Raw genomic sequence first — 243793 nt, 5'->3', positions numbered from 1 at the left:
AAGAAGTGTTTAACCTATACCAACAGCTTAAAAATACAGGATACTGTCATATAGCGATTGAGATCCTAAATTGTGTCTCCGAGTTCCAGCTCGGTAGCAGAGACTTGAATTCACGTCCTAATTTTTTATTGTTTTTTTCATGTGTTTTTCAACAGCGTTCATACTTAATTTATTATGTACTTATGCTCGTGTTATTGCCTAAACATGGTACGTTTTCTGCACTGTTGTATTTTTTGTTTAGCATAAGCGCTTACCGTAAACTTCTGCATGCAGGAATTCAATAATCTGTATTTATTTGAAGGACTCACGTATTTGCTGTGCCGAAAGCGCAATAAGTAATAAAGGTCGGTAGGAATGAAAAGTAGCACACGTAACAGTTGCCATCTACGTGTGTATGTATACGTTCAGAGGTCCAATTTTTCAAAGCACTCTAAAGCGAGACGAATTGCAGAAAGAAAGCCCAGCAGGGAAAATCAAACAATATTTGGAATAAAATCATGTGGCCTAATTTTCATAACCACAGACTTGAGAGAATACCACCATCCATGCCAGGTGTGCCACACAACCCCACTGTCTGTTTTAGCAGCGTAGGAGCCCTTGTGGTACAAGCCATTCAGGTTTGCAGAGTGACACCTAGTGGGAAGAGAAAATAAACACAAAACAATCAGACTAGAAAGCTCCTTCCTAAGCCTTTTCGATAAAAGCGTTTGACTATGATTTCTGCCATTTTTCAGACAAGGGAGTATCTATCTATTTATGTACTTTTAAGGTTTTATTTATTTTCGAGAGAGAGAGAGAGAGCGCGCGCAAGTGAGGGCCAGAGAGAGAGGGGAACACGAGACCCCAAGCAGGCTCTGTGTCGGCAGCAGTGAGCGCGATGCGGGCCCAAACTCACGAACCCGAACAAGATCATGGCCTGAGCCAAAGTCAGATGCTCAACAGACTGAGCCACCCAGGCGCCCCAACAAGGGAATGTTTATTAGTTTCCAGAAGGCGGGAGATTTCTACAGCAGATGGGTTTAACTGATGGGTTTGTGTGCCCTAACAAAACTCAGGATATAGCCCAGGTCACCTGTTGTGTACTGTAAAAGAAGCATTTCTGGTCTTAATAGCTTTTAAACAAAAAAGCAAGCAAACGAAAACATGACCTTGTAACCTTTGGCCTTTGCAAGAGTGGTATGATTTAAGGAAACAGGGTGTGGCATGGCGCCTTGTAACCAGCTTCCCTGGATAATTTGCACTTACGTGTTCACCTTTCCGCTGCCAAGATTTAGCTTTCGTGCTGCAGACTCCCTCCCCCCTCTTTTAAAAATTGCCAACATATCCATTATTTTAACCTCAAGGGTGAGCAAACAAAACCTAAACCACCACTTAAAGTTTTCCCAGCAATTGACCCATAATCATTTGTCCAAGTTGCGGAGTTAATTTTTTAGCCTCTCTTTTTCCAATCTAGATAAGTGGGTTAGCTAATCATACATTTTAAAAATGTCGCACTTCCTCCTTTAAAATCTGTAAATTTTGTCCCTGATATGGATAGCTAGGCGTATGTGATAATTTTCTGTGTACTGTTAGCAATGAGTCACTACATATTTCTTTATTGATTAACCAACAAAACGATGGCAGACATTAGGGTATAAGGAGAACATTTGCAAGGGACGGTTCTGAAAACTCTATGGAAAGGACCCAAACTGTTGAATCAAAAAAGCATATAATTTACCCATAGATGCTGAATGGTTGGCTCGGTCCACTTACCAGCTTAGTGATTTGCTCCTGCCGACCATCCTGACAATCTCCTAATTTAAATCTGAAACTATGTATGCTGATTCTGCAAATGTCAAAGCCTACTGTGTTTTTAAAACTACCTGAAAGGTAATGTTAGAAAAGAAGATAACAAACTTAGCCTCTGGAATATATATTTTGGCCCATCTCTGTTTTCCTAGAGACATCTGTGCTGTCAGCACTGAGCCTGACGTAGGGCTTGAGCTCACGCACCACGAGATCATGACCGGAGCCAAAATCAAGAGTTGGACGCTTGGGGCGCCTGGGTGGCTCAGTCGGTTGAGTGTCCGACTTCAGCTCAGGTCACGATCTCCCGGTCCGTGAGTTTCAGCCCCGAGTCAGGCTCTGGGCTGATGGCTCAGAGCCTGGAGCCTGCTTCCGACTGTGTCTCCCTCTCTCTCTGCCCCTCCCCCGTTCATGCTCTGTCTCTCTCTGTCTCAAAAAATAAATAAATGTTAAAAAAAAAAAAAGTGTAAAAAAAAATGGTTTTAAAAAAAGAGTTGGACGCTTAACCAACAGAGCCACCCAGGCACCCCTCTTTTTATTTTTTAAAGTAGGCTCCACACCCAATGTGAGGCTCAAACTCACGACCCTGAGATTAAAAGTCACATGCTCTGACTAAGCCAGCCAGGTGCCCCACATCTTAGCTATGCTGAGACCAATTGTCCAGCATCTTTCAGTTTCTGGAACAGGACTTGCAACCACACTGGGAGATGGTTGGGGCTCTGTTGGTGAATGCATTTGCAAATGCAGAGCGGAGAACACATCAACGCTCAGTGACCGCTTTGCCATGTGGAGAAAGAACGTTTTGTAAGTGAGTAATAATTATGAAGTGCCAACACTTCAGGTAAGTTAGAAGAACTATAGGATTAAAAAAAAAAAAAAAGGATAAGGAGGAAGAAAATGATAGGATCAAACTACAAGAAAAGGAGACCTGTAGACGTAGCACCAAGCTTCTGGAACAATTGACTTTTTCTCTAACTTTACTGATTTTCCACCTCTACAGACATATCATCTCATCTGGCTTCACGGATAATGATGAGTTCTTAGGCAGCTCCAGCTCAGTAGCTACCTTTCTTTGTCATCTCTGAACCCCGATATCGAAAGTCAAGTAAATTATTTATTTGCCTGTGTTAATATGTGTGCCAGTTGTCATTTAGACGCAATCCAAGCCGAGTCAACTAGGTAGGTACATGGTAATATTAACTGATATGATTGTTTTTTCTGTATATGCACTTCTGTTCAAAATCAAACATTAAGGGATGCTTGCAACTTAGTGAATTATGTGTCAGTTTTATATGATGCTGATAATTTTTACATAATGCTAACTTAGAAGGACAGGGGAAGTAAAAGGAGGGGGAAGAGAGAGTGACAAAGATGGCCTTTTAAAAGAACAAGAAAACCACTAGGGAAAAGACTATCATCACCTTTGGTTTGTTAAGTAGGGATGATACCTTTGTTTCTCTGTTCTCTCTCACTGATGTATGTGCTCTAGTTCCTTTACAAGCGACCAAAATTTTATAAAGTGACACAAAGTAAAAAACAAAAGCAAAATCCAGAGAAAATAATGATTTTACAACCACTGAGTTTCAACTTGACCCACCACACTACCCACAACTAGCTGTATCCCCGCAGAATCTACAACTCTAAAACCAGCACCCTGCAATCACCAAATGCTCATAGGGAGGACTCCCATGATTTTCAGGAAAGTTAACATATGCCTGATATACCTCTCCTTCATAAGACAGGATTCTAAAATGCTTTGTAAGTACTTATGTAAGAAAAAAAAAGGTTAAAATTTGGATTTGGAACTTAAATGAATAGTCTTCAATAATTTGGAAAATCTGACACTCCAGGAATACTCACTAAACATTCTATAATGGAAAATTTAAATGTCCAGACATTTTGAAGTAGTGTTTGTTTTCTAACAAGAAAAGAAGACGTTCAAAACTCATGCACTGCCTAACAGTTGGGGCACATCTGCTTTGCAGACAGCAGACGCTTCAGGTTATTTTTAAGGGAGACTGTATGAAGTTTCCATTCTTGCCTAAACTTTGTAATTACAACAAAGGGAGCTGTCTGGAAACCATCTTGGGTGGAGAACAGTTCAATGAGTCAAGCATATCTGGCCTAGAGGAGAGAAAATATTGAGGAATACAATAAATGTCTTCTCATCCACTGCCTGCAGCACTATGTTGAAAAGGAATTACAATTGCTCTTTAACTACTGAGAAGAAAATCTGGTGAAGTATAAGAAGGCAGAATTCAGATGAATAAAAGGAAAAACTTAGTACAATAAAAAAACCCAGAGTGAGCTAGCTGATAAAGTAACACTGAAGTATTCAACCAGAGGGTGGAATTAAGTGTCAGGAATACTGTAGAGGAAGTTTCTGCACTGAGAGGAGCTCAGTGGAAGTCACTGTGATTTAAAAGTAGTATTACATCGAAAAATTTACAAAAATAACATGGCCATCACGTGATAAGAGAAGGTAAAGACCAAACTGGTTATTAGAACACTGAAAATATTTCTCTTATGATAAATGCTCCCTATTCTTTCATGTCAATCTGTGGCCAACTATTTGTGATAACTCACCCATAGTTCAGGTTGCAAACAATCTTTGCAGAAGTAGTAATTTGATTTATTTCTGTAACACCTTTCAAGCTTTATTAATGCACACAATGAACAAATCCTCAAAAATACTTCATCACTGAAGAATTCTAGTAAGTGTGATTACATAATAATACCAGTACTACAAAGAAGACAACATTACCTCATGTTATAATTAATGCCCACCAGTGAGATATCATCAACGCCATTACAATAGTGTTTATAAAATGTCAAACCTGTTAAACCACCAGCCAGACTGATCTTCTTCTGCACAATTCCCTTCGTAGTTGTCATTATCTCTGTCCCGTGTGCTGAATTTCATTCTTTGGTGACTAGCCCACCATTGCACCTCAGGATTAAAATTCCCTGTAAGGGAGTCTCCAGCTGTTCCAGAATATTCGCCGATATTCAACTCATAGGCATTCTAAAGACAAAGAGGCAAGTTCCACTATCAGTTGTCACTGTAATATGATAATTTAATAATTAATGTTAGTTAATAATATGTTTATTTAATAAACAAAAAACAGGTTCTACCGTGTATTTTTGTTTCCACTGACTTCAGGGTTTATATTTTATACATTAATTCATAATGTTACTTATTTGAAAATTTTACTACCTTTTCATCTCCAACTTTAAAAAGTTTATACTGTGCATAACGGCTATTTTTTTCAAAATCTGCAAGGTCAATTTTTAAAGTGTAGTCTCCTGAAAAAAAAAACAAAACAACAAGAATTAATAGGATATTTTTGAGGTGTGAGATGATATTGATTTATTGAATTTTAAAAATAATTCATAGCTCTATTTTACTTAAACTGTTTCCTTCTGCTATCATTCCGTTTTGAAAGAATAAACAGTGGCTCTATTGTATTTACAACATGAACATTTCATTGTGTATTTTGCTTGAAAAGAGCTAGGAACATAATATTGAAGGTGGAAAATTTCTACTAGATTTATCATACGTCAAGTCTAGTACAATTCACTTGACAAAGAACAACAGAAACTAAGTTATAATTTAGCTAATACATTAAGAAGCCTAACAATGAAAGAAGAGAAGTTTTAAGAAGTTTAAACATTTATCTTCTTTTTCTTACTTTCAGTAAGAATGTTAATCTTAAAAGTAAATAATAACTAGTTGGTCGCGTCAAGCCATCTTCTTTTCTCCATTGTCCCATCATTTGTGAATCACAGTTATTACTCTTTCTCTTTTTTTGAAGAGTCAGGAACCAGAAAATTATAAGTCAAACAAACTGTCAGATAATATATGTTCTATCCTCCTACTTCGATAAATAAAATTTCACAATGACCTAGAAGATCAGGTTTGAACTTACGGTCTTAGTCTCCTTGGGATCCAAGCCAGAACATGGAGGCCCAGGGAGAGAGACCCTCTGGCCCCATCACCCAGGTCTTGTCTGTGGTCGGCCTCCTCTCTTCCTATCCCTATCTCTGTCTCAGTCATGCACACAAAAAGGGCCTCGACCACGTTTGTGCACTTTCTAGGCTGCACATCCAAGCTCTGTTTACACCCACACTAAAAGTTGTTGCTTTACCTCCCCTCAGGCTCAGCGATGTGCACACTAGTAACACCATCTTCTCAAGGGGGCTAGATGAAGAAGAGGCATGAACAGGTTTTGGAAACAAGCTCAGGGTTGTTTGGGCAGGAAATGCCAGCTTGCCCCTTACTGAGTGTGGGAGGAGTGTAAACTTCCAGTGACCTTGGTGCTTTAGTACCACAGGCCCTGCCCCCCATGGAGCTCTCTAAGGTGGAATTTTGGAAGAGGCCCCTCTAATCTGATGGAAGGGCAGTAATGGTTATGTGAGCCAAGACTGTGAAGTGGATGAGAACAGTATGGCAGGCTAAGTTAAATACCTTGCATTATGGAAGAGCTATAAAGTCAGTCTCAATGTTTCAGGTAACCATCTAAATATCTTTATGGACAATAAATAAATAAAAAGGCCATTATAGACCGTTCCTAAATTAATATTATTGCAAACACTTGCAGTCAAAATTTATGTAATGGAGATAAAGCTATTTTCAGGGGAAATTCACTAGCCTTAGGTGCGCTCACAATTAAAGAATGCAGGGACAAAGGCATGCTTTTCCTTGGGATGATGTGATATGTGGTTGTGAAACCTAGAACTGATAAATACATTTTTGCTGTCATGACAGTAGCAGCCCGAGTACCCATTAAAACACGAAAGGGAAGCAGATGTGTTAGCAAAGTGCATCTGGGTGAATGAGCATTTAATAATAATTTAACAACTAATTTGAACTTTGTATATTTGCAAGGAGCTAAGGGTTACTTCGTGGAGTTTTCATAGTTTCGATAGGAAACCCGATAAATATTAATGTGCAAAAAAGGCACTATGATAAATGTTATATATATCATAAAATACTCAAAATAAAATAAAATAAATACACTGAGGGAAGGGAAATCTTATATAAATTTAGATAGCATTGATCACGAGAAGGACAAGCAGGGTTCTAGGATTATTCATCTTCTATAGTGTCTCAAAGATCCCTATAATTATAATTATATCCCTATAATTATACTTATGAATTGTGGATATAAAAACACCAGTCACTTTCCCTAACTTGAATGAAACAAGCAAACCCTTGCTTTTATGTTTAATGCATTGCCAGTGTGATATAGCATGCTTTGTTAAGCAATACAATTGCCTTTTATGAAACATTCTAAATCAGACCCGAATGGGGCTGACTACAATCTCAGACTTACAATTGAGGCAAGGAAGGCAATGAGTTGGAGAAAATGAACATGGCAAAGAGAAGCTGAGAAAATTCATCAAATGATATTTTAGACAAATACTGAACTCTAGGAGAAGATACACATGCACTGGTACATAGCAGGAAATGTATAGATGTCTGCAATTTGAAATATATCAATAAAATAAAATAAAATGGCTTGATGGATGGATAGGTATGTAATGAAAACAATTTAAAAAAAACCAGCAAATGGTAGTGTAGAATCCAGGTGGTAGGTTGAATCTTCTTTCCGTTTTGCTGTATCTTTGAAATTTTTCAAATTAAAAGTTGATGGGGATGGAGACAGGATATTTATTAGGGTATTTGTATAAAACAGCCCCAAGTGCCCAATTCTTTGCCTCAACGTTTGCAATGCGACTTTTAACTCCTTCCACTGAGTCTACTTCTTTCCCCCTTAAATTCCCAGCAGACCCGGAAGCTGGTCACACACCTATGAGCAAGCCCAGCCAAGATCAGCAGAACACAGACCTGATGAGCAAAACCGCTCAGCCAACTTGTAGATTTGTGAGGAATAATACATGAGTGTGGCTTTAAGTCAGCAAATCTTGAAGTAGCTTGTTACACACTTATTATGGCAATAGATAGTTGACCCAGTATGGCTATTTTGAGGAATTTGAGGCATTAAAAAAAGAAGGATTAGGACACTACATTTCCTTTCCATAAATTGAAAATAAATAGATGAGAACTCTCCCACCTCAGCCCAGATCTAGTTTCATTGCCTCTAGTCCTAGTTTTAAGTGGCCACATTTTATAAAGGGGATTGTTGCTCGAAAGGGATCATTGGCATCTGCAAAACACAGCACTTACTGAATTCATTCCATTGCCTATGGTTCAGTAGAAAACATTTTAACGTGTTTTTTATTTTTATTTTTAATGCTTATTTATTTTTGAGAGAGGAGGGGATGGGGGTAGGGAAGGGCAGAGACAGAGGGAGACAGAGAATCTGAAGCAGGCTCCAGGCTCTGAGCTGTCACAGTACAAAGCATAAAGTGGGGTTCAAACCCACGAACCATGAAATCATGACCTGAGTCAAAGTCTGAAGCTCAACTGACTGAGCCACCCAGGTGCCCCTTTAGTGTGTGTGTGTGTGTGTGTGCGTGTGTGTGTGTGTGTGTGTGTGTGTGTGTGTGTGTGTGTGTTTTAACTATACTTCAAGTGAATTTGATATCAGACAAACCTTACCTTGTGTGGTCAGTAAGTGAATATTTTTATTACCCAGCCAATATTCACCATTTTCTTGAACAAAATTTCCAAAGCCATTTTCATAGTCATTCCAGCCTCTAAAAAATTTGAAATGAAAGCTGATTTTAGCAGAACCCAAAAGGACCTTTGCAGTAGTAACTAAGGTGCCCACCACCTTCCCCAATTACCCCCCCCCCAATATTTTTTTTTGATTAGCAAATGCACTTTCAGTATTCTTATTTGGAAAGAGTGAAATTCTAATTATAGACCTCAGGATATAATAAAAATGCTTTACTTGTTACAAATCTCACACATGCTACTCCAAATAAATCCTTGCATCATAATTAGCACACCTGTTAAAGTTCTCACTGCCATCAGATCGTCTCTGAATTACAGTCCATCCTCCTCCATCAGACATGTCACAGTAAACAGAGAATTCTGTTGGGCTCTGGAGAGGTTTGATTTTGTAAAATCCACTGCGCTTATACCCATCATTAAAAATCTCCGAACAGTCTGTTTGCAAAACAAGGTAATGTAACATTTGTTATATGCCTTTTTTTTCCCCCATAGGAGCCTCTGGATAAGATTACTCAATACCAATGGAGATAGATAAACACATGGTGTAGATAATCAGCTTTTTAAAATTGCATCTTGTATATCTTCCAGTAGATATTAGGAAAGTCTTATTTCCTTTTCTAGTATTTAATTTTATCTCCTTGACATGATCATGAAAATAAAAAAATAAAACAGGGATTTGGTTTCTCATTTCTGATTTTTGTGCAAACACTTAAAAAATTATATATGTTCAATAGATCATAGCATATTTAAGTGGAACTTATAGCCTTATCTGACAGAATAAGAGAACTTATCTCTCCTATGAAGCTAAATTAAAGTAGAAATAGAACCTCGAGCAAATAATATAATATGGGTTATCTTGACTTACAGCATTATAAATCATCCTGAACATTGGAGATGAATTCAAAATAGTAATCTTCTTGTTAGATTCTTATAACTTCCCAGTTTCAGCAGATTTTTTAGTAGCCCACTGAAATTTCCAACAGTCCATGCATTCTTAGGTGCTTTTGCTAAAAATCGCAAGCTTCTGCTATTCCTTTTATCCCCACATTCTTTTTGCCAGGATATTTCTTTGACCTTTGAAGCAAACATAACTACCAGTCTGTCGCCGAAAAGTAGTATCTATTTCTTAAACTACTTGAAGGTAGAATAAATTAATATCCACTGGGTCTCATCTAGGCTGATTTGTACACACTTTCAGAGAATTTGGCAGTATGGACCTCACTACAGGTTCAACATCCAGGAAGCTGTGTAAGGGGTGGTTGAAGTAGGTGGCCACCGTCAAGAGATCGTCTCAAGAATACTTAGTTGCAGAGTTTTGAGTAAAAACACTATAACTTAAATTATAGCTGACTTTCACATTTTACCCTTAGCATTTTGTTAATTTCCTTCCTTTAAAAAAACAACCTTTTCTTTTCTTTTCTTTTCTTTTCTTTTCTTTTCTTTTCTTTTCCTGATTGGATAATTCCATTCTGCTAGCATATTTTAAAGTTCTTTCTTCTTTTTCGTTGTTTTGATGCCAAATTGTCACAACTCCATTTTGTTACAAGTGAGATATACTGCATGCCAAAAAGATGGAATGGGCGGTAGGAATTAGACAAGAAAATAAAGACCCTTTGTCACTTTCTGAAGCCCTCACCAGGTTAAGACCAATCATATACTACTGCTGTGGTGAGATGTTCATCTTTGTGATGATTTAGGCTATCTTCGTATATTTATATCTGAGATTCAGAAGCACATTCTTTGTGCGTGTTGGATTCTTAAAAAAAAAGAGAAAGAGAGAGAAAGAGGTCCTTTTCTGGCAATTAAACAAGAAGAAAAACATCACCTAAAATTAGTTCAATGTTGCTCAAAAGCTTACATTCTGTGGTCAAGTAGATTGTACAACACTTTTCATTAAAGTAAGCAGATTTTAACCCTGTTAAGGATAGAGCTCTTTGCTTACATGTAATCTCCTACCAAAGAGCTGAATAGTAAAGACTCCAAAGATTCAGGCTGTTTTCCAGGCAAATATGGAAATGATTAGCTATAGCATTTGCCTCTGGAAAACTTTGTGAATATTGCATGTGGAGCCAACATTTTCTATTTGTTTCTATTTTATGCCAACTGCAAGTTTGTGTTTTTAAACATGTGTCCTTCTTCCCAGAGGAAAAATCCAAACATAACTTAAGATACAGAGCAAAGCTTTCAACTTAAAAAAAAAATCAAAAACAAAAAATACCCAACAAATTAAAAAACCTCAAAGAAGCATGAGTAGCAAAATTGCTCATATGAAAGAAGTTAGAAATAAGGAGGCTGCCTTGGGGAAATGTGAAAATGGGACTTGCACCTCCACAGCAGGAAGTTCAAACAATGTAGGGTATAAAACATTAACTAGATATTTGAAACTATGATTTTCAAAATGTTTTGACCCACTCAACTCCCCAGATAATACGCAGGCAAGGGCAGGATCGGAAAGCTCCATGTTCCTGGGACTTAAAAAAAAAAAAAAAAAAGAGGGGGATTTTTGGATGCTTACATAATACTAGAGTGAGGCCAGGGTTGCCTGCCCTCTGACAAACACTGTGCCAAACTGGAAGAGGTGAACGCTTTCTCTGATCATGCAGAAAGCAAGCCATGTTGGAAGGCTTCTGAATGTTTAAGCTTCACAAAGTGACACGACAGCTTGCCAAATGGACTTTTCCCTTTTGTCCCACAATGGTGGCTGAGCTCAAAGCTGAAGTCCGAAGGCACTAAGTACCCCACACTCTAAATTCAAAGAAAGGCCAGCATGAGCTCAGCTGCCCCCAAAGGCATGCTGGGAAATGCTAGAACTAGCCCTGCTGTAGCCATTCTTTATCCCCACCTGCCCCGTGACATTAGAAAGGAAACAAGAAGAAAGGATGCTGGTTCCTTGGAGAGGGCAGGATTCTTGAAGGGTAGGGTGGGTAGGCTCTCTCCTCTGAAAACAAGGGAGAGAGTATATAACAATGTGGATAGATAGCTGACATTCACTGAGCACCTCTTTTGTATGAAATGCTACTGTAATCATGTTACATGTGTTAACTCTGAATCTTTACGACAAAGAACCATTCTTATCATTCCCATTTTACAGATGAGGAAAATGAAGGATATAAAGATTAGGTAACTTGCCCAAAGGCTACAGCTACCAAGATGGGCAGCTGGACTTTCAAACCAGGCTTCAGAGGCAACACCTTAATCACTACATATGCCTCAAGTGACTGTCTTGTAAAGATTGAAGGCCTTGCAGGAGGGGATCTGGCTAAACCAGTGGTCTTGTTGGCTGAACAGATGTGATGCCACGGGCTGTGGTAATTATCACCAATTAATGTGAATTTGGTATCTTTTAATTTAAGTACATAATTTAATAGCAGCCAAAAACTTCAAAATAAGATACATTTAATTATATGTTGTATAAAATCGCATGATTTGTGCATTATCTGCACAAATTGCTAGGTTATAAGCAATTATGTGTTTTTGACCATGAGATGAATTAGAATTCAGAAAACAAATTAGTAATAAAATAGTAACTTGTAAATAAGAAGAAATTTATATTTCTACAGATGGTGTACACGAATATTTAATTTTTTTAAGTGTATTTGTTTATTTTAAGATAGAGAGATAACACACACAAGCAGGGGAGGGGCAGGGAAAGAGGAGGAGAGAGAAAATACCAAGCAGGCTCCATACTGTCAGTGTGGAGCCTGATGTGGGGCTTGAACTCACGAACTGTGAGGTTATGACCTGAGTCAAAATCAAAAGTCAGACAGTTAACTGACTGAGCCACCCAGGAACCCCAATGAACATTTGATATTTTTAATTTAAGGAGACCAAAAATATAAACTTTGGTAGCAAGTTCTTATATATTTTATACAATATTATATATTATGTTAAATATATACTTTTTGGAATTTATGGTTATTATATATTTATCAAGGGTTTGCCTTTGGCAGGCTCTTTAGTACTATTTGTCTATATGCTACAAAATAAAGTACAATTAAACTATATATTTCATACTGTATTCATCATATATGAAGAATATTACATAGTTCTACTAACTTCTGGGGGGTTTTTTTGAGGTGGGGGAGGGGGGTAGAAAGACAGCACGAGAGACAATCTTAAGCAGGCTCCTACCAACGCTGAACCCAATGCAGGGCTTGATCCCACGACTGTGAGATCATGACCTGAGCCAAAATCAAGAGTCAGATATTCAACTGACTGAGCCACCCAGGTGCCCCCCTGGATTTTTTTTTTTTTTTAGCTGTTAAATCCCAAACCAGAAAATGTCTATCATCTATCTTATTTTATGTGCTATAATGTTACAAGACAGACAGACAGACACACACACACACACACACACACACACACACACACACACACACACACCCTACAATGGTTTGTATAGACCCTGACCATATGACTCTTCCATCCAATTCCTGTTTATTCAGTCAGGCCTCCTCTGATCTTGGTATTTTCATTTTCTAGTAACTGATTTCTGCCTTACTCCTTGGTGACTTCTTGTCTCCCACTTCTTGTCATTTCTTGACACAGGGATTGCAGTTTCAGCTCCTAAGCCTGAGTCTTCCCACGACTGAGTTTTCTCATACACAGTCCTAGTAACAAACATCCAATCACCTGCCTCCTGCCATCATTGAACACTTGAATCTGTGTTCACAACCTGTTCAGAGTTGCTGGGTTTGGGGCTTAGTTTGGAATTTGGAATAATGGTGCTTCTCTTGCATCCATCAGTTCCTTGTCCTTGTGACCAGCTGTGTACCTACTTTTGGAATCACATAAGGTGCCAGTAGCGTTGGTTTCTTCTGAACCCTCTGTCCTTGGCTTACACATGGCTGCCTTCTTGCTGTAGCCTCGTATCATCTTTCCTCTGTGCATCAGTGCCGCCGTCATCTCTTCTTATAAGGACACCAGTCAGACTGAATTAGGGCCCATTCTAATGGCCTCATTCTAACTTAATCTCTTCTTTTAAGGCCCTATCTCCAAATACAATCATATTATAGACATTGGGGGTTAGAGCTTCAACATATGAAGCTCATATGGGGGGTGCACACAACTCAGTCCATAAGACAAAGTCATCAGTCAAATGGCTTTTTGGCCATTCTGGTTACTCCCTTCTCTGAATCAACCTTGTTATCAACAATGATTGGCCTGATTAATCCAGTGAGATCCAACCCTGACATCTGTTTCTTACATTTTCCACAGTCTCAGGATAGGTAGCTGAAACCTGCTGAGTGGATAAATGACCACATTACAATTAGGCCTCAACATTCGTCGAATGAAAAGGGTATTCAATTGCTACAATGCCTTACCTCCTATCTGAAAAGAAGTAAAGCCTTCTATACTAGGTGGCCCCAGGAAATCTTGGTCCTCCTCAGCCTGTGGGAAGAAATGTGGGGAGAAGCCTGACCTGATTCTGGTCTTGAACAATCTCATCCACACCCATCAGCAAAAGCACAAATCCTTTGCAGTCTTGTAGGGATTCTCATTTAATTGGTCTGGAGTGGAACCTGGACACTATTTGTAGACAGTTTCCCATGGGTCAATTGCCTTCCTGCATATTTTGCAAGCAGAGTATATGTTCTGGACTATTTTTTCAGGGATCTTTGTATAGTAAACAGCCTTATAAGATAGAGACAGTGTCTCCCTCTAGAGCAGATGGCAGGTTAGTTTCTGCCCACTTTCATAGAAATAACTCTCTTGCAAAGGAGAAAAGACTGGGCAGATTTGCTTGTAACCCATTATAAAAGATTGAGATTTACTAAACTCAGGGTTCCTCACCTGGACACAGCCCACTGCCTGCACATTCTCCACATTGCTTCCTTAGTATTTGCAATCAAGGGATATTGGTACAAACATGAAGTTCTTGTCTCGGACCCAGGAGTCTCTTATCTTCTGCCAACACCCGTGAAACCGAGGCAGGCTAACTCTTTAGGTTGTAAATGGAGTAAAACCTCAGACCCTCCACAGTTCTTCATAGGCGTCAGCATTTTAACAGTCACCAGGTGATTCTATCTGTAGACCTGGCTGAGAATCACCGTCTTCAAGGAATGTCAACTGATTATACTTCTTGTTCAATTGCTCTCCTGAGCCTTCTTTCACTGATGTCTTCTGAGGTTCTAGTTCCTGTTCTTTGCCCTGAGATTGCTTCAGACAGTCTCTTTGTTTCCCAAGCCTATTTTTATCCGAGCTGTCTTTGGTTCCTTTTTGTTCCATGCCGCCGAGCCACGAGCCATCATCACCCTACATCCATTCCCTCTACCACAGGCCTCTGTCTGATCCGGAAAGGGGGAAAAGCAGTTGGATTCCAAGAATCAAGGGTAAGGGATCAAGTGACTGGACAACAGTGTCAGGAGCCCTGGGCAAATGTCTGACCAGAAAGAGATTAGGTTCTTGGTAAAGAAAGAAAAAGGGAACATTTCATTGAAGCATAGTTTCTAAAATTCTCATAATTCTTATATGCTTCACTGATGAGTATATTTAGAAACACAAAATAAAGATGTCTTTATTCTGTCAGCCTGGAATCTCTTTAGCCTCTGTAGTTTTTCAATTACAGTCAGATATATTTTCCAACTTATATTTGCTTATTTAGCTATTCCTATCTTTCTGTACTACCTTGCTTTCATTCATAAATGTGAGGCTCTGTTATTTTCCAGGTACTCTAATGGGCAACAGGGAAGAAAGAATGATGAGACATCATTCCTAATGAAGTGCCTGCTCAATTGATCAGGATAGACTCATGAACAAAGAAATTATAATACATCATCCCAGTAGCTAGAGCAGACATATAAACAAAGTGCTGTAAATGGCATCCTCCTTACTGACAACTATGGTTTGTTTACTTTAAAAGATGCCTGGTGGAAGGCAAATGAATAGTTCTCTATAAAGAATAACGATATGTGCAGTGAATGTGTTGACAGTTTAAGATCATTAAGTTTCTGGGTGGAAACAATGACTTAATCGAAAGGAAAATTATCAAACCGTAAAATATGCACATAAAAACAACCCTTGTATTTCCCTAAATAATTGTGATCCCTTTTTCTTTCTCTGCCCTTTTATTCTATTACCTCATTTACTACCCTAAGGCACATAAGGGACTCAGAAGGGAAAACTGTATAAATGTAACGAGAAATGCTACACAAAAACAAAACTGTAAAATTTTTCAGATATGTCATTTGCACACCATATGTAAACAATCTCTTGTCTTTGATCTCTCTTTAAACTACAGAAATTCTAAGATATTTAGCATTGACATTAAATATCCCCTCAGAGATAAGAGAGAGAAAAGGATAAAATTAAATTTATACCGGGGTGCCTGGGTGGCTCAGTCGGTTAAGCGTCGACTTCAGCTCAGGTCACGATCTCACAGTGTGTGAGTTCGAGCCCTGCGTCGGGCTCTGTGCTGACAGCTCAGAGCCTAAAGCCTGCTTCAGATTCTGTGTCTCCCTCTCTCTCTGCCCCTTCCCCGCTCATGCTCTGTCTCAAATATAAATAAAAACATTTTAAAAAAATTTAAAAAATTATTTAAATTTATACCAAATTCACATTTGGTATAATGTTCATGCTGCTTGTTATTAGAATAGGAAAAGCTCTTTAGCAAAACCTGAAGTGACCAAATAATGAGCACCACCATTGCACAGGGGTGTGGGTCATAAGTTACTGAAACACTTAAGAAAAATAGGTTCTGACCTGCATATTGCCTTTTGCCTCCAAGGTCAATGACAATATTCTCCTCTCCTTTATCGAGGAACTGGATTTCGTTCTCATGCAAAAGCCGGGTGATCTTGACCTGTTGCTGTTTGACCCGGGTCTCGAGCAGGTGTACCTGGGCTCTGAGTCGTGCTTGCTCCCGGAGACAGTTCTCTAGAGCCTGCAAAGGAATGTGAATCTCATTCTCACTGGGAAATAAATGCCTAACAAGTTGAACAAATTAGTGATTCAACTTTGTCCCCAGCTCCCATTTCAGAATATTATTCTAACCAGAACATGGTATGAAACTGATGCTATTTGATACTATTTGTTATATGAAGAATATGTAATTATGACTATAGTATAGTGCTTGAGCTAGAAATTATATATTAATATGAATTAATCTGAATGACTACACAAAGAGCTTTAGACTCATCTTATTTTATCCTCATAATGATTCCAGGAGGGAGGAATTGGCTCCATCCTGGTGAGGAAACTTGCCCAGGAAGTTCCAGCAGGTAGGAGGGATCAGGATTCAAATCCAGTTCGAGATCCCTGCTCTCAGTTTCTACATGACAAGAAAGCAAAAATGCTTTCTTGACAGCATCGTTGTGCATTGCTAGTGTGTCAGTCTCTAAAATAAACAGGGCTTTTGAATGACCTTTTGGTATTAATGTTTTAAAAATTTAATTGAATACTTATAATCTGATGACACGTGGTCACCTTTATAAGAGGATACTAATTTAGACCCTCATATCCCTGAGTGTGTCACCCATTTACCTGTGACTGGAAATTCTACTGAAGACACTTTAACTTTTGCTTTTTTGTTTTTCTTTCAATTATTTCAGACAGGGATGGGAGGAGCCTGAGTTTTCCAGTTAAGTCATTTATCTTCTTAGAGATAGGCAAAACCTATCTAAGGGCAAAAACCTCAAGAATATTGCCTGTGCATGAATTAATCAGCTCCTTTCTAAACTGGCATCTGAGAACGCTCCAAAGAGAAAGCAAATGTTGTGGGTGGCGGGGGGTGGTGGTGGTGGGGATTAATTGGGAAGGTGAGCTGCATAGGTGGGTCTCCTGGAAGAGGTACCGAGGCCAAGAAGCTGCAATAAAGACTCTTGGATACTCAAGGCTGGAAGAGTTACTAGAGGTATAGTGGGGAGAAAAGGACAAAAAACAATTTTTTTCCCATTTTCCACTCTTACCTTGACATCTCCATTTGCAACTTATGTCATGATCTCCTGAGAAGAGTGTAAATGTTTACTTTTGAGAAATTATGAATTTTCATGTGTAATTACCTTACACTACTACCTTTATACACGTTATTGCCTAAGACAGCCATCAGATATATTTCCCACTTTACAATTGCCTCTCGGTTCCTGACTTTATGTACTGCCTTATGCCCTTCCGTAATTAGGAGGACCCACCATGTTCCAGGCACTCTGCTAGCTGGTCAGAATAGCACAGCTGGACACTCTATTTGGGACAAAGAGGTACATTCCCTTCCTATGAAGGCCTATACTGGAAACACAGAGATTCAACCTCAAAACTGGAAGTCACACAGCAAGAGTATGGAGAATTGTTGGTACAGGTCTTCTCCCAGTTTCAAGTCTAAGTCACTGAATGTCTCCTAGCTATTGCTCTAGGACCATTTCTTATTTGTTTGTGGTACTCTCTCCTCAACACTCCTTGATTTAGCCACTCTGAAAGAATTATTTACTTAGCTCCCTGACTCCTACCAGTCTAAAAACTAAACAGCAAGAACACTGGATGGTATCTGGAATCCTGTGCTGCTTTCCGATAGGTGGAAATTGGCTGTGATATTGTTAAGTACAGTGCAGCATGCAATTTAAAAGTACAAGGCAAGTATCTTCGATCTTCATGAGCCTACATACATGGTCTTAGTGAGTTTATTTAACATTTACGAGTTTTCTCTCTCCCAGAATGTCGAGTAAATGAATGTTTCCTCCCTTTTACTTATGAGTGGAGGAAGGCATGAGTTCATTGTAATTACTGTCAGATAGTTTAGTTTATACTAACAGTGTTCAGTATTGGAAGGCTCAACTTTGGGAAAGCCACGGGTCAAATTTAATTACTATGGATAGTTTTAAACTTCTAACATTAACTACCCAAGTAACCCCAGTAACTCCAAAAAGATTTTACTTGTTTATGGCAAATACTGGTTTTGACTTTAAGAAAAAATTTGAAAGCACTTGGTAAGTGCCTATTACGTGGCAGGTGCTTCCACAAACCCTTTTCATTTTCCCCCCCTTAGTTAATTTTTTTCAGTGACAAATTACTATAGGTTTTCTGCAAAATAAGAGAAATCCAGGTCAGAGCAGGCATTCTAGAAACATCAGTAAATGAGCTTACCCAGCAATTCCTGCCCATTACCAGAGCAGTGGTGACAAGCAGAAAACTGAACATCTTTGCCATTTTCTCCATCGAAACGACTGCAAGAACAAAAGAAATTTCATTAACTTATTTACTGTGAGTTTTTCATGAGACCAGAGTTGCATTCAGACCAGAGGCGATCCAGGATGCTGGTGCCACGCCGTCTCTAATCTAAGAGTCTTCAAGGAAATTCTCCTGGACTTCCCCATGCCTCCCTCACACAGAATGATGCTCTCTGTGACCTCAAATAGGATCGAACCTGTTCAACTTCAGGAACAGAGAAGGGGCGCCTGGATGGCTCCAATGGTTAAGCGTCTGACTTTGGCTCAGGTCATGATCTCACGGTTCATGGGTTTGAGCCCTGCATGGGGCTCTGTGCGGACAGCTCAGAGCCTGGAGCCTGCTTCAGATTCTGTGTTTCCCTCTCTCTCTGCCCATCCCCGACTCGTGCTCTATCTCTCAAAAATAAATAAATATTAGAAGAAAAAAAGAAAGAAATAGAGAAGGGACTCTGACTCTCTTTGAGGGTCCTAATGTTAATGAGCCTCTTGTGCAGAAAAGGCATAGGCTCTGTAAACATGAGGGCCTGGGTCCATATTTTGGCTGAGTCCCTTCCTCATTGTGGGACCCCAGGCAACCTACTAAAATGCTCCTGATTTGTAAAATGGAAATCATAATTTCTATCAGACAAGACTGGGGCAACTTTGACATAATATTTTTAGATACCCTGGCATAGGATACGTGCCTAATGAACAGTCACTTATTTTGTATATGGAAGACTGCTTGTATGTATTCAGAGAAGAAAGGGAAAAAATACAACTTAAAGAGGTGATATACATTGTTTTAGTTGATGTCTTAATGTAGAGGCAAGCTATCAAGATAATAGACTTTCAGCTCTGTTTCAAGTTGTAGAGGAAAACTCACTTTACCACTTCTTGAGATTATTTTTATACATTTTTTAATGTTTATTTATATTTGAGAGATAGAGACAGAGTGTGAATGGGGGAGGGGCAGAGAGAGAGAGAGAGAGAGAGAGAGAGAGAGGGAGTCACAGAATCCGAAGCAGGCTCCAGGCTCTGAGCTGTCAGTGCAGAGTCGATGTGGTGCTCAATCTCACATACTGTGAGATCATCACCAGAGCCAAAAGCAAGAGTTGGACGGACACTTAGCCACCTGAGCCACTCAGGGGCCCCTAGAGTGTGAATTTTTAGACAGCATGAAATTTGTGCATTACAGAGAGTAATAGTCTGCTAGACTGAATGTATAATTTTACTTCTGGCTGACATTTGCTCTAGTATGAATGTAGAAATGCGCTGTGTATTTTATAAGCATCTTCTTCAATTCTCATATAACTCCATACGGCAAGTACCATTATCTCCGTCATACAAATGAATGGCTCAGAGAGGTTAAGTCACTTCCCTAAGATCACACAGCCACTTTATGGAACATGCAGCAACTGAGCTGAGGGCTTTCCACCTTGACAGCCCAAGCCCTTAACCTGAACTCCACACAGCCTTCCTCGTTATCCACGTATGCCTGCGATACACAGGGAAGCAGGCTGCATGGACTAACGGGAGTCCCTCCCCCTTTGCCTTCTCCAGTTAACATCAGACTCTCTCCTGAACATGGCTGTGATTTATTTGTTCCTGAGTCACATACTTCTCCAAAGGAACGTTAGGTTAATCTGGAGGAGAGGGGGCAGCTGGCCTGAAGCAGAGGCAATCCAAGGGAATGGTAGTGTTTGCAAATGTTTATTCATTATCAGCTGTCTCTCTGCTCCATTCTGTGCTGCATACTGTGAAAGAATAAACACAGCAGCCTCAGTGAGGCAATGTTTCACGCAAGAAATGAAAATACCTATTAAAAGGGAAATTAAGGACAATATAAATTAAGCATACGTGAAACTGTATGTAATTCAATACAAAAAAAAACTCTGAACTTTCCCAGACTACCCCTCAAGACAAAATTAATTACTTCCCTCTCTGTGACCCCCCCCCCCCCACTATATTTACAGACCAAAATAGCATTTATCCACTCAGTAAACACTGTTTGCATGCCTGCTGTGTTCCAGGCACTGTGCCAAGTGATAGGATTATCATTTGGTCAGTTTTTCACATGTCTAGTTAGAAAAACTGCTTAGAATAAGATTTTTGAAGGCAAAAGCCCCACCTTGCTAATGGTTGTATACGCAGCATCTAACTTATTACTGAGATCCCTGTAAATTTGTAGTTGTCTCTGACAAAAATTTTCCCCAGGAAGGAAAAATCTTTCTTGGAGATGAAAATGTGCTTTCCTTGCTGTAAAACTAGTCTGTTTGCAGTGACAATACTTCCTCCTTCCTCCTCTATATTTATCCTGGTCAAGGGGAAAACAATGGGCTGAGTGTATTTTTGAAAGTAAATGTTAGGAAGAAGTTAGAGATTTTTGAGGCGCCTGTGTGGCTCAGTCATTTGAGCGTCCAACTCTTGGTTTCAGCTTAGTTGTGATCCCAGGGTCATGGAATGGAGCCCCCATGTTGGGCTCCATGCTCGGCATGGAACCCGCTTAGATCCTCTCTTTCTCTCTGTCTGCCGCTCTCCCCCACTTGTGCTCTTTCTCTCTAAAATAAAAGAAAATAAATTTAAAAAAAAAGGAGAGAGTTTTGGTTGGATTGAACACATGAATTTATATTTCCTTTCCCGCAAAACCCCGCTAGGAAAGGAGTAAAGAAAAATGGCAAAGACATGAATTGACAAGGTCGAAGAGAAAGGGGGCAGAGAAAACACCTGGCGTGCAATGTCATCATGTTTTAGGTTGTACAAAGCTTAAGGGGGAGCTGGCAGCACTGCTCAAACTGAGGAACAAGCAGCAGCAGTGGGGACCGTCACAAATAGCAAGCTAAGCAGCCCTGCCGCGCCCCACCCCGGTGCAGGGCTGAAGGCACCAGCCAGCTTGGAAGGCAGGGTGGAGGTGATGGCCTGGCATTCACATCCTCACCTAAACCCTGAACAGTGCATGAATACTGCTTCTCCCACCCCGCCAGACAACAGGACTTACTTTTTGTTGTTGTTGTTTTACTCTAAATCCAAGTGAGTTAACATATACTGCAATAATGATTTCCGGAATAGAATTTAGTGATTCATCACCTACATATAATACCCAGTGCTTAACACAAGTACCCTCCTTAATGCCTCTCACCCATTTAGCCCTTTCCCCCACTCAACACCCCACCAGCAACCCTTGGTTTGTTCTCTGTATTTTAAGAGTCTCTTATGGTTTGTCGCCCTGTTTTTATATTTTTGCTTCCCTTCCTCTATGTTCATCTGTTGTGTTTCGTATATTCCACATATGAGTGAAATCATATAATATTTACCTTTCTCTGACTGACTTATTTCACCTAGCGTGATGACAATCTAGTTCCATCCAAGTTGCAAATAGCAAGATTTCATTCTTTTTCATCGTGGAGTAATACCCCATTGTATACATATACCATATCTCCTTTATCCATTCATCCATCGATGGATATTTGGGCTCTTTCCATACTTTGGTATTGTTGTTCGTGCTGCTATAAATATTGGGGGTGCATGTGCCCCTTTGAAACAGCACACTTGTATCCTTTGGATGAATACTAGTAGTGCAATTGCTGGGTCATAGGCTAGTTCTATTTTTAATTTTTTGAGGAACCTCCATACTGTTTTCCAGAACGGCTGCACCAATTTGCATTCCCACCAGCAATGCAAAAGGTTCCTCTTTCTCTGCATCCTCACCAACATCTGTTGTTGCCTGAGTTGTTCATGTTAGCCATTCTGACAGGTGTGAGGTGGTACCTCATGGTGGTTTTGATTTGTATTTCCCTGATGATGAGTGATGTGGAGCATCTTTTCATCTGTCAGCCATCTGGATGTCTTCTTTGGAAAAGTGTCTATTCATGTCTTCTGCCCATTTCTTCACTGGATTACTTGGTTTTGGGGTGTTGAGTTTGAGAAGTTCTTTATAGATTTTGGATACCAACCCCTTTTCTGTTATGTCATTTGAAAATATCTTCTCCCATTCCGTTGGTTGGCTTTTAGTTTTGCTGATTGTTTCCTTTGCAGTGCAGAAGCTTTTTATTTTGATGCGGTCCCAGTAGTTCATGTTTGCTTTTGTTTCCCTTGCCTTAGAAGTCATGTCTAGTAAAAAGTTGCTGTGGCCGAGGTCAAAGAGGTTGTTGCTTGCTTTCTCCTCTATGATTTTGATGGCTTCCTGCCTTATGTTTAGGTCTTTCATCCATTTTGAGTTGATTTTTGTGTATGGTGTAAGGAAATGGTCCAGGTTCATTATTCTGCATGGCACTGTCCAGTTTTCCCAACACCATCTGCTGAAGAGACTGTCTTTATTCCATTGGATATTCTTTCCTGCTTTGTCAAAGATAAGTTGGCCATATGTTTGTGGATCAATTTCTGGGTTGTGGGTTCTGTTCCTTTGATCTCTGTGGCTGTTCTTGTGCCAGTACCATACTGAGCAAGACTCACTGTTCACTGAAGTTGAACCAGAGAGGCTCCAGGTAACATGACCACAGGCACAGTGGAGGTCAGGGGAGAGTAGTTTGTTCCACAGGTTGAGGTACCTCTCCATACACCACCAGGATCCATCTGTCCTGGCAGCCAGGCAGCCCTCTCTCTACTCCTCCCACTACTTTCCAGCCCAGAGACCATGAGATTTCTCTCCAGAGGAATGAACAGGCTCACAGAAAAGATCATCAGAGGCTAATGTAGGGCGATTCTCCAACAAAAGAGCCTTGTCCTCGGCTCATCATTCTCCAAAGAAGCCCACGGGTTGTCAAGCCTCATTCATGTACCCAGGAAAGGTACAGACACAATATTTTGCTTATTTCTTTTAAAGTAGTTCTCTCTGAAGGGAGGCATATATTAAGTTTCTTTCTATATCTGTATTTACTTAACAGTCTAAAGAGTAGCACTTGAATACCAAATGTTCCATATGATAACACTGGGCAGAAATCCATACAATGGCAATTAATTTACCCTGAAGATGTATAACTTGCCTGTTTTAACTTAACCCTATCATCTAACATTGTAAACAAAGTAAACATTACAATGTTTACAATGAAGAAAGAAGTGCAGTGCTGAATAAATTACAAGGCTAAATGGCCAAAGAAGTCAGACAAAACCCAAGAACATCTGTGATATCACTACAGAAAAGCTCTAATAAGCATTTGTAGATGCATTTTTTTCAGTAGGTCATACTTTTATACATTAATAGAATATAATTTATAGCAATATTGTTGAGAAAAATTGATACATTACTCTGTTTGCCTAGTAACCATTTAATATTCAAGCATGTATTGGGTGCCTGCTTTATGCCAGGGGCTATGTACTCTAAGCTCTTATATTTAGCTTATATTAAATATATTGAATTACATCTAAAATATTAGCTTATATTAAAATACACAGAAAATTAAGTTTAATAATGACACTTAAAATTGTTCCCACTGTAAAGAAACACCCTCCGTCTGTTTCAGAAGTGAGAAGAGACTTGCCAAGAAAGAGAAGTATGAGCAAATTGAGACGATGAATAGGTTTGCTATCAATTAATATTTTCTAATTGATTAAAATCATCTTGGAATTACACTTTAAAAATTTTCTAGGTAACTTTTACAATTGCCATGAAAAACACGATCATTTTTTTTTTTTTAAGAAGTCAACACCAACTACACTAAAACGCCTTAGTTACAATATAGTAGTGTCCTCAACTATGCATGCAGATACTGAGATATTTACATCGTAAGGAAAATTTTGGGTAGAAATGAATACCCTAACCAAGGGCAGGTGATGTTATAAACAAACACATTTTCATTCCCATCGAGGGGTAGTTTCATGTTTCTTTTGTCTAGGAGTTCCTGGGAGAATCTGTCATTACCATTGGTCCATCTGTCAAGAGTCTGTTTGTTAAAAAAAAAAAAGTCTGTAGAAGAACAAATTCTTACTGCAATTATAACAATTAAAATTCTTTTCTTACTGTTTATTTATTTTTGAGAATGAGAGAGAGAGAGACAGAGTGCAAGCTGAGGAGGGGCAGGGAGAGAGGGAGACACAGAATCCGAAGCAGGCTCTAGGCTCTGAGCTGTTAGCACGGAGCCCAACGCAGGGCTCAAACTCACGGACCAGACCATGAAATCATGACCTGAGCCGAAGTTGGACACTTAGTGGACGGAGTCATCCAGCTGCCCCATAATAATTTGCTTTAGATGTATCGTATATGTTTAGGTATGAAGGTATTTCCAACTTTTGTTTTTAATTTAATTTTTTATTTTTTTAAATTTATATCCAAATTAGTTAGCATACAGTGCAACCATGATTTCAGGAGTAGATTCCTTAGTGCCCCTTACCCATTTAGCCCATCACCCCTCCCACAACCCCTCCAGTAACCCTCAGTTTGTTCTCCATATTTAGGAGTCTCTTCTGTTTTGTCCCCCTCCCTGTTTTATATTATTTTTGTTTCCCTTCCCTTATGTTCATGTGTTTTGTCTCTTAAAGTCCTCATATGAGTGAAGTCATATGATGTTTGTCTTTCTCTGACTGACTAATTTCACTTAGCATAATACCCTCCATCTCCATCCACATAGTTGCAAATGGCAAGATTTAATTCTTTTTGATTACCGAGTAATACTCCTGTATGTATATATATATATATATATATATATATATATATATATATATATATATATATATATATATGAGATATACATCTTCTTTATCCATTCATCCATCGATGGACATTTGGGCTCTTTCCATACTTTGGCTATTGTTGATAGTACTGCTATAAACATGGGGGTGCATGTGTCCCTTCGAAACGGCACACCTGTATCCCATGGATAAATGCCTAGTAGTGCAATTGCTAGGTTGTAGGGTAGTTCTATTTTTAGTTTTTTGAGAAACCTCCATACTGTTTTCCAGAGTGGCTGCACCAGCTTGCATTCCCATCCGTCTTTCATATTAGGCATAGTAATCAAACACTGTTACAGTAAGATTTATTTTCTTAAAGATTTCCATGTCCATGGTATACTTTTGTTCATTTAAACATAATTATATGCAACTAAGTCCTAATAAAATATAACAATATCTAAAATATGTTTCTTGTTTTCCTCCATCAGAATGAAAGAAAAAAAAATGGGAGAAAACAAAGAGAAAGAATCTAATTACTTTCAATGACTCCTCTCCATAAATCATATTGGAAAACAGTATAGGTTGTCAATGTGTCTACTGTTGTCTGTAGTAAATTTCAATAATTATTTATAGTATTTCACTGGAAACAAGACTGATATTTCCTAAGAAAAGCTGAGATGGTGAGTGGTGTTCTCTAAAGATCATCAGGAAGGAAAAGCTCTCTATAAAAGACTTGAGCTTGTCTTTGTTTATAAAATATATGTAGTATTTCCCTACTTTAATCAGAAACACTTCAAGGCCATTGTTTTCTGCTACATTGCCCAACTTCTACCTATCTTTTTGCAAAATAGAAAAGGCAATTATATTTAGACTTCAATACTATTATTTATTCTCTCAGTTAACATATTGTTTAGCACTATGTAAAACTGTGATAAAACTGTGATTTTAAAATTCTAGTATTAAGAAAAAAATTAAAAGTTCACACTGTAAAAAACAGATATAATTGAAAGTAGGCATATGGACAGTTATTTGTACAACAATGTTTATAACAGCATTATTCACAACAGCCAAAAGATGGTGTGAACAATCCAAATGTCCATCCACAGATGAATGGGTAATCAGAATGAGATAATATACACAGTATTAACCTTGAGCACCTTATGACAAGTGAAACAAGCCGCACACAAAAGGACAAATGTTGTATGGTTCCCTCGTGGGAAGTACCTAGAATGGTCAGATTCATAGAGATGTGTTATGTGTATTAATTTGAAATATATGAAATTGCCATTGTTGTAGGTCAAAAATATTCAAACGCATACCATTTTTGTTATAGTTCAACCTAATGTATTAAGAAAGGAACAGCTAGACACTAAGGAAATTGAAATTATATATTCAGATATAATGAAATATTATACATATGTTTATAGCCTGTCCCCTCCCCCTCCCAACTGCTATCTACAATGTAAGTGCCATGAAATGGAGAACTTGATCTTGTTTGTTTCTGCTATATCCCAGTGCTGGGTAGATAGGTACTGAATTAGTTTCGTAGGGCTGCTGGGGCAAATTATCATATAGCCGGTGGCTTAAAGCAACAGAAGTTTATTCTGTCACATTTCTGGAGGGTACAGGTGTAAAATTCAAATGTCAATATGGCCATGCTTCCTCTGAAAGTCTTGAGGAAAGAGTGCTTCCTTGCCTCTTCTAGCTTCTGGTGGTTGCCAGAAATCCTTGGCGTTCCTTGACTTGTAGTAGCAACACTCACCTCTGCTTCCACTTTCACATGGCTGTCTTCCCTCTGTGTGTCCCTGTATCTAAATTTCCCTCTCCACATAAGGACACCAGCCCATTGGATTAGGGCTCATCCTAATCCAATATGACCTTGTCCTAACTTTTTTCATCTACAAAGACCCTATTACCTTCACAGGTAATGGGAGTTAGGACTGAACGTATCCCTTGGTGGGACACAATTCAACTCGGTTCAGGTATTCAACAAAATATTTGTTGAATCAATAGAAGGAAAGTTATGAACTGAAGTTAGAATTTTAGAACTTCCCAGCGTCTGTTATTGTAATCTTACAGTTTCTTATTAGACACCGAATTCTTTTTGTTTGTTGAATTTGTTAGCCGTCCCTATCAGATTCCCTCTGCTGTCTCCTGTCTTTTAGTGGTGATTAGGAAAGTTTCATAATGTTCTTTGGCTTTTGTAAAGTTTGTTTGATTTGCAAATATGACATTGGGGTGTGTGCTAGCTTATATTGTTTTAAAAAGAGATATTTGAATTTATAAAATCCCAAGAAAAAATAAATAACTGAAAACTTAAAGCTTGATGTATTTAAAATTTGACTATCTTAATAAGCTAAAGCTACTATCATACCTATCTCATAAAAAGTTATTAGTTTGACTCATATTTTTCAATTGGTAATAAATATCAGGCAGAATTACAACAGCTATGCTGCTATTTTCTTTAAAACCTCATTTGTACCTTTACGGTTATTTATCACTTAATTTTTAAACTTGTCATAAAGTTCAAGTTTTAAAAAGTAAACAAGTACCCTTCCACATGATGGAAATTTCTGTAATCATTTGCAGAGTCATAAATATGTAAAGGTTTTTTTTTTTTTTTTTTTTTTGAGAAAGAGAGAGAGAGAGAGAAAGAGAGGGCACACACACGTGCAAGCAGGGGAGAGGCCAAGGGAGAGAGAGAGAGAAAATCCCAAGCAGGCTCCACGCCCAGTGCAGAGCCCAATGCAGGGCTCGATCCCACGAACTGGGATCATGACCTGAACCAAAATCAAGAGTCAAATGCTGAACTGACTGGTGCCCCAAACATATTTTTTAAAGTTGTTATATTAATTTGATCATATTTAGAATAATTCAATATGCCAAGTCATATAAAATTCCTCAGTACCCTCGCTGTAATAGTAAACATATTCCACAATGTTGAAGAAATGCTTAGGTATTAGGTATTTCAAATGCTTTGGAGGTCTGGTCTCTATAATTCATAGAGTAAACCATTATTATTTTACAAATCTGGCTTAAGATAAAGTTGTATCAGATTATTTAATTCCTCACTGTACATTTGTATTTCTTTTATGTGTTTGCTTTGGGCTATTTCAAAACTTTCAAGTTTTATAAAACTAAAATAGTTATCAAATGGCTCTTCTTTGACATACTGTGTTATTTGATATAAATTATTCTAAATCTCTAAAGCCCAATTTCTTCCCCACTAAAAATTTTTTTAAGTTAGTTGACAGTGGATTAAATTTAAAGGCAAAAATGTTAAGTTTGGAACTGAAAAGTTATACAGCTGGTACATAACTTTTATAAACAAAATTATGAAACAAAAGTGCATATTAATGTATTTTTTTTAAATGAAAGGATACAAGATAAAAGAAATAAAAAGAAGAAAGAGCTATTGAAGGAAGCATGGTTAGTAAGTTAGCATTCACAAATGGACTGCACCCTTAATGGAAGACAGTTACTTAAAAATTCAGCCATAAACACAGACTTAGAGACTCCTTTAGGCTATTTTTTTTTCCTTTTTCTGAAAATGGAACATAACAATATCTTTGTTATTTATCTTAAGAATTACTCTCAGTAAAAACCTTAGAAAGCTAAATAAGTTAGATTCCCAAAAGGTAGAAATAAAAGCATTTCTGAAGATTTTACTTCTGAAATGGAAATTGTAACATAACCTATTTTCTTTTCCATCTTGCATATTAAAAACTGCAAATTCTATTATTTACATCAAAGTCCCATCCAATTCATTCAAAATGTGCTGGGAATGGAAAGGAGATATAATCCTAAATTTATTTTCCAAGTTGCAAAGGTAGGCTTCTCTCTAGTTAACCTGGCCTAAGAGCCCACCGTTGTTTCTTGAGTTATGCTTAATATCATACCTATGAAGTCAATTAGCATTATTACAATTATGTCAAAAATACAGAGATGTTAAATACCTTGCCTGAAGTCAAAAATGAGTCAGAGACACAGCTCAGGCTAGATCCAGCCACTCTGCCTCCCAGGATCCTCTAACTGCATTCAGATTTTGTAATTGCTTCTCTGTTATTTGATTAGAAATAGGGACAATGTTGATTCTGGCTTTACTCTGGGAACAAATATATGAGGAAATCAGTTTAACTGGAAGGAAAGCTAAAAAAGTAGATTCAATGACAAATTGCAGTATTCTGATCTTTTCCTTTTTTTCTCCTATTAGTAAGAATTTTTATGAAAGAGCTAATAATAGATCGTTAGGAAAATACATCTCTGGTTTTTTTTTTTTTTTTCCAGCTCTTATTTTTGTGCTCATGCACAGAATTTTTGTACTTGAACTTTGATAATGCTCAGCTGTAGATGAAGGAAAACCAAACTTCAGTTGAAGCTTTGCTTTATAGTACTAATGATAAAAAAGTTTTACCTATAAAGGTATGGATTAAAATGTCATTTCAACTACAATATGGAGAGAAGCCCAATTTCTCTTAGTTATAAAAAATGTGGCAAGCTAATAATTGCCAAGATGAAATAGTCAGTTTAGTTAACCTTTAAGAAAAGCAAAATTCTTGGGGTGCCTGGGTGGCTCAGTCAGTTAAGTGTCTGACTTCAGCTCAGGTCATGATCTCAAAGTTTGTGGGTTTGAGCCCCACATTGGGCTCTGTGCTGACAGCTCAGAGCCTGAAGCCTGCTTTGGATTCTGTCTCCCTCTCTCTGCCCCTCCTCCACTAGTACTGTGTGTGTCTCTCTCTCTCAAAAATAAATAAACATTAAAAAAAATTTCCTTAATTAGAAAAAAAAAATTCCCTGAGGTGCAAAATTGTGAAATTTATCTGGAAACATCAGTTAAAATCTGAACAAGTTGTTCCTGTTGTTTTAAACTCTAGAGGAGTTTTGAACGTGTAGCAGGCAACTTGTGAGCTCCCCTGGTTGAGTAATGGTTTCAGACTGGAAATCCAGGTTCATCATTTCTTTCTTCATTCTGATGTAACTCAAGCTGTTGTTTGCTATTTGTTCTGTGATCCCTATTTATTAACTCAGATTCCAGTAAAATGCGGAAGTTGTGTTTTCTTTCTGTTCTTGGTTGTTTGCTACTGTCAAGTTTTACCAACGTTTAACCTGTCCTTTGAACATTTTCCTGTCATTCACTCAGAAATTTTAAGCTTATCTAGAAAAAGCTAATCCTGATGACTCACTGGAAAGAAAACCAGTTAGGTTGAAGTTGAGGGGGAAGCAGGATACATGATCCCCAAATATGCCACTTTGGCATGGGGCTTATTTCGAGCTGAAGACAGTCAAGCCCAGCAGACTCTAGAAGAGCTGTTTGCCTTCCCTTTTACTGCTTAAAAGAATTTAAATAGAGAATCTGTACCAGGAAGGAGTTACTACCAAAGATAACCTTTTATCAGAAAGACATTGGCAAACATCTGTTTACCAAACATTTGCTCTACTCATCTTCCTGTGACTTTTTCTTCTTCCCTTGTAAAGCCCCAAACCTCTACCAGAGTCTCCTTAGCTCATCCTGGCATATGAGTTTCAACTGTCTGACTGCCTTTTGAGTCTCTGTCTTTGGGACTTTCATAAGCACAAAATTTGTTCCTGTCCTATTAATCTATCTTATGTTAATTGTTAGACTAGTCAAAGAACATGGAGGGGAAGAAGGGAAAAGTTTTCCCTCCTGATGAAGTGATGTATGCCCACAGAAGTGGAAGTTATACATTCATAATTGTAGAGAATTCAAATTGCTGACATTAAATGTTAAAAGCAAAAGTATGGGGATTATTTGGCTGATTTGATAATTACCTCAATGGTAAAAGAAGTATTTTGAAATGCAAACCTATTTTTTCCTTCTTGTATTCCTTTTGCCTTCTCCCCAGCCAGGCATTTAATTAACCTTGTGCTCCCTTCTTCAGAAGCAGGAATAACCATGACAATGAGTCTCACTTATGTGCCAGACATGGTAAATATATCATAACTCATTCAGCCACAACAGTCCTATGAGCAGACATTGTTACTATCTCCATTTGACAAATGAAGAAACCGAGGCACAAAGGCTTAAGTAATTTGCCCAAGGTAACATAGGTAGCACAAGGTAGAGCCAGGATTCAAAGTCAGTCGCGCTGAGAATCTGTGCTCTTCACCATTAAAGACGGATACTGCTGTCTTCTGAAGACTTAGCCAGATTCATTGCCTCGGGAAAAACCTGGAAAAAGCTAATTAGATACTAAGGACAGAATCTGGGGATAACGTTGTGTGAAAGCATGCCAGACACTGAGTTTGCTAGGGGCAACATTATTCCTTTCATACACAGATGCATTGCTAGAACATGCAGGAAGAAATGTCAATAGGAAAGGTCAAATCGGTGACCTTGCACAACTGTACCAAAGCTATAAAATGAGAATGAGACCCGAGATCGTTGGCTGATAGAAGTGTGAGAAAATGATTTAAGAGGAGTGGGTTACATTCAGCATTGGAGGAGACAGACCAGAAACAGAAGTATTGGGATGCACACTTTAAGGCACAATCCTTAATGCAGCTTCACTGAAAGATAGTGAGGTTATTAAGGCTTACATCGTAAATGAGCTTATCTAGAAGTTGGATTTTATGCATTTACCCTAAGTGTGATTAGCTTCTTGGCAACTAACTTATGCTCAGCAGTTTCTCAAGAGATATATAAAACAGAAAAGCTAATACATTAATTTAGAAAAAGAGACTTGCTTAGTAAGATCATGTATTCAGTTATTTGCACGGAAAATTCCTCATGGGTGGGCAGAATCACTCTAGAGAGCAAGTCAAAAGCATTTTGGATACACAAAGAACATGAATAAAGGGCACTGGATAGGCTTTTTTGTTTTTCAAAGTAAAGTAATTAGATAGACTTTTCTTCTGTGGCCTGAGAATATTTCCACTGGACAACAGGTATAGTTGTACCAAGATCAGGTCGCTCTGGCTCCTGGACAGAATTGGATGAGCACCGACAAGTTCTCTCCTCCTTTCGGAAGATCTTATTCAGAGAACTCTCAATTCATACACCAGTTATAGCATGATTGTCACCCATCCCCTCTGGACCCTGGATTGTGTCTGCTGGATTGGACACGTGCCCATTATCTGATATCTGACCCAGTCCCAGTGGGAAGGTTTAATTCCAGCTCTCCCCATCTCCAGGCAGCTCAAGCCTCTAGCAGCAAACATGTCTGTTCTCAGCCCCATTATGAACTAGACTCAGACAACTGATCTTACATTCCTTAGCATATGCAACCAGCCTATATTTCTGATGGTTATATTTTCCAACCTTAACTCCCAATTCAGGGACATGCACCCTTTATGAGACTTTTAAAATCCTGAGTACAATGATCACATTTTGAACTCAAAATGTGCCTTTTACTGAAATATTTAGAAATGGAGCATATTGTATCAAGCAAAGAGGTCATCAAGAACTATCTTCATTCAGGCAACTAACACAGCCTTCTCAGGGGGAGGTAATGAAACTCTTTCCTAAAATGTTGGTTTGGATATTATCTTAGGCAGAGTTCTCAAAGAAGGCAAAACTTGTTCTCACATAGCATAGGTCTGAGAAATTTCTATACAAAAGCATATTATTATGTTTTAATTATTTTTAAATGTTTTCTTTATTTTTGAGATAGAGTGCGAGCAGGGGAGGGGCAGAGAGAGAGGGTGACACAGAATCCGAAGCAGGCTCCAGGCTCTGAGCTGATGGTTCAGATAGCTGAGAGGGGCTCAAAACCATGAACTGTGAGATCATAACCTGAGCCGAAGGTGGAAGCTTAACTGACCAAACCACCCAGGTGCCTCCAAAAGCATTTTAAAATTAGTAAAACTAAACCAATATTATAGAGAATCACCTTATTTCTATTGTCTACGTAACTAGTTAAAACTTAAATTAATAGATGCTAAGTAAATAGCTCCTGAATTAATTAATCCATGCCATGACATATGAATGATATAGTCAGTGAGTGAAAACAATTTACTGAAAATTGCAAGAACTGCATTGATATTCAGGCTCTGTCGTGGCTCTCTGAACTTCAACTTTCTCATCTGTAAAATAAAGCTATTAGATCAGCTAGTCCCCCAAATCCACTCCCACTTTGAAATTCTTCTCTTTCGATCATTTGTTATTATCTACAAGGATCCTCCCTAGAGCATAATGAGGATTAAAGTTTTATATCAAAGTTAAGAGAGTTCACAGATAACTAGGCAACATGGATAAATGTATGTAATGAATGAGTCAACTAGGTTGTGTAAATGTATGCAATGGATGAGTCAACTTGGATATAGAGTCCTATGAAATGAGGAACCCCTTCACAGCTCCTCTGCTGCTCTAGGCAGGCAAGGACAAAGCTGTTGTAATTATCTCATTGGAAAACCCATATTATTATTTTATTTAGTAAAACTCTTTGCTTTAGATGTTTTAAATTGACACATAACATTATATAAGGGAAAACCCATATTATTATGTAAAAAAAAAAAAATTGTTGCTCTGTTCCTGGCCAATGGCCAATGTTCTAGGACCATGGTGGTGTCTTGAAATGCTGCTGTTGCCACCAGGGAGATTTCAAAATGGATGCAGTGGTTGTGGGGAAAAACTACTTTCTCTTTCCCTAATCTAACCTAGACTCGGACATAAGCCCCTTTCTGAAACCCCAACACAAGCTTTTCATAGGCTGTGATGTTTGCAAAACCGTTCTGAAGCTTGGGGATAATGGAAGGAAATTACAAGGCAGAGAAGGAAAATGTAAACAGGTATATTAACTATGAGTATTCTCTTCTCCAGAGATACCCCATGAGTCTTCTCTCATTTTATCCATGGACCCAAACTGCTGCCATGTTGATGGGGCTATATACCTTCCCATGTGCAGAAGTATCCTTGACTATGTCCTACCCCTAACTCTTCTCTTGCTTCATAGGAAGGGGAAAAATTATATCTTCCCAGCCAATCAAGTCATAAGCATTAGTGATACAGCTATAATCACAGTGAAGAAAACCATTTGTAGGATTATGTAGAGAAATTTTGCTTTTTACATCAACAGTTTCCCTTTCAGAATATAATATGGGCTATACTTTGTATAATAAAAGCTCATTAAAGTGTCACCCACCAAGAAAAAGAAAAGTTTCTCCCAAAGATATATATGGACCTGCCCCTAGCAGGTAACAAAACATTGTTACCAAAACCTTATTAAATATGGTGGATTGACCACACACTTTTATCTGTGTTCTTTCCCCAAACCCTTTCAAAAATGACAGCAAAAAGATAAAAAGGCATAAACCTACAATGGCAATGTAAACAGAAATGATACAACTTATCGGAAGAGGTTTTAAAGGAACCACAGAATTCAAGGGTAACTGTAAAAAACTGAAAATGGGTCAGGGGAGGGATTGGTGAAATAATATAAAAGGTGTATTTGGACCCAGTAGCCCTTACCCATCCCATGTAGCTCTTTATTTACTTACCATCTGCCACTTGCCCATCTTTTATGCCTATAAAAATCTGATTTGGAAAGTTTCCTTTGGGGATATCAGGAACATTGAAAGGCAGGAGCCATAAATAGAGATATTAAATGAAAACATGCATAGAACGAGTGTGCCCAACCACCTTTTCCAAACCATATTGCTGTCAGACCACCTTATATTTCTTGGAAGGAGACAAGAATTCTTCTTGAGAGAAATGGAATTGCCCCATAGAAAAAAATTTAATAATACTAAAATATAGTAGTTCCTTCTAAAGATATGCTAGCTCACCACTAGATTATATATTAAAGCTCAATCGTCCACAAACTCTACCCACAAACATAAAGCTAGCTTTTAGTAAACTTTTTTGGTGCTTCACATAGAGACAACCAAGGATCACCAGACATTTGAAGAATTAATTTCTGCAATATGAAAAACAGACATTAAGATCAATGGTGGGGGAAGAAGGAACCAAGGAACACCGAATATTGAGGGTCCACTATGTGCCAGGCAGTGTTCTAGATGCTGGGGAAACTGCAATGAACAAAACTGACAAGTCTTTGCCCTTATAGAGCTTAAATTCTAGCCAAGATGGGGAAGTAAACATTTAACAAAATAAATAGATTATACAATATGTTAGAAAGTGGTGTCTATCATATTCTATGAAGAAAAATGAGTCAAGGGAGAGGGCTAATGAGTGGATGGGGAAAAAAGATGAAAATTTAAATAGAGTGGGTCAGAGAAGGCTCCACTGAGATGGCATTTGAGCAAAGTCTTAAAAGTAAGGCATGGGGATACCTGGGGGCAGGGGGAGGGAGAAAGGAGTCCAGGCAGAGACCAGCTAGTGCAAAGGGTATGAGGGGGACTGAGCAATAGCGGTATTACTGCTATAAGAGGAAGTGGGGTAGGGGCGCCGGGGTGGCTCAGTTGTTTGAGCGGACACCTTCAGCTCAGGTCATGAGCTCTTGGTTCATGAGTTTGAGCCTCGCATCAGGTTCTGTGCTATAACAGCTCAGAGCCTGGGGCCTGCTTCGGATTCTGTATCTTCCTCTCTCGCTGCCCTCTCTCTCTCTGTCTTTCTGTCTCAAAAATAAATACGCATTAACAAAAAATTAAAAATAAATAAATAAGTGAACATTAAAAAAAAGAGGAAGTAGGGTAAACAAAAAGTTTTATTTTGTTAAGGTGGGGAATGTTTGCATGACAACCCCCCAAACTATATTTAGTATTATCTGAGAAGTAAGGAACAATAAGAAAATGCTGTTTTTTTAAAGGAAAAAATTAGCCCAGAGCAGAAAGAATAGCAAAGAAATTAAATAGTTAGAATTAAAAACCAAAACCAAAAACTTAACTAATGGATTAGAATATATATTCAAGGAAACCTTCCAGAAAGTGGAATAAAAAGACAATGGTATGAAAAGTAGGAAAAGATAAGAAAATCAGGTTTTATTTTGGGAGTCAAGCATGCGTCAAATAGAACTTTCAAAAAGTACACAGCAAAAAATGGGCAGCAAATTATCAAGGAAACAATAAAAAAATAATTCCCAACAATGAAAGAGATGAAGTTGAAAGAGACTATTCAGTGCCCAGCACAATGAATTAAAAAAAAAAAAAAAAAAAGTCTAAAAACACCCACCCACTCCTCGGGCTTATCATGATGGAATTTTGAACAGTGATAGTGAAAAGTTGCAAGCTCCCAGAAGGAATGAAATCACCTAAAAAGAAGCAAGACTCAGTGGGTGCCTGGGTGGCTCAGTCGGTTAAGTGTCTGACTTCAGCTCAGGTCATGATCTCGTGGTTTGTGAGTTTGAGCCCCACAATGTGCTCTGTGCTGACAGCTCAGAGCCTGGAGCCTGCTTCGGATTCTGTGTCTCTCTCTCTGCCCCTCCCCTGCTCACACTCTGTTTCTCTCTCTCAAAAATAAATAAACATTAAAAAAAAAAGAAAAAGAAAGAACTGAAACTCAGATTACTGTCATGCTTCTCCACAGAAAGAATGCCTTAAAACTCCGAGGGAATTTATATTTTCCAAATCAGGACTCTACGCAGCCAAGTTAGCAATGAAGTGTGACGATAGAAGAAAGACAATTCAGACAAGCAAAAACTAAAAAAGAAATTACCTTTACGTGGTCTTTCTGAGAAAGACTCTGACAACATGAGCTAGAAAGATAAGTGCAAATGTCAATCAAGAGCAAGACAAAGAAAAGCAACCAAGAAAAAGTGGGGGCGTTGTAATGTGTCAGCTTGGCTAGGCTAAACTACATTTCCCAGAATTCCCTTTCCCTTGTTTCCCAAGGGTCAACCACACTTGAGATTCTTATGGTAGATTTGGAGGTCAGGAACAAGGCAGCCATCTTTGTGGCTTTCATGTGCTGTTGTCTATCTGTTGGCTCATCCTGTTGGCCTAAGATTTTGGTCAGGCCTACAGCTGCTCTGCCTTGCCCTGGATCATGGATTCAGCTCATGATAAAGGGTTCAGGCCCACATCACCAAGGTCAGAGGTAACAAGAACTGATACAGATTTCAGTCCACCCTCCTGCTTCCCTTACAGCCAGCCATCTAGCCTTCTCACTGATTTGCCCTGCATACTTTGAGCTCCAGCATCATATGTGAAGAAAAGGGACTGTTTAAAGACTGCTTCACCAGTCCCCACAATTGCATAAAGTCATCCCTTATATGTCCTAGAGGCTCTGCTTTTCTGACTGATACAGGATCCCAAACAGGAAAAACAAATCTCTGAGAAGGAATTTTCCAAATGCAGTTTTTCCTAGAGTACTCAATCTCAGAATCCTGTTTTATTTTTTGCTCAGATCTGGACTGCTCACTCCCTACACCTGCTACATGAATCATGTGAAAAGTAGTATTGGTGGAAATTGGATAGGTGTAGCTTCAGATGGCACAGTATCCTCCCCTGCATACCAGTTGAAATGAAATGCTTATTTGCTATTCTTCTTTTCAGAGGATCTTTGTCTACCTGAAATTTTTTCCCTCTGGTATCTAACCAAGTTTAAATTGGTTCCCTAACAGAGCAAAGTGCAGAAGATGTTTTCTTCTTCAATTTTTTTTCCCTGCAAAGAATGGAAAGACCTCGGGCTAAGGAATGTTTTGCTTTCGATGTGTATGAAAGAACTTCAGAATTGCTTATATTTTATGCCTCTGAAGAATTACATTTTTCTTATTAAAGAATTTTCCCACAAGATCACATGCCATTAAAAAAACTTGCACCCAAATAAATGTTTAATTCTAATAGAAAACAGGTTTTTTACACTTAACACATGAAGAAATTCAGCTATTGTGTAAAAATACGTAGGGGAAGAAAGAAATCGTAAGTTCATGTTAAGTAAAATCACATTTTAAAGTATGCCTTTGCACATAAAAGAGATGGGCAGTAATGCAAGATCTTCCCTCATTCTCCTCCACAGTATGACTTCTCTGTTTTCTTTGATAAGTTTGCTATAAATCTCTTTATTCATACATGTAAATCCACTCTCCATGTGTGCTTTCTCCCCTCCAGGTTTTAGGTTCTTTAAATATAACCTCCTATTAAAACATTATCCAACTAATTGGAAAACACATGATGATTCATACTTTTATGACCACATTCTAAAGTAGAATTCCCAGGGTTGTTAACTATTCCGACAAAATTTCTGAATACTAGCAGAGAATTTAAAAATATACATTTGACAAAAATGTATTTGTATGCTTGAATTTAAAATTTGTCCTTATTTTTTATTCATCCTTTATTATTTTTTATTTCTTAGAAAAAATAAGACCACTTAAATACAAGGAGCTGAGATACAGCTCCTTGCTTTGATTTCAAAATAACTGTACATTTGCTGAGGAAAAAGAAAATTTCATTGTGCACAATTACACACACACTCCGATTCATTTTTTGGTTAGCTCACACATGACATTACAGTGAACTTATTCTTTGGCATGTATGTTTGAGACCAGAAATTGGCATATTAAACTTGAAAAATTTTACACTTAAAAAGTTGACATTTATGCTTTGATTACTTTACCAATAACTAGGACTACATCAAAAAACAAAGGATGGGGACCTGACTCACATGTGCATGACACAAGAGTATATACTCAAGTGATTCTCCAAGATTGAGGTGTTTTTTTCCTGCTTCCCCTTTAGAGATATTGAGGGAAAATTCTAGAACCTTTAGAGTAGACTCTTAGTCCCTAGCTGCAGCAATCAAAGATTATGAAATATTAAGGGCCAATTTCAGAGTAATTCACTTACATTGGCTTTTTAAAAAAAATTTGTTTTTGTTTGCAAGCTAAAGAAATGAGCTTCATCCAGCCATCTGGAATAAAAAAAAAAAAATTGGATTTATTAGAGGGATGCTGAGGTAAGTAATAGAATCAATAACAGACTGCCACAAACATGCCAAGGGAAGGCAGAATTAGGACAGCTATAAAAACCCCAGTAAGAGGAGTTCTTCAATTTATTCCGTAGCAGGCAGCCCTTAAAATGTTTTAGTTTCAGTCAGAAATTTAGCCCCTGTGTCTTTCTGTACAAATTCTACATCCCTAGGAGAGAGAATCCAATTAGACCAGTCATCTACATTTCAGTGTGCACGTAGACATATGGTGCCCACACGTCCGGGCCACACCTCGCTCTCTTGCCCACAAAGGATAGATCCAGGGTAGAGATTCTCACAAAACATGATTACTGTGGTACCTTTTATACATAAGGAAGGCTCCCAGTGTGTACCATTCTCCTACTACCCTATCAGGGAATTTGAGGAGTAAGGAAAGGAGGATCTACCCAGTTTCGTAGAAGATTGTCTCATTCAATAAAGATGACTGACAAACCTAAAATCTCATGTCCCATGACTATTTTCGCCAATGAATCAATCACATTAGATGCGTCCTTTTACTATTACTGAGAGTAAATATATGTATATATGTGTGTATTTATATGAATGCGTGTATGTATGTTCCAGTCCTCTCCTTTATTTGCCTATTCCAGGAATTTCTATGGACCCTCTCTGAATGAAATAGGACTCCCCTGGGGACCTATCCTTTTCCAACCCCAGCCACCTTGACTACATGTTTTCCTATGTGTTTTCTTGTCTTACATTGTGCATCACTATATTGTATACTGGACTCTCTCTCCTAAGAGAGGTTACAGACTTGTTTTCTTATTTCTATACCCACAGCATCCAGCATACACATACTATACGATAGAAACTCAGGAATATTTATTATTCATGGAACAATAAAATTCCATATCTGTAGTAGCATGAAGTATAAATATTCACACTTGATTTCAAACTTGGTAACCTACATGCGGTGCTTACTGTAGGGCCTAATACACAGAAGAAATGCAATAAAGTTTAATTTCCTTCTATCTTGAAACAAGATCAGGACGGCAATTTCCTTGACTGAGGGTGAGGCAGCAATATATACACACAGATAATTAATAGTTTTATAAAGATATTGCTTTATAAGGGCGCCTGGGTGGCTCAGTCAGTTAAGCGTCCGACTTGGGCTCAGGTCATGATCTTACAGTTTGTGAGTTCGAGCTCCGTGTCAGGCTCTGTGTTGACAGCTCAGAGCCTGGAGCCTGCTTCAGATTCTGTGACTCCCTCTCTCTCTTTCTGCCTCTATCCTACTCGCTCTGTCTCTCTCTCAAAAATAAATAAAAACATTTAAAAGTTTTGAAAAAAAAGATATTGCTTTATATAAGGGAAAGAAGAAAATGATTTTTAATAATCTACAATTATTTGTGAATGGAAAAGCAGTGAGTATAGATGGAAACAACACCCTGCTCCTAAAATCACTTGCTAACACTGCTCAACCCATTCACACTTTCAATAGAACAAGAATCTCACATTCCAGTAGAGAAATGTAACAGTAACCTTGGCTTTAATCGGTGAGGAAAGAGCTTGTGGAGCATGACATCTCTACAAAGAAAATCTTGAAAAGTTAGATAAAATTTTAAAACAACTAGTTGGATTGATTAGAGGGATACTGAGGTATCATCAGTATGAAGCCATCTGGGAGTTACCACCCCAGCCAGGACTTGAGGGACAAGATTGTGTAGAGAAGAAAACTACCCTTACTCATAGCACAACAAATGTAAACTACTCTTTCTTTCCTTTTAATGAACTATTCATCAAAGCAAAAATAAAAATAAAAAAAACATAAAAAACGAAAAAGTGCACAAATAATTAGCATAGAGTTTCATGAATTTTTTCAAACTGACTTTTCCTGGAGTGTGGACATGCTGCTGATCGATTTTTTTGTTGTTGTTTTTGTGCTATTTGAAAACATTTTTGGGGCCTCTGGGTGGCTCAGTCGGTTAAGCGCCCGACTTCAGCTCAGGTCACGATCTCGCGGTCCGTGAGTTCGAGCCCCGCGTCAGGCTCTGGGCTGATGGCTTAGAGCCTGGAGCCTGCTTCCGATTCTGTGTCTCCCTCTCCCTCTGCCCCTCCCCCGTTCATGCTGTCTCTCTCTGTCTCAAAAATAAATAAATGTTAAAAAAAAAATTAAAAAAAAAAAAATTTTTGCCTTAGATTCTGAAAGGTGTTTTGTTGCATGTAGCATTCTGGTTCCTCCACTTTTCCCACACTTACATTGCTTCCAACAGGAAATCCACTATTATTCTTGTTCCTTTGTATACCTTTTTCTCTTCCTGTTTTCAAAGGAACTTCATTTGCCCATTCAGGTTAATGTTCTCCAGGAATGTGACTCTGAGCGTTTTGTGCCCGGGGTGTTTATGAGGAGACTGTGAACGCTCCCTGTGGAAGGGAGTGGAAGGGAAAAGGACTGGCGAAAGGGAGAACCTATGTGGAGGTAATATGGCCCATCAGAATGACAACGGTCCATTAGAGGTATCCTGCTTTGGGCCCAAACGGTTGGGCCTTCCCCCCCCCACCCCCCCAACTGGAGTGACCATTACGTGTGGGCTGCCCCAGGAGGGGGAGAGACCTCGGAAGGAGGTGGGTGTCTGAGAGGATCCCCGAGTACAACACCAAGCCATGGGACAGCAAATCTTCCCATGAAGGGCAGGGATCTGTACTGTCACCATTTGCAGTACATCTGTGGGCACAATCACAGGAATTATTCATTGGCTTTGGGGAGAAAAGCAGAGTCCAGATGCCCTAAAGAGGGCCTACTGCTGTGTCTTCTTGGGGACACAGTGAGAAAGACTATTGCCTTTTTAACAAATCATGATAAAATATACATAGCATAAAATTTACCATTTTAACCATTTTTTCCACTTCAACTGTTTCTTAATGTATAGGTCGGTGGCATTAGTACACTTACATTGTTGTACAACCATCACCACCATCCATCCCTAGAATTGTTTCACCTTCCTGAACTGAAAATCTGTCCCCATTAAATATTAACTCCCGTTCCTCCCTCCCCTGGACACTGGCAGCCTCATTCGACTCTCTGTCTCTATGAATTTGACTGTGCTAGGTACATCACACAAGAGGAATCATTCTGTACGTGCCCTTCTGCGTCTAATTTTACTTTGCACAACGTCTTGCAGGTTCATCCAAGCTGTAGCATGTGCCAGAATGTCCTTTCTGGCATGTCCTTCCTTTTTAGGATGAATACCATTCCATTGTATGTAGAGGCCACATTTCGTCTGTTCATCCATCAGTGGACATTTGAGTAATTTCCACCTTTTAGCTATTGTTAATAATGTTGCTATGAACACTGGTGTACAAATACGCCAGTTGCCTTGTAATTATTTTGAGTGACTACTAAAGAATAAAAGAGAACAAGAGGCCAAAATAGGAGCCGTGAACTTCAACTGGTGAGATCCAGTGTCAGATTTTGAGTATTTATTCAATCATGCAGGCTAAGTGAGAAATAAAAACCGGTTTGCAAAGCAGGTAAATGTCTCAAAATGATTTGTTCAGCTTCTAAAAGAACTGAATCCCCCCACACACAAAAAGATCTGAACCATCTCATGTTCCCCGCACCCCAGCCAAACTGGATACATGCCATTTCCCAAACACAAGCTGTACTTTCTGTTTCTGTGCCTTTGCCCATGCTGCTCACTCAGCCTGCAGAAAGATTTTCTCGTAGGATTCGTCATATAGGCAACTCTGACCTGCAGTTCCAAACACAGCAAAATGCTAATAACTATTTTCCTGTTCTAAGGTAATTTTATTTAACATCATTTTATTCCACTACTAAAGCCTATTTCAATGTATTCCTGTATTTTTCAGTTTGTCCCTTAAATATTATACATATTGTAGCCAAGGATTCTTGCTCATTCTAGATTATAAGGTTCTTATGGTTATTCACTTATCAGTGACCAGTCCCGTGTCATCTGCTGTCAGTAGGCAGCCCCAGCCAACAGCCCTGTCTGGTTACCTGATGAGATTTGCAGTTGACATTTGCTATTCTTTTGTCTCCTGGCTTCTGATCCTCCTTTCTAATAGCAGTTCTATTTCTAGTTGGGGCTTCTCCATAACTTTTGGGGAAAATAATTCGGCAGTTCCATGGCAGGAGCTGAAGGGTCTAAGTCTTTTCTCATCCCAACAGGGGCGCTGGTGGGAAGTTAGATGAGCAAGTTCAGTGCTCTCTCCAGAGAATCTGCATCTTTAAGAAAAGACACAAGGAAGGTCATTCATACCAGAAAGAGCAGAAGAAGCAGTGTACTGGCCAGACCCTTCAGGTTATGACATGGTTGCTCTGCTCCTTGCTTTCTGCTACTTGCTTGGCTTTCCATGGTTAATTTTTTTTTTTTTTTAATTTTTAAATGTTTATTTTTGAGAGAGAGACAGACAGATAGAGTGTGAGCAAGGGAGGGGCAGAGTGAGAGGGAGACACAGAATCTGAAGCAGGCTCCAGGGTCTGAGCTGACAGCACAGAGCCCGATGCGGGGCTCAAACTCACGAATGGCAAGATCATGACCTGAGCCAAAGTCAGATGCTTAACCGACTGAACCACCCAGGCACCCCTCCATAATTCCCTTAATTCCTGTTCATTCTGAAGTCTGAAGTACAGATGACTTCTGATTCTGTAAGTCCCACATTCTCCAGTAATTACAATAAATTCACTTCTGCCTAAATTAGCCAGCCAGAAACCAATAGAGAACTGATACATTATTACCTCCTTGTTCCTATTCCTCTCTCAACTTCCTGTCCCGCCCTGGCTGATATCTACTTTTTAAAATGTAGATATATATAGATTTTTACATAACATATATGTAGATGAAATGTAACTTTAGACATAAACAAAGGAGTAGATGAAGGAGTAGACATGGACATTATCTATCTATCCCCCCAAATGAAGGGTCAGATTCAGAAACAACGGAAGTGAAGGCAAGTGATACATGTTGACAGTTAGCTTTCTGCTGCTTCCACAGATCTCTATTCAGGAGGTTCTTATTCTAGATTCCTCATCTGAAGATACAGCACGATGGATATGGAAACAGATCTAGAAACAAAATGAATAACTTGTATTTTGGCAATGGCATGTACTCCATTTGGAAAAAAATTAGCAAAAGTGGTAAAGTACGATTTGGCTGAAAAAAAAGCCCCAGACCTGGCATCAGGAAGCCTGGGATAATGTTCTAACTCACCGTCTATTGAAATTGGGGTTCCCCAAAAGCAGAGCATGACACAAAGATAGGGATGCAAGTAGTTTATTTGAGCGGTGATTCCAGAAAGCATAAGTGAGGGAGTAGTGAAGTGAATTGGAACAGGGAGGAGGGAGCGCCTTGTGAGTGGGCTACAGCCTTAGACAAATGGGGCATCTGAGAGAGGCACGTCAGAATTTCCTCCTCTTGACCCGTGGGGGTACGTATCTACCAATTCTAGACTCCTACTGCTGGGGATTTGCTTCTGGAAGTATTGATCCCTCTTGTTTTAGTCTATTCCTTCCACCTGGGCTCTGAATTCCAGCCCCTCATTTCTTCTTGAGAACTGCATTTTTTTTAAGTTTATTTATTTGTGGGGGTGGAGAGAACGAGTCGGGGAGGGGCAGAAAGAGAGGGGAACGGAAGATCCAGAGCAGGTTCTGCGCTGACAGCAGAAAGCCTGATGCGGGGCTCAGACTCATGAACTGTAACATCATGACCTGAGCTGAAGTCGGATACTCAACCAACTGAGCCACCCAGGTGCCCCTAAGAATTGCATTTCTTTAATTACCTTCCCCTTTCTCATTTTTAATGTCACCCTCTCCTTTCAGAGTCTTGTCCCTCTTTCACCTTATAAATAAGCTTAATTCTTTTAAACGCTAGGAAATGAAAACTTGCCTTATTCCTGCTTCTAGCCACCCTCTGATTCCTCTTTCCCCTTCAACCAAGCTTTGTAACGAGGGCGATCTACACTTACTCTACACTCACGACTCCACGGTCTCACTTCCTATTAATTTCTCAGCCAAAGCCAGGGACATGCGACCCTTCACTTGGCTGCAACTGCTTGTAACAAGGCCACACATTTCCTCATGGTAGTTTCTCATTGATTCTCTGTTCCTTCTTCCTCAAAACTTATTCTTCCATACACTTTCATGAAACGCCTGTTAGTTCTCTGGGTGTCCTCCAAGTTGTTCATCTTTCCTTTGTGGAGTCTTCTTCCTCTGCTAGAATGTTAGTGTTTAGCAATTCCCAAATATTTAACTCCAACTCTTACTTGTCTCTGTATCTCCAGAAGTATTTGTCCAGTAGCCCCCTAGCTTTCAACTAAACTCTTTGCAGTTTCTTCCTCTTCCCTGCCCCTCTTTCCTTGGAGAGAACATAAGGAGTTGGTGAATCAGTATTTATTCACTTACCCAGTTTCAAAGCTTGGCATTATCAGACACCATTCCTGTCTCTCATCCTTTATTTCTTTTGCCAATCAGTCCTGTTGATTGTACCTTCTAAATGCCAACCTCTCTTCATCAGGCCAATGACACCTTAATTTATGTCCTTATCACCCTAGCATAATCTCCTGGTACTTTCTATCTGATCAATATACTTCCAGTTTCTTTCCCATGCAGACCATATCCTATAAACAACAACAACAACAGAAGTTATCTTTATAGAAACAAGTGTGACCACAATACTCGTCTACTTAAAAAGTCTTGGTGATGCTCCATAGTCAACAAGACAACACCCAGTTTCCTTCCTGTGGTGATCCAGCCTCAGTGTCGGTATCCTGACATAGTCACGTAGTCCATATGGTTAAAGCCATCATGACTCGGCCAACTGAGTATGGTGTGAATGTTTTGAAATCTATGCTAAAATGGGAGTGCAGGATGGGATTCTGAAAACATGGAGGCCCAAGTCAGTATTAGCACAAAGCCTTAGTTGTAAACTTAGTAAGTATAAACATTTATACATCACTTACTGCGAGCCAGGTACTATCTGAATACTTTCTGTGCATTTACTCATTTAATCCTCATAAGAGTCCTTGAGATATGTATTATTTTTATTGCCATTTTGTCAATGAGGTAAATGAAACATAAAGAGAGCAACCACTTGCTCAAGGTCACATACAACAGGATTTGACCTGATGTAGTCTTGCCCTAGAAATATGCTCGTATGCACTTGCTATAGTGCTTTACTAGCTTTACACAGAGGTAGTGGAGTTGCCCAACCTTAGAAAATGATTACAGCCTGTGCAAGGATTTATGCTAATCAGAGACAAAGAGCCACAGCCCAAGCTGGTGGTGGCGGAGAGGAACAGCGACCTTAACCGGGACCATAACAATGTAAGGAGAATCCTTGCCTCCACATCTTCCCAGTGCCTACAACTCCTCTACCCAACACACACACACACACACACACACACACACACACACAGTCCATGGGAAGCTTCTGAGACCAGAAGCAGAATCACTACCGCAGAGAATAATGGTGGCCCCAGATATGTGGGAATGACAAGATGAGTGCAGTGTAACAAAGAGCAACAAGAATGAAAATCAGGACCGATCAATCTGTAAAACTGGACATGGTCTCTGTTCCTCTCTGCACTATGGGTTTGGACTGAAGACTGGCTCTGAGAACTAACTTAGCCACCCCCCACTCCATTCTTGATGGCTGGGGGTGGAGATGTCAGGGAAAGGCAGATGTCTCTTCTTACAATTTCTGCTAATCAGGATACTGAAGAACAGTATGCAATTGATTTTAGCATCCAAAGACATAATGCTCTCAGAGCTCCATGCTGAGGAAATGAGTCAGACTAATACCAGTGCAGCAGAGGAAGAGCATTTTAATAGTGGGTCTAGCTGGGATAAGCCAGAGGCAAGACCAAGAAAACAAAATTGTTCTGTCCATGAAAAATTAGTGAAGAATTTGGAGTTTTCATGGGTAACCTAGGAGGAAAAAGGTCAAGAGGGGGAAGTGATAAGACTGGGGAATAGGATATGAAGAAAGAATGTGTCAATATGACAGGGAGTTGGATAAAAGGCAGCCAGAGAGAAGTTCTGGGCTACGGCCAAAGATCTTTAAAAAAGAACAGGGGTGTCCAAATAGCTGTGGTATAAATTTCTCTTCCTTCTCCCCTATCTTATACCGTTAACTCCAAATTTTCAGTGGAATGCACTATACCACACAGAGATGCCTTGTTTCCATGGGATTTTGAGAAAACAAAGCAAAAGAGGTTGTGTTCTGCCTTGGAAATGATGTGGGATGGAGAAAAAGAACCGCCATAAGAAGCCAGACTCAAAAGAAATCAAGAATTCAGCAGAAGCAGGAAATAATAGGAAAACAAACAAACAAAAAGCCATTAGCTCCAAGCGTTCTAAAAGATGTCGGCATTGAGATTAGGTTTCCTGTTGTATATGTGACAGAGAGATATGGTTACTCCAGCAGTTTTGAAGACTTGGGGACACTCGGGTAGCAGACATTTGAACTAGGTAAGTAAAGTGGGCATGTTTTCTATGCCACAAACTTACATGTTTATTTTTCTAATTGGATTTCAAGACTGTATTTGATAGGCTTGAAGAGATTACATGTTTATTTTTCTAAATGCATTTCAAGACTGTATTTGATAGGCTTGGAGAGACCTAATCTCACTCCTGATCCGTTATGTCACACAATCTCTCCTCCCAGGGCTGCATGTGACTTCCAGGGCTTGTGGTGGGCGAGCTTTGCAGAGTGCCACTGTAACCACCTGTCTCTGCTGTAGCCATGGAGCCTTCCAGGCTCTGTCATCGGTCATCAATCCCCACAGATTGTACCTTCCTCCTCTTCCTTTGCAGAGATGCAGGGCAAAGCAAAAAATTCTTTGAATTTCCCATCAGTTCTTCCTTTTTCCACTCAGGCAAATTGTGAGGGGTGGAAAGCGCTCTGATTTTAATCTTTTTTCGTATGTCTGAAACTTGTTATCTTTTGTTTCTGGTATTTGCGGCTGTGATAATCCTTTGTGGAGGCAACATGTGGCTGCAACTAGCCAGGATAGGGGAAAACAGAACATATAAGAAAAAAGTATAAACTAATACCTACAAATGTTGTTCAGTTACATTTGCTTTATATCCTCCCTTCCTCATTAGTTCAAATGATTCTTTGTAAAATGACCATCCTGCAAAGTAATGAAAATGTATTTTCTTCCATTGTTAATTTCTTCTTGGATCTATCATTAACTATCTACAAATTTTAAAAGTTGGGTACTCTGTGTCAGGCATCAGCAAACTATGGCCCATGGGTTAAATTGGCCCACTGCCTGTTTTAATATTGTTTTTTAAGTTTATTTATTTTGAGGCAGAGAGTCCAAGTGGGGGAGGAGCAGAGAGATTGGGAGAGAGAGAACTCCAAGCAGGCTCTGGGCTCGATCTCCTGAATCGTGAGATCATGACCAGAGCCGAAATCAAGAGTAGGACACTTAACTGATTGAGCCACCCAGGTGCCCCTGTTTTAATATTTTTAAATGGTTGAAAAAAAATCAGAAGATGATTAATATTTTGTGACAAGGAAAAATCATATACAATTTAAATTCAGTATCCTAAAATAATGTTTTATTGCAACACATTTATGTTCACCCATTATATTTTGTCTGGCTGCTTTCACCCTACAATCACACAGCTAAGTAGTAGGAACAGGGACTGTGTGGCCCACAATACTCAAAGTATTTAATATCTGGCCTTTTACAGAAAACGTTTGTCAATCTCTGCCCTACCTTGTCAGGATTTTACATTTTTCCTTATCTAGGTTGGACTGTCCATCCTGCCACCCAATATCCCCCAGTTTTTAACCCTGAAAATTATTTGGTATTCTGGTGGTAAAGAAAGAGAACTCTAATCTCTTTTCTGGTTAATCTGAGTTCACATATGTTTTGTCATTTTTTTTCCCTGACCTTAGAATCACCCAGGTGCCCCTCACATAATTGTATTTTCAGTAACAGGGTTTTCAAAGTAAAAGCTGAGGATTAATTTTCATACTTTTCTAATATTCTTCATCTGCATTAGGAAATCTTATCAGCCTATATTTCCTTATTTTGGGAATCATCCCACCAAATTGCCTGATTTCTCTCCTTAATTAACAATCTTTATCCAAATATATTTAATACTTTCAATCTTATATGCTGTAGGGGTGATAGGAGGCTAGGAAATAAGGTATAGATTATTTTCTTTGTACTTTTAAATTATTTTTTAACTTTATTTATTTATTTTTGAGAGACAGAGAGAGAGAGAGAGAGAGAGAGAGAGAGGGAGGGAGGGAGGGGCAGCGAGAGAGGGACAGAGAGAATCCCCAAAGCAGGGCTTGATCCCATCAGATCATGATCTAAAGTCAAGTGATAGATGTGCTCAACCTACTGAGCCACCCAGGGGCCTGTTTTTTATTATATCCCTTTATTTGACCCCCTCCCAACGTGATATGTCCTGGGAAGCAAGCATTCCACACAGAACTACACTATTGCAGTTCTGATGAGGTTTACATCGAGTAGCGCAAGTGGGGTAAATATATAGACCTTTCAAAAATATAGAGAGAAAAATGTAAGAAACAGGGTATCGCAGGTAAGACTCTACAAGAGCCGAGCCATGTAAAGACTGATGAAGAGCAAATATGGACATAACAGTCTGAAATACAAGGGTACATGTATTGAATGAGTGACTTTTGAAAGAAGAGGACATATACTGGTTATGGAGGAAAGGGCAGCTCAGACTGGGGTAAACACTAACATTGTATGTGGAGAGCAGCAATTCGGTATTTGGAACCTAGTCATAGAAAGTCTGAAGCGGCAGTAATGAGAGACGGCATGGTAATTAGATAGGGGGAGAATGGAGGAAAGTAAGAAGAGCCTTGAAACATTACTTATGTATGTGGATTTGATATAATTAGTTGATACGATTATATATAGTAATTAATTGATTTAATTATTCATAAGTTTAGGTTTTTGAGCAAGAGAGGTACCTAAGAAAAATCCTGAGTAGCATGATTTTCTCAATGCAAAGGTTAGATCAGCGATTCTCACTCAGGAGTGCTTTTGCCCTCACCCCCTGCTCTACCCTCCTTGGGTGGGGGGTATTTGGCAATCTCAGAAGACACTGTTGGTTGTCACAATTGGGGAGGCAGGGTGCTACAGGCATCTAGTGGGAGGAGGTCAGGTGTGCAGCTAAATATAAAACACAGGACAGCCTTCTACAACAAAGAATCATCCAGCCCCAAATGTCAATCATGTCAAGATTGAGAAACTCTGGGCTGGATTCAGGGAGAGAAGTAAAGTGCTTAGATTTTGCCCAAAAGTATAACAACTAGGTCACAGTTCTTCAAGTGATCCCTTGTTTATACAATTTCTTCAACCATTGAACCCACAAATCTAGTATGAAGAGTAAAGATAAAATCATTTATGTTCAAACTTAGAAATATTCCAAAATTAATTTTACATTCTGCTCTTAAGACGTGTTTCCACTCACCAACATGGATGAATCTCAGAAACAATGAACAAAAAAGCAAGTCAAGCAAGAATATATTCAGTATGATACCATTTATATAAGGTTTGAAAACAGTGAAACTAAACAATATATTATTTGGGGATATATACATATAGCTATATGAAAAAACGAAGGAATGATAGCACCAAGATCATACAGAATAATATTTATGTTTGCAAAGGGGAATGAGTTTGGAGAAAAGCACAGGGGTCCTTAAATAGATTGATTATATTCTATGTTTTAGATTAGGTAGTGTGTTCTTGGGTGTTTCTTTTGTTATTGTACTTTATAATTTACATAAATGTCATATATTCTTTTGGGTGTATAAAAAATCACATATAAAAAGAATCATAAAATTCAGTATAATAGAAGGGTGGCCACTAAAGATTTTTTTCCTTTAAGTTCTATCACCACCTGCAGGTTAAAATTAGGTACTGCGAAAACAGTTCTTTTCCAAGGCCAAATTAGTGAATATCAAAATACAGTAAATGAACTCTGCAAGGCATTTGGGATATAAAGAACTCCCAAAGGCAGGGTTTTTGCTCTCACCATACGTAAATCCATCTGTGGATAGAGAACACTGAACACATTAAGGAGATAAATGAGATAGCACAAAATGTTACACTGTAAGCACCCCCTGGTCAGTGTCAGATGGCAGATGAAAAAAACAGAAAAAAATGCCATTTTACACAGCATGACAACTGACTTAGTTCGCCATCAGAATCCAACTCCTTGACTTGATTCATTTTGCTACTACCTTAGGCCAGGCCTTAATTACTTCATGCCAGCTAACACCCGCCGAGCCTGTTGCTCTGCTCCTCCCTCTAGCCTGTTCTAAACGTTGCCACTAGATTAAATTCTTTAAATAACTACTTCATTATATCATTGTTTTTTCCAAAGCCTCACTGCGATTTTCCACTATCTACAGAACAAAGCTCATTCTCTTCAGATTGATAGTTAAGATTTTCTACGGTCTGTAGCAAACATACAGATACCTGTTCATCAGTCTTGGCTATCCTCTCTTGCCTCTGCATTCCGCAACCCGTAAGAATCCTCTACTTCACCCAGGCTGGTTTCTGCATTACGCATCACTAATTCTGGTTGTACTATGTGGTTGAAATGTGCCCCTTTCCGCTTATGCCCCCTCTCTCATGTTTAATATGTGTATTAAGTTGTTCATAAATGTGGGAAACTGAGATACAGTTTCAATGTGTTATCTCTGAGAGGCCACACATGTCCCCCATCTACATTTCCCCCAGACTGTTGCCCCTAATTTCATTCTACACAGAAATCCTGGAGCCATCATTATCTTCGAAGCAATATATCAATATTATCTCTCTGAATTCCCAAAGCACTTACTGTCTGTATCATTTATTTGCCATATTCATACACTACTGATACTAAATCGATTCATTTGCACTAGGTTTATTTTCTGAATTAGATGTTAAGTTTTTGGAAGTCTGGAATAATTTTATAGTTTTTCAGGTTTTTTTTCTTTCCTCTGTTCTCTGCTCATATTTGAGTTGGAGGGTCTCTTATTTTTTTATTAAAAAAATTTTTTTTAATGTTTATTTATTTTTGACAGAGAGAGAGACAGGGCATGAGCAGGGGAGGGGCAGAGAGAGAGGGAGACAGAAATCCGAAGCAGGCTCCAGGCTCTGAGCTGTCAGCACAGAGCCCAATGCGGGGCTCAAACCCACAGACCGCGAGATCATGACCTGCGCCCCGGAGCGTGTCTTTTAAACACAAAAATTTCTCAGACTACTCCCCTCACTAAACAGGCATAATAGTATTTTGACATTTTTTAGAGACCATAAATTTAAAAGGCATAATGACAATGTTGATTTCAGTAATGCTTTTAAATTCATTTGAATGGTTTTAATGAGAGTAACTTCTACATATTTAAAAATAAAAACATGTATAAAAACAAAATGATGATAGTGATAATAATAATGACAACTAATGTTTTGGCGCCTTACCATGTGCCAGTAATTTTTTCCACTCATTCTCTTAGTTAACCAAAAAATCCCTCCAAAGAGTACAGTAGACCTCACTTTCACCAAGGCTCTACCACTTGGAGCTGTCAGAATTTTGGTAATTTACTTAAATTCTTGCTTGTAAAATGGAAAGAATGCAGAATCAATCTCTTCAGGATAGTTGGGAAAATTACGAAAATCACAACAGAGAAAATGTTTCACTTGGGCCTTGTACAAAATAAACATTACTTGAAAAAAAAAATCCCCACAAGGTAGGCAACATGACTGCCTCCCTTTCATTTTATAGATGGGGCAATTGAGGAAAGGATAAATAATTTGCCCAAGATCTTAGAGTGGGGGAATTAAAATGGGGCCTAGGGCATGCTGTCCTTTGGATGCCCACAGCATTTTGTATTCTTACAAGACAGAATTTATTTATACATCCTATTTTTCCATCATTCACTAAAACATGAGCCCTTCAAGAGCAGGGACTATGTGTTACCTAAATAATTATCAATGTTAGACACACAGAATGTATTAAAACATATATGACAAATAAAGTCTCATAGCAATGAGACTGAGCCTGGGTATAGTTTCAGGAAGAGCTTTATTTACCTGAATTATGTATTGAGATATGGTTCTATTAATTGGCTGTTGAACAATTTCTGTTGGTTATGAGAACAACTTGTTGGAACCTAAATGTCTATTCCTTCTCCTTCTATTTTGCTTAAAACAAACCCATCTCACAAACTGTCTAAAAATAGAATGCCCTTGCACTCAAGTAAAACTGAAGGTGTTTTAAGTTTTCAGAGAGGGACACTGAAGGCCTTAAAAGTCACCATATTTTTCGTGCGTATGTGTTGAATGTTAAGAAGGAAACAGCAGGCCCCCAATAGAATCATGAGTGCCAACCCCCAAATCAGAAAACCAAGACCTAATACCTAACCTGACTGCAGTTTCAACACCCCAGAAATGTAACCTTTAACCAGTCAACCTGGAATTACTTGGTCAACAGGTTAGTAATCCATCTGGTAGGCCTTTCTATCCTACATAGGAAGGCAACCTTGCCAGAAACAATGCACCTTTTGCTAATAATTTCCTTTTTCCACCCCTTCTGCCTTTAAAAAAACTTTCCTTTTCTACCGCTCCAATAGATCTCCTTTCTATTTGGTACATGGGATGCTGCTCAATTCATGAATTGAATACAGCCAATTAGATCTTAGAATTCACTCAGTTGAATTACGAACTTTTACGGAGAACCTATCAATTCATTCTCGATAGAGGTACCGTTGAGATAGGAGCATCAATAAAAAGAGAATTCAGACACTAGTTTTAAGCGAAATTTCCTCCTACTAAATTTTGATTGAAATCATCTGGTTCTTCCAAGCAAACACTGGGACATTAGTCCAAGGTGGTGTTCATTACTAACATTTAGGATTCTCCCGCTGACTAGCTATATACAGTTAAGTGGTTTGGCCAATTAACTTCCCATGATTAATGCCTACCGTGTAAAATCAGGACTACATCGTAAAGGCCCTTCTGTTTCCATCTCTTAGTAACTCGGATGTAGGTGGACAGGGGACAGAGGAACGACTTTCGTCTTTTCTCCTCTTTCCGGCTAGAGTCCGGAGCAGGCACTCACACGAAAAACCAGAACGAGGTTCCGGTTTTCCAGCTAAGGAGGGGGCTCAATCTACTTCCGCACAGGCCCGGAGCCTCCCAATCACAGAGCAGCGCCGGGATCTCACAGCATGCCGGGATTTGTAGTTATCCCTCTCGTGGAGGAGGTGCGGGGGGGGGGGGGGGGCTCATAAACCAGGATCCAGTTGGTATTCTGGGATATGTAGTCTCTGGTTGTTCGTATAGTCACCGCCAGGCTAAAGAGCCCGAGGTGACACCAAAGACTTCGGCGGTCACATGACTCCAGCCTAGAGCGTCGATCGCACTGCGGCTCCCGCCCGGGCGAATTCTCGCCCCCGCGCGGCCGTTGCCGAGGAGACGGCGCAGTCTCACGGCCCGTTGCCCCCTCTGCAGTCCCCCCGCCCCTCTTCTCCCACCACAATGAGATCCTAAGATGGCGGTGGCTGCGGCGGTTGGCGCCGACTAGCTAAGGTAGAGAAGGCGGCCATTGGGCCCTAGGCAGCCAGGGAACTTGTGGGCGCTCCCTGCTCTGGTCTCTGAGGGAGGACCCCTGCCGGTGGCGGGTCGCAGGGCCTGGCCGCCACTCCACCCTTGGCAGGAGGGGCTGCTTCGTTTACAGGTAATGCTGCGCGTCCCCAGCCCTTGGCAACCGAGGGCAGCGCGGCGCAGGGGCGGGAGAGCAACGGCTCTGGGACACTTGACCCTGTAGGCCCTGGACTCGGGCCCACACCTCTCTGTGGGTTCCTGGGTCTTCACGCCCCTTTCCCCGGACCAAACGCCGCGATCTCCGGGTGAGCACCTAGGGACGCGTTAGCGACTGCCGAGCCCCCTTCTTGCCTCCGCGCCCCTCTCATTTTCTGGCTCCGGAGAGGGGGGCCGCCCTGCGTCTCGGGTGCTACGGAACGTCCCTTGCAAGTGGAGGAAGCGGAGCGGGGGCTGTGGTTTGGTTGCCAGGGACAGGGCTCGAGTTCTCCTCAGCTAGGGGCCTTAGTGGCCTTAGTGTACGTGGCTGCGCCCCCTCCCACCCCACTCCCAAATTCCATCGTGTGACGCTCTCGATGTCCAGAATTTTGGGTGCCGAAGGCCAGGTGCGGAGCGACGCGACTTTCGGGTTGGGATTTTTGAGCAGCGGATTTTTGCTGTCTTGGGTATTAGAGCAAAAAGGCTAGGGGTGGGGTGGGGAGGCTTTCCTGACTTTGGCAAAGAGGTGGTTTATACTTGTGAGAGGAATGTTAATTTAGCAGCTCCCCGCGCCCCCCCCCCCCCCCCGCATTGTTTCCCTTCTGCACGTCCAGTTAGAAAGGGCCTAAGATGGGGAAAACTAAATGCCAAGTGGGATTCGGGAAACATTGCTTGCTTTGCAGAAATGGTGTTTGGGGATTGGATAGTAGGCCCTGCTAGGGAGGCGGGTCATCCAAACTTTTCATCCTGCGGCTCACTTCTCGGGAGCTCGTCTTCTCTGATTTTTTCCTTTTTTTTTCTTTATTATTTTCCCCCCTTTTTTCACCGGTTTGAGGTCTGTGTCATGTGCCTTATGAGTAACGGATCGTAATTTGGCGCTGGAAGAAGCGGGCTTTCTGGGCGCCCCTATCACCCCCGCCTCATAACTGCTTTCCAGACTCCGCCTTCTGGTATTCTCTGGTTACCGGAGTGGGTGTTAGAGAGCTTCGCGTGCACCTGCTCTTTTCTTTCCCTATCACCTTCCTGGTGAGAGTCCTGGAAACCATTATAAGGAGTTTTTGAACAGAAGGTAAACATGTGTGTATATCGTGACAAGGCTATTTTCTTTTAAGTAGCTAGCTTTCAAGTAAACCTTTTTTCATCATTGGAAATGCAAAGCTCTAGAATAGTTTCAATGGCAGAAAGTTAATGACTTGATTTTGGCTTGGATGTTTACATGAAAATTAGGGTAATCATTTTCATTATGTACCAAAGTAGATATTAATGTACCACATTGTTGTTTGGAAGATTTAATCATTTAAGTATATCATAGTTTTCCAAGAGGATTAAGGTAACCAGTCTAAAATATTGCTAAGTTGGATTTTTCCTTTTCTGTTCATTTTTCTAAACATGTTTTAGGCTATAAATATAGTATTTGTTATTCTGTACCTTATAGTGTAAGTAAAGAATTTACTAAAGTGACTTTTTTTGTTTTAAATCACAAGCAGGCAACAGCTTTGAAGTGTGAAGCAGAGAAGGAGCCGTTTCTGAGCTTTAAAACTAGTTTTAAACAGGTAATTTGACCTAATTATGTAGGTCATCGTCCTTTGTGTTATAGTTGAAGACTATATAGCGGAGACTGCTGCATGGTTGAGGTTCCTCTCTACTTAGTAAACAGACATTCTGCGTTTGCTGCCCTGTTTGCCTTGTTTTTTGGCATGCCACTCTGGTCTGCCTCCATACTTTTGCCAGAAAAGAGCCATGTTATTCCTAATTACTAAATAGTGGAATAGTTGAAGCACTGCCTTTTGAAATGTCTTTGTCTTCACAGAATTTCTTCAGCCCATTTGTGTTTGAATTTGTCCTGTAACAGCTATTGGATAGCCTCTCTTTCCAAATCCACTTAATCTTAAGTCATTTTCTATAACTTTTCTATTAATTGATTTTCTATTTTTTATTCACAAATTCCTCTACTTATTTAGGCTTGTGATATTTACTCTTGGCTGAAGTTTTGCTTTTTTTTTTTTTTTTAGGGGTCTAAAAGTACTTTAAATGTTAGTTTCTATGCTCAGTGCATTGTCAGATGCTGGTTATTTAAAGATATTCTCTGATCTCTTAAATATCTCTTAAAGATATTAAAAATATCTCTTAAAAATATCTTAAATATCTCTTAAAGATATTCTCTGCAAAAAAAAAAAAAAAAAAAAAGTCAATGAAAGTTCACTTAGGAAAAGTTAAGTAATTGTTTCCTAAGGACAGTTTAGAAATTAAATGACTAAAGGATGAGGGTCAGAAGAAATTTTTCTTAAAAAGCATTTTAGAAATAATTGCCCTTTTAAGAAAAATGTCAGAGTCTGAATTTAATTCCATTGTTGAAATTGTAAGACAACCCATTTTCAAAATAGAATATATCCTTGCTTTCCAGGAAAGCAGATACGTCCTTAGCTCCCTTATGATCTAAACCAACTATAGTGAGAAAATACAGATTGGCAGTTGACTTGTATCTTTATTAGTATTCTCAGTATTTTTGTTAATTGGGAGACTAATAGGACAAGAAAAATTGAACTCAGGAAAGGTCAAATGTGAGTGTGCATTTCTTTTTTTTAATTAAAAAAATTTTTTAATGTTTTTTTTGAGAGAGACAGAGAGAGAGAGAGACAGAGGACAAGCAGGGAAGGGGCAGAGAGAGAGAGAGGAGACACAGAATCCGAAGCAGGCTCCGGGCGCTGGGCTGTCAGCTCAGAGCTGGATGCGGGGCTTGAACCCATGAACCTCGAGATCATGACCTGAGCCAAAGTCGGACACTCAACCGACTGAGCCACCCCAGGTGTCCCGTGAATGTGTTATTCTTTAACACTAGAGTGATATACTAGGCATTTAGTAAATAAAAAGAACTATAAAACCAGTTATAAGACAATTTTCTTTTTAACATGTTAGGGAAGATGGATAAGATGGAATAAAAATGTAGGGCAATTCTGTTAACTCATGTTAGAAGACCTTTGGTTTCCTCATTAGAGGATTGGGCCATTTGTAAAGGAGACAAGTGTATTTGACACTTGGGAAAAATAGAAAAAGTGCTTGGAATAATCGCACTAGGGAATTCATTAAGAAGCCAACAGAGTACATAGCAATACATTCATCTTACAAATTTAATTGAATGCCTACAGTGTGTGACTTAATGACAGTAAAGTACCGGAGATATGGCAGTGAGAAACAGACGAGGTACCTTATTTCATGGAGTAAACCTACATTTTGAAAGTGTGTATTTGTGTTTGTATAGTGTAATATAGTGTATCTTAATAGTGTACATAGCCAGAGCCATTTTATAACTTTCCCTGCCGTCAGACAGTTTATGAGTAGAAGCAAAGAGAGCAGGTACTGGGTTTTATCACTAATTGATAGAATGAGCAAGTAGGTGAGGAAGTCAAAGATCCTTGCAAGGCATTTTTGGAATGGGTTACTTGGGTTTGTGTTTGGGGTTGAGTAAGGAAGCAAGAAGTTAATGGATTCTTAAAAGAATGACCAAGGGACTGGAAGTTTGCAGCAGGGTTTAGAGCGGGTTCTGCAGGAACGGGCAAGTGAGAGAAGTAGAATGCAAGGATTCAGGATCAGAAGGAGGGATTTCAGAACTTGAGGATCTTGAACAAATTATCAGTCCAGAGTGAAAAAGGCATTGGAATAGAGAAGATGAGATGGACGTTGGGTCTCAAGCCACAGTCTTAGAAAAATCAGGAAAGCAGGAAATGAGGTGGAGAGTGAAACCATGAGCCACTTGTTACCAAGAAAAGTGCAAGATTGTCTTGAGGAGGACAATAGGAAGTGGTGTCCAAGTATGGGAGAGTGATATTTTTGATGACTAATTTGTTCAAAAGAGGAAGGTTAAGCATTAAATAAGAATGGTTTGCAAATGTGATCCTTTCCTCATGAGTCTGGAAGACCAGGAAGAGTAGTACTCCTTTTAGAAAAGATTTCTAAGGAAATAGTGCTTTTAGAGGGACTTGGGATTTTGTTGAAGCAGAAGAAGTAGGACTATTTGGGAAGAAAGGGAAGATGTAGGGAGTTTGTTTGTAATGGTCCAGTGGAAAGGGATGACAGAAAGCTGTTACCAATGAATATGGAGTTGGCAGTGAAGACTGAGATTGCAGGTTGATGGTGGTAGCAGGGCCTACAGATTATTTGGGTGTTATATGTAATCCATGACAAGGAAGTGATAGATTTTGAGTATAAATTGTAGGGAGGGAGAGGATTTAGCAAGCAGAATTTAACTGACCTCTGTTCTCAGTTCTCTGAGCAAGGGTATATTTTGTTGATGTGAAATGTTCTGTGCAGAACAACTATACCATAAAATAGACTTGATGCAATACCTAGTACATAGTGAAGTGTAATAAAGTTTTTGTTGATTCAAATTGTTATATTTTGTTGTAGTCTTTTTATCCCCTTTCCCCCAATATCTTAAGTTTTTTTTTTTAATTTGAAGAGGGTAATTACAGAAGATATTTTAAATTCTAGAAAATTATGGAAATTTTAAGAAAATATCAAATTGAAAGTTCTGTGGAAAAGATCCTGTGTGATTTTTTTTTTTTTTTTTTTTTTTTTTAGGTACTTGACCATCTTAAGTATGGAGAAGAAATTGAGAAATTCCTCAAATGAAACTGATTAAACAACACATAATACCAAATACTTAAGCATTTTCTTCTCCGTTTCCATTAAAAGTGCTTAGTACAATTGGACACTGTATGAAGACTTTCAGAACAGTGTACCAGGTATTTTTATAATTAGTAAAAGAAATACCCCAAATAATGCAACCTTTAGAAAAACTTGTACAAATATATAAAGTACCACTTTTGGTTATTTTGTGACTCCAAGTAAATATTTAGAAAAAAACTGTACTTCCTATATTTCTAAAATAATTACAGTTTTCAAGAAGGTATTTCCAGAGATGGTTAGGAGTGATTTAATGCTATGTCAGAGATGATATCTGAATTTGAAGATTTTAGAAAAATAATTTTTTTTCTTCAGCTGATTAATTTCTTCTTTATATTCTTATTTCAAAGGTTAACCTTAGGTCAGTCATAGGTATTTATGTGGTAACTAATACTGTAATTATATATATGTATATATAAATAATTTTGTATAGTTAAGAATCTTGCAACAGGATTTTCTTCAAAAAGATCAGTCACTGAAAGTTTATGAATTGCCATAGTATTTTTGCATTTCATATCTTTGCAAGATAAGGGAGCCAAAAAAGCTCTAAATAGTCCAAATGATACCTTAGCAAAAATAACCAAAATGTCAAAAAATAGCTAAATGAAATTTATTCGTTGCAACTTAGTTTAGTAGGTCATAGGATGGGTGGAAGTGCTTGTTTAAAGTAGAAGAATTTTATTAAAAAAAAATTTTTTTTTTTTAAATATTAAAGGGGCACCTGGGTGGCTCAGTCGGCCAAGCATCCCACTTCGGCTCAGGTCTGATCTTTCCGTTTGTGAGTTTGAGCCCCGTGTGGTGCTCTGTGCTGACAGCTCAGAGCCTGGAGCCTGCTTTGGATTCTGTGTCTCCCTCTCTCTCTGACCCTGTCTCTCTGTGTCTCTGTCTCAAAAATAAATTAGCATTAAAAAAAAAATTTTTTTTTTTAAAGTAGAAGAATTTTACTTTTATCCCCCTTTTTCCCATACCATCATCCATCCCTTGCACTGATTGTTTTCCAGTGGCTTCTTCACCTTTTCTGTTTTATTGTCTTTCTATGAAATCTGCCTGGCAAAATCCTACCTTGGATGGATTCAGTGGAGTATTTTGGCCAAGGCTGATGAGCACAGCTGGGAAAACATTCACACTGCAGCTAGGTGCTCTCAGTGAATGTTGCCTGCTCTCACCTGAGTCCTTAGTGCTGCCCACAGTCATTCTCCTTTATTCTTCTGAAATCTCTCAGACCCTGCCTCTCACCCTGACATTTAAGGCTCAGTCCTTTCTACTTCACATCACTTACAGATGCCCTCCTCTTCCTATGAACAGATCTGCTAACCAGCCTCTATCTACTTTCTTCTTTCCCTCCTGTCCTCTGGTTTCAGTAAAAGAGGTGTTTTCTGCCTGTCTTAAGCTGATCATTTTTCTTACACCTGGGTCCCAGTTGCTCCTGCTTTTTCAGAGACCACCCACTATGTCCTTTCTTTTCTGCATCTTCAATATCTTCCTCTACTAGTTCTTGCCCAACAAATTTTAAACATGCTTTTAACAGAACTTTCTTCATGCCCATCTCTGCCTGCTTCCCTTCAAAGACTGATTTCCTTGAAAAAAATTACCTAATGACCTCTTTTATCCTTGTCCCTTCCCATCAATAGATGCATTCCATTTATGGGATTGACCCTCACCACCCTGCTGTAATTGCTCACTCTAAGGTCTTCAGTAACCTCCTTGTTGCTAAATCCAAGTGGACACTTCTCAGTACTTTTTTAACGTGACAAATATTTGGCATTCTTACCAGTACTCTCCTTTATACACTTTCCCCTTTTCTAACACACGCTCGTTTCCCTCCTGTTTTTTTGTACCTTTTTAGTGTTCTTTTCCTCCCTGTCTCTTAAATATCAGTGTCCCTACAGTCTCCGTCTTAAGTGTCTTCCTTTTCATCCTCTCCCCAAGCCTTCTGTTCCACTTCAGGTATTTTTCTGACTAGATGCCTTGCAAGTCTGTCTCCAGCCTAGATTTCTTCTCAAACCCAGCACTGCTAACACTGAATTTATCATCTTCTCTCAACAAAAACCTGTCCTTTCTCTAGTTGCTGTAAACGTATCCTCATACACCCAGTTGTTCAAACTAGAAACCTAGGACTCAGTCTCTGATAGCTTTCTCACTGCTCCATGTTCCACATCATAGTAGTCACGAAGTCCTATTATTGATTCTGCCGTTGGAAGCTTACTTGAATTGGTCTTGTCTTCATACCTAGTATTTTGATGATTAGAAGTCTTTCCATTTCGTAGTTTAAAATAATAAAAACTATATAAAACCCCTAATGTATCTACAGAACAAAATTTAGAAGGCAGGCATCTATTTCTAAAAATGACTTTGATGTGGTCAGAGAGGTTAGCAGGAAGGAAAATACTTGCCTGCAACTTTGTACATTTTATAGCGGGAGATACCATCTTAGATAAATCAGCTGTTAATATATTGAGAATTGATCTACATGCAATTATTTCTTTAGCTTCATAGTAATACTTGTATAGGAGTGTGCCTTTTACGTACACTTGGAATCATTAAGTTATTAAATATTCTTTCCTCATGAGTTTTTATCTCATAACTGTAGACAAAGTTGTTTATTCTGTAAATTTAATAGACTTCATTTGGTAAATGGTGTTTTAAAAGATTTAGAAAGTATTTGACCTACTTTTCCCAAACTGATTTTAATGTATGGTTTTTAAATTGTTTTAGAAGCTTAATAGTGTTCAAAGTCATTTAACCTACAAATAGATCCTTAGAAGAAGCTTTTCATTTTAGGGGGAGTTCATCATAATGTAAAAATAAAATGTAGAATACTGTCTTTCCAGATATATTTTTAATTTATCTTTAAATAAACTTTATTACTCTACTAATAGCACAGCATACACTATTTTAGGAAAACATTGATATGTAAGAGTTTTTACTTAAAAGCCTTAATAACTTTCCATTGTAATTTAAATTTTAAAGTTCTTGTATTTTTAAAGGTGGTATTATCTCTACTGCATATGTAGTTTTTGGAGCTCTTATTCTTTAATGTTATAAATTATATTGGTACATTTAGAAAAAAGCAGTTGCGGAATGTTTCATTTTATTGTCAGTTCACTGAACATACCTCTCTATGGGTGTCAGTTATTTTGTAAAGTTCTTAAATAAATTTCTAGTATAAAAAACGATATAAAGTATTGCTGAAAATATATGAGAGGAGAGCAAAAATGATTACATTCTTGCCCCCACACCCAACAGTTGCTTTCATGCAAGCACTTTAGTATGTATCCTTAGTCTTTTAAAATCTATAGACAGTTTTTGCATATTGCTTGTTTTCCTCTTCTTTACTCTATGATGTTATAAACACAGGCAATATCTTTCAGCCTTCATAATTACATGGTTGAAGGCTACTTTTGCCCAGTAGCATCCAGCTTGTTGTTTAGCATTTAGTTTTCAGTTTTATCACAATTATAGCATAATGAACAATTCCTGCATTATAGTCTCCCTCCCCCCACATTTAAGTTTGTTTTCTTATATTAGCTGTGGAGAGATAGAATTACAGGGTCAAAACTCGGTTTTAGTTCTTGATATAGTATTGCCAAAATGCTTGCCAGAAAGGTTGTGCCAGTTTACGCTGTCACCATAGTGACTGAGCATTCCAGTTTCCCTTTGCTGGAAGATTACAGCAAAGGAAATATGTGTAATATAGCAAATTTAATAGTCCCTTATTTTAATTTGCAGCTGGACTTTATTATTAATATTTTTATCATTTTATGTTTACTGACTTCTTTTTAGATTGCCTGTTTATACTTGTTTTTCTTGGAGTTTTTTATTTAATGTTTTTATTTTGTTTTTTCCCCCCATAAATTCTTTGTATAGTAAAGATACTGATTTTATTTCATACTTCTTTCAGATTTTTTCCCCAATTTGTCAGTTACTACTTATTCTGTGTAAATTTAGGATTTACTTTTATGTGAATAAAATCCTTTTTATTTCTGCAGTCCATATTTGTAAGAACTCAGTTTTTAAAGCCCATCCTGTTTTCTTGCTTGTCTGTCTGTCTGATTTTTATCTTCCCGATCTATATTTAATCTACTTAGATACTGCCTTGGTGTTATGGTATAAGGCAGCCTTTTTCACTTGTAAGAGAATTAAACTCTAAGGCATCCATTGTTTACTGAGAATTTATTTTTCTTCTGTGTCTGGACTGGTACTGGGTAGGTACCAGCCTTGGGAGAATTGAGAATTGGCACTTAAATAATTTTTCTGTGTTTTGTGTTTGAGGTGAAGAATCCTGGTTAAGAAATGCTGTTAAATCTCTATGTTTATCAAAAGTATTAGCAGATTGTCCCATCAGTTGGAAAATCCTACATCATCTTACATTGTAGTATTTTTATGAGGATTAAATGATAAAATGCTCATAAAATACTTAGCATGGTGCTTACCATATAGTAAGCAAAATAGATGTTAGCTATAATTAATTTTCCTCATTACGTTTTTCTAATTGAGTATTTTTCAGCATTTTGGTGGGGGGTGCTGATACTAATTTACTCATATAGGCACTCAATATGATTGAATATCTCTTGGGGCTAGTTTTCTGCTCTCCCAACTTCTATTGCTACTTTTATTTTTCAGATATTTGTTTTGTCAAATTCCAAGAAGAATCCCATTGGGAGTTCATTAAGCCTATATTTTTTAAAAAAATGAGATGTTTATAATATTTGTCTTCCCATTAGGGAAGATAGTTTGTTTTTGTACTTAACTAAATTTTCTATTGTCTTACAGAGTTTACTGGTGCTTCTTTACATAGGGCGAAATTATATTTAGTCCTAGGTGTTTTCTTTTTGTTCACTGTTAATCAGTGGCATCATTTTTCTCCAGGGTATTTTCTCTGTGATTGTTGGTGATATTTTGAACCTCTAGGTTTTCTAATACATATTTTTAAGAACACTACCTTTTCTGTTTTTAGTGTTAATATTTCTGTTTATATTTTTCCTTTTTTTTTTAACGTTTATTTTTGAGAGAGCGTGCACATGTGCACACATGAGCTGGGTAGGGGCAGAGAGGGAGAGAGAATCTTAAGCACGTTCCTCGCTGTCAGCATATAGCCTGACGCCTTGAGGTCATGACTTGAGCTGAAATCAAGAGTTGGACGCTTAACCGACTGAGCTACCCAGGCGCCCCTCATATTTTTCCACTTTGTAGAACTTTGAAAACAATGTTAAATAACTGATATGTGTCATTCTTGTTTTTTATAGGGATGTCCTTCATGTTTTATTTTAATATTGTTGGCTGTTGGTTTAACATATACTTGTTTCACCTCAGATAATTATTAAAGTAGGGTGCCTGCTTTAATAATTGGTTAAGTTGGTTAAGTGTCCGAATCTCAATTTTGGCTCAGGTCATGATCTCATGATTTGTGGGATTGAGCTTTGCATCAGGCTCTACCCTAATAGTGTGGAACCTGCTTGGGAGTCTCTCTCCCTTTCTCTCTGCCCCTCCTTGACTCATACTTCCTCTCTCTCTCTCAAAATAAATAAAAATAAAACATTAAAAAATTACAAAAAAAAAGAAAGAAAATTATTAATGTAATATATGCTCATTGAAAAAACCCACAAACAGTATAATATATACAGCTATAAGAAAGTGTCACTCTATTTGTACTGTTTAAAAAAATTTTTTTAATGTTTATTTTTGAGAGAGAGAGAGAGAGAGAGAGAGAGAGACAGCATCAGTGGAGGAGGGGCAAAGAGAGAGGGAGACACAGAATCTGAAGTAGGCTCCAGGCTCTGAGCTGTCAGCACAGAGCCCAAAGGGCTCAAACTCCCAAGCTGTGAGATCATGACCTAATCTGAAGTCAGATGCTTAATTGACTGAGCTACCCAGGCACCCTTGTATTTGTAATTTTTAAGATTTTTCCAAATTAAGTGTTTGAATTTTATCACTACTTTTTTGAGATGCTAAAATTTAACCTCTCTGTAATCTGTTAATATATTATTGTAGTAGATACTCTAGCAATAAAACGTCTACGATATAATTCCTACTTCTCATGGATGATAATCCTTTTAATATTTTGCTCTAGTGAATGGGATAAGTTAGGATCTTACAGCCAATGTAGCTTGGATTTGTATTCCTTTTTGACATTTTTAGCTGAGTGACCTTGGTGAAATTATCTAACTCCTTTGAATGTTACTGTTATTATTTGTAAAGTGAGAAACCTAATATAACCCTACTGTTTAATGCCTTTCTCTGCCCCTTGAATTCTAAGTAAAGTTATCTGCCCATGTCTTTTACTCAGTCCTTCTCCAACCTGCAAGTTCCACACTTGGTGGAAAGCCAGAGTCCTTCACAAGGTTATGTAGAAATCTTGTTTTCTCCTGATTCATCTCTGCTTCTGAACGTCTGCTTCCACCATTGTTCTTTTTGTTTCTCATCTCTTTGACCCAGGTATGAAATTCAGTACCTTCCTTGATAGTCACATAATCCTCAATTTTTTTTTTTTAAGTGGGGAAAATTTGACTTTGGTAGAGTATTCAAGATTTAGGGGGAACTAAGGTAGCAGAAATAAAATTTGAAGTAAAGCAATTGGCATCACTCTTCTTAAATGTTTTAAGCCACTGTATTCTTGGCTTTTATTGGCCATTCACCCACCTTGGCCTTCCTCTCTCCCTGCCTTTTCTTTATCTTGCTTACCCCAACATTTCTATTAAAAACAAACCTTTCTCCACGTTTCATGCAGAGCACTTCTAACCTCTTTGAAACTTGAACACAAACCCAATACCCAGGTCTTTGGGAGTATTAGTTTTTTTTCTTTTCTTTCTTTCTTTCTTTTTTTTTTTTTTAAAGGAGTAAAGGATTTGAGCAAACATTTATTCTGTTTATTTTTGAAAGAGAGCACGAGAGGGGGAGGGGCAGAGAGAGGGAGACACAGAATCTGAAGCAGGCTCCAGGCTCTGAGCTGTCAGCACAGAACCTGATGCCGGACACAAACCTATGAACTGTAAGATCATGACCTGAACCAAAGTCAGATCCTTAACTGACTTGAGCCACCCAGGCGCCCCTAGTTTTTTTTTTTTTTTTTTCTACAAGCAGTTTTGGTTCTAGCCCTTAGTAACTTTTTCCTACCTCATTGCTCTATTCTGTAGGACTGTGTTCAATTAGTTAATTAAAGTAGCCTGAAAGCATGCAGGCCAGGACACATGGTGCATATTTTGAAGTTTTCCTTCCCCTTCCCATCACTACAGCTACTTAACTCATGTTAATTGTAATAGGTGTCTGGCAGCTAAATCAATTTGTTTATGGTACATGGTTGACAGTACCTCTTTCTATTTCATTAAATCAGTTTTTCTGAGATCTTTTACATCGCTTAACCTCATGGGATGATTTAAAAGTTAGAGTTTGTTTTTATGTGTTAAAAATATTAGTTTTCACTTGTTTTGCAGAAAATTAATTGGTAAAGCTAGGATGGCTACAGGAGGAGGTCCTTTTGAAGAAGGCATGAATGATCAGGAGGTAGCAAACTGGAGCACTGAAGGTGTTGATGACCGACTTAACAATATGGTATGATAACTTCTCATCAGTGGTGTGTCGTTAACTACTAGTGTTAAAATTCAGCTTTCCCCTGCTTTAGCCAAATCAAACTCACTGACACTCTTTGTAAACACAGTTTCTTCTTGCTGGCCAAGACATTAAATGACCCTGGCCTATTTGTTATATTAGTTGAAGACGTTTTTGTTTATAGTTAATGGATATTAATTTATTATAAGGTTTTAAAGATGTTCTATGGAAAACCAGTTAAACAAATTAGAGGTCTATAGCTGGGTTTTAGGAAGAGACTAGGGAAAGGAACTAGAAAGTTGTCAAGAATTGCTTTTTCACTACCCTGACTATTTGCTTCTGAATTCCTTGGCTTAACACAACTTTCTTTTCGCAGACCGGTTTTCTCTCTTCTGTGGTTCATGTGTACTGTGGTTGCCCCTTCATTCAAAAGTTTCGTTTATGGCTACAATTATATACTGACTAGTTATCTTTTAGTTCCAATTTGAAATTTTTAAAGTATGATCATCCCAATTTGGATTAGATATACATCTCTTTTCCAGTCATCTGTGGCCAGGAAGGGGTAGGGTAAGTAGAACAACAGGTTGGCAAGAACACCCACACATGGATTGATTGGGGTGGAGAGACAGTTCGTAGAGAAGGGAGTTGTGTTATAAATGAGGAGAATATCCCGTAAGGGTTTACCGTAGTAAAACTAGACAGTTCTTCCAGTATGGCTAAGGTAGGAATTTATAGACCTTTTTGTTGAATGACTTAGGTTATGTTGGTATAACTAAGTAAATAAAAATGTTTTCCCATTAAAATGTGAATCATATTTGTCATTTCATGTCAGGCCTTATCATGTGGTGCATTGTTGCCTGTAAAACATAACAATAGTTATGTTTATTGCTTACTATATGCTAGCCACTGTGCTAGATGTTTCATGAATGTTGTTTTTAATCATGTTTTAAAGGTGACGCTATTTTAGAAATTAGGAAACCGAGACTATGGGAAGTTAAATTGCTTAGGGTCATACAGTGGAGCTTTTCTTCAGATAATGGTAATTACTTAATTATTTTTAAGTTTATTTATTCATTTTGAGAGAGGGAGAGAGCTTGCAAACAGGGGAGGGGCAGAAAGAGAAGGAGAGAAAGAATCCCAAGCAGGTTCTGTGCTGTTAGCATGGAGCCCGATGCCGGGCTCGAATTCACGAACCGTGAGATCGTGACCTGGGGCGAAATCGTAAGTTGGATGCTTAGCTGACTGAGCCACTCAGGTGCCCCAACAATAATTACTTTAGAATCCAGGTGGATTCCAGATCTGTTTTCTTATCATACACATTGATTTTAAAGGAGGTCAGTAAAGGTATCTATAATTTATTATACTATCCAATTTATAAATAGTAGGGAACCAGTTTTTAAAAATGGTTTTGAAAGTATCCAGACTGACTAGAGTTTGGGGATTTATGTTTGTTAAAGATCTGTGATAGGAAAGTAATCTCTTTTCTGAAGGACCATGTGTGAAACTTAGGCTAGATGTAATAGAAAATGCATTAGTAGAAATAAATAAGGTCTCTTAAGTCTGTATGTTTATGTGAAAAATGTTTTGTCGTTTTTAACTTTAAGACTGACCCCAATTTTTTAAGCATATCAGATTACTTTCCTGGTTTGATAGAGGCCAGATTAACTTTTGCCTTTACTTTTTTAAAGGATTGGGGTGGCCAACAGAAGAAAGCAAATAGATCATCAGAAAAGAATAAGAAAAAGTTTGGTGTAGAAAGTGATAAAAGGGTAACTAATGATATTTCTCCGGAGTCATCACCAGGAGTTGGAAGGCGAAGAACAAAGACTCCACATACGTTTCCACATAGTAGATATGTGACTCAGATGTCTGTTCCAGAGCAGGCAGAACTAGAGAAACTCAAACAGCGGATAAACTTCAGTGATTTAGATCAGGTTTGTGAATTATTTTAAAAATCCAGTTATAATGATGAGACATTTTTAGAATGAGTTAAATAGCTTAAGAGTAAGAAGTGAGCGGTTTCTTTTTTCTTAGTTTCTGTGTATATGGAAAGAATTTTAATTAGTGGTGTTGGTATTAGGTTCTTTGGAGGGCAACAAAGACTTTATTTCTAAACTTGCTAAGGACAAGTCTTTTGTGACTTTATTACGTATACTCTGGGACTAATGTGAATAATTTCCTTCTGGAACTAAATTTTGCATGTTAGTAACTGAATAAGATGGCAAAAGGGAAGATCCAGTTTATCACTGCATAAGGGAATGTTCTACATTACCTCAAATTTAAAGCTGTAGTTGGTCTTATAATTACTGAAATGAAATTTGGAGCTAAAAGCAAATGGAAATGATAATGAACTCTTGACAAACATTTTATGGTCACATCTGTACTTTAGAGAAACCAACAGTTTACCAAATACACATAAAGGTACATTCAAGTCTGGGTTGATGGTGGTGGTGATCCCATATATTTAGTCATCTATATACTAATTTTTGAACATTTGCTATTTAGCAGGCACTGAGCTGAGTACTTTTTCAGACAGTGCTTCATCTAAACATATCTTTGTGGTGATGTTTATATTAAGATTTAGTCATTGGGTCCAAAGCCCATACAAAATCTGTGAATAAGTTTGATTAGCAATGTGAGTTATAAATATGGTGTGTGGTCCTAGTACTTCATTTAGACTATTGCTCATATTCATCAGTTGAATTATGTCTGAGAAAATGAGGAATAAGACAAGTTAATCAAATTTTGATATTTTAGTAAAAGAATTTTGTAGATTTGAATCTTTTCTGTGTCTTAGTACAAAAGTAGTATATTTAACTGTACTTCCTGAATTAATAGCTGATGGTGAAATTGACTAAGAACATTGGAGTTTTTTGAAAAAAAATTTTATTGAAAAATTAATGTTTGTGGGGTTTGTTTTCTTTTTCATACGTAGAGAAGCATTGGAAGTGATTCTCAAGGTAGAGCAACAGCTGCCAACAACAAACGTCAGCTTGGTGAAAACCGAAAGCCCTTCAACTTTTTGCCGATGCAGATTAATACTAACAAGAGTAAAGAGGCTGCTGTAAGTCCTCCAAAGAGAGAAGTGATTGGATCAGCACAATGTAAAGAGTTGTTTGCCTCCGCTTTAAGTAATGACCTTTTGCAAAACTGTCAAGTCTCTGAAGAAGATGGAAGAGGAGAGCCTGCAATGGAGAGCAGCCAGGTGGTAAAATGTTTCTTTTGCTTTGTTTTCATAAACTTCAAAGTAGAAATAGTAAGATTCAGTTTTACTGAGTTATGCACATAGGAATTTTAGTTGGGTACTTGTGTGATTCTCCTCATGAATCTTTCAGATTTATTCAATTTAGTGTAAACTTCTTTTTACCCATAATGATTGTAGAAGTGCCATATCTAGGTAAATTAGGGCTTCTGTTTATCCACCAGAGGCTGTGTTGCCAAATTTTGGTAAAGGGGAGTTTGAAACAATGTGATTAATAGATGATGGTAAGAATTTTTTTAAATGGTGATATATTTCTTTTGAAAACTACTTTCAGAAGTATTTAGAATACTGCTAAGGAAATATTATATAAACGTTAGAAAAAATTTACGTTAGTAATGGTTTAAAGGCATGCAGTTCTGGAAGTAAATTTTTTCAAGTAATGTAAATTAAAACAAATTTTGAAAATCTTTAATTCCCAATAATTAGAGTTGTTAGTATTGCCAGTTATGTTTTGATTAAATTCTAAATTTGATTCAGATCTTTTGCATGTATGAATTCAAATGATAAAGCTAGAAGTATCTTTGGTTATTGTATTTGAAATAAGAAATGTGTAGAATTGTTGGTGTGGAATAATTTATGGTCAGTTTTACATACTGTTTATTTTCATGCCTTTTTGTTTATTTTATTTGTTTATTTTTTACCTCCAAATGTTTTCCCTGCAGATTGTAAGCAGGCTTGTTCAGATTCGTGATTATATTACTAAAGCTAGTTCCATGCGGGAAGATCTTGTAGAGAAAAATGAAAGATCTGCTAATGTTGAGCGCCTTACTCATCTAATAGATCACCTTAAAGAACAGGAAAAGTCATATATGAAATTTCTCCAAAAAATCCTTGTAAGTTTTATACCTTTTAAATAACGTATTGAGTTATTTTTGTGGTATGTTAGTGTACATATGCTGATGGCATTCTGACTCTACCCCAGAGGAGTTAATATGTTTTCAAAAAATCATGCCATCCGTTATAACATTTTATTGCCCTTTTTAATAGTTGTATGATTTATACCACTAAAATATTTCAGGCTAGAGAAAATGAGGAGGAGGATGTTCGGACTATAGATTCAGCTGTGGGATCTGGTTCTGTAGCTGAGAGCACATCGCTAAACATAGATGTGCAGTCTGAGGCTTCAGATACCACGGTAAGCGGCTTTTTGGTAATTAAAAGTGCTGGAAATGAAGATTTAAGCTTTTCCCCCATTTTTCAAGATATTTTTCATAGGCATTCCTTAATGAAAAGTATATTTCAGGGAAGAAACTCTCAAGTTGTTAATGCTGTATATATTCTTTTTAAACCTGGAAATATAAAAGTTTTTTCTTACTAAGATTAAATGTTTTAATGGATGATTTGAAAATCTAGTAATTTCTGATCCGCTTGCAGAAACATGGTTTTTCTATAGGTTTCATTAAGCACAGCTTTACTCACTGTGAGATGCATTGGGAAAGTTAAAATTCATCGTGGATAAAGGAGCTGGAAGTACAAAGTACCATTACAAAGTATATTGTCTGTTGGAAAAGTCTCCAAGTTCTTTTGCCATTTAGGACTCATTTGAAGGCTACTAGGATTTTTCATTCCTAGGATAGTTTTTGAACTGTAGTAAAACTAGATGACTGAAACACTGAAATGAAATGGGATACAGTAGCATTTACATTATGATTTATTCTTGTAACTCTGCAAAATGAAATTTATCAGAATACTGGTTTTTGAAAAAATAATCAGGAATTTACAGAACTTGGAGGAAAACTTTGTAAAATGAACTTAGTTTATAGAAGGTAGTGGGCTTTGGAACCTGCTTTTAAGCATTTTAATTTTAACAGGCAGACCTATCACCATGCATTAGTAAATTTGAAAACCTATTACAAGTAAAGCTTTTCTTATGAAAGGATAACCATGTGTGTCTATCTTTTGTTTCTGAGATATGTTCCAAAATACCATTCAGCATGAGGAATTTGAGGGTTTGTTTCCTGTTAGTATCACCTGCATAATTTCTTACTGCCTCCTTTCTCTTCCCTTCCCTTCCTAATTTGAAGAGGAAATTTGAATTTTTTTCCCTACAGTATTTTCACCAGGAGATACTCAGGGGGCTTGATCCAAACAGTTGTTGAAAATAGATTGTGTTGTGGGAAAATTGTTTTTCTGTTTACAGAGGTGCTAGGAATGATTTTTTCCTCACATTTCATTTCAGCAGAAATGGAAGAGTTGGGGAATGTGGGTAAAGGAATTCTCTTGGGGAGGAGTAGGAGATGGTATAATTGATTATTCTAATTTGTATATGCATATGTAATGTTCACTGTGATGAGAATTCTTTCATAAACATAAAATGACATTATGAAAGTTGCTTAATAATAGCAGAATAAATGTTAAAATGTGCTTTAGTTGTTGTATAGTTGGGAAATTGCCTAGGATATGATATTCACTTGATTACAGTAAGCATTAGTTTAGTCTGCAGAAATTTAGAAGTCTAAGTTTATGCCACTTGGGGGAGGGTGGGTTGATTTTTAAAGAGATGGACTGGTAAATTTTTTGTATTTATTGACAAGGCTGGCTTGTATGTTAAACAGGAGTTTGTGTTAAGAAATTAATATGCTACACTATTTAATAAAGGAGGCATCTTTTAGTCTGAGAATTCGGCCGTGCATTGAGGACAAACTAGGGAATTCAGCTTCACAAGAACAGGTTTCAGACGTTACCACAAGTCCAAAAGGGAAAGGTGACAGACCTCCTCAGAATGACAGGGAACTGAGGCCTGATAGGAAATATAGCCGAAAACGTGGATTTCTCTCAAAGGTATATTTCACAATATTAATTTGGGAAGTCTCTAAATGAGCACCTCTTTTGTTCACATTTCCTCTTCCTTATTTGCTTTTCTCTTGTTGCTATTACTCTTAAATATGTAAGTTCTTAACATGGCTAATTATACTGTAATTTGCTTTGATAAAGTGTTGTCCCTTAGTGTTTTTATTCTTTTCTGTTTTCTTCTACTCCTCTCCATGGATTATATGTGGCAGCTGTATTTAATTTGCATTAACAAAAGACTTGAAACTTAATCCATTTTTTTTTTCTTTTTTTTTTTTTTTTTTGCCTTTGAGAACTCAGGATAGAACATTCTTAAACCTTAACCATTAGTTGCTGTTTCTGGTATTTGTATTCATGATGAACGTAGTGCTTTTAAGTTTTAATTCTTGTAATCATTAAAGAAAAAGAAAATGGAGTAAGCTATTTTCTGTCTTTCTAAGAATGAAGTATTTTTATAGTGCTTTTTTTTATTTGGTTTATATTTTTCTTGTTGGAAACCTCTTCCATTCCTTTTTTTTTTTTTTTAAGAAAAATACTTCATAGTTTGAAAAAGCAAAAAAAGTTGACTTACTATGTTTTTGCTGTTTTTTTCCACCAATGTTTGCTCTAAATGTTCTTTTAATTTTCCATGATTTGCAAAAAGGTGCTCAGGAAAGGTTTAAGAAAACAACTGCTTGTGTAGTTCCATGTAAAACAACTTTCAATAAAAGAGCATTTATAAAATCTTGTTTCCATTTGGCAAGAGTAAAATACTATTTTAGTAATTATGTATAGATTAGACTAGTTTCTTACGTTTTATTAGTAGCTTATATTAACTAGGATTGGTCTTTATTTTGTTATGCACATTTTCTTTTTCTGGTTGTTTAAAATGACAAAACTTATATTTTGGCAGTTGATTTTGTTTTTTATATTTTTTCCTGGCTCCCACAATAATCTGAGGATTTAGTTTGAAATCAGCTGGGATGAACTTTAACTATAAAATGTTAAGCAGAAGGTGCCCCAATATAACAATAAATTAAGTAGCTGATTATTTTTTTTAAGATTTTATTTAATTTTTATTTTTCTTAGAGAGCAAGTGCACATGCGTGGGGGAAAGGGGCAGAGCGAGAGAGAGAGAGAGACAGAGGGAGAATCTTAAGCAGGCTCCACGCTCAGCATGGAGCTCAATGTGGGGCTTGATCCCATGACCTTGGGATCATGGCCCTGGACACTCAACCAACTGAGCCACCCAGGTGCCCCAGTAGTTGATTAGTTTTAAAACTAATACCTTTGGAGAAGAGAATGTATGAGACATAATAAATATTCTTTGGAACTTAATCCTTTCTTAAGTCTTCTGAGTAGTGACAAAACTTAGGAATTGATAGTTGTTACAGCATGCTATCTGCCAGTTTTTCTTTTTTTCCTGAAGTAGAAAATACTTACTTTCAAAATCCATTTTTCTGGTTTTTAGTTCCTTTGAATAATGTCATTATATGTGAATATTATTCTCTATTGAACTGTCGGAGTTTATTCCAATTTGATTCTCTTTAATCTTTTGATACTTAGGGCCTTCCTATGGTAGTTCTATCAGTACTCTGTTCGTAATATTTTATTAGAAAAAAACCCTAATTCTCACCAACTGACTTGGTTTCTCCTCTGCTGTGCAGAATTGTGTTCTCCCCACCTCACCTTCATTTCCTACTTAACATCCTTACAAGATGTCATATTCTTTTAAAAGAGTAGGAAAAAGTGGAGGTCTTAACTGAAATTCAGAGCTTAAAGCATCATTGTAAGTTGCAGTGGGATAGGAAATGGTTGATATTCTCCAGCTGCTTACAAGGACAGTATCCATTTTATGGAATATTTTACAGATATGATGACACTTTGCATAATTTTTAAAAAGAAGCCTTCTGTAAGACCCATGTCTCACTATTTGCCCATACTTCTCTTTGCTGCGTACTATCAGCTTTTAGAGACTTTATAAGCTTTTAAAAATACTATCTACTTCTTTTCTGCTATTGTTTTCATCATTTCTAGGTATATTTCATGTAGGCTAACTTTGACTCCCAAACCAGACTATGCTTCCTCTGACCACTGTGCCTTAGACTTTTGTATTTAAAACTATCTAAACACATAATTTGGGGGCAGACAGTATGGGGTGGAAAACACTATCCTAGAACTTAGGAACCTGACTTGCCCTGTGATATTGGATAAACCACAGCTTTATCTTCTCTGGGCTTTCACATGAGAAAACTTGGAGACATATTATCTGAAGTACTTTTCAGCTATAAAAATATATTTGGACTCATGAATTATTAGAGGAGCTTCAGTTGACTAGAGGAAAGAAAGAATTTTCTGAAATTGAACTGTTACCTTTAGGCAACTTTGGAATTCATGCCTAAGTTATTTTTTTTTATCTGTAAACTAAAAATGTACTTGTTGAAGGTGACTCAAAAAGTTTAAGTAAAAATATGTGTTTGAAGAGTGAATGTAGGGGCGCCTGGGTGGCTCAGTCGGTTAAGCGGCCGACTTCGGCTCAGGTCATGATCTCGCGGTCTGTGAGTTCGAGCCCCGCATCAGGCTCCGTGCTGACAGCTCAGAGCCTGGAGCCTGTTTCGGATTCTGTGTCTCCCTCTCTCTCTGCCCCTCCCCCATTCATGCTCTGTCTCTCTCTGTCTCAAAAATAAATAAATGTTAAAAAAAAAAAATTTTTTTTTAAAAAAAGGAAGAGTGAATGTATTCTTCACTTCCCTTTTGGATTCTCTTTTGGCATCTGCTTGGCATGTTCTAATCCCTAGGTGTTTTCATTTCCATTTTCTTACCTTCCCTTTCTTTATTGTTTGACCGTGGTTCCTACCTGCTTCCTTCAGCTTAGATTTCCCGAGTATTAGTTTGAATATTATTTATATGGATGCAGAACTTATTAAACAGTATTAAAACTCTACTAATTTCAAAACTTGTTGGGAAATCATTTTGGATTAGTGAAGAATCTGAAGGTAATTGTGTTTACTTTCATAAATAGTTCAGGATTCTTTATAATTTTAGTATCAGAGTTTTGCAAATAAATCTGACTAACAAGGATTAAAGTTCTTTTAAAAAGTTTGCTTTTTAAAGGGGAAAAACCCAGAATGTTAGTTATTTAGTAAACTCTTTAGATAGCTTTAAGGTTACCTTGAGGGGTGAATAGTTTAGATATAGTAGTTTAGATACTTTAGTAGTATTTTTGAGGGATGAGAGGATCACAAATTGAAATAAGCCAGAACTAAGATGAATTTTGACAGGAATGAATGTAAAAGGCGAAAGATTTATACGATCTGAAGAGAAACCAGAGTATATGACAGGAATGAATGTAAATGTTAGTAGCGTAACTCCACTTGTATAGGTCAGGAGAGAACTAAATAAATAGTTCATGTAAAAAGGAAATTCAGGACAACAGAAAATCTTTAAGTACTGATTTGTCCAAGAGAGGTTATTTCTTTTCCATGTTCATGAAGTCTGGTCACTCAATACAGGATAGAGACAGCACTCACTGTCCTGGCTTCTCTGATACGTACGTCAAATATTCCAACCATAGTCTTTTTCCTTCCTTTATTTGATTCTATTTTCTTCAGAGTATTTAATTCATAGCCATGTTCTTATTTATTCACTTACTAGTTTTATTGCTTGCCAAGTCACGGTGTAAAAGTTATTCATAATACTGATGAGTTCTACCCGGGGAGGTAGAGAAGGGAGTTTCGCATAGTTATTGATAAGGGATGTCACTCAGAAGGGAATCTCTCTGGAGCCATCTGTGTTTCTGTAATTTATACAGGAATCACATAGAGAAAGCAGATCAGTGCATTTTTACTTTCAAATGAAATTATTGAACTTTATTTTCCTTAATAACTTTGGTAGTGGGGGGGGGGGATTATTCATTTAAAATCTACATAACTCCAACCAAAATTTGGTAGCAGTGCAAGTTTAAAAGTGACTAAATGTTTCTAATAGAAATATTCTATGTAAATATTAGGTAAAATCATTAAACTTTTAAAATACAAGATTTTTAAAAAGACAAATCAATGATGAAAAATACCAATATGGTATATATACATTTCATATGTAATTTGGCTTTTTTTTTTTTTTTCCAAGTTGTATTTAAATTGGTCTCTTTGCTTAATTGACTTTCAGTTTTTCTTATTGGGTTACATTTCAGTGGTTTTAAGATTAATGTTTAAAAATTTTGTGATTTCTTATAAGTGGCACCTGTTTAATCTTGTTCCTCTACTTTTAGGCAATATGGTAGCATTTGGGGGGAATTTCAAAGTATTTAATGTTTTCAGACTCTGCTAAATGAGCATATGTTAAAAGAAAACATAATATCTTTGATACAAAATATAAAGTATTCTGTCTTATTTTTATGCTTATAAAATGAGATGCAAGTAAATTAAATCCTTTCACGTCCGATTATCAAATAAAAAATGTGTTTCTAAAATTTCTGTCCTCAGAAAATAGTGGGTTTGTTTTTGTTTTATTAGTGTTTTTTAACGTCACTTCCAGAAGTGAGGCAGAATGTTTTTTAGCCTGATCTTCTGCAGGGATATTTTTTTTAGGGCATTAATTAACCTGGTATGATCTGTTTGTTCTTCCTTTTCTGTAAGGCTTGGATCTCGTGTGTGTGTGTGTGTGTGTGTGTGTGTGTGTGTGTGTGTGTGTGTGTGTGTGTTTAGCTCTTTGTAACTTTTTTTGTACGCCTTTTTCTCCCCCTTGGTTAATTCCTCTTCATGCTAAGCCATTGATTATGCTCTTTTACTGTGAAATTACCTAACTACCTAACTCTTAATACGGCAGGCTCTCTCTGTGTCATCATTTTTTTCTTACATCTTTTTCTTCAAGTCTACTGAAACTGTATCGAGGGTTGTGTGTTTAATACTAATTTATCATCTACGTATGTACTTTGCCATTAGTAGTTGAAACAGGAACATGAATTTTAATAATCAGATACAAGTATTGTTGATCTTATTTTCCAGGCCAGAGATCCTCAGCAGGAACCTATGGAAGAGATAGAAAATTTGAAGAAACAGCATGACTTATTAAAAAGGATGTTACAGCAGCAGGAGCAGCTGCGAGCCCTGCAGGGACGACAGGCTGCTCTTCTCGCTCTGCAGCACAAAGCCGAGCAAGCTATCGCTGTGATGGATGATTCTGGTATGCTGCAGGCTAGCATGTTGATAAAAGCAAGGCTCGGTTAATAATGGTCTTGCAAGGTGGATGCTGGTTATTAGATAACCAGATCTTGATTGTTGACTATAAACCTACATACGAGGCTTACCCTGTCCTGTGCTTTCTCTGGTTATGCAGAAAAGGCTGCAGGGACAGCTCCTGGCCGTCATACTGTACCAGGCCCACAGCCAGCCTGCTCTCCTTTTCATCAGAGAGCACCCTCAAGAGGTAAAAGGGACAGGCTGCAGTTCTGTTTTTGTACCTCACACTAATAGGGCTCTTGATGGGTTGTTTTTTTTTCCACCTGTTGTACTTTATTCACCTGGGATTGCCATACTTTTCTTGTCTCCCTAGGAAAGGTCACAACCCTAAAAGTGAGGCAGTGAATAAATCTGAAGAACTTCTTTAGCTTCTGATGTTAGCAGTAGCTCTGTTATTTCAGTTAGATACCCAGTAGTGTGCACTAGTTCCTTTTTACTGAATTTATATCCTGTATAGTCTTCCTGAGACTCAGAAATGTTTTTTTCATTTTCCCTTCTGTCACAGCCATGTATCTATCATTTAGGTGGAAATTGTGTTGAATTCTTTAGTGTGGAGTCTAATTTTATAGTTTGTTTCATCATCTTCGAACCTCTTGAGTTTCTCATTATGTTGAAAACCACTTGTTACCTGTTAAAACTCAGTAAAACTAAGGGATATTTTCTAGTCTGTCATCCCAGTCTAATAATTTATTTCCTGTGGGCTCTTCTATGTTAGGTCTTCACTGAGGTCATCCTGTTATTACTCATTTTATGCTGCTATCCATACCTAGCCCAGTGGCTGAGCCCTCTGATCACTGTTATACATAATTTAATTTTGCATTTTCATAAGGAACATCATGACTCGCAAGTAACTTACTCCTTTGTAATAATTACATAATTGTGTATCATATATGTAGTGTAGTATATAATAATTAATATGCATTTTGAACCCATTTTTCTCTTGTAAAGTTCAGAGTATCATTAGCTTTTACATTCATATTTTAGGAAATAGATAATTTAGAATAAAACAATATTTAAACGATGACTAATACCAGGTAAAGGCTAATGACTAATGTTCTAAATAGTTTAAATATTTTTCAAGTTTTAGATTTCAGAGACTTGCCTGTGATACTTATGTTATTTCACATAGTTACATTCACATCATCTCATTTAATTATCACGAAATTGTGTGTTAGTCACCAGAGCATTTATTTCTTAGGCTCATGTTGTAGAGAAGCGGCTCTAACAGAGTTTGTGACTTGCTTACACTTACATGGAATATTAGTAAAATCAGATCTCTTGAATTCTAGGTCAGGGGTCTTTTTCTGAATATATGAACTTATTTCTTTTTCTTTAAAGTGTACTATGAGGCAGGCACCAGGAGTAGAATGAACAGGAGTTTAAGAGTAAACTTTTTTTACATACTATTTCAAAAATAATTTTAGTAATTTTTAAACATTGCTTCTTGTATGAAAAACCAGAATGGTAATATTTAATCTTCTGGTATGTAAGCAAGTCAAAGTAATTGTTATGGGAAAGAATTGTTCTTTACTGAACTAGTGGGTGTGTGTTAGTTGAGTGTGTGTCAGTTACCTATACTGTAATTTCATTGTTTTCAAAATAGAGTTTGCACTAGATACTTGGGATTCTATTTAACCCTGAAATTCTAATTTCTCATTGAGAAAGCTAGTATTTTCCTTTAGAACAGAACAGAAACAGTTTATAGCCAGTGTCTCTCTTAGAGATAGAAAGGATGAGCATGGAGTGGTTGGTAGTAGAACAGTGACTGTTATCAAAATTATCATCTGAATACTGCCTCAGGAATATTGCCATAGGAAGGTAAGAACCATGGTCTTGCAGTTAGTTGCGTCCTAAGCAACAACATCAGTAAATTACCTGTTCTGTCGCACGGGTCAGCAAGCTATGGCCAGCTGGATTTGACCCACTCTATAAAATAAAGTTTCATGGAACATATCTGTGTCTATTTATGTATTTATTGTCTGTGGTTGTTTTTTCCCTGCAGTGGCAGAATTGTGTAGTTGAGACAAAAACTGTATTTCCACAAAGCCTAACATATGTGCCATCTGAATCTTTATGAAATGTTTGCCAGCCCTGTATTAGATCATTGATTCTGTCTGGGGAGGTAGGGATTGAGACCTGACTGTATTAGCTGTGCTTTTTCAGATTAACCACTTTCCCTGCCAGTCCCCCATCCCAATCTGATTGGCCTGTCCTCTCCCTACTCCTTTGAGTCACTATTCTTAATTGGGATGTAGCAGTGTTTCTCCTTGAATGATGGAGTAGAAAAAGATGAACCACTATACTGGAGTTTTCTGGGTCTTTTTGTTTTCAGGTTAGATGGAAATTTTTATTAAAATGATTGGTTGGGAGATAAATCTGAGAGTTAACTAGTTATAAATTAGGTTAGATTTTTTTTTTAATTCCTGTTTTTCTCTCAGAATTTATATTTAGCTTCTCAAATTGAACTTTTAAATTAAATTAAAATTTAATTTATTTGGTTTAGTGAATAGTTGTTAATTTTCTTTCCAGTTGTAACAGAAACAGCAGGTAGCCTATCTGGAGTTAGTATCACGTCTGAACTAAACGAGGAATTGAATGACTTAATTCAACGTTTTCATAATCAGCTTCGTGATTCTCAGGTAACTTAATTTTTTTAGTATAGTTGAGTTTAAAATTACATTAATTAAACTAGTGGTTCCCAAATTTCACTGAGCGTAAATTCACCTGTTACGATTATTAAAAAAAAAAAAAAAAAAAAAAGTAGTTTTCTAGTCATTGGGTTCCCCTCACCTCCAAAAGTGTGTATGACTCATTCATTTGAGGTGGGCTTTCCCACCATGTGATTCTACTGCTGGTAGTCTGGGGGCTATACTGTGAGAAACACTAAATTAGAGGAAAACCTGCCTTGAATGTAGTGATAAGTGAAATTTTCTCCCTCTGTGCTACTAGATAATATGTTCTTTTTTCCTCTCAAATATTCTAATGGTCATAACCTCTAAAACTTAAGTTATATCTGAATCTGTGCCTTTATGATACTTTACTAACAATTTTGAAGAAAGTTCCTAAGTTTAATTTCAGAGTTATTAAGTTATAATTTAATGACTTGTAAATAATGATATAAATACACCATTTCAGTTTATGGGCCTTGAGTAAGAAAGGGTGAATTAATATTACCTCTTCCCTGGAATTGAGTATGAAGACGAAGTGTCTCCTATCGGCTGACCTGATGACAATAAATGAATATGGTCCAGTACTTTCAAGAATGATTGAGCAGTCAATTTTTCTGGTGACCCTGCAGTGCCCCATCTTAGATTCTTCATGTGTTCACAAGGAGATATATATAAGAGTGTTCATGGCAACAATTTGTTAATAGCAAAAAACTAGAAACAATCTAAATGTCCATAAACATGAAAATGGATTAATAAACTATAATATATGCATAGAGTTAAATCCTATAACCAGTTACAATAAATGAGCCAGAGTTAATAAATGAAAAATGCGAGTTTAAGAAGGGTACCACTTGGCTGAGGTGTAAAAATGCATAAAGGATGTATATTTTCTGTAGGTGTAATAAAATGTAAACATATGTGAGGATGGTAGAAACCTAATTCGAGATTGTGTTTATATCTGGAGAGAGTAATGAGATTGGGGGTTGGTATGTCTAGAGCTTTAGCTATATCTGTAATCTTATATTTCTCTTAAAAAAATTGATGCAAATGTAGCAGAAGTTAAAATTTAAGCTTAATGGTGGCTTATTCATTTTATGATTTCCCAAGCCTTAGTGGAAAGAAGTGGTAGGAAAAACTGATAGGTTCAGATATTAAAGTTCATGATGGGGATTCCAAAAAGATGGCAAGAGAGAAAATGAGATTTTTGTAAGTTCATATAACGTATGACATTTCTAGCCTTAATTTAGTTATGTGTGTCCATAAAACCATATATATGTTACAGTGGCACATCGGGAAAATAGTATGGAAAGGCATATACTTACCCACCAGCACAATCTCGGCAAATATTTATCACTTTTTAGAAAGAATGTTTATGCTTTTTTAAAATGAGAATGACACCTTTAATTGCTTTGGTCTTCTTCTTCTTCTTTTTTATTTTTAAATAAGCCTCCAACTGTTCCAGACAACAGAAGACAGGCAGAAAGTCTTTCATTAACTAGGGAGGTTTCCCAGAGCAGGAATCCATCTGTTTCAGAACACTTACCTGATGAGAAAGTACAGCTTTTTAGCAAAATGAGAGTATTACAGGAAAAGAAACAAAAAATGGACAAACTGCTTGGAGAACTTCATACACTTCGAGATCAGCATCTGAACAACTCCTCATGTAAGTAAATCTGGTTCAGCAAGGATAGGTGGAAGACCCATGAGTGTATGTGCTGGCATCTGATAGTTATTTAGTAAATACCTGGTGAACGAATGTACTCATAGTTCCTCAAGAAAATGACAGTATTTGAGGGGAGATAGGACTTGCATGGGGAAAGTTTTTAAGTTGCAAGGCAATCTGTGATGATAACAAGATAGATGGTCGATGTGTTCTATAATTCAGTAAAGGGAAAGAATAAAGTTGGGCTTTGAAAAATTGGTAGGATTTTGATTTGGGGGAAACAAAAAGAGAAGGTAACTATTAGATACTTGGACATATACTGGATTTTTTAGCATATTCACATTTTCCTTTGAAGGAACACTAATCCAAATTAGTACTTTGATTTAAAAACTACGAAACAGATTTATAAAGTATACCAAAAAAATGAGACACGAAAAACTTATGTAGTACATAGGGTTTAGTGCAGAAAACGTATAACTTACATAGTTTATAACTTACAGGCTATATAACCTATAAAAACTTGGTAACTTTTTTGAAATATATAAACAGTCATCTTAAGTGGGTATAGTAGGAAGAGCATAGTTGAACTAGTTATACTATGGGAACCACTTTTCTGCTCCACAGATGTCTTACTCGGCCCCTCTCAAATAGTCCTCAGTTGCTGTCTTGACACCTTCTCAAGCCTGGTCCCTTTCTCTTACCTAAAAACAGTCAGTAATAGGAGCTCTAGCAAGAGAAACTGATTATTAGTAGGACCAACACCAGCTGGTCATCATTCAGCATTCCTGCTGCTCTTTACTAAAGACAGGGATAGAAGAAACATCTCTGGAGTCCCTGTTCCTTATTTTTTACCCACCTCCTATTTGTCTGCTGTCCCCCCCCCCCCCCCCCCCCCCCCCCCCCGCCACATGCATTTCTGCCTGAAACATCCTCCTTTCTTTTCCCTAACCTTTGCCGGTCTCTCCTTTTCCAGAGTATAATCTAATCCCAATGCTTATCCTTCCTATACAGATGAACACAACTAAGAAAAATTTAAACTTTGAAAGTTGTACTCAAGGCCTTGTAGTCAGTTTTATATACATTAAAAAAGTAGCACTCTGCCTACTGATGACTCTTAAAAAGTGATTTTTTTTTCACACTGGGAAACTGTGAAAGCAGCAGCAAAAGATAGAACAGTTAAGGAATAGAGCGAAGAGACTGCTGGAAACCAGCTGTAGCAGTTGATAATGTGAGCAACAAATAATGATGGTCATCCCTGTGAGAAAGATAAATGACAATAGTTTTGAAGTGATGGAGATAGAAAAGTGCAAAGATTCTTAATCTTCATTCATTGCCCTTAAAGGCATAAGGTATCTTTGGTCCAGGTGGACAGAAAAGTAATTAACATAATAGTTCAAGGACTATAGAAGGTTAGCCATCATCTAATTAGAAAATTTTATTGCTGGTCTGTATTTCATGGTATGAAGGTACTACAGTCACTTTAACCTAGAATCCGGTTTATCAGGAGAGTATACTGGTTACTTTTTAAAGTGGAGTATCCTAATTCTTGTCGATTTCCACCTTGTCTTTCCTTACTGTTTTCTTGCTGTTTTAAGTTTGTGGTGTTTGGTTAGGAACATGTTAATGAACAAGTGGCCTGGTTGCTCTGTCCTGAAGTTCCTAAAATTGAAATCTGCAGAATTTAAGATGTTAATGATATTTAGTTTTTATTTTCATATGTAAGCCAACTGTTACTTGATGCCGTATTTGTTTATTTATGGTAGCTGATCTTTTGTTTGTTTGTTAGTTGTGCCTTCCTCAGCTTCTCCACAGAGAAGTGTGGATCAGAGAAGCACGGCTGTGGCTCCCTCTGCCCCCACCGGCTTAGCACCAGTCAGTGGAGAAGCCAGTAGCCTCACGTCATCTGTTCCTTATCCTGTTGCTTCTCTAGCTGCTCAGAATGAGAGTGAAAATGAAGGACATCTGAATCCAACCGAAAAACTCCAGTAAAACATTTTTACAAACATTGTTTACATAGATTAGAATTGAATAATGGAGATAAATTATGGGTTTTTTTCTTGAATTGTTGAAAATTCTAGAAAAACTGAATTTATTTATTATGATAAATTAGAATTGTTAAGAGGTGGTAGAAACTGTGTGTGTGATACTGCATTCTTTGAGTTGTCCAAGAGAAATGTGACATTGTAATACAGATAATTTTTGTGAGCTAATGCATTCCCATTTTCCACCTAAAAGATTAGAAATAGCTGGTATTACATTAAAATGTTTTAATATTCAAATGATTCTAAATTCAGAGTTCAGGCTCTAGAATCAGAAAGCCTTGAAATTATACCTCACAAGGAAGGCTGTGTGACCATGGACAAATAACTTATACTCATTAAGCCTCTGTTTCTTCATCTGCAAAATAAGGATAATAATATACCTATTCATAAAGGTATTTTACACATTAAAAAACATTGGCCTAGTTTCTGGCACTTAATGGAAACTCTACAAATTTAATAATTTGGGTAAACCTATTATACACTGTATAGATCTCTATATGTTTCAAATCAGGAGCCTTCTATAAATGCTTCGTAATGCCTACATCACTGATTTGCCTGAGAAGTAGTATTTGAATTGAATACTTACTACTTCACTATTGATTCAGAAACCAAATCTGCTTCAAGTGAACACTTGAAAAAAATTTTTTTTTAATGTTTGTTTATTTTTGAGACAGAGACAAACAGCATGAGTCGGGGAGGGGCAAAGAGAGAGGGAGACAGAATCTGAAGCAGGCTCTAGGCTCTGAGCTGCCAGCACAGAGCCTGACGTGGGGCTCGAACCCACCCAACTGTGAAATCATGACCTGAGCCGAAGTTGGATGCTTAACCGACTGAGCCACCCAGATGCCCCATTGAAAGTTTTTGTTTTAAAGCTTTTGTCCCTAACGTGACATTAGAAAATAGAGTGGTGAGATATTGAGTTAAGAAAGGTATCCTTGAAATTAAGTTCATTACTTTATAGTCACGCCCCCTGGATGTTTGACTAGGGCTAAATTTTGTTTGTATTGGCTGCTTGTATACGAGAATACTGCATGCTTTGTTTTGCTGAAATGGGTATTTTATTGTATATATATATATGTATATATATGTATATTTTATATTTTGTTTATCAGGAAGTTAAATGAAGTTCGAAAGAGATTGAATGAACTAAGAGAATTAGTTCATTATTATGAACAAACATCAGATATGATGACAGATGCTGTAAATGAAAACACAAAAGATGAAGAAACTGAAGAGTCAGAGTATGATTCTGAACATGAAAACTCTGAGCCTGTTACTAACCTTCGGTAACAATTTTGTTTTTCTAACATGTTCCTTCTACTTGGATATTTCTGATATGCAACAAAAAACCCTCAAAAGAGTGCTATTTGCTTTTTATTTAAGCTTTTCTCCTGTAAGTCTGCTTAAGTCTACTATTTTGGCCAGTATAATCTTACTTGCCCTGTAAAGATAAACAAATAGAGAAGCATGGAGTACAGTAGTTTAGTAAATTTGCTGTTAGATCAAATGCAGGTAAACCATAAGAAGTATCTTAACATTTTCCTACCTCTTTATTTTTAGGTATAATTTTGATTTTCTGGATGTTTTCTTTTTAAATTTCCTAATAGAAGTTTATGAAATGCAAGAGCCAGTTATTCACAGTATGAGTTTAAATGGAATAATAGCCAGTGATGATCTTAGTTTGGAATTATTTTATCAGCAGTTCTAAAACTTGGAAAATTTATTTATTTATTTATTTATTTATTTAAATAAATAACATCAGGCTGTTTTCTTTCTTTTAGAAATCCACAAGTAGCTGCCACTTGGAATGAAGTAAATAGTAATTCTAATGCACAGTGTGTTTCTAATAATAGAGAGGGGAGATCAGGCAATTCTAATTGTGAAATTAACAACAGATCTGCTACCAACATAAGGGCTCTAAACATGCCTCCTTCTTTAGGTATGATTGACTACTGATGATAACTTTGACATACTGTTTTTTCTAAGTGTATTTTATTTCATTAGTACTGTTCTTAAGTTAAATTACTGATTTTAATTATACATGCTTCCAACAGATTGTCACTATAATAGAGAAGGAGAACAGGGGATTCATGTTGCACAAGGTGAAGATGATGAGGAAGAGGAGGAAGAAGCAGAAGATGAGGGAGTCAGTGGGGCTTCATTAACTAGTCATAGGAGCAGTCTGGTTGATGAGGCTCCAGAAGATGCTGAATTTGAACAGAAGATCAATAGACTTATGGCTGCAAAACAGAAACTTAGACAGTTACAAGATCTTGTTGCTATGGTACAGGTAAATACTGCTTGACTGAAAGAACTGTGTGTCAAAACAATAATTCTTGAAATAATTCTTGAGTCATTTACTTTCTTTTAGTGTTGGAGTTGATATCATTCAGTTGTTCAGGCACCCTCTCATGGCCTTCTATAACTTACGGCAGTTTTGTATTTTTTCTTGAACTTTAATTTTTCTATTTATTATGTGGAAAGGCCTCATGCAGCCTCTCTATTCTTGTGTCTGAACTCAGTTTCTTTGCAGTTTCTTATCCATACTAGTAATGAATTAGGTTTTTAGATAAATAAGAAGACCAAATAATACCCATTTACAAACTTAAAATTGGCTAACCAGTGTTATAATTAAGAGTCACCACTAACTCTTTAAGGTTTTATTAAAACGATGTTTCCAAAGGTTAAAGTTTCAGTTGAGGTCTTCAGAGAAAGCATGAGTAAATATAAAATTATGTAGAATTAAATGTTTTTTAAGAAAATGTAGTAGTTCACTCCCCAGAAACCACCCCCCCCCCTCAGCACCTTAATAAGTACATTAATGTAAACAGTAGATGTGGACCTACTATTAGGAAGGTAAAAACTTTAGTTGTTTTTCCAGTAGTTAGGACAGATGTGAGATATTCTCATTAGTTTTTGTATTATGAGCTACTGGCACCGGTTTGGCAAACTGAAGACTAAAGTGAGAGAATAGGAAATTTTAAGCAAGTGACAGTAGACATTGATTATTTGAAATTGTTAATGTAAAAATTACATTTTAAGAAAAATTATTTAATATCAAGAGTTCCCAGATCCAATAGTGTGTTTTTGATCTTTTTCATATTCTTTACAAAGCTTTTCTTTGATAGCTCTGTATCTGGTCAAAATAAGAAAAGGCAACTTAATATTTGTCATTATTGGGTAATTGGCAATTCAGATTATAAATGTACCTTTTTGTTGTTGTCTTAGTACTTCTTTTCCTGCCATTGGTAGAGGATGAACTTCAGTGCTCTCAAAAAATCATGTACTTATTAATCTACTCCTTTTTATGTTACATAAATTTTACGGAATAGTGGTACTTAAGGTATGCATTGGACAATGTCTTTAGATATCAAGATTATTTTAATTTAATTATTTTCTTTTTTTTTAGGATGATGATGCAACAGATCAAGGGGTTATCTCTGCCAATACTTCAAATTTGGATGATTTCTACCCAGCAGAAGAAGGCAACAAACAGAATGCAAATAACACTAGAGGAAATACCAATAAAACACAGAAAGATGCTGGAATAAATGAAAAGGCAAGGTATGTTAAGCTCATGGCCTTCATTTAATAAAAATTGAGTGCTTTTTATATACACTCGAATGGGTACTGTATTAGATCATGCTTAATGTTATAAGATTTATTGGAGTCTGCAAATATGATAATGTTAATTTAATTATAGAGAGAAATTTTATGAGGCTAAACTACAGCAGCAACAGAGAGAGCTCAAACATTTGCAGGAAGAAAGAAGGAAGCTGATTGGGATTCAAGAGAAAATTCAAGCATTGCAAAAGGCATGTCCTGACCTACAGGTAATTAGGAACTTTTTTTTCCCATTTGTTTGAAAAAAAGATATTTAAAACCTAATGTCATTTAAAGTACTCTTTTTCTAGTACTGACGTGATAACGTTTGTATCAGTTTTATGATTAATGAAATGGATGAACTTATGAAAGAGGTTAGGGAACTACATTTACACTGTGAAAGATAGCATATAGGAGTTGACTTTGTTACTTTGATCTTTTCACTTGGACTAGGCAGCTTTAGATTCAGAACATAAGTATTAATAACTATTATATTAAAACATTCTGGTTTGAGCTTTGCCTTTAAGGGAGTAGCGTTTCCATCTTGTATTGGCCTAAAATTATATAAGAAGGCCCTTAAACCATCATGAATTATCTAAGGAAATCAATTAAAATATTTTATCTGTAGTTTGCATATTAAATAGTACTGTATGTATGGATCTTTGAACTAGAACGGAGAATAAGCAAACTTTGACCATGTCACGTAATCAGGAGTGGGAATGAGGTTGATACAGGAAGGGAACACCAGTTCTTTTTGAGATTTTTCTTAAAATGTTTTGGTTACCTTTATTCTTCAGTCAGGTTTTGTTTTCAGTGAAAGGGAAACATCAAATTATGTTTCTCCTAACCTCTTCTACCTTATCTAATCCTTTTTCCCTTCTCCATAGTCTAAATAATATCCAGAGGGATGCATATCAGAGTTGGGTTGAGTATTTGAAATTTTCCATGGTAACATTTTATCCTTCTTGTCTCTGTTGTTCCTGAGAGTTGGCTGCTAGTCTTTAGCTTTATCCTGTGTTTTCATCTTTGTTTTCTTATGTCAGGTTTTCTTTGGATCAAGATGTCAATTGAGGTCTGGTAATGACAAGTTAAAGACAGAATTAGAGCCCCAGTGAAATGGTGAAATAACTGCTTTTATGAAATTAACACAGTTGCTTTAATTCCTCATAATAGTTTTTACTAATCCTTTTTTAGCTGTCAGCCACTAGTGCGGGTAATTGTCCCACAAAAAAATATATCCCAGCTGTTACTTCAACCCCAGCTGTTAATGGAAATGAAACCAGTACAAGCAAATCTGGTTTTGAGCCTGAAGATCCTTCAGTAGTAGATAATGAGGTATTGTATATTGTACTGTTGTTCCTGAGTCTTACATCACATCTTAAAGAAGGAAAACTGAGTATCTGTGGAACATGTTTTTAAATGCAGCCTGTTTTGTCTTTTAGTGTTTTTTTTCCTTCCCAAAGTCATTAAGTTGGGATCTTTTCAAAATAGTCTTGTTCTTTATTAGCAAATATTTGGCTGAATTGTGTTTAAGGGGTAGTTACAATGAACACTAATCATTTCTGTTAGAAAGACCTATTCTTTTCCATTTTGTTTGTGTGTGATTTGTAGAAAACATCATAACTTTCTCTAAATAGTTGACGCAGTGTATTTGGCTACTACTTGTTTTTATTAAGAATTAATTGCCTCGTTTTTTCTTATCACAAAAATATTATTTTAACTGTGGATATCTTAGTGTAAAAAGGATAGAGGGAGAACAGAACTCTTTGTCTTACATTCTTTAAGGCTAAAACAAATCCAAGTATATTATACTAACTTGACTGACTTTAAATAACAGCTGTGGTCAGAGATGCGAAGACATGAGATGTTAAGGGAAGAGCTAAGACAGAGAAGAAAGCAGCTTGAAGCTCTGATGGCTGAACATCAGAGGAGGCAAGGTCTAGCTGAAACTACATCTCCAGTGGCTATTTCATTGAGAAGTGATGGATCTGAGAACCTGTGTACGCCTCAGCAGAGTAGAACGGAAAAGTAAGCGATGTTTCAGTCTTTTTCTTAACACTACCTACCTAAGGCATGTAGGATGGGCAGCTTCATTTCCCCTCTCAGCACACATCTGCTGTTTCCTGGAGGCTAGTGTTTGAGCATCACCTTAGTGGTTCAATTTAACTAAATCCAGCTGTTTCCTGTTCTAACTTCTCACAGCATCACCTCTTTTCTTTTTTTTTTTTTTTTTTAATAACTAAGGCACTTGATCAAATGGTGATACAGATTTTCTTGAGTATATAAGCCGTATTTTCTTAGTTATGTTTTAAGCTTAAAAAAGCAAAATGTTTGTTACTTTATAGTACTTACCTATCAGGCCAGAAATGAGCATGTTTTTTTCTTAAAAATCTCCTGTCTGTAAATTTCCTAATGATTAGTTAGGAAAGGTTTTATTACATGAAACATTTAGATTTTAGGGTTTACATTTGAAATCTCCATATTTAGAATATTTCTTAAAAATTGGCCATCTGTAAGATTGGTTAGTTATCTATATAGGAGTATTCAGAGTCAACATTTTCTATTTATTTATTTTTAAATTTATTTATTTTTAAATTTATTTTATTATTATACATATATATATATTTTTTGAGAGTGAGCAGGGGCTGGGTAGAGAGAGAGGGAGAGAGAGAATTCCAAGAAGGCTCTGCACAGAGTGGAGCCCCACACGGAGCTCAAGCTCAGGAACCATGAGATCACGACTGGAGCGGAAACCAAGAGTCAGATGCTTAACCAACTGAGCCACCCAGGTGCCCCTCAGAGCTAGCATTTTGAAATTCAAGTTTGTTGGGACCTAACCTTTTGATATCCTCAGATGGCATTTCTGGAACATTGCATCAAACCTTATTCTCTTCCTCTTAGAAGAACTTTTCCTATTTTGAAGTCCCAAACTGTACTTTATTTATCAAATTATACCTACAGTGTTTTTTTTCTGTTCTGAGTGAGTAACACACATCTAAACTTCAGAAAAGTTAGATAGTTTTGATCAGCATCTAGATTTGGGAACCACGGCTCTAGAATTGTGCTTTCCAGGGCGCTTGAGTGGCTCAGTTGGTTAAGCATCTGATTCTTGATCTCCACTCAGGTCATAATCTCATGATTCATGAGTTCGAGCTCCGTGTGGGGCTCTGTGCTGACAATGCAGAGCCTGCTTGGAATTCTGTCTCTCACCCTCTCTCTCTGACCCTCCCCTGTGTGCGTTTCCCTCTCTCTCTCTCTCTCTCTCTCTGTCTCTAACTAAATAAGTACACTTAAATTAAAAAGTACATATAGAGTTGTGCTTTCCAGTATGGCAGCTGCTGCATTGCCTATACCTATTAAAATTAAAAAAAAATTAAGGGTGCCTGGGTGGCTTAGTCAGTTAAGTGGCCAACTTCGGCTCAGGTCACGATCTCGTGGTCTGTGAGTTCGAGCCCTGCGTTAGGCTCTGTGCTGACAGCTTGGAGCCTGGAGCTGCTTCGGATTCTCTGTCTCCCTCTCTCTCTAGCCCTCCCCTGTTTGTGCTCTCTCTGTCTTTCAAAAATGAATAAATGTTTAAAAAAAAATTTTTTTTTTTAACGTTTTTATTTATTTTTGAGACAGAGAGAGACAGAGCATGAACAGGGGAGGGGCAGAGAGAGAGGGAGACACAGAATCGGAAGCAGGCTCCAGGCTCTGAGCCATCAGCCCAGAGCCCGACACGGGGCTCGAACTCACGGACCGCGAGATCGTGACCTGAGCTGAAGTCGGACGCTTAACCGACTGAGCCACCCAGGCGCCCCTAAAAAAAATTTTTTTTAATTAAAAAAAAAAAAAAAGCTCATTTTCTCAGTCACACCAGCCACATTTTAAATGCTCATTAGCCATGCATACCTAGTGTTTACTGTATTGGATCCACGTACATAGATCATTACTACTATTGCCGAAAGTTCTTTTGGACAGCTCTGATCTAGAAAACTGTCACTCAAGGACAAGTTAAAAATTGAAGGGCGTTTAGGAAGAATGTTCAGAGGGTTATGATTACTATTTTAATTTATTTGAAGGATTGTGTTGTGGAAGGCAGAGTAAACATATTCTGTATAACAGCAGTGGAAAGAGTACCATCCATTTTATTACTATGATTAAGTGAAATTGTATAGATCAGTACATCTATGCTTATATATAAGTATACATATGTATATGTACACACATGGTACAATGTGTGGCACATAGTAGATGGTAACGTATTTAGCTAATCTCTAGAATGGTCTCTTTTTGTCTCTTAATCTCTAGAACAATGGCAACTTGGGGAGGTTCTACTCAGTGTGCACTAGATGAAGAAGGAGATGAAGATGGTTACCTTTCTGAAGGAATTGTTCGGACAGATGAAGAGGAGGAAGAAGAAGAGCAAGATGCCAGTTCCAATGATAACTTTTCAATGTATCCTCCTAACAGTGTGAATCAAAACTCTTATAATGTAAAAGAAGCTAAGAATAGGTTAGTTTCACCGTTTTAACTTTTGGCTTAATTCCTGATGTTTCACATCTTTGTGACACTAAGTGCTTCTATGATTCTCTGAACCAGCGTGGTGTTCTTACAATTCATTTCATTTCTGACACTAACTACTTAGAATTAGGGCAGATGCCACAAGTCAAGGGCTCAGTCCCACAAGATTGCCCTCATTTCAGATGCCAGTTGTAATCCCAAGTCTCCACGTGCTCACACTTCTGTCTGACTTTGCTAAAAATTTGGGGGTTCCCACAAGCCCTATTTAGGTTTCATAATTTGCTGGAACAACTCATGAACTCAGAAAAGCACGTTTACTTGCCTGTTATAAACGGTGCAAGTCAGGAAAAGCCAAATGAAAGAGGGCAAGGAATGGGTGGGGCATGGGGTCAGAGCTTCCATGTCCTCTGGGTGCGCCACCTTCCCAGCACTTCAATATGTTCACCAGCCCAGAAGCTCTTCTAAGCAGCTGTTAAGGGTTTTTTGTGGCAGTTTCGTCACATAGGCACAATCGATTAACTCATTGGCCATTGCTGATTAAACTCAATCTTTAGCCCCTCCTGTCTCTCGAAGTTGAAGATGGGGCTGAAAGTTCCAATCCTGTAAACACCTAGTTCATTTTTTAGTGACTCGCCCTTATCATGAAACTATCTAGTGCCTGCCAAGAGTCATTAGCTATGGTTGAATGAGTAGCAAAGACCTTCTACCTCTCAGGAGATGCCTAGGGTTTGGGAGCTCTATGCCAGGCACCTGGGATAAAGACCAAATACATTTTTTATTGTACCGTGAGAGTTTTGCCAAGGTAGATCCCAACTAGACTGGATCAAGATTCATAAGCTTTGATCTTTGCTCCTGTTTGGGGGAATTAAGCAAAACTAAAAATCATCGATGGTGACAAAGTCCTGTCAACAAAATATCCATTACATTGTTATTTCTAACAGTACAATATGTTTCGTGAATAAAAGATGGTTAAGTAGTTCCACTTGATGGAATGTCATGTGGCTAAGTTTAAAGCATGAAGAGTGGAAACATGCTTGTAATAAAATGTTCATTTTGCAGAGTACAGGATTCTGTGGACACTTCTGTGTAAAACCTAAGTAAAAAAAGAGTGGAAAAAACTTACAAATGATAATTGCACAAGGCTAGAAATCTGGCATTCCCTTTCTCCCTCCCTCAACCTCCCCCTCATTTTCTATACTTTTTGAGTCCTTTGAACTTAAACTTGGATCTTAAGAAAATACTGCTCTGTGAACCACAGTATCAGGAGTTTTTTGCCAGATTTTAAAAACCAAGTAATTACATACGATGACCTAATGCTTTAAATCTGTGTTAGGTGGAAGAACAGTCGCCCTTTTTCAGCAGATGGAAATTATCGTCCTTTAGCCAAAACAAGACAGCAGAATATCAGCATGCAGCGCCAAGAAAACCTTCGTTGGGTGTCGGAACTCTCTTATGTGGAGGAGAAAGAACAATGGCAAGAACAAATCAATCAGCTAAAGAAACAACTGGATTTCAGTGTCAATATTTGTCAGACTTTGATGCAAGACCAGCAGGTAAAGTTTTACTACAAAAGTAAATTTTTTATACCTTGCTTCTAAACCATTGCCCATTTTTTCTCAAGTCATCAGTAACTGTTAGGACATTTTTTCTTTCCACAGACGTTATCTTGTCTGCTACAAACTCTTCTCACGGGTCCCTACAGTGTCATGCCCAGCAATGTTGCGTCTCCTCAAGTACATCTTATAATGCACCAGTTGAACCAGTGCTATACTCAGCTGACGTGGCAACAGAATAACGTGCAAAGGTAATCTGTGATTAGAAGCAGTAGATCTGTATGGAAAATGCTAAAACTGAGCAGGGGTTTTCTAGTTATCTTCTGGGAGAAAAGGGCAGGAGCAAAACTGGATACTCATACATTTTCAGTTCCTGAGGATTTTATAAACAGTGACTTGCCCAATGTTCCCTTTTAATACCATAGACTTTTGGTTTTAAAAATTTGTAGGATTCAACTTTATGCTTCTATTAGGTGAGTTATATGCTATGTAAATTATACCTCTGTGAAGCTTCCAGCATCAAAAATCTGTCAATTTCTTAGAGTTCTGCTTACTGTCTGATCGAAGTGACAAGTGCACTTCTTGTTCCAAAGGCCAAGTTACTGAAGTAAGCCTGCAGGACAAGCAGATGTTTGCTGTCACTCTCAAAACAGGCCATTTCTGCTGCATGTTTTGAATCACTTTATACATGTATTTTCTTTAAACCTACTTTAAACAGAAGATAATATAACTGACTTAGAAGTTAACTGGCTTCTTAAATATTTACAGGTTGAAACAAATGCTAAATGAACTTATGCGCCAACAAACTCAGCACCCAGAAAAACCCGGAAGCCAGGAAAGAAGCAGTGGTGCATCTCACACCTCTTCTCCCAGTTTATTTTGTCCTTTCAGCTTTCCCTCACAGCCTGTAAATCTGTTTAACCTACCTGGGTTTACTAATTTTTCATCGTTTGCACCGGGTAAGTGACTGAAAACTTGAAAATAAATGCAAAGTGCTTGGGAGTACTGTTTGTCTCTTGCATGGATTTTTATCTGTCCCTTCTGATGTTGCAAAGAAAGTTACAGACTCGTCTGTGTTGATTCTTTATGGTGAAAAACTTAAAATGGTTGCTAATGAAATTAAGTAAACTGCATATGAAGATTGCTTAGTCTTACACCTTTGAATTATTCAGCAACCATTTATCAAGGAGAAAGGGAATGATCCTCTCCCATGACTGCAACACACCAGGCACCGCGTAGAGCATGAGGGGAGTAAAGATGACTAAAGCAGCGTTCTTCTAGAGGAGCTGCATGTCTTGGTAGGGAGATTCACTCCTAGACAGACGCTTAGCTTAGGCTTAGATTTAATTTATTTAGTTTAGGCTTTTATTCAGGCCTTTTTTCTTCACCTGTTACGTTTCAGATGCCAAATAAGTGACTGGGATGCAGAAGGGTAGAACTAATGTTTAAAGAAATTTAGAGTCTAGTGAGGAAGCTCTCAGGGTGTCAGGTGCTCAGCACAATGCCGTGGGTGCTGTAGCAGTGATGCAAGTGAGGTGAGGGGTCTGCTCTTTGTTGGGGCAAAAAATTGTCAGCAGGTTTCTTTTTTTTTTTTTTTTTTTTTTCTTCCAGAAAGCATGTTATTTAAAGAATGAACACAATTTATTTCCAGGGAGATGAGAGAGGAAAGGGCTTTCTAATCAGTGTGACACTTAAGAGTTACGAAGCAATGAAACAGTAGATCATGTGGGGAATTTAGAAGTGATTAAGTTTGGCTAGTGTTTAGGGCCATCACGGGGGAAGAGTAATTGATGTGGCTGGAGAGCAGCAAAGGCCTTCTGTACTGTGGAAAGAAGCTTAGACTTTCCATGGCCAACCCGAAGGGCCATTGAAGGATTTTGAGCAGGGGGTTAGCATGAGATTTCTATTTTAGGAATATTATACTAGTGATAGTGTTGCAGAGTTTTGAGAGAGGAGCTAAGAATATTGCTGGTGAATAGAAAATTGAATGCTGCTGCAGTAATACTAGAGAAGGAATGATGGCTTGGTCCAAGGCATTGGCAGGAGGGGTACAGGACTAGGAGCAATTCAGAAGAATTCTAGAGGTAGAATACATTAGGTGATCAGTTAGATGTAGTGTGTCATGAAGGAAATGGAGTTGAAGGTGTTTGCCAGGGAATATAGGACGAGAAAAGGGTTTGGAGAGCTGGACGGCTCTGTGAATATAAATAAATAAAAAGAACAGTGCATTTTCTTAGCAAGATTATAAAAGCAGTGGCATTAACAAATTTAACAAGCACTTTAGTTCTTGGGTATAAATATTGGCAACAAACGTGTTTTTGAGTGGATTTTTAAGTAACATAATATAAATAATTGCACATGTAATTCCTTTGCAGAAATATACTTCATACCAGTGTCAACTCTGGGCGAAGACCATTCATTCTTCACAAAGTAATTTTGTGAAGACTTTTCTCACCCCTTTCTCTCCCCGAGTTGTTAGTAGCCCCCTCAAATACATCTGATATGGCACTGTATGGTAAAGGGTTAGTTTTGGTCTGTTTTCCCAGTTAAATTAGAGTGGAAAGAATAAAAGCTTTGGAGTTGTGCAGACCTGAGATCTGAACTGCTCTTGCATTTACTAGCTGTTTAATCTCTGAGCTGATTTTCTCCCTGGTAAAATTAATACGATACCCGTGTCATGGCGTTGTTTTGAGCATTAAACAAAGTGACGGGTAAATGCCTACAGTAGAGTCCAGTATCTGGTCATTTGATAAAGGTCAGGTACTGTTACATCTAACTTTTAACTCTGAAGGGTGAGGATCATTATCCATTTTTGTATCACCAATGTGGAAAACCTAGTGGACTGAGCTATGTAAACAGTGATTGAACAAGTGAATGTTAATGTATTTAATAGTTTTTTGTTTTGGTGGATTTGAGTGGCACATTTAATTAAAACTGTCTTTTAATTTTATATTTAGGTCTTCAGGCACTTTGTTGTTGTCTTATCCATTGCTTTTATTTATTAGGTATGAATTTCAGCCCTTTATTTCCTTCTAATTTTGGAGACTTTTCTCAGAATATTTCGACACCCACTGAACAACAGCAACCATTAGCCCAGAATTCTTCAGGGAAAACAGAATATATGGCTTTTCCAAAACCTTTTGAAAGCAATTCTTCTATTGGAGCAGAAAAACAAAGGTACTTAATTGTGAACATAATCCATTATATTCTTAAATGTCACTTTTGTGATTACATCTAATTATATATAATTTGAAAACATAATTAGGCAGGCTGCTTCTGTTGTTCGGCTTGATAGCGTTGGGAATGTGAAACTGATAATCTGATCAGGTACCTCTCGGGCATACACCTACTGCTAACCCTGGTATCACAGTTTTGATCAGAGTATCTCGTGAAATTCATTTTGGAAGGAGAAGATGTGACCCATACAGTGTCTTTTGCCCAGGTTTGCTATCTGTCTTTAAGTTCACTTTAGGGCTAGAAACTAATATTAACTTCTAGACGATAGTTGTAAAGCGATGGCTCCTTGATTCATAGCTCCTGATTAAAATAAATTCTTAAGGCCTATCTAAATGTGATGTGGAGTGTACTGTTAGATCAGTGAAATATGGTATCAGTCAGAGTCAGGATATCTTTTTGTGTTTCTCAGTGTTATACATATATTTTTTTCTCACTGTTAATATTTTTTAATAGAATAGTCTTCCCAAATAAAACTTTTGACTCAAATAGTATAAAAGACTACTTGGTTTGAGTCCGGTTAATCATTTAATATTTTTATAGCTTTTTTTCATGTGTGTGTTAATCTGGAAAACAGTTTTGATAGCCAGCTGGTAAAAATAGCCTTTTTATTGTTACTCTTATTTATTTCAGAAAAAACTTTTTAGAAGGATGAAAATTTAGAGGTCAGTTCATTGTAGTATTTCTTCTGTAAGAAGTATCTCTTTGATTTTGTCTTTCCTAGCCCTTTACAAATACAGAATTCACATTACTTTTTAGTTATGGATTGGGCATGTCTTGGGCTCTTAAATAAACATTTTGACACTTTAATAAATCATAGATTTTCTTACATGATGAAACAAAAACTCTTAGAATTCAACTGTTTATTAGACTCTGGGAATCCTATGGTTGACCTTCCTGACTTTTTCTTAGCTTTGCTAACCATTTTTCCCATTAAACGCCTTATTGCTCTTTAAAATACTCCCTCGTCAGAGCCTAACAGTGTTTAGGGCATAGTTGCCATTCAGAAATGATGGTTGAATGAATTTCCATCATAAGCAATAAACACTTATTCAAAGCTTTAGTGAATAGCTTTACTATTGGAAGGTCTTTACTTCATTACTATCCATATTTTGTACATAATTGATAGTAAAAAAAGGATGGATCTGGATATCTAGTATTACTTGAGATATTTGACCTACTTCAGATTAGACCTCCCCAAAATCTCAACTATTATTAGGTAGGTTCCCTGAATTAAATGGCTGGAGATAACAAGAGGTCACATGAAACATTGTAGTCCTGAGCTGGGGTCAGAAAACTTTTCCTACTGTAAAGGGCTTGATAATAAATACTGCAGACCATATAGTGCCTGTCATAACCATTTATTTCTTCCATTTTTGCACAAAAGCAGCCAAAAACAATATGAACAAGTGACCTTGCTCCAATAACACTTTGTGGGTGCTGAAATATGAATTTCATACAATCTGTGTCACAAACTGTTTCTCTTGATATTTTTTCAACCATGTAAGAATATAAGAATCAGTTTAGCTCCCAGGCCATACAAAAACAGGCAGCAGGCTGAATTTGGCCTGTAGAATATAGGTTTGCTAACTTTTGTCTTGAGTTGGATCCTATAGTTCAGTCTCCCAAATCACATTCTTCGGAACACTGTTCGCGTCAGGTTCTATGGTAAAAAGTTTTGGACATCTTGCTGACTATGTATTCCTCTAAGACATTTATAATATCAAGCACATTGGCATGTTAAAATTTCTGAGAAATCCTGTAGACATACATATTTTTTTTAAACTTAGATGATCAGTGAATACCTATTAATATATTAAAGGATGTCAGTGTTTAGCACACCATTAGAACTAAACTATATGTGTGGAGGAGTAAATTACCAGTTGCATGGACAATTGTTTTCACCGAATTCCAGTTCTTTTTGAACTGCTTTAGGTGACAACAGATCTGTGTGTTCCCAAACCCTCTGTTACACACAGCTCTTTCTCAGCTGTTCCTGCATGTGTTTTGGTTTTTCCTTGTATGTCCCATCCTTTTTTTATTTTTATTTTTATTTTTATTTTTATTTTTATTTTTATTTTTATTTTTAATTTACTGATTTTGAGAGAGAGGGTACAAGTAAGCGAGGGGCAGAGAGAGAAGAGAGAATCCCATGAGGGGTGGGGAGAGAGAGAGAGAGAAAGAGAGAATCCCATGAGGGGCGAGGTGGGAGGAGGGGAGAGAGAGAGAAATAAAGGGGCGGGGCTCACTTGAAGGGACCTCCGGGACTTGTGCTCACCCAAAGCGGGACGGTCCATCTGATGTGGGACTTGAACTCACAAACCTTGAGATCATGATCTCAGCTGAAGTCAGATGCTTAACCAATTCAGCCACCCAGGCGCCCTTTTTATTTTTCTTTCCCACTCTTTTGCTTCATGAATGCTAGATCTTTTGTTTGAAACTTTTGCCAATGAAAATGGTTTAATGAGAAGGATGTAATATTAAAGTTCAAAGTAATTTAGCACATTAGCATTCATAATACTTGCATATTTAGTTTATTTCTGTAAAAATGTTTTTATAGCCTGTTGATGTTTTTATCTACCTAAATCTAGTAAACTATATCTACAGTTTTCCAGTAAACATAGGAATCTTTTGTACCTATAAAAACTTATTTTCATTGATAAGGAATCAAAAACAGCCCGAAGAGGAGGTGGAAAACAGTAGGACACCATGGTTATATGACCAGGAAGGTGAAGTAGAAAAACCATTTATCAAGACTGGATTTCCAGTGCCTGTAGAGAAAACTACAAATAGTAATCGCAAAAATCAGTTAGATACCAGCCGGAGAAGACACCAGTTTGATGAAGAGTCTTTAGAAAGCTTTAGCAGTATGCCTGATCCAGTAGATCCAACAACAGTAACTAAAACATTCAAGGCAAGAAAAGCATCTGCACAGGCCAGCCTGGCGTCTAAAGATAAAACTCCCAAGTCAAAGAATAAGAAAAGGCATTCTACCCAGCTGAAAAGCAGAGTTAAAAATATTGGTAAGTATTAAAATTTGTTGAATATCGATCCGTGTAAATGTTGATAACTTTATTCTGGCATGTTGACATACTTAATTTCATTAGAGCTAAATGGATAAACTATTCTAGACCTACTTGAGTAAAGTAATTTTTAGTCACTTTTACAAATTTTTTAAATAAAATTTATCAAATAGTGTTGAATGTTGTAGCTATTTTAAGACATGGTATTCTTTTTTTGTGCTTCCTAAAGCTTCTTATATTTCCTGTGTATATGGTTACTATGAGCTTTGAAGATATTGTCCGTATCTTGAAGGTTATTAAAATTGCTGACGTGCCCTACTAAAAGTTGCCGAAATGCCCAAGTTTTAATGTTTCTCTTTTTTAATAATACATCTTATCCTACATCCAGCACTTTTTGGTTACATCCTTGATTGATTCATTTAAAGAACTTTGGGCCTGTAACTACATTGCAGTCTTTGAATATCATAGATGAAACCACTTTTAAAACAAGTTTGCTGTTAGTCCTTTAGGAAATTACCCTTAGTTAATAAGGTAAAACATTTACCTAGGTTTATTGAATCTTGGCCATTGAGTATCTAATTAAAGTTCTTTTTATAGTGTTAACTGTGTGCCTCTTTAAAAAAATAGATATTCTATGATTTTTTAAGAATTTTACTCAAGTCTAGCTCTAGAATCTGGAATATTAAAGGATGCTCCTTCCAAGTTTTCAGGGGATGCTTTTTGGCTGTGGCTCTGAGATGTTCTTCTGGGTTCGGGAGATAGTATTTGGTGCTTAAGAACAATGTATTGAAGGCATATAATCAGAAAAGTTTGAAAAATCACTGTGCACAGCTAACTCTTGGAAACTCACAATACATGCAAAGATATGGAGGTCCTAGGAAACCCTGTAGTAAAAATCCACTTGTAGATATTCACAGCATTCTTCTTAGCCTCTTATGGTTAATGAAACACTTGAGAACTCTGATGAAAACTATGTATGTAAGAAAGAATAGGTGCTCCTTTATTTCATTTCAGTTCATCATCTGTCCCTCATGTCCTTGCCTCCTACCGCTACTCCCATCTGAAGAGTCTGATTTGATGGCGAAGCAAGCAAATTTGAACAGGGATGATGTTTTTCTCAGCACACACGTTACCATCCTTGAAAAGTTATATAGGTTTGGGCGGAGCTGATTTTATGTAGCAAATTAACCACTGATTCAAATGAATGAAATCCAACTACTCTGCTTTCTCCAAGATGACTCTTGGTGCCACTGGAGGGTGTTTAAGTAGATAGATAATGAACTGGGGCCGTTTTTAGGGAGTGGTCCCTTGGGTGACCCAGTGAACGTCACCTTGCTCCCACAAAAATGCTTTTTGTCATGCAAACAAATGAAGAAACATGAACATTTATTTTTCTAGCGTTTTCTCATTCAGCCGTTAATATGAGTGTGCTAGGGCAGTGCTTCTTAAACTTTACTGTTTCTCCCTTGGGAATCTTGTTTAAAGGCAGATAGATTCTGTCTGGGTGGGGACCCAAAGATCTGTATTTCTAACAAGTTCCCATTTGTTGTCGATCTTGGTTTGTGGACTTCACTTTGAGTAGCAGGTTCTTAGGAGACTCTTCAGCCAACTAATGGCCATGTCTACCTAAGCCTAGAAATAGCTGGTATATTTCTATTTTTGAAACCCCTTTATTCTAAGGAATGATGGTTTTGTATATGCAATTCAGCTTTTTTGCTTCAAGACAAAGATTGACATTCTGATCTATGTGGTCTCTTCTAAGTATAAAAATACTTGCCAGAAACATACATACACGTTTGTTTGACAAGCATTCAAAACCATCTGTCAGTGAGAGCCCTACTTTAAGGCACACACACAAAAATAAAAGACTTGATAGCAGAATCTAATACATGTAGAGTCAAACTAATAGGGAGCAAAATCAAATTAGTCAGCTAAACCCTTGCTATTCAAAGTGTGAACCAGGGACAGGCAGCATCAACATCATCTTGGAGCTTATAAAAATGCGCTCTTGGGTCCAACCTTGTACCACCCGAATGAGTATACATTGTTTTTCAGTGTGCATGTTAGCAAGATTCCAGATGTTTTATTTTGCTTTTCTAATTTTTTTAATGTTTGTTTATTTTTGAGAGAGAGAGAGAGAGCGAGTGAACAGGGAGGGGTATGGAGAGAGGGAGACACAGAATCCAAAGCAGACTCCAGGCTCTGAGCTGTCATCACAGAGCCCAGTGTGGGGCCTGAACCCATGAACCATGAGATCATGACCTGAGCTGAAGTCGGATGCTTAACCGACTGATTAAGGCACCCCAAGATTCCAGATGTTTTAATGTGAATATATGTCCATTAAAGTCTGAGAAGCACTGAGCTAGACCAGTGCTCTTTTATGGGGTAGGAATGGCCATGATTTCTTAGAAAAAAGAATATTTACTTGTCTTAAATGTAGGTAGATGAAGAGAAATATTGGAAGGCATTCCAAACTAGTAACAATGAAAAAAAAAAAAGTTTAGAGTCAGGATGAGGCAGGCAAAGATGAGAGGAACTGGGGAAGGAAATAGGGTATGACAAATAAATCAGCGTGGTGGGACTTAAGCTGCTGTCTTGAGAGAGAGCACAGCTGGTTATACTGTCCCTGATTTACTAGACTGAACTGCTCGTGTGTTTTGCACTTGTGGACAGTTTTCAGCAGTAGCATGCTAAATCTTCAGTTAGCTTTGTTTGCAATGATGGCGATGTATTTTCATCTTTAGCAGGTCTTTATATGTAAAGGTACATATTACTGCATGTGAAGTAAGGTGGTACAAATTGAGTGATAGTGACAATCTTCTTTACACTTCCATTCTAATTCAGACTTTGAGTTGAGCATCATTTCTTGCTGTGCCGGATGTTTCTTGCCTGGCCGGATGCATCAGACCTGTAATTTGGCTACTCTCTAGCAGGTCCATTCCCTCTTTTGATATTGTTAGAAAGCAGTGGGATCCTATAGTCTAGGTCTTCCCTGTTCTTGGAAAATCAGATTGAACTGTTAATGTACTATAACTGTCCCTGAGTCTTTTCATTTTTCTTCTCTTCCCTCTCCTGTTGTTTACTGATGAAGACTGAGTTGAAATGCATGTCAAGCATTGGGAAGGGCAAGGCCTGACAGATGTGGCCAGCAAAGAAACAACCCTTTTTAGAGTCACAGAGTTCATTACTTACATAGGCATAGAAATGAGAGCATCTGGGAGTCCTAGCTCCCTGTGTTCTTTGTTCTACATGCCACAAGGGGACACTGAAACAGAAGAAGCCAGATGACAGTTGCAACACGAGTGGTAGGACCCGTTACTGAGGAGCCAGTGCCGTGCTGCAGCTACGCTCCACTTTATAGTCTGGCGGTGTGTCCCCAGAGCCTGAGAAAGAAAGGTCTCCTATTTCATCAGAACCCAGGAGGAGATAAAAAATACTTTCACGACAGCTTTACGAGGGGGTGGGGGGAGGCAAATAAAAAATGGCCACATAGTAGTTCCTCACAAGCCTCCCATGTTCTCATATTCTGTGCTCCAGGAGGATCATAAGGCCTTCTGTCAAGACTTAGACTCAGCTGCAGTTCAGTCCTTACCTGTGTCGCCTTTGTGGATATGTGCAAGGTCTCCAGGGTGCCATGGCTGAGCTGTGTCGCTAAAGTGGAGACACAGCTGAAAGCATGGGTTTTTTCTAGCTGTGTCGCCACTCATTCTGAGTAACACAGATTGTGGGCAAGGGAAGGAGTGATGAGGTGGGTTGGGAGATCCCTTATGCTAATGAACATGTGGTGGTGGTGGTGTTCTACTAGCTGGTCTAGCCAGTGGAACTCTGGAGTCTCGGTAGTCTTCCTTAATTCTCCATTTTACCTTTTCCTTTTGTCAGTCGTATACCCTTATTGCTGGACCTGCTTATGTGAAGGTCAAAAATAACCAAGAGGGTTCTTTTTCCAGTAAGTTTCATGCAGAATGAATGAGAGTGGCTAGACTTTAGTCTGAGAGACCAACGAAGAAACTAGGAACCCAAATATGAAACGATAAAGCCCTAATTTGAATGATGGCCTTAAAAATAAAAAGGGAAGGTTAATTCCAGAATGGATGTTACAGAGAATAGATCGACCGTATTTGGGGGACTTAACTTGTTATTAGCAGGGCAGCTACTGTGATCTGGAGCATGTAAGTACAAGGCTTTCGGCTCTCTTGTCTCATTCTGAGAATGCTGGGGGCAAAGATCAGAGCTCTGTAGTCCCGGGGAAGACTTGGTTGGAGGATGGCCATCTGTGCACCTCCTACTATTCTTACACCCTCCTTCCTTCGAAGAATAGCAGTCTTTTGCCACTTCAAGGTACTAATGGGAAAGAGTGTCCCTGAACAAGTAGGTGCCATTGTCCCTGCCTTGCCTGTGGGAGAGCGTTGCCTTTGCAGCTGTGGAGACTGAGTAGAAAAGCTTCCTCTTACTGTCTTGGTGGGAGACTGACAACTTGCTGGTGAGAATGTTGCTTCACTCACTGTAGGAGTGAGGCTTCCAACTGCTGTCTGCATGCCAGTGAAGCTACCCACAGTTGGGTCCAGCCTTCAGGGTAGATAGGAGTCCTGACATCCAGTGAACGTAACAGTGCATGCAAAAGGGACCGGCAGCTAGAGAGAAGCCCCAGAAGCTGAACACTAGATAGAACAGGTAAAATCCAGTAAAAACAGTTATTGAAGGAAATACACACTTGAACAAAATCCTAAAAACACTTAAGTGTATTAAACTAATAACAAATTCTATAGAACTAGAAAAAATGGTTTTCACATATAATGTTTAGATTATTCAAAAAAGAGGGTAACTGCTATTAAGTCCCAAATTATTGGCCTAGAAAATTGAGGGGACAAACCATAAAAGACTCTTAAATAGAACAAACTCTGGGTTGCTGGAGGGGTGTTGGGTGGGGGGGATGGGCTAAATGGGCAAGGGTCATTAAGGACTGCACTTGTTGGGATGAGCATTGGGTGTTAATATGGAAGTGATGCATCACTGAATTCTACTCTTGAATTTAGTAGAAATGCAGCTAACTGTTGTCCAGCTGGGAGGCAAGGGGGACGGTATCCACATACCCCTATGTATATTCTGATAAAATTCCTTAATCCCAAGGAAAAAGTAAACATCTTCTAAGCTTCCAGACTGGAAGAACAAGTTCTGTACGATAAAAAAGAACCAAACTGACATCAGACAACACAAGAAGTAGAAGAAAGTGAAATAATGCCCATACACAGACAGAAGAGTACTGCAGCTCGGGAGTCCTGTATTCAAACTGGTCACGATGCAAAGAAGATATTGGTGTGTCCTATCTGCCGAAAACAACAGGAACAACATATGAATCAGATTAGACACCTTTAATATAGGGAAAGGTGAAAAGGAGAGGTAACAGTTCAGTAAACAACAGATCAATCTCAGTTACTAATGTAAATTGAAAAGTGAAATATTAGCAAATTTAATCTGCCATGAATCAAGACAAATATTAGACTGTTGTCAGTAGGGTTTATTACAGAAATGTAATCATGATTCATTATCAGGAAATCTGTCAACATAATTTTGATATCAACAAATTGAAGGACAGAAGTCATATAATCATAGTGGTAGATTAGATGAACTTCAAAATCATTCCTAGTAAAATTTTTTAAGTAAAATGCACCTAAGAAGACAGATATTTAATATTTGATATAATGAAGGCTGTTAGCTAATGCCAATCACATCATTGTAAATGAAAATACTCCAAAGATAATCTGTATCAAAATTAGAAATTAAACAGGGGTTCCCTCTCCACCATCATAATTGTCTAGCATTGTTTGGAAAGCATTATCACAAAAAAATTAAATAATTAAATAAATAAATGGAAACATTTTATATTTTTCTGGGAGAGCCCAAGAGACACTGGAAAATAGCTACTAAAGTTAACAACATAAATTAGTAGAGTTGCTGGTTACAAAATAAGTGTGCAACTATTTTTAGCTGTTGTAGTAACAGAAGAATGGAAGTTGGGGGGAAATACTCTTCCCGTGGTAGTATCCAAATTGATAGGGGGGTAAATCCTTAGGGATAAGTTTAACAAGGAAAGTACTACATCTATAAAAATGTAAATATTTTTGAAGAACATGAAATAAGATGGAACAAACATAACTTTTTAGAAGAGAATGTGTAAAATTATTAAATATCAGTTCTCCTCAAGTTAAGAAATGCTTTTAATGTGATTCCATTTTGAATCCTCGTGGACTGTGGACTGTTTTTGAAATTAGAAAAAAAAATGTCAGCACTTGTATGGAAGGACAAATGTCTAACAATAGCCAAGAAAAGAAGAGAAGCTAGGTAGGACATGCCTTACCATATATTTAAGCATTCTGTAAAACTTCGGTGGCTAAAAGAATGAAAATGGCATTGGAATACGTATGCCATTTAAATAATGCTCAGAAGTGAAACTTAATAAATAGGGACATTTAATATATTGACCAAGCTTGCGTTTTACTTCATTGGGAAGAGGGTAGATATAGCCAAGTATCCATGTGGAACAAAATAAAGTTGAAGTCCTATCTTGTGCCATATAGCAAGGAAAATTTAGTAGGGTATATAGATAACCTATGGTGGGTAAGACCTTTTAAATCAAGTCCTGTTACACACAAGTTATAATAAGAAGGCACACATATTTGACAAGTGCCCATTATTCTTCTCTCTGTTACGGACATTTTATGTGGACTAGATAGGATTCTTTCTTGTATTTCCTAACACTGGAAAATTGTTAACTTGGAGTCTAGTAGGGAATTTGGGTCATACAAGGCCTGCCATATAGTTTGAGTTGGGATGTACTCATTAAATATCAAAGGACAATGAAGTTTTAGAATATATTATTGTTACCCATGCTTCCAAAGGTTATTGCAAGACATTGTTTTACTATTTTGTATGTCTATTTATACCAGGCCTTCATATATTCTAAATTGGGTTACGTGTACTATTTCACTGTGGAAATCAATTTCCCTTTCAGTTTGAGTTAGTTGCAACTGATAACAGTTGTCACTTTTTTTACTCAAGGGTATGAAAGTGCCAGTATGTCTAGCACATGTGAACCTTGCAAAAGTAGGAACAGACATTCAGCCCAGACTGAAGAGCCTGTTCAAGCAAAAGTATTCAGCAGAAAGAATCATGAGCAGCTGGAAAAAATAATAAAATATAGTAGGTCTACAGAAATATCTTCAGGTATGTTCTTTTTTGGTTTGCTTTAATCTAGGACTTCTTCATCTTAGAGTTGAAAAGTGGTCTGTTGGAATTTTCTATCATGTGGAAGGTTTTGTATAAGTAGAGTAGATATATTTTTGATATCAAGAGATGTAAACTGGAAATATTTTTATTGCGATACTAGCTTTCGACACTTTGATAAAATTCTAAACTAAAAGTATAGTTGACATTAATTTGAAACCGATTTGAAATTCTGAAAATCTTCTCTGAATAATAATTCGATATAAAATCATATCATTCCTTGCTTAAAATCTTTGGCTTTACCATACTTAATGGGAAAGTCCAAATGCTTTAATGTAACATCTGTCCAGCGGAGATTTGGCTCTTTCTTGCATCTCTAGACTCTTCTCTGCCCACCCTCTGCCTTGAACTTGTCTCTTCTTTCCAAGGCACTGACCTGAAGTTTGCCCATAGTTATCATGCCATTTCTCACCTCAGGAAGTGTCTTTTTTGCCTGAGTCCTTTTTGCTCTTTGTAAGCCTTTTTCTTTACTGGAGTCTTAAATAAAACGTTAATTCTGCATAATTTCCCTGAAATTGTATCCAGATCTAAGCTCAGATATGTTTCCCTTTCTCCTTTTTCATTTCTGTTGTAGCCTGTGTAAATCTCTTCTGTTGCCTGTATCACATTTTATAGTAATTACCTGTTTAAGTGTCTGTCACCTTTTTGAGTCCCTTGGCAGCAGGTAATACCTTTCATATTTGTACCTTCAACGTTTCCATGATACTGGACACATGGTAGGCGCTTAGTGTTGATTGAGTGAAGGGAGGAATGAATGAATGAATGGAGTTGTATGTGTTTGTCACTGTTTTACATTAAGTACTGGTACTTTCCCAATTTATAAAGAACAAGTACATCTCAAAGAAAAATGAAGAGGGAGGCAGTAAATATAGACTCTTCTCAGGTGTCAGTAGGACCCTTGGTGAAAAACTGGAGTAGCAGCTACCATTTGTATTATGCTCTACTATTTACAAATTAAATTACTCATCTCATTTGAGCCTCATAATGCTGTGAATTGGTTTTATTTCCATTTGCAGTTGAGGAAACATGGTCAGAGAGACCTTTTTCCCAGTGTCATAAAGAGCTGGTAACATAAACTGGTACGGTTTTTCTGGAAAGCTTCAAAAGTCATGCCCTTAACTCCGTAATTGTACTTATCTATGCTAAGGGGAAAAAAAAAAAGTGAAAACAATACTGGTAGTTAGTGTTGTCTGAACAGTATGATTCCAACTATGTTTGTTAACAAAAATATCAATGAAAAAAGACTGGAAGAAAATCCATCAAAATGTTAATAGAGATTTTATCATTTTGAAACTTTTCTGTATTTTCTAAACTTTTCATAATGAGTATTTATTGCTTTTGTAATCAGAAAAGAAACCCCACATTTGTTTGTGTTTTGAACTGACTGACTTCCTCAAGGTCCTGTTGCTAGGAGATTGCATAGTGGAAATTTCAGTCCTGGTCTTCTGCTAAGTCTAGGATCCTTTTGGCAAAACTATCAATTCTACTGACACGACCCCAGCATTTTACCAAAATTTTGTAACTTTTATCCCCTTTCACTGTCTTTATCAAATAGTGGTATCTTCAAAGAGTAAATGAGTGGAGGTTGGGGAAGGGCATTAAATTGAAAGACTTAATTGGATTATTAAGTTACCTAAATAATGGATATTTGGCCATAGTTCTTCAGACATTACTGTTAGAAAAATATAAGGATTGAATTTTGGTGCACTAAAAAATGCTTGAATTGTGTAAATATACACTGTGTGTATTTGCATATTCATGCTCTGAAAACACTTTGTTTTAGTCACTACCCTGAAATTCTTTATAGCATGTGCTAGTGCTTTTTGATACATGATTACTAGAGTGTAGCACATAGGACTGCTAGTATTTAATTGTCCCGTCCTCTCCCTAAGGAGTTGGGGGAGTTTGATCTTGATGTGTATGCTTCTGAGAGTGAATGGCAGAAGTGTATTATGATAGTCGTCATCAGTCACATTGTTTATATGTAAGTTTATAGCAAATCTTCTTGTATTTTCCCTAGTAAGATTATTTTAAAACAAAGTAAAAACCTTATCTTGTGATAACATTTCAGTTCAGGCAAACAATTTTAAAGAAATTTGCTTTTTTTTTTTTTTATTCACTTACTCATATTATAGACCCTGTCTTTACTATTCATACACATTTTATGTTCATCCTTATGTCTGCCCTTTCCTACAGCACATGCTAGGAGAGTGCTACAGCAGTCTAACAGAAATGCATGCAATGAAGCGCCAGGTAACAATCTGCTTAGTTTTGGTGTCCAGTTTGTGTTAATTTCTTTCCATTAGTCCTAAATATCCTTAGTTTTATTGCTCTGATTATTTTTAGATTTAGCTTAGTGTATGTATGTCATTTGCCTTGTAAAAGTGAAAGAGACTTCATAAAATTCTGAAGGCTTTCATTTATAGTTCTTTACTTGGGTGATAAAATTAGCTGCCTTTCTGGTTTTCATTTTCATTTACTGTATAGAACATAGCCAACACATTCATAAGGGTAATAGAAAATCTTTTTATAATTTAGTGTTTTATTTGAAGTTATTTATTTTGTATTTCTTAAGTGCTTAAAAGCATTAATATTTTTTGAAACAAGAATACCGTTATTTTTTCCTAGCTTTGATTTACAGTGTTTAAGTGTTAGGTGTGACTTCTGCTGTACCTGCTTATTTGTCGTCACTAGTCAACATCTGTATTTAAAAAATGAGCCAATACACCATTAAACAAAAACAATGACATGCAAAGACCTTGATAAATAAAAAGGCATGGAAAATTACAGACATTCCAAAGTGCTGTTTTGATCTTTATCCTATATATTTTCTTTAAATATGGTTCTGTGTGATTTAGAATTATAAATATTCTTTAATGGTTCCCTACACTATACATAAGTGAAAAATAAAAGTCTGTTGTGAATAAAAGTCTGTTGTAGGAGAATCTAAAGAAAAAACAAGGATCTAGCACAGACTAAGCTTGACTTATATCTGTGATACTTCCTAAAGAACTATGAGAATAAGATGGAATCAGAGAAACTTGATTGAGATCAAGGATTTTCTAGCTTAAACAAATGCATTTTAGTTTAGGAGGAGAAACTGGCAAAAACTTTCTACCTCTGTTGCAGGGCCAGAGTCGGGAGAGGGGGGTGGAGCATGTGTTCAGCATAATTCATTATTTGTGAATAATTTAATCTTTAGTGATATATAATTTAGAATGAAAATTTTATCACCTACAGAGGTATGACAGATGTCATTGAATATGCTTTGTTTTTATATCTTGAAATAATAAACATTTTCTGACTTAACTGGCCAACTGTAGTACATAAATTGGAAGTTTGTGTATTAAAATCTATTTTCTTATCTGGATTTTTCCTTTAGATATTTCTTACAGAGACTTAAAATAAATATCACATGTGGACATTTTATTTTTTTTAAATTTTTTTTTTTTCAACGTTTTTAATTTATTTTTGGGACAGAGAGAGACAGAGCATGAACGGGGGAGGGGCAGAGAGAGAGGGAGACACAGAATCGGAAACAGGCTCCAGGCTCCGAGCCATCAGCCCAGAGCCTGACGTGGGGCTCGAACTCATGGACCGCGAGATCGTGACCTGGCTGAAGTCGGACGCTTAACCGACTGCGCCACCCAGGCGCCCCACATGTGGACATTTTAAAACTAGTAAAAGAACATTGGTATTTTATTATTTTATTTTATTTTATTTTATTTTATTTTATTTTATTTTATTTTATTTTAATTTTATACTTAAAAATGTCTGAGGGATAGGGAAGTTGTGTATTCGTTATTATTATTTTATACTTGTAGAAATTGAGACCTGAAGATGTTAAGGTTTAAGACATAAGTTAGTAGGAGGTTTTCTCATTAGGCCTCATTTGCTTTGCATATTCTTATCTTCTCTTGCAAAAAGTGAATTAAATCTTTATGATCTTTGTGTATTTATTTAAAACCACAGTATATCAAAACACTCAACATTTTAAATTCTCTGTTTTAGAATCTTGTCACTGATATTTGTGGAACTTGACTATTTACCCATGTTTCTACTATTGCTCTAGAAAGGGTACTGAGTTTGATAGCTAGAAGAGCTAGAGACTTTTTAAAAAAAAATTTTTTTTTAATGTTTATTTATTTTTTGAGAGAGACAGAGACAGAATGCCAAGTGGGTTGGGGCAGAGAGTGAAGGAGACACAGAATCCAAAGCAGGCTCCAGGCTCTGAGCTGTCAACACAGAGCCTGACGCGGGGCTCAAACCCACGAGCTGTGAGATCATGACCTGAGCCAAAGTCGGACACTCAACCCACTGAGCCACCAAGGCGCCCTGAGGCTTTTCTTTAATAGAGAACTGAAAATGGGAACAGTTTAAAAAAAATTTTTTTTTGAGTTTATTTATTTTGAGAGAGAACGTGGGCAGGGGAGGGACAGTGAGAGAGGGAGAGGTGAATCCATGCCGACAGTGTGGAGCCTGACATGGGGCTCAAACTCCTGAACTGTGAGATCATGACCTGAGCAGAAACCAAAAGCTTAACTAGCTTGAGCCATCCAGGCACCAGAGGAACAGTTGTTAATTTGCACTCTTAAAAATAAGAGTATGACTGTATTCCTTTAAGGGCAATGATTCTGTGTTACCAACAAATAATACATATAGCAGAATTGTTGCTAAATAATAGAGTGATGCCTAGATTCTGTGTAACTGAAAACTTGAAATGGGTCATACCTGGTCCAGCTTAGGCTGAGTGTGTCAGTAAGACATTAGCAAAATTGACCTATATTGTGTTGCAGTTACAAATTCAATTTGCCATCAGTATAGAATGGTAGGTGAGATTTGAGAACTGATAGACCTAACTAGATAGACCTTAAAATAGTAGTTTTTATTGGCAGCATTTAGTTTATTCTAAACCATAACTAAATAAATTTCCTTTTCTGTAACGAAGTTCATATTAGCAAAAAAAAAAAAAAAAAAAAATTAATCTGCTGTTTATTTCATTCGAGTGCTGAAAGATTTCCATTGATTATTCCTATGAAATGTGTAAAATTATCCAGATCATTTTTTTGAGAAATAAGTACAGTCTGAATAATGCTAGGTAATACTATCCATACATTTAAGTATTTTTCTAATATATATCTTGATATTTTTGAGATTATCTTTATCTTGGTAGTTTTTAAGATTCTTTTTCTACTTTAAAAGCCCTGAAATAGAATTGAATATGTTCTGATTTTTAAGTAATTTAAACCTGAGAGTACTGATACAACCCAGTAGAAATGGTCAGGAATGTATTTCATCACTATTAACTTCCTGATCTTTTATATCTTCCAGAAACTGGGAGTGATTTTTCCATGTTTGAAGCTTTGCGGGATACCATTTATTCTGAAGTAGCTACATTAATTTCTCAAAATGAATCTCGTCCACATTTTCTTATTGAACTCTTCCATGAGCTTCAGCTACTTAATACAGACTATTTGAGACAGAGGGCTTTATATGCATTGCAGGTATGTGGTACCTCACATTCTTTTTCCTATCCTGTCTGGTACTGCTCTTCATGATTATATCTGGTTGCTTTCTTAGACTGAAGTACATCTTCTTCCATATGTATAATGATCCATTTTTCATGTGTTGTCTTACCATTTTATTTAAAGCTTCTTGCATAGCTTAAATAGCTTTTCTAAAAGTCGTTTTCTGAGCAATTTTTTAGTGTTTTGTCTTTAATGTTATTTCTTCCTCATAATTAACAGGTGAGGAGAATTGCATTTGTTATTCTATCTGCTTCTGCTTTTAAATTTGTGAAAAAAAATTAAATGTTTTACGTAAGTAACTATTTTATTTCCTTATTTAGGACATAGTATCCAGACATATTTCTGAGAACCATGAAAAAGAAGGGGAAAATGTAAAGTCAGTGAATTCTGGTACTTGGATAGCCTCAAACTCAGAACTTACCCCCAGTGAAAGCCTTGCTACCACTGATGATGTAAGCTGATCATGATTAATGTAGACATAATTTCAGTATGCAGTAAACAAAAGTTAAATAAGTTGTTATAAATTGTGCAGATACCTGATAATTGTGTCTTTAGCTTTCTTAAAAAGCTGAGTAAAACACATCATTTTGAGGTGAGGTATACAACTCAATTAAAATATGTCAGCAGTTAAATCCCCAAAATTATCTATAAATGATACGTTATAAGGTTTAAAATAGCTGTGTTTATATCTCTGGTGCCCAACATAGGAATTGATTGATAACAGATATTTAGTAAAGTGTCTTGTGTTTATTCAAGACATTCAGTAAACCAGACTGCAGTCAGATCACAGAGCCCTTAAATACATAAATACAAGATAAATCAGGTCTTTGGGTCAGAAGAGAGAAGCCTGGACAAAAAAAAGTTATCCAGGGAAAAAAGCTAATGTACTCAAGTTATTGAAGAAAATTTTGAATAAAGTAAAAGCAACTGGGAAAAGGAAAAGAGTGGTGAGGAAAATGGTGTATTTTCAGTAAATGGTGTTCTTCAAGTAGGCCCTACCTAGCATAGAAGTGATTGAATGAGTGAATGGCAAACCACTAGGATAGTGAGGAGATGATGTGTTAGGGGTTTGGAAATCATCTAAAAGGTTTGGACCCTGATGCTGTTATAAAAGGTAATATGTGGTCCTGGGATAGCAAATACATTTCTTTTTTCTGCCAGTTCTAGTATTTGGAAATTCACGGATAAGAGTGCCATAACTGAACAGCAAGTATCTGCTATAGAGAGTCAGAAACAGTATTGCTGTGTTTCTGCCCATTGTTGATATTTTAACATTGTAAGTTCTTTTGAAAAGATAGTATTTTCTCAAAAGATTTCTTGTTTTTTCTTCACATGTACTAATTTCCTTATAACTTTTGAGGACATTTTCTGAATTTTTGCTCTTTAATTTACATTCATGTTTGAAACAGTACTTTCCCAAGTCATCTTTTCTGCTTAAAACCTTAGGCTCCAACTCCTATACCTCTCTGAACACAAACTTGTACATGGTTTTAATTCACTTAACAATGTCAAATACATAATGTAAGTAATTGTTACTTGGGATTGCTGTTATAACTACTTGGAAATCATGTACTCTTTTTTTGTGGAAAATGAAGAGTGGTCCAGCTGTATACAAAAGTAGGAGATATGCAGTTACATTAAAGTTTATTAGCTACTGAAATAACTTGCTGAGAGCATGAATGATGTCTCTGTCTCCTGTACCTCCCATTGCCTCCCTTTTTATCCAGATTTCTTATACATGGTATTACTTCGTTATTTTAAAATGTTTGAGCACATTGGTCTTTACCGTCAGTAGCAAGTTGAAAACTGAGCTACAATTTATGATAAAGTTAATTTAACCTGACAAGATTTTAAAGTTAAATAAAATTTAAAGATACCTGCTTCCTAAGTGTCTTAGTTCAGGCTGGTACAACAAAGTACTGTAGACTGGGTGGCTTAAACAATAGACATTTATTTCTCACATAAAATTTATTTATAAAAATAAATTCTGTAGCCTGGGAATTCCAAGATCATGGCGCCAGCAAATTTGGTACTCAGTGAGGGCCCTCTTCCTGGCTTGCAGATGACCACCTTTTCCACGTGTCCACATGTGGCTCCAATGGCTCTTGTACGGGCACTGATGCCACCATGGGGGCTTCGCCCTCATTGCTTCATCTGAGCCTTGATTACCTCCCAAAGGTCCACCTCCTAATATATTGAGAGTTAAGGCCTCAGCATATGGATTTGGGGGGTCGACGCAGAGATTCAACCCATAACCATATTGATTTGGCACAAAGAACTGTACTTAGTATTACTTTTAAATAACTAAATTGTTCTTTAATTTTTCATTCAAAACTTCATTTCATCATTAATGTTATTAACATCCACACTTTGTTAATGCTATTTAGTCAGTAGCAGCACAACATCCAGTGTTCCAGCCCACAGATCTAGAGCAGTGCTGTCCAGTGGAACTTGGTACAATGATGGAAATGTTTTATATGTGCATTGTTTAATATGGTAGCTATTAGCCACATGGGGCTATCGAGCACTTGAAATGTGGGTAACAGGACTGAGGAACTAAATTTTAATATAAATAGCCACATGGCTAGTGGTTTCCATATTGGACAGATATAGACTCTCATTCTCCAAGTTTTTAAGCCAAGGTCTTTTGAGCTTCATTTATGGAGCTTGTATAGACATATTTCAGAGTATGTAAGAGTTCTCATGCCCAGGAAAGAGAGAAGTAAAAGTAGGCATCTGGGAATTATAAGTCAAAAGAGAGTTGAAGAATTGAAGTTTAGGAAGAGGAAGAAACACTTTGTATCATAAAATGGTGCCATAAAATGGCAAAAGCACTTCTACCTTCCAATCTTAATTGAAGGAGCAACAAAATGACTCCATTTCCTGAATCATATTCTGTAATGCCTGAATTTCCTATAATCAGAGACAGAGGTTTCATTTCATAACTTAAGAGAAAAATTTTAAAGATTAATAGGAGAGAGAACACAATTGTGAAGTGGGTTTTAGAATGTGGGACTCTCCTTAATCACACTATACACAAAAATTATTTTGAAATTAAATCCTGAGAAGGCCAAAACTATAAGACTTCTAAAAGAAAATCTTCATGATTGAACATAAGCAAAGATTTCTTAGGGTGCACAAAGCATTAATTGTAAAGGAAAAATTTGATAAACATCATAAAAATAAAATTCTGCTTTTCAAAAGACACCATATATACAGGAGAAAATAATTTAAGTACATATATCTGACAATGACTATATAAATAATAAATCCGGACTCGATAAAGAACTTTTACAATTCCCTTGTAAAACCAATAGCTCGGTAAAATATGGGCAAGATTTGAACAGGCACTGCATGAAGGAGGATCTATAAATGGCCAGTGTCCACGTTAAAACCACATGAGGTGTTACCTCACATGCACTAGAAAGGCTGAAATTAAAAAGGTTGACAATGAGAAGTGTTGGTGTGAATATAGAGCAGTTGGAACTTTCACACTGCTTATGGGATTGTAAAATTGTGCAAACACTTGGAAAGCAGTTTGGCGGTTTCTTATAAACCTAAACACAAACATGGCATGCAACCAGTTTTTCTTCTTAGGTATTCATCCAAGAGAAATGAAAACGTATGTCCACAAAAATACTTGTATTCTTAGGGTGATAGCATCGTTAGTCACGATAGCCTCAAGTGAACATCAACAGATAAATGGATATACAAAATATGGTATATCTTTATGCTGGAATACTGTTCAGCCATTAAGAAATAATGAACTTCTGAAACATATGACATCATGGATTAATTTCAGAAACATATGGAGCAAAAGAAAAGCCAGACACTGTAGAGTGTATATTGAATGGTTCCATTTATATGTCAAGTTCTAGAACAAGCAAAACTAATTTGGTGATAGAAATCATACCAGTGGAGTGTAGTGGAGACTGATTGCAGAGGGGACAAAGGAACTTTTTGAGCTGGTGGAAATGATCTTTATCTTTAGGGAAAGTGGTTACATAAGGTTATTTTTAGAACTCATCCAACTGTACACTTAACGAGTACATTGTTGTATGTAAATTATATTTCAATAAAGTGCGTTTAAAGTGAATGATGCTGTCATGTTTTTCTTCTGGTAAAACCATATATAGTAAAGTCCTAGGTATTGTTAGGGTTTAGAGATGGGAGAATTTCCCTGAGGGTGTAGAAATCATTTGAAGTGTTTAAATTTTCCAAGTTAAAATTAGTAGCTGGCTCTGTGAATTTTTATCTACTCAAGGACATATGTTCTGCAAGGTTACTTAATATTTTAATGTTCTCTGTGTTCAACCTTTAATAACTTTAGTTGTATCACAATTTTAAGTATATAGTTTTATGCCAACACTTAGTTTCTTTGTTAAATTTTGGATATCATATAAAAATTTTAAAGAAATATTAGTGATTTTTGTTTTTTTAAACTATAACTTAGGAAACTTTTGAGAAGAACTTTGAGAGAGAAACACATAAAATAAGTGAGCAAAATGATGCTGACAATGCTAGCGTCATGTCTGTATCTTCAAATTTTGAGCCATTTGCAACAGATGATCTAGGTAAGCAGAATTTTTTATAATCTTAGAACATGACTTTAATACAGTCTTTGAATTACACTAAGAACCAGAGTTCCAAAAAGGCAAGATGTGGTAGAAAGACCATGGTTAAAAGTTTGTCCGTCAGTCTAAAGTCAAGAGTCTCCTGTTAATTCCTTAGCCTTTGGCAAATCATCTGATCATCTGACTGCATACCCTAAGGAAATGGGAGTCTTAACCTACCTTGCTATGTGGTCTTGTGAAAAATACAGACAACTTTCTAGCATGTGTAATAGGAGTTCAGGAAATGTTAATTTCCTTCCCTTCACGGAAACGTTATCCTTTAAGGTTTCCTAGTTAATAAATGGGAAAAATTGAGAGGTATCAGAGCCTCATCCAGTCACATTTTCAGTAAAAATGTTAACTTCATAATTTGAGATAAGAACTTTCTTAGCATGAATAGTCTTTAGTGAGAAACCCAGGTAACTCACAATGTGCATGACACATTGCATTTTTTTTTCATCATTAGTAAAGCAAGCATGGAAGGTTGTTGTAGAACTCAAAGGTAAGAAGAAAATCTGGAGTCTTAGACTTGGAAAGGAGACTAGAGAAAAGAAAAATGTATAGGTACCTGATTGTTTCCCTTTCAAGAGATAACAGAGATTCAGTCATTTCAGACCTCCAGGGCATTTAGCTGATAAAATAAGGTGCTATTATTCTAGTGTTTTTTTCACATGAAGAGAAAAGATTTAGGTGATTCCAAAGGTCTCCTACAAAGCAAAGGGCCAGACCTTGCCTTGTTTTATGTGCACCTTTTACCAAAGCAGTAAGTCTTCCTTGCCTTATTTTGACTATCAAGGACTCTAAGCCTAGCTCCCTTCTGAGTAAATACCTGTCAAGTCTGAACTGAACTCGTCCCAATATAGAAAAAAATCTCTGTGTGGCCAGGCTTTCCCCTTCAGGTCATTCCCCCTTTCTGAGTTACCAAGTGTTTTGTTTCATTTATTAATTTTTTTCTTACAGTCCTTCACCACTAGCTTTGTCTGAAGTAGACAAAGGAAAACTGGGAAATCTTTTTCTCAGGCCTTTTCCTGACCTTATTTGCTTGTGTTCAGTTGGATCATTTTCATCAGGATTTGAGTGATATTTGGGATGTATTTTCTTTGTACTGTTCACGTGAAGCAACATGATGTAGTGAAATCAGGATGGACTTCAGAGTCTAAGAGACTAACATGCCTTGTTACCCAGCTAGTGCAGTATCTAGAATTTGTTGAAGCTACGTTTCCTTACCTATGGTCAGACATTTGTTTTTATTAATACTTTGTGAGGAATACATGACAAAGTTTGCTTTTATATTTTCTTGAAATATTTCTATTCCATATGCAGGTAACACTGTGATTCACTTAGATCAGGCATTAGCCAGAATGAGAGAATATGAGCGCATGAAGACAGAAGCCGAGAGGAGCACAAACGCAAGATGCACCTGCAGGATTGTTGAGGATGAGGACGGTGCTGCTGCCGTGGCTACCGTTCCTAACTTGGAAGGTGTGTTCGCGGTTGATTAGAAGTAAAAACCTATAGTTCATATGTACAAAAAAAACCGTATAGCCCCACCTGACGTATAATAGTAGTTTTATTACCACTCTCTTTTCATTAAGGGTGCTAAAACTACATAGATACTCCTTTGTGTTATTTTCCCATAAAATCATCAGACTTTAATATTTAGGATTCTGAATAAATGCATATGTATAATATCATAGGCTTTTTTTTGCTAATAAGTCATTTTCTTTTTAAAAAATAGATACTCCCATTGAAAATTGTAGTTCACAACAACCTGTAAGCGAAGTTTCTACTGTCCCATGTCCTAGAATTGATACTCAGCAGCTGGACCGGCAAATTAAAGCCATTATGAAAGAAGTCATTCCTTTTTTGAAGGTAAGCAGTAATTTCTTAAAGCAAGTACTTTGTTTTGTTTTTTAAATCTTAAAAAAGACTTTATTATAGTAAATTCAGAAAATACAGGTAGACCTAAGAAAGCTAAAAACATCAGTTTCATCAATCCTATAAATTTATCTCCCATTATTTATATATACTCACCTCTCCAAAAAGAATATTGATATTCCTATAAATTGTAAGAATGTGTACATATTCTTGTCCTTCAGGTGAACTGACTTAAACTAAGTGATTATTTGCTTTCATCTGAAACAGAGATGAGTGTTGCCTTTTTTATTTTACGTTTTTGTTTTATCGTGACACAAAACATACTTTTAAACATGTCTTTCTTGATTAAATTAGGTATATTGGTAGTAATATTTAATATGTACAGTTATTTTCTAAGGGTTAAAAAGCCTGAATGATTTAGTTTTATGCTTAGGGAATGCAGGCATCTGCAGTCAGGAAATTTCATTGCTTTTACCATTTTGTTTGTGATTTAAGTGATACCCTTTCATAAATATTCACTTAATTTAGTGTTTCAAAAAGTTTTTGAGGCCAACAAATCTTGACTTTTTTGGTAGGATTATAAGAACTTTGTTAATGTTAGTATTACACCCAGTCACCTAAGCTAGACTTCTTGACTCTATTAACCCTCTGTCACCAGCAAGTCCAAAACTGATTTTCCTTCCTTCTCTCCGGTAGCATAACCTTAATTCAGATGCTCGTGTTTTACCTAGACTGCCTGTCATAATAGGCAAGAAATGAATGTTTACTAAGCAGACTCCCCCCTCCCCAGCCTTTGAGAGATTTCATATAGGGACCTGGTATACTTTCCCAACTTCATCTCTCCCAGTTCTCCATTTGGTACACTCACTTTAAATTGCTCAAAATTTCCTATTCCTGCTGTTGCTTTTTCATGCATCAGCCCTTTGTACAGGTTGTCACTATTAAAAATATAAAGCGCCTTCCCTCTTTTCTGCTTGGCTGAAATGTCTTTTTCAGAGATAATTGTTGTTTCTAATGCGCTTTTGCAAATCCTTCTAGAACCTAGTGTGCTGCTTTTATGATATCTGTTTATCAGCCAGTAATAAGTGTCTCCTGTGAGCTGGCCATTGTGCTCAGTCATGAAAGAGAAACAGCCCCTACAGCTAAAAAGTATGATCTACTGGACAGTGCATAGCATGTAGTGATTGATCGTTCATGTATCTGACTTTTCTGGTATTTGATTCCTTGAAGACAAGGGACTGTTATCCCTTTTTTTTTTTTTTTTAAGTCACCTGCTCTCACAGTGAATTTTTCAAAAGTGGCCTTAAATCCTTCAGTTTAAGAAAGCTTAGAAATCATCTAGTTTAGCCACCTCACTTTACACACTTCTATAGAAAAACAAAAAACAAAAAAAACAAAGCCAGAACAGAAACTTAGCTGAGTAAAGGTTAGAAGACCTGCCTAAATGAGTTTAGTGGCAGAAGAGGAATTAGAACCTTGAGGTTACTTGGTGTGGATGTGATAGGGACTCACCTCCAAAAGTGAACCATGATTTGGATTATTAGGTGCTTGCACATGCTTCTCAAGGAAGATGAAGGAGAAGAAACTTGCCCAAAAGGGCTTGTTACAGAAGTTAGGACGCTGGTTCTCAACTGAGGTGATTTTGACCCTAAAAACATTTTGTAATGTCTACATAATTAGTTCCCAGGACTTAGAAAGGTAAAGGTACTAGCCTCTAGTGGGTAGAGGCCAGAGTGCCACTAGACATCCTCCAGGGCACAGAGTGACCACAGTGCCGACACTGAGAAAGCTGAGTTAGAAAACTCGTGGAGCAAGTGGGTAGCAGGTGAGCTGTGAGGTAAGGTGTAAGAAAGGAAGTGATGAAAAATAGCCAGTTTCTTTTATTGGCTATTACCTGCTGTGGTTGGTTAAAATGTATAAACCCCTTAACATGTATAGTGTGGGAGTCTGGCTGTTCTATGAATGAGTATTTCAAAATGTGTACCTGAAAATTGAGAAGCATCTATGCAAGACAAAATCTCACGTGAATTAGTATTTCTTAACCAGTAGGTAAGTTTATATCCTTACCAGCTTGGATTTTTCTCAGGAGCACATGGATGAAGTATGCTCTTCTCAACTTCTAACTTCAGTGAGACGCATGGTTTTGACCCTTACCCAGCAAAATGATGAGAGCAAAGAGTTTGTAAAGTTCTTTCATAAACAGCTTGGAAGTATATTACAGGTAAGAGTTGATACTTACATGACTTACAATCTATACCCTCTAGTTGAGACTTTTTTTTTTTTTTTGGCCATTTTCTGGCAATATGCAGTTTATTCAAATAAATGTCCATTCCAGCAGCATCCATTGGGTGGGGATGATTGTATTAGGGGAAAAAATTGTGTTAGGGTGTGTGTCTTAATTTGATCCAATCATCTCTAAGGGAATTCTCTCTCTTCTCCCTCCCTCTGCCCCTTCCCGCTGTATCTATCCCCTCCCCCCCCCACAAATAAATGAATAAACTTAAAAAAGACTATAAAAAATTAATAAACTTAAAATTTTTTTTAATGTTTATTTTTGAGAGAGACAGACTTTGAGTGAGGGAGGGGTAGAGAGAGAGGGAGACAGAATCCGAAGCAGGCTCCAGGCTCTGCACTGTCAGCACAGAGCCCGATGCAGGGCTCTAACCCACGAACCACGAGATCATGACCTAAGCCGAAGTCAGATCCTTAACTGACTGAGCCACCCAGGCCCTCCCAAAATAAGCAGACTTTGAAAAAAAGAATGCTGGCTCATATAAAAGGAGGAAACTTGGAAAATACTCTGATATTAACATTAGAAAGGGAAGACTGTGTGTTTTCCTCAGTGGGCACCTCAGCTTCTCACCGTGGTAAATATGTACCCCTGATACCGTGTAGGAACATTTGGTGTTAGAGTTCCCTGTTTAACTCTAGTGGCCACCAGTTCTAAGTAGGGAGTAAATCTATGGATGACCTGATGTCCTTTTCCTTTCCTTCTATATACTCTTTAAGCAGAACTAGCACAATTCCTACTTAGATTAATATCACTAAAGAATATTACTGTTGTTTCCTAGTAATATTAGCCTTTAGTTTTAACTTTTTTCATACTAAAAAGTAACAGAATTGTTTTCCCCTGGGTATTATCATTTAAACTTGTTTATCCTCTGTGTTGCTCTACCCACAATTGAAGTTTACTGTAATCTTAAAGTTACTTGGTTTATCTTTGAATAGGATTCACTGGCAAAATTTGCTGGCAGAAAACTCAAAGACTGTGGAGAAGATCTTCTTGTAGAAATATCTGAAGTGTTGTTTAATGAATTGGCTTTCTTTAAGCTCATGCAAGATTTGGATAATAATAGTATAACTGTTAAACAGAGATGCAAAAGGAAAATAGAAGCAGCCGGAGTGATACAGTCTTATGCCAAAGAGGTAAATGATATTCACTTTGATTTAGCTTTAGGAGTAGTTATAATTAGCATATAAATATAGTTCTTGATCATTATTATCTGAAATCACACTTGACCTCAGGAAACATATTTTCGAAGTAATAGCAGTTAATCAGATTACACAAATCAGTACATATGGTAGCCACATACTGAATCTCAGTGTAATAGCAGTGGCTAAAAGATCAGGAATACAGACAGAAATTGGTGACAGGAATTGTCATATATATTACTCACATGATTGTCAGTTGCTGAAGAGAGGGGGACTGGGATCCGGGCCTCAACCAGCCAACTGCCTGCTGTAGCAGTTGCCCACCCCAGTAGATGTCCCAGGAATATTGATCACCCCAACCAACACACATGTCTTGTTTACAAGTTAGGACTTTGGTTGCACATCTCTGTAGCTTCTTATGCCCTATTAAATTTGCCTTGATCACGTATGAAACTGGATGTTTTTTTTCCCGTCAACTGGAGGCATACCAAGACCTCATACCTCCTCTTGGCTCTCTAAGCACCATAGGGAAAGCAGGTCAGGACCCAAAACAGAAAGAGGTAACCCTTCTCCCTGCAGTGTAAAGTAGATAAAGTCAAGTCATCTATTTAACACTTTTCATAATATTTTCAATCTAGACATAGATCAGTTTCAGATCATTTCAGCCACTGATTGCTAAGAGCTTGAAGAAAATAAAACAGGAAAAAAACCCGTAAGAAATGGTTGGAAGGGCTGCTTTAAGATAGGCAGTCTCTTGAGGCTGTTTGAATGGGTGTATGAACTAAGGCATGAAAGACAAGGAGTTTATAATGAAGATGAAAGGAAAGAAGAGCATTGCAGGTAGAGAGAACTGTGAGTTTAGAGGCTGAGGCAGGATTGAGCAGTTTGGAGAACAGGAAAAAGGTTAGGGTGGCAGGAACCCATTAAATGAAGTGAGAGTGTAGATGAAGTCACCTAGGTAGGTAAGGCCAAACTGGTAAGGACGTTCTCTTTTATTTTATTCTAAGCATGATGGAAACCCATGGGAAATTTTCACATAGAGGAGTGACATAATCTCTTGTGCAATTCAAAAGGTTTGTCTAGATACCACATTGTATAGGAATTGTAAGAGAGAAGAGACAGAAGCAGGGAGACTGTTGTAAGGTCACTATAGTAGTCCAGGTAAGAAATGATGTGACTTAGCTCTGAGTGTGCACCAACAGATCCATTTTGACGATTGAGTCCGTGAGGAGTTTTAATGGTGTAGGTATGGATAATAAAAGTACAGCACAGGCTGGTTTCTGTTGTCTGACTTGTTGAAGGCCCATTTACGGAGACTGGAAAGACTGGGAGGCTTCAGTTTGGGGAGTGAGTCAAGGTTTTGTTTTAGAATTAGTAAATTTGAGATGCTGTTATATATCCAGGGAGTTGTCAGGTGGGCAGTGTTGGTTTTGTTTTGCTAATTTAAAAGATTTCAGTGAGAGTTGAATTTACATTTCTAAGATAGCGTTCAGTGCTTTGGATTATTTATCAAAAACCGCAGATTTGTGAAAGTTACTAAATACAAGTATAATGCGGAAAGGTTGCCCCTCATTTCTGTTTAACTTGCTTATAGGCCAAAAGGATTCTTGAAGGAGATCATGGCTCACCTGCTGGAGAAATTGATGATGAAGACAAAGTATGTGCTAATTAATTTGTGACTAAAGACAGTGCTTTTGAAAGAGAAAATTAAATAACTTTTAACAGCTTTTTAACGTTTGAGATTCTGACAAAACTTCAGTTTCTTTTAAAAACAATTACTTTTTGTATTTTTTATTAGATAATGACTAATTTTTTTTGGCAGACTTACTGTATGCGTTTTTAAAATGTATTTTAAGGAATTATGTTTATTTGTGACTAGGACAAGGATGAGACCGAAACAGTTAAGCAGACTCAAACATCTGAGATGTATGATGGTGACGGTCCCAAAAACGTGAGATCTGATGTTTCTGAACAAGAGGAAGATGAAGAAAGTGAAGAATGTCCGGTGTCTATTAGTAAGTGGAAAGGCTCGTACTAGGTGTATATGCAAGTTCTTTATAGGTCATTTATTCACACAGTTGGGGGGAGTGTAGTGATTACAGAGGTAGGTGTCAGCCACTCTGGATTTTTTGGTGTGGCCCTGCCTAATTACTTCCCCTTTCTGTGCCACAGTATTCTAGTGCTTACGGTTTGGAAGGTTTCAGATACTAGTTGTAAAGGACTTGTGCGGTGCAGGAATGCAATATGTGGTAGCTGACACTACGATTTAGTGATGGAAATTTACTAGAAACTGTGTGTTAATCAACTTAGACTTATCCAAAGCTGAAACTCAGGCTTTGACGAATTACGGAAGTGGAGAAGATGAGAATGAAGATGAAGAGATAGAAGAATTTGAGGAGGGACCTGTAGATGTTCAGACTTCACTTCAGGCCAACACTGAAACTGCGGAAGAAACTGAACACGACGATCAGGTATTCTGGTTGGGACTAACACACCTTCCCTGAGTCATCTTCAAGTACTGAAGGCAGCTCCTTTTTAAAGGTGTCAAAATTTACAGCTTCCCTATTCTCACTCTCATGAGTAAACAGACCTCTTTACTATCCTTATTGAAATCCAAATGAAACACTAGTTTAATTTTGTATTTAGCAATGTTTACTTTTAAAGCACTTTAGTCTTTTTTTTTTTTTTTTGTAAAAGGTCATAAAAACTGAGATTACTGCAGAAGAGCTGGATTTTTCATTTATCTTTATGTATTTCCTAGTCATACATGGAAATCGTATGTGACAAAATAAAATCATTCCATTTCTTGCCTCCACCTCATCCTGTTCCACAGGCAGTATTTTGTATGATTTCTTTGGCTCTTTAACTCTATTTCTGAATAATGTGTTTGTATTTATTTATTTATGTATTAGACATTCTCTGTTGACTTCCTGTTATAGCAGGTGAAGCCTTTTAGGTCACTTAATGATTCCTCGTGTAATTATATTAATACCGTCCTCCTTGTTTAATTGTGTCTTTAGCTTACATCTGCATTTACCCGTAGATGTAACCAAACTGCATAAATATTACTGCTGAACTAAGCAAATACTGTTTATTGCTTAGTCTTGTACATTTTTTTCACCTGAAATTAATACTTGTCTCGATTTTTTTTTTTTGACCTAATTTCCTTTGACCACATACCCGAGTCTTTGCTCTGCCCACCAATAGCTGTATACACTTCTCAGTACAATTTTCTACATGAATCAGTCTGTCAGTTTTGTTCTTCCTGCTCCATCTTGGGTTGGCTCTTCATTAGACATGCTCACTAGCTAGCAGCCTGGGGATTCCCTTTGTCATTCTTTATTACATCTGTTTTGAGAATTCAGTCTTATCATTTCACCTCATTTTGGTGGAGCACATTTCACGTATCTCTCAGAGAAAGTGCATAAAAGATAAATATTTTGAGGCTGTATTTAGATGTCTAAGAAAATCTTAAATTCCTCCATGTTAAAAATCATTGCCCTCAGATCTTTGAGAGACAACTGCTCTGTCTTCCAACGTCTTCCAGTTTTCATTGCTGCTGTTGAGAAGGCGAGTGCCTTTTTTAGTTGTGATTCTTTGTATCTTTTCCTTCCTACACTGGAGCTTCCCCTGGACTTGTGTTGAAGTTTTACAGTGATGCACATTGTTGTGGGTCTTTTTTTAGTCACTAAACTGGGTACTCAGGGGGTCTGTGAGCAATCATTATCATGTCCTTCATTTTGGTAAATTTTCTTTTTCTGTATTTCTTCCCCACCATTTTCTCTCTTCATTCCTCCTAGAATTAATATTGTCAGACATTATTGGCCCTCATGGTTTAATTTTTTTTTTTAATGTTTTATTTATTTTTGAAAGAGAGAGAGAGAGACAGAGTGACAGATTGTGAGCAGGGAAGGGGCAGAGAGAGAGGGAGACACAGAATCTGAAGCAGGCTCTAGGCTCCGAGCTGTCAGTACAGAGCCCGATGCGGGGCTCAAACTCAGGAACTTTAAGGTCATGACCTGAGCTGAAGTCAGATGCTCAACTGACTGAGCCACCCAGGTGCCCCTGGTTTAATTTTCCAATTTCTAATCTCCTCTCTTCTTTATAGTGTCCCTTTACTCTGTTTTACTTTCTGGGAGGTTTTTTGACCTTAATACTTATGTGAATGTCATATTTTTAATTTCTGTATACTTTTATTTTCTGATTACTTTTTTATAGCATGCTGCTACTTTAAGGAAGCACTGTCTTCTCTTACTCACCTGCAGGCTTTCTTCAAATGCCTGTGGTACCTTTAGTGTTTATATTAAAAAATGACTCAGCATAAAGCAGATTGGGGTTGTTCTGGGCTTCACGGGAGGTCATTAGGTAGATGGTTAGCTTTTTGATAGAAAATCCCAAATGTTAGTACCTATTGGTATTTTCTTTGGGGTGTTTTAGTTTCTCCCCAGAAGGGTCATCCGTTGTCCTCCTGCCGGAGAGGAGGTAGATACACCCCCTTGACAGCCTGCTCTTCTGGAGCTTGATGTGGAAATGACGCCCAGTGTCCCATCACTGCACAGACTTCTGAATGCTTCTGTTTTCAGTGTGACATTTTATCCTGTCCTCATTTGTGCTTTCTGCACCCCACCCTGGCAGCCCCGGGTCTGAGGCTAATTCCCTTTACCCAAAATATAATCTCCCATTTTCTATTTGAGTTTGGGGAGGGAACCTGGTGTTTGCGTCTTCTTTAAACAGTTTCAAAGAACCACCAGCACCCCCCTTTTCACCCGCAATGTATTCCTTCCTTCCTAGAATCTGGTACTTCCAAGCATGAGGTGAATGTTACTGTTCTCTCTTCTTGCTGAAGGCACTTTGCTTCATCTTTCTCCCTCCTGCTCACTTCCTCTTCCATTCACTGAACATCTACATACAAGCAGATGTCTTTTAGTGTCATTCATGATCCAGTCTGATTTGAAAAATAAATAAATAGTGGAATCCATAACACTCTAGTTCTCTATTATTTTGAGGTTAAGAAGAAAGGGAAGCCTTTTTACTTAGCCATCTTAACAGTGGCAACTATGCCTCCTTCTTGAAATGCTTTCAGAAGATATTTTTAAATACCCTTGTATGAAGGTCTCAAGTTGGACAAAAACCTTACAGTAGTAACCCATCTCCTATATAGTGGCCATATATTTCAGGCCCTGCTATTAAGACATCACTTTTTCCTTCTAGGTACTACAACATGACTTTGAAAAATCAGGAGAAAGCAAAAATGTCCCATCAGAACAAGAACCCACTACTAGTAAAGGCAAGAAATCTAAAGTGTTCAATTTTAAGATTATCTAAAGTGCCCTTTATGTGCTTAAAACTAAAACAAAAAACAAAAAAACCCAACTAAATTCTTACCTAACGTAACTTGGAAGGTGTTTTGAACCTGATGTATGTCTTTTTTCTTTCCCCTAAATCCTTTGTAGAAAACATGAGGGCTTTGTTTCGGCAAACACTTGTTAAATAAGAGTTGACAAACAGACAGAAAAAAGTCTCTAAAGAAGACATCTTTAGCTACAAATGTGGGGGATTTTTTAGAATGCCCATTCCTGGATATTATTCATGAATATATCCTACTTCATTAGAAATTGGGTGGATTTCAGAAATCTAATTTTTAAAACATCCCCAGATGAATCTGATGAACTAATTTTAGGAACCATTGATAAGGAAAATTTGTAGCTGCCTCTTCTTTTGGGTTTTAAATATCTTGATTACTCATTCATATATACTGCCTATTTGGTGTAATAGTAAAATTTAATAGCTGTTTCATTACATTAATGTTAAGACTTTCTTTTGATGCCAGATGACCAAGATAGCACTCCTGTGAAACCCTGTTACCTCAACATCTTGGAAAATGAGCAACCTTTAAATAGCGCCATCCAAAAGGACTCTCTTACTACCATTGATTCATCTAAACAGCCTAACCCTTTGCCTTTACCTTTAACTGAAATTGAAACCTTGGTGCCTGCAGTCAAAGAAGTTAAATCTGCCCAGGAAACCCCTGAAAGCTCTTTGGCCGGAAGTCCTGACACTGAATCGCCAGTGTTAGTGAATGACTATGTACGTATCATTTACATTTCATTTCTGTGTGTATTTCTCCATTTCCAAGTTAACATTTACAGTCTGTACGCAGAACTTTCCTTTGTGTTTAGGCTTAGTAACTGCCAAGATGGTTTTCGTATTCAAACTGATTTTAAACTTGAACAGAAGGGTGATAGTAAATTAAGATGATTGTCTCAAAACCTAAAAGCTCTTCTTTTTTATAATTTTGAGCTTTAGGTGGCAGTCTTCAGAGTTCATTCCAAGTTTAGATTTGGACAGATGATACGCGGGTCACCGTTAATCTCTCACAGTATCCATGTCTAACATCTTAATTATTTTAGAGCATTTCATAAATCCTTGATAAACCTGAAAGTTCACAGTTTGACAGCAGTAGACTCCTTATCTCTATACAGTAAATGACAGAAAAATATGGTAGCAAATCTATACTTAGGGTGTAAGTTGAGTTTTTACCTTGGACATTTTTGTTTCAATTTAATTTTTATAGTAAGTAGGTTATTTTTTGGATCTTAGATTGTGTTTTATAAACTTGTCAGCAAAAATTAAGGGATTTATAACAATGTACTTTTAGGCCTTAGGAACGTATTTCACTTTTTTTCTTTTAACATCAACTTTCTTCTTACAGATGTATTTACAATTATGATTTCATAATTTCTCAGCTTATAATATTCCCGAAACATTAGTAGAGTTTCTTAACTGTCTTGATTGCTTTACCACCATAAAATTTACACCATAAAATTATTTTAAACTCTGAAAGTTACCTGTTAGACTTACTCTTACTCTAATTTGATGAGTGCATAGAGTTGCTATAGGAGGCAGTCAATTGAAATTAAGTTAATGTTTGATTATAGAGGGGACTTGAATTTGAAATTTAGGCCAGGGCCACTACTGAAGGTTCTTGTGCAAGAAAGTCAAATGGCCAAAGTCATGCTTTTTGAAGATGAATCTGATGACTGTATAAGATTTGTTGTCAAGGAGGTGATGTTAGGAAGCTCCCTTACCATGCATAGAGACACCAAGTTCGAGATGAATGAGGGAGAGATGGGTGAGAAATGTTGAAAGAAGAAGAAAAATTTAAGGTTTCCACTTGGGTAATAGGTACAGTGATATTGTTAAAAATCAGAAAGGGAAACTAGGGGAATAAAAGATGTCAGGTTTCAAAGAAACACTGAAGAGATCACAGAAGGGAGTTATTAGATTCATACCTCATGTTTCTCAGTTTCCACAGAGCTGCTATTGAAAGCCTATAAATGTTTACTGATAGTCTGCTAGATCCAGTTCTGATGCGTTCCATAATCGTATCAAGAAACCACAGTTTTTCTTCTGATTATTTTAGCCTTCGGTGTAACTGCTATTTTTTCTTTGAACCTATATAAACTGGCTCTTTGTTTTATCAAATGGAGACAGATGTGCTCGGTAGTATGTCCACAGCTGCAAGTGCATGGCCCTTCCTGTGCACGCCAGCTTTGTTTTATTCATGGAGTTGAACGCAGGACAAAAACAGGATGGAATTACTGATGTGTACTTATGTCTAAGAATCCACTTTATCTCTTGGCATGGATGACTTTAAAGGCTTAGATCCAGAGATAGAGTGGATTGCCTTCATTAAATATAATTTATCTTACAGGAAGCAGAGTCTGGTAACATAAGTCAAAAATCTGATGAAGAAGACTTCGTGAAAGTTGAAGATTTACCACTTAAACTGACAATATATTCAGAGGTATTTTGCTTTCGTTAATTAATTAAACTTGTCTTCATATAACAAATACTACTACTGAGATGAAAACTGATTTTGAGGTGTTTTTGTTTTTTGTTTTCATTCCAAAGGCAGACCTAAGGAAGAAAATGGTAGAGGAAGAACAGAAAAACCATTTATCTGGTGAAATATTATGTGAAATGCAGACTGAAGAACTAGCTGGGAATTCTCAGACACTAAAAGAACCTGGTAAGAGTTGCCAATTTCAACGAAATCATATTGAAAAATTAGTCACTCTTGATACCATCATTTTGTTTTTCACATCCATTCATAGTACTTGGAAGATTTAAGCCAAATATTGGAAGGAAGCATAATTCTGTAAAAAGTCTAGTCCACTGCCGAATTTAGAAATTAGGTATAAAATGGTATTATCAGATAATTTTCTATTTTTAAAATCTTGAATTTTAGCAAGGTAATAGATGCATGTTGTTTAAGAAGGAAAGGTACAAAAGACTTAAGGATAATTGGAGGAGCCCATTTGTTTTAATTACTGGTTTTTAGTTCTTTTGGATGAGACACTGTTTATCTTTAAATAATATCGTTTTAATTTTTCTTAATTTAAAAAATTCAGACATCTCTTATCTTCCCTATCAAAAGTGAGTATTTGGACCTACCTCTCCTTTCACGATTATTATTTTTGGTTTTTCTGTTTGAGGATACCTTTGTTATTTTAAGTATATGTGGTTGGTTGCTCGTTCTATCAGCTTTGGTCATTACTCAGCCACTGCCTCCTTTTCCTCCTGCTTTCTCTATTCAGTTTTACTCTTCTTCTTACATTAAGGTTATAAAAGCAAACACAGGGGCGCCTGGATGGCGCAGTCGGTTAGGCGTCCGACTTCAGCCAGGTCACGATCTCGCGGTCCGTGAGTTCGAGCCCCGCGTCAGGCTCTGGGCTGATAGCTCGGAGCCTGGAGCCTGTTTCCGATTCTGTGTCTCCCTCTCTCTCTGCCCCTCCCCCGTTCGTGCTCTGTCTCTCTCTGTCCCAAAAATAAAATAAAAAAAATAAATAAATAAAAAAAATAAAAGCAAACACACATTTTATTTTTATAACTATAGTAGTTAAAACTTCTATACTTTTTCTGAAGACCATTCTGTGTAAGTATGTCTCGTTGCAGAGCCAGGCAGTAGTAATCCCAGATTTCTTTCTGTATCGATCTAATGGCTCAGCCCCTGGGCCACTCAGATGAGAACGTGTCTTGCATCAAAATCAAAGGATTTTCTTGTTGTTCTCTGTCCATTCATCAGCCAGTTAAGATTTTTTATTTTTGTTTTCCCTAGAAATACTAAATGTCAAACCTTTAACTGATTTCCCAGTGGTTTAGCCCAGTTCTGCTAGTTGGAGTCTCAAAGCTGCCCCTGCCCAGGGGGTCTGGGCTGAGCCCTTCTGGCCCCACACTGCGCCACTGCCTGCTTTTAGCGTCTTGGGGGCTTGTTGTCCCCTGTCCTGCTTTTCCCTCACAGCCACTTTTCTTGGTCAGGATTTCATCAGTTTTACCGTTTTTTTCCTAGTGGAGTTTTTTTTAAGAGAAATGAAGTTTCTGGCCAGTCTGCTGTCCTCAAACAAACTCTCATCTGTTTTTAAACTACATTAGTATTTTTATAATAACTTTAATGTAAGAGAACAGTAAATTCTAGTATGTCTTAATTCAGTAATTTATAATGCATTCATTCTGTTTTTCAGAAACAGTGGGAGCCCAAAGTGTATGAGAGGTCTTCAGAGGCTCATCTAACTTGCTTTACATAGTCAATGCATACATGAACATGGCACTAAATAAACATCTGTTTTGATCTGTATAAAAATGTAAATTAGTTTGACACTGCATTCTTGATAGGTGTGCTGATTTCTGCCCGTGGCAGTTTAAAACATCAGAAACTGAATTCTGGACAGATTCAAGCCTTGATACACTGTAGGGTTGTTTTTCTTTTCTTTCTTTTTTTCTTTTTGGTCTTTTTTTTTTTTTTTTTTTCCCTCTCCCATTGTGATGTTTAGTATTGTTAAATTTAAGATGTAGTTTTAAATAAAGTTGGACTTATCTGTAAAGTAATCTCTTTTGGAAATGATGTTGAATTCTAAACAGGAAGTCACTGTTCTGTATGGTTAGGATAGTTAGAGAAGAGCAACAGTCAAGAGTTAGACAAATAGACTAGTTAATATAAAGAGCAGCCATTAGGCCAGGCTTCCAGATAGTATGAGTGTTGCTGCTCTTGGGTCTGATATTCTTTTAAATGCCTGCATTGTCTTATTCCTGTGCGAGAATAGGGCAAGTTATAAAGGTATCCAGAATATTGGTTACGTTATTATAAAATATATATTAATATTCTGTTCAAATTGGATTAAGTTCAGAACACATGTCCTTAGTACTTCGAACTTACATACCTATCAGCTAATATTTTCCAGAATTCAATTCCTATCTATGTTGCCACAGCCTTAAAAAAAAAGGTTTTATGTAATTAGGGAGTATTTCTGCACAGTTAACATTATGATTAATTTTAAATGAAAAACCAAACCCCTTCAAGTAGGGATTACAGAACTAAATTTTATGTAGCAGAATGTTAACTCTCTGTATGCCTTTAGACAAACTTGGCTTTTGAGATACATCTATGAGATTTCTTCATCACTAAATAAATCAGTTTTTAAAGGTGAATTACCTTTAGATTGCAAACTTGACCTATACTTGAGGGAGGCTTCACCGAGCCTGTTATCAAGCCAACCTTACAGGTTTCTCGAATTAAATATGAAGACTTAATTTCAATTAGTCTTTAAAACTTAATAACAATTTACTGAAACATGCCATAAGAAAGTCATTTCATTGGTATTCCTTTAAAATTCTTAGTTGCCTGATACATGATTGTAAAATTACAATGCTCATCAGGGAGTCTGTTAACTGAGGATTTCTGAGGACATTTACTGTATTACTAATTAAATTATGTGAGGTGTAGATCTCCGACATTAATAAAACCTATTCAGAGAACTATCATTCCAGAATCAGGAATTCTTACCCAGTTGGCCTGACTTCTGGGAAACTAAAACGATAGATTATATGGATACTCAAGTTCTATATTTATATGTCTTGTAGACTCCGAACGGAAAGGGGAGAATTTCATATTGGCACACAAGCCAAGCCTTCGTGTTACAGCTCTGTCTCTATCTACATGCCTATGAAAGATAGGTACGGTGGAAGAACTTTACTTCCTAGTTATTACTCTAGAAGCTGTGGACCTTATCTAACTTATTTGACTTGTGTTATAGCTGCTGTAACCTAGTCTGTTGTTTTCTGTTTTAGAAGATAATTCAGTTTTAAAATACTTGGGGCTTAAGATCAGATAACTTGTATTACATTTTCCTTAGTAACTACTGCTCAGAGGTTAGGCATTCAGGATTCCTGTTTCTTAATTTTTAAGTTGAAAATCTGGTGACAGATAAAAGAGGGAGAAAGGTCAAAATGAGTGAGACAGAATCCTGTGCAGGTGGAGATAATGCTTAAACTAGTGAGCCCACTGGACTGTGCAGGTACTCTTTGTATTTTGTAACATTCACTTTGGGTAAATGCTTTTTCACTGTTAATAAATGTATATCCTCCATACAGCCCTGAATTGCATTTTCATTTAAACTGACATAGTCACTTATGCTTTAGAATTTATTTCAGAGTTATGGCTTATTTGGCAATTTTAAATGTCAAAACAAAACGGAAAAGACATGAAAAAGAGTGACGTATCAACTAGCCAGAGACTTACAGTTGAGACCATTTTTCTTACACTGTAGCTATACTCTGTTTCTTAATTATATCTATTCTATATAGTATATAGAGAACATTTTCATATTCAGAGCTATCCCATATTCAAATTGGGCCAACAGTTTTACAAAAAGTTCTTGATTTGGATATTTTGAAAACAAATCACGTTATCAAGCCTGAATTAGAGTTCTCTCTTAACATACCTAGTGTATAGACAGTCCCCAACTTAATGATGGTTCAAGTTATGATTTTTTAGTTTTACAATGGGGCAAAAGTAATACAGGCATACATTGGTGGCACCTTAGGTGGCTCAGTCAGTTAAGTGTCTGACTCTTGGTTTCGGCTCAGGTCATGTTCTCACAGTTCATAAGTTTTAGCCCCACATTGGGCTCTGCGGGATTCATATATTCTCTCTCTCTCTCTCTCTCTCTCTCTCTCTCAATAAAGAAACTTAAAAAAATGATACAGGCATCCACTGGAGATATTACAGGTTTGGTTCCAGACCAGTACAATAAAGCAAGTATTGCAATAAAGGGAGTCAAATGTTTTTGGTTTTCCAGGGCATGTAAAAGTTTATGTTTATACTGTACCCTGTTTCCTGTGCAATGGCATTATATTGGAAAGTTCATACCTTAATTAGAAAGTATCTTAGTGCAAAAAAATGCTAACCGTCATCTGAGCTTTCAGCAAGTTGTAATCATTTTGCTGATAAAGGGTGTTGCCTCAATGTTGATGGCTGCTGAAGGCTGGGGTGGCTGTGGCAATTTCTTAAAGTTTGCCATTGTTTTGACTTCCTTTCACAGATTTCTCTCTAGCACGCTATGCTGTTTGATAGCATTTTCCCAGTAGTAGAACTTCTTCCAAAATTAGAGTCAATCCTCTCAAGCCCTCCTGCTGTTTTACTAAGTTTTATTCTTTTCTTGTCATTTCAACAGTCTTCACAGCATCTTCCCCAGGAGTAGATTGTCTCTCCAGGAACCACTGTCTGTGCTCATCCATAAGAAGCAACCCCTCATCCATTCAAGTGTTATGAGAATGCAGCAGTTCAGTCACATCATCAAGCTAATTCTAATTCTCTTATTTCTACCACATCTGCAGTTACTTCCTCCACTGAAGTCTGGAACCTTCATAGTCGTCCTTGAGTGTTGGCATCCACTTCTTTTAAACTCCTGTTAACATTGATATTTTGACCTCTCCCCACGAATCACAAGTGTTCTTCGTGGCATCTAGAATGGTGAATCCTTTCCAGGTTTAGTTTATGTTGCCCAGATCCACTTCAGGAATCACTCTGTGGCAGCTATAGCCGTACAAAAGGTATTTTTTCAAAAGTAAGATTCTAAAGTCAAAAATACACCTTGATCCATGGGGTGCAGAAAGGATGTTGTGTTAGCACGCATGAAAACAACATAAATCATGTTGTACGTCGCCATCAGAGTTCTTTGGTACAATGTTAATGAGCAGTAATATTTTGAAAGAAAATTTTTTTTCTGAGCTGTTAGGTGTCCACCATGGGCTTAAAATAGTAAACCATGTTGCCAACAGATGTGCTTTGTTTACAGAATGGCCTGTGGGCCTTGGCTTCAACTTAAAATCACCAGCTTCGATAGCCCCAAACAGAGTCAGCCTGTCCTTTGAAACTCTGAAGCTAGGCATTGACTTCTCTCTAGCTATGAATGTCTTGGATGGCATCTTCTTCCAAAAGAAAGCTACTTCACCCGCACTGAAAATTTGTCGTTTAGGGGCACCTGCGTGGCTCAGTCGGTTGAGTGTGCGACTTGATTTCCGCTCAGGTCATGATCCCAGGGTTGTGGGATCAAGCCCCACATCAGGCTCCTTCTAAGATTTCCTCTCTCCCTCTGCCCCCTCGCACATTCTCTCTCAATTAAAAATATATATATATATATTGTTTAGACACCTGCATCAGTTATCTGGATAACTTGCTACATCTTCTACATCAGCACTTGCTGCTTCATCCTGCACTTTTATATTATGAAGAAGGCTTCTTTCCTTAAATCTCATGAACCAATCTCTGCCAGGTTTCAACTTTTCTGTTGCAGCTTCCTCACCTCTCTGAGCCTTCACAGGATTGAAAAGAGTTAGGGCCTTGCTCTAGATTAAGCTTTGGCTTAAGGGAATGCTGTGGTTGGTTTGATGATCTATCCAGACCACTCAAACTTACTTTCTCCCTATCACCAATAAGGCTGTCTCACTTTATCATCCATGTGTTCACCAGAATGCCACTTTGTTTCCTTCAAGAACTTACTTGCATTCGCAACCTGGCCTGCCTATTTGGCGTAAGAGGGCCAGCTTTCAGTCTTTCTTGGCTTTCTATGTGCCTTCCTCAGCGAGCTGTGTCATTGTGAGCTTCTGATTTAAAGTGACAGACAGAGCAACCTACTTAATGGGAGATTTGTCAATGACGTAACCAATAAAGAGTTAATATCCAAAATATATGTAGAATTCCTAAAACCCAATAGCAAAAAAAAAGATTAAAAATGCGTAGACGATCCGAAAAGACATTTTTCCAAAACAGACATACAGATGCTCACCATCACTAATGACAGAAATGCAAATAAAAACCACAATGAGATAGCACTTCACACTAGTCAAAGTGACTAGTATCAGAAAGGCAAGATGTAACGTGTTGGCAACCATGTGTAGCAAAGGGAACCTTCGCGCACTGCTGAGAATGCAAACTAGTGTACCCGCTGTGGAAAACACTGGAAAAATTAAAACATGACCCAATAATTCTGCTACTGGCTATTTACCCAAAGAAAAAGAAAAAGAAAACACTAATTCAAAAAGATACATGCACCCCTATGTTTACTGCAGTATCATTTACAATAAACTAACCTATGGAAACAACAAAGTATCCATTGATAGATGAATGAAGATGTGGTGTATGCATGTATATAAAACGGAGTATTACCCAGCTGTAAAAAAGAATGAGATCTTAACATTTGCAACAACAGGGATGAACCTAGAGGGTATTCTGCTAAGTGGAATAAGAGAAAGATAAATACCATGTGACTTCATTCATACGTGGAATCTAAAAAACAACCCCCCGCCCCCCCAGATTTGTACATATAGAGAACCTGTGGTTGCTAGAGAAGGTGGGGGTGGTGGGGAACTAAGGGGATTATAAGCAGTATAGACTTTCCAAGGAAAAAAGAAAGAGATGTATGGTTTACCTTGCATTGGAACCCTTAGAAGCCACTGTAAAGTTATTAAGTGGACTGGGGCGCCTGGGTGGCTCAGTCCGTTAAGTGTCTTGACTTCAGCTCAGGTCATGATCTTATGGTTCGTGGGTTCGAGCCCTGAGTCGGGCTCTGTGCCGCTGAACAGTTGGTCAGAGCCTGGAGCCTGCTTTGGATTGTGTGTCTCCTCTCTGCCCCTTCCCCGCTCAAGCTCTGTCTCAATCTGTCTCACAAAAATAAATCAATGTAATAAACAAGTTACTAAGTGGCCTAATTTCAAGACTGTTGTGTCCTGGGGTATAGGGAGGCCCAGGGAGAGAGATGGGCGAATGGCCAGGGGGTGGATCACCATATCAAATACAATAACAATGAAAAAGTCTGAAATATTGTACAAATTATTAAAATGTGACACAGCACAAAGGGACCAAAAGCTGTTGGAAAATGGCACCGACAGACCTGCGTCAATGACGCAGGGTCGCCACAGACCTCTTTGTGAAAACACTATCTGTGAAGGACGGTAAAGCGACGTATAGGAAAACCAGGTGTGCGTGCCATCCCATTCACGTGTCCTCTCCAAGTTAAGCCAGCAGTGGGAACCACTGTCGGCATGTTGGTAAACACCCTCCCAGTCATCCTTCTACACTGTGGACACAAGGACATACACAAATAGGCTTATGCTCCGTATCCTAATTTATAACTGCTTTGTTGCCACCTAACAATGCTACCTAAAACCTCCATGCTAGTTGTTTCCTCCATATTCTCTGATGAGTCCTGAGGAAATTGGGTCTGAAACAGCATCTCACCTATTTATTATACATATCAAAAGGACGGCTATTTCAGGAAAAAATCCAAGTTTGCCTCATTTCATTTTTAGCAGGGGCAGAATTGGAAGTTTAACACAAATCCTCCTGTAATTCCTCTAGCCTCACTAAGCTAACATGAGCATCCCTACAGTTTTGTGGAAGCACCTCCTCCCAGGAGAAAAGTAGCCTTTGGACACCTACACACTGTTGACAACACCGGGTTGAGACGAAAGGATTAGTCACGTCAGCTAGTGACCAGTGCGTCTTAAGTTGAAGAACCCACCTACACAAGCCTTGTAACTGAATTCAGGCATGTTCAGCTTGGATCTCCAGCACGTAGGTCCACACTGAGTCGGCACACGTGTCTGCCAACACTATTTCCAACGACCGTTTATTGAGCGTCATGAATACAAGTGACGTTACACAAAATGAAGTGGATACAGTCTCACCCAACTGGCATGCACTTCACAGTTAACTGTGTGAAAGTTTGAAAGGTTAACACATTCCGTCAGCGCTTTTCATAAACAGATTTCTGAAAGACATTTTTAGTAAGGTTTTTAAGAAATACACGATCAGAAAGACAAACTAAAAATGTATTAAGTGAACAACATTTGTGAGAGTTTATGGATTCACCTCTCGATTTCCACAAGGCTTTGACTTGTTTACTACTAACTCACAGAACCTAGGACTCAGTTTTTGAAGTTAACAAATGCCTGGAGTGACTGGGAGGTAGACTAATCATGAAAAAGGGAACGTTTCAGTTCTGTGTACAAAAGGCTGCCTTCACATACGGATTACTTCATGAACCCCAAAAAAGTACTTCTATTCAGGGTCAAGGCTCCAGTCCTACTGCCTGTTAAGAGAACTACACAGGTGGATGTCTGTCTCCTCCACACTGCTGTCAAAAACAGCAAAGACCATGGTATGTTAATTTGAAAAGAATCAGAAGGAAAAGACTGCTGTACGGAAAACCATAGCAATACGTGGATCAAAGCGAAAGACGGAATGGTGTACAGATGTGCCGGAGTCAGTGCCCACCGGGACTCTGGCTTTATTCTGTGGAGGGGGGCCCCACGAGGTCCCTGTCCCCAAACGTCCAAGTGGAGTGACACCGCAAATTCTAGGTGATTGGTTTCTGTAACGAAGTTAACCGGAAATGAGAGTAATCAACTGTTAGGGCAAAAATGGTCTGTGGACTCATGCCCCAAAGAGAAACTGCCCCGAGTCTCAGTCTTGGAAGGAGGTCAGACAGCCGTACTACTCGGACACGGGTGAGTTGCCACCTTCATGCCACACAGCATTCTAGACGCCGGGTGTGTGCTCACCAACCTATGCAAGGGTCTGGGCAATCCCGCAGGTAAGTTTCGTATTGACCTTTGGTAACATCCATCAGGGTGGTGAATACAGTCAGCTGAAAGAAAAGTGACTTTTATTTGAAAAATGTTTCCAATTCAACGACGTCCTGACTTACATTAGCATTTCTATACACTTAGTGTAAAATAGTATATAAACGGTATGTATACAAAGATACAAAAATAAATATACAAAGAACCAAATAGTTAATAAGTTAATATTTACATCTCACCATTTAAGAATGCCACAGCAAAACAATAATAATTGAAACAACTGACTTCAATAGAACCATTACTCCAGGTCATGAATATAAACAGGCTCTGGAGAGAATCCCGTTAATTCCTTACAAGATCTGATTCCTGAGTAGCACGGTGCTTCACCACCAGTGCTGTAACACCCCACGTCCTCAGCTCACGCAGAGCCTGATGGTTCCGTGGAGGATAAACAGCCCGGCTGTGGCCATCCTTCTCCTTAACGCATCTCTAACACAGCGGGGGAAACTCAGGCACGAAGCTCCATCTGAAAACAGACTTCAGACTTCATTGAGTTCTAGGTGCTAATTGTAGTGTACAGTGTGAGATTTCTGACAGGGAGAAGTCGAAGGTAAAAGGCTGTATTTAACTGAAACGTCAGAGACCATACTCTGATCAGTCTGGACCTCAAACCACACTAATCGGTTTGTCATATCCCAGGAGTGACTGTTTTAGTCACACAAAAAACATTTTTAAAAACCTTAAGCAGAACATGACTTGGGGGTTCTAGCTCTGACTGATCCACGATAACAGGGAGAGATAAAAACATGGGCCCAGGTTATTTCCCTAAAAGTAAATTATATACATACATGTTTTAAAAATATGAAATTACAATTAAAATTATTAAAATTAAAAATTATAAATATATATATTTTAAAAATACCTTGTTGAGGACAGGTTTTGTTGACAGGACATCATATATGGTCGCAAATGAGATATTCTAAAACACAAAAGTAATTTTGTTCATTAAGTTAAATCCTGATGTCAGGAGGGTTATCCACACAATGGGCTATTAGAAACAAAGGCTTTCTTCAGTCAACCTCCCAGAAACCCCTAAAAGAATTTCCTTTGGGGTCACTGTTAGAAGAGTTAATGGTTCTAATGTGTCACTTTTTCTCTCTCCTCCTGCCCTCTTTAATTCTTGTCATTCAGCTACAGAGTGGTGTCCCAACATTAGAGTAAAAAGGCAAGTACTGTAAAATTTTGCTCTTTCAATTGAAAATGAAACAAAAACTCAGTACAGATTGTCCAGAGATACTGAATAACAGGAAGTTTATAAATTCCTCAAAGGCCAAAGAAAAATGCCACAACTAAGATAATCTTCAAACGTTACCATTTATTTCTACATAGGACATTGTGACTGTACCTCTTGAGTTGTCCGGTTTAGGCACATCTTTGCAGGCGTTCTGCGATCATCGAGAAAGAAAGGACTTTTCCAACGGTCATAATTTGTTTGTAGCACATACCATCTATCCTGCTTGGGGTTGAGTCTAAATACAAACAGAGATTCTGACTAGGTTTCATGCCTTAAACCTGTAAATATGTCAGTCTATGCTTTAGTTTCTACTTATTTTGTTTGAACAAATGTACTTACTCATATACATCCAAAGATTGTGTTCTATCTCTCGTAATCACACAACCTTCCCCAGACTTGTTGCCTCCCAGGATAAAGTATGCTGGGGCCAATATCTTAGTTTTCGTCAATATATTCTTGGCTTCTTCATAACTACATAGAAACATTTAAAAAAAAGAGTAAACATTTTTAGTGGACTTGGAATGAAAAATATTTAGTTGTGGAAACTAAGGGAAAACAAAAGTATCTGAAAAACAGATTCTTTTATTTTCTTCTTCTTTTTTTTTTTTAATGTTTACTTATTTTTGAGAGAGTGAGAGACAAAGCATGAGTGGGAAAGGGTCAGAGAGAGAGAGAAAGGGAGACAGAGTATCTAGAGCAGGGTTCAGGCTCCGAGCTGTCAGCACTGAGCCCAACACGGGGCTCGAACCCATAAACGGTGAGATCATGACCTGAGCTGAAGTCGGACGCTCAACTGACTGAGCCACCCAGGCGCCCCTATGCCTAGCACTTTTTAAATAAACGAGCTCATTTGCTTTAAACGCGCGTGCGCACACACACACACACACACACACACACACACACAGACACACACACACCATGAACTCCCTATGAATGTCAAAAGTTAACCTAAGAAATTCTGAAATAATTATTCAATGTAGCTAGAAAATATTTTTCTATTTTAATATGAGCAATTTAAATAAACTACCAATACATTAAAACGATCGTACACTGTACTCAAATGGTATTTATTACAGGGGTGCAAGAACGAACCGACATCAACACATCAATGTGTTTCACCACGATAACAAAATGAAGGATAAAAAGCATGTGATTATTTCAACAGATTCAGGGGAAGCACCTGACAGAATTCAACATCCTTTCATGATAAAAACTCAACAAGGTGGGTATTAGGGGGAACATACCTCAACATAATAAAGGCCACATAGGACAAACCCACAAGTAACATCGTAGTCAATGGTGAAAAGCTGAAAGTTTCTCCTCTAACATTAGGAACAAGACAAAGATGTCTACTCTCACCATTTTTATTCAGCACAAGTACTGGTAGCCCCAACCAGAGCAGTTAGGCAAGGAGAAGAAATAAAAGGCATTTAGGGGCGCCTGGGTGGCTTGGTCGGTTAAGCATCCGACTTCAGCTCAGGTCACGATCTTGCGGTCCGTGAGTTCGAGCCCCGCGTCGGGCTCTGTGCCGACAGCTCAGAGCCTGGAGCCTGTTTCAGATTCTGTGTCTCCCTCTCTCTGTGACCCTCCCCCGTTCATGCTCTGTCTCTCTCTGTCTCAAAAATAAATAAACGTTAAAAAAAAAAATTAAAAAAAAAAAAAGGCATTTAATTCAGAAAGGAAGGAGTAAAACTGTCACTATTCACAGATGATATGATACTCTACACAAAAACCCTAAAGACTGCACTAAAAAACTGTTAGAATAAATGAACTCAGCACAGTTACAGGACACAAAATCAATATACAAAAATCAGTTGCATTTCTACACACTAACAATGAACTACCAGAGAAATTAAGGACAAGATCCCATTTAAAAGTGCAACAGAAAGAATAAAATGTCTAGGAAGAAACTTAACCCAGGAGGTGAAAGCCCTGTATACTGAAAACTATAAGACACTGATAAAATAAAGGGAAAAAGACACAAACAAATGGGAAGATATTCTATGCTCACGGATTGGAAGAATACTCTTAAAATGTCCATACCATCCAAAGCAGTCTACAGATTCAGTGCAATCTCTGTTGAAATTTCAACAGCACTTTTCACAGAACAAATAATCCTAAAATTTAACTATAAGAATCCCAAGTACCCAAAGCAATCTTGAGAAAAAAGAACAAAGCTGGACGCATTACACCTCCTGAATTCAAACTATATTTTAAAGCTGTAGTAATCAAAACAGGATGATCAACAGAACAGAGAGCCCAGAAACAAATCCATGCATATATGGTCAATTTACATTAACAGAGCAAATAATATACAATTGGGAAAGGACGGTAACATGCAAAAGAATGAAACTAGATGACTACCTTACACCATACACAAAACACAACTCAAAATGGATTAAAGAACTGAACATAAGACCTAAAGCCATAAAACCAGAATAAAATTTGGCTATAAAGTCCATGACATTAGTCTTGGTGATGAATTTTTGGATTTGACACAAAAAGCAAAGGCAACAAAAACAAGTGGGCCTGTATCAAACTAAAAAGCTTCTGTACAGCAAGAAAACCATCAACAAAATGAAAAGGCAATCCAGTGAAAAGGACAAAAGTATTTGCAAATTTTATATCTGATAAAGAGTTAATATACAAAATATGTAAAGAACTCATTCTTTTATGATCCTTAGGCCCAACTCTAACATCATGGGGTGGTTCCCTGTACCTAACACCAAGAAATTCTTGGACATCCTCAAGTGTCCAAGAATTCGACTCAATTCTGATACTATCTATACAGAGATAACATTGGATTCACTTGTTAAGGATTCAACTTATAAGACTGTACTCCATCCCTAACTTCAGAGGTCAGTCCTAAGCCCCATCCAGCCAGTTGTAAGCATTACCTGTGCCTCTAGCTGACTGGCTAAGACTGGAGGTTCCCACAAGGTCCTCTTTAGCTTCAATTAATTTCCTACAGTCGCTCATAGAACTCAAGGAAACGTGTACCAGTTTATTAAAGGATATGATAAAGGATACGAAGCAAGAACCACATAAAGAGATGCATAGGGCAAGGCAGGTGAGAAGGGCACAGAGCTTCCATGCTCTCAGAGTATGCCGCTCTCCCCAAAATTCTGTGCTCACCAACCCAGAAGCTCTCCAAACCCTTTCCTTTTGGGGTTTTATGGAGGCTCCATTACATCAGCATGACTCATTAAATCACTGCCCAGTGGCAACTGATTCTACCTCCAGCCCCTCTACCCTTCCCGGATGTCCGGTGGCCCTGAAAGTTGGAACCCTGTAATGAATGGCTTCTTTCACAGGCCACCAGGCCCCACCCTTTGGTGCTTTCCAAAAGTTGCCTCATTAACATGACAAAAGACACCTTGATCACTCTCAACACTTAGGAAATTGAAGGATTTTGGGAGCTGTGAACCCAGAAATGAAAACAGATCAAATATCTATCTCTCATAAAAAAAAAAAAAAAAAAATCACAATATCGTACTCATATAACTCAATAGCATAAAAAAATTGATTTAAAAATGGGTAGAGGATCTGACTGGGCATTGTTCCAAAGACGATACACAGATAGATGGCCAACAAGTACATGAAAACTATGCTCAGCATCAGGACTCACTAGGCAAATGCAAATCAAAACCACAATGAGTTATCACCTCACACCTGATAGAATGGCTATTACCAAAACGGTAAGAAATAAGTACTGGTGAGGATGTGGAGAAAAGTGAACTCTGCACTGTTGGGAATGCAATTGGTACAACCACTGTGGAAAACTGTATGGAGGTTCCTCAGAAAAATAAAAATGGAAGTACCATATGATTCAGTCATTCCTCTTCTGGTAATATATCCAAAGAAAACAAAATCACTAACTTTAAAAGATACCTGCAGCCCCCTGCTCACTGCAGCATTAGTTACCAAAGCCAAGATATGGACACAACCCAAGTGACCACTGAGGGATGCATGGATAAAGAAGCTGTGGTGTGTACATACAATGATTATTACTCGGCCATAAAAAAGAAGGAAATCCTGCCGTCTGTGACAACAAGGATGGATCTTAAGGGCATTATGCTCATGAAATAAGGGAGACAGAGAAAGACAAAATACCTTATGCTATCACTTACATGTAGAATCTAAGAAAACTAAACTCATAAATGCAGAGGACAGAGTGGTCATTGCTAGAGGGTGGGCAAAATGGGTGATGGGGGTCAAAAGGTACAAACTTCCAGTTCTAAAATAAGTCAGTCCTGGGGATGTAATGTATAACATGGTGACGACAGTTAATAATACTGTATTGTATGTTTGAGAGCTGCTAAGAGAGTAAATCTTAAAAGTTCTCAACACAAAGAAAACAATTTCTGTAGCAACATATGGTGATGGATGTTAGCTACACTGATTGTGGAGATCATTTCACAATATATCCAAATACCAAAACATTTCGTTGTACCTGAAACTAACAGAATATTTTATGTTGCTTATTATCTCCAAGAAAAACAATAAAATAATTTAAAAATGAATAAATATTAAATTTGATAATAAAGCAATCAGATTACCTTGTGCTATTTTCCAGGACTGATCTAGTGATAAACCCTATCCACATGGCATCTTTCTTTCCCAAAATCCATTCTATGATACCTGGAAGAAATCAAATACACACAGTGTCACAGGCCTGGAATTAGGTTAGGCTGTGAACCAGAATACAAAGTTCAGCCTTCCTCTGAAAACACCTATGGAATTCCCATTTAAGAACTCTCTACTCACCCATATAACCACCATTTACACCGAAACGTTCATTTAACGTAAGGCTAAACAGTCCCTGAAAACAAGACAAAGCAATGAGATCAGAAACTTCAACCATCCTGTTTAAGGCCCCCTCTTTTTATACTGGTATACCAAATCCTGGAACGGGAGATGGGGGGATGCAAAGATGAGTCAAAACTGTATCATCACGTTCTATTAAGTTCAATGCGTCTTCACGTGCAGCGTGTGACACGAGTAGGTGGAATATTATTGGTCACACTTTCCTGACAAGGAAAACAAAATGCAGAGAATTCATGCCTAACTTGTTGAGTGGCAGACTAAGGACCAGATGCCAGGTTTACATTACATTTCCGGTCCTCACCATCCAGCCACATGCTTCTTCCTCCTGACAGTCTCCCTGAGACAAGCCTTCATTCCCTTTCTACTCTTCCCCACCATGCAACTTCATACCTATGACGGTGACAAGAAGTACAAAGGGATGAACTAAGGCTTCATATTCTTTCTAGGTCCTCGTTTCCTCAGACCCCACCTTTCACAGGCAGTAATAAAAGCAGGACCCAGAGCTACCTGTAAAATTATTTAACAGTAGATTTCTTACTGGTTTGAATCCTGTTAACATGCCCACATAGCCAGCAAAGCTTGAGGCCTTGAAGACAGTTTTATTGTTTCTTTGGAAGTCCAAATTCACTGTTAAAGGTTTTAGTTGCTCAGTTACGACCCAGGTATTATTATTTATGTTCCACCTACAAAAGACAAATTTCAGTGATATTTAAGAACAATGATGGTAATAAGGGTGAATATGATGACGATGGCCAGGCACTAAATTAGGTCTTCACCTACCTGATCCCTCAAGGGGGGAGGAGGGACCCCCCTTGCAACAGGAGTGCTTTGCAACAGGAGTGCTCACAACTTTGCAACAGGAGTGCTTGTATCCCCCATTTTCCACAGGAGAAAACTGAGGCTCAGAGAAGTTAAATAACCCAACATAACACAGCCTATTAAATAGCAAACCCCAGATTCAAATGTAGGTCTCTAATTACAGACCCCTGTTCTAGTTTTTTCAGGAAAGTTAGGAAGACATAAAATACAATACTGTTCTTCCTTTCCGAGCAGTAAACCAGATGTGCATCTGGGGCCTCCAATCCTCCACATGTGTGTTCAGATGTGTGTTCACTAGGTGCAACTCCATTACAGACCCAAATAGTGTGCCCGTCTTGTCTCAAAACTAAGAAACAGGATCTTCACTTCTGGGCCTATTTTGGGCATGATTTGGGATTTACTTTTCATCAATGGAATACAACCTACTCTTCGGAAGAAGAGTTCTACTGCGCCCTTTACTTACCCAAGAAAGATTCCAAAATCCAAGTTTCTCCCATGTAGTAGATGACCTAATATAAAGAAAGAAGACACATGTCATGGCAGTTATGACAGCATCACTGCTTCTAACTAAAAGCTGGACACATAGTTCTAGTTTACTGATACGACTATTCCGTCCAACAGTAAGAATTAAGCAGCATCCTAGGATCATAAGCCTTAACAAGATCAAACGGCTGTGCCTGCCACACTGACCAGATCCCCTCACAATCATCTGAGCGCACAGGGTTCCAGGTAAAATTAGGGTGTCTGAAGAGGATGAGGAGTCGTTCTTCGGTCCACTGTGTCAGCTACCTGGACACAGCTGTCCTAGCCTCACCTCATGTGACCTGCCACCATCCTTCCCGTCAGGAATTGTCACCTACAGCTGAACACCTTGAGGGTCAAGTACCGGCAGACTTTCTACCCAAGGTAGAGGTCAAAAATAAAGTGAGTCAGGGTACATCATCCTGTGCCTTGCATCCTGAGTACCGGCCAGAAAAAAACATGGGAAAGTGAGGTCCCTGGGCTGTGAAATGATGTGACGAGGTTTGTCCCGGGCTTCGAGGGAAGGCCGGATGATCATATATATAAAGATAATGAAGTACCGCTGTGAGTACTTACACCAAATCATGACGAAGAGTGTAAGGAGACTAGGAGGAAGGGTAAGAATGTTTACGGTCCCAAAACACTTCTTCCCTCTAAGTTTTTTGCATACCTGAATTAAACTTTAAGAGGCATTACAGTGGTCTCAAAATAAGGGTAGTTTTAAATTCACCGTTAAAAATTTGCTAAGATCTATAAAACTATATGCAACATACACTGAATTTGAAAAGTAAGCATGGATATTACAAGTTCTAATTCCATTTACATTTTCTTTTACTTTGTACTTTGCACTGCCCACTCTCCCCCAGCACACATTTACCTTGTTTGTCTTCTGTTATTACTGAAGTACAAATGGTAAAAATTTCATAGAAGACATTGAATGAAATAATCTCACCTATGAGAAAAGATAGGACATTTCTTGGTCAATACACAGAACCATGACGTTGTTAGAAAATTCTTTTTTCAAGAAAAGGTTTGACAATCATCACTGTGCAAATTTTTGCTTTGTACATGCCTGCAGACAGCTGGAGCATGCCTGAAGAGCTGGTCAGGTGGTGGGATCTCACCAGCCTCTACTCTACAGACACAAGATAAAACAAGCCCCCAAAGGGTCAGCTATGTGGGCACGTTGGAATTGTTTTGCAATACGATGTCCAGATTTTTCATCAATTTGTGCTTCATTTTACTTTTGTTTGAGGGCACTAATGTATGGTGACTTAACACATCTGGCTCTTGGTTATATACTGAACATGTTATTTTGCTCACATATTTATTATATTTATTATATTTATAATATATTTATATAAGATTAATATTAATATATCAATATATCACTTATATATAATTATATATTATAAAATATAATTATAATAATATATTATAATTGATAATATTAAATATTTTTAATATTTAAATATAAATATAATATTATATTTATTAATATCTATTCATTTTTGAAAGAGACAGAGAGACACGGACAGACAGACAGACAGATGGAAAGGGCATGAAAAGGGAAGGGGCAGAGAGAAAGAGACAGAATCTGAAACAGGGTCCAGGCTCTGAACTATCAGCACACAGCCTGACTGGGGCTTGAACCCATGCGCGGTGAGATCATGACCTGAGCCAAAGTTGGACACTTAACTGACTGAGCCACCCAAAAACACCTTGCTCATATTTTAAGAAGTGACAAATATTTCTAAGGTGAGGAACTATTAATAAAATAATAAAATTAGTGCCAAGCTACAAGAAAATCCATTTTAAAACATTTTAATTTTTGAATAATTTTCTAAAACTGTATAATACTAACACTTAGCATTTAATTAAAAGGTATACATCCTGGGAATAAAAGGCACAGCATGGAGAATATAGCCAGTGGTACTGTAACAGCACTGTATGCTGGACGGAGGGACTACACTTGTGCTGAGCATAGAGCGATGTACTGAATCACTAGCTGTAACCCTGAAACTAATGTAACATTGTGTATCAACTATACTCAAACAAAAACAATTATTTTAATTAAATATTTAAAGACATAGGGCACATTTTATCTCTGTCGCATTTTATGTTAACATGTAAAGCTTAACATTTTTTCCCCATCCTAACCTAATGTTTATTTCCATTTTGGTAAGATTCTGCCCTCATTTTCTCTTATTACAAATCATCTGTTAATCTATATAATCCATTTTTCTCTCCAGATATTTATATGTGGTATTTATTTGCTAGAATTCTTTACATAATAAAGGAATTAAATACTTGTTTCTCACATGAGCTGCGAGAACATATTTCTAGTATGTTGACCTTCTTTTTACATCATTTTTTTAAAGAAGCAAAAAGCAATAAAAATCCTAGCCACTTTTGTTGATAAATACTATTGATTTGCAGTAATTCTCAATCATCTCTCTTGTAACACCAAGGTACTACTGTCTACTTAAAACAACAACTCTAACACTTTGGTAGCTCAAAAATAAAATTAGCGTTGCAGGAAAAGTCTTTTTCAGCAAATTAAATCTGACTTCATTAAAGTTAAGAACTTCTGCTTATTAAAAGACACCAGTAAAAGAGTAAAAATGCAAGCCACAGACTGAGAAAAGATACTCAGAATGCATTTGACAACAGACTTATAGACAGAATATGTAAAGAATTCCTTAAAACCATTTATACTACCCAAAGCAATCTACACATTCAATGCAATCTCCATCAAAACAACATCAGAAGTTTTCACAGAACTACAACAGACGATCTTAAAATTTGTATGGAGCCACAAAAGATGCTGAACAGCAGAAGCAATTATGAAAAAGAAAAGCAAAGCTGGTGCATCACAATTCTGGACTTAACGTTACGTTACAAAGTTCTAGTGATCAAGACAGTATAGTACTGGCCCCAAAATAGACACACAGATAGAACAGAATAGAAAGCCTACAAATAAATCCACAATTATATGGTCAATTAATCTTCAATAAAGCAAGAAAGAACATCCAATGGGAACAAGACAGTCTTCAACAAAAGGTGCTGGGAAAACTGGACAGCAACACACAAAAGAATGAAACTGGACCACTTTCTCACACCATACACAAAAATCAATTCAAAATGGGTGAAAGACCTAACTATAAGAAAGGAAACCATAAAAACCCTAGAAAAGAACACAGGCAGTAATTTTTGACATCGGCCATCCCAACTTTTCTCTAGATAGGTCCCCTGAGGCAAGGGAAGCAAAAGCAAAAATAAACTATCGGAACTACATCAAAATTAAGAAGGCAACCTACAGAATGGGAGAAGATAGTTGCAAATGACATATCTAATAAACAGCTAATATCCAAAATATGTAAAGAACTTACACAACCAAACACCCCCAAAAAACCCAAATAATACAGTTTAAAAAATGGGCAGAAGACACAAAAAGACATTTCTCTAAAGAAGACATCCAGATGGCCAGGAGACACATGAAAAGATGCTCATCATCACTCATCATCAGGGAAATGCAAATCAACACTACAATGTGAGATCACCTCACATCTGTCAGAATGGTTTATTTTAATAAACAACACGAGAAACAACAGGGTTGGCAAGGATGTGGAAAGAAAAGAACCCTCCTGCAATGTTGGGAATGCAAACTTGTGCAGCCACTATAAACAATATGGAGGTTCCTCCAAGAGTTAAAAATAGAACTGCCCTACAATCTAGCAATCACACTACTGGGTACTTATCCAAAGAATATAAAAACACTACATCAAAGGGATACATGCACCCCTATGCTTACAGCAGCATTATTTACAACAGCCAAAATATGGAAGCAGCCCAAGTGTCCATCAAGACATGAATGGGTAAAGAAGATGTGGTGTGTGTATGTGTGTGTGTGTGTGTGTGTGTGTGTGTGTGAGAAATCTTGCCATTTGCAATGACATGGATGGAGCTAGAGAGTATAATGCTAAGTGAAATAAGTCAGAGAAAGACAAATACCATATGATTTCACTCACATGTGGAATTTAAGAAACAAAACAATCAAAGGGGAAAAAACAGAGAGAGAGGGACAAATCAAAAACTCGACTCTTAACTACAGAGAACAAACTGATGGTTACCGGAGGGGAGGTGGGGGAGGGGGTCAAACAGGTGATGTGCACTAAGCAATGTATAGAATTACTGAATCGCTAAATTGTACACCTGAAACTAATAAAACACTAAATGGAATTAAAATAAAAGCTTAAAACAATTCTTTGAAGCCAGTTAAAAATGGGCCAGACTGTAACAAACATTTTACCTTGAGAAGGAAGGAGAGACAGGTAGACTACCTTTTTAAACCATTTTTTTTAAAGAAGCAAAAACAAAACACTCACCAATGAAAGGAAAGACCAACAGCTGTACGATCTCACAGTCATCAGGAAAAAGTAAATTACACAATAATGGGATTCTACACACTCAACAAAATGGCTCAAATGAAAAATATTGATGCTAGCAGGTGGAGAAGTATCAAGTAGAGAAAACAAACTCTTGTACTATGCTGACTGTCTGTGGATACAATTACCTTGAAAACTGGTTAGCAGAATCTACAAGGCTAAAATACAGCTACCCCATAAACAAGTATATATCCAACACAAGTGAGTGGCATAAGTCCATCAAAAGACAGATACAAGAATGTTCCTAACTGCTTTATGCTTAATATCCCAAGTCTAGAAACCACCCAAACATACTACTTATACAGCAGCATACTACCTACAATGATAAGTACAAGAAACCTGACACAAGAGATCACACTGTAATTAGGAGGTTCAAGAAGAGGCAGAACTGGGGCACCTGCGTGGCTCAGTGGGTTAAGCGTCTGACTTCAGCTCAAGTCATGATCTCATGGTTCATGGGTTTGGCCCTGCGTCAGGCTCTGTGCTGACAGCTCGGAGCCTGGAGCCTGCTTTGGATTCTGTGTCTCCCTCTTTCTTTGTTCCTCCCTCGCTCGTGCTCTGTCTCTCTCTCTCTCTCAAAAATAAAAATAAACATTTTTTAAAAAGGGGCAAAACTACTGTATGCTGAAGTCAGAATAAGCAGTAACCTGGGGATGCGGTACTGTCTGTGAGACGGCATGATGGAACATTCTGCATTGCTCAGATTTTCTGTATCCTTTTTTTTTTTTTTTTTTAGTGTTTATTAATTTTTGAGTGACAGAGCACGAGCAGGGGAGGGGCAGAGAGAGAAGGAGACACAGAATCCGAAGCAGACTCCAGGATCTGAGCTGTAAGCACAGAGCCCGACGCAGGGCTCGACCTCATGAGCCGTGAGATCATGACCTGAGTGGAAGTCAGACGCCTCAACTACCCAGGCGCATCTGGAGTTTTCTGTATCTTGATCTGAGTTGTGATTACATGCAGGTATGCATATTAAAAACTCTACTGAGCTGTATACTTAAGATCTATGCAGTGTATCTCAACAGAAAAATACCTCAACAGAAACATTTTAAAGTGTTTTATTAAATCTTTTAAAAGCTGCAAAGGGAACTTTACCTAAAGGTATGTCAGTAACTGCTGCAATCCCCTTCATTTCCTCCTCATAAGGACCAGGAAAGTTGCCAAGTAGACCAGGCTGGAAAACAAATAAATTACCAATCATTCGACCTAAAGGGTTGTTTTGAGATTTGTGGTTTTGTTTGTTTGTTTGTTTTACATATAGTTTGTTCTGGATGCCCCTCCATAGTAAATAATTAGTTATTTTTAAGGCACTTTTACATCCCCTATTTCTAAAAGACTTTACGTAAGACTCAATACTGGGCCCTCAGTCTTGACCTCTTGCCTTTATTCCCTTAAACTTAGCTGTTCTCAGTATGATCCAAAGACCTAGGGTTGTTTTTCCTGCCTCACATTTCACCTCTTCTCCAGAGAGCAAAGATAACTGCACTCAGATAAGCTAACAGGGCCCACGACACAGGAACATGACAACTACCCCTTATCTCTGCCCAAACCCGCCCTCTCACCTTGGCACTACACCCTCATTACTACTTCCTTCCCACACTCCTAAAAACAAATCTGTCTTTGAGTCATTCACCAAGCCTTCTGTCTTCGTTACTGGCTTCTTGGGCCGCGGTGCATGACCACGATCTGGGCGCAAACAAGGGACAAAGGGGCAAATTCCCTGTGGACATACAATTTTATTCTCACATGCAACTATTCACTATCAGGGAGATAACAATTTAAGCTCACAGCCTGCTGCTAATAAAATAATGTGTAAACCTTTTACAAGTCCTATTTGTCACCAGCTTGGTCTTCATGTGTCATGTTACCTAAGTATACGTTTTTCCTTTCGGAATTGAAAGCATTACACAAGTGGGATGTTCCTGCGAATACAAAGAGGACTTGTTGAACATTTATTAACCACTTATTATATCCAGGCACTGTGCTTCAAATTCACAGCGTGATTTAATCCTCACGACCACCATATACAATATCTATTACTACTACATTGTTCCCGATGAGAACTCTCATGTTTCACAATGTAAGAAACATGTCGAAGGATACAGTTATTAGGTGACTGATCCAACCTTAAAATCCAATGTTTGAAGGGGGAAAAACCCCAATATGGTCTGAATGCAAAGCCTGGGCCAGCTGCCCTCACTGCTGGCACAGAGAGTGGGGGGGGGACAGCAGGAGCCTCTTATCTGCTGCTCCTGCCAACCTTTGTATTTTGGGGAGGTCTGATTAGTATGAACATGAAGGATACCATTTTTTGGTTTTTTTTTTTGAGAGAGCGCAAGCTGGGGAGAGGGGCAGAGGGAGAGAGGGGGAGAAGGGTGGTGGGGGGGGGGAGAGAAAGAGAGAGAGGGAGAGGGAGAGGGAGAGGGAGAGAGAGAGAGAGAGAGAGAGAGAGAGAGAGAGAATTTCAAGCAGACCCCATACTCAGCTTGGAACCCAACACAGGGCTTGATCCCATGACCCTGGGATCATGACTGGAGCCAAAAACTAACTGAGTCGGACACTCAACCAACTGAGCCACCCAGGCGCCCCATGGGATACCTCAATTAAAAGCTCTGAGAGCACAAGCATGAGGGGTAACAGGGGTAGTGGCTGGCAGGTGCAAGGGTCACAGGGATTATATGCCTAGATCATCTAGCCTCTAGGACAGTGATGCTCAACCAGGAGTGGTTCATCCCCCAGGGGACATCTGGTGATGTCCAGAGACACCTGTGGTTCTCACAAATGAAGGGATGCACCCAGTGGGTAGAGGCCAGGGATGCTGCTAAACATCCTACAATGAGAAGACAGCCTCTACAGGAAAATACTATCCAATCCCAAATGTCCTAAGTGCTGAGGTAAAACATCTGCCCTAGGCCTATGGTGTCCTCCCCAGTCCTTTGTACCCTGTGGAACTTTGAGGGTCCCAGAGCCGTGACTGAAACAGGGCGATGAGGATCCCTCAGAGGCCCTAAGGGCCAGGACCTAGATTTTCCATTGGTTCTATCTAAATTAAAAAGGAGCTGAAGAAATGGAGTCGTCCTGCATGACCAGGAGGGAAATGAATCGACTTGGTGAATACATAGCTACAAGAAACACACAACCCAAGTGAGTTTCACAGCCACTGAGGGACCTCATCAAGTACGCAGCTGGGCTGAATATGTCATCTGGTCATACACAGGTAGAGAAATGTGTCCTGGGATTGCAGGCAATGTACTTAAAAAAAACAAAAAAAACCCCAATTTCCAATAGTGAACTTGCAAAGGTATAGTTGACTGTTGAACAATGTTGAACAACGTGGGGGTTAGGAGCTCACCCCCTATACAGCTGAAAATCTCTGTATAATGTTTGACTTCCCTAAAACTACTAACAGTTTACTGTTGACCAAAAACCTTGTCGATAATATCAACAACTGACTCACACGTATTCTGTATATATATTTTATACTGTATTCTTACAATAAAAAAGCTATGTTAACAAAAAAAAAGTTAAAAAAATTGTTAAGAGAAAACACATTTACAGTACTTTACTGAAAAAAATCCAGGTATAAATGGACCTTCCCAATTCAAACCTGTATAGTTCAAGAGTCAACACACTGTGTGAGGGGACAGAAATGACATGCTCCCAGATGAAATAACATCATTTGCCCATTGTTGTATAAAATAGTCCATACTTCAAACAAACAAACAAACAGATGAAGGGGCAGTAAATTGCCACAATTTGACATGCTATTTTGTGTCCTATTACTCTAATACTAGCAGAACACAGAATTTTAAGTACCTCTAAAGTTGTGACAGGTGGTCTAGAATCAATGCAAACTCATCCAACCTCCTTAGAAGAGGTTGTCAAATTACATCTTTAAATACAAAAGCCCTGTGTGAACTCTGCATGTATATGGGGATGTGTGTATGTTTAAAATTTATTGTGGGAAATAATATTTCTTACCAACTTTTGATCCACTATCTGCATAATTTTTCCGCTTGGCACAAAAGCATTTATCATATTCTTCAGGGAATTCATTATAACCTTTAGCTGAAAAATAAATAAATAATTTAATTAATAGACATAAAAAGTGTTGACATTTAAGATTATAATGGTAAAATGAAAACAGATACAGACCTTTTGACTTATTCATACATAAGCAGAGTGGTATTTGAAAATATTTTAATCTAATATATACAGAGAATACATCTTTAACAGGCCATATGATTAAGATGAAGGTAGACGATACAGAAACAAAAGGCAAAGGCTAGTAAAAAGAGCAGGAAGCTACAGAAAAATGACATCTTTTCTTCTGTTACTGTTAATGGGAGGAAAGTATCAAAACCGTATCTTTAAAATACCTGGTATGTATTTTCATGAACTGTTCTTTTAAAAATGCAATTATATTGAGTAAAGTCACAAACAGAAGATTTAACAGTCAGCATACCGCTGGTGCCTTGTCAGCCATCAATTCATGCCATCTTTTATAGGGCGGTAAGTCGAGATTTATGGTATACCACGGAACTGGACCCCTATAGCTGAAAGGAGAGGTGCATCACCGTGAAACGTCAAAAGCAGTTTCTTGATGGGAGTTGGACAGTTATATCTAGATGGATATGTTAGAGGCACATTCTTAACAATACAGACGACAGCACTCAAACCAAAGTCTGCAGAGAAGCTCATTTTCCCACCTAGTGTTTCTGCCCTATGTTGCATACACAATCACATGTGATTTCAGAAATCTTAGACTAGAGTTCTACCTTCTGAAAGGTTAAGGTGAATTGGTGACATGTGAAGAATCAATGTCGCCTCAAGAGCCTCATGTAATCTATGTATCAGTGCTAGAAGATATCTGCCTTTGGGGCACCTGGGTGGCTCAGTGGGTTAAGTGTCTGACTTCAGCTCAGGTCATGATCTCACAGTTGACGAGTTTGAGCCCACGTCAGGCCCCATGCCGACAGCTAGGAACCTAGAGTGTGCTTCGGATTCTGTGTCTCTCTTTCTCTGGGTCCCTTCCCTGCTCACGCTCTGTCTCTGTCTCTCAAGAATAAACAAACATTAAAAAAAAAAAAAGAAAAAAGAAAAAAAAAAAGAAAGAAAATATCTGCTTTTCTCCCCCTCCCAAATCTCTGCAAAGATTTAGTCTAGGCTCTGGGCACTTCTCCGACTGGTATCCCAGTCTCAGAGTTCTGTCTTAGACAGTCTAACACTACTGTCAAATCATGTCTTTAGCACTGGCTTCAGTAAGGGCATCTTTTAAGCCCCCAGAAGTGGCAACATGTATTAGCTTCCCATGACTGGCTTCAAGAACCTTCACCACTCAGCCATGTGACTCTTCCTGCCATGTTCCCTCTCTTCTCATGCTTCTGTAGTCAGTCCAAACCCAAGCACTATTCCATCATACGTATTCCCTGATTTTCTACTCTTCAACTGACATATAGCAATTTCTACAATGAAGACATTGCAACATCCACTCCCTTATCGATGGAGCTGGGCCATATTTCTGGTGGATGAACTCTACAACTGTTTTCTGTAGCTGCTGAAACATTATCTTCCACCTCTTGTTACTGAAATGAAATAGCCCCTAAGGGTGTGCCATTTGGTGATTTATCAGAACTATGCCTAAAAATAGCCAGCGTTTGCTCCCTTATTGCCCTGGTGTGAGCCACCAAACCTGTATCCACCCTAATCTCCTGATTCTTTTCCAGTTCAGAGCGTTGGGTAGGCTCAAGGACTGCAAAGAAGAAATGTAGAGGAAATAAACTCATTACAGCAGATGATTAGATTAACAGGACATGGGGAGACCCCAGAAATCTCTCTATAATAATACTTCCACTAATCAGAATTCTTTGAAAATTCTTCTGTTAAACTGAACAAAATTATTTAAATAACTAGAATTTAGCCATGATCCCACATTTTAATTCACATTAAGTGTTTTCTAAAATATCTCAGCATTTAACATCTCTACCTCAAATTCCTAGAGAAATAAACAGTATCTGCCTTATGAAGGCAGTGACGATTACATGAAATACACAAAAAACACTCAGCAGTACCGGTATTCAATCAATAGTAATTACTAGAGAATATTTTCCTACTTGACTACAAACAATAAACATCATTAAATTACTTTTGAGACTTGGTAACTGCTGTGCCCGGATCATCACAGTCACTATTAAGAAGTGCCTGAACCCACCTGGCTCCCCAGGTGGCTCGGAAACTAGTCCAAGTGACACAGTATATGCATGCACAAATTAGAAGGAGGAGAAAATAAATGCTAATGGGATCTGGATGGATTCTGGAGGTGCTCCAGCTGTCAGTCCCTTGATCTCTAGTACTTATTTGACAGGTCAGGCTGGATACACAGGTGTTTCTCTCTTTGCTCACAGATGCCCATGCAGAGCTCTGCAATCGATGTACTTGGTCAAAAAAAAGTACAGGAGGATTGTGTTGTCATTCAAAGGTATGTGAATACCACGCTCCCCTCTCACATGCCAAGACACATTTATAGTTCAGAGAAAAGGATCAGAGCAGAATGGAAGAATTTGATGTGGAGAACAGGCTAGTGAGGCAGGAGGAAATCCAGGAGGAATACCAGAGCAAAAATATTTACATTGTATAGATACATAAATATGAGAAAAATGTTTGTACATGTGAGCTTTGTACACATGTATGTGTACATGTGTATACACATACATACACTCAACAACCTAGAACCAATTAAAAGCCCAAGCAGAGAAGGTTTGTAGGGTAACCAGTTCATAGACACCTGTAAGGTACACATGAAAGGGAGTAGGAAAAAAGTCTTAAACAAGGAAGGTAATCATTACGTGTTGAAATGAACTGTGGCAGTGAGACCAGCCACGAGATGCATGCACTCAGTAAGGCACTGAACACCAAGATGGTCCCAGTGTTGACACAAAGGAAGACCTCCAGAGAGCAAGCCACATGACAGAGGGCTGGAATGTTCACGGCTTTAGAATAACATGGAAACTGATTACTTTTTTTTTTTTTTTAAAGTTTATTCATTTATTTTGAGAGAGAAAGAGACAGCATGAGATGGGCGGGGGGGGGAGGGGGGGGTGCATGGAGAGAATCCCAAGCAGGCTCCGCACTGTCAGCACAGAGGCTGATGTGGGGCTTGAACCCACGAACCGTGAGATCATGAACTGAGCTGAAACCAAGAGTCAGATGCTTAACCAATTCTGCCACCCAGGCACCCCAGAGACTGATTACTTCTAAATTACTTCCTGCCATATATTTGCCTCTTTTGACATAAAGGTGAGTAAATGAAAAGAATCTTGTTTATTACAGTCTGTATCTGGGATAGAGGCTATTTAGAATACATAATTTAGGCAAGTGCAGTACAACATATAGAACTGGAGTGCTACAAAAAATTGAAACTGTCATCTTATTATTACTGGTTTCTGAAAATGAATAAAGGTAAATGTCATTTAGAATGGAATCAGTGGACAGGGAGCTCTCACGATGTGCCACTGCCCCTCCTCAACTGCTGCCCTAGCAGTAAGAAAGGAACAAGTCCCAGCAGGGGAGGAAAGGCTCCCCTGGCAAAAGCCCAGCCAATGAGAAGCCACTATTCTTCCAACTCCCAGTTTGCTCCAGGAGACTTTTTATTTATAAGAGCTTTCCCTACTTCCCCTTTTCCTCTATAAAAGTGTGTTCCTGTCCTTTGTTCTGCAGACTTGCCTATGGTTTTGCCACAGCTTGCTTGTCCCTCACTATAATTCTCTGCTTTTGCTGAATAAACCCATATTCGCTGGTAAAACAACAGGCAAATTTATTTTTAAGGGTCACATTACCTGGTGATCAGAAGTGGAATCCAGAGAAAACCCCCAACAATGCCAAAGCTGGTGAGGAAACAAACAGGTGCCCATACCCACAGAGTCCATTGGACTCCCTGCTTTCTTGCCAATCCTGGGGTTTGAGGGTAAGATTTCTCCAGGATTCAAGTTCCTCTCTCTCTGTATCGGAGCTCTTCAGGCTTTATTTGGGATCTGTCTTAAAGACTTGCTTTTTTTTTTTTTTTTTTTTTTTTTTAAATGAGAGTACTCGTTGACTCCTTTACAGAATTGGACTGTTTCTGTTACAACTGTAATGACCTTTAGTCCAACTCCTGTTTAGAACCAATTGTCCCTGTTTAAGTTGTACCAGTCTGTGTTGACATTCCTCCCGACTCATTTTGGGATTGCACTATGCCTGCTGGAAATGCACTAGCCTTTGGTCTGACTCCAGTTTGGAACTGGACTGTTCCTACTGGAAACACACTGGCTTTCGGTCTGATTCTTTTGGAACCAGGCTGTTCTGTTCTGTCCTGAAACCTGTGGAGTTCAGGAACTTTTCTCTTTACAGAAAAACATCTAAAAAATGGGAATCCAGTCATCAAAATGCTTTGAGGGTACCTGGCCCCTACTTGGACTCCAGCTGCTTTATGTTTTAAAGTGGATCCATCCGCGTGCACATTTATGACTAAATGGACCGAGTTAACCAAAAGGAATTTAGAATTTCAATGGCCAACAAGGAGAAATTTTGATCTCCCCAAACTTGTTTTACTCAAAAGTAAGCTAGAGAGCACAGTTCCCAAAAACACAAACAAACAAACCTAAATAGGATACCTATTTTATCCATTTATTTGAGAATGAGAGAGTGAGAGAGAGCACACGTGCATAGGAGAGGGGCAGAGAGGGAGAGAGAGAATCTTAAGCAGGCTGATGCCTATTTTAGGTGGTACCCTGAGACTTCTGAATCCTTACCAGGATCCTGAATTCGTCTCTTAGTAATAATCAGTAAATTAACTGATGCAACAAGTGAACCAAGTCAAAATGGTTTCGGAGACCTCTTTTTCTGCTCCCCTACCTTCTTGGTTTCCAGACTCAAGGCAGCCACCTGGTGTCAGGCCCCCCATCAGGTGCCACTTTCCTTTATTCTCACTGCCACACCTCCTTTTTCCCCTGAAATGTTCCCTGCTTCCTCTCCTGAACCTACTAAATCCTGCCTCTTTAAAATGGACTCTTCTCAGGATCTACAGAAACTCCAAGTTTCTCATGTTCCCAGCACCAAGGGAACTATGTAAGCCACACTTAAAGACTTTTCTAAAGTGACTGACGATCCCCATAAGCTTGCTATTGAATTTAACCTACTTATTCAAACTTAGCAATCTAGTTTCTCAGATTCATATCCATTAGTCCACATGCTTATTTGTGAAGGCCACACTGGATGAAACTAGCCCACTGGGAACATCCCGGAGGATATTTAGAGAAACAGACTCCTAACTTTTGGCAAGATGCTAGAACACTTGCAAGAAATCCGCACTGAGCAATGACAGTAGCTTTTCCTAAGCCTGTTGATGGGAACAAAAATTCAGGCCTGCACACAAAAGCCTGATGAATCTCCTCATGGCTACTATAACAGACTCTAAGTTGTTTTTATTTTTTTATTATTATTTTTTAAACGTTTATTTATTTTTGAGAGAGAGGGAGAGACACAGTACGAGCAGAGGAGGGGCAGAGAGGGGGAGACACAGAATCTGAAGCAGGCTCCAGGCTCCACACTGTCAGCACAGAGCCTGGGGGGCCTGAACTCACGAATCGTGAGATCATGACCTGAGCAGAAGTCGGACACTCAATGGACTGAGCCACCCAGGTATACCGACTCCAAATTGTTTTTTTAAAAATTCTGGTTTTCCTCTAGATGCCGAATCCACCCAGGTAGCATTGAACTCTATGTTCATTAATGACCTGAAGTGGGATGTTTCTTCTTTAGCTGAAAGGACCAAGATGAAATGGAAAACTACGTTCACTCCCGATTGGACTTGGCAAACCAGGTCACTGGCATCCTAGGTGGGTCACCTGAAAAAAAGACTGCTAAAATTCTCAATTTTCAACTTTGGCAAATGAAGGCTCCTAAACAAAACCAAAAACCTCCTAGTTTCTGCTGTTATTGCAATGAGTCAGAGCATTAGAAAAAAGACTGTCAGAGGGGCGCCTGGGTGGCTTGGTCGGTTAAGTGTCCAACTTCGGCTCAGGTCATGATCTCGCGGTCCGTGAGTTTGAGCCCCGCGTCGGGCTCTGTGCTGACCGCTCAGAGCCTGGAGCCTGCTTCCGATTCTGTGTCTCCCTCTCTCTCTGCCCCTCCCCTGTTCATGCTCTGTCTCTCTCTGTCTCAAAAATAAACGTCAAAAAAAAAAAAAATTAAAAAAAAAAAGAAAAAAGAAAAAAGACTGTTAGAAACTTAAGCTCTCCAAGCGCTGTTAGCCCCCTAGGGAGTTTTTCCAATGTCCTCCTAATTCCCCATTATGTGGCCCCGAGGGACTACAGGGGTTTGTCCCGATCCTCCCTCCTAACTGGCCTGGAGAAGCCACTTTCCAGACTGGGAACGAATCTCTGTCTGTAGTGACGCCAGAGCCACACTCTTGGTGCTGAGTGCCACTGCTGTAAAGCAGCCTCAGCCTCAAGAGCGCCAAAAGAGTTCAAGTGGGGGGTGGGGGTCTCTGATAAATCTCAACAGGTTCCCATCTCTGACGCTACTCCCTTTTGTCTAGGCCCTTTGAGAAATAGGCCCCTTTTCTCCTTAGTTCCTCTACCTCTATTCACTTACCGGGCCTGGATTTCTCACAGAACTAGCATGCCAGAATCTCCCTCTCCCCAAAGGGGAAATAATTCTAGAATTGGACAACAGTAATCAAAATAGCCAACCAGGGGGATGCAATGACACTTCCACATCTTTCATTTGCTCCATATCTGACTATAGCTGCATCTATAGGTGCATCTAGGGACCCTGATTATTTGTTCCTACCGGATCACCTACCATCCCCGTAATGGGCAAAACCCTTAACTGATATGGGGAGAATCCCAAGTGCACCTCCCCATGAAGATTCAAAGAGATCCCTCAAAACCTCTCTGCAGAATTAATCAGTAGCCTGTAAATGAAGAAGCCCCTCAAAGCACCAAGCCCTTAATAGATTATAAGGCTCACGGCTTCACTAGTTCCCTGTAATACTCCTATTTTATGTGTAAGAAAATCCAATACCCAAGGAGGGAGGTTTGTCCAGGACCTAAGAGCAACAAATACCATTGTCTTCTCTCAGCATCTTGTTGTTCTCAACCCTTCTATGCTACTGATATCCATTCCTAGTGAAAGCAAATTTTTCACAATTTAACGATGCCATGCATTTTTGCATTCTAGCTGGTAGGAATAGCCAGTATCTTTTTGCCCTCACTTGGGAAGAACAGCAGCACACCTGGACAGAAATACCCCAGGGTTCTGCAGAGTCCCTCTTACTTTTCACAAACCTTAAAAGATGACGTGGATGATAGGAAGTTTTCTGAAGGCTCTACTTTGTTAAAATATGTAGATGATTTGCTTCTCTATACCCCCTTCTCAAACCTCTTCACAGGAGACAGCATCCACCTGTTAAAATTTGTGGCCTTAAAGGGATATAAAGTCCCCAAAGTGGGGTGGGGATGGGGGCAGGGAGCAGTTTGCTCAAATTTAGGTTTGATACTTAGGGCACCTGATCTAAAAGGAAACGTCATTTAGAATGGAATCAAGAGGCAGTTGGGGGAACTCTCCTGCCCTCTCACTTCTCCTCAACTATAGACCCAGCAGGAAGAAAGGAGCCTGGCAAGTTGATAGTATTTTAGGTGCTACTTACTAACCTCATAGGAGGAAGAAAACCTGGCAACAGCCCACCCAATGAGGGACTGCCATATCAGCCAATGACAAGCCACTATACTTCAAACTCCATTTACTCCAATGGCCTTTTTTAGTTGAACAGCCTTTCCAACTCCCCCCAACCCCACCTGCCACTCCCTGCTCTCTATAAAAGAGTGTTCCCCTCTTTTGCTCTGTAGGCTTGCCTATGGTTTTGCTGTAGCTTGCTTGTAAAGGATTGCAATTCTCTGTTGTTCCCAAATAAACTCCTTTTTGCTGGTAAAATAACTGGCAGATTTATTTCTTTCAATTTTTTTTTTTAATGTTTATTTATTTTTGAAGGAGAGAGAGAGACAGAGCATGAGCAGGGGAGGCGCAGAGAGAGAGGGAGACAGGGAATTTGAAGCAGGCTCCAGGCTCTGAGCTACCAGCACAGAGCCCTTCATGGGACTCAAACCCACAAAGTGTGAGATCATGACCTGAGCCACAGTCAGATGCTTAACCGACTGAGCCACCCAGGCGCCCACGGCAGATTTATTTCTAACACGTTCAAGTTGTTTTCTTCCTTCCCCCACACCCAGCAGGCCACTTTCAGAAAGTAGGAAAACAGGGGGCGCCTGGGTGGCTTAGTCAGTTAAACGCCTGACTTTGGCTCAGGTCATGATCTCATGGTCTGTGAGTCAAGCCCCGCGTTGGGCTCTGTGCTGACAGCTAGGAGCCTGGAGCCTGCTTCGGATTCTGTGTCTCCCTCTCCTTCTCTGCCCCTCCTCAACTCATGCTCTATCTGTCAAAAATAAATAAACGTTAAAAAAAAAAAAAGAAAGAAAATAGGAAAACAGGGCAAAAAGATTATCCTTCCCTACACCTTTCCCTTTTTTTCCCACATTCTGTACCCTCTGGGTGGGTGGGCTATTCTTGGGTCTTTCTCACAGGCTCATTTAGCCACAAAAGATTTGAAAAGGCCATACACCTCGATTAAAAATATAAACATTAAATGCACTAAAATATGACACTGACCCTTCCTTCCCTTATGTTTTTGAATCCTGTGCTGTCTTTGACAGCTTTGATTATCATACCAGGGTTTATTTCTTGAAGGTCTCACATATAAGACTCTATGCTTTTTCCAATATAATCTAGTGGTTCATACTGAGGCACCAAAAAAGTCATCCTCTGCTCTGCACTTGTTGGGATGAGAAAATGCTTAGCGGTAGACAGAATTTACTGGAGAATGGAAATTTTTTTCCCTCTGATTTTGATAGGCTAGAAATGGGCATTTTAATCATGGGGTATTTCCATATTTGTCCAGGGTCAAAGGCAAATATGTAATACACAAACTTGAAAAAATAATTGTCTCGGAAAAAATAAAGGCCTCAGGATAGAAGACATCACTTAATTTTTTGTTCATTATTGTCGTTTTTATGAGATCATTAATTACATAGAGAAAAATCTCCCTAAAGGTCAAAGTCCATTTTGACCATTTGATATTTACTCACGTTGGTCCAGAAGGAGGATAGGTTGATTTTCTGCAATCTTCTGTCCACTAAAAAAAAAGAAAATTAAGTTTCAGAAAGTCACAAATTGAACAGGCAATTTGAAAAACAGTCAAAAGTCATGGCGACAAAAAACAAGCATGGTTTGCCCTTTTATATCATTTCAATACCTCTTAAAAGTCTTCTCCTCCCATGAAAATTTCTATAGTCTCAAACTCAAGTACATTTTCAGTCTTAATTCAGTTTGCACTAGTGCTGTAATGTGGCTTCTATGTTGCAAACACTGAGTAAAGAGGAAATGTAAAAAGTAGATGGACACGTTCATGTCTGATAGGCTGACTTGTGAGGACCAGTGAATTGCCTGACAAAATATGCTATCGCTTGAATTTATTAGCTAACTCCAGTGTAATAGAGATTTGCATCGCAAACCAGATTTTCAGGACACACTGCGTAGGCCCTTCATAATCTGGCCATAATTTACCTTCTCCGCTTCATTTCCTGCCACTCCCCCACCACGTATAGTCACATGCAACCACATCTTCTGATCGCTCACCCTTCCCCGCCCCAGCATGCTGTTCCTGCTGCCTAACATGCCTTTTTTTCCACCTAGTGAACTCTGGGCTTTAATTTCTAAGATCCAATTCAAATGCTGTCTGTTTTGTGAAGTCTTCCTGTACTTCTCATATGAAAACAGCTATCCTCTCCTCTACCTTCCCCATGGCACCGAGCCCAGCTCCATTACTGTAGTTATACACTGCAGTGTAACTACTCATTTTCTCTCTCCATGACCAGATTCTGTGCTCCTTGAGGTGAACACGGCTCCTATCACTGAGGCCACTCAGTGAATGAATGAGTGAGACGGTTTCAGGGAGAAGTGTTTTAAGCTCGGTAGCAAAATAAAAGGAGCTCTTAACGTAAAATGAGAAAAGTCCACATGGATTTATGATTCTTTTATTACTAATTCAAGATAGCAAGCATGTTTATCTCCTTCTCTCCACAGACCCAATATTGTAAAAGTAAAATAACTTTTTTTATAAAGAAGTATAGGGGCGCCCAGGTGGCTCAGTCAGTTACGCGTCTGACTCAATTTTGGCTCAGGTCATGATCTCACAGTTTGTGGGATCGAGCCCCATGTGGGCTCTGTGCTGACAGCGTGGAGCCCACTTGGGATTCTCTCTGCCCCTCTCCCCCTCTCAAAATAAACATTAAAAAAAAAAAAAAAGAAGTATAAACCCACAATAAGAGGTGGAATAGGGAAGGGAACTACTAGAACTAAAGTATGAGCTCAGAAAATATACCTGCAGCAAATTTGTGTAGGAATGTACATCTAACATCTTATTTTAACTTTTTTTTTTTAATTGAAGTATAGTTGATACACAATGTCACATTAGTTTCAGGTGTACAACATAGTGAACCCACAATTCTATACGCTGTGCTATGCTCACCACAAGCTACCATCTGTCGCCATACAAACTATTACAATACCACTAACTATATTCCCTATGTTGTACGTTTCATCCCTATGGCTTATTCATTTCATAATGTCTTAATTTTTTATAGGAAGGAGGTATATAATATACCCTGACATTACCTGTGATGCAAACATTAACTTTCTAAATAACTTTACTACAGTATAAGTTTCTCATCAAAGTGCTCAAGTTTTGCCTTGTAATTTTAGACTGAATTCACTAAGAAACAGCAGTGAGCATCAAATGATCAGAAGCTAATCCAATCATTAGAATTTAAACTGTTTCTAAATTACTACAGCATAACATACTAGATAATAAATAATAGCATTTTGATAATTCATTATCAAGTTGGCAAAAGCTAATGTCCAAAGCCATTCAATGTTCAGTAACAGTGGTTCACAGTGGTTCTCGTTCGGAAACATTTTGGCCTGCAGCGCAACTTCACCGCTGTTAACCTATCTAACTACTACTAATACAATAGTTTGGACATTTAGCATCTATGTCTTATAAAAATTCAAAAAAAAATGATAATGGTTAAGTCTACGAAAGCAAAAGAAGTTCATAGTTGATATTACTGGTTTCATTAGCACATGACAGATTCAAATATTTTCCACAAAGTACCTTTCAACCAGTAATATAATTAATAATCACAAGCTTGAAACAGCTTGCATTTTCACAAGCTTTGAACATCTGTCCAGCTAAGCTTTGTCTCCTCTGCACATATTTTTACCATTGTCAATTGTTATACAAAATAGCAGATTCCATTTCAGGTCTTATTGAATTACCAAGTTCTCAAGTTCTTTGAAAGCATCCTTGCCTATAATTGTTCCATGCAGACTATTCATTTTTCCTTTAATTTATAACATTTATCGGGGTGCCTGGGTGGCTCAGTCGGTTAAGCATCTGACTTCAGCTCAGGTCATGATCTCACGGTCCGCGAGTTCGAGCCCCGCATCGTGCTCTGTGCTGACAGCTCGGAGCCTAGAGCCTGCTTCAGATTCTGTGTTTCCCTCTCTCTCTGCCCCTCCACCACTCATGCTCTGTCTCTCTCTCAAAAATAAATAAACATTAAAAAAAATTTTAACATAAAAAATAAATTTATAACATTTATTTAGGCAAAAAAAAAATTCCAAAACAAAACTCTATACACACAACATTAACACCTAAGTGATGCCCTGATGTTAATTCAGTTTCAAATTGGCAATGGTGCTTTAATAAATAGCAATAACTGGTCAGTATCAACAACTGGGAATCAATTTGCCTTGTTCTTTAATGGATATGGATGTTTCTGTCAAAGTCCTGGAGAACTGTTCTCATCTAAAGGCTAATAGTGCAACACAATTTTTTCAGGGTGCATTTCTTCTGCAGCAGTCAAATGTGATTTCATTAACTTGCCATTGGGAAATAGTTTTCGTTGCTTTGATAACAGATGAGCTACTTAAAGACCTACTTTGACTGCAGCCTCATTTGCTTTTTAAAATTTGTAAATAAATTCTGCTGTGATGAGATAATTTGCTTTAAATTGTCTTGTTTTTCTGATCATTTTCTCCTATAAGATAGGAATACTGTGATGAGTGCTTAATCATGCCAAGTTGATGTATATTTTATTCCTTCAGCACAGCTCTAGATGTGCTGTCATCTAGTTGAGTGACAAGATAATCCCACTCTCTACTTTGCTTCAAGGACACAACATTTGAAGCCCACTTTTCTTGTTTCGACATGATAGGTTTGCATTGGTAACTTTCTTTTTTTTCCCTAAAGATTAAAATAAGACAACACATCGATGGGGCACCTGCGTGGCTCATTTTATTTAAGCATCCGACTCTTGATCTTGGCTTAGGTCATGATCCCACGGTTAGTGGGGTCAAGCCCTGCATCAGGCTTGTGCTGACAGCATGGGGTCTGCTTGGAATTCTCTCTCTCTCTCTCTCTCTCTCTCTCTCTCTCTCTCTCTTTCTCTCTCTCTCTCTTTCTGTCCCTCCCTCCCTCCGTCTCCCCGGTCTGCTTAGGATTCTCTCTTTCTCTTTGCCCCTCCCCTGATGGTTTTCTTTCTCTCTCCCTCTCAAAATAAATAAAACACAGACACACAAAATAATAATAACATGGTGCATTGATACATGTGGCACTTACAATGCTGTTGAGTTCAAAGTGCATGCATGTCACCTGAAGTGTGCCAAGCAACCGGAAAAAGCCCCAAGTGCACTGTACCCAGGCTCTGCTAGACCACTCAACTGTTGCAGTGCTAAGCAGCCACAGACAGTAAGCAAACAAACAAGTGTGGCTATGTTCCAGGACAACTCTGTTTATGGGCACTGACACGTGAATTCCGTATCATTTGCACATGTCACAAAATATTAATCTTTTGATTTTCCCCTTCTAATTTTCCAGAAATGTAAAAACCATTCTTAGCTTAAAAAAAAAAAACAAAAAAAAAAAACAGGGGGCAGGATGCATTGGGCCAGCTGGCTGCAGTCTGCCAGCCACTGCTGTGAAGCGTGAACACCTATACTAGCTACCTCTGTTCTTCCTACACTTTTTTGTTTCTTTAGAGGAAAACCCTTTGCGGTGGTGTGTGTGAAAAAAAGAGAGAAGGAGATGGAGAGAGAGATTGTGTGTGTTTAGTTTTCTGCCCAGTGATAATGCCATATGTGGTTTTGTATGCAGTGGTCAGAATGGCGGTTATTTCCTGTTTACCGACCCCTCAATTTAACTCTACCTTCATCCTCCTTTATTATCTTTATAAGACCCTCCAGAATAATTGCCACTCTGAGCCAGGAGCCTCTTGGCGCTCTCCTTTTCTCACAACAGCTTCTTCTACTTTGTCTCATCAGCCAACACTCCTCCATTTACTACCTACATACCAAAAATTAATTAGAAGTGCCCCAGATGCAGAGTCCTTAAAATCACACATGAATGGACTTATGCACTACTTGGCAGCATTTAGCTTTCCTATGGCTGCTGTAACAAATTGCCACAAACATAATAGCTTAATATAACACAAATTTATCATGTTATAGCTCTGAAGGTCCGAAGTCTAAAATGGGTCTGCAGCTCAGAGCTCCCTCAGGGACTCTAAGGCAGAATCTGTTTCCCTGACTTTTCCAGCCTCTAGAGATCACCTGCATTCTTTGACTTATGGTCCCTTCCTCCATCTTCAAAGCCAGCAGCACAGCGTCTTTTCTCTTCTCTGGCCTCCTGCCTCCCTCTTATAAGGACCTCTGTGATTATATTGGGCTCCTCTGAATAATCCAGTATAATGTCCTCATCTCAAGCTCCTTTACTAAATCATATCTGTAAAGGCCCCTTTGCCATAAAAAGCACATACTCACAGCTTCTCAGGACCTGGGCATCTTTGGGAAGCTATTATTCATCCCATCCATACAAAAGAAACTGTCAAGTATGACATATAGTAAAATCTCAATACAGAGCAGGAATAACATATAAACATTTGCAATCAATGTGGGACACTAATCCTGAATCCCAATAAGCAAAATGCCCATCCTATAAGAATTCAATTCTTCTCATTAGTAGACCTGTGTTACAAAAAAATGTATTAACTTGCTAATATATTTTCATCAACAGAAAATTTGTGGCAATATAGAAATTATGTAAGTACCTACATAATATCCTTTATTTGTCTCTTGTCCCAAAATGCCTAAAAGATTTACTTTCTGGCCCTGCACCAAAAAAAAAGTTGAATGACTCCTGCCTGAGAGTAAAGGTCTCCTATTCTTTTTTTTTTTTTTTTTTTTTAATGTTTATTTGTTTTTGAAGGAGAGAGACAGCATGAGCAGGGAAGGGGCAGTGAGAGAGGGAGACACAGAATCTGAAGCAGGCTCCAGGCTCGGAGCTGTCAGCACAGAGCCCGAAGCAGGGCTCAGACTCATGAGCCGTGAGATGATGACCTGAGCTGAAGTCAGGTGCTTAAACAACTGAGCCACTCAGGTGCCCCTAAAAGCCTCCTATTCTAATATTTAGGCACAAAGAAAACAAATTAAAAACAACCTAACTAAAATATACTCCAATAATTTAAGGAACAGAAAAAAATAAATAATATCAAATAATTACCAGTTTCAATATTCTGATTATTCACAATTTAAGGAACAGAAAAAAAAAGTAATATCAAATAATTACCAGCTTCAACATTCTGATTACTCAAATAGTAACCTCAAGTGAAAGTCAATATATTGTTATATCCATGAAACAAGAGCAGAATGATATGAAAAAAAGGTGACCCAAGTAATTAAAAGCAGAACTGCTGAAATAAAAAGACAGGAAAGTAAAGGTGAGAAAATATGTCTTAGAATATAGAAAATATCATACAGAAAATACAGGAAAAATAAAATAAAACCACAGGAGGAAAAAAAAGATAAATGTTTATAAAATCAATATGTGGGGTCTAACCACTGATTAATAGGATTTCCAGAAAGAGAAAACACAGAAAACAAAGGGGAGGAAATTATGAGTGAAATTATGTAAGAAAATTTTCTAGAGCTGAATGGAGATGTCTTTGAAATAAAAATGCCTACTGATTACTCAAAAAGTGACTGAAAAAAGAACCTTCAGTCAGACACATTACTGTGCTATTTCAGACATAAAGAATAAAGACAAAAAACATAAAAGCCTCTACACCTAAACTGGGGTGTGGGTCCTACAGAAGAATAAAAATAACACTCCCATCAGACTTCTCAACAGCTATATGAATGCTAGAAAAGAGTTATGCCATTATTTCCTTGAGAAGGAATTAATTTCAAACTAGTTTTACAGTTTAAACAATGATCAATTTTTATATTTAAATAAAATCTTTGATTTTAAGTCATTGCAAGGACTCAGTTTACCTCCCACACATTATTTCTTAAGTTACTTCAAGACGTATTCTAGGAAAACAAGGAAGTAAACCAAGTAAAACAAGGAATAGAATCTCAAAATAATGGCTCCTACTTACAGAGTGGTAAAGGTGATGGAGGGCTCCAGGATACAGGTGTCTAGAAAGGGGGACTCCATACAGTAAGCTGTATGGTTTAAGGGCTGGAAGAACTTGAGGATAGGAGAGAAGCATAGAATTTAAGAACAAAAAACAAACAACAACTAGAAACTAAAGGAAGAAACTGTAGCATTGGAAAAATATGGTCCCTGTAAAAAGAAACTCAGTAGGTTTCAAGAATAGACACAATAAATACTGAGATAATAAGTCAGAAGCTGAACAATATACAGACTACAGTCAGGATGGCATAGCTTTGGTTTTTTTCTTCTAATGACAAACAATGAAAAGAAAACAATGAGAAACCCCAAGGGAAAAAATTTGGACAAAAATGCCATGGTATAAACATGAAGCAAACTAAAATGTGGCATGAATATGAATATTTGGCAGAAAATATAGTTGAATATACTTTCAGTGCCATTAGAGTTTTGGCTTCCGAATTATAGAGAAGGAAATGAAATCACAGCACACAGGCAATAACCAATATTTACAGGTCATACTTCTTTAAACTGTTTACTATTTCCATTTTTTAAAAGGAGATATACAAAGAATGGACGACTCAATTACAGTTACAATTATGTTATTAATGTTTACTATGCAAGAATAAAAGTATATAGAACTGAAGAAGGGAGAAAAAAGTTAGAGGGGTCAAGGATGTCCGTGTGTACCACTTCAATACTGTGCTACAGTATCTAGCCAGAGCAAGTAGGCAGGAAAATAAAAAGAATTCATACTGAAAAAGAAGTAAAATGGTCTCATTTTCAGATGATGTAATCCATAGAAATCCTAAGGAATCCACTAAAATTTTAAAAAATAATAATAAATTAATTCAGCAAGTTTGAAGTGTACAAGACCAATGTACAAAAATTAATCCCATAAATAGCAATGAACAAACTGAAAATGAAATTTGGAAAACAGTTCTACTTAAAATAGTATATAAAAGAATACAGTACTCAGCAGTAAATTTAACCAAAGAAGTGAAAGACTTGCACACTGGAAACTATAAAATATTGTAAAAAGAAATTAAAGACCTAAATAAATGGAAAGACATACATGTTTATAGACTGGAAGACTTAATATTGGTAAGATGGCAATGCTCCTTAAACAGATCCACAGATTTGATGCAAAACCTATTAAAATCCCAGCTGGCTTCTTTGCAGGAAGGCAAGTGATCCTAAAATTCATATGAAAATTCAAGGGACCTATAATAGCCAAAACAGTCTTGAAAAAGATGAACCAAATTGGAGGACTAACACTTCCTGATTTATTTATTTTTTTTTTTCAACGTTTATTTATTTTTGGGACAGAGAGAGACAGAGCATGAACGGGGGAGGGGCAGAGAGAGAGGGAGACACAGAATCTGAAACAGGCTCCAGGCTCTGAGCCATCAGCCCAGAGCCTGACGCGGGGCTCGAACTCACGGACCGTGAGATTGTGACCTGGCTGAAGTCGGACGCTTAACCGACTGCGCCACCCAGGCGCCCCATCACTTCCTGATTTTAAATTCACTGTTAAAGCAACAGTAATCAAGACATTGCAGTATCAGTATAAAGACAGATAAATCAATGGAAGGGAATTCAGAGTCCAAGAAATAAACCCTCACATTTATGCCAATGGCAAAACTTAGAAATATATATATATCTTACAGCTTAGTGAGAAAAAGAAAACTTAATTAAAAATAGGCAAAAGATCTGAAGAGACATTTCTCCAAAGAAAATCTAAGTCAACAAACACATGAAAAGATGCTAAACAATAGGGAATATTGTAATAGTCAATAGGGAACAATAGTCAGTAGGGAAATGCAAATCAAAACCACAGTGAGGTACTACTTGACATCCACTAAGATAGCAATACTACTACCACTACTAATAAAACAAGTGTTGGCATGGATGTAGACAAATTGGGACCCTCACACAGCGCTGGTGGGAGTGCAAAATAATGCAGCTGCTTTGGAAAACCGTCTGGCACTTCCTCAGCTAAACATATAGTTATCATGTGATCCAGTTAATTCTGCTCCTATGTATAAAGTGAAAAAATATGAAAACGTGTACATGCAAAAAAACCGTACACAAATACAAATGTTCACAGCAGCATCACAACAGGCAAAATGGAAACAACCCAAATGTCCATTAACTGATGGATGGATGATCAAAATGTAGTGTATCCATACAATGGAAATTATTCACTCATAAACAGAAATGAAGTATTGATACATGCTACAATGTGAATGAACCTTGAAAACATTATGCTAAGTGAAAGATGCGAGTCACAAAGGACCACATATTTTATGATCCCCTTTACATAAATGTCAAGAAAGGGCAAATCTATGGACAGAAATTATGTAAGTGGTTGCCTAGGGCTGAGGGGTAGGTTTCAGGGTCAGGGCTAAGGGATAAGGTTTCCTTACCTTAGGGATGATGAAAATGTTCTAAAACTATCTGGAGAGATAGTTGCACAATTCTGTAAATATGCTGAAGCCATTAAATCATATACTTTTAGGGGGTGAATTGTATGGTATGTCAGTTATATATCAAAACTTAAAAAAAAAAAAAAGAAAGGTGCATGGAAAATGGTTGAAGGTAAGCTAAACTTTTATCCATCACTGAAGTATTAGAGTAGACAATGTCTAAAGCTGAGTGAGACAAATTGAGCACAACCATAACAAAGTCATATTCATAATCAGGAGAGATTCAAAACTTTTTGCCCCCAATATTACACAAGCATTAATTAATCAAAAAAGACAGCTGCAAACTACTAGTGTGATAGTAGACATAGGTTCTGGCTGAATGTCACCTGAGTATTAACAGTTAAAAGTGTTTGCTTAGGGAAGGGAATGGAAAAAATCAAGAAGACTGTTGATTTTCATCATAAGCCTATCTACATCATTTGATTTTCTTGGACTATATGCTTTGGTAGAAATTTTAAAACATTAAATTCAAAATTACATGATTCTGAGGTGCCTGGGTGGCTCAGACGGTTAAGTGTCTGACCCTTGGTTTTGGCTCAGGTCATGATCTCATGGTTCATGGGTTCAAGCCCCACATTGGGCTCTGCACTGACAATGTGGAGCCTGCTTGGGATTCAATCTCTCTCTCTCTTTGTCCCTTCCACTCTTGCTCTCTCAAAATAAATATACTTAAAAAAATAATAATGTCATTTCATTTACATGATGTGGAATATTTTCAAAGAATGAGTCTCTGACATTGTTTTTTAGTGTTTTAAAGCATCATTATCTAAAATTATTTTTAAAATAACAACTTACAGAGCAAGCACAGGAAGATGGTGGCAGAGTGGAAGGACCCTAGGCTTTCCTCATCCCACAAACACAACTAGATAACTATCAAATCATCCTAAATGTCTCAGAAATCAACATGAAAAGTGGCAGAAAATACTACTCAAGTAAAGGTAGAGAAGAGGCCACATTGAAGAAGGCAGGAAGTACAGAGATGTGCAGTATGGGAGAAAAACAGATGGTGGCTGTTGCCGTGGGGAGGGAGCCAAGGTCATAGAGAAGGGCAAGTGACAAACTAGCACACAGGGGAGCACATGGCAAAACAAAATCCCAACAGCAATAGACTTAGAAAGCAAGAGGGGCCAAATTTTTTGACTTCTGGCAAGCAGTGGGGCTTAAAGCCTGGAGTTTTAAGGGTCAGTGGGCTTGGCTGGGAAACACCCCAGAGGGCGTTGTGCTGCTCTTGGACAGAAAGCAGGTAAACAATCTGCAGAAACTGTGTAGAAATAGCGATGTGAAGAGTGCCTGGGGCACACAGTTTGAGGATTATTCACTCATGTAGGAGGATGTCCCAGAGAGACAGCATTCACAGAGAGACCCCTCTAGGAACAAAGGAATCGACTGCCACTATTCCCTTCCCTGACCCTCAGCATAAGCACAGGACCACCTGCAGGAACGAGCACCACTCCCACACTTACTGCCTAAGGTGCTTAAACCAAGCCTTGATCCCACACACCAGTGGAACTGCCCCTCCTAATAAGCTTGCCTCAGTCTCAACACAGTGGAGCCCTTCCCCCAGAACACTGGCTCACCTCCTGCTCACACTGCGTCTTCCAAAGTGGGAGTTTTGCAGAGCTTCTGCTCCATCAGGGGTGGCAAAAGGTCTCATTTCACAGGTCAGAGCACACCTAGTCAAAATGTGCGACATTCAGACCAGGGACCAAACAATGCCCACAACAGGCAAAGAGAGCCTCTGTAGACAACTGGTCTCACAGATAAACTGTCCAGGACACCAGAAACAGAGCATAGGCAGCACACACTAGAGATACTCCAGGAAGCACCAGGCCCTGGAGAACAGAGGACACCATAAGGCAGGGCACTGTAGGACCTCTTCTTCATAAGGCCATTATCCTCAAGAATAGGGGATATAGCTGACTTTCCTAACACACAGCAACAGGCACAGACACTTGGACAAAATGGAAGACAGAGAAATTTATCCCAAATGAAAGAAAAGGACAAGACCTCAGCCGGAGATCTAAGTGAAACACATATAAAGTAACATGCCTGATAGAGAATTTAAAGTAACAATCATCAGGACACTCACTGGACTTTAGAAAAGAGTGAAAGACATGAATGAGACCCTTAACACAGAGATAAGGAATAATATAGCAGAGATAAAGGGTATAGCAAATGAAACGAGAGACATGTTAATTGAATGAACAGCAGGATGGAAGAAGCAGAGGAATGAATTAGTGATCTAGAAAACAGTAATGGAAAATAATCGAGATGAACAAAAGAGAGACAAAATAATTATGCAACACTAGAAAAGATTTAGGGAACACAGTGACTTCATCAAGTGTAATAACATTCATGTTATAGGACTCCTAAAAGAAGAAGAGTGAGAAAAGGGGCTAGAAAACTGACTTGAAGAAATAATAGCTAAAAACTTCCTAATCTGGAGAAGAAAACAGATGTCTAGATCCAGGGGGTACAAAGAACTCCTATCAAAATCAACAAATGCAGGGGCACCTGGGTGGCTCAGTCACTTAAGTGTCTGACTTCGGCTCAGATCATGTTCTCACAGTTCATGAGTTTGAGCCCCACTTTAGGCTCTGTGCTGACAGCTCAGAGTCTGCAGCCTGATTTGGATTCTGTGTGTGTCTCTCTCTGCCTTTCCCCTGATTGCACTCTCTTCTCTCTCTCAAAAATAAAATTAATTTTTTCTGGGGCGCCTGGGTGGCGCAGTCGGTTAAGCGTCCGACTTCAGCCAGGTCACGATCTCGCGGTCCGTGAGTTCGAGCCCCGCGTCAGGCTCTGGGCTGACAGCTCGGAGCCTGGAGCCTCTTTCCTATTCTGTGTCTCCTTCTCTCTCTGCCCCTCCCCCGTTCATGCTCTGTCTCTCTCTGTCCCAAAAATAAATAAAAAAAAAGTTGAAAAAAAAAAATTAAAAAAAAAAAAAATAATAAAATAAAATTAATTTTTTTTAAATCAACAAAAGCAGACCTGTTCCAAGACTATTTTTAATTAAATTGGCAAAATTTAGTGATAAAACAATTTTAAAGCATTAAGATAAAACAAGGCAGTAACTTACAAAGGAAAACCTATAAGGCTAGCAGGAGATTTTTCAGCAGAAACTTTCCAAGTAAGAAGGAAGTGGCAGGATATATTCAAAGTGCTGAATGGGAAAAATCTGCAGCCAAGAATACTCTAACCAGCAAGGCTATCATTCAGCTAGGAGGAGAGGTAAAAAGTGTTTCCCAAACAAAAACTCAAAGAATACGTGACCATTAAGCCAGCCCTGCAAGAAACATTAGAGGGGACTCTTTGAGTGGACAGAAGAGACCAAAAGTGACAGTATAAAGGTAGGAAACATGAAAACAGTAAAAAGTAATATTTCTGTATAAAAATCAGTCAAGGAACTCACAAAGTAAAAGGACATAAGACATAACATATATCTAAAACATGGGTTAGAGAGGATTAAGGAATGGGTTCCAACACAAATGACCGACAATTTAATATAGACTGCTATATTCAGATGTGGTTATATACAAATCTAACAGTAATTATATATCAAAACCCACTAATAAACGTGCAAAGAACAAGGAGAAAGAAATCCAAATATACCACTAAGAAAATCAGGAAACCATGAAAGACAGAAATACAAAGAAAGGATCAGAGAAAATCTTCTGAAACAACCACAAGACAAATAATAAAATGACAATACATACATATTATCAAATACTTTGAATGTAAATAGATTAAATGCTTCAATTATAAGACATAGGGCGATTAAAAAAAGATAAAAAAACAGGAATGGATAAAAATGGATAAAGAAACATGAAACAAGAAACAAGATCCATCTATATACTGGCTACAACAAACTCATTTTAAACTTAACAACAAGTACAGATTGAAAGTAAGGGCATGGAAGAGCACCTGGTGGCTAAGTCGGTTAAGTGTCTGGTTCTTGATTTCAGTTCAGGTCACAATCTCATGGCTCATGGGATCAAGCCCTGTGTCAGGCTCTGCTTTGACAGCATGGAGCCTGCTTGGGATTCTCTATCTCTGCCCCTCCCCTGCTTGTGCTCTGTCTCTCTCAAAATAAATAAAAAATTTTTTTAAAAATAGAAAGGGCATGGAGAAATATCTATCATGCAAACGGACGTCAAAAGAAAGCCAGAATAGCAATACTAATATCAGACAAACTAAACTTTATTTTATTTTATTAAAAAAAATTTTTTTAAACGTTTATTTTTGAGAGAGACAGAGCATGAACAGGGGAGGGTCAGAGAGAGGGAGACACAGAATCAGAAACAGGCTCCAGACTCTGAGCTGTCAGCACAGAGCCCAATGTGGGTCTTGAACTCACGAACCGCGAGATCATGACCTGAGCCGAAGTTGGACGCTTACCCGACTGAGCCACCCAGAAGCCCCTAGACTTTATTTTTTTTTAATTTTATTTGGTTAATTATTTTTAATGTTTATTTCTGAGACAGAGACAGAGCATGAGTGGGGGAGGGGCAGAGTGAAAGGGAGACACAGAATCAGAAGCAGGCTCCAGGCTCTGAGCTGTCAGCGCAGAGCCTGATGCGGGGCTCGAACTCACGAACTGTGAGATCATGACCTGAGCCGAAGTCGGTCACCCAACCGACTGAGCCACTCAGGTGCCCCACAAACTAGACTTTAAAAGAAGACTATAACAAGAGACAAAGAAGGGCACTACATAATCATAAAGGAGACAATCCAACAAGAAGATATAACATTATACATATTTATGCACCCAAAAATATAAAACAGTTAATAACAAACGTAAAGGAACTAATTGATAGCAATACAATAATAGTAGGGGACTTTAACACCCCATTTATGTCAAGGGACAGATCATGTAAACAGAAAATCAACCAGTAAACAACAGCTTTGAATGACATGCTAGAAGAGATGGATTTAACAGATATATTCAGAACATTCCAACCTAAAACAGCAGAATACATATTCTTTTCTAGTGCACAAGGAACATTCTCCAGAACAGATCACATTTTAGCCCATAAAACAAGCCTCAACAAATTCAAAAAGATTGAGGTCATATCATGCATCTTTTCTGACCACAACACTATGAATCTAGTAGTCAACTATAAGAAAAAAATCTAGAAAGACCACAACAAACACATGTAGGTTAAATAAGATGCCACTAAACAATGAATGTGTCAGCCATGAAATAAAAGAAGAAAAAAAATTACATAGAAACAAATGAAAATGAAAACACATTAGTCCAAAACCTCTGGGATGCAGCAAAAGTGGTTCTAAGTGGAAGTTTATAGGAATACAGGCCTACCTCAAGAACAAGAAAAATCTCTAACAAAGTAATCTTTCACCTAAAGGAGCTAGAAAAAGAATAAACAAAACCTAAAATCAACATAAGGAAGGAAATAATAAAGATTAGAGCAGAAATCAATGATACAGAAACTAAAAAAACAAAATAAAACAACAACAACAAAACAATAGAACAGATCAATGAAACCAGGAGCTACTTCTTTGAAATAATCAACACTGACAAACCTCTAACCAGACCTATTAAGAAAAATAGATAAATAACTCAAATTAATAAAATCACAAATGATATAAGAGAAATAACAACCAACGCCACAGAAATACAATTATAGAAGAATATTATGAAAAATTATACGCCAACGAACTGGACAACCTAGAAAAAAGTGGATAAATTCTTAGAAACATACAAACTACCAAAACTGAGATACGAAGAAACAGAAAATTTGAGCAGACAGCAAAGAAACTGAGTCAGTAATCAAAAAATTCCCAGCACCAAAAGCCCAGGGCCAGAAGGCTTCAGAGGTAAATTCTACCAAAACAAAAGGGGAAGGAAAACTTTCAAATTCACTCTAAGAGACCAGCATTACCCTAGTATCAAAACCAGATGGGGCGCCTGGGTGGCTCAGTCGGTTGAGCGTCCGACTTTGGCTGGGGTCATGATCTCACGGCTCGTGAGTTTGAGACCCGCATCAGGCTCTGTGCTGACAGCTCAGAGCCTGGAGCCTCTTTCAGATTCTGTGTCTCCCTCTCTCTCTGCCCCTAATCCACTCTCATTCTGTCTCTGTCTCTCTCAAAAATAAATAAACATTAAAACAAAAAATTAAAACAAAAAATTAAAAAAAAAAACAGACACCACAAAAAAAAAAAAAAGAATTACAGGCCACTATCCATGATGAACACAGATGCAAAAATCCTCACCAATATACTCATAAACTAGATCTGACAATTCGTTAAAAAAAAAATCATTCACCATGATCAAGTAGGATTTATTCCTATGTTGAATGGATAGTTCAATATTCACGAATCAGTCAATATGATACATTACATCAATAAGAGAAAGAGAGAAAGATTATTTCAATAGACAAAGAAAAGCATTTGACAAAGCACAACATCCATCCATGATAAAGACCCTCAACAAAATAGGTTTAGAGGGAACATACCTCAACATAATAAAGGTTATATATGAAAAACCTACAGGTAACATCATCCTTAATGGGCAAAAACTGATAGCTTTCCCCTTAAGGTTAGGAATGAGACAAGCACCACATTTATTCAACACAGTATCAGCCACAAATGTCAGATAACAAAAAGAAAAATAAAAAGGCACCCAAATTGGTACAAAAAAAAAAAAAAAAAGTAAAACTTTCACTACGTACAGGTGCCATGATACTATATATAGAAAACCCTAAAGACTCCACCAAAAAACTGCTAGAATGGATAAATGAATTCAGTAAAGTCACAGGATACATAATCAATCTATAGAAATCTGTTGCATTTCTACACCCCATTAATGAAGCAAAAAGAAAAACTAACAATCCCATTTAAAAGTGCACCCAAAATAATAAGATACCTAGGACTAAAACTAATGTACTCTGAAAACTATTAAACACTGATGAAAGAAACTGACGAGGATACAAAGAAATGGAAAGACATTACATGCTTATGGATTGGAAGAACAAATACTGTTAAAAGGTCTATACTACTCAAAGCAATCTACACAGTTAATGAAATCCCTATCAAAATAGCAACAGTATTTTTCACAGAACTAGAACAAAGGATTCTAAAATTTGTATGGAGCTACGAAAGACCCTGAATAGCTAAAGCAGTCATGAAAAAGAAAAGTAAAGCTGGAGGCATACAATCCTGGACTTTAGCCTGTACTACAAAGCTATAATCATCAAGACAGTATGGTACTGGCACAAAAACAGACACATAGATCAATGGAACAAATTAGACAACCCAGAATTAAACCCAAAACTCTATGGTCAACTAATCTTTGACAAAGCAGGAAAGAATATCCAACGTAAAAAAGTCTCTCTAGCAAATCGTGTTGGGAAAACTGGACAGCGACATGCACAAGAATGAACCTGGACCACTTTCTTACACCATACACAAAAATAAACTCAAAATGGATGAAAGACCTAAATGTAAGACAGGAAATCATCAAAATCCTAGAGGGGAAAACAGGCAACAATCTCTTTGACCTCAACCACAGCAACTTCTTACTAGACATGTCTCCTGAGGCAAGGGAAACAAAAATGAACTACTGGGACCTCGTCAAAATAAAAAGCGTCTGTACAGTGAAGGAAACAATCAGCAAAACTAAAAGGCAACCTTCGGAATAGGAGTAGATATTTTCAAATGACATATCCAAAAAATAGCTTATACAACTCAATACCCAAAAACAATCTAATTAAGAGATGGTCAGAGGAAGTCAGCAGACACTTCTAAGATGCTATCCAGATGGCCAACAGATACATGACAAGAAGTTCAACATAACTCATCAACAGGGAAATGCAAATCAAAACCACAATGAGGTATCACCTCACACCTGTCAGAATGGTTAAAATCAACAACAAAGAAACAACCGGTGCTGGCAAGGATGCGGAGAAAAAAGAACTCTCCTGCACTGTTGGTTGGAATGCGTACTGGTGCAGCCACTCTGGAAAACAATATGGAGATTCCTCAAGAAGTTAAAAATAGAACTACCCTATGCTCCAGTAATTCCACTACTGGGTATTTACCCACAGATAACAAAAATACTAAATCAAAGGGATACATGCACCCCAATGTTTACAGCAGCATTATTTACAATAGCCAAGACATGGAAGCAGCCCAAGGGTCCATCAATAGATGAATGGTAAATGAAGATGTGGTAATATATATGTAATGGAATATTGTTCAGCCATAAAAAGAACAGACTCTTGCCGTTTGCAATGACATGAATGGAGGAAGCTAGAGTATAATGCTAAGCATAGTCAGAGAAAAACAAAATACCATATGATTTCATTCATATGTGGAATTTAAAGAACAAAACAAACAAGCAAAGGAGAAACAAGGGAAAGGGTCAAAGCAAGAAACAAACTCTTAGTTATAGAGAGCAAATGGATGGTTACTGGAGGGGAGATGGATCAAGGAGGACACTCGTGATGGGCACCAGGTGATGTATGGAAGTGTTGAATCACCGTGTTATACCCTGAAACTAACATTATACTGTGTTAAGTAACTGGAATTACAAACAATGACAACAATATATAACTGCACTGAGGGCACGTCACTCACCAGTCCTTCTCTAGCAAAGTCAGAAAAGGACACCAAAAAGTAGCACTCTACCTAAAGTCTTAAGGTGCAACTATGAATTTTCCAAACATATCATTGCATAAGGGTAATTCTTAACTTTAGAAATGCAGCTCTTACTTCATTCTAACTTATTCACCATAAGATTCTCCTAAATATCACAACTTTTGTTTAGTTTAAGATGTGATTTGATTCATAAAAATCCAATGTAAGCCCTTTTACCGAATTTCAAGTTATCAGGAACTTTAGGTTCATGTTCTGGATGCAAGGCCCATCTCCACCAGTGACAGAAGGTTACACAGGTGAAGACAGAGCCAGTCTCCAAAGCCCCGGCCCAGCTTCCGCCCCCCCACTCCCTGCTCTCTCTCACATAGTTTCCCACAGAGATAGCAATAAAACCAATGCCTCAATTTAATTCCTAATAGTGAACAATCTAAATTCCCTTCAGGGCTTTTAACAATCACTAGCATCAACTTGGCAAGTAGTGCAATGTAATAATGCTCATCTCTCCCTAATAATTCTATCTGCATGAGCTGGGTGGAAAAGCCAATATAAAAAATCGAACTACAAGGTATATTTCTTATGAGACAATGTGAGGAAAGTTAAAAGTGCTCTATCAAGTCCAGGAGAGAAATCAACCTGCCCCAGAGGTGAGAGCAGTCTCCCCATAATATATGTGGGACTTTGAGGCCAATAAAACATCGTATTAGGATAATCCTGGCAGCAAAAAATAAACATGAAGTACAGACATGACATCTACATAAACTCGGGCTGAAAGAGTTAAGGTTAAATGCGAATGAAATTTTTTAACGCATCAGCTCAAGACCAGAGTATTTCAGGTGCTCAGAAGGTATTAACACCGAAGTCATGTTAAACAAAAAGGTTAGATTTGGGGGTAGAGACAGCGGTATCCTCACCTTCAAGGGAGATTTCAACAAGGAAAGACCACTTCAAAATCTATGTAGAGACTTGAAATGGAATTACAATAATCTCATCTGTTATATAAAGTTTCTTACTATCACCAAAATTAACTATACATAGTTTAAATAATAGACATCCTTATCAAGGTAGGTAAATATTTAAATAGGTGACAGGTAAAGATTACAACTAGGGGATAGGTAGAGGTGCTATTTGGTTGGCCTGGCATATTGTGCTGCACTTTACCACGGGGGAAAAAAATACAACCAACTTAGAATCTCAATCTCTCTCTCACTTGCTCTCTCTCATTTTTGCTTCCCAGCACCAGAGGAAATGGTGGAAATCTCTGGAAAGTGTTTTGTCAACACTTTCTGGGTCAGTGAATTCTCTGATTATTCTAGTTATTTGATAGGAACTTGAACCTCTTTGAAATTAAACAATCTCTATGTCCTCCCCACTCATAAAAAAAACTTACAGAGCTACTGGACACACTATCATTTAGGAAAACAACATAGAAAGTGAAAATTCTTCCATTAGCAACTCAAATGCTCCATGCCTAAAAGGAATGACCTGACTCATCCAGGTCCTCAAAATATTTGAGTCCTGCAGAATCAGAGAGACGAACCGGTCCACGAACTGGGTGCTTCTGAGAGTCTACAAAAAAGTTCAGGAAGTCCTCGTGCACATGTCTTATTCACATACTCAGAAAAAGACAATGAAGGGTAACTCGAAGAAATTACGTAACTCACACCGTGTTCACACCATCAGAAAAGAAGTCGAACAATTCTAGCCAGACAATTTTAATTCTTTAACTTACCGACAACAATTTTCTAAGATTTGTTTCTTAAAATGTTCTCTTGTGTACCACAGAGCAGACACTTACCTACTGAGTAAGGCATGTTTCTTGCATATGTAACAAACTCAAATGGGCAAGCAAAACTTACTTGTTTTCTCACCTTTGATGGCATGGCACTCTGTTAAACTAGGAATATTCAGGTGAAAGGAAGGGGAATAAACCTTCCAGGAGGGCTAGGATCCTTATACCTATCACTAACCCGTTCCCAGCATCCAGAACAGAATCTGGCACACAGTAGGCATGCAGTATTTGCTGGCTAAGGGAACAGATTACACCTGTGTGTTCCTTCCTTTGACGTACTGGGGGAACACAGACACAGTACAGTAATATTGGCCAGGCCAGAAGGTGTGTATGTGGTTTGTGGAAACTTTGTGAAAATCATTGCCAAAAGCTGACCTAGTAGCTCATGTCAACAATGTTATTAATCATACGAGAAGTTCATGCATAAAAAGAAGCTTGATTTAGGGGCGCCTGGGTGGCTCAGTCGGTTAAGGGTCCGACTCTCGATTTAGCTCAGGTCATGATCTCACAGTTTGTGGGATCGAGTCCCACATTGGGCTCTATGCTCACAGTGCAGAGCCTGTTTGCGATTCTCTCGCTCTACCTCTCTCTGTCCCTTCCTCTCCTTCTCCTTCTCCCTCTCCTTCTCCCTCTCCCTCTCTCTCAAAATAAATAAATAAACATTAAAAAATAAAAATAAATAAATTTGATCCAGCAATTAAGTACTGGGCCATTGGGTTTCACTTTCACACGGTTTCAGAATCTGCTCGCATTTATTACTGACAACAGTCATCTCTCCCATGCTGATTCCTTTCCTTCTCATCACTCCTCAGCCCAACTGCAAGCTATCTTCTGCTCCCAACACCGCTCAGGACAAGTGACCAGTGTCCTCCAACTGCCAAATATAACGGACACCTGACATCTCAGTGGCATCCTGCACAGGGAGACCACTATCCACTCTCTCCTCTGAGCCTCCCCAAGACTCATCTTCCCACTGTGGCTGCTGCTTCACCTTTGCCATCTCTTCTCTACTTGACACATGTACGTGTGCAGGTGCCCTGACCCCTGCTTAGTCCTCTTCTTTTCTGTGTCACCTTTTTGCTCAACATTCACTTGCTCCTAAGGCTTCAAGTGATAAGCCTGGGACTCCCAATCTCCCTCTTCTGAGCTTCCGTCCCAAAGGCCTGCTGGATACCCTAGAGCCACGGGAAATGCCACCTAACCAGAATAAAAACAATCTTCATTCTTCCAACCCCAGCTTTCCCCGTCCTGTGCTTCCTGGCAGTGATGCCGCCATTCAGCCGATTGAGCACTTGAGAAACGTGCTTGTCCCTCCTCCTCATCCAATCCTTCCTTCTGCTCATTCTACCTCCTACTTTTCTCTGGAACCATCTACTTCTCTCCCTCTCCACTGCACCACCCTCCACATGTATGTCACCCTCCACCTGTGTTCTCCCCTGGACTAGTCTCCTCATATCCACCCCTGCTCACTTCCAACCCAGACTTATCTTTTTATTTTTTTGAGAGTTCATTTATTTTGAGAGAGAGAGAGAGAGAGAATATGGGAGGGAGAGAATAAGAACAGGGGAGGAGCAGAGAGAGAGGGAGAGCAAGACTCCCAAGCAGGCTGCCAGCAGCCAGCACAGAGCCCGACTCTGGGCTCAATCCCGGGAACTTCATCAACTCAGATCATGACTTGAGCCAAAATCAGGAGTCGGATGCCCAAATGACCGAGCCACCCAGGCATACTGCCCCCTCCCCCACCCCCAGACTTTTTAAAATGAAAACACTTGGGGCACCTGGGTGCCTCAGTCGGTTAACCGACTAGCTCTTGAGATCAGCTCAGGTGATATCACAGTTCCTGAGATTGAGCCCCCATCAGGCTCTGCACTGACAGCGTGAAGCCTACTTGGGACTCTCTCTCTCCCTCCCTTTCTCTCTCTGCCCCTCCCCCACTAGCGCTTGAGTCCCCCCCCCCCCCAAATAAATAAACTTAAAAAAATAAAATAAAAACTCTTCCCAAGGCCACAGAGCCCTGAATGACACTGTGTCCATCTCCCTCTTCAGACATTTCTTGTGCCATTCCCATCACCACCATCTTTTAGTAGGTCTTTTAATAAAGTCAGTAATTAAGAATGACTCAGGAAGACCTTAAAATATGCTATACTCTGAAAAGCCTCAAACACAAAACCCACAGACATTCCAAATCAATAATTTTGTTTGTAACTTAAAGCCAGTCTTCATTGTTCACATTTATTAAAAGTAGTTTTGAAATATCTCTTGTTACTAAGTCGCTATGCACAGTTTATCGTATGATTCAAAAAGTGCTTCTTCTCATCAGGGAATGAGGTCACTAGACTTCTATGAGGTTCCAAAGGTCCTTTCAGCCAGAATTTCTCGAATCAATAAAATATTAAGAGAGGCCCAGCACAAGGGAGTCCAAATTTTTATTCTTCTATGTGGAGGTGTTAAAAACAAACAACTCCCCCCCACACACACACACAGAAGAAAGAACACTTTAATAACAAAAATTGAAAAGCCATAAAGTTAGAATAGCAGCTAACATTCTAGATGAACAATTTTGGTTTGATGCCCTCATTTTTCTCATTTCATTAAAGATTTGTGAAAACAGGTTCCCAAACTAAAATCAGTAGCTAGACAAGATTTTGACAACCCTTATCCTAGATAAGAACTACTGTTCTTCTAAAGACAGCTTCATCAAGGCTCTTGCTTGAGGGGCACCTGGCTGGCTCAGTCAAAATTCGACCCTGGATCTCGGGATCATGAGTTTGAGCCTCATACTGCATGTGGAGATTACTAAAAAATAAACACATAAACTTTAAAATAAAATAAAAACCTTCTTGAAAAAAATAAAGTATTGAAAGGGGGGAAAAAAGCAGGCCCTGACATCTAAAACTGTTCAGAGGTTCATAATTAGACCCCAGTATGATTACAAACTGGTATGATACTTACATGAAGGCCACTTCTGTTTGCCTGTTGGATATAACTAATTTCATGGAATACCCACTGCAGTTAAGGTTACTCTGAGACATGATAAAATGAAACAAAGCAAGGCTACTTCTGTTTTAAGCACAGACAAAACAAGGGTATTGTGCAACCTACAAAATACCAAACATCCCCTTCTCTTGCTAAATTAAAGTTTCTTCTTTACCCAGTCACAGAATTTTAAAAGTACCCAATCGTGGAGTGCCCGGGTGGCTCAGTTGGTTAAGAGCTTCCGACTTAGGCTCATGTCACGATCTCACGGTTCCTAGGTTCAGGCCTACGTAGGGCTATGTGCTGACAGCTCAGAGCCTGGAGCCCACTTTGGATTCTGTGTCTCCCTCTCTCTCAGCCCCTCCCCAACTCATGCTCGCTCTCTCTCTCTCTCTCTCTCTCTCTCAGCAATGAATAAACATTAAAAAAATTTTTTTAAATATCCGATCTAGAGCAAACCCCCTGTTCCTTGGACCCACCCTCAAATTACACAACCCAAGTCCAGATTATGAAATAGGTTTTGCCAAATGCCCTTCTACCAAGAGGGCAAAAGTTTGCGTTCTTTTTCACTGTAAAGAGTAATAAACCTAATTTGTTCAACTACAGATGTGTTTACTGCTGGCCTTTAGCCGAAGGCACTTAAGGGTATCAAAGTATTAAACTCTTTTAAAATACTCATAATCCCAACCACTTTAAAGCAAAAGAATTCCCTACACACTCTAAAACAACCCTAATTTTATGTCTTCTTATGCCCTTCTAGTTCTTGTCCACATGTATATACTGTGTGTTTTTCTGTTACTGAAATCACTGTACATACTATTTTATTCTGCTTTTGCTTAATGTTCTATCAATTTTAATGAATGAATAACATCCCACCGTGATTTTATTCTTAAATCATTTCTCCTCAGAAAAATAAGAGTAAAAGGAGAGAATGCGTATCTTGTTCCCACTGCTGACATCCTAAGCTATTCAAGACCACCCTCATCTAACCTCAGGTCAGATGCACCCAAGTTCCTTTATACCTGATCTGCTGGCCTGTCCATTTACTCTGCAAATGGAGTTTTACTGTCTCCAAAGAAGAGAATTATGAAAGAGCACCAGACTAGGTGTCAAGAGGCCTGAGTATCTAGACATACTTCACTAAACAATAGTGTAACCTCTGGCTAAACGTTTTCCCACTGGGTTTACTTCCTCCTCTGTAAAAATAAGTCACGCTGGTCCCTCAGTGTCTCTTGCAGTTAACAAATCTGGGTTCCCCTGATTTCCTTCTGGGGAAAGTGCCACGGGACAGGCGTTCCCATGACTGGGGGTCAAGGCCACAGCAGCCACATGGGGCCAGTCTGGGCAGCTCCCACAGCCCTGATTGTGGACTCCTCGGTCTTTCCCAGGGATCTCAGGAGCCTCGGGGGCAATCTCTCCCTCAGCGCCTCTTCACCTGGAAAAGAATGCCCCAGTCATCAAGCAGTCTCTCGCTTAATTGAGTTATGTACACAAGTCAACTGAACTTTTCTCTTAGCAGTGCAGGATGCGCAGGCCTGGAACTGGTAGAACAAGTGCAATCACTCAAATTTGGGGGGCGTGCAAATCACAACCAGCATTCCGCCGAGGCCAGGATTTCCTTAAAGGTTTTCTTGTCCAAAGGTGTACGGAATCAAACCGAGGTAGGGTTCACCAGCCCACTCTGCACCCACACTGCCAAGCGGGATACCGTAGACCCCGGAAAGATGCTGCCCCGCACCAGGTGTTCCTAAAAGCCACACCCGCACCTGCGCCACCTCCACCCTGCATGCCCCTCTCCGCGCCCTCCCCTAGAGCTCACTCACCGGCGGCGCATTCTGTGCCACGGCGCAGGTGGCAACCACGGTCAAGAGTACGAAGGTTAGGCGACCCCAGCCCAGCATGGTCCCGGTAGCTCTGAAAGACGCCTGCCGAGGCTGCAAGAAGTACCACCTGAACTCGAAAGCAGGCCTCGCCCCGCCGCCGCGTGACCAGATGCACGGGGCCGCACCAAACGAGACGGGGCGGGGCGAGCGACGAGATGGGGCCAAAAAGAGAGGCTGGGGCTTTTCTGTGTTGCGGCAGGTGTAGCAAGAACAGAAAGCCTTCCGAAAGGAGTGAGGAGCGGGGAGGCCTCGCGATGGGAGTCAGAGCTCGCATGAGGACCACGATATTGGTCGGGCCTCTCCCCCGGTCTCCTGGGCAGTGGTTGGGCCCAGCCAGAGCCCCGCCCCCGGTGGGTGGGGCTCAGGAACTTTTCTCGGGTCGCGCCCTATGGAGGTCCGCGCGCACTTCGGGACCCACTCCGCTGCCGGCTGCGGGGCGACAGAAGCCGGGAGCTCCCGCTCTACTCCGAGCTTGGTGCTACCTGTACGATGTCCCCAAACGGCCCAGGACGAGCTGTTCATTCGGGCTACCCGGTACCAAATGCTCACGAAACGGACCCAACTCACAAGAGTCTCAAAACGCGGAGGCATAACCCGCTACTGCGACTCATTTTTGCACTCTGAGCAGAGCAGGCCCGAAGTGAGTGCGTTTGTTCATCCTGACCGTGGAGTCACTGGACGGGCTCAGTTGTTAGGGGCAGGGAGGGGGGTGGTGGGAGTCTAATCCCCACCGACACTCCGGACTAGGAATTACCCATTTAGCTTTCACCGCAGAGCTGACAAGTGACAGAATTTAGGTTTCAGTTACTTGAGCTTAGACACAGGTGGAATGATCAGGTAGAATTGCAAACCTTCCTTCACTGATGTATTCAGCTACTGAGCAGCTGTTTTCATCTAACTCGTGAAAGCCTTTAGGCTGGCAGAATTGAGCTAAACCCGGGAGGAGGGGGTGTATTCTGTGTTGTTTAGCCTGCACCTGAAAAACAGTTAATTGCTTGTCATTCATACCTTCCATGGACATGATTGTCCTGTTGGATGTTACTTAAAAGTGCGACTGGAACCCCTACCACCCGGATTGCACTTTCTGGTAGAGTCTTTAGGATATCCTAACTAGCATTGTTTTAATGCTTAATGAAGCTTAGAATACTTTCACTAAAATCTTCATTTATTTTTTTCTTGTGTGTGAGAAATTATAATTTTACCCATTTATAATCCTTCCTTAGAAAAATCAATCTTTTTACTTGGAGATTGGGAAATGAGAATTTAATGTTTGGGGCGGGGGGCTGGGGTAGAGAATCTTCTTGTCAGCCTTAAAATACCCAGTTAATTTACCAGCAGAGTAAGTTTGTTGGGAATGGCAGAGTAATTGCAATTTGGGACACTGAAACTATGGCAAACCGTAGGCAAGTTGGGAGAACAAAGAGGGGACTGTTTTTATGGAGGAAAGGAGACAGTTGGAATCTATTTGAATCGAAAGTCCATTGGAGGAGAGCAAGAGTTCGGTTGTGGCCACTACTCATTGTCTGAGTTGTGGGGATAGTAAGAAATTTTCCTTTCTATTACTGGGATAGTAAAGTAAGCTTCTTCCTATTGTGGAAGGTACAGGTAAGCTTTTTCCTCTTGGGGTCTGTAAAAGGTGGGAAGTGGTAGTGTGTGAGAAGTCTCCCTTCAGGACTTCCCAACTCCATTTTAAGTGAGATTTCTTTTGTTCATTTTCACACTCTTTTGAGGAAGTTTGACTTTTGAAACATATCACATGATTAAAGTGGTTCCTGACTGAACAGTGAATAAGCAGATAATAGAAATGTTAATTAATTCAAGAAATATTTGCTATCAGCCTACAATGTACCAAGCATTTCTCCAGACACTGACTGGGGTTAAGCAGGTAACAAAAAAGAAAGTTCTTCCCTCATGAGGCTTACATTCTAGATGAGAAATGGACAATAAATACAATACATAAGAAAGTTCATATAGAATGTTAGAAGGTGATAAATGTTGTAGAGAAAAAGCAGAGTAAGGGGGATCATGAGTGAAGAGAGTCAAGGGCACCTGGGTGGCTCAGTTGGTTAAGCGTCTGACTCTTGTTTGGGTTCAGGTCGTGATCTCATGGTCTGTGAGATCGAGCCCCACATCAGGCTCGGTGCTGGGAGCACTGAGCCTGCTTGGGATTCTCTCTCCTGTCTCTGTGGCCCTCCCCCCCCCTCAAAATAAATAAATAAACATTAAAGAAAAAAGTGGGAAGAATCAGTGTTAAATAAAAGGGACAGAATAGGCATTATTGAGAAGGTAAAGTCTGAATAGAGATTTGGAGGTGAGGGAGTTATCCTGGTGGATGTCTAGGAAAAAAATTTTCCTGAGAGTGGGAGCGACTGGGACAAAAGCTTAAAAAGAGAATGCCTGGCATGTGTGGCTAGGCAGGGAAGGCAGTGTAGGTAGAGCAAAAGGAAGGGAGGGAAAAGAGTGGATAACATCTCTGAAAAGGAGAGTAAGGCAGATTACACAGGCCGTTACCAGCCATTGTAAAGGACTTCAAATATATTGAATTATTTTGGACCTTAAAATCAGTCTGTAGAAGGAGAGGATTCCCATCTTTTAGTGTATAAATAGCTATTTGGTTTGAAGATCATTCACTTTAAATGCCACTGAGGGCACTTTAAACATGTCACCAGATATGTATTTTTTTCCTCTGAGAGGATATTCATTGGTGGTAAGTGGTCTAGCAAAATCAGATTCTTTATGCAAAAAAAAAATATGATGTCAATTGGCATAATATTCTTAGGCACAATTTTTGTATAATTTTGCATTTAACTTTCAAAGGGCTTTTATATACTGTTGATTGTTTTCAAATTAAAAAATTTAAATTCACTCTTCCAAAATATACCATTTTATGCATTTATTTTTTATTTTAGAGAGAGAAAGTGCATACATACATGCAAGTGGGGAAAGGGCAGAGAGAGAGAGGGAGAGAGAGGATCCCAAGCAGGCTCCGCTCTGTCACACAGAGCCTACCTGACGAGGGGCTCAATCTCATGAACTATGAGATCATGACCTGAGCCAGAATCAAGAGTCGGTTGCTTAACCAACTGAGCCACCCAGGTGCCTCCATTTAAAAAAAAATTTTTTTTAATGTTTATTTTTGAGAGAGAGCGTGAGCAGGGGAGGGGCAGAGAGAGACGGAGACACAGAATCCGAAGCAGGCTTCAGGCTCTGAGCTGTCAGCACAATTTATGTGTCAGCATATATATTTTCCTACTCCATTCTTAAGTACTAGAAATATACAAAAAGCCAAGGTGAGGCGTGTAGTCATAGGAAAAAAATTTCCTTGGTTTGCAGCGTACTGATGTATTCACAGAAAATGACATTTAAATGTACAAATAAGTGACTGTGTCAGTGGGAAGAGTGATTCAAATACTGTCTTCACAACAAGCATCACATTTAAGACTTGGATAACCTGTTTAGTATGCAAGAGTCAGTGTAATCAAATTGTTTATCAGAATAGCATGAGTACTTGGCAAGCTGTGGACCTTTCCAAATCTCCTCCTAACATTCCTAGGTTTCTGAGGTGGAGCCTTGATTTAAAGTCTATCTTAGCCTAGTGTTTCAGTTTGAAAAATAAACCTCTTGCCAGAAGTATTTACCATTGAATTAATTAAAAAAAAAAAAAAAAGGCTTACTATATTTAAAAGGTAATCTGAGTTTCCAAACTTAGATTACTGTCTACTTTTCAGGAAGGATTCTAGAGAATAAAAGATGTAAAAAATGGAAAATCGGAGGTCATGCAAAATTGTTACCTGATTTCTTCTCTTCCAGTAGGTTTACCATACTAAGAAAGCTACTTGCTTTGTGTTTTACTTGTATATAGAAAACATATTCGGGGCGCCTGGGTGGCTCAGTCGGTTGGGCGTCCGACTTCAGCTCAGGTCACGATCTTGCGGTCCGTGAGTTCGAGCCCCGCGTCGGGCTCTGGGCTGATGGCTCAGAGCCTGGAGCCTGTTTCCGATTCTGTGTCTCCCTCTCTCTCTGCCCCTCCCCCGTTCATGCTCTGTCTCTCTCTGTCCCCAAAATAAATAAACGTTAAAAAAAATTTTTTTTTTAAATAATAAAAAAAGAAAAAAATATTCAGTCATTACATTCAGCTTAAGGCATTGTGTTACACAACCATGAATTCAGTGCTCACATTGTACCTAATTGTCCTTTCTTACATAGTGTCAAAATAAAATAATTATCTTAATTACCCTTCGCTTTGCAGTTATCTTTCTGTTTGGGAAATATTTTTGATATTTTATTGAATCTTTGATATCTCAGGCATGTTAGAGTTTGAAGAGCCACTTTAAAAAAATCCTTTTGTCCTATTTGTACTTTTTTTTGATTATTCTGACCCAAAAAGTATTTAATTTAGCTCAAATCCAATAATCTCTCATTTTTTTGTTCTGACTTCATATTCTTATGTAGTTCCATTTGCCATAAACCCTTATGGATACCTATTTAATGTTCTGGCCATTAGGAGAAATGTTGTTTCTCCTAGGTTTGTGGTAAATTCATGTATTCTCTCAATACATTTTGAGCACTAGGTGCGGAATAACTCGTGAAAAAATGGCCCTTGCCTTCCTGGGGCTTTCAGTCTTGTGGTAGGGAAAAATGATGATGGAGGGGAAAATGTAAATCAAATGAGTATCTGGAGAACTTTCAGTACATTTAGATCATTTCTCCATACTCATCTCTGGTTTAGTATTGTACATGTTACACTGACCTCAGTTCCACTCCTCCATGATGCAGCAGCCACATGATTTGGATGAGCCTTCTCCTTCTCCTTCTTCTCCCTGGAGGTGGCCCCTGGTTGGCCTGACATTGAGGTTGCCTGCCCTGTCTCTCTTGCCACCGTGCTTGGCTTTGGCTTTAACCATGGAGACTCTTGAATCCAACAGGCCACGGTTTGAAGTTCAAGGTTTTGCTCTATGATTGAGGCAACTGTCCTTTATCTTCTGACAGGAAAAAGGAAGCTAGTAGCCCTCACTGCTACTGGCATGCCTTTGAAATGCTGTGCATTTCAAGGGAGCTGCCTAAGGAGGAACAGATACTGTGGACAGCACAGAGGAGAGATGGACAGAAACTGGGTCATGATGACATTGTTAAGCTGCTAGATCAACGAACCTTGGAGCCTGTCCAATAACTGGACTCTTCATTCATGTGAGCCACTACTCTTCTTTATTATTTAAGCTAGTTCAGGTTGTTTTGCTTGCGAGTTTGTATCTGAGAGCATCCTAATGGATGCACATATTAAAATAGGTATTGCTACCTTCTGAAGAGTGGAGGATTTATTGTAAAAGCTATATAATGCTTAAGTTTTAAGACCTTCTTCACTCACTTGTTCAGTCCTCTTCCAGACTTTTCACTTAATTTCACACTTGTAATTTTATATTCTTTTCCTTAAAGAGGATTATCCAAATTGTATAACCTCTGGCCTCACAACACCTGGATGTACCATCAGATGTTTTGGGGAGGAAATGTCCACCTTTCCCTCTAATTCCTTCCATGCACATCTCCCTAAGAGAGGAGTGGCTTACCTAGTGGGTAAAGAGCTGGAAGGGTCACTGCGCACATGTGGCCTGGCCTCTCCGGCTCTCTCATTTGGATCTGCTTGCCCATAGCTGTACGTTCACTGCAGCAAGCCCCAGGGGACAAGAGTAGAGGGGAATTAGTTGCTGCCTTTGACCACATCTTTCAGAACTGGCACTTGTCCAGCAAAGGTGAAAAATACTGTGTTAACATGATGGCTGTGAAGACTTTGAAGGAAGCATCATGAAGGGCTGGCTGTGCGAGATGTGGAGAGAAGGTAGTCAAGCACTGGAGCCTTTTGCAAGTCCTTGTGTCTGCTACCCCCAGCCCAGCCTCTCGCTGCCTTCAGTCTACACCCCTCATGGTAGAAACTGGCTGCACCCACTGGGGAAGCAGTTTGCATCTGTTCAGGGACCGAGTGCATAAATACATTCCTGTACAGAAAGACTCGGGATCCCATCTCGGCCTTAGGTCCAAGGGTTTTCTCTATTCCAGTTTACTCAGCAATAAAGCTCATATTGATCTCCATTTAATGCCTTTGTATATTTCCTAGACATTTTCACCTGGAAGGTGAGGAGAAAGATCATCACCCTGAAATGACAACAGGAGTCAGCAACAGCAATTACAGTAATTACGTATAAAATGTACTATATGACCAACTAACAGTACCAAGCAAATCCTAAGTGCTATGTGGGAGAATACAAATTCCTGATCTCAGGGGGTCTACAACTGGAAAAGAAAATAGCACTAACATATATACATATCAACTTATGAAGCCAACCACAATTCAAACATTTTATATATGTTCAGTTACTAGACTGAACCATATGAAATTGCCATTTTTGTAGGCTAAAAAGTAGTTAAATGTCAACATTTTCACATGGCCATGCTAATGTTGCCAGCGCCCGACATACTCACAATTATTTGACTCGATTTGGAAGCTGGTGCCATCACACTAGATAGCTGTAGACCTCTGGTGGGCACTGCTTCCCCTCACCCCTTGGAGATTTTTCATACCTGGCTCACTGTCACTCTTTCTAATTTGATTTTCAATATTCTCAGTGACTGCAATATCCACAAAAAACAATTCTTTTAATATTCTGGTTTCTTGACCTCTTGCCTTGCGATGTTCTTGACCTCTATTTTACCTCAGATACCCAATTCCACATTTGTATCTGAGACATTGGAAAACTTACTTCATTTTGCTTAAAAATACCACTGTCTTTGACTCTTCCTCACTGGCACAAGATCTTCAGAAGATCTTGAATATCCTCTTGGTTTTTTCTCATCATTCGACCTCTATATATGGGGTGGCCCAGGGCCGTCTTCAGATGTCTTTCCTTCTTTTCCTCTGCTCACTCTTTATATGATCTCATCCAATCTCATGACATTGATGCCTTCTCTCTATTGATGACTCTCTAATTTATATCACAAGCTCAGACCTATCCCATGAACTCTCATCTGTCTTTTTAACATCATCTACTTTGTATATGTAATAGGTATCTTAAGCTTATCATGTTTAAAAATGAACTTGTGGGGTGCCTGGTGGCTCAGTCGGTTGAACATCAGACTTTAGCTCAGGTTATGATCTCACGGTTTGTGGGTTTGAGCCCCATGTCAGGCTTTGGGATGACAGCGCAGAGCCTGCTTCGGATTCTCTGTCTCCCTCTCTCTCTGCCCCTCCCCTGCTTACACTCCCCCTCTCTCAAAAATGAATAAATATTTTTAAAAAATGAACTCTTTATTTTTTCTGTCCTAATCCACACTGTCCCTATCTCAGTAAATGACAATGCCATTTTCTAGTTGGCTTGGACCAAACCTTTGACTTTTCTCTTTAAAAAAAAATTTTTTTTTAATGTTTGAGAGAGAGAGTGTGTGTGGTGCAAGCAGGGCAGGGGGAAGAGAGAGGGAGACAGAGGATCTGAAGTGGGTTCTGCGCTGACAGCAGAGAGCCTGATGCAGGGCTTGAACTCATGAACCATGAGATCGTGACCTGAGCCGAAGTCGGACACCCAACCGAGTGAGCCACCCAGGCACCCCTGACTTTTCTCTTTCTTACCATACACCCATACACCAGCAAATCCTATTGTGTCTACCTTCAAAATGTATTATATGCAGAATCTGATCACTTCTTACCAGTTCCACTTCTGTCTTGGTCCTAGTTACTCTTGTATGGATTACTATTTAAGCTTGTAATCAGTGTCCGCTTTTTCCCATCATGTAATCTCCACATGAATCAGATCGTCCTCTCCTCCAAACCCTCCAGTGACTTCCTGCCTCACTCAGAATGGCAGCCAGTGTTCTTACCATGGCTCACAAGGCCACTTAGGCCCTGGCTAGCCTGCTACTTCTCTGATCTCATGTCCTTCCAGCTTTGCCTTTTCTCATGATGCTATAGCCACACTGGTCTTCTTTACAGACTTTAAACATGTCAAGTATGCTTCATTTGAGAAACTTGGTACTAACTTCTCCCTCTGTGTAGAGTGTTCTTTCCCAGATACTTGTGTGGTTCACACAAATGCTCAAATAGTCCTTTATGAGGGAAGCCTTCCCACAGCATCATGTATAAGAATCCGTAGGTATTCTTTTTCCCACTTTTTTTAAATTAAATTTTTTTAAATTTAATTTTGAGAGAGAGAGAGAGACAGAGTGTGAGCAGGGGAAGGGCAGAGAGAGAGGGAGAGACAGAATCTGAAGCAGGCTCCAGGCTCTGAGCTGACAGCACAGAGCCCGACGCAGGGCTCGAACTCACTAACTGTGAGATCATGACCTGAGCCAGTCGATGCTTAACCGACTGAGCCACCAGGCACCCCCTCCTTTTTCCCACTTAACCTGACTCCAAACATCATCACCACCTGCTGTTACACATATTTTCTTTTTGTTTAGTTTCTGTCTCCTGGCCAGAATGTAAGCCTCATGAGGGCAGGGATTTTCTTTTGTTTACTGCTTAGTCTCAGCACTTAGAACAGTGTCTGACACATAATAACACTCTATAACAAATAGTTGTTGAATAAAGGAACTGCATTAATATCATATACCAAGTGGTGTCTAAAATAATGTAAGGCATCACCAAATTACAAATGGATTTGTTTCCCCAGAAGCTTTTAAGTTGGGCATTTGGAAATCAATATGCATTTTCCATGCAGATATGAAGGAAGTGCTGTTATTATTTATTCCCATCTTATGGTTGAGAAATCTGAGACTTAGGATAAGTAACTGTGCTTAGGTTTTCCTATTCCAAGTACACCTAACCACTACACTAAATTCCCAGGCCAGATCACAAAACCAATATGTACATCCCATAGTTCTGATATATTCTATAAAAAGGAAGAACTACAATGGAAGACACTTATCTTATACACAAACACCTGTACCCAGAGCCTGGATTGACCTCCCAGCTCTCTAGATGGTTCACTCAATTGCCCCCATTCCTTGATGGTCTTTGCCTTCATCAGCCTTATTGCTTTCTTGCTATCCTCTCTAGCTTTGAGCCCATGGTCCATCATTTCAACTACTCACTTGCCAATATATGAGATGTTTTTGCTTTTTGTCCTTTCATTACCTGTCCCGTAAAACCCCAGCTCTGGATGAATACAACTATCTGTGCTGTGCATCCGCACCAGGCCTGCTGAGTTCTGCTTGACCAATTAAGTATCATTATAAAATCACTATACAAATCTTCTGAGTCCCTAATGCTATATAGCAAGTCTGTGATCTCATGTACTTCATCTGTCCCTTAACAACTCTTTCAAACCCTTTTCCTGAAACTTTGATCATCTACTATTTCTTCCATTATTCTTAGGTTACCTTATCTTCTTCATGATGAAAATCTAAATTTCAGAAGGGAACGACCTCACTTCTCTGCCACCAAATCTCCATACAGGTCTGTACCTATCCCCGACCTTTCTGCTTCTCTTCTGTCACAGTGGGAAGGTTGTCCCTCTTATTTAAGTCCAATCTTTTTACTTGTCTTCTAAGTTCTCACGTCCTTTTTAGGAATATGATGTGATAAATTATGCCTTCTCTCTTGCATTTCCAACTTCTTCTCTCTTGGCTTCTTGACATTAGCATTTAAACATACTCAAATCTCCTCTACGTTAAGAATAAAGTCTCCTTTGGATCCTGTGCTAATCTCACTCTCCTCCATTTGTAGTCAAAGTCCTCAAAAGAGTACTACACTGGAAATTCCCAGACATTGATCCCTAGACAAGTACCAGATTGTCAGGAGATTTTTATGCATTTGTGGTAAAATAGGAAACAAATAAGTTAATGCTGCCCACGTCTACCCGTATAGCCAAATTCGAGATCTATATGTTGGGTCAAAATTACCAATTTTCTCCTTCTAAGAATTGTCTTACACTTTCCAAATATGTAAAATCTTAGTTCTTTTTTTTTTTTTTTTAATTTTCAAGAGAGAGTCAGAGCACTAGCAGGGCAGGGTCAGAAAGAGAGGGAGACACAGAATTCAAAGCAGGCTCCAGGCTCTGGAGCTGTCAGCACACAGCCCAATGCTGGGCTCGACCTCATGAACCATGAGATCATGACCTGAGCCAAAGGTGGACGTTTAACTGGCTGAGCCACCCTGGCGCTTCCAGATTTATCTTTTAAAAACACTCCACTTGTGCTTGAATATTCTATCTTCCTTAGCTCTGTGTTAATTTCTAGAAATAAATTCCAAGAAGGAATAGTTTCTGCATTTTTTGTTTTTCTCTGAATGGTATATATCTCTCTTATGGTAAGTGTATTAGAAGATGGCAAAGAAATTAGTAGTCTTATAAAATCTAACGGAGGCAACTCCATGTGGATAAGAGGTATCCCTCACTAGGTATCAGTTAACTCTGTAAATTATCTTTTGTTGTAGTTCTAAATAATTCACTGCATTTTACAGAATATATGGTCTTTGTTCCCTTTTTTTATTTTTGGAGGCCAACTTTATGGCTAAGCATGAGTCTAATTTTTGCATGTTCTAAATCCCTGAAAGAGTATGAATCCTGTTATGTAAAGTGGTATTTACATATCCCATAGATCACACTTTATGATCATTCCATTCAATTCTCAGAGTTTTGTCTGCTTGATTTATTAATTATTTAGAGAGGTATGCTACAGTAGATTTTCCAGTTTCTCTTTGTGGTTCTCAAAGTTTTGCTTATATATTTTAAGGCTGTTATTAGATGTGTATAAGTTTAGAACCATTTTATCTTCAAAGTGAAAAGCCTCTTTATCACTGTATAGTAACCTGATTTATATAGTAATTTCTTTTGAATTTGTAGTTATCACAGCCAAAAATGTTAGAATATCTTTTTTCCATTATTTGATTTTATGAATTCTTATGTCCCTTTAAGCAATTTTTGCTTGACATTTAAACATCCATTTGAAAAATTTTGGAGTGCTTGGCAAATTTACATTCATTGTGAATGTAACACATTACGTGATTTCTCCTATTTTTCTTTTCCTTTTTAAATTTCTTTTGGATTAATTTTTTCCCCTTTTTGTTGGAGAATATATATTCTTTGCCTCTTCTTTCACTGGTGACCCTAAGTATTTTAATTTGCCTACTTAACAGAGTATAAAGTTAACATTTTTTTTTCATCTCTTAAACATATCTAAGACCTTGTAATAGTTTGTCCAGTGCCCCTCTCCCTGTCAATAACATCCTATTTTTGTCTAATTTTTAGTTTTAACATCCCTTCTACAAATTATTATGTTTTTAAGTGTTTATTTTTGAAAGAGGGAGAGCAAGGGAGGGGCAGAGAGAGAGAGAGAGAGAGAGAGAGAGAGAATGAGAGAATCCCAAGCAGGCTCTGCACTAATGAGACTGACACTGGGCTCAATCTCACCACCCTTAGCCGAAATCAAGATCATGACCTGAACTGAAATCAAGAGTCGGACGCTTAACCGACTGAGTGCCATCCAGGTGTCTCTAAGTATTATTGTTTTTAATACATTTTGCTTAGCCTCACCCGTATCTTTGGTATCTTTGCTTGTCATTTCGTCTCACATCTCTGACCTTCCTTCTGGGATCATTTTTCTTATGCCTAGATTTTCTCTGTTGTAATTTCTTTTAATAGTGATCTATTGGTAATAAATTTTGTTTTAATGTCAAGAATGTCTTTATTTTGCTTTAGGGTTTTTTGCCTATTGAGATAATTTAATAAAGGATATCATTCTAGGTTGACAATTATTTGTCTCAGCTCACAGAAGATACTCTTCCACTGTCTTTTGGCTTCCTATCTGCTGGTGAGAAGTCAGCAGTCTGCTGATTGGCCATACTTTTTGGGTGATTACTCCTTACTTTCTAGCTGTTTTTAAGACAAAACGTTTTTCTGTCTAGTTCTGCAGTTTCACCACAATGTGTTTAAGCATGTATCTTTGTTAATATCATTCACAGGGATTCCAAGATCTGGTGTCTGAAAAATTCTGTTATTATCTCTATTACCTCTTTCCCATTCTGTTACCATCTTTTTATACTTCAATCGGACATATATTAGACATTTTCATTATATTCTGTGTGTCTCTTGATCTTTACTTCATCATATAGGCCATGTCCTTGTCTGTGAGCTGTACTTGGGGCCGATTATTCAGATATATCCTAGTTGATTCTGTCTGGCTTTGATGTTTAACGCATTGCTGAATTTTTAGTTGTTTTTTATTTTTTGATGTTATTATTTTTTCATATCTGCTTAGTCTTTTTATTATGTCATATTTCCTACTTATATTTGGGAGTTTTACTTCTTTAAACATGTAAGTATATTTAATATTCTACATTTGGTATTTTTAAGTGTTCTTTTTGTTTCTCTTGGCTCTAATGGTAGTTTGCTTCTCTGTGTATGTTTAATTTTGACTGTGAGCTTATTTTCTTTGAAAAAAAATTTTTGGTACGATTTAAGATCAGAAAAACAGAACCAACTGAGTATTTTAAATTGAATTCTCTCCTTGAGACTTTTGTTCTCTTTTAAAATAAGTAGTAGTGTGATTCAGAGTCACAGACCCATCTGAAGTCAGCTTATGGTTACATCTCAAGACACTTTTTCCTTCCATTCTACTCAGTGCCAAACAAAACATTTCTTTGTACCCCTGTTTGTGCAATAAGATTTTTCATTGGCTGTTACCTTTGAAGGTACAGTCCTTTGTAGTCATAGATTCCCTCTTGGATGAATACAGGCACCTACATCCTGTATCTTGGGCTCTTGTCGAGGGAAAAGCTCAACGTCTCCAGGAATTGGTACAACTTTCAGGTCAGAGTGGGCTTGGTATACATTCTTCTCTGATGTTCCTGCTTTTTATTTGTTTGGTATTATCTATAGATTCCTTTCTTTGATATGGATGAGTGACGTTTAAAAAGATATTTAGCGGCCCCTGAGTGGCTCAGTCAGTTGAGTGTCCAACATCGGCTCAGGTCATGATCTCAGTTAGTGGGTTCGAGCCCTGCGTTGGGCTCTTTCTTGACAGCTCAGAGCCTGGAGCCTGCTTTGGATTCTGTGTCTCCCTCTCTCTCTGCCCCTCCTCTGCTTGTGCTCTCTCTCAAAAATATATAAACTTAAAGAAAGATACATAAAAATATTTTATCCACTGCATTAGTTGTTTTACTAAGGAGTGCCATTCATGGTATCTCAGCTATCATACTTCTGAAAGTGGCAGCCCACGTTTTGTAAAATCAAGGTGAAACACTTCCCCTTCTCTTGGGTTTAACATGAGGGAGATGAAAAATCCCAGGAAAGAGAGAGAAAGAGAAAGGAAGAAAGAAGTCTGTGCATTTAATACTTATTAGTTTCAGACCCTGTGTAGTTCAATGGTAGGTAGATGAGCACCACTCCCCTCGGTTCCTGGGTAGGAGCTGCAAGAGTGGGGCTGGGGAAGAGAAGAAAGAATAGTGAGAGTGTTCGTAGGCATGTTAAGAGGACGTTTCATCTTTCATTGCATTTACACCATATGGCAAATTTGTCAGTAGTTTTCTAATATTAAAGAGGAAACTTTGGATCCTCATTACAGTAGGAACTGGGCGAGATTTCAAATTTCTAAGACATATTTGTTAGAAAAGAAAATGTTAGCATTGGGTTGAAAAATGGCACTTTATAGTTCTTTGAATGCAGGAACTTAAATAATACAATGTATTAAAAAGAAAACAATTAGATTTAGAAATAAGACACTAAATTCAAGAAAAGAAAATTAAATCTATTAATAGCAGAGGGCATGGCACTGAGAAAGTATATTGCAAAACATTTTAAATGAAAAGTGCACTGGGTAAAGGGATGCTCTTGGAGGGTCACTCAGAGATAGAGATCAGGATTTCCAATCTCAGAAGACAGTGAAGCAAAAGCGCAATGTTTAACCCAGCTGGGCTGCAGTTAAAGTGGAGTGAGAGATCAGCTGGGCCGAGAGGACAGAATTTTTAAGGCAGATGAAAGAAAGGTGGCAACGTGAATGCTGGAGTCAGTGAAACCAAGATGGGAGACCCCATGAAGACAGACTGTGAGCCAGGTTTCAGGTGGGTCTGGACGCTTAAGAGCAGAGGGGAACTGCAATGATAATGGGTGTGGATGGTAAGCCCTTCACAGCCTGAGTTGATGGTGGGGAAATGAGAAGTTTCAAAACTGATACTTGGGGCCATGGTATATGATTCTCCAACTATGGGTGCGCTGGAATGAAAGCTGAATTCAGCTTGGGAAAAACCAGAAGGGGCATTTTCATGGGAGAATTAAGTGGAAACTTTGGTTTACCCTTCTACTAAATGCTTAAGTCTTTGTCCATTTTCCTGTATTCTGGAAAGGACACACACAATGGTGTGGAATGAAGCTACCGGAGTAAAAGGAATGTGGGAAAACAAAGTTGGTAGTCACAGGTGGAGAGGTAAAAGCAGCAGGGCTGGGATACATAGAGGGCCTGCTGGAGAGGATTTCTGGACTTAAAATGAAGAACAAGGGAACGTGCCAGAATGTTCTGTTTGCGTAGGCAGTTGGGGAAATTATTTTTCTAAACAACATGAAACTGCTGTGTGCAAGCTGATTTAAACTAGCATTTAGGATCGAGGTGCTGTAGAACAGCCTAGGTTGGACTCAAGTCTACTGGTCTTTCCTACATAAGCACCACACTTCAGAAAGTCATTTTACACATACAGGTGAAACCAAACTGAATGAATGCTGATTGGCTGCTAAACTGTTACCTTAGTTTTAAGTTCTCCTGAACCTAGGTATATCCCTGGGGTTTTTCTGCTGTCAGTTAAAAAGCAAACGAACAAAAAACCCTTGGAGGAATATATTTAGTAGCAGAATAAGAAAATAGGGATGAATACTTATACAAACATAAAGTATAATACAGAAAAAGAAAAAACAAGACATTGGGAGCTTAAAGCACTGCTTTTTTTTTTTTTCCCCCCCTCCTATGTGATTGACTGTAGCCATACAACTTAATTTTGTCCAGTGGCAGTTAGGGAACTAAGGTTAGAAGTCATGACTTGATTCCCTACCATGGCATCTACTTTTATTCAGGTTTCCAACTTTTTAAAGGAATAAAGAGGTATGCTTTGTTTTTTTCCTTACAGTTCCACTTAGTATCTAAGGACCAGAATTAGGAAATTGCATGATGGAAAAATAAACACTAACAAGTAGGGCTACACCCCTTTTGCTCTATTAGCAGCACTCAGAACAGGATTGCAAAACCTCATTAGATTTGCGAAACACTCTAAGAGAAATGAACACCTGAAGATTTTAATTTAAAAGTCCTGGCTATGCACTCTGAAAAAATATTTTTAAAAGGATTTTTTAAATGTTTTATTTATTTTATATATAGAGAGAGATAGAGGAGAGAGGCAGAGAGAAAGGGAGACACAAAATCCGAAGCAGGCTCCAGTTTCTGAATTAAGCACAGAGCCCAATGCAGGGCTTGAACCCACGAACAGTGAGATCATGACCTGAACCGATGTGTGTGACAGCAATTTGGAGATGGTAAAAAAGTGAGTCAGTGAACTTGAAGATAGAAAAATTGAAATAATCTAATCTTAAATGTGAGCAGTCAAAAAAAAAAAAAATTGGATGTGGGGAGCTTTTTCTTTGGTCAATGTTTTTATTTTTTTATTATATATAACCTTTTTGATAAGGCTACTAGGCTGATAAATCAGGGGAATGCTTGGCCAGAACACATCTTGATTTTTACAGTGCACTTGACTTTGAATGTGGAGCAGATGACAATATTTAGATGCATTTATTCTTGACCCCTGCTACTCTGCCAGATTGACTTCAGTCCTGTAACGGGGAGATGAATATAATACAATGACACAAATAGGAAAGAACACTTATCAGTTGCCTGAGAATCACCGCTGTCCTCCTTCAGGAGCGTATAAACTCCATGAGGGCAGCCAGTGTATATTTTTAACCTGTACCTTCCTTCCCAGTTGCCAGGACCTGTAACTAGTTCTGCTCTCTGGACTGGGGGAAGCATGAGGGTGAGCACGGTGACAGGGAATCCAGTCTCAGGTACCAAGACACTATTGGAGGCAAGACTTTAATTTCTTGAGTGAGTGTTTCTGAAAGTGTAGTTCAGATCACCTGCTTCAGAATTACCTGGACTTTTGGTTAAAATGTCAATTTTGGGATATAATTCTAGACTTGCTAAGCAGGCAAGGGTAGGTCTTGGAAATCTGCAGGTACCCTATGCAATTCTTATTTCTAGGGGTTGGGGGCTGGCAAAGGCAAGGAATAGACTGAGTCCGAGGCAGGTGTCAGAACCCTGGCACTGTTAGCATCTTGGCTGGAAAATTCCTTGTTGTAGGGGCTGCTGTCCTGTTCATTGTCAGATGGTTAGCAGCATCCCTAGTCTCTAGCCCTCTAGATGCCAGTAGCACCCCCTCTCTCAGTTGAGATTGTCTCCAGACACTGCAAGATGTCCCCTGGGAGGCAAAATAACCCCTTGTTGAGAACTACTGCCTTGAGGGACCCAAGTAGTAAGAGATGTTCCCAACCTAAAGATCAGAGGAAGAAGGAGAACACAAGATGGGTGGATGTCCAGCTCTTGGAAATGGAGTGGCAAGTTAGGGCTAGTTCTACAGCAAGAGCTCCTTTAGAAGGTTGATATCGGTAGCTTAGCTTCCTTGCTGTAGAGGAGCCGTGTTACCCGAGAGCTGGTGACAGATGGAAGATAAAGGCTGAGAACTAGACAGGGTTTGGCAGCCTAAGTCAGGTCTCAATCCTGGCTGTGTATCATCAACGGGGAATCCTAAAAACATACAGATGCGTCAGCCAACCTTGGTCCTTCTGAAGCAGAATTTCCAGTGGTGAAGTCCAGGCATCTGAGACACAACCTGGATTTTGGAATACTCACAGAGTTAGAGGACATCTGGAATACTGTGTTCAGGAATTCAGAAAGAGGCTAAGAATAAAGATGTCTCAGCACTGCAGACATCAGCAATGTGTAGTGTCTGAATATCTTTAATAGCTCCGCTCCCATCCCATCCCATCCCACAAGTGAGGACAAAAGCATAATACCCGATGCACTGTGGGTAAACTGTTCTAAGTAGGGAATTTTCCCAATTTTACTCTTATCCTCCAATCTGAGCCTACTTGCTTTTTTGTAATGTTTCCTGTTCCCATTTCACTGCCTAATACCTGATTTCTTTCTCTCCTCCCAACCCCTCTGTCTAATAATCTGTTTGGTTTGTGTGATTTGGGCAATATTTAGAAAGCAGAATCAAAGCCTTGTTGACTGGATTGGGAGTTTCTAGCTTCCTTTTAAAGGTACCAATGAAGCACTGGTGGTAGAAAGTAAGTAATATAAACTAATACTGTAAAGCAGTAAGAGATTCATTCCATAAGCTTCACAGGAAACATGAGGTTCATAGAGTAGCACCTCATGCTTTAGGGCAGAAAATGTAGAAAAGAAAAAAAATTCTGTGGCATGTTGAGTATGTACTCAATGTTTCAATTCCACGTGAAACACTGCAGTTAACTAAAAAGTACATCCATGAAGATCTCAATTAAACTTGATTAATCTTATTTAAACTAGCTACGATTTCAGCAGTAATTCCATAATAGCCCAAGACCTCTGTAAAAACACTTCCATTGATTATTTTATTCAGAAAAAAACAATAGGGGGAGACAGAAACAAAAATTCTGGTCATTTGCAGTATCTATCAGCCTTCAATTTGGCTCTCCTGTTTAAACAAAGACAAATGATAAAAATTATGTAAAACATTCCATATATAGTCAGCTACTAAATATATACTCAAACTCAAATTGTGTTCTCAATTTGGTTTTTATATAACCATCCCACTTATATCAAAATATTTTAATTAAAATTTAACTTTTCAATGTTAGGTTTCATACTAAATGCATTCTGTTCTTATGAAAGCCTTTCCTAATCTTGAAGAAATGTTGCCTAAGAGCTTTTTCAATCCATAATAGAATTTTAATTGCCTCTGAATTTAAGCATGCCCTAAACTTCTATTTAACAGGGTGGCAATCTTCTATTTTCATAAGCGGTAAAAGTGACAACACACGGACCTTATGTCTTTTGTGTCCACATTCTGGTATTGTTTTTTTACATCCTATTCTTATTTCTTAAAACCAGATACAGGCTTTCTCAGCAGGAAAAATTCTTACATCACTTACTAACTTCAGATAACAACATGATCAACTCAGTTAACAGGAAATATATGCTGAAGCATCATCTTCATCAAGTAATGTAAAGAGATGTTTTAAGACTAATTTTGCAACACAGGACTTGAAGGAGTGGCAGATTACCACATTCTCTTTCCTTCTGGTGCTTACTTGATTTACAGTTCTAAATGTACAGCCAACCCTCTCTACTCATTTTTTTTATGTTATAAATCTAGGACATTACTTACCTAAAAAGGAATAGCAATAGATAAATATTAATAATGTGCTCTGATAAATATCCTGCACACTTCTAAATTCAACTTGGTTAAAAGTGCTTCCATTTCATTTATTTCATTTTATACTTGATAATTTTTAAACTGATTTATTTTTACTTCATTTTTAGGAAGCTGTACTACTCTACTAGAACCCACTGAGTTTTGAAATTTAACTACTTCTTTCTAATAGTTATAAAAAGATGATGATAAATAAATTCATGAAGGAGTTTCAGTCAAACCTGAATTTCTTACCACAAAATATGTAAGTTTTTGAAACCTGGCTATTTTTAGATATTCTTTATTGGTAATGTTTTCCTAGACTTATGATGTCCTTTGTAAGTAACATTACCATGTTCACAAATTAGAAGACGAAAACTTAAGAACTGTAATAACTGAAAAAGAACACTGGTTACACATAAGCCATTTCTACTGGATCCTGAAAATGGCTGGAAATTAGTAAAAATATACCTACCTGTCCAGAAGTGTTTCATGTAAAAATCCATCCTTCCGGGCCTTTTTGAGAATTTTACTGTCTTCTTTACTTATTTTAAGTTTGTGGTCTTGGAAGCTCTGAAATTTCTTTCTGTTAAGAAAATGCCTTTCTTGAAAATCACCTCAAACTTTGATCATACATGTTTACTCATGAAATTACAAATATTTTAAAAGTTTTTCATTTATTTAAAAAAATTAATTGTATTTCTTTAATGACATACAGCTTTTCAGCTGCAGAGATGACCTCAGCGCCCCTCCCCGCAGAGGGCAGTGGCCTGCGCAGCACTACAAGGCCTCCCTTTCACTGAGGGGTGTTGGCCGGGGTCCCGAGTGCTGGCTCTGGAACATTGGGTCAGCATCATGTACTAATAAGCTATAGTCATTCTGTTAATGAACAGGGAGTACAGACTAACCCAAGTGACTTTAGCTTTGAAAGCCAGCAGGATAATTAGGAAAACTGAAGCTTTGAGAAAAGAAAAGCATTCAGCCTAGTTCTTTGTCCCAGTCTGTTATGCCTCATGTCGTTCAGGCCTTGAGAAGGACCCGTCTAATCTGTAAGGTCGAAAAGGAAAATAATACGTACACATAATTGATTTCACACTGTTTAACATTTCCTTTGTCTTCTTCTGGAATATCATCTTTTTTCTTAGTTTCTCTTTCAGCACAGGATCTAATCTGGACAATGGAGAGAACTCAACAGGTTATACATGAATCTTCCCCTTCCCCACTTATTTCATAAGAACCCTCTAGATGATTTTTTATGCAAAAGAAGAAAACAATCAACTTAGCAATTAGATTCAGAAAAAGAAAGGTTCTAGATATGTTTGTATATATGTTTATATATATGATTTATATAAATAATTGCTATTATGTTTCTCTAGAGCCCTTGCATCAGACATGGAGAAATTTATTTAGAAAAACATTTTATAGATCAGATCCTGCTGAGCATTTAGGCAATAATTTAATTTAATGGTGGCACCAAAGTAAATATTCAAATTATTCTGTAGTGTTTATTTTATAACATTGAAAATTTAAGATAGTAGTTACTTTACTTTGCATAGGCTATTCACAAATCCATTAAAATTTGTAACATTACACAACTCATTTTTACCTAATTGGAATACACTCCTTCTAAATCTTCCTTATGTCCTCATAAATTGTGACAGATATTTACTATCACATGCCATAAACTGATACAGCAAGTGGGATCTACGGAATAGGGCAAGAAGGGGACAGAAGTCAGGCCCTTGGAATTGGCAATTTGCAACCCGAAGGACTGGGATTCTATCTCCAAGGATTTACATCTCTGAAGTGAGCTTTGTGGCCCCGAGCCCAATTCCAAGACTGCTTAGAAAGCAGTGACCAATAAAGCATGCACCAATGCCACGTGTGTGACAGGTCTGCTTAGTGGGGTCCTTACAGATCTGGGGAGATTACTGGCCAGTGCATGTGACAATACTGCACTACTTTCGGCAGAAGGGAATGTGCTCTGGTCGATAAGGTTAGGCTACAAAGGTGGATGGATGATACAGACTAGCAGAACCTGCGAAATAAAATGCAAGGTGGGAAGAGTTTTGGATTATCACTGCTCAGGGCTTCTAGATACTTGACTAACCAAATGAACCCAGGGAAATATGACAGGTACTTCATTTAACAACAGTTGTTGGGGCTCCTGGGTGGCTCAGTTGGTTAAGTGTACGACTTTGGATGAGGTCATCATCTCACAGTTCGTGAATTCGAACCCCGAGGTGGGCTCTGTGCTGACAGCTCAGAGCCTGGAACCTGCTTTGCATTCTGTGTCTTCCGCGCTCTCTGCCCCTCCCCCACTCATGCTCTCTCAAAAATAAACATAAAAAAAATTAGATATTTAGAAACAGTTGTAATTAGTGACAAATACGGCATAGTATTGTTTTTTCCATGAAGTGCAGAGTTACTGCATTTTATTTGCATCGTTTCTCTTCAAAAATCATACTTTTAGGTAAGTGAGAAATCCACCAGTATTTTTCTCACGACCTATTTCTGGAGAGGCGGTGTGGTATGCAATGTCAGTTTCCAGTCAGCTGGGTCTGGGTACATATCCCTGTCTCATTGTAGCTAGCTGTGTGACTTTCATGAAGTGAAAGTGACTGATCAAAATAGGTAAGGATATAAGGAGGGCTACAGGCCATCCCCTCAGAGGTAAGGTGACTAGCTACCTCCCAGGAGCACAAGGAAGATTCAAGATGACGCATGTGCCACCTTCAGCAGAGTGCCTGCAGCTACTTGCTTCTGCTTTGTTTTTGTTTTGTTTACGTAACTGCAAAGTGTTATGACTAACGCTTTTCATATACCTTGTAATTCTGCTTGTGGGAATGTGTCCTCAGATACACTTGCACAACTAAAGAAGGATGAATATTCAAAGTTATGTGTGTTACAGCACTGTGTGAAGGAGCAAAAGACTGGAGGGAACCTAAATTTGCATTTATAAGGAACTGATTAAATCAATTATGGTACATCCCTAAAAGGGAATATCATGTAGTTGTTAAAAAAGCAAGAGAAGGGGCGCCTGGGTGGCTCAGTCGGTTAAGCGTCCGACTTCAGCTCAGGTCATGAGCTCATGGTTTGTGAGTTTGAGCCCCGTGTCGGGCTCTGTGCTGACAGCTCAGAGCCTGCAGCCTGCTTTGGATTCTGTGTCTCCCTTGCTCTCTGCCCCTCCCCCACTCACACTCTGTTTCTCAATAATAATAAATAAAATTAATTACTTAATTTTAAAGCAAGAAAAAAATTTTATACATCATGATAAGGGAAAATTTGCAAGAGACAATGTTAAGGAAAAAACCCAAGCTCTAAAGGAGTGTGTATTGGAGGCTAACGTTAGTCTAAAAAGGTAGAAAATTATAAACATATCCATTTTTTATAAACTCTGGAAGGTACAGAAGGATAGCAGTGATGTCTTAATATGTTTGTATTTTAAAAATTTTGAACCATGTAACGTACCTATTTAGAAAACTAAATTTTAAAATTCAGGCTTTAAAAAGAAAATATAGGCCTAAAAAGCATGTGGCAAAATACTAACACATGGGGGTAAGATACAGAGTAATTTTTCTACTGCATGGTACAAACCACCCACCAGTTATGGGATTTATAATTAAAAATAAAGGTTATTTGGATCATAGTATAAAAAACTATGCATTACATCTTTAAAAGTGATGGCAAATGACTATTCAACATTTTAAAGAGATATATATGTGACATGTATTAATGTATAAAAAGTCATGATTACCTTTATCATTTCTTCTTCTCCTGCTGTTTTACTTTTCGCTTCTATATCACCTGCTTCGTTGCATCTAATAAAACAGCTATTTGAGGCCAATAGGGCCATTTTCCCCTGTAAAACCAAACAAAAAAGTCACAGGAATACCTACAAAATAATTCTTATATCTTGAGAATGAAATTCTACTCTTACCCCCAAGTCTAAAAGTAATCAGCAAAAAGAATTTGGAGAAAACATAGAAAATAAAGACACACAGAAAAGAAAACCAAATCACCTATAATCTTACTATTCAAAGATAACCACAATAAACATTTTTAGTATATTCATTCTGTTAATAAGATGAAATAGAATTGTTTCCTTTGGCCTCAAAGATCTATTGAGAATATAAATGATTTAGTTCAGCTGGAAAAATAGTTTTTAAAACAATACAAATTATAAAATTCACAGTAGTTTACTCAAATAGTACTGTTTTAAGTAAAATTTTCTTCATAATTAGAAAATATAAAAATAAAAGCTAACTTTTGGTGCCTTTGAATTTACTGCTCAGAATGTTAAGAATTAATGTCTGAGGGACTTTTTTATGTGGACAGAAATATTCATACTCTTTATTTTTTTTTAATGTTTATTTTTGAGAGAGACAGAGAGAGTGCATGAACAGGAAAGGGGCAGAGAGAGAAGACAGAGGATCTGAAGTGGGCTCCGTGCTGACAGCCCCATGCGCGGTTCAAATACAAGATCATAACCCAAGCCGAAGTTGGCCGCTTAACCGACTGAGCCACCCACGCGCCTTGTCATACTCTTTTCAGTTGTTCAATGCCCACTGTGTTATACAGATTCTAAAAGGCAAAACGTGAAAACGAATTTTCTCGTGTATCTAAACCTAGATTTAATTAAATCTCCTTAACAAATATAAGGCTTAATTATGACTTGCAAAACTTTGAGTACCTTAAACGGACAAAATATTTACAAATATAATCATTACAAAATGTATGAATAACTTTATATCACACTCAATTACAAAAGGGCTAATAACAGTGGATGTGATTGATTTTCTTATTTTTTTTTTTTTTAAGTTTATTTATTTTTGAGACAGAGAGAGACAGAGCATGAACGGGGGAGGGTCAGAGAGAGCGGGAGACACAGAATCAGAAGCAGGCTCCAGGCTCTGAGCCATCAGCCCAGAGCCCCATGCGGGGCTCGAACTCACGGACCACGAGATCGTGACCTGAGCCGAAGTCGGACGCCCAACTGACTGAGCCACCCAGGCACCCCGATTTTCTTATTAAGGTGGCCAGGGCTGGGCTTTCTACCATCTGGACGACACTTGGTGTGCGGGGTATGGCTGTATCATCCAGTGTAATTTAAACTCGTAATTTAAACTCGTAATTTAAAGCTGAATCCCTCTTAGCAATCAAGTTTTCCTTGTTCCATCAGGAACTTTTATGTGTCTTTTTCATTTAAATATTAAAAGTTAGTGTCTTTCCCCAAAACAAAGTGCAATGAACTTCCCAAACATTCTGTATGAGTGGTAGTATCTGGGTTATCATCATGCTGGCCTGATGATACACTGGTCTTTTCTGTTGATAGAATTTGTATTGAAAGTACCTTATTATAGTGGTAAGATCACCTAGAAGGGGTTGCAACCCATAAGTGGTTCATGAAATCAATTTAGTGGGTCCTGCTCAGTATTTAAAAAAAAAAAAAACAAAAAAACACAAAAAAGGTACAACAGAATAGAAAATACTGAAGTGCACAACACGAAGATTAAATAGGTATTAAGTACAATGTGTGTACTGGGCTGCAACGTAAAAATGTTTTTCTCACTGGACTGAGGTCAAAGAAAGTTTGAAAGTTACTGACCCAGAGATTTTATCCTACGGGATGAGGGAATGAGTCTAAATAATTCTTTTGGGGGGATGTTTGGCATACAGAAACACCGTGGGATCCTATTTTGAGTTCGTTATTGTCTATTCCCAATGGTTCTATGCAGTTACCAAACTCCTCTTCTACTGGTGGCTACCTATCCTTCCTCTTCTCAATACAGTACCTCCTTTTAGCTCTGTATGGATCTAAATATATAGAGCTATATAGAACTCTGTATAGAGCTTGATATAGTATCTCCTTTAGCTCGGAGACTGTTTTAGCTCTGGTATATTTTTGTTCAATCCTTACTGCTTACACAAACAGAAAAGGAACTTATATATTATAATTTTTTTCTTTGGAACGTAGGTATTCTGAATAAACAGACATAGACTTAACAAAATATCCTTCCACTGCTAAGTGCCTATTTACTAAGATCAATAAAAATTAATATATTATCTTCATCCTTCTTTTATACTAAAACTATCTTTTTGTACACTATTTGCTTTTGAGTTTTACCATGAACTCAGATGTTTATAGACTAATTTGATTTCAGTGAACCATTATTATCACTATTTACTATTTTATGCACAGATTGTCACAAGCTGGCCATAAGCTTCCTCCACTGTTCTCTTACCACAGTCTCTAATGTTTTTGAAAGCATCCATAATTTCTCCTAAGAAGGTATTCCTGAACTATCCTATTTTCCTGCCCCAAGACATAAAATGGGCTATCCTCTGAGAAATCTGGAATCTTTAATGAAAAATAAGAACTGAATCCAGGCACCAAGGGTATACAGAAATGATGGTGGGCAAAAGTATTTTTGCTATTTTTGTTACACTATTTCCTCCCCAGTTTTATTGAGATATAACTGACAAAATCACTGTGTATAAGTTTAAGGTACACAGCAAAATGGTTTGACTTACGCATGTTGTGAAATGATTATTTCAGTAAGTTTAGTTAGACCCATCATCTCCTGCAGTTACAATAAAAAGAAAGCATAAAATGGAAAAAAAAAATTTTCCCCTTATGATGAGAACTCAGGATTTACTCTCTTAACTTTCCACTTTATTATATAGCAAGGTCAGCTGTGGTCCTCATGCTACACATTATATCCCTGGCACTTACTGTATTTATCTTGTAACTGTAAGTCTGTACCTTTTGGCCACCTTCCTCCTCTAATTCTTGCTCCCAGCACCTCTCACTCTGGTAACCACAAGTCCAATGTCTTTTTCTGAGTTTAAGTGATTTATTTATCTTATTATTATTATTATTATTATTATTATTATTATTTAAGATCCCACATGTAAGGGAGATCCTACAGTTGTCTTTCTCTGTCTGACTTACTTCACTTAGCATAACGTCCTCAAGGTCCACCCATGCTGTTGTACATGGCAAGATTTACTCATCTTTTATGGCTGAATACTATTCCATTGTGTGTATGTATGTATATATGTGTATATATATATACACCACAACTTCTTTATCCATTCATCTGTCAGTGGATGCCTAACTTGTCTCCATGTCTTGGCTCTTGTAAATAATACCCCTATGAACATGGAGGTGCAGATACCTTTTCAAGTTAGTCTTTTTGTTTCCTTTGGATATATTCTCAGACACGAGATTGTTGGATCATGTGGTAATTCTATTTTTAATTTTTTGAGGAGCCTCCACACTGTTTTCCATTTGGCTGTACTAGTTTACAATCCCACCAACAATGCACAAAGGTTCCCTTTTCTCCACATCCTCAAAAGCGTTTATCTCTCGTCTTTTTGAAGATAGCCATGCTAAGGGTCATGAAGTGACATCTTACTGTGCTTTTGGTTCGCATTTCCCTAACAACTAGCGATGTTGAGCATCTTTTCATATACCTGTTGGCTTTTCATATATCTTTTTTGGGAAAAAAAAGTCTAGTCATGTCTTTTGCTCATTTTTTAAAACTGGGTTGTTTTTTTTGATATTGAGTTACATCAGTTCTTAATATATTTTGGATATCAATCCCTTATCAGAAATGCAGTTTGCAAATATATTTTCTCATTTTATAGGTTGTCTTTTCATTTTGTTCATTATTTCTTTTGCTGTGTTGTACTATTTTTTGACATCTTTTTAAGGTTATGAGTTCGTATTGGTTTTCTCCAATTTAATGTATGATATTATTACATTCTTTTTTTGTTGTTTTTTAGAATATATACTCTCATTGACTGTTAAAGACTGTATCTTACCTTGACAAGAAGCTTTATTATAAACAACAATAGCACTTACATCTTGAAAGACTGGTTCCCATTGTTCTCTTGGTCCAATTGCATCCGAACGCCCCACAACAAGTCCATCTGAATTAATACCAAGGTATTTTCCATAGCCAGATTTCAGGGCAATTCTTTAGATTAACAGAAAAGAAATGTTACAGACTAAGAAAAAGAAAATTAAATATGGAACATAAAAATAAATGTGGGTGTGTATAATAAAATTCCAGAAAAATCCAAAAATTTAAAAATGAAAATTATCAAAAGCATATGTGCCTAGTGACTACCATATCAGAAAGTGTAGTTCTCTCGACATAATTTTATATTCTAATTATAAAGCTCCCGTTGCATGCTATCAAGTCACTTCCCAGAAAAAAAATTCTATCAACTTAACATTCTCACCTCAAAAGAGGAGAGTATTGTTTTATCACAGATCTTTTAATGTTATAACTTTAAAAAAACTGGAATACAAGATATAGGAAAAATAGTATCCTATTTTATATTTTAATCATTATAAGTGACATTTGTACTTCTTTTTCTTTCCTTTTTAGTTTTTATCTTTTTGTTCATTTTTCTATTGGGTCTATTTTTTTTTCTTAGTATTATGAATCCTATACACACATGTGAAGAATAAAAATTCATTGCTTGTTAAGGTTATTGCAAATATTTTCGTTTGCCCTTTTTATGTTTTTTCCCCCAGTTGTAAAGAAGTTAGTGTTTATTGATTATTCTTCTGCTTTTATTCTTCCACCATACTTATTTGCCACTGAAAGAAAGTATAGAAGTAATAATGTGATTTTTTTAAAGAAAAAAATATGGTTTCTAACTTCTTAGTTTACCAATCCTTTATGATGCCAAGGGATTGATTTTATATTCACTTATAGTTAATATAATATGAATCATTATCATGTTGATGCAGCTAATTATTAGAATACTGAAATTCCATTTCTGCGTGTACTACCCAAAGTATCATTCTGTACTTTTGCACTGTGAGAATATAAAAAGTCAGCTTATGAAATGGTTGTAAAAATAGTGAGTAAAATATTCTTTTGCTCTTTATGACTATGTAACATTCTCTACTGGTTTTAACAATATTCCTTTCTTCTATCTTCCTGTTTATCTCTTGACTTCTGACCAGTGAGTTTACATATCACAATAACATCAGACTCCATTGTGTCTTATATCTGTTTTCTTCACATGATCTTTCTTCTAATCTACATCTTATTTGGCCTGTGACAGTATTAATCTTCATTTTTTTCTAGCCTAATATTATATATTGCTAGGAATCATCGTGTATGCTTTTATTTGGAGCTTTAATTCCCTTTCGAAGACACAGTAACTGCAAATGAAATTTAATAATACCTAAATATGGGATATATACATATTCTAAGTTTAAAATTTCACAAAATACACTTCAAAAAGATTGTTTTGTTTTTTACCTCAAAATTACTCTGTGGAATTAAGTTGACTTAATTAATTAGCTATATGTTGGAATTTTTCAGTGAATAAAATGAAAAAAATAAAAGGTTATTAATTATAGTTCAACTTAGTTACCTGGAATCAGACAATTTGACAGCTGTAAACTGCTCTGGAGGACTAGGGCCCTCATCAACTATGGAGAAAAAAGCATTTTGAAATAATTTGACATTTGTTACAAATATACATGTAAAGATATTCTTCAGCTTTAAAAAAAATATTTTCTCTTAAAATTAATTAAGAGTATTTTGATATTTTGATACAATATACTATTCAGATTCAAAGTATGAAGATCTACTTTATCTCCTTGTAACTACAATATTAGTTTTACATCCTGAATAGGTAAGTCAGCATGATGCTTAGGCTTATAAGATATTTTCTTTTTGGGGCACCTGGGTGGCTCAATGCGTTAAGCATCCAACTTCAGTTCAGGTCATAATCTCACAGTTCATGAGTTTGAGCCCTGTGTTGGGCTCTGACAGCTCAGAGCATGGAGCCTGCTTCGGATTCTGTGTCTCCCTCTCTCTCTGTACCTCCCACATCGTGCTCTCTCTAAGAATAAATAAACATTAAAAAAAGTTATTTTCTTTTTGTGTTTTAAAATGCACTCAGTACAGGGATGCCTGGGTGGCATGGTTGGTTATGTGTCCGGCTCCTAAATAAATAAAGAAAAAGTGTCTGGCTCTTGATCTCGGCTCAGGTCATGATCTTGCAGTTAGTGAGTTTGAGCCCCGCATCAGGCTCTGCGTGGATGATGCGGAGCCTGCCTGGGATTCTGTCTCTCTTTCTCTCTGCCCTTCCCCTGCTTGTGTGCTCTCTCTCTCTCTCTCTCTCGCTCTCTCTCTCTCTCTCAAAATAAATAAACTTAAAAAAATATATATATATATATAAAATGCACTCAGTACATAGACAAATAAGCACTTAGTATTTAAAAAAGTAAATGCTTTAACTTATTCAAGGGATGGACATTCAGACCAAAACATACTGCTTTTTATCTTCAGTTACTTCATATCTCATTAGTGCTTATTCTGATGTGCTAGAAGGAATAACAAAACTAAGTTGTCAATAATGCTCTAGGTTAGTTTTGGTAAGAGATCTAAAGAATAAAGGAATCAAAGCTTTGACTCAACCAGGTTTCCCTTTCAATTTAAATTATTCATATTGTTTTCAATTTCTAGAGATACTCTTCTGGAACCATATAGAATGTTTTCAAATGCTTATAACTAAAAAAGAAGGATCTGTCAATATGTGGTAAATATTAAGGAAGGAAAAAAGGTGAAAAGTCAAATGCAATGGATTTGTTTCTTTGGAATATACTGGATATTAGTTAGAATTTGGCCTAAGTGAATGAATGTCATAAAATATATAGTGTCAGTGGTCTTTTCCTTCTCATTGCTTCTACTAGACACAAACCTTCTTTATGTGGAGCTCCCAGTGTAAAAAGTCCATTGTCAAGTGCGTGTATATAGGTTCCTTTATCCATTTCAATTGCTATGGTTCCTGAAATTTCACCAAAGTTTGTTACTGTCCACCAGATTCCTAAAAAGTAAAATCAGTATTTTAAATTTGTTAGATTTGATACAAATTATTTGTTCTTGCTGTTGTAACTTATTTTTTAAAACTTTCGACTTTGCAGTTGTAAGAAACAATACAGAACAATCTCTATACCCTTTATTCAATTCTCCCAGTGGTAACACCTTGCATGACTATATAGTACAATATCAAAACCAGGAGATTACCCTTTATACAAACCATGAGCCTTATTCAGATTTCATCAGTTTTACACATACTCATCTGGGTGTTTATATATGTATGTGTATAGATATGACTACCACCACAATGAAGATTACATTTTTTTTCTAACATAAAATAGCAGAGCATGTGAAGACACAAAATGATAGAGAACAGTCTCTTTCATTCCATCCCCCAGTCATCCATGATTACTTTTCAGAGGCAATGACTGTTATAACCTGTTTCTTATGTAACCCTTCAGAAAGACTTCCCAGCACAGTATTTTTTTTTTCAAGTTTTTATTTAAATTCCAGTTAGTTAACATACAGTGTAATCTTCATTTCAGGTGTATAAATTAATGATTCATCACTTACATACAACACCCAGTGCTCATCACAACAAGTGCCCTCCTTAATACCTGTCACCATGCCCCCACCCACCTCCCTTCCAGCAACTCTCAGTTTGTCCTCTATAGTTAAAGAGTCTGTTTTCTGGCTTCTCCCTTTCTCTTTTTTCCCCTGTGTTCATCTGTTTTGTTTTTTAAATTCCACATATGAGTGAAATCATATGGTATCTGTCTTTCTCTGACTTACTAGGCTTAACATGATACTCTCTAGCTCCATTCACATCGTTGCAAATGGCAAGACTTCATTCTTTTTTTTATGGTCTAGCACAGTATTCTTAACCAAGATTTTAGATTAGAAACAAAATGAGAAGCTATATACACTAGATATACAAATAGAAATGGGTTTCTTTTTTTAATTCATTTTAAAATTCAAGTGTAATTAATATACAGTGTTACATTAGTTTCATATGTACACTATAATAATTCAGTAATTCTATACATTTCTCAGTGCTCATCAAGATAAGTGTACTATTTTTAAAAATTTTTTTAATGTTTATTTATTTTGAGAGACAGAGTACGAATGAGCAGAGAGAGAGAGCAGAGAGAAAGGAAGGCAGAGAATCCAAAGCAGACTCCACACCGTCAACACAGAGGCCCAATGTGGGGCTCGAATTCACAAACTGTGGGATCATGACCCAAGCCGAAATCAAGAGTTGGACGCTCAACTGACTGAACCACCCAGGTGCCCCAAGGTAAGTGTACTTTTAATTCTCTTTCACCTATTCCCCTATCCATGCTGCATATAAATGCAATCCCTATCAAAATACTAACATTTTTCACAGAATTAGAATAATCCTAAAATTTATGGAACCACAAAAGATCCCGAAGAGCCAAAGCAATCTTGAAAAAGAAGAACAAAGCTGGAGGTATCACAATCCTAGCTTTTAAGATATATTACAAAGCTGTGGTAATAAAAACATGATACTGGCATCAAAACAGACACATAGATCAATGGAACAAAATAGAGTCCAGAAATAAGCCACACTTTTATGGTAAATTAATTTATGACAAAGAAGGCAAGAATATAGAATGGGGAAGGCAACCTTCAACAAACGATACTAGGGAAACTGGACCTCTTTCTTACACCATATACAAAAATAAATTCAAAATAAAGACCTAAATGTGAGACCTGAATCCATAAAATTCCTACAAGAAAACATAGGCAAGTATCCATCCCTCCCGATTCTTTGACATCAGTCATAGATACATTTTTCTAGATATGTCTCCTCTGGCAAAAGAAACAAGAGCACAATTAAACTATTTTTTTTTTTTAATTTTTTTTTCAACGTTTTTTATTTATTTTTGGGACAGAGAGAGACAGAGCATGAACGGGGGAGGGTCAGAGAGAGAGGGAGACACAGAATCGGAAACAGGCTCCAGGCTCTGAGCCATCAGCCCAGAGCCTGACGCGGGGCTCGAACTCACGGACCGCGAGATCGTGACCTGGCTGAAGTCGGACGCTTAACCGACTGCGCCACCCAGGCGCCCCTAAACTATTGAGACTATACCAAAATGAAAAGCTTTTGCACAGTGAAGGAAACCATCGACGAAACAAAAAAGGCAATCTAGTGAATGGGGGAAGCTAGTTGCAAGTGATACATCCAATAAGGGGTTAATATCCAAACTGTAAAAGAACTTACACAACGGGCTCTGTGCTGACAGCTCAGAGCCTGGAACCCGTTTCAGATTCTGTGTCTCCCTCTCTTTCTGACCCTCCCCCATTCATGCTCTGTCTCTAAAAAATAAAAAATAAATCCTAAAAAGATTTAAAAAAAAAGGGGGGGGGGGCGCCTGGGTGGCTCAGTCTGTTAAGCATCTGACTTCGGCTCAGGTGATGATCTCGCGGTCTGTGAGTTCTAGCCCCGCGTCAGGCTCTGGGCTGACAGCTCAGAGCCTGGAGCCTGTTTCCGATTCTGTGTCTCCCTCTCTCTCTGACCCTCCCCTGTTCATGCTCTGTCTCTCTCTGTCTCAAAAATAAAAAATAAACCTTAAAAAAAAAAATTAAAAAAAAAAAAGAACTTACACAAGCGAACACCAAAAAAATCCAAATAATCCAATTAAAAAATAGGCAGAGGACCTGAATAGAAAATTTTCCAAATAAGACATAAAGATGGCCAACAGACACGCAGAAAATGCTTAACATCACTAATCATGAGGGAAATGCAAATTAAAACCACAATGAGATAGGATTTTAACACCGGTTAGAATGGCTAAACTAAAAAAGACAAGAAATAACAAGTGTTGGCAAAGATGTGGAGAAAAAGGAACCCTTGCGCATTGTTGGTGGGAATGCGAAGTGGAGCAACCACTGTGGAAAAGAGTATGGGGTTTCCTCAAAAACTTAAAAATACAATCACCATGGCATCCAGGAATTCCACTACTGGGTATTTACTCAAAGAAAACAAAAACACTAATTCAAAAAGATATATGCATTTCTATGTTTATTGTATGAGTTTGTTTCTGGGCTTTTCTTTCTGTTCTATTGATCTATGTATTGTTTTTATGCTAATACACAACCTTTTTGATTAGTACAGCTTTGTAATAGTTTGAAATCAGGAAGTATGGTTCCTCCAGCCTTATTCTTTCTCTAGCTTGTTAACTATCCGGGGTCTTTGTGGTTTCATACAAATTTTAGGATCGTTTATTCATTATTTGTGAAAAATGCCACTGGAAATTTGATAGGGATTGCAGTGAATTTGCAGATTGCCTTGGGGTAATTGCTTTTAACAGTTCAATTCTTCCGATCCATGAGCATGGGATCTCTCCATTTATCTGTTCTCTTCAATTTCTTTTATCACTGTCATAGTTTTTAAGTACAGGTCTTTCACATCCTTGGTTAAATTTATACCTAGGTATTTTATTCTTTTTGGTGCAATTGTAAATGGGATTAATTTCTCTTTCTGGTAATTCATTATTAACATACAGAAATGCAACAGATTTCTGTATGTTTATTTTGTATCCTGCAACTTTACTGAATTCATTTATTAGTTCTAACAGTTTTTTGGTAGAGTCTTTAGGGTTTTCTATATATAAGATCATATCATCAGTCTATAGTGACAGTTTTATTTCTTCCTTTCTGATCTAGATGCTTTTTCTTTCTTTTTTCTTTTTTGCCTACTTGCTTTGGCTAGGATTTCCAATACTGTGTTGGATACAAGCGGCAAGAGTAGGTATCCTTGTCTTGTTCCTGGTCTTAGAGGAAAAGCTTTCACATTTTCTCTGTTGAGTATGAAACTAAATTGTACTTTAGCTAAAGAAGAAATGTATCAGTCATTAATAAGATATTAGATGGACATTAAGGAATTCTTATTAATTTTGTTAGGTCTGATAATGACATACTCTTATGTATTAAAAGGCAGAGCAAAACAGAAGAGAGAGAGAGACTGACTTTATAAGCAATGTACATTTATGTATATACATGGATAGAATGACATAATACCTGTGTTTTACTTTAAAATTCTCCAGGGGATGCCAGCATGGTTTAGTTAGTTGGTTGTCCAACTCTTAATTTCAGCTCAGGTCATGATCTCATGGTTCATGAGACAAAGCCCTGTGTCAAGCTCCATGCTGATGGTGTACAGCCTGCTTGGGATTCACTCTCTCCCTCTCTTTGCCCCTCCCTCTGCTCGTGTGTACTCTCTCTCTCCCAAAATAAATAAATAAAACATTTAAAAAAATAAAACAAAATAAAATAAAATAAAATAAAATAAAATAAAATAAAATAAAATAAAATAAAAATTCTCCAGAAAGAAGTGCGTATAGGGTATTATTTCAGAGTGGTAAAGTATGTAAATGAAACAAGACTGTCAAAATAATGATCATTACTAATGACGGGGGTATGGGCACATGGGAAATTCATTATTTTTTTCTACTTATGTATTAGTTTGAAAATTTCCATACAACAAAGTTTTTAAAAATTGAATTTATCACACTGCACAAGATTTCCTATTCATCTAAACAGGGAAGGCTTTTTGTAACCAATAAAAAATTAGTAAAATTTTCACTTATATGAAGTTGGACTTTACCTAATGTCATATATACAAATTAATTCAAAATGGATCAAAGACCTAAATTTATGAGTTAAAACTATAAAACTCTTAAAAGAAAACATATGGTAGAAGCCTCATGATATTAGATTTGGCAATCATTTCTTTCATAGGACACCAAAGGCACAAACAACAAAAGAAAACTAAGACAAATTAGACTCATCAAAATGAAAATCTTTTGTGTACCACAGGACATTATCAACAGAGTAAAAAGACAACCCACAGAATAGGAGAAAATATTTGTAAATCACATATCTATTAAGGGATTAATACCCAGAATATATAAAGAACACTTGAAACTCAGTTCAAAAAATGGGCAAAGGACTTGAATAGATATTTCTCCAAAGAAGATATACAAATGGCCAATGAGCACATGAAAATTGCTTGATATTGCTAATCACTAGGGAAATGCAAACTGAAACCATAATGAGATACCATTTCATACCCATTATGATGGGTATTATCATGAAACCAGAAATAATAAGTGTTGGTGAGGATATGGAGAAAATGGAACCCCCATGCACTGTCGGTGGGAATGTCAAATGGTACAACCACTGTGCAAACGGTATGGAGTTTCCTCAAAAAACTGAAAACGGAACTACCATATGATCCAGCAATTCCACTTCCAGATATATGACCAAAAGAACTGAAAGCTTTGCTTTGAAGAGGTATCTGTACAGCCATATTCATCGCAGAATTATTCACAACAGTCAAAAAGTGGAAGCAACCCATGTGTCCATTGAAAGATGAATGGATAAACGAAATGTGGTCAATGTGCACAATGGAGTATTATTCAGTCTTAAAAATGAAGGAAATTCTGACACGTGCTACAATATGGATAAACCTTGAAGACATCACCTGATTTCAAAACATTATGAAGTGACAGTAATCAAGACAAATGTATCAGTAGAATAACAGACGAATCAATGGAACAGAAATATGTCAATACACATAAAGTCAACTGATTTTTGACAAATATATCAAAGAAGTTTAATGGAAAAGGAAAGTGTTCAACAGTGGTGCTGGAACAATTGGATATTAATATGAAAAAATGAAAAAAGAACCTCTGGGGCGCCTGGGTGGCACAGCTAAGTAAGCATCCAATTCTTGATTTCAGCTCAGGTCATGATCTCAGTTTGTGAGTTCAAGCCCCAGGTTTGGCAATGTGCTGAGAGTGTGGAGCCTGCTTAGGATTCTCTTTCTCTTCCTCTCTCTCTGCACCACCCCCCTCAAAATAAATAAATAAACATAAAAAAAAGAACCCTGACTCCTTACACCATACCAAAAATTAATTTGAAATAGATCACAGATCTAATGTAAAAGCTAAAACTATGAAGATTTTTAAAGAAAATATATAAGACTTTCTTCATGACTTTGGGGTAAGTGTTAATTTCTTAGACTGAAGACATAAGGTGGTAGCCATAATAGAAAAAAAAAAGGTAATAAAGTTTTATAAAAACTAAAAACTTATATATATATGTATATATATATATCAAATAATGATGTTGTACACCTAACACTAATACAATGTTACGTGTGAATTTTATTACAGTTGAAAAAAATTTCTAACTTTTGCTTTTAGAAAAATTCCATTTCAGCAAATTAAAAGTCAAACCACAGACTGGGAGCAAAGACTGATAACAGAACTGTATTAATTCTTGGTGAGGGGTATAAAATGGTGCAACCACTTTCAAAAATTCTTGGTGGTTTCTTATACAGTTAAATATTCACCTATCTTTTGACATAGCAGCTCCATGTCTAGATATCTAGCCAAAATATTTACTCTAATTTGAGAATTGTTGATTTGCTATTTCAAAATAAAGTGAGATTTTCTAGAATATTAGCTTTATACCATTTCATATAAAATGTAAAGGAGCCATAATTTATGAAATTTCAAAATGCAACTGGCCCAGTTTTAAAAGAGGAAAAAAACTGCCTTAAAGTATAGATGTGGAAAGGATAGAAGGACTGAATAGAAAACAGGATGGTTAAATGTGTTTGGGTCAGTTTATCTCTGGTACCACTTACTATCTCTGGTACCATTTACAGGCCACTGAGATGCTCTGTTCTGTTCAATTAAGATTTTCATTCATTTCACGGTATACAAAATAATCACTTTTACTATCCATTACTGTTCCTTTAGGGACATGCATATCACTGGCTTCTACAATTAAAATGCATAGACATTCAAAGAAAATAATTTGTGAAATATATTTGATTAGATAATATTTATAGCAGGTCTTTAAAATTATGTTCAGAATCTCTAGGATATTATGGCATTATCGTATTTTAAATCAGAGAGCTGCGTTTCCTTTCTCTGTGTTTTGTTCTGATGATGAAAAAAAGGGATCAGTGACATCTCCTGTGGCAGACAATAAAAGGGATCTCTGTGTTTTGTTCTGATGATGAAAAAAAGGGATCAGTGACATCTCCTGTGGCAGACAATAAAAGGGATCCACAGTGTAAATAATATTGAACACTTTAAGAAAACTATAAACAGGTCATAAGTTCTTTTGACTTTCTTTATACTATTTAATCCCTAACTAAGAATTTTTTTTTTTTTTTTTTTTAATGTTTATCCATTTTGTTGAGACAGAGAGAGAGACAGAGCATGAATGGGGGAGGGTCAGAGAGAGGGCGACACAGCATCTGAAACAGGCTCTAGGCTCTGAGCTGTCGGCACAGAGCCCGATGCGGGGCTCGAACTTCCAGACTGAGAGATCGTGACCTGAGCCGGAGTTGGATGCTCAACTGAATGAGCCACCCAGGTGTCCCTAAGAAAATATTTTTAAAGGCATCTCAACCTGTGTTAACTTTTTGCAGAGTAAAGTATAGAAAACTGGGGGACCTGGGTGGCTCAGTCAGTTGAGCGTCAGTCTTCGGCTCAGGTCATGATCTCGTGGTCATGGGTTCAAGCCCCGTGTCAGGCTCTGTGCTGGTAGCTCAGAGCCTGGAGCCTGCTTGGGATTCTGTGTCTCCCTCTCTCTGCCCCTCCCCCACTCATGCTCTGTCTCTTTCTGTCTCAAAAGTAAATATAAACGTAAAAAATTTTTAAAAAGTAAACTTACCAACAATATCAAGCTGAGTTTCTTCATCTTCTTCTCTTTTTCTCTTCTTCTCTTTGCTCTTTTTCTTCTTACTGCAGGAGATAATTCATATAGATGAGTTTAGAAATATGAATTTGATGTTAAGTATCACAAAATGGAATCTTAGAGGAATCTTTTAAGCTGACCATAGATTTATGAGTTATTGATTTACAGTTATCTACACTGATATACCCTCTTACTTCTAATCCTGAGAACTCACTTCTGATCCTGTATGTATTGTGTTATAGTTAAGAGAACAGACTCTGGAGCCAGACTGACTTTTTAATCCTGATACTGTCATTTCTGAGCTCTCTGACTTTTGGAAAACTACTTAATCTCTTGTCAGTTTCTCACCTATAAAATGAGGATAATAATTTAACTGCTCTTAAGGTTACTGTGAGGACTGAGAGTTAACTCACACCTTCATATATTGCTGGTAAAAATGTAAAATGGTATAACCACTTTAGGAAACAGTTTGGGGTTCTTCAAAAAGTTAAATACAGAGTTACCATATGACCTAACAATTTACTCCTAGGTATATACCTAAGAGAAATGAAAACACATGTCGACACGAAAATTTTATAACAATATTCATAGCAGCGTTATTCATAATGCCAAAAAGTGGAAACAACCCAATGTCCATCAACTATTGAATAGATAAACAAAATGTGTTGTATCTATACAGTGGAATATTATTCAGCCATAAAAATAAGAGTAGTGATACATGCTACAATGTGGATGAAGTCAGATACAAAAGGCCGCATACTGTAGGACTCTATAGGAGATATTCTGAACAGACAAACTGATATGGACAGAAAGCAGATTAGGGGAAGAGTGAAATGGAGAGTGACGGCTAGTGATTATGGGGTTTCCTTCTAAGATGATGAAAATGTTCTGCGACTTGATAGCGGTCAACTTTGTGAACACACCGAAGACCACAAAACCGTACTTTAAAAGGTGAATTTTATGGTATATCTATTATATCTCAGTAATAAGAAAGAAAAAAATCCAGGGGTGGTTAAAAAAAAAGTTACAAGCAAAGTGCTTAGAATAGTTCTTGGCACATAGTAAGTGCTGTATGTGTGTCAATTAAGATAGAGTTGTGATAATTATAAGATACACTTGTTTGTATTTTCACCATAACATAAACTTTCAGAAGTTAACTCCCATCTCTCTTGTAAAATCAGAGAGTACAAGTTTCAGATTTATTCCGGATAAATTCTTTGTGATTCCAGACTCCGAGGCAGAGTTCCCAACGGCAGAGGTTTCAGCTTGCTCCTTGACACTTTTATCTTACCTAAAAGTACCAAACACTGTCCCTGAGACAGGATGAAATGCTCAACGCTTGTATGAATAATCAATCCTGAGCAAATCGGCCAGGTATAAAGAGAGGTGGAGATTGGAATGGGCAGATACCTTTTCCTAAAAATCTACTAATTATAAATCACTACAACCTTTGCTTGCATTTGGCTCTAGTTACTGTACATGGTATCTAATCCTAAGAATTCTTTTATAGTACCACTAATATTTCCTAATAAATGAGTAAATGGAAGTTCAAGAATGTTAACGAACTTGCCACAAATCGCAAAACTGGTGCCAGTCACCAGTGGCAGTCGCCACTGGTGGCAGTCGAGATGTGAGCCCATACCCCTCTCAAAAGGCACATCTGCATATTGTATTAAATTAATTAAGAATCTGGGCGCCTGGGTGGCTTGGTCGGTTGGGCGGCCGACTTTTCGCCGGGCGACGATCTCGCGGTCCGTGAGTTCGAGCCCCGCGTCGGGCTCTGGGCTGACAGCTCAGAGCCTGGAGCCTGTTTCAGATTCTATGTCTCCCTCTCCCTCTGCCCCTCCCCTGTTCATGCTCTGTCTCTCTCTGTCTCAAAGATAAATAAACGTTAAAAAAATTAAAAAAAAAATTAAAATCTTTTGGGGGAGGCGGGAGACAAGAGTGAAAATAATGGCTTTTAATAAAGGAATTCATTGTTATGGCCTACATCATAAGACTAAGACCCCATCATGCGGAGGTCTGGAGGGGAACCTTATCAAGGGACCCAAACTCGTGGCTCCTGGGTCTCGCTCTCCTGTCTCCTCCCTTTTGAAGGCGCGACAGTCATGGCGCGTCTCTGGGGCGGCGTCTGTCCAGGTGCCAGGAACGGAGTCGCAGCATCAATCCATGTGGCACCAGGGGCCAGGCCCAGGGGCTGGGAGCATGAATAACAGCTCTCTTAAGGCTTCCGCAAGAGTCTCCGCGGGGGAGGGGAGGGCGGAGTACGCACAAACTCCCGCACAAACTTTGGTCTTACCTCTTAGCCTTGGTTCCCTTGAGCACAAGTTTGGTGGACTTCACATAGGAGTATTCGGCCATGATTCTGGGGACACTGTATAAAGAGGTGAGAGCGGGCTCGGGGCAAAATACCTTCACTGGAGTAGGCACGCGCGCAGGAGTGCCAAAAATAGAAACAGAGGGCAGACTCCCTGGAAAGCGCAAGTTACCGCGGGAGTGAATCCCTTCTGGGTCCTCGGTGTTTTTCACCCGACCATTGAATTCTACTTCCTGTTTACTCTCTGGGAGTACGGCAACAGCAGAGGGCCGAAATACGTCAGGGTTCATTTGCTTGGGGCTTCTCGAAGCAAGAGCGCCAGGAGAGAGCGCCCTCTGGTGGGCATAAAGGGTCTAATAGCTGTGGTTGGCACCTCAGCTCCTCTTGTGGTTTTCTCCTGCTAGGTCACCCGGATGGGCGACAGTTTGATGGGCAAGAGGGTGAAATGACTCAATCAGTGCTCCTCCTTCTACTAGCTATGAACTGGGCCTGACTACCCGGCGCGGCAGAATGCATTATTGGGCCTTGGACGACTTACAAGCCATTTCAATTCCATAAACTCTTCTTGTATTAACTAGGGAGACTTGAGTAATGTACAGGAAACAGCTAGGGAGTAAAATAAAAGATAATCACGTACATAAATTTGGGCCACAGATTTCACAAGCGCTGTAGGAATGTGGGTGGAGGTGGGGTGGGAGGTGGACGTTGAAAACTAACAGAATCAGGGAAGTCTTTCTGTGTAGGGTGGGTCTTTAGAGATGTTTTCACAGTGTCTGTCACTAATTCTCCTGCCTGCTCCAATCTCTTCGACAGTTCTATAGTTCACCTCGCTGATTCCATTTTCTCCCGCTTCCAAACCATCTCCTATAATGCTACCCGAATGATCTTTCTAGAGAAAACGCTGCTTATTCTCCTATCTGAAATCTATTTAAGGCAGCCTATTACCTTTGGGAGGGAAAATCCTGGAATCATTCAATAAACTATTGAGTCTGGCCTCTTTTCCCACCACTTAACCTTTTGCCATCTTAGTTCAGGTTACAGCAAATCCTTGGAAGTGTCTGAATGCTCTGTGTTTACTTCTGTTTGCTTCGAATGCTGCCCTTTCCTCTTTTCCCACACTCTTCCCTTGGCCTTGTTTTTCAGTCTTTAAGACAAACTCAGGCATTATTTGTTCCTGTGAATATTAATAAAGATAAGCCTCACTAAAATGGAGAAAGGAGGAGATAGAGCAAGTTAGAAGGGGAAGCCTTACCCCTCGACTTCAATTACAGGAAGAATTGTCAATTACAGAAGCCAAAAGAAGAATCATCAGCAGGAAAGATCACCACTTATAGGCCCCAGCAAGGGAAAGATGTACTTTGCATCTCCTACAAGATATCACTACCCCTGCAACTCAGCCCATTAGAAACCATCATCACCAGGACTTCTGCTTTTTTTCCCCAATGGACTTTTCAGAACAATGCCTTCCAGCTTCCTCCTTCTGCACAAAATAATGTTCCTCTTCTCTGCTTGTTGGACTTGCCCATGGTTTTGCCATAGCTTGTGTACCCCAAATTACAATTCTTGGATAAATTATTGTTGAATAAATCCACTTTTATTTTTCAGATTAACACTCCCAAAAACCATCTTTGAATGATCTCCTGCATTACTCGTTCTGAAGCTAATTGCATGCTTTTTCAGGGCAGGAACATATGTAGCTTATCCATCTTTGTTTCACCTATACCCCTCCCAATGCCTGCTTCAGAGTAGACCCTGTATAAATGTCTGTTAACGTGTTAAGATTCTGAAGCCTGAAGTTTAGCTGTGGGATAATGAAGAGAGTGGAGCATTTAGGAGTTAGACTTGACTACTCAGGAGGGGTTGTGGTAGAAAAACAGGAGGAAGAAAATTCTATGGGTAAAGAATATCATATCATGGAGGCCACTGGAGGTCCATTTCTTATTTATATATCAGCCATCAATGGAAAGACACTGTGTGCTTGGTGATAGAGAATACAAAAGATGCTTCGACTCAAGGCCTGATCTTTTTTTTCAAAGTCAAATCTATAATTTTATATCTTATAGTTTGTAATGTTTGGATAGTTGGTTTCCATAATAAAATTATTAGCTAGTAACAGATTACTTAAACAGTGTGCCTATAAAAATGCATAATTAGATACTATTTACTATTCAATTATATCAGTAAATCGTGATAAACTGAAGTTAGCAAAATTATCTCAGTATACCTAAATGTGATAGACAATTCTTACCGAGTTACTGAATTTCAATATGCCAGAAACGACTTCCCACTAAAACAAGTTATTAAAGATGATTAATAACTAGATTAAATATCAACATTCTTATGGGTTATCATAGTCTATGTGATATATCTAAGTATGTATAATTCATACTTGATTTTTTAACATTTAAATCCAAGTTAGTTAACATATAGCGTAATCATGGTTTCAGGAATAGAATTTAGTGATTCATCACTTATATATAACACCTAGTGCTCATCCCAACAAGTGCCCTCCTTAATGTCCAGCACCCATTTAGCACCCCCCCCCCACCCAAACCCCCTCCAGCAACCCTCAGTTTGTTCACTGTATTTAAGAGGCTTTTATGGTTTGCCTTCCTCTATGTTTTTATCTTATTTTTCCTTCCCTTCCCCTATATTCATCTGCTTTGTTTCTTAAATTCCACCTATGAGTAAAAATATATGATATTTATCTGTCTTAGATTGACTGATTTCGCGTAGCATAATATAGTCTAGTTCTAGCCACATTGTTGCAAGAGGCAAGACTTCATTCTTTCTGATTGCCGAGTAATATTCCATTGTATATATATACCACATATTCTTTATCCATTCATCCATTGATGGACATTTGGGCTCTTTCCATAATTTGGCTATTATTGATAGTGCTGCTGTAAATATTGGGGTGCATGGGCCCCTTTGAGTCAGCATTTTTGTATGCTTTGGATAAATACCTAATAGTGCAATTGCCGGGTCATAGGATAGCTCTATTTTAATGTTTTGAGGCACCTCCAAACTGTTTTCCAGATGGATGCACCAGTTTGCATTTCAGTCTGCCTTCCCACCAGCAGTGCAAAGTGTTCCCTTTACTCTGCGTCCTCACCAACATTTGTTGTTTCCTGAGTTTGTTAATTTTAGCCATTCTGACAGGTGTGAGGTGATATCTCATTGTGGTTTTGATTTGTATTCCCCTGATGATGAGTGGTGTTGAGCATCTTTTCATGTGTGTGTTAGCCACCTGGATGTCTTTGGAGAAGTTTCCATGTCTTTTACTTATTTCTTCACTGGATTATTTGTTTTTTAGTTCTTTATAGATTTTGGATACTAACCCTTTATCCGATATATCCTTTGAAAATATCTTCTCCCATTCCATCAGTTGCCTTTTCAACGTTTTTTATTTATTTTTGGGACAGAGAGAGACAGAGCATGAACGGGGGAGGGGCAGAGAGAGAGGGAGGCACAGAATCGGAAACAGGCTCCAGGCTCCGAGCCATCAGCCCAGAGCCTGACGCGGGGCTCGAACTCACGGACGGCGAGATCGTGACCTGGCTGAAGTCGGATGCTTAACCGACTGCGCCACCCAGGCGCCCCCCATCAGTTGCCTTTTAATTTTGTTGATTGTTTCCTTTGCTGTGCAGAAGCTTTTTACCTTGATGAGGTCCCAATAGTTCATGCTTGCTTTTTCAAAGAGGTTGTTGCCTGTTCTCTTCTCTAGGATTTTGATGGCTTCCTGTCTTACATTTAGGTCTTTCATCCATTTTGAGTTTATTTTTGTGTATGGTGTAAGAAAGTGGTCCAGGTTCATTCTTCTACATGTCGTTGTCCAGTTTTCCCAATACCATTTGCTGGAGAGACTGACTGTTTTAGATTGGATATTCTTTACTGTTTTGTCAAAGATTAGTTGACCATACAGTTGTGGGTTTAATTCTGGGTTGTCTAATCTTTTCCATTGATCGCTGTGTCTGGTTTTTTTTTTCCTTTGTTTGTTTTTTATTTTTTTAATTTTTTTTAATGTTTATTTATTTTTGAGACAGAGAGAGACAGAGCATGAATGGGGGGGGGGGGGTCAGAGAGAGAGGGAGACACAGAATCTGAAGCAGGCTCCAGGCTCTGAGCTGTCAGCACAGAGCCCGATGTGGGGCTCAAACCCACGGACCATGGGATCATGACCTGAGCCAAAGTCGGTCGCTTAACCGACTGACCCACCCAGGCGCCCCTTCTTTGTTTGTTTTTAAGTTTATTTATTTTGAGAGAGAGAGAGGGAGAGGCAAAGAGTGAGAGGGAGACAGAATCCCAAGCAGGCCCCGTGATCTCAGCATGGAGCCTGACACAGGGCTTGAACTCATGAACCATGAGATCATGACCTGAGCTGAAATCAAGCGTTGATGGTTAACCGACTGAACTACCCAGGCACCCCTATATGTGTGTTTTTGTGCCAGTACTGGACTGTCTTGATGATTACAGCTTTGTAATACATCTTGAAGTCCATAATTGTGATCCCTCAGCTTTGGTTTTCTTTTTCAACACTACTTTGTATATTTGGGAGTCTTTTCTGGATCCCATACAAATTTTAGAATTGTTTGTTCTAGCTCTGGGAAGAGTGCTGGTGTTATTTTGATAGGGATTGCTTCGAATATGTAGAATGCTTTGGGTAGTATAGACATTTTAACAACGTTTGTTCTTCCAATGCATGAGCATGGAATGTTTTTCCATTTTTTTGAGTCTTCTTCAACTTGTTTAATTTGCTTTCTATAGTCTTCAGTTTACAGATCTTTTACTTCTGTGGTTAGGTTTATTCCTAGGTATTTTATGGTTTTTGGTGCAATTGTAAATGGGATCGATTCCTTGATCTCTCCTTCTTCTGCTTCATTATCGGTGTGTAAAATTGCAACTGATTTCTGTACACTGATTTTATATCCTGAGACTTTGCTGAATTCATGTATCAGTTCTAGTAGGTTTTTGGTGGAATCCTTTGGGTTTTCCATGTAGAGTATCATGTTGTTTGCAAAGACTTCTTCCTTGCCAATTTGGATGCCTTTTATTTCTTTGTGTTGTCTGATTGCTGAGGCTAGAACTTCCAGTACCATGTTGAACAAAAGTGGTGAAAGTGAATATCTCTGTCATGTTCCTGTCCTTAGCGGTAAAGTTCTCAGTTTTTTTCCCATTGAGAATGATATTAGCTGTGGGCCTTTCATATATGGCCTTTATGATGTTGAGGTCTGCTCTTTCTGTTCTTACTTTCTTGAAGGTTTTTATCAAGAAAAGATGCTGTATTTTGTCAAATGCTTTTTCTGCATCTGTTGAGAGGATCATGTGGTTCTTACGCTTTCTTTTATTAATGTGATGTGTCACGTTGATTGATTTCCGGCTATTGAAGCACCCCTGCATCCCAGGAATAAATCCCACTTGATCGTGGTGAATAATTCTTTTAATGTATGGTGGGATTTGATTTGATAGTATTTTGAGAATTTTTACATCCATGTTCATCAGGGAAATTGGTCTGTAGTTCTCCTTTTTAGCAAGGTCTTTGTCTGGTTTTGGAATCAAGCTAATACTGGGCTCATAGAACGAGTTTGGAAGTTTTCCTTCCATTTCTAATTTTTGGAACAGCTTCAAGAGAATATGTGTTAATTCTTTTTTAAATGTTTAGTAGAATTCCCCTGGGAGGTCATCTGGCCCTGGACTTCTGTTTGTTGGGAGACTTTTGATTACTGATTCAATTTTCTTTACTGGTTATGGGTGTGTTCAAATTTTCTATTTCTTTCCGTTTCAGTTTTGGTGGTTTATATGTTTCTAGGAATTTATCCATTTCTTCTAGATTGCCCAGTTTGTTGGCATATCATTGCTCATAATATTCTCTTAATAGTGTTTGTATTTTTGCAGTGTTTGTTGTGATCGCTCCTCTTTCATTCGTGATTTTATTTATTTGGGTCCTTTCCTTTTTCTTTTTGATAAACCTGCCTAGGGGTTTATCAATTTTGTTAATTCTTTCAAAAACCATCTCCTAGTTTCATCACTCTATTTTTTTTTAATTTCAATATCATTGATTTCTGCTCTAATCTTTATTATTTCCCTTCTCCTGCTGGTTTTGGGATTTATTTGCTGTTCTTTTTCCTGTAAGGTTAGGCTGTGTATTTGAGGCATTTCTTCCTTCTTTCAGAGGAAGGCCTGATCTTCAGGGCCTTCATCGAAGTAAATACTATGCCACAAGAAGCAGTGTAGCATGTAGTATAGCTTCTGGAGGCAGACAGATCAGGTAGTCATAACTGGCTTTCTATGAGACTTTGGGTAAGTTATTTAACTTCCACATATCTCCATTTCTTCTGCTATAAAATGGGATGATACCTGCTGGAATTATGATGAAGATTAAGAGAGTCAGTAAAACCCTTTTCAAAGTTCCAGATAAAAATAGTAAATGCATCACAAATGTTAGCTATTATTAGCTATCCAAGTGCCCTGAGAAAGACAAACAAAATATTATAGCAGGATGTAGTGGCCACATGTTGCAGGAGTTAGGTGCTCCTATCTTGTTCTAAGGATCAGAAGAAGCTTAATAGTCAAAGTGACATCTGAGAAGTGCGGGTGAGATTTTAACAGATGGAGATGGGAGAGGATAGGCATGTCTGATAGGGGCAACAGTAAGGACAAAGGCATGGAGCTGGAATAGTGCAGGGCTGTGAAAGGAGCAGTCAGTGGCCTTGTTGATCGGAGCACGGGGCTTGCAGAGTATCATGGTGGGAGCCAGAAGTGGGAGGGCAGAGTGGGGTCATTTTGTAGCTAAAGAATTTGCAGGAAATCAGAAAGCAGTCATGGGGGATTAAATAAAGGGGGTGAGATGAATAGAGCAGTACCGCAGGATGGTTATTCTGCAACACTCAGCATGTGTAGTGCAAGCCCTGAGCCTTGGCCTTTTTTTTTTTTTTTTTTTTGGTAATACAAATAACTGAGAAAAGACAGTTATCTCACATAAACACATTGACAGCCACAAGACCAGATAAAGAGCCATGCCACGGCCCCCCACTGAGACTCCTTTGTGATCTTGGTTGATTTCAATAACTGATCACTTGGGCCACTTGCCTTTTCTCTTCCTCCTCTTGAAATTTGAACTCTTAGGTTTTAAATTCTCCAACAAAGTGGGAGCCTACAAAACCCTAGCCTGCCACCCCTGACTCCAATAAAAGCAGAATCCCTTGACCTGCACATACGTGTGTGCTCACCTTCCCCACTCCCCCTACCCTGTGGGACCTTGCTGTGTGGCCCCAGATGTGCTGTGTAATTTCCAGTCTTATAAGTAATAAACTTCTAGGTTTTTTTTTTTTTTCAGAGTTTCCTGTTGTTGTTGAAGGGCATCTAGCAATCATAATAGAAAGCACAAGGGCCTCTCCAAAACAACATTGGTTGTCGATAGGCTGAGACCAGCTCAAAGCAGTGACGAGTTGTGTAAGTGACACCGAAACCTTCTCACTGGAGCTGTGGCTCTTTACATAATGTAGGGCACCAGTTGGCTTCAAAATCTTTGGAGACATAGTTAAACTCGTGATTCCTGGTGGCACCATAGGTTCAGGATGGGTCCATCTTACCTGACTCAGAAAACAAAACCATAGCCAATAATTTAGTAGGTTAGTATCCTTATGTACTATTATCACATCTTTTCCGATATTTTCACAATACTTCCCTTTTTCTTATACCATAACAATCTGTGTCGTGATGAAAAAGTTCCCAGAGCCATGAACAGAAGACACAGGATAAGAGGGTGCTCATGTTGGCTTTTCTAAGTGACATTTGGCAAAACCTCAATTTCCTCATCTCTTAAAACTTGGGTTAGTAATAGTACCTCTGAAGGTTATGAGGATTTGATGGTGTAATTCATGTAGAGTGGTTACAAGCACTCAGTAGATACTAGTTGTGACTGTCACCAGCCTGTTATTGTTATGTGGTTGTCATCGCATTCTCAGGAATGTTGGGAGCATGGAATGGATGCCTGTTCTGAGGGAATGAACGTGGAGAAACCAGAAGAGCAGGAACTGAGCCATACAACCATATAGCAAGGGGGGAGAAAGAAAAATGAAGACAGGAAGATAAAAAAGAAGGAAATAACAGGGTTACAGTAAAATGACAGAAATCAAAAACTCCAGAAAGAACAATATTACTTAATATTGAAGGTGTTCAGGAGAGCAGGATGGAGGGACGGCCCCTGAGTTAACCTACAAGTGATGTGTGGGGAAGCGTTTTCAGCAGAGCAGTGGAGAGGGAAGTTGGCTTGACCTAGAGAGTAGGTGGAGAGGAGGTATGAGCAGTTTGCTGTTGACTGTTCGGCTGCACAGGAGGTAAGTAAGGGATGGTACATTCTGCACTTCTGGATTTCATTCGGTCTTGCTCAGCCACTATATATGCATAGAGGTACAGCACAAAGTTACAGAGAAAGAAAATGAGACCAACTTCATTTGTGGAAACCTGAGACAATACTTTACCCGAAAATCAAGATAAATTCATGACTCTTCTACTCTCATCCTCAGTTTTTAAGTTAAACAGCTGCTTTTCTTCTTCATTCATGTCATTTTCAGCTCCTCCCAGGTGTCAGTGGTTTTCAGGAGTTACGTGAGTCTTCTAGGTTCTTGATGAGTTGAGGAGGGTGAGGAGGTGTGAAGAAACACTGTTTTCAGCACAGGGAGGATTTTGAAATTCTGTTCACGTGTTTTTCAGTAACAGTTCCAAGTTTTCAAGGTTATTCAATGACAGGGATCCTTGTGCAATTTTCCAAACTTCACTGGTAAGAACCACTGAAGATATTTGTTTAAGATACTGATTCCCAGGGCCTTCACTTAGCGATTCTTACTCAGAAGATCACCCTTGGGATCCAGGAACATGTATTTATATTTATTTATTTTTTATGTTTATTTAGTATTTAAGAGAGAAAGAGAGCACAAGTGCAGAGGGGCAGAGAGAGAGGGAGACACAGAATCCAAAGCAGGCTCCAGGCTCTGGGCTGTCAGCGCAGAGCCTGACGTGGGGCTCAAACTCACGAACTGTGAGATCATGACCTGAGCCAAAGTTGGACATTCAGTTGACTGAGCCACCCAGGCGCCCCTATTTTTTGACAAATGTCAAAAGTGATTCTTACGGTCACGCAAATTGGGAAACACTGACCTACTTTTGTGTATTCATTGCTGGCAGCTGGAGAAGACTGTTTCCCAAACTTCTATCCCTTCTAAAAATAAAATATTTTTTAAAAGGCAAATATGACTAGATAAAATATCTATACATATATTATATGTATTGTATACTTCTGTCATATTTATAATTAAAGATGGGTAAGAATACTCAGACAAATTGTATATTAAATGAGAAGAGGAGTGTGTAGGGGTGGAAAGAAATGCAGCCTACTGCTGCGATGAAACAGGAAGCCAAGATGTTAGAAATCTAATGTTGCAAACAGCATTTTATAAAGTGCAAGAGCTTCAGAATCATGTCTGAAATCTTCTTTGATGTTCAGTTGTAAACGGTGACTTCGGACTAGATTTAGGGGAGAAACCAATTATGCTTTAAAGTGTTCTTGTAAAAGGCTTTAAGTGAATGAAAATCCTTGTATGTGGCTGCAGCAATTTAAATTGAAGGCTTTAAACAAATTACTAACCCTTCTCCTCTTAAAAACAATCTTTCATTTGAAATGAAAATTTAAGTTGTTATTTATGCTCTATTAGCATCCTTATGCAGAGGCCGAACAACATGTTTCACATTTCCAAGTTTTTATCTCTTGATTTTTCTGGAAGGAATAAACTACTCCATTGATTTTTTAAAAGCAAGGTAAAACAATTCATTCGACAAGGGATACTGTACTTTCTTCCTCAGTTTTCTGGTGGCAAAAGATTACATTTAATAGTGAAATCGGCATGAGAGCAGTAAAGTCTGCATTGGGTCCAGATCAGTTCCTTTAACTTCATTAAAATCCCATTCTGTTGTTTGGATTAAAAGAAAAACAGAGGAGAAACATTTATTTTTTATTTTTTATTAAAAAAATTTTTTTAAGTTTATTGTTTTTTGAGAGAGACAGCACAAGTGGGAGGGGGGCAGAGAGAGAAGGAAAAAGAGAGAATCCCAAGCAGGCTTCTCACTGTCAGTGAAGAGCCCAATGTGGGGCTTGAACTCACGAAACCACAAGATCACGGCCTGAGCCAAAACCGAGAGTCGGGCGCTTAACTGACAGCCAACCAGGTGCCCAGAGGAGAAACATTTAGATCTGAGACAAAAAAAAAAAAAAAAATCAGCAAGTATTTATGATGCAGAAGGAAAAATGGAGGAAATAGAGCTGAGAGTATTGGAATTGATAGGCATTAATTATGTTAAAAGCCATGGGACTGTTACAAATACTATGTTTTTAACACTATCAACAATAGCCAAAGTATGGAAAGAGCCCAAATGTCCATCGATGGATGGATATATATATATATATATATATATATATATATATATATATATATGCCCTCAAGACCCATCCATGTTGTTGCAGACGGGAGATTTGTTTCTTTCTCATGGCTTGAATAATATCCCACTGTGTATGTGTAAATATTCCATTGTGTATGTGTGTATATGTATCACATCTTATTTATCCATTCATCCACAGATGGACACTTAGGTTATTTCCATATCTTGGCTATTATGAATAATGTCGCAATGAACATGAGAGTGCAGATATCTCTTTGAGATACTAATTTCCTTGCCTTTGGATATATATGCTCTATTAGCATCCTTATGCAGAGATATATATATATACACACCCACATATACACACACACAGTGGAGTATTACTCAGCAATCAAAGAAGAATGAAATCTTGCCATTTGCAACTATGTGGATGGAACTAGAGGGTATTATGCTAAGTGAAATTAGTCAGTCAGAGAAAGACAAATATATGACTTCACTCATATGAGGACTTTAAGATATAAAACAGATGAACACAAGGGAAGGGAAGCAAAAATAATATAAAAACAGGGAGGGGAACAAAACAGAAGAGACTCATAAATATGGAGAACAAACTGAGGGTTACTGGAGGGCTTGTGGGGGGGGGGTGAGCTAAATGGGTAAGGGGCATTAAGAAATATACTCCTGAAATCATTGTTGCAGTATATGCTAACTAACTTGGATGTAAATTAAAAAAATAAATAAAATGATAAAAAGAACCAACCAAACAAACAAAAAATACTATGTTTTTAAAATTGGATTAGCTAAGTTTTTTTTACTGAGAAGGAAAAAAAAGACTACATGAAGGTAGCCCATAATGGCTACAAGTCTATAGTGACTTTTCACTCTATTTAATGAAATTAAAGCTATAGTTGTTATACATCCTGCTGCTACCAGGAAATAGCATCCATTCAATTTACATCTGTAGTTATATTAAGTTTTTTCTGACATCCTGATTTTCAGAATCCTTTAAGAAATAATTGTTTACTTTTGTCTCATCTGAGCCCAAAACAACAATAAACAACTTCTATTCTGTAATTTTTTTCCTTCCCAGCATCATTCCTTCTATTAAGATTAAGGAGTGTATAGGGTGACTGGTAAGAGAATTGCTCACAGAATTAAGTCAGACCTTCAGAACATTTCAGGATGATGTTGGTAATATGGTCAGTGAGATATAATAAAATCTTACTAAATGTGGTATCACCACGAATCCATTTTGGTATCTTGTTGGATCTGGCACCCCAAAGTTGACAAATTACTTAATAAGATATGCTTCCATTGATGAGTTTACAGTTTTTAGATGTGCTCATCCTTCTTCCCTCCGGCTTTCATTTATTTGTCTGTTTATTCATTTGTTTACATGGAGCAGTGGCTTCCAATCTAAGATCCTGAGGCTCCTGAAGACTTTTTTTGTTGGTGTTAATCTATTCTCAAAGTCTCTGTTATTTTTGTTTCTCATTAAAGCATCACAGCAACATTGCTATTTACTTATTTATTTATTTATTTATTTATTTATTTATCCATCCAACTTTATTAAGATGTAGTTGACATACAACATTGTAGAAGTTTAAGTTGTTGGTTTGACACACTTATATTTTGATAAATTATTACCACAGTATCACTAGTTAAGACCTCCAACACCTCACATAATTACATTTTTTGTTTTTGTTTTTTGCAGTGAGATCATTTAAGATATACTTTCTTAGTAACTTGCAAGGAGATGATACACTATTGTTGACCATAATCACCATGCCGTACATTAGATCCCCAGAACTTATTTATATCTTATCACTGGAAGTTTGTACACTTTGACCAGCATCTCCCCATTTCCCTCACTCTCCCAGCCCCTGATAACCACCATTCTGCTGTTGCTATGAGTTTGCTTTTTTAAAAAAATTACACAAATAAGTTAGATGATACAGTATTTGTCTTCTCTGTCTAACTTACTTCACTTAGCGTAATGCCCTCAAGACCCATCCATGTTGTTGAAGATGGGAGATTTCTTTCTTTCTCATGGCTTGAATAATATCCCACTGTGTATGTGTAAATATTCCATTGTGTATGTGTGTATATGTATCACATCTTATTTATCCATTCATCCACAGATGGACACGTAGGTTATTCCCATATCTTGGCTATTATGAATAACGTTGCAATGAACATGGGAGTGCAGATATCTCTGAGATACTGATTGCCTTTGGATATATACTCAGAAGCAGCATTGCTGGATCATATGGTATTTCTATTTTTAATTTTTTCAGGAACTTCCATACTGTTTTCTATAGTGGAAAACATTCCCACTGACAGAGCACAGGGTTTCCTTTCTTCTACTTCCTCACCAACACTTGTTATTTTTTGTCTTTTTGATAATAGCCATTCAAAAAGTGTGAAATGGTATCTCATTATGCTTTCGATTTATATTTCCCTGATGGCTAGACATGTTGGGCATCTTTTCATGTACCGGTTGGTCATCTGTATGTCTTCTTTGGAAAAATGTCTATTTAGTTTCTCTGCCCACTTAATAGGATTTTATTTATTTTTTTACATGCTATTGAGTTTTATGAGTTCCTTATATATTTTGTTCCTTATATATTTGGATATTAACCTTTTATTAGATGTACAATTTACAAATATTTTTCTTTCTCTCTTTAGATTGCCCTTTCATTTTGTTGATTGTTTCTTTTGCTGTGCGCAAACTGTTTAGTTTGAAATAATCTCACCCATTTATTTTGCTTTTGTTGCTTGCGCTTTTGGTGTCATGTCATATCCAAAAAGTCATTACCAAGCTCAATGTTGAGGAGCTTTTTACTATGTTTTCCCTAAGTTTTTTGGCTTCGGGTCTTATGTTTAATTTTTTAATTTCTTTCAAGTTGATTTTGTGAATGACATAAGATGGGGGTCCAATTTCATTCTTCTGCATCTGATTATACAGTTTTCTCAGCATCATTTATTGGAGAGATTATTCTTTTATCCTGAATATTTTTGACTCACTTGCGAAACTTTGGTTGACCGTAGTATATGCAAAGGTTTCCTACTGAGCTCTCAATTATGTACCATTGGTCTACATCTTTTTTATGCCAGTACCATATTGTTTTGATTACTATAGCTTTGTAGTACAGTTGGAAATGAGGAAGTATGATATCTCCAGGTTTATTCCTTTCTCAGGATTGCTTTGGCTCTTTGGGGTCTTTTGTTGTTCCATATGAATTTTAGGATTTTTAAAAATATTTCTGTGAAAAATGCTATTGGAATTTTGATAGGGATTGCATGGGATCTATAGATGGCTTTGGTGTAGTATAGACATTTAACAATATTAATTCTTCTGCTCTATGAACACAGGATTTCTTTCCATTTGTTTGTATCTTCTTTTTTTAATTAAAATTTTTTTTAATTTAAAAAGTTTATTTATTTATTTTGAGAGAGAGAGTGCGAGAGGAGGAGAGACAGAGAGAAAAAAAGGGAGTGAGAGGATCCTAAGCAGGCTCCGCATCATCAGTGTGCAGATCAGAGCTTGACGTGGGGCTTGATCTCATGAACCATGAGATCATGACCTGAGCTGAAATCAAGAGTCAGGCACTTAACTGACTGAGCCACCCAAGTGCCTTGTGTTTTCTTTTTAAATTAAAAAAAATTTTTTAAATGCTTTTTTATTTATTTTGAGAAAGAGAGAGAAGGAGAGAGAGGCAGAGAGAGAGAGAGAGAGAGAGAGGGAGAGAGAATCCCAAGCAGGCTCCACACTTAGCACAGAGTCTGTCATAGGGCTCCATCCCACTACCATGAGATCATGACTTGAGCCAAAATCAAGAGTTGGATGATCAACCAACTGAGCCACCGGGCTCCCCTGTTTGTGTCTTCTTCAATGTCCTTCATCAAAGTCTCGTAGTTTTCAGTATACACATAGATCTTTCACCTTGGTTAAATTTGTTCCAAAGTATTTTATTGTTTTTGATGCCATTGTGAGTGGGATTTTTAAAAATTTCTTTTTCAGATATTTTGTTGTTAGCATATAGAAATGCAACTGATTTCTGTATGTTGATTTTATATTCTGCAACTTTACTGGATTCAATGATTAATTCTAACATTTCCACTCCCCCACCTGGAGTCTTTAGGGCTTTTTTATACATAAGATGATGTCATCTGCAAACAAAGACAGTTTTGCTTCTTTCTTTCTGATTTAGATGCCTTTTATTTCTTTTTCTTGTCTAATTGCTCTGGTGAGGATTTCAAGTACTATGTATGCTTAATAGCAGTGGCAAGAGCGAGAGCCCTTATCTTGTTCCTGGTCTTAGAGGAAAAGCTTTCTACCTTCACCTTTGTGACTGATGTTCACTGTGGGCTTATTTATCTGAGGTACATTCCTTCTACAGCTAATTTGTCAAGAGTTTTTGTCATGAAAGGATGTATTTTGTCAAATGCTTTTTCTTCATCTTACTGACATGATTATTTGATTTTTATTTTTCGTTCTACTAAAGTGGTATATCACATATATTGATTTTTGTATGTTAACACATTCTTGCATACCAGAGAT

At 38.1% G+C, this 243793-nt stretch overlaps 4 protein-coding genes across 27 annotated transcripts; 1 reads left to right on the top strand and 3 right to left on the bottom strand.

Annotated features, from left to right (window-relative positions):
- Positions 1-268: 268 nt before the first annotated feature.
- FGL1 (fibrinogen like 1) lies at positions 269-54352 on the bottom strand. 3 transcript variants are annotated; one of them, XM_042934380.1, is made up of 9 exons: positions 53935-54352; positions 29121-29269; positions 18503-18582; positions 16130-16310; positions 8704-8863; positions 8351-8448; positions 5003-5091; positions 4623-4810; positions 269-633 (listed from the first exon to the last, which is right to left on the bottom strand). In XM_042934380.1, the coding sequence occupies exons 3-9, from the start codon at positions 18572-18574 to the stop codon at positions 474-476; spliced, it is 948 nt and encodes a 315-aa protein (XP_042790314.1). In that variant the 5' UTR covers positions 18575-18582; positions 29121-29269; positions 53935-54352; the 3' UTR covers positions 269-473. The 3 variants fall into 3 exon arrangements, with proteins under 3 accessions (XP_042790314.1, XP_042790315.1, XP_042790313.1); XM_042934381.1 differs by lacking the exon at positions 29121-29269; XM_042934379.1 differs by lacking the exons at positions 29121-29269; positions 53935-54352 and adding an exon at positions 20183-20226.
- Positions 54353-54438: 86 nt separating this feature from the next.
- Positions 54439-136659, top strand: PCM1 (pericentriolar material 1). 18 transcript variants are annotated; one of them, XM_042934361.1, is made up of 45 exons: positions 54439-54689; positions 56236-56304; positions 59330-59493; positions 65721-65869; positions 66865-66982; positions 68668-68913; positions 69915-70184; positions 70904-71074; positions 71260-71376; positions 72840-73022; positions 78017-78194; positions 78348-78437; positions 80780-80889; positions 82366-82582; positions 84369-84567; positions 85737-85910; positions 86406-86563; positions 86679-86914; positions 88034-88188; positions 88328-88457; positions 89422-89562; positions 90065-90255; positions 92518-92721; positions 94064-94283; positions 94389-94534; positions 95052-95242; positions 97289-97460; positions 100182-100540; positions 107597-107761; positions 110018-110074; positions 113153-113325; positions 113670-113801; positions 117803-117923; positions 119286-119444; positions 119701-119834; positions 121927-122061; positions 123069-123266; positions 124867-124929; positions 125152-125287; positions 125583-125743; positions 128484-128559; positions 129103-129359; positions 130987-131079; positions 131187-131304; positions 135785-136659. In XM_042934361.1, the coding sequence occupies exons 5-45, from the start codon at positions 66887-66889 to the stop codon at positions 135880-135882; spliced, it is 6630 nt and encodes a 2209-aa protein (XP_042790295.1). In that variant the 5' UTR covers positions 54439-54689; positions 56236-56304; positions 59330-59493; positions 65721-65869; positions 66865-66886; the 3' UTR covers positions 135883-136659. The 18 variants fall into 18 exon arrangements, with proteins under 18 accessions (XP_042790295.1, XP_042790294.1, XP_042790293.1 ...); XM_042934360.1 differs by lacking the exon at positions 65721-65869 and having other exon boundaries at positions 56239-56304; XM_042934359.1 differs by lacking the exon at positions 65721-65869.
- A 2556-nt stretch (positions 136660-139215) lies between these two features.
- On the bottom strand, positions 139216-189679 carry ASAH1 (N-acylsphingosine amidohydrolase 1). Of its 4 annotated transcripts, XM_042934354.1 has the most exons (15): positions 189402-189487; positions 175775-175870; positions 165284-165330; positions 156571-156661; positions 156087-156173; positions 153201-153279; positions 148535-148609; positions 147599-147644; positions 146855-146999; positions 146257-146311; positions 146049-146130; positions 141829-141960; positions 141601-141724; positions 141118-141174; positions 139216-140260 (listed from the first exon to the last, which is right to left on the bottom strand). In XM_042934354.1, exons 4-15 carry the CDS (start codon positions 156589-156591, stop codon positions 140171-140173), a joined length of 993 nt encoding a protein of 330 aa, XP_042790288.1. In that variant the 5' UTR covers positions 156592-156661; positions 165284-165330; positions 175775-175870; positions 189402-189487; the 3' UTR covers positions 139216-140170. The 4 variants fall into 4 exon arrangements, with proteins under 4 accessions (XP_042790288.1, XP_042790286.1, XP_042790287.1 ...); XM_042934352.1 differs by lacking the exon at positions 175775-175870 and having other exon boundaries at positions 189402-189679; XM_042934353.1 differs by lacking the exon at positions 175775-175870 and having other exon boundaries at positions 156571-156655; positions 189402-189679.
- A 17374-nt stretch (positions 189680-207053) lies between these two features.
- Positions 207054-229100, bottom strand: FRG1 (FSHD region gene 1). Of its 2 annotated transcripts, XM_042934357.1 has the most exons (10): positions 228968-229043; positions 228778-228852; positions 226455-226525; positions 218617-218742; positions 217282-217339; positions 215747-215861; positions 211634-211738; positions 208955-209046; positions 208352-208462; positions 207054-207159 (listed from the first exon to the last, which is right to left on the bottom strand). In XM_042934357.1, exons 2-10 carry the CDS (start codon positions 228837-228839, stop codon positions 207123-207125), a joined length of 777 nt encoding a protein of 258 aa, XP_042790291.1. In that variant the 5' UTR covers positions 228840-228852; positions 228968-229043; the 3' UTR covers positions 207054-207122. The 2 variants fall into 2 exon arrangements, with proteins under 2 accessions (XP_042790291.1, XP_042790290.1); XM_042934356.1 differs by having other exon boundaries at positions 228778-229100.
- Between the last annotated feature and the right edge of the window lie 14693 nt (positions 229101-243793).

This window comes from Panthera leo, chromosome B1 (assembly GCF_018350215.1).
Source record: "Panthera leo isolate Ple1 chromosome B1, P.leo_Ple1_pat1.1, whole genome shotgun sequence".
In the NCBI taxonomy this organism is placed as follows: domain Eukaryota; kingdom Metazoa; phylum Chordata; class Mammalia; order Carnivora; family Felidae; genus Panthera; species Panthera leo.
The sequence above is the reverse complement of the archived record's forward strand: the minus strand, read 5'-3'. Positions and strand labels throughout refer to the sequence as shown.

Excerpts from the sequence above, each read along its gene's own strand:
- FGL1 (XM_042934380.1), bottom strand. The coding sequence starts at position 18,574 with ATGGAGAAAATGGCAAAGATGTTCAGTTTTCTGCTTGTCACCACTGCT. Across the intron at positions 5,092-8,350 it reads TCACTTACTGACCACACAAG|GAGACTACACTTTAAAAATT; the intron begins GTAAGGTTTGTC and ends TTTTTTTTTCAG. Across the intron at positions 634-4,622 it reads TCTGGCTGGTGGTTTAACAG|GTGTCACTCTGCAAACCTGA; the intron begins GTTTGACATTTT and ends TCTTCCCACTAG.
- PCM1 (XM_042934360.1), top strand. The coding sequence starts at position 66,887 with ATGGCTACAGGAGGAGGTCCTTTTGAAGAAGGCATGAATGATCAGGAG. Across the intron at positions 86,915-88,033 it reads ATCTTGTTGCTATGGTACAG|GATGATGATGCAACAGATCA; the intron begins GTAAATACTGCT and ends CTTTTTTTTTAG. Across the intron at positions 107,762-110,017 it reads GTCTACAGAAATATCTTCAG|CACATGCTAGGAGAGTGCTA; the intron begins GTATGTTCTTTT and ends CCTTTCCTACAG.
- ASAH1 (XM_042934352.1), bottom strand. The coding sequence starts at position 189,479 with ATGCTGGGCTGGGGTCGCCTAACCTTCGTACTCTTGACCGTGGTTGCC. Across the intron at positions 141,961-146,048 it reads GTCCTGGAAAATAGCACAAG|TTATGAAGAAGCCAAGAATA; the intron begins GTAATCTGATTG and ends GTTTCTATGTAG. Across the intron at positions 141,175-141,600 it reads TAAACCGGACAACTCAAGAG|AATATCTCATTTGCGACCAT; the intron begins GTACAGTCACAA and ends TTTGTGTTTTAG.
- FRG1 (XM_042934356.1), bottom strand. The coding sequence starts at position 229,085 with ATGAACCCTGACGTATTTCGGCCCTCTGCTGTTGCCGTACTCCCAGAG. Across the intron at positions 226,526-228,777 it reads AAGGGAACCAAGGCTAAGAG|TAAGAAGAAAAAGAGCAAAG; the intron begins GTAAGACCAAAG and ends TATCTCCTGCAG. Across the intron at positions 211,739-215,746 it reads GGGAACCAGTCTTTCAAGAT|GGGAAAATGGCCCTATTGGC; the intron begins GTAAGTGCTATT and ends TTGGTTTTACAG.